This window comes from Chironomus tepperi, unplaced genomic scaffold (assembly GCF_022539635.2).
Source record: "Chironomus tepperi strain 1889 unplaced genomic scaffold, CSIRO-AGI_Ctep_v1 contig_284, whole genome shotgun sequence".
Lineage (NCBI taxonomy): Eukaryota > Metazoa > Arthropoda > Insecta > Diptera > Chironomidae > Chironomus > Chironomus tepperi.
Window position 1 is genome coordinate 1 of NW_027226406.1, and position 288358 is coordinate 288358.

At 32.8% G+C, this 288358-nt stretch overlaps 13 protein-coding genes and 1 long non-coding RNA gene across 29 annotated transcripts; 3 read left to right on the top strand and 11 right to left on the bottom strand.

Annotated features, from left to right (window-relative positions):
- Positions 1 to 108: 108 nt before the first annotated feature.
- On the bottom strand, positions 109 to 103167 carry CAP (Cbl-associated protein). 6 transcript variants are annotated; one of them, XM_070642266.1, is made up of 11 exons: positions 103058 to 103167; positions 53442 to 53528; positions 41917 to 45763; positions 7203 to 7526; positions 6882 to 6992; positions 6588 to 6790; positions 5304 to 5376; positions 5139 to 5174; positions 2504 to 2639; positions 2326 to 2443; positions 109 to 596 (listed from the first exon to the last, which is right to left on the bottom strand). In XM_070642266.1, exons 3-11 carry the CDS (start codon positions 45755 to 45757, stop codon positions 510 to 512), a joined length of 4929 nt encoding a protein of 1642 aa, XP_070498367.1. In that variant the 5' UTR covers positions 45758 to 45763; positions 53442 to 53528; positions 103058 to 103167; the 3' UTR covers positions 109 to 509. The 6 variants fall into 6 exon arrangements, with proteins under 6 accessions (XP_070498367.1, XP_070498366.1, XP_070498365.1 ...); XM_070642265.1 differs by lacking the exon at positions 103058 to 103167 and adding an exon at positions 72623 to 72997; XM_070642264.1 differs by lacking the exons at positions 53442 to 53528; positions 103058 to 103167 and adding exons at positions 45964 to 46197; positions 46256 to 46349.
- A 3643-nt stretch (positions 103168 to 106810) lies between these two features.
- Positions 106811 to 108079, top strand: LOC139091996 (phospholipase A2 inhibitor beta-like). Its single transcript, XM_070642268.1, has 2 exons — positions 106811 to 106909; positions 107000 to 108079. Exons 1-2 carry the CDS (start codon positions 106887 to 106889, stop codon positions 107904 to 107906), a joined length of 930 nt encoding a protein of 309 aa, XP_070498369.1. The 5' UTR covers positions 106811 to 106886; the 3' UTR covers positions 107907 to 108079.
- A 1922-nt stretch (positions 108080 to 110001) lies between these two features.
- Positions 110002 to 110847, bottom strand: LOC139092005 (endocuticle structural glycoprotein ABD-5-like). The gene is made up of 2 exons (XM_070642284.1): positions 110519 to 110847; positions 110002 to 110033 (listed from the first exon to the last, which is right to left on the bottom strand). Exons 1-2 carry the CDS (start codon positions 110823 to 110825, stop codon positions 110002 to 110004), a joined length of 339 nt encoding a protein of 112 aa, XP_070498385.1. The 5' UTR covers positions 110826 to 110847.
- Positions 110848 to 111378: 531 nt separating this feature from the next.
- On the bottom strand, positions 111379 to 112442 carry LOC139091998 (uncharacterized). The gene is made up of 2 exons (XM_070642276.1): positions 111854 to 112442; positions 111379 to 111796 (listed from the first exon to the last, which is right to left on the bottom strand). The coding sequence occupies exons 1-2, from the start codon at positions 112380 to 112382 to the stop codon at positions 111768 to 111770; spliced, it is 558 nt and encodes a 185-aa protein (XP_070498377.1). The 5' UTR covers positions 112383 to 112442; the 3' UTR covers positions 111379 to 111767.
- A 931-nt stretch (positions 112443 to 113373) lies between these two features.
- Positions 113374 to 117324, bottom strand: LOC139092006 (pickpocket protein 19-like). Its single transcript, XM_070642285.1, has 4 exons — positions 117295 to 117324; positions 117010 to 117245; positions 114085 to 114327; positions 113374 to 114028 (listed from the first exon to the last, which is right to left on the bottom strand). Exons 1-4 carry the CDS (start codon positions 117322 to 117324, stop codon positions 113374 to 113376), a joined length of 1164 nt encoding a protein of 387 aa, XP_070498386.1.
- Positions 117325 to 119131: 1807 nt separating this feature from the next.
- On the bottom strand, positions 119132 to 126248 carry LOC139092007 (uncharacterized). The gene is made up of 7 exons (XM_070642287.1): positions 126097 to 126248; positions 122396 to 122525; positions 122192 to 122346; positions 120442 to 120508; positions 120151 to 120287; positions 119844 to 120086; positions 119132 to 119786 (listed from the first exon to the last, which is right to left on the bottom strand). Exons 1-7 carry the CDS (start codon positions 126246 to 126248, stop codon positions 119132 to 119134), a joined length of 1539 nt encoding a protein of 512 aa, XP_070498388.1.
- A 6376-nt stretch (positions 126249 to 132624) lies between these two features.
- On the bottom strand, positions 132625 to 133528 carry LOC139092002 (larval cuticle protein 65Ag1-like). Its single transcript, XM_070642280.1, has 3 exons — positions 133158 to 133528; positions 132960 to 132974; positions 132625 to 132783 (listed from the first exon to the last, which is right to left on the bottom strand). The coding sequence occupies exons 1-3, from the start codon at positions 133474 to 133476 to the stop codon at positions 132746 to 132748; spliced, it is 372 nt and encodes a 123-aa protein (XP_070498381.1). The 5' UTR covers positions 133477 to 133528; the 3' UTR covers positions 132625 to 132745.
- Positions 133529 to 143061: 9533 nt separating this feature from the next.
- Positions 143062 to 144532, bottom strand: LOC139092000 (uncharacterized). The gene is made up of 2 exons (XR_011544561.1): positions 144325 to 144532; positions 143062 to 144013 (listed from the first exon to the last, which is right to left on the bottom strand). It is a non-coding gene; the product is annotated as an uncharacterized lncRNA (long non-coding RNA).
- An 18130-nt stretch (positions 144533 to 162662) lies between these two features.
- On the bottom strand, positions 162663 to 195526 carry LOC139091997 (rac guanine nucleotide exchange factor JJ). Of its 6 annotated transcripts, none has more exons than XM_070642272.1 (8): positions 195117 to 195526; positions 177043 to 177308; positions 176712 to 176849; positions 176401 to 176486; positions 176186 to 176242; positions 173840 to 173942; positions 166163 to 166585; positions 162663 to 163048 (listed from the first exon to the last, which is right to left on the bottom strand). In XM_070642272.1, the coding sequence occupies exons 1-8, from the start codon at positions 195144 to 195146 to the stop codon at positions 162895 to 162897; spliced, it is 1257 nt and encodes a 418-aa protein (XP_070498373.1). In that variant the 5' UTR covers positions 195147 to 195526; the 3' UTR covers positions 162663 to 162894. The 6 variants fall into 6 exon arrangements, with proteins under 6 accessions (XP_070498373.1, XP_070498372.1, XP_070498370.1 ...); XM_070642271.1 differs by having other exon boundaries at positions 176721 to 176873; XM_070642269.1 differs by having other exon boundaries at positions 176712 to 176873.
- An 8759-nt stretch (positions 195527 to 204285) lies between these two features.
- On the bottom strand, positions 204286 to 255035 carry Csgalnact (Chondroitin sulfate N-acetylgalactosaminyltransferase). Of its 2 annotated transcripts, XM_070642283.1 has the most exons (9): positions 254998 to 255034; positions 212558 to 212610; positions 212441 to 212494; positions 212221 to 212367; positions 211311 to 212114; positions 210530 to 210687; positions 209619 to 209815; positions 209432 to 209534; positions 204286 to 209219 (listed from the first exon to the last, which is right to left on the bottom strand). In XM_070642283.1, the coding sequence occupies exons 2-9, from the start codon at positions 212559 to 212561 to the stop codon at positions 208872 to 208874; spliced, it is 1815 nt and encodes a 604-aa protein (XP_070498384.1). In that variant the 5' UTR covers positions 212562 to 212610; positions 254998 to 255034; the 3' UTR covers positions 204286 to 208871. The 2 variants fall into 2 exon arrangements, with proteins under 2 accessions (XP_070498384.1, XP_070498383.1); XM_070642282.1 differs by having other exon boundaries at positions 212441 to 212610; positions 254998 to 255035.
- Syb (Vesicle-associated membrane protein synaptobrevin) lies at positions 212899 to 236784 on the top strand. 5 transcript variants are annotated; one of them, XM_070642292.1, is made up of 5 exons: positions 212899 to 213003; positions 213512 to 213605; positions 215227 to 215525; positions 220420 to 220488; positions 220893 to 222937. In XM_070642292.1, exons 2-4 carry the CDS (start codon positions 213577 to 213579, stop codon positions 220449 to 220451), a joined length of 360 nt encoding a protein of 119 aa, XP_070498393.1. In that variant the 5' UTR covers positions 212899 to 213003; positions 213512 to 213576; the 3' UTR covers positions 220452 to 220488; positions 220893 to 222937. The 5 variants fall into 5 exon arrangements, with proteins under 5 accessions (XP_070498393.1, XP_070498392.1, XP_070498395.1 ...); XM_070642291.1 differs by lacking the exons at positions 220420 to 220488; positions 220893 to 222937 and adding an exon at positions 236594 to 236784; XM_070642294.1 differs by lacking the exons at positions 220420 to 220488; positions 220893 to 222937 and adding an exon at positions 236594 to 236784 and having other exon boundaries at positions 215257 to 215525.
- Positions 255036 to 267766: 12731 nt separating the features above from the next.
- Positions 267767 to 270577, top strand: LOC139092003 (mitochondrial 2-oxodicarboxylate carrier). Its single transcript, XM_070642281.1, has 3 exons — positions 267767 to 268095; positions 268164 to 268252; positions 268323 to 270577. Exons 1-3 carry the CDS (start codon positions 268023 to 268025, stop codon positions 269076 to 269078), a joined length of 918 nt encoding a protein of 305 aa, XP_070498382.1. The 5' UTR covers positions 267767 to 268022; the 3' UTR covers positions 269079 to 270577.
- Positions 270578 to 279008: 8431 nt separating this feature from the next.
- Positions 279009 to 280556, bottom strand: LOC139092008 (eukaryotic translation initiation factor 3 subunit A-like). The gene has a single exon (XM_070642288.1). It carries the CDS (start codon positions 280554 to 280556, stop codon positions 279009 to 279011), a length of 1548 nt encoding a protein of 515 aa, XP_070498389.1.
- An 853-nt stretch (positions 280557 to 281409) lies between these two features.
- On the bottom strand, positions 281410 to 281994 carry LOC139092009 (uncharacterized protein DDB_G0280315-like). The gene has a single exon (XM_070642289.1). It carries the CDS (start codon positions 281992 to 281994, stop codon positions 281410 to 281412), a length of 585 nt encoding a protein of 194 aa, XP_070498390.1.
- Positions 281995 to 288358: the final 6364 nt, after the last annotated feature.

Here is a 288358-nt window from a genome sequence, read left to right on the forward strand (position 1 = left end):
GGATTGGGAAATAAAATTTGATTTTTTTATGTACTGAACATTAATTGACTTACAAATTTCTCAACTTCTTTCGCTAACTTAATACCACATAATGATTTCGTGGAATGCTCATCAAGCCACTGAATGCGTGATTGTTACGTGTTACAATATGAGCAGACATCAAGTGCGAAGTGTAAATGAAGAATGTCGGTTTGCGGAGATTATTTCATACAATTTTATAGATAGATGGATGCGGTTCACATAGTTCATAGTTTGTTGATGGTTAGTAGATTATCGAAAAGGGGTTTTGTACCAAAAAAATTGGTTTTAAAGATAAAAAAGTAATAAGCATAATGTTAGTATTTTATGTATATCAAGTCATAGTGAAAGTGCTCTTGGGGTGCGGTTTTTGGCTACTTTTTGTGCTGTTCTGTGCAACTAAAGTCACTAAAAAAATTGCGAGTAATTGAGTTTTGTGTGGAATTAAAGGAATTATTAACAAATGCAGTTATGGAACTAAAAGCTGGTTTTTATGTTAGAAAATGATAATAAAGGGGAAATAATAATAAGAAATAACGTTTTACCCCATCGAAAATTTCCATTATATCATCCCACCACTAAAATAAATATTGATAATAGTGATAAATTATGTTGATTAGTATCTTTATCTCATGTGAATTTTAATATTATTTAATTTAACTAATTTTTTTTAGGAATCAGAGTTGCTAAGTTGGAGTTTGCAGTTTTGGGTCATTTTAGGACTATTTTAAGCTATCCAGATTTTGACTACATCTGGTGGAGCATATGAATCTCAACTGATCTGAACGATCAGCAAAATAAGTAAGCAATTTGATAGACTATTCATGATCTAACTAATATCCACAAATATGATCTATAAGAATTTCTGAATTTTAGAATGGATGAGTTTCTGTTTGACTAGTTGTATGTACGTGTTCTTATATTCTAGTTCTAAGAATGACTTGACCTTTAACTAGTGAAGTAAAACACTAGTAAGTAACTATCTTGAGCATCTTGATTGACTAGGTTGGTATACTAGAAACTCTTTATAGTTCAACGAAGCCTCTAGATGGTCACTTCTAACATGCCATCAGAGTATAAAGCTCTTCAAAGACATAGTTGGCACTAGAATGTTTCTTATTTAGAGCTAACTTGTCATACACTAGCATACAGTGCATAGAATACATAACTATGATTAAAATAAAGAAAAAATATGTAAGTTGAACTACACTACTCAAGAAGCTCATTTCAGGGGTAAGCTGCTAGACATACTATAAAGTTTGCCCTAATTACTATTGTCACACTCTGAGGATATGCACTAAGAGTGGTGAAAGTCTCCAAACAACTCAAATGAATAAAGCCCTGCCTCGATTTTATTGGAGCTTCGTAATAGATTTCACCAGTCATATGGATTTCATATGATGGCTACTTCCATTAGTAAATCTAAAAATCACAGAGCCATAAAGGCATCGATTCAGACCTTTTCTCATTGGTGTCCCAAGCTGTCACACTGGGACACAGATCTGTCCTTGACAGAGCAATAATTGATTATTTTACATTTATGTCACTCGAGTACAGTGTGTATATTAAACAATTAATCCCTGAAGCTTTTATAAGGGGCCGTTCACTTATTACGTTCGCTTTTTAGGGGGGAGGGGGGGTCTAGGATTTTGTAACAGCCTCAACCAAAAAATTTTTTTTGTAACGACATTTTGTAACGAGGGGGGGAGGGGGGGTCTAGAAATTCGTTTTTTTGCGTAACGTAATAAGTGAACGGCCCCTAAGCACATTCTTCAAAAGTACACAGATATCCTCTCCACATACTACAAACTTTTAAGTAAAACTACTTATCCACTCCCTTAACATCTCTGATTCTAGTGAATTTTGATTTTTGTGTATATTTATTAAACATATAAAAAACTAGAGAAAAAGTAGAATTTTTATGGAAATGACAGAAATAAAAAAGTTTAATGATTTATGACTTATTATCAAAAAAAAAAAAAAATTAAAATTCGATATAGAGTTTTTAGGAATATTAAGCAGTTGATTGATTGATCGATTAAATTTTCAAACTTGATATATATATTTTGCATGAAAAATTATATTTACAATAGTGTGTATGAGAATCAGTGAAATGTGAAATTTTGAAAGAATCTGGATATTCATCACCAATCAATTTATATTCCAAAATGTATATCATGACTCTACAGACTAGCAAAAACAATCGATATATTATGAAATGTAATATAAAGAAGAACTTTTGTAACTGAATTGAATGCAATCGGAAGTAAGAAGATTTGAGACAACAAAATAATTAAAGTCATTCACCTGTTTAGCCTCTTTGTCTGAAACTGATGACTTTCCTGGCGTATAATTTTCAATTCGACCTGGTTGTAATTTATATTGTCCAATGTTTGGCTTGACAGGCTGCTCCATGGAACCATATCTAGAATAAATAAATGCATTTATGACTATTCATGCAGGTAGACAATTGAATTGCACTCACCTATCTTCACTTTGGTTACCTATTGATATTGTTCTTTGCCTGTCGGAACTTGCACCGCTACTATATTTAATTATATAGTCTGAATCGTAATTTACATCCGGCTCGGAAGCATATCCATTGGATTTATATGGAATTCCTGTGTCGCAAAAACAAATTAATTAAAGTTTGATTTATTTTGATGAATCTTAAAAAGCTCTTTTAATTAATAAATTTACATATTTAGACAATTTGTATTTAAAAATTCAATATTTATAGACTATTAGCACTTTTTTTTCTATTATTGAAAGGCACCGAACAACTAAATTTACATTCATTGACCGTGTAGAATTTGTACAATTATTGACAGGTGGGTGGGATTGCTTAGTCATAACACAGACAATTGTTTTTTGAAGGATATTGTTGCTATTTGGGGGGAATCTATTGTTATTTTGTGGTTGGTTTAGTCACAGTTGATTTAGTCATAGAGCAGTGGTGGGTAACTTGTGTGCAACGGCACCGTGAATGTCACGAATCGAAATTGCAGTGTGCAAGATGTGTCGTGTCAAAAACAAGGTTGTCCCACCACTGGGGTAGAGTGATCAAAAGTGCGTCTCTTAAAGTAACTATGAACTAGTTCTGGAGTTTGGATCGATTAACCAAGTTGTTGCTATTTTAGGTTAGAACTTTTGTAGTTAATGCCCAGTAAATATCTAGTTCTAATGAATATTTACCCAATGGAAAATGTACTGTCGTTAGCATTGAATGGTACCTTCTCAGATTGACAGAACTCTAATTAAATACTTGGAGGTTGACCTTTAGTAAGAATCAAACCTACGTCTTTTCGTATAAATAGTCTGCTAACCTAACTAATTGATTACAGATACCTTAATTGTCATGAGCATTATACGAATGCTTGCATATCTGCAACACCTTTCGTAATATTAGAAAAGTCGGACTCAGGCAGGAATTGTACCCCACGTTCTTACAAAAGAGGTGGTTGCAGATATTCAACCTGTTGTCTAACCTTTCAATCACAGAGCTCTTGCTCTCCGTATGGATAGATTCATCTACATTTTACTCATTCCCCTAGATTCCATTCTACTAATACATCATAACAGGTTAATCTACAACTTGGTCAATATCCCACAATCCAGAAGGTATCTTGCGATAGGCCATGGATCACACTTGATCTTAACGACCGCGAAGTAAGTAAGTAAGTAAGAAGGTATCATAGGTTTATCATTTCGAAAATATCCATAGTAACACAAAAATCCCATCCAACAATTCAAACAGTCAGGAAAAATTCAATTAATTTTATGTCAATGGCTTTTAAAAATCTCCCCGAGTCATTCAATCACATGACCACATAAAAAAATCCAATAACTTTCAAATGCTTTTGAGAGAGATCATTAAAATTATTTATGACATAAAATACAAAACACTTTGTATTAAAAATGTTTTAAGATACATTATAACTGAGTAGTAATAAACATTCTACATTCATTGAAACGAAAAAGAGTTTGCTACTATAAAGTTTATAGTGTCGAAGGGATGTAGTTAGGGAGTGCCATGGAGTGTTGCCCCAAGGGCTTAATTTTGGAGGGATTTTGGGATTATTTTATGAAAAACTCACGCAAATTGAAGATTTTTCCTTACGTAATAGAGGTTTATTGACCCTTCTAACCCACATCTATCACCCTTAACCCCTCTAACCAATCCCTATAGGGATCACATATATTTAGTGAGTATTTTGTGATTTTTCATGAAAAACTCTAACAAATTGAAGAATTTCTTTCCAAAAGAGTAGGAAAGGGGTTGGTCGACCCCTCTAACTCTCATTTTATTATACATCGAATACCTCCTAACCCCTCTAACCCCCCATATAAGTAAATCACAAATATTTAGAGTGTTTTTGGAATTTTTTTCATGAAAAAACCAAGCAAATTGAAGAATTTTTTTTCAAATGAGGAGGAAAAGGGTTTGGTTGACCCTTCTAACCCTCATTTTGTTATTTGTCTAACTCGCCTAACCCCTATAACCTCCCACTCATATGGATCGCAAACTGAAAGATTTTATTCCATAGGATGGGGGAAAGGGGGTGGGTTGAGCCCCTCTAATCTTCTAATTAACAATTTCAATCCGTATCCCGGGATCCCGAAGTCCCGGTGGTTTTTCCGGTCCTGTAATTCCGGGATTGAGATTTTGTCCCGGGATTGAAATGATTACTCTAAATGGATATAATATAATGGGGGATTTTAAGATTTTTTCATGAAAAAAACAAATAAATTGAAGAAAAGTCAACTCCAAGGAGAATGGAGAAGAAGGCTGGGTATCGAGAGGAGGCAGGTTGACCTCTAAGCAATCTCCACCCTGCAATACGTCCCTGAAGTGCCTGAACAAATTTTTCAAAATTTTAACTACCATTTTATGATTAATAATTGCATTATAAAGTGAGTGAATACATTTTTTTTCATCATTATTTCTACTTCACTGCCCCCAAAAAAAAGAAGTTGTATAATAAAAATGTGCAAATAAATAATGCGAAAAATGCATTCATCACACGATTAATTAAGACTTGCGATTTTAAAATTTTTAATGAGATATATCAAGCGAGAATGTGTGAATTTGGTGTATTATAAAAGATTTTTGCATGTACCTCGTCTTGTTTTATATTTGACAGTCACATAATTATCTACAATAAAAAAAGAAGAAGGAATTGACAGATAAAAAAACAAAGAAGATCAAAACAGTGGATTATTAATCAAATTTTGTGTGTGATTTGTTAATCAACAACTATATGAGATTTATTTTGTCCATTTACCGTCATCTTTGGCTTTGTGAATTGTGTTGTACATCTTCTTATACCATTGGTCACGGCTCATGTCTGTTACTTCCTGCACAATAGTTAATTAAATATTGATTGATTAATTGATCATTTAGACAAATCGTATTTATAGTCAAAATTTATGAGGTGGTGGTTGTGAGGACAGAGTTGGTGAATTTGAGGCTTTTTGAGCTTAAATATGAATATCGAGAAAATGTCAAATAGAGTCGCATCTAGTTAAACTCAAGTTAATGCTCTACTGTGCATACTATTATACAGGAGAGAGCTCATTCCATCCAGTAAATTTATTTCACCGGGGATACCTTAAGAATCTATCTTGAAGATAGCACACCAGTTATGACCTGACAAGCCGCACACTAGCTTTAATCTGGCAGATCATTAGCTAGGTACTATCTGACAGGTCACGCAGAAGGTACTATCTGGAAGTATACACACGAAGTATAACCCAGTAGTTCACACACTTGGTATGACTTGAAGGTCTCACAATATGAATTCTTGGAAGGCCAAAAACTAGGCTTAACTTGGCAGGTCAGACACTAGGAATGATTTGATAGATCACACACTAACCCTAACAGGCAATGAGTATGCTTTCATATTACAGAAAGACCACTAGTGTACCTAAAAGCGGTGTCTTGGTCTTTTAGAGTACGAAACACATTAGGTAGTGAGTAATCTATCAAGTCACGCACTAGATATAATCTGGCAAGTTACACACTTAATATGACCTGGTATGCCATACACTACGTATTGTAGGTCAAGTCACACAATTGACATGACTGTTTAAGTTAGTGTTATTCAATCCGCAATTTAGAGGGTGATGTGAAGCAAAAGTGATGTACTTAAAACGATCATCTACACAATATCAGAGATTTAAGTGTGTAGCTGTGCACGGCATAGTAAACCAAATATCCATTTCAAATTTTGACCATACATTTCGCTACACACTGGATGATATTGGCGATGACGCACTACATAGAGTGTTGCTGAGCATAGTTTGAGAAACACTAGCTTAAATCAAGTACATGACGAAGTCTGGGAGTTTATGTTTCATAGTACAGAGTGTACCAAGTAACAAGTCTCTTGTCTAGACCTATGCTTTCTCAGAATCCCGGTCCAGAAAAATTTTCGGGGTCGGGATATCCCTGGAAATTGCAATCCCGATCTCGATAGCGAGAAAGCATATCTGGACCCACAAAACATCAAAAATCTCAATTTCCCAACTCTGTCTATCTACATAAATATATCATTGACTAATTTTACCGATCGAAGCGACAGCGGCATTCCTTCTGACGTCGTCGGACCAACGCCATCAATTTTCTTTGGTGAATTCTGTTGCTGTGTTGTCATCTTCTTTGTTGTGGTCGTAACAGTTGAGATTGTTGATTCGTTAGTATTATTTCTCTTATTATTATTATTGATGTCACTGTCTTTGACTTCACTATCTCTTTGCTTAATAGAATAGACTGTAAAAAAAGAGAAATAATTTGTAAACAATCACATCATCATCAGCATCATCGTTTGCTGTTGCCATTATCATATGTTATGTCTTCTTACCTAATTCATTTGATTTACTAGATTTTAAAGGCGTCGTTTTGAATGATATCAATTTATCTTTCGGTGATGTGTTTTGTGTGCCTTTGTCAAATTTCTCATTAAATTGATCAGCTATATAAAGCATGCATGTAATGGAAGTAAAACGCACAGCGTTGAAGAAAAACAAGAACATAAAATGTGTGAAAAAGATTAATTGAGATAGATGCCTTTTCATTCATTTGTGGGTGGAAGTAAAATTGTGAAAAAAAATCTCAAATGAATGAATTCAAGGCACAGATGGGATGAATGCGATAAATGTCAAATTTTGCTTCGTTTTATTACCTTTTGGCTTCCTAAAAATGACGTGATTTTGTTGTTGAATGCGCGGTGTTGATGAGATTGTGTTAAGACTACTGCTCTTTATGATGGATCCTTGGTATGGCTTATCTTTATAGTCGGGATCTGTCCAGGGCGGTGGCGATGGACAGTCTTTGGTTGATAGCTTTTTACGCTGTAGTGTTGGAGATTCAAATGGTACAGGACGAAATTTTCGATCAGCTATTGGTGATGGTGGTGCTGATTTTGGTGACCATACAGGTGGTGGCGGTGGTGAGTCTAATTTCTTCTGTATTAACTCCTGTGAGTGATTTTGTTCGGACCAAACACCTGGAAAAATTGGAAATCATACAGTTAGTCTAATTTGTAGGAATGATGAATTTTGAATAATTTAGTTCAGTGGTGAGCAACCTTTTATTTTTTGCGGCACATCATGGTTTTAAGACATGACCGAAATTGCACATGGCATACAGCACACTAGTGTGCCGTGGTACACATGTTACGGCCCAGCGTAAACGAATAGAAAAACTGACCGTTTATTTTGTACGGTTTTGCAAGAATTTGTAAGGTTTTTAGCACCAAAAATTTGAATAAAAATTTAACGGTAAAAACACGTAATTTTTATTGCTAATATCAATTGATATTTACTGAATTAACCATGTATATAGTATAAAATACTGCAAATTATCAACTAATTAACAGTAAAATTTAAAATTTATTTTTTAAATTCAAGAAAAAGTTATATTTTTGTAATAATTTTTAACGGTTTTCTAAATTTCAAACATAAGTGCTAAAACGAATTCTTGAATGCTAAAACGAATTCTCGATCCGTTTACGCTGGGTTACGGCACACGGTATACGCCACACTAGTGTGCCTTGGCACGCAGGTTACCGCACATGACACACGACATACTAGTGTGCCGCGGAACACAGGTTACACGGTATACGCCACACTAGTGTGCCTTGGCACGCAGGTTACCGCACATGACACACGACATACTAGTGTGCCGCGGAACACAGGTTACACGGTGTACGGCACACTAGTGTCGCGGCACACAGGTTATCGCACATGATATACGCCTCACTAGTGGACCGCGGCACGCAAATTAGTGTACACAGTATAAGACACACTATTGCACCGCGGCACATAGGTTACCCATCACTGAATTTTAGTTAATTATCAATACAGCAGACGATAGACATGTATGGTAAGTAGATAAAACAATATTGGATACAAAAAAAAAAATCATACATGGATATATTCATGTAATTATTATTTGATGAGGAATAGAGAGAGAGGCAGACATGAAAACAAAAGCATAGATTTCATAATATGTTCATTATAGAGATATCAAATAACATTAGTTGTTATGCCTTATTTTAATATTAGTCCAATCATTATCAAAAAATATAGAGTATGGGACCTGAGGATAATTAGAATCTGCCCAAATCAGTTACAAAATACATGTTATTGTTAGATCGAATGGCTGTCTGTTTAAAAAAAAATTAGAAAATGGGTTTAAATGTTAATGTTAATGACATGACATGACCAGATGTCAATGGTAAAATGTATACGGCAAATAATTTAAACTCTCACATTTAGTGGGGAATGTTCGTAAGTTAGGTAACATGATGAAAATTGTGATTTTGGATCCGCTAGACAAATTTTGATGACCGAGATCGAGACTAATTCGGATATCCTATAAATATGGAGCCTTTATCCATTCCCTCCAACCATAACGCAATTACAAGACTACCCGGGAAGTCAGGAATCCTTAGCCTTCCCTCAACCTTAACGACTTCCCAATCATGGACCATGCACTGCCCGGGAGTCCCATTTATCAGGAACCCTTACATGCTTCCTCCATTATAATGCTTTGTAGTCAATTTAAAATTGTAAAACATCCTCTTAAGCGTTACCAAAGGATTCCAGTCAGAGTTACAAAACAGCACCTGTCACAGGCAGAAAACCGTACAATTTATAAATAATTTGTATGGTTTTGGAAAGAATAACCATAAACATTATTAAGAAATTGTACGGTTTTTGCCAGTCACAGGTGCTTGGTTTGCAATTCTGGTCCCATGCATCGGAAACCCTAACTACCCACTATCCTACCCAAGTAGGCACTGTTATGCTTTATACTCTGTATTATGATTATAAACCAGTTCCAAACCCCTCCCCCCTACAGCGTCACCCAGAAAACCCAGTTTACATAACCGTTACATAATTCCTTAACAATCCCCCAAACCAGAACAGAGGCACAGACATCAAAAAAAGTCAAAATATCAGCACACACAAAAAAAACTTGCAAAAACGTTTTAACAACAACAATAAATAATGTAAAAATTAGATAGAAAGATTTAAATCTGAAACTATTCGGATGTGGATATCAGGTGACGGATGAAATAGAGAGAGAGAGAGTCGGCGAATCTAATTTAAAAATCATCCATCATTGTGATGATACAGAAATAGATATGACACAAAAAAAAAGAACTAAAAATAATATCGAAATCGTTTATTTTCCTTTCCTTTTTTTTATAATTAGTAAAATGATGGCACTGATGTTGATTTTTAGTCTCACTCGTTTTTTTTTTGCTTGTTTTAGTTCAGATTTATCATCGTTTGAATAATTTATTTGATGTGTCTCGCTTGTAATTAAGGGATACTTTCTGTATTTGAGAAGTGGGAGGACTTTTTTCATAAATTAGGATGGGGCATTTTTGATGTTTAGTTGATGATTTTTGAATGTAATTAGAATTTATGATGAGCATAGAGAAGAACAGTAGAGGATGGATGTTTAATTTCAGATTGGGTATTCATGAATCAAATAATGACAAATTGGATTTTTGGGTATCTAGAATAGAATTGGACAAATCACTGATCTCGAGCTTACACTTCCACATAAAGAGGGCTGCACCTTTCCGATGCAACCTCTAACTAGATTGCTACATAGTTCTTACACCCGCATTGTCAGACTCATCTACAAATGGCTTGATACTTCAGATTCAACTTTATTTAAGTGCAGGAAGTGGAATGAACCCGACTAACACTGTGAATTCTGGTTTTTGGACTGTGATTTCCAATTGATTGCCATATGGAGCTTTGTGTCGATTTGGGTATAATATTCGAAATTGACCTGGCGGCACTGTTCGCTGCACTGTGCCATGCGGGATAGTGTCCTTAGCTATGTGACATTCAATATGAAGTGATGGGAACAGCTACTCAAGAATCTATTTTCTTAATGGATGTGGTAAAAGACCAAAATATTCAAATTGTGTTCAATATCAACAAAATTCCTCAATAATTTGTTTATAATCTGCAGCCACAGATTCATTAAAATTAATCGATATCGCCCACAAAATTCAATCTACCTCGCTTTTTTTCACACCAAATCCAATCTCCCCCAAAGAAATAATGACAAGAAATTTCCCAGTCATCTGACTTTAATCTAATGTTGCCAAAATAAACAAAAGCCTTAAGCATTTCCTCCAGCATGTAAACAATCCACAAAAGAAGCCTCGTTCCATAGAAACCATAAAATGTCAGTAACAATGGCGGACTTAAAAGAGCTCTTCTTATCGGAAATAATCTTAACGATAAACGGCAGAGAGAAACTTTTTGCTTTCCAAAGGAACAATGAGAAGCCATAAATCACTTTTTAATTTTCGACTTAAACTTTATGGCATCATGTGAGGTCAATGTGTAGAAACCCGAGCGATAACAAGTAAGCTTGAGTGGACAAAAAAATGTTTTAAGTTATAACTTAGTTGATGGCAAGTTTATGTCCAGTTGATGACTAATTCTAACGTATTTTTGTCAACTTGGGAAGGAACCGCATTAATTGCCGTAGAAATGACTCACATTGGCCGTCAACGTGCCGGCAGTGCAGATTCACGTATTTCTGTTAATACAGCGATGTTCTTCTAGTGACAGTGACGGGGATTCAGGATGGTCAAACTCAAATTCATGAGCCGTTCCTAATCCAACATTGCCCAGAGACCCAATTATGACTTGATCTTGTACATGAAGCAGTCTAAAGTATCTAAACTTCCGAAAAAGAACAAATTAGGTTATGACTGGGATTTGAACTCACGACTTTCAGTTTACCATATCAAATTTGAACCAAGCACCGTTCCTACTTGACCAGCAAGGCACCTAACTGCTACTGACAATGTCGCTGCCTACCATACACATTGTGCCACTCGGGAAAATAATTTGCGGCTTTCAATTTGTAATTAACAGCTTCTAAAATTGCACTATTGTGGCAAATATCCGGAAATGAAAATTAATTTTCATTTTATTAAGAAAATAAATTTTCAAGTTACATAGAAAATTATTTTCCCTTTTTTTCATCCAGCACGTTTCTGTTGTTGCTGCATAGCAAGATTGCAAGTGAGTATAAAAAGGTAATTTTCAACTTTATATACATTGTGAATGAGATTTATTGCTCACAGTTAAAAGCTATTTCAACGATACATAAAACTTATGGAATTGCATTTCATGTGACCTCCTTTTTTTGTTTTTTTTTTGCACAGTTCATAATTTACAGTTCATAAATTTATTTATGGATTTTATGCATTACATTTACACAATCATTGCATTTAAATTGAATATTGATATGGTAGATCATCATGTTCTATAAAGACACATCATTCATAAAGACCAGACACCATTGCGAAAAGTAAACCTTTTAAGAGAGGAAAACTTAGACATCAAAGACACAATATCGAAGTGATATTGAACGCATTTATTATTATCTTTATATGAAATCATAAAAAATATTGAATATGGGATGCTTAATAAGCATAGGGGGATTGATGATTGGATGGAAAATTTGTAGAGAAAATTTATTTTGCACTATCAAAATTCTGGATTGAGTCATGTCTGGACTATTTAGATCAGTGTGTCTTATACTATGCAACATAGCATACCACTATGTCGCGACAAACTAGACACCAATTTCTCCGGGTTTGCTATGGTAAAAGACGTCAAAAACACATTGTAAGGGTGCATTTAGTGTGGTAAAATGAAGACTATACCGTATCAGTATTGGATAAATCATCCCTTTGTGTGTCAGGAAAAGCCAGCTTTCCCAAAAAGGACAACAACCACTAAGACATGAAATTTAGTCACGATTTTCTCTAAAGATTCAGCAAAGATACTGCTTGAAAGTATGAGAACAACTGCTTAGGACTAAAATAGACCTTGCTATACTAAAATGTATGGATTATTTAGTAAGTGTATTGTATTTCATAGTCTTGATATTAGCGATGACTTCTAATGTAACGAAGGACAGTTTAAAGATTGAGGATTCACTGAAAGCTTGACTCAGAACTTGATCTACAGCTAAAATGAGATTTTAACTCATTTTACGACGTTATTGTCATCAGACTGCTAATGGATAGGTTTCTGGTGCATGTGCTCAAAGTCGACCCACGACACACGACACACGACACACGACACAGAATAGTATTTTACCCATAAGATGACATGACATTGTCGTGGAGTCGAATTCGTGTGCGTTTCGGAAAAAGTACTAATTGATCAGCACACGCTGAGGTGTGGTTAACATGGTGGTCAAGTGGACATTATACATAAAATCAAGTTATAGCTGCTCTGGCGACTTTGTTATTATACTTATTAAATGGCTAAAGGCACTTTTAATTAGAATGACCTGATGATTACTAAGTTAGAGTCACAAGTGCATACGTTATTCCAGAAATAAATCAGTGTAGCTATTGAACCACGTTACTTCACAAAATCAATAAAATGCTCTCATTCAAGCTCCTCCAAACTAACATTCCCCCTATCCACTCATAAGTATATCTCTATCTCTTATTGCTCTCTACCATTTTCATTGTGATATGTCTGCTTTGAAGAACATTTGCGTAAAAATAAAAATCATGTACTTATGTGAGAATCAAGAGATTGATATTTTCCAGACATGATTTTTCTCTCTCCTTAAGATGAGAAAAATATAAACATAAAAAGATATTTTCCTCATACATAACATGCTACATACTTCCTCTTAACCTCTTCATTTCCATATAGCTTAAAGAATTCGTTATCAGTTAAGGAATGGGAAATAAAAGGCAGAAACAACAGCTACAATTCAAAATTGATTTTCTTGTTTTGTGAATGAAAAGCAAAGAAGAAGCTTGACAAGATGTAGAAAATCCGACAAAAATTCATGCGAGTTTGGCGATAGGAATGTTGTTTATATTTTGGGTTTTCCAACACACGAAGAAGTCAGGAACGCACGAAAAAAAAACTATTTGAATTTACGTCATGATTAGAAATAAAGTTCAAAGGCGATAAAGTATTACTTCCACTTATATGGATTTATGTTTGCCTCTATTTTCATATTTCTGCCACAAGCTTATTGCTGTAGTTTTTCTATTTTTATAAAAGTATGGATTGTTCTCTATGTGCTTAACCTTTTGTTTCTATTAATTGAATTAAATATTATGGAAAGCTTTCAATTCCAATTGAATTTCCTTTTCAATGTCTTGATAATGTTATTAAATCTTTAAAATAATATTTTGTATTTCTGACGAGTACTTTGTGAGTCATTAGGTTGTGCGGTGAAGGTGTGAATGTTTTGATTAAATAGCATTGAGTAGGATTGAGTAGTTGAGGTGGATTGTGAGGCTATAATGAGTCAAATCAGGATTTAAGGAGTCTGTCCAGGCACTAAGGAGTCTGTCAAGGCACTAAGGAGTCTGCCAAGTCTGCAAGGATTGCGTTAAAACTATAAGGAGCCAGTCATGACTCTGAGGACTCCATGAATACTCTAAGGAGCCTATGAAGGCTCTGTTGAGTTTTAAAGGCTCTGTAGAGTCTGTAAAGGCTCTGTGGAGTCTGTCAAGGCTCTGTAGAGTCTGTCAAGGCTCTGTAGAGTCTGTCAAGGCTCTGTAGAGTCTGTAAAGGCTCTGTAGAGTCTGTCAAGGCTCTGTAGAGTCTGTCAAGGCTCTGTAGAGTCTGTCAAGGCTCTGTAGAGTCTGTCAAGGCTCTGTAGAGTCTGTCAAGGCTCTGTAGAGTCTGTCAAGGCTCTGTAGAGTCTGTCAAGGCTCTGTAGAGTCTGTAAAGGCTCTGTAGAGTCTGTCAAGGCTCTTTAGAGTCTGTAAAGGCTCTGTAGAGTCTGTAAAGGCTCTGTAGAGTCTGTAAAGGCTCTGTAAAGTCTGTCATGGCTCTGTAGAGTCTGTAAAGGCTCTGTAAAGTCTGTCATGGCTCTGTAGAGTCTGTAAAGGCTCTGTAGAGTCTGTAAAGGCTCTGTAGAGTCTGTAAAGGCTCTGTAGAGTCTGTAAAGGCTCTGTAAAGTCTGTCATGGCTCTGTAGAGTCTGTAAAGGCTCTGTAGAGTCTGTCATGGCTCGATAGAGTCTCTCAAGGTCCCGAAGGTTCTCTAAAATAGTGGAACTTACTCAGTAGCCAACAGTACATCTGTCAATTGCCACACAACCCAAACTTAATAAAACAATTTTTCATTTCAAATGACACACGCGTGATTTATAGAATATTTTCTCAAGTTGGAATCTCTAAAATTCTATTTAAGTCATCAAGGTGAAGAATGCGTTCCGAAAACAATCAACAGACACAAAAAATTTCCCACTTGTTTCCTTCAAACAAGAAGTAGAAAAAAAAATAACAATTTACTTAAAATATTTTCATTCACTCATAAACGTTTAATTTCCTCGCATTTTGAACTGCATTGCGGCGCTTCTATTTATAGCCAGAACAGAAAAAAATAGAAGAAAAAAATCTTGTTTCACTTTCTTAATATCTCATCATCAAAAAATGTTGTGGGTCATGTGTATTATTTAATACACAATTCATCTATCTTTCTTTGAGATTATATATATTCAGCATGCTGATGACGATCAGTAAAATGAGATAATTTTTTTCTTTACTTTTTCTGACTTTGAAATTTTTTTTCACAATTCTTTTTGCCTTTTTGTTCACTTTTGGGGGCATGAGAATGTATATTTTTGTAATAAACATGTGTTTTTGCTAATGCCACGCACGTTTAGACAGTGGTAAAAATAATTTTTTACATTTTAATGAGGAATAACGAATCTTTTTTGACGGCTATTGGTAAACACAGAAGCTCATTTTCATGACAATATTGAAGAATTTTGCTTTTTTTTGTAGGTCATATATAAATGATGTGTATCGGATAGTGGGTTTGGATGGTCTAAATCGCTCTAAATCACTCCAAATTATGCAATTTGTAATGGTTTTGACTTGAAACAGATGTTAAAACCCTCGAATTACTAGGGCAACAAATTTAATAATTCACCATTTAAAATGGCCGGAAACATCCGTAAAATTACTGTTATAGTACCTTGACATCTTGACAGCAACACGGAAACGTAAAACTGCCCTAACAATTACAATGTGCTGCTTTGGATCACAACCCATTGACGATTTCCCGGTCCTACATAACTTAATGGACAAAGGACGAGAATGAGACTTAGATTGAAATTGGCAATCGGTATATTTTGCAAATTTACATTTCGGGACGGGAACGAAAAACCAGGTCATGAAATTCCTGCAAATTTTTATCTTGTTAATGGTACAGTGAAGGTCTAGCTGCGGTAAAATTCGGGTTCTACTTAGGTTTGGCGTAAAAAGGCATTTTCCCATAAAATTCGGGAAATGGACTCGAAGTTCTGATGATCTCAGGTTAGATTAGAATATGGAGTATCGAGCAATATGTAGTCGCATCTGTCAATGCAATAGTAAGGTCTCTATGGCTTTTATGGCTGAGCAAAATACCAGAAATTTAGAATCTTCTTTTATATGAGGACGTGAGTTCGATTTTCACAGAAAGCTCATCCCTCACTCATTGAATAGAGTGAAGGTAGATATGCTAAGGATTTGCACAATGATCAGTACTCAAAGGTACATCTACTTCTAGTGGACACCATGACAAAATGTCTAGTTGTTAACTAGTTCTATGGTTGACTTAATAATCTTTTCTCAGGAGCGTTCCATAAAATTTGTCATTAGTCGACCTTAGGTCCTGTTATTAAACAAGACATTCTGGTAATTCAACTCGAGTACATAATCGTGAAACTATCAAAATAGACCCTCAATAATCCCAAATCCCTAATCTTTCCTCAGACATCATTCACTAACAACCCCCTCCAAATCTTTGTTATATTCAATGCCATTTATATGTGAGATCACACATGTTCGTTTGTCTATAAATCGTGAGAAATATCACACATAACTTGATGGTAATATTGGTAGTGAAATATTCGATAAGGATAAGGTGTATGGGATGAAAATTCATGGAATATTTTTGTGAGGAAATAAAAAGAATAAAATAAATATTTTGCATAACCAAATTCCATAAAATATCGAATACATTTTGCTGCTTTACATTGCGTTTTTCGGGTTGTGGATGTGAAATATGAAGAATGTGATAAATTGTGATAGGTTATTAACATGACGTTGAAATATGGTGAAAGAATGGTTTGGATGTATGAAATTTTTGGGATATTTTATTGCCATAGAGCTGTTCTAACCACAAATATTGTTTGTTTTTTTAAAGGGGATATGGGTGAAAGGACTCAACCGCACAGATTTGAAAATTAAAGCAGATGATGTTTTGCAATGAAACTTTCCCGAACAGCAGAATGTGTATGCTAAGACACCAAGGCGTGACTGTTATAGCGGATCACCACGCTGTGCCTCTCAAGTTTGTATAGTTTATGGAGATATATTCAAAAAATACTGTTTTAAGTGCAATTTTACACCTTAATGACTGGAGTAGTGGTGGGAAATTTGTAGACCGTGACACACTAGTGGTTCAAGGCTTACCATCAAGTTGTGCCGCTAAAAATGAAAGGTTGCTCACCACTATGTTAGATTATATCTCTAAGTATTGCTGAGGTACACTCCTGTATTTAGGACTGCTGAAGAAGTCATGAAAGAAAGCTGTTGATAACTATAGTATTGCATTTGGTATTAGAAATCGAAATGAGATAGTCAGTGATATATTCAGATTCAGAAAACATTTGAGAGAGGCCATTGATTGCAATTTACTTGAACGGTCAATGAAGTAAATTAATAATTTTATGATCAGGGTGGAAAGGACTCATTATGGACATTATGAAGACATATCCACTGGACTAGATAGAGTTCGGACTTCTAATGTATCTCTATAATATGCCTTAATTCAGCTTAGGTTTACCACAGAAACCGACTCTAGAATCGACTATGTAGGGCTTGTATACTGTTAATTTGCTTCCTAACCTCCCAAGTAGACCCTGATTCTTACAATTTAATTGAATATTTAATTAAAAATCCAAAATATCCCTAAAATTCCCCTTTAAAAATTCAACAATTTAAAATCCTACCATTTTCTAATTTAATTCTGTTCCATTTTGTTGATATCAAACAAAAATAAGATTTATAATAATCTCGTTCCGGAAACGGCTTTTGATCATCAAAAAGCAAAGCAAAAAAACAGTCAAAGAATAACAGAAAATAATCCTCAAGGTTGCAAATAAATAACAAAAATATTTTCCTTTTATCTGTCGCATTTAACCTTACTTCTTCCATCACATTGTATATAAGTTATGAAATAATCTCTTCTCTATTTTTTTGGAGTTACCCCCCATGTGATACTATATATTTTCCTCAAAATATATATATCTTTAGACTTATTATATTTTCATCTCAACATATCAAAATATTTTACTGCCGCAGTCGTTTTTATCATCTTAGCTGTGAGATATTTTTTTTTGAGTAGTAAAAATTATGATTTGAGAGTGATTTGATGATGAGGATGGAGAAGCATGAGAGATTGTGTGACATTTCTTTGTCAAAATAGAATCTTGTTAGCAGGGAAGTAGACAGGAGTCGGGAGGGGAAAAGTGTTTTTGGGGCACGGGATTCTATCAAAGATTCGATGTCCATACAGATCCATACAGATAAAGAGGACGATAATACGTTAGAACTAGTCATCAACTAGATGAAACGTGTTTTTGCCCACTCGGGGATCGATTGAAATCCAAGACCTCACTCAGATGCTGCCTGAAACTGACCCTACCGCTTGCCGTTCTTACATCATGTCTAGCCCATCGAGCCCTGTTCTCTTTAATTCGTTTTGCGATGTCAGCCTTCTCTGTCCTGCTACACAGCTAAGTATAACCATTGCTGTACAGCTAACAGATCTTTGCATTGCTTCTACTTTTGGATTTGTAAAGGTCTTCTTCCTTCTTACCCGATTGGGACCAAAATATACATGTTACCAAAATGGACGCTATGTCTAACTGGCAAATTTCTTGGTAATTGCCCAAAAAATTGCAGTCTGGATGAAATTTAGGCTAGCATAGCACCTGGAGCATAGCACATGGACTTGTTCAATCGCTTTATTAACGCCCTACGATTCACAGTGGATCAATAGGAACCAATCATCATCATCATCATCATCATCATCATCATCATAGCACCTGACTGCCATCAAAAACTTGTGCTGATTGAGTTAGATCCGAAAATGGTTATTAACACAATACTACAATAGAAAATACTAGTAAATGTCGGAAGACCTCAAAACTGCACCCAGCACACGAAGCGAACTTCGGAACTAAAACGGGGAAATGGAACAAGAGCTTCGGAAATTAGACATGAAAATCAGGATTGAACCCAGGGTTTTTGGGACGGAGGTCTAACACTGTACCATTCAGGTCACTGATTCCATTACACCCCCTCTTCCTTTCCTTCCTTTTAAATTTGTCTGCCTCCACCCCTGCCTTCTTATATCATCAGACGTTGTCGTTATAGCAATTACAAATTTATAACTCAAATATTTATTTTTATTTTCTTGTTCTTCTGAGAGAATTGCTTGATATAAGCATGAATGAAAAGAAATATACTTTGAGCTTCATAAAATGTTTATGCACACCATGTATATATACATTGTGACACTTTACAAAGGAGCAAAAAGGTAAAGCACTAGGGTGGAAAAATAAATTTTTAAAATTTATCATAAATGTATGAAATGTAAGAGACATGAATGGTTGAGTTGGGATTGCATATGTTATGGAATGGCGCATTTTTTTATGGATTTTTTTTTGAGGTTAGGAACTTTTTGAATTGTTTGTTTGAGTGCTGAATTTGAGCTTTGAGGCACAATTTCTAGCAGTACAAAAATGGCACTAGACAAGGTGTCAGGATTCAGCTTAAATCAGTTTAAATGCTTTGACTTGAATCAATGAAAATACTATAATAACGCAACCGAACAGCACAAGTTGGCTATCGATCCAAATCCGGCACCAGGGTGACATGACTTTGGTATGGTGTCGATTAGGGTCACTGAATTCGACACCAAGTCAGTGGCACGCCGGCTTAACCTTGTAGCAACTTTAAATGCGTTTTTAATGAATTTGTAAGGAAAATATGATGGAAATTGGCCTAAACTGCAAGACAATGGCGAGATTTCGAAGAGTTTTCTGTAATTTTTGGCAATATCTGCCCTGTTTTTCTCAAAAATTCCTTCAAAATGCGTTCCAAATTGCTGTACGTGAAGACCAGCATGCCTCTGACTTGGTGCCGAATTCGATTTAAATCTGATTATGTAATGCCGACCTGAAGTCGAGTTATGGATCGATTAACCGACTTGTTCTATTTTAATCCCTTTGAGAGCTATTCCATCAAACTTTATGACTGAAAATTCGTCAGATCTAACCTCAAACAAATCAAAAAAATCCCCGACAAATCCATAACATTAACAGACTTTAAACATCAACTAATCACAATAAACATCGAACTTAGTTCTTTAAGAAAATCCACGTAAATAAAAGAAAAGTCAAGTATTGGAGCCATAAAGACGTAAGACGGGAATATAAATTATTCAGAGATGAGTCAGATACCTCAACAGTTATAAATCATTTGTGGCATTTTTGATTCTAAATTCCACAGAGAAATTAAGACCTTGATAAACTCCTTTATTTATTATTTTTTTTTGTGTATTTCGAGACTAAACTGAAATAACAGTCAATAAATCGTGTTGGATGTGCTGAGAAATGGCGCTTGTTGGAGTTTTTTGAGATGTGGAAATTGCTGTTCCTTAGCAAGGGACTGAGTTTATTAATTAAAATCCCACGAATTCCCATTCTTAAGTATGGAGATTGATGGATCGAGGCTTTAGATGCATTTACAGCACTTCCAACCCTAATATCAATTCCATGGACACAAAGATAAATCACAGACTCACAATCAATCCTTTTTATCAAGCTACATACCAAGAAAGCACACAAAAAACGGATGTAAAGGAAGGAAAAATGTAAATTCAAAGTAAACGAAGCAATGTAAAAGTTAAGTCTGCTGAGTTAACAGTGAAGGTGATGTTTTGAAATATTTATGAGCATATATCATATTCTATGAATTTAAAAGAACCTCTTTTTTGGAATATTATAGTGAAAATAATGGATAGACTGTTTACAAGCACGATATTCGTAATATTTCATTATTTATGGGATGGAATGAGTCGGGCTGTGTGGCAAGGAAGTGATTTTAGTGGTGAAAATTTTAAAATTTTGAGGAAAAGCTTCCAGATTGACTCAAGGTTTTCATGAAAGACATAAAGCGACACCATGACATCCAGGTGGCAATTATGATGGCAGTTGATATGAAAATTGCATCTTGGACGTCATGTGGCAGCCACTTAGAAGACTTGTAGCAGAAACTTGGATGTCATATCACAACCAATTGGATGCCACATAACAGTCACTTGGATGTCACATGACAGTCACTTGGATGCCACACGACAGCTACTTGAATGTCACATGGCAGTCACTTGAATGCAACATTAACCCGTTCTTTACTAGCGTAACTTATATGTAACGCTAATATTTTCTCTGAATTCTCTTTAAATATTGATTTAATTGGCTATTTTATCAAATGTTATCATTCATTAATGACTAAACTTGCATATTTACTAACTTACAATTTGCAATTATGTAAATTAGTGAAGTTAATTAAGTTTAAGTTTTGAGTCGTAAAATGAGTGATTTTTGAACTCAAAATTTTCGAGTTTCAGACCATATTTTGAACATAAAATCAAAAGATAATTAAAGTTAATCATTAAATGTTATCAAATTTAATAAGTTAACTTTTAAAAACCTTTATTAAATATATTAACTATTGTTTGATATAAAATGTAACATATATGTTACGCCAGGATTTTGACGACAATTTGCCTGTTACATATATGTTACGCTAGTATTTTGAAGACTCTTTAGTGAAAAGTTTTGAAAATAATTAATTAATAATTTAAAGTGGTTCAGCTGTGATTTAAGCTGTAGTTTTTTTATGGATAGCTATTTATTATTAAATAGAAGTTTTAAAAATATAATCAAGATGTATTATCAGTTTTTTGTGGAATTTTTAATGAAAGAAATTTTTTGGTGTAAAAATATGAGGAGAAAATTTGGAAGCTGATTTAAGCCATTTTAAAAGATTTGTTGACTTCTCATAATGTTTCATGTGATGAACTAAAGTAAAAAATACTTGTTAATTAAGGTTTGAAAGCACGTCAATGCGTAGTTCAAGAATTATGACGTGCAATGTGACAGTGAATTTTTTTCAGGATTTTATATTTCTATGCTTAATGAAACGTTAAAGTCTAACTAATACAGCAGTAAATGGCATAAACATAACAGTATATATGCATTTTTCACTTTGAATGCTAGGGAAGGGACAAAATTGGTGAATTAAAATTTTCTATGGAGGAGAAAAAAGTGTCGGTCAAATACTAGCGTAACATATATGTTACACTAAATTTTTGTTAATTATACGAAATTGGTACACTTAATCGCTCCAATTTCTTCATAAACCTTACTTATTTACTATAATTTATCAATTAAATATACTCCAAAGTCCTAAAAAAACTCCGTAATTAACGGGTTAAAGCCACCAGAATGCAACATTATAGCCACCTGAATGCAACATTACAGCCACTTGGATGCAACATGACAGTTACTTGACTGCCATGAACAATTTGTTTAAATCTTCAAAAATTTAACTAAACCCACGACAACTTTCCATCCTAGCTTCCCAACTTATCCAATCTAGCAACATCTAGCTTAATCAAACAACAAAGTTACTCCAAACAACCCAGCTTCTATTAAATTGCTTCTTTCACAAAATATAATTAAACTTTTTAAACATGATAAGCATAATTTCATAAACACAATTCATTTTTGTCTTAGATCCATCACATTGTATGATGTTAGTTACTTTATATATCATTAATTTATGTCATGCGATTTAATTAGCACAAAATAACTTTTTCTGCTTGTTTTTCCGAAAATATTTTTCTTGCAATTTTCTTATAATATGTAATTATTCATGCTCATATGTAAGTTTTGGGGGGCGTTTTGGCTTGTGATGTCTGGATTTTAAGGGATACTCAAGGTAGACTTGAATATTATGGAATCGACTCGAGTTTTTCGTCTAAATCGGTTAATCGACCAAAAGTTAGGCTTTAGGCCGGCATGACTCTGACTTGGTACCGGATTCGAGTAAAATCTGACACCATCCCAGAGTCAAGTCGGTCAGGTACCGGAATTTGGATCGATTAACTGACTTGTGCTGTTCTAGGATGTTTTTAAGGTTTAAGTAGTCCAGTATTACCAACATTAGAGTATTTGACTAGAGCATGTCTTAGAGTGTCCTCAAGAAGCGACCCGTACACCCCTAATACCGAGAGAAATCGATGTCTTGTTACCGAAAAGGTAGAATACCCTGCTAATTCACCTTCATAACAGACATCATTCCTAATCTACTCCCCAACCATAACTAATACAACATAACGACTCCCTTTAACTTCTCAAGTTACATTGAAGCCATTCACGGGCTGATGATTCAGAGTTTAACATCACAGACGGTACGTGAAGATGAATAGATAACTAAAGACGCACACACGCAGTGTGGATGATCGAAAAATCACGAAAATAAATGAGTACTAAGTAAATAAAGAGAAATTAAAATAGCCGCAAATGAAGTAAGAAAAATGTATGTTAATTTAGTATTCTGTACAGATAAAAAACCTAATTAGCCACAAAAAGCAGCAGTTAACAACATAGAGCCGAGATTTTGAGCTTGTAGCAAATCAATTAATTAAATTTATTTATTTTCTCGCTCGTTTCTCATCTTATTTCCGCTCGTACGAATTGTTTGTATGAGGAGTGCTTATATGCAATTTAAATTGTAATTCGTCAAGCTATCTACTTTTGATACTTTATGTGAAGGACTGTTTGTAATGTAAATTGGGTGTAAAAGTCAATTTGGTTACTGACATAAAGAAATGCATTTTAACGGTTTTGTAGAATTTGAAATATAAAATTTTGTAGAATTTGAATTTTAACGATTTTGTAAAATTTGAATTTTATCGGTTTTGTAGAATTTGAATTTTGACTTCTTAGTAGAAATTGAATTTTAACTGTATTGTAAAATTTGAATTTTAACAGTTTTGTAGAGTTTGGTTTTGTGTTATTTGAGTTTAACGGCTTTGTAAAATTTGAATTTTATCGGTTTTGTAAGATTGGATTTTTAATGGTTTTGTAAAATTCAAATTTTAACAGTTTTTGTTGATTTTGAATTTTAATGGATTTATAAAATTGAATTCATGAAAATTTTTGCACAGAAAATTAACTAATTAAGCCGGCAGCGCACTGCACCTGAAATAACCCACTTAATAAATTAATTCTCACATTCATCTTTATTTATTTATTCTGCATCACACAAAGTACCAAAAGTGTAGAGTAAGTAGACGATCAAAAGGAAAGAAACCGTAACAAATTTGATTAATTTTTTCAGCATCAATTCAATGATGAACTACATTTTCATGTTAATAGTATATAGGGATGATGAATCAGCATATGGTAGGTAGATTTATAGCAAATTAATGTCTCGACTATTTTTTTTTTATTTTTCTTCAAAATAAATCCACCCATGAAAAAAAAAGAAAAGCAAAAGAAGCATGAAAGAAGTCAAGATGTGTAATTAGTAAGGCGTCTTTGTCATATGATGTGGACAATATTTTTCATGATCTAGTCAATCTCTGAGAGATATACTTCATTACATGAAGATATTATTAATAAATTGACAATTTTTTCTTGTGCACGGCGGTTCTTGAATAGCACAACTTGGGTAGTCGATGGACAATCAGACACTAGATCGACATGTTGTCAGATTTAAATCGAATCAGGCAAAGGAATCTCGAAAAGCACAAACTGTTTAGTCAATCCAAAATTTTGGAATAGGTCGGTGTAACACTGACATGTTGCTGGATTGCACCATAACATCCCAGAGTCACGTCAGGCTGAAGACAAATTTTGAATCGATTAACCAACTTGTGTACCAGAAGTGCAATGGTGTATCATTGGTATGGTATGGTTACATCACTAGTACAATACACAATAAACACACCTGGAATGGCAAGGTGGTATATCTTTACGGTACCAATGATACATCAGTGCTGAACTGTGTTTTACCGTAACACCGCCGGAGTAGTCGGCTATAGGCCGTTGTGTCTCTTGCATTTTGTGAGATTTAAATCGGATCCGGCACGACGACTTATTAATATTAACCGTCGGTTAATCGATCTGGCACCAGCTTTGAGTTGCCCTGCATGGTGTCGGATTTAAATAGAATCCCTTAACAAGTCAGAGTCACGCCACTCTGGTGCCAGATTCAGGATTGATCAACCAAATCGAACTATTTGGGAGTTATCTTGTCGGATTCGAATTTCGAATTAAATTGTCACCAGAAACACGCCGGAGCCGATTTCTCCGATGGTAGTGGAACACGGTAAGATACGGTACGAGTGTATCGTTGGTTTGGTATAGGTGTACCATCTTGCCATAACAGGAGTACCATTGTACCTTATCAGTAGTGTACCTATACCGCATCTTACCGTGTTCTACCACCACCGGAGAAATCGACTCCTAATGCCAGATTTAAAATCAATTAACCATCTTGTACTATTCAAGACAAGCTATTCAATATTGAGCAGGAGTAAGAGATCAGGTAAATATCATTGAATAAGCGCGGTAAACACAAACCACACAACGTCGGTAATTTCTTCTTCTTTTTTTATCTCTCCATCTCTATCTCACTCCCCTCTCGCACAAAAACCAAAATAGATTCATTTTCTTTCAGATTTTTTTTTTGTGTATAGAGGATGAAAAAAATAAATAATACGTTATGTTTCATGAGGAGTCCGAAACTAAAAATAGTTCAATTTTAGAATTGAAAAGAAGAGAAAAAAAAATACCTGTAGGAAATGTCGCTATGAATTTTGGAGCGATTCTGTATGGTAATGGAGTCGGTGGCGCCTCAGACATTCTCGATGCTGGAATTTTTATATATTTTGACACATTTAACATTTAATTTTCTTTGTTTGGCACTAATTTAGGTTATTATTTATTTAGTAAAACTGACCATCTTCCTGTGTTGCCATGACTTGTTGCCTTTTTGACTCTTTTCACAATTTTTTCAATAATTTTCCTCAATAATTTTTAGATTTTTTCATTCATTTTTTCATAATTTTGAGGGAAAAATTCACTTTTAATTCATCAAAACTTTCCCTCGTCACTAGCTTAATGACTTTATAACTTGACAAAATTATTATTTTGAGTCTGTAACTCAAAAGATCAGAGAAAAAAAAGCGCGACACCGACGAATCAAAATCTACTGAGCGATAGATTGGATTTTACTCGAAACTAGAGACGTCCGCTCGCCAACACAACATTAGACTCTATTTTATAGTATTGTGTATGTTACTTCTGATTTTAAAAATGTGAGAAATGCTCATTTTTTCCTCTTTCGAATGTCTGTAATGAATGTAATTCGTTTGATGAAGAAAAATCCGTGAAAATGTATTTTCCATTAATACAATAACATACATACGCACATAACTGACTATGTTATGACGTGATTTTTTCTCTTCTATCCACTTGTATATTCTGTTTTTCTGGTGAGTTTCAAGAGCTGATATGAGTTTCTCGACCAAAGAGAATTAAAATAAAGTTTTGAGTTTTTCATTTTATACATTTTCCGGTTGTTCGAACAACAGAGGTTTAAATTGGGAGATGAAAATCTTGTAGCGGGAATTTTTGGAGTAATGAATGTAAATGATGAAGTCATTTTGGGTATTTTACTGCTACTTGTTGAATTTTGCATGTTAATAGAGAATCAAAAGCAGGAAATTATGAAATTTTGAACTAATTTTCTATGAGCGCATCAACTAATGAAATAGAATCTTACGTCTTACTGCTTGTAGCGCAACCTGCAAATCGCCAAATGGACTTGTAGATCAATTATCCATTACTAGAGTACTTAACAAATTTTCCGAAATTTATTAATAACTGGAATATTAAGTTTTGAATCAATATTGGTGCCTTTACGTTGTTGTGTTCATTAGAAGATATGGAGTGCCCTGACGGCTACGTCATGTCGGATTTTTGTACTCTTTTACATAATGAACTGGTTAATTGCCTTTGATTCACATATAAGGTTTTCAAGGGTGCGTTCAAGGGAAGAATTAATGCAAGGAAGCAGTTGACATGAGACAATAATGCATTTGGTATTCGAAATTGGCATGTAAGCAAACGATGTAGTCAACTTTTGATGCAGATTGAAAAAGGACCATTGATCAATTGATCTGTAAGGCAAGTAAGTAAGTAAAAAGTAAGGGACCCTATCCGGATGGGTGGAAGGTTCAGTGGTCAAAACTCTCAAATTTCTAGGTAAGGTAAGATAACGTGTGAAGCCTAAATAGCCAGCTTTGCCTGTTAGAGAGTCATTTATTAAGTAACACTCTTAGGTGAAGTAGGTGTGTTGAGGTTTGGTTATGCTTTAAACATTCATGTTACGTTAGAATTCAATAAATCAAAACATTCCCTACATTCTAACAGATTCTTAATTAAGCGCCTTAACGCAACACCATCCATGCATTCCCTACCACTTTCTCTCATACTCTACCTCCATCCCTCAAATCTGTGTTAGTCTTTTTTTTTCATCATTATAAAGCCAAAATCGAGTTTGTAAATCTCAGTTTTCCTTCATATACATGAACATAAAAAAAAGTTGCTTTTGGCTTGCCATCTCAGTCATAGTAAAACCTGAGACGATTCAATTCGAAATGCTACACTACTCTGTACAGTATAATTATAATGTATTCTTTTATATTCGTATATCTACATATAGATTCTAAATATAGACTCTACTGAATTTTCATTTCTGATCGCTGTAAAATTTGTTCAAATGTATTTCAAATGGTCGAGTCGGGGTCGGGTTCGGTGGTGGGAAATAGTATCTTTTCGGTTGAGGCAAGCAGTGATGAATAAATGTGTGTTTAAAGAAGAAAAAAAGGGAAAAAAATAAATTTTCTACTTAATTAAAAATTTCAATAATCATAAGATTATTACTGTAAACAAGGCTTAATACATTCAAAATGTAAAAATACTACATAAAAATGAAATTTCATTGAATTAAGAGTAATAAAAATGGAAAATAAACGTGAAAGACAGAGGAGAAGTAAAATAAGTGTTGAAATGAGTTGTGTTGTTGAGGGTTTAATGCGCATTTTTGGACAGCGATCAGGATTTAAGTGACAAAAAGTTAACGGTTTTTTGCAATTCAAATTCTTAACGACTCTGAAAAATTTGAATCTTCTCGTCTGATTGCTGAGATCTCGCATCTTAGTCAGTCACTTAGCCAGTCATTCAGCTAGACACTCAGCCAACTAGCGAGCCATCCAGTCAGCTAAACTAGTCACCCAGCCAGTTAGCCAGACACCCAGCTAGTTAGCCAGACCCCTAGCCAGTCTAGCTAGCCACTCAGCCAGTTAGTCAGACACCCAGTTAGCCAGAGAACAAGCTAGTTAGTTAGTCACCCTGCCAGTTAGCCAAACACCCAGCCAGCTAGTCAGTCACTTAGCCAGCTATCTAGACACTCAGCTAGTTAGCCAGACAGCAAACCAATTAGTCAGACAGCAAGCAATTAGCTAGCCACCCAGACACCCAGCTAGCTGGCCAGTCAACCGGCTTATTAGCCAAACACCTAGCTAGTCTGCCAGATATCCAGCCAACTAGCCAGTCACCCAACCTACTAGCCAGTCACCCAGCCAGCTAGCCAGCTACTAAGCCACCCAGCCAGATGTAAATAACCACCCAGACAGTTAGTCAGCCAGCAAGCCAGCCATCCAGCCAAAGTGACATTTTAACCGTCATTTTTTCTTCAAAAATTGCACTAAAAAATTCTGTTTATTACACACGATCTGCCGCAATGCAAAATCTCTCGTTCGTTTTGACATCATTTTATTTTTTTTAATTGAGTTGCTATAAATTCTCAAGCATGAATGAGCGCTTACGGCAAACCGCAAAACCAAAAGCCCTATTTCTCTCTCTCATTTCATTCAAAAAAAATAAGACACAAGTTACAACATTGATGTTCAGACACAAAGGATTGAGTGTCACTATAGCTACAACAGATTGAAACATTTGATGATAAATGATGTCCTTACGATAAAGTTTAAGGACTGGATATACGGCTAATTAAATTTTAAAGAACTTTTTTCGTCTTTAATGTAATTAACATCAATTTTACATCAGATTGGCACTGACTGGCTTGAGTTTTATCAATTAGAGATATTTTTGAGTCGATGACTCAGTTTTCGTAGGTTTACAGAAGGAAGAGTTGATAGAGTTGTGCGTAGATGTAAAATTACGTGGAAAAATGGATGTAATTAGTTTATGCGAATTGAAGGGTTTGAAGTATGTCTGTAGCTTGAAGAATTTTTCTGGGAATTTTAAGGAATGGAATGTGATTGAGTCATTACAATCAGTAGTATGTGTAAAGGGCAAACATTCATATCGCTAAATACACCGCTGGCGACCAAGCTATGTGTCGGGATATGGGAAGGGTCTGTCCGGGGCTGCCCACACAATCAGACTAGGGATGGTAAGGCTTAAAACCGACCATTCCTAAAATCACCACGTACAAAGAAAGCAACAAAACCTAAGCTTCAGTTACAACAGAAGGCAGACATAGAAACATGGTTGCAGTAAGGGCAAACATCACCGGTGAGACCAGTGAAGTATGGATTCTAAAAACGCATGAATTTTCAACTTTTGGATGCAATCCGTGCCGAACTGAAATAGCTCCGTACTGAAATAGGATCTTATCAAGTAGACTAAATTAATGACTTCTGTTTTTTGAGAATTTACGACTCTCGTTTAGTCTAATTAAGATTTTATGAATCTTGCACATTTACATTTTCTGCTCAATATATTCTTACAGATACTGATTTGAAGTTCTTAAGTATTATGAAATATGCTGCTTTGTGTAGTTTTAAACTGAATGCATTTCAGTAATCTATGACGTCTAGCAGACAAAGAGCGTGCTGTTAAGAAGTAAGTAAGTTCAAGTAGTAAGTCAAGAAGAAGTCAAAGTAAGTTGAGAACAACGCTCACGAGTGTCCTCATCTAGTATTTACTTACTTACTTAATACTAGCAATTGCAAAGTCTAGATAGCCAGCTTCAGAGAGCATGACTGAGGAGGAGGCCATGGACCTCAGTTGAGCTACACATGAGCCAGCTTTGCAGAACTTAATTAACATAAATAATACTTATTTAGAAGTTTTAATACAGCCCTAAAATCTCTGTGGCAGTGACTTCTTCATTTGTGTCACTCGGGCTAACTCCTACTCAACTATGCTAATGATCTATTAAATCACAAGTACATAGCTTGTGGCAGAACTTGAAGGCTATTCGATTTTTGAATGGACTCAAGTCAACTCGTCTTCACATAAAAATCAACTTCGAGCTCTGACTTGTTGTTAAGCTACAAAACATTCTTATCAAGTAAAATTGATTCAAAATTCCTTAAAAATTCCCAAGTCAAAGTAAGTACAAATTCTCAACAAAATCATCATATTCCCATCCCTCGACTTCCTCATACACTTTCATCTGCATCCAACTCCGGACCCAGAGTGAATTGTATTCAAAAGTCTCAGCATGAAAAAAAAGGAAAAGTAAAAGAGAGAAAAACTTCTCATTTTTCCCACTTACTGTCTGTGTCTGTGTATTGTGTGAAGATGAACGTGAAAAGTAATACGTATTACTCAATATATAGGTCAAGAAAAACTTATAACTGCATAAATTCATTTTATGAACTGCAATGTGAGCAGCGACGTGCAAATCTGTTCCGATTCGAATGGATTAAAGGCGGCGTCGAGTTGATCCTCAAAAGTAATCCAATAAATTTAATAAAATCGTTCATTTAAAGTACGCCAAACCCATTTCAAAAAGTAATAATTTTTCCAGTTCCATCAAATAACAATATCCAGTTCCATTTAAAAGAATTATTCATTTATATAAAAAATAAATAACAAACTACTCGAGCTGCTAGGCCAGGGGTGGTCAAACTTTAATTTTTTCAGACACACCTTGATGTTGGTAAGCCTCGACCGAAACCGCACACGACATACGGTTCATGGCATTTCCTAAAATTTTTCTGTGCCGCGACTCACAGGTTGCCCACATCTGCCCAACCAGAGAGTAAAATTATTGTTCAAAATTCAAAAAATCCATTTATCTCGATGGAAGTGGAAAATTAAAAAAAACTTTTTTTTCATACGGTTTATGTGGTCTATTTGCACACTCACTAATACACACACACATGTGTATATACAGAGAATAAAAATAACATAAAAACAATAGCAACAAGAGTTGTCATTTTGCAATTTATTTCAATATGAAATCTGAGAATCTGGAGATGCATAAAAAAACAAACCGACAAAAAAAAAATTGTGTTGGAAGTTATGTTGGTGAGGTGGAGGATTAGAGTGCATTTTGAGCTTAAAGTTTGTACTTTTTGGAATTTTGAATTTATTTTGGAGTTGTTTAGGTATTTCCGCTTAAGAAGGCATGTTGGGTGATATTGTAGGTATCAATCAGGTTATGTACTACCTAAGGGTGGCCGCTTAGGCCGTTCTCTTAGATACGTCTCTGGATAAGCCTCTTATCTCTTTTCTAAGTTCTATTCACAGTTTAATCGTGATACTCTTACTCTAGAATCTACTCTTGCCTAGCTGGTAGGTAGTGTATACTCTAGGTCAGTGCCGGGCAACCTGTGAGCCGCGGCACATTAGTGTGCTTTCATATCAACAAACTCATCCCTGATTATATGCTTTAGTGCGATTGTCTGAAAGATTCCCTAGTAAAGTGCTATAGTCTCAGTTAAACCATATGGACATATCCTAGCAGTTCCCTAGAACTATAGCTTAGTGTACCCCAAATCTAATCATAACAAATCATATTAAATCCCTTTGTATCCAACAACAATATTTTCAGCTTCCCCAATTTCCAAATAATTTTCACACCCAACTGCACTGAAAAAACATTGAACGAAAAAAAAATAATCTCCATCCTTATCTCAAACTTGTGTATACTCAAACTTTTCAATACATGGGTAGTATAGTCAACATGGATAGTAAAGTCAACTAAAAGTGCTTTCGAAAAAAATTCGTATCCATTGTACATGTCCTTATACATGATATATATGTTGTGTAAAGTGAGAAAATAATTGAAAGAACTTTCCAGTATGTAGCTATGGGACAATACACAGCAAACAACAAAAGATACCCATAGGATGTGTAAATAGCATGCAAAAGAGGAGGGTATAATCATCACTGGATGAGAGACACAAAAAAATAAATAAATGAACGGAAGGAAGTACAAGAGGAGAAAATCTGGACACAGACACAATGGACGTAATTACCAGTCTTGAATACAAAGCCTCTTGCTTCACCCTTCAACGAATTATTGATTTCACTTAAGAGATCATTATTAGACTTGGATATGCTCTTTAACATCTCAGACTCATTAATTCCATTTGGCTTTTGATTCTCATTGTTCGGTTGCTTAAGCCATTTTTCAGAAAGCTTTTTTGGCTTTTTTGGACACAATGGCTTTTGCGGTGGATGTTGGACAAGCTTATTTTGGATTTTTGGTATTTTAGATTCACGTTTGGTCTTTAACTTTTCGTAGCTATCAGAATTTACGTAATTCCGGTTATCCATTTTATTATTCTTTGCAGCTAAGATGCATGAATGGAAAGAGAAATAGAAATAGAATATAAATATATAGAAATTATGTGCCATATTTTGTTGATGTTGTTGTTGTTGTTTGTACATGTGGGAGATGCTATATGTGTTACTAGGATTTATGCGTGATAATAATTGAAATTCCTTTGTGTATTTTATATACAGCTTCGAGCACTTTTGACGCCTTTTTTTCTTCTTTCTTTTTTGTATCATGAAATGCATTTGTTCTGTTATATGACACCCCGGAAGCTTCCTTTAGAGATGAAAAAAAAACTAACTTTATTTCTATTCATCTGAACATGCTTGTATCAAGCATCATTTTGCGGTTGTGGGCAGAGTTGGAAATTTCTCATCAAATGTTGACATTTGCAAGCAATTGAATGGCTGCCTTTGAGACCGCGTATTACTTACACTCCCAAGTTACACATAAGAAAAAGGACTTAGTCACGAGCCCATAACGGATAAATTAAATAACATCAAATCAACTCCGTTTCATTTTGGCAAGAAGTGTCAAGGAGGCTGAATGTCGATTTTGCGTTATTAAATGTTTCCATGACGGAGCATTAAGGGAGTCCAGATAAAGCTGTCAGCAATATTTTGGTCTTAATGAAAAGTTTATAGTAGCCATGCATTTTCATGACGGCGGGAAGTCAAAGCCCCTAAAGCTGTTCGTCGCGAGTCGCAACAGTATCAATTAAACAGTTAGTATCTACAGAAGTGGCTGATATTGCAGGCCTACAGATAAAAAACGCAAGCTTGAAGCCTTGGATGAACCAGGTAGCAAAAAATTGTGAGCCTGTTCATCTAAAATGCAGTAAATGCAGTTCTTGATCGTACCTAGGGATTCCAGAATTCCAGAATTCCCGAAATTTCATGGGAATTCCCGTTCCTGTTCCCAGAAATCCCAGGGAAAATTCCCCTTTTTGGAAACCATAGTCGTACCCTAGTCTCCAGAAATCAAAGGAGCAATTAAGTTGCTGACGACAAGAAACAGATCAACTAAGACTCAAATTATTGGATATTATCGATAAATAACTCGCAAAATCCCCAAATCCCCAACTCTGTACCAGAGAAAAAGGCAACATAAAGGAAGAAAGAAATTTGCATTTCATGAAAAAGAATTTCCTTCATTTTTCTACTGTATATATATGTGTATTATGAATTCATGCATGCGTGATGTATTGCGAAATATTTTCCAGCTGTAGTATTTTTCATAATAAAAATAAATCCACATTCAAGGAGGAGAAAAATCTCAAAAAACTTTGTTCTGAGTTTTTTGGTACAAACAATGATTAAAAATATTATTTTTTTTTCTATGTTACATAATTGCTAAACGTTTGCAGCAACGAATCTTAAGGGAATTTTAAAACATGATAAAATTTTTCTGTTCAGTAACAATAAAATTGTATTTGTTCCATTTAAATGAGTATAACAGAAAAGTTTTCTGTATCGTTCTGTTGGGAGTGAATGAGTTTTGGATAGTTAACTCTCTATGAATCATAGCGTGGATTTTTGGTAGTAGAAGTGTGTGATTTTGAGAATAATTGGGCTTTTGGGATTTTAAGATAGTTTTCTGAGACCGAGACTGAGATTGAGACCGATACCATGTGATCGAGCGATGATGCGACCGATCGACCGAATGAGCGAGTGATTGAGCGGCTGAGCAGCCTAGCGATCAAGCAACTGTGTGATCGAGTGATTGAGCGATCGAGCGTTCAAGCAACTGAGTGACTAAGTGACCGAGCGTCTGAATGACCGAGCGACCCAGCGACCGAGCGACTGGGCGGTCGAGCGATCAAGTAACCGAGCGACTGAGCGATCGAGCGTCTGAGAAATCGAGCGACCGAGTGACTGACGATCGAGTGACTAAATGACCTTGTGACTGGGTGACCGAGCCATCAAGTAACCGAATGACCGAGTGACCGAGCGTCTGAGTGACTGCGCAACTGAGCTGCCTAGTCATCAAGCAATCAAGTGACTAAGCGACCGAGTGACTGAGCTACCGAGTGACTGAGCAATCGAGTGACTGAGCAATCGAGTGACTGAGCTACCGAATGACTGAGCTACCGAGTGACTGAGCTATCGAGTGACTGAGCTACCGAGTGACTGAGCTACTGAACGACTGAGCTACCGAGTGACTGAGCAACCGAGTGACTGAGCAAACGAGTGACTGAGCCACCGAGTGACTGAGCCACCGAGTGACTGAGTCACCGAGTGACTAAGCCAACGAGTGACTAAGCCAACGAGTGACTGAACTACCGAGTGACTGAGCTACCGAGTGACTGAGCTACCGAGTGACTGAGCTACCGAGTGACTGAGCTACCGAGTCACGACTGAACCATCGAGAGGTCGAGACTGTAACTGAGACTGTGGCCGAGACCGAGTGACTAAGCAACCGAGAAACCGTGCAATCGAAGACTAATTGATCTAGCAACCGAGCGATAGATTTATGCTGCCCCGGGGTAGGGTATTGTGTTCAATTAATCGTTTCCACTCCCAAATAATCCACGCTAAAAACCCAAACATTCTTTATTCTCTATACCAAAAAGGCTCTTCGTAATTTGATTCTGATGCATAGAGATAGATATACGAGATGAGAATATTGTCCACAAAAGTTAGAGTAAAAATGTATTTTAAAGCAATTAAAAAGTAATTTCGGTTAGTTTATGCAATTTAATATCAAATGACTGTAAAAAATTTGCTCATCTAAAAGAAACAATAGCTACAAAATATTTTCTGCAGTAAAATTAATGACTGAAGTTATTGAAACGAGCAATAAATGAACACAACATCAATACTTGATTGTTACTATTATTATTATTGCCTTGTTATACTTTATTTCTCTCATTCTTGCTTCACAAAATGTTTCACATTCTTTTCATAATCATCACATAAAAAAAAACAGCAACAAAAAATTATTATAAATCTACATAAATTGTCACATGCTGAATACATCGACTGTTAATTGACTCAAGATTCTCATTTCTTTCTTGAGTATTTAAATGCAGGGATGGACAACCTTTTAATTTTTATGATCCACCTTTGAGGTAATTTTTGATCAAAACCGCACACTGCTCACGATTCACGTCATTTCCAATCATTTTTAGTGTACCATGGACCACAGGTTGTCCACCCCTGACTTAATATGATTAAATTGTTGATTACAAACAAAGAGAAAAATGCACAGTAATAAATATTGTTTCACAAACATCAACAAAAATGTATAATTTTAATTATAAAATTCCCATTAATTTTCCTCAAAAAATGTCCACTCATTAACATAGTTAAGATATATATAATAATAACATTCGGAGATGAATAAAACTGAAAAAATTCAAAAATTTTTAATTTAACCTTTACAAATTGCTTTTCACTTCCATTTTAAAATAAGGCACATCACGCGAGCGACGGCAGGAAAATTCTTTTCACAGTAAAAATATATACTTTTCTATGCTTGGGGTCTGTACGGCTATTACGTAACGCGAAAAACACGACCATCGACTTTTTGCTACTAAGGTGACTCCTCCTGACACTGAAGGGCGTATTCTGGATACAATTCTTAGCTTAAGAGGCATATCCTATTCTATCCTACTCGGATAGGTAGCCGGATAGTAAGCCATCGTAGATTACTCTATTCCACCCTATACTAAATACCTTGTGGCTGGAGAAGGAGTCGGGTAGGTGGGGTATGTTAAAATTTATCTGCTTATCCGGAGAGTAGGATAGGGTAGGGCATGGCAGGTTAGAGTAGGGTTGGGTAGGATATGATATAGTAGGGTTGGGAAGGTTATGGTATTTTAGGTTAGGGTACGGTAGTGATGGTTAGAGTAGCATAACATATGATTGTCCAGGTAGGTTGAGAAATCTGTAACAAGGATGGATTTTTGGAATCAACTCCCTCTCTCCTCAAATGCTAAATAAGCATCTCCCCCAACCCCTCCGTTATAAAATTTTTATTGTGCTGAGCGTACTGAACTTTAAGAACATGACGCAATATATGAACAGCCCCATCTTATTTCATTCATAAGATACTTAAGGGGCAATGTTTCGAAATGACACTGGCGCTTGTTAACGATGAGAAAAATTATTTTTCTCCTTCTAATTAATGGATTGGAATTTTTCCTTGACAAATTCTCTCTTCCTAACTTGTTATTAAGGAATTTTTTTGAAGATATTTTTGGAAATTGTTTGTGTCTGGAGATAAGTGGGATGTCTTGTCATTGATTGAAATGAGCCATGAAGAATGTTAAGTGAAAATTTAGTTCCTGAAATGTTTGATGTAAATTACATCGGCTGGCTCAAGGTGAGTAACCGGAATTAGAGTTTTCTATCTTTAATTGCATATTTTTCTGAAAGAAGTATGGATTCTTGGGACTGAATCGAGATATCCTGAGATGATCTAGAAAATTTGTCAAAGTAGAAACATCAAGAGCTCTTAACTAGGAGCTCCTAACTGTCAATGAGCAAACTCACAAGGTCATGATTATACTCAATCAATATACATAATTGAAGATACTCAACTTTGTACGCATACATGCCATGAACATGCCGTTTTTCTGTTCCGGCGTGCATACGCAAAGTTTGTTGCATAGTTAAGGGGTTCTCTAGTTCTTCTCTAAAGTGTATTTGATGCTATAGTCAACTTCATACTTTAAGCACTTTCTACGACAAAATAGCTCGAATTTGAGTCGACCTTTACTTGACTATACCTATCCTAGGGTAGATTTAGCCTCAGTGATTTACTTGACATGCATATTATGAAGAATTGCATAAGGATTGAGATATCGAGATCCACGAGATATTTCAATTTAGGTACAGTCCCGGTCTCGATTCCATCTCGAGGTTGGGCTCGACTGAATCTCGATTTGGTCTCAATATTGATTCCGTCACGAACTTGGTTCTGTGTCGATCTCGATTCCAATTCCATTTCAATTTGGATTTCGATTCCAGCTCAAAATTAATCTCGATTCCTTCTCAATTTCGAGATTTTTCTCAAAATCGAGACACCAGGAACCCTTTAGTAGTGCATACCCTACAATATATACCAATCAAGCATCTCTTGATCCACAATAATAAATTTTTACAACCGATATATAATAAAATATCATTTGAAAAATCAAACATCCCGAAATGCTTGCCAACAAACAATTTCTCCTTTCATAAAAAGCAGTCACGACAGAAACAAATGATGAAAATATTCAAATTTCATGCAAATTTAGATATTGCTTGCTAGTGACGAACTGTAAAATTGCCAAAATTATGTCAAGATTCAGTCTAAGGTTAAAAAACTATATATATATATATATATGGTCCCAAAACAAATGTCCTGATGATGAATATTTCCTGAATGTTTTCAGAACCAATTGTCTGATGATAAATAAGAGAAAGTCACACACATGAGAAAATATTGAAGATGAAATCATGCAAAAAATTTTTCTGTTCCTGAGTGAAAGAAAAGAGTCTTTAAAGATTTTGTGTTTTTGTGCTTGCGTCATCGACGATAAATCTTAAACTTTTTTTTTTTTTTCACATATTGAGATTTTTGTTTTGTTATACAATTCAATCAAGTATATTCATCCATAAATCCACTTTTAATATTTGCGTCATATTTATTCTTGGAAGTATAGGTACAAAATCAATATCCCCGAGGGTTGTACGAAAGAGTTTAGTATGCAGAATTGTTGTAGTTATTTCACAATGTTGTGACGTTAACAAAAGTGGAATAAATGCCTGAATAAATGTTAATTCTTTGGATGTAGATGCATTGGTATGATTGATAATAGAAGTTGAATTGCTGTTTTCTAAGTATTTTTGACTAGGCTGGTGACGGACAACTTGTTTGCCGTAATTATTTTTTGGAAATATCACGAACCGCATGCAGTTTGCACTTTTGATTGTGGTTTACTACGCTGGCAGGGTTGTCTATCATTGAACTAGAGTATTGTATTTAGTATTGAAAACTGGCAAACGGAATCCAGTGATAGAGACTCAGCTTAGATAGAGACCCAGATGGCACCTATCTGATGCAAGACACGGATAACAATTGATTTGTATGTTTAGTGAAGGAATTACGTAAGTTTGACTATAATCATGTATGGTTTCTATCACATATACTGATTTGCCAGTATCAAAATCCCAAATTACCCGAACAGACTAGCCACATGTTTATAAAATTAAGCTCGATTTGATTTATTTGCACTTTTTTGTAAACGCAGCCATGTCATACCTAGCTGTATATGACCAGACAATTCCCGGAAAGCACACGGAGTAGAAATGTCCGAATATCCAGCACCAGGTCAGCATGACTTTGGACCAAAACCAGATATGATGATATTCGGCTTCAGCCCAAAGTATAGTCGGTCTGTCACTCAATTTCCGACTATTTCTATTCCGTGTGCCTTCTAGGATGACACCAAATTAACATATGCTGCAATTCTTTATTGGATTCTATAACATACCCCGTTGGAAAGCCCAATTTATTAATATGCCACTCGGGAAAGTAATCTAAAAATTTTATGATTTTTTCAATTTTTGAATTTTTCAGTTCCATTCTGGTATTTTTTTCAGCTTTTTTTTCTCATTCAAAGAGCAAACGAATAAACAATAAAAACTTAATCCAGCTATAAAATTTTATTTTGTATTTGATAACAACAAAAAAATTCATTGACGGTGCTCTATTGAATAATGTCTAAAAATCTAATAATACTAGGTATGTATGCTACTGTGCTACAGAGTTGGGAAGGATGAGGTTGAGTATTATGAGAAGTTGGAAGTCGGGTTGACTTTTTAAGACAATTGTTGCTATTACCAACTTCTGGATTGATTTGCACAAATTTTAGTCGAATTTTTCCTAAGCTATACAAATTTAGAACTTACAAATGAACGGCCCAGATTGGCGTGACTATGAGTTGGCTTCGGATTAAGCCCCACTTCATGTCAGAGTCACGCCGTCCTGGTGTCAGATTTTGGATCAACAAGTCAACTTGAGCTATTTGAATAAGACATGAATATGTTCTCGCGAGTGACTACGACATTAAAAACGTTGCAAAGCCCTAAGTAAGGAACGAAGTCCTTGAGATGGAGCCAGACCTTTGAGTGAAACAGACTGCAATTAGTCAACCGTCTGTCTAGTTATTAACTTGGCATACTATGGTAAGTTCCACAAATGTTAAGTTAATAACTAGACACACTGTCGACTTAATTCTGTCTATTTCACTCGGAGGTCTGGTTCTGTCAAAAAACTTTAGCTCCATATTTAGAGCTGCTTATGATGGAACTATGATTAATCATGCCGTTCGGCCTGTTACATTCAATCCTTTGGTTTCCAAAATTGATTTTTGTTCAAATTCCCTTAAAAATTTTGACCTTCGAAAACTTCAAACCTTCAACTTCCTCAACCCTGCAGCTTCCCTAAATAAACACAAATTTTACTGCAAAAAATTTACACTCGCTTGCTCCTTGAAAACAGCACAAAAAAAAGTTTTAAATCATCATTTTGATATTTTTAGTTCACAACAGACAAATTTCTTTTCGGTTTTTCACAAAAGTTTCTTATTCTTCTTGTAATTTTATCCATCTTAATCTTTAGAGAAAATATTTTCACAACAAATAAACTTTTTCCACTTTTGCATTCACATTGTGGGTGGAAATAAGTAAGAAAATGCAACAACAACAAATTTTTTAAGGATCTTTGGGAGATATTATAACTTTTTGATAACAATTAAAATTTTGATAAATATTTTTTTATGCCAATTAAACTATTAGGTCTACTTTGGAGGAAAATTGCTTGATTGTGGATTTGGTTGCTGATTTGATGATTTTTTTGAAGAATATAAGAATGTTGTTGGGTTGATATTCAGTTTGAGTTGATAGTAGGAATTGTGTGGGGTTGTGGATAGATTTTGGGAGAAATTAGAGTTTTGGTGAGGTAGACTTAATGTCAATTGAGTTGATTCTTAGCTTCTTAATATGATGATGCAGTAAATTTTATTTTCAGTCTGAAAAATTGACTGAAAGCAGTTGTCAAGATGAAATCATATTATTTTCCATCAGCTTAGCGACGTGGTACTACCTTAATGACATACTTCAGCCACACTACACGGTGCTGTTTAAAGCATGGTTCGTCAATCTACAGTAGGCCTGCATTTCTAGCGTTTTAGATGTTTAAGCTTGCAATTTTTGACTGTTTCCAATAGCTGATTCAAGACTGCAGGCCTGTATTTTGTCTGCAGCTCAGCAGTTTGGACAAACCCTAAGTTAAGGGCTTTAAATCACAGGAAATTGATTTTTAGGAATTCATAATATTTTCTTTGAAATTTTTGGTTAATCTTTGGTGTCGTTTTGGTATTTGAACTTGATTGTGACAATCTTTTTGGTTGATTTGCAAAATTCTCGAAATGCACCTGCCATGATCACGATTAATGTGATGTGTCACGTATTAGTGTTATACTTGTGAGTCACATACTTGTGTGTCATGGTACAGTCCTATCCGACGTACAACAACAGGTGTTTCGCGATTTATTTGAAGAATCATTTGCTAAATTTCTATTCGAGTCATGCACAATTTTTATATGAAATTTTAATTTCATTTATTTAATGGATTTCCTGGCTTTCGTAGTTTTAATTACTAATTCTTGGCATGCTTAAAATTCATAGTCATAAGTGTAGTCGGAAACTCTAAATTTTTCAAGTTTTTAGGGCTTGATATTTGAATTTTTTTGTCAAAAAATCCCAGTAAATTGAAGAATCTTTGGTAAAGATGGGTTTTTGACTATGAACCACACCATCCTGATTTTGAACTTGTCACGGTATACAATTTGAATATATCTGTTCATATATTCAATGATGCTGACGTCTTATGATCGATATTATATGAATCATATCCAATTCTTTGGAAATCGTTGATTTTTGTACCATTATCTGATAAGAACTGTGCAATGTGCACTATACAGAGAAAGAATATTCTCACTTAACATTGTGTCACATTCTCTGGCAACCCTCGATAGCTCAGCAGGTAAGAGCACTTGCCATGTAGTTCAGAGGGCGTTTATTCGAGTCCTACTAAGGATATGTTGATGAAAATTGTAAATTTTTCTCTAAAATCTTAGTTGTGCTAAATGTACTAAGTTCTAGAGTCTTACGTATAATAGGTTCTAGAGCCTTATTTTCACTAAGGTTCCGAACAGAAATTGAAGGAGAGGTTTTCAGGGATTGGATAATTTCGATGCCATAGTTAAGGATGAATTGACCAAAGGTGTTGCAAATGAATCAGGAAATTAGGAGCAGGATATAAAAGGAACATGCAAATAATTCATGGAATCAGGTCCCAAGGATCATGAATATATCAACTGGAAATCCTCTCATATCCACCAGAATCCACAACAAGCAGCTTTCCCCTCAATCCAAGATATTAATTTATATCCAATTACAACATTAAATAATAAATATGAAAAAAATTAAATTTCAAATGCGTTAAGTATTATTATGGGGAGAATTTAGAATTTGCTGTTAAGAAATGCTTTCCAATGTAAAATCCGCAAATGCACAAGGCAACACCAATCAAGCCGAGATACAATGGTTTTTTCAACGACTCACCACTTTCAACGGAATTTTTACTTTGAACAATTTCCTGCTCACAATATTCAATAAATTCATGAAAATGTGCTGGATAATTTTCCTTATTATCAGCCTGAAAAATTTTCTTCTTTCGCTTTTTCATAATGCCATTTTCAGTCTCATTGTCATCATTAAGCAATGATTCCGTACTGGCATCTAAATTATCATCAAGTGGAAGTGATAAGCGCTTTTGTCGCTCTTTAACTTTTGCTAAAAATTCATCATTTAGAGGAACAATTCTTTCACTAGCTGCACGCTCTCGTGGTCTTAGTGGTGGTTCACTACATAAATTATCGCAATTATTATCATTTATGGTCGTTATTTTGAGCATTTTATGTAATTTTCGTTCTGTACGTTCGTAGACTTTATCTTGCCATTCATTATAAATTTCCTGGTGCAATTTTTCATTTGAATTAATAAAGTCATTGAAGTCATCATGTACATACTTGTTTATATTCGTATTAGTATTATTACTGTCATCATTACTGCTGGATGTCGAGTGACTCTCAATAATTGTTGTTTGACTTTCATTCTTCATTCGTTCCTCATCGTCCAATTTTTTCTGTTGATATAAGAATTCTTCACGTTTAAAATGCTGTAATGATTGTATGTTCTTCAATTCCTCTTCAAGTTCTTTCCTCTCGTAATCGAGTCTTCTTAATTCATACTCCAATTCATACTTATTCACTTGAAATCCTTCCTTACCATCCACATTATTATTATTATTATCGTCATCATCACGAATTGCCGCTGATTCACGTAAAATTAAATTCCTTATTGCATTCATTGTATCAATTTCAGTGTTTGGTTTATCGACTAGATTATTATCATCACTTATTTTATCACCATCACCATCACGATTTGACTTTAATGCACATTCATTATTGCTACTACTATTCGATAGATTTGAATCGTCCAACTGATCTGTTGAACTTATTCGCGTTATTTCGTTGCTATTTTTGATGTTGATCTCGTCATCGACAACACGACACACGTCTTCTTCATGATACGCACGACGTTCGACAAATTTCTTATGCATATCTAATAATACATCGGCAGTTGTCGTTGTACTATTGGAATCATGTGTATTCATCATATAATCCTTTTGTAGCGGTGATAAAGCAACCATTAAATTGGGCATTTGTGATGACTGCATACCGAACCATCGTTCCTTTTCATCAACCATAATGCCACTGTTATTTGATTGATTATTATTGGTGCTTGAATGTATATCTGGAGGCACTTGTAAGATTGTTATGACTTTATCTTTCGATACATTCTCACGACACGGAAGGTCATCATTATCGCATTCATAATGCAATTCAAGTTCATTTATAATTGGTATATTTGGTGCATTTCTCGATAAGCTATTGAGTTTCTTTTGGATTGTTACTTTACCTTCATATTCCTTAGTTGTATTGTTACTGTCATTAATCGATTGCATGCATAAATCTTTTAGTGGATGTACATTATCAATGGATACAATTTGTCGAATAATTGTACATTGACTGTTTGATGATGACGTTGACGAATCGGATGAATATTTACGTCGTGTTTGTGTCGGTGTCGGTGTTCCACTTTTTGAATCGACTTTTATCGTTGTATTTTGGTCATGTTCCTTTTCATTAATTAGTTTTTTATCGTGATCACATGTGATAACAGTTATAGTTTCATCGCATACATTCTCACTGGCACTACCGCTTTGACTTCGCTTTCTGTCAATTCTTTTACGTTCGTAATTATTCTCGTCATTTCCGAGACTACTAACAAGATGATGTAATTCTTTATTTACATCTTCAATTTGTTGCTGACTCTCAATTATATCAAGAATTGAACGAGCTTGCTGCTCCTCATCCTCTTCCTCAAGTATGTCAGGTAGTTTTTGTTGCTCATTAATCTCTTGATAATAATCAGACGACTGTAGTTGTTGATATTGTATTCTACTGTTGATATTTATGCTGTTGGCAGTGGCAACGTCATCAATGTATAATGATGGCACGGAGATGTTTTCAAGTAATGAATTAGTTTCTGTATCTTCTGATGTATCTTCATCGATCTCTTCGGTGTCCGTATTGTTACTACGTTCGCTGAGATCTGTAGCGCTGCTTGAGGTTGATGTGAGATAAACTAATTCAGCTTGTAATTCACTATCGCTTTGTTTTGTTTCCCATGACTTACAACTCTCTTGTACATTTGATTCTGCCTCAATTATTTTTGTATTAATCAATTGTGGCTGTTCGAGAATGCCTTTTGTTGCTCTTTGTTTTTGTAATGTTTGTAATATTCTTTGACGATGATATTTGGCATCATTTGGTACGGTCGTTGATAAGAACACATCATCATCCTCATCCTCATCATAATCATCAATTGGTTGGATTTTATTATTGTTATTATCATTGGATTTGATATCATGCAATTTTGATGTTGAATTTTGTCTCTCAACATCACTACAATCACTACCTTCTTCGGATATCACATCTAAAGGAGCATTTGGTATTTGTAATAGATTACTATTACCATATAATGCTTCAATTATCGCCTCTTCGGCTTTGTTGAGTTTCTTTTCTGATTTACATTCGAATAATTTTACTTTTGTTGTTGTTGCTGATGCTGTTGGAGATGTTGGAATTGCTCCATTTGTTGTCAATATCTTATTATTATCATTATTATTGTTATGATTATTGTCACTGTTATTTTCCGATGGAAGCTCTTTAATATTTATTATATTTGTATTATTACTACACGACACGATTGTTATGCTCGGCTCACACTCAAATTGCGCGGGTTGCTTTGACATTGAATCTAAAATTTCATTTTTAACACTTTCATTTGAGCTACTTTCAATGATTTCTTGTACAATTATTGGCTGTGGCACAACATCTGATACAATTTTATTGCATTCATCAGAGCTGGCTGGTGAATCGACACGATAGTCTTCAATTTTCATTATTTTCGTATTTATTGATTCAATTGCACATGCTTCATTGTCTAGAAATTGTTTAACCTCCTCCGATGAACTACTCTCACTAATTTCCTGTATCAGCATTGCATGTCGCTTTGTCATTCGAGTATTTTGAGAATTATCCACAACACCGGCATCGATATGTGAATAGGATATTTGTTTCGGTGATTCAACTCGGTAATTGTCATCGAATCTCTTCTTTATCGGCTGCTGAGGTTCATTTGCTTCATCTTCCTTTAAATGATCTAATTTTGGCATCGTACCAATATCGTCTTTCTCACTTTCATGCTCATCTTTAAATTTATTTTGATTATTCTCAACGTTATCATTCGACATGCTCTCATTCCCATCAATCTCTTCTTCATCTATCTCTTCAAGTTTCTTATGATTATTTGGAACATCATCTAATGCCGAAACGGAATTAATGTCGCGTGTTTCTTTTGGAATCTCTCCAATAAATTGAATAACTTTTAATTTTATTGTTGCTATTTGATTTCCACTAGCACCACGAAATGTCTGTACCGTAAATGCATTGCCTGTATTATTTAAATTTGGCTCACTACACCATCTTAATGTTCTTGATGACATTGATGGCGATGGTGCACAAGACATTGTTCCACCCATTTTAGTAACATTCGTATCCGTTAATGTCGCTAATTCATGTTGACCGATTGTTGAGTCATTCGTAACTGACTGTGTACTGGCATGAGCGGATGATTTTTGCATTCGTAATGTCACTTCCTCTTCTTGCTGTTTATTTTCTTCATCATGTTTAGATGCATTTTCCTCATCTAATTTTGCCGATTTACTTTTGTTACTCTTACCGCCAAAGAATTTTCGCTTATTTTTTTTCGGCATCACTTACTAGAAATATTTATGGATTGACTTGCTTATTGTCTCTGTGCATCCGCTTTTCCTCAATTACATAAAATGACTGAAGAAGTGTTTACACAGTCAAAATAACACACAGATAAATATAAACAGTTGATGATATTTTGGTGTGAAATTGAGTAAAAAAAATATATATAAGAATATATAAACAATTACAGTCAAAGAAAGCTCACCGTATGGCTTGTGGTTGTACGTTCTTATTACTATTCTTTTTTTGCGACCGTTTCGGATATGAGAAATAAATAAAATAACAAACACTTCTTGTTCTTCTTTTGTCCACTCAGCCTTTTTTTTCGAATTATTAGTACACGTTAATACACATACAGTATAACAAATAATGTGTGTTATGTGAAGGAGTAGTGAAGTGTATAGACCAGAATTATATATAATAGAATTTATGTGACGTGCTGCCGCAAAAAGAAAATATTAAAAAATATAAATAAAAATATAAAAATTTTTCCTCACATCGTATCAAAAATTACTTATGAGAGAAATAGATGGAACTTATGTGCTCTCTCGTTCGTTCGTACTCGTTGACTGGCCTAATAGAAAATGCAATAAACGTAGCAAATGCTTAAAAATTTTGTGCCTCGCATATATTTTTCTTCTAAATAAAAAAGAGACATTTTCTTTCGTATTTTTTTATTTTGTGCTGTCTCAGAGTTGGCATGAAAGTGCCGGTAATATTTTGATGACAATTTACGCTTGGCATGCAAGTTAATTTGCTTGTTTGGCATGTGAGTTACTGAGTCATGGTGATGTTTAAGGGATTGACGTGAAAATAAATATAGACTTGATGTTTATTTTGAGTGTAAGTTGAGATTTGTTGCTAGTTAAAAGTGATGAAGGCTGTGCAGGGACTTTGAGTGTGCTGTATGCTGTATTTTAGACAGTTGCTAGAGATTCTCAAAGTCTCGTTATCCGAGACTAAGACTGAGACTAAGACTGAGACTAAGACTGAGACTAAGACTGAGACTAAGACTGAGACTAAGACTGAGACTAAGACTGAGACTAAGACTGAGACTAAGACTGAGACTAAGACTGAGACTAAGACTGAGACTAAGACTGAGACTAAGACTGAGACTAAGACTGAGACTAAGACTGAGACTAAGACTGAGACTAAGACTGAGACTAAGACTGAGACTAAGACTGAGACTAAGACTGAGACTAAGACTGAGACTAAGACTGAGACTAAGACTGAGACTAAGACTGAGACTAAGACTGAGACTAAGACTGAGACTAAGACTGAGACTAAGACTGAGACTAAGACTGAGACTAAGACTGAGACTAAGACTGAGACTAAGACTGAGACTAAGACTGAGACTAAGACTGAGACTAAGACTGAGACTAAGACTGAGACTAAGACTGAGACTAAGACTGAGACTAAGACTGAGACTAAGACTGAGACTAAGACTGAGACTAAGACTGAGACTAAGACTGAGACTAAGACTGAGACTAAGACTGAGACTAAGACTGAGACTAAGACTGAGACTAAGACTGAGACTAAGACTGAGACTAAGACTGAGACTAAGACTGAGACTAAGACTGAGACTAAGACTGAGACTAAGACTGAGACTAAGACTGAGACTAAGACTGAGACTAAGACTGAGACTAAGACTGAGACTAAGACTGAGACTAAGACTGAGACTAAGACTGAGACTAAGACTGAGACTAAGACTGAGACTAAGACTGAGACTAAGACTGAGACTAAGACTGAGACTAAGACTGAGACTAAGACTGAGACTAAGACTGAGACTAAGACTGAGACTAAGACTGAGACTAAGACTGAGACTAAGACTGAGACTAAGACTGAGACTAAGACTGAGACTAAGACTGAGACTAAGACTGAGACTAAGACTGAGACTAAGACTGAGACTAAGACTGAGACTAAGACTGAGACTAAGACTGAGACTAAGACTGAGACTAAGACTGAGACTAAGACTGAGACTAAGACTGAGACTAAGACTGAGACTAAGACTGAGACTAAGACTGAGACTAAGACTGAGACTAAGACTGAGACTAAGACTGAGACTAAGACTGAGACTAAGACTGAGACTAAGACTGAGACTAAGACTGAGACTAAGACTGAGACTAAGACTGAGACTAAGACTGAGACTAAGACTGAGACTAAGACTGAGACTAAGACTGAGACTAAGACTGAGACTAAGACTGAGACTAAGACTGAGACTAAGACTGAGACTAAGTTGATCGAAATCGAGACCAAGATCGAGACTAAGATCGAGATTGATACCGTGGTCTAGAACAGGATCGAGACCTAGAACAGGACCGAGAATTAGAACTAGACCAAGACTTTAATCGAGATTGAGACTGAGACCGAGACCGGTACCGACACCGAGACTCATCCCGGCATTGAAACCACATCCAATACCCAACCCTGTTTTCCTTAAAATTATCGAATGTTCTTCTTTGTATTCACCCACCGGTCTTTTGTCGTTTACTCATTTTCTTACTAGTGATAAAGAAGTCTCAATATAATCTCTTCCGACGTCATATCACTATGTATGTGTGGATCGTACTCAAACCAAATTATTTTGTTTTCAAGGTATTGCTTAAGCAGTGGAGTCGAATTAACTCAATAAATGTTAAGAAATCTAAAATCATTGATAATGTGAAGCACGTAACAGAAATTGACGCCTATAAAATTATTTCTATAATCATCATCATCATATGTGAGAAAATCTTGATATGGGATTACATTTATATTTTGGGAGTTTCCAGCCCAAAGCTATGATATAGCGCAAAAGATTGATAACGATTAGAACATATGACTTGATAATTTTATGAGTAAACTTTTCAGATAAAAAGTGTTTTTTATAGACAGAATTAATATCGAGACTTTGTTATGTAAAGCCTCAAATCAGCTGTATTAATCGAGATTAGAATTGAAAGATTAATGAACTTATTGTGGAGTTTTTTGCTATACAGAAGTTATTTATAAACAGTATAAGGGTACATTCAGCCTCTCAGTACAGTCTCTTGACATATTGTCCATGGATGTCTTTATCTGCTTTGTGTCTGCACCCGATTGACATATCCGAGCAACACGTGGCAGCTAACCTCAAAAATGGATCGAAATCAGCCTTCATGACGCTATGAGGGCAACTTTAGGTGTTACCGTTAATATGACTATTAAGCGGTGCCCTGGCAGTAACGTTGCGCTGTTCAGAACAGTGACTAAGAGGATGGAACAATAAGAACCATAGTGCAAATATTGCTTATTGGTTCTAAATATATCATCTTCTTTGCTGAAATGTACCTGAATAGCACAAGTCGGTTGGTCGATCCAAAATCTGACACTAGGCCAAAATCGAATTCGACAACAAGTCAGTGTCACGCCGTTCTGGAGTGGGATTGTGGATCGATCCGAAATCCGGCACCAGGCTGGTCTACCTCTAGTATATTGCCAGATTAAAACCGATCCGACACCAAGTCAGGTTCAAACCGCTCTCTGACCGGATTTTTCATCAATTAACCGATTTGTGCTATATAGCTAGACATTTCAGCTCGTGCCTATCACATCATACCCTACTGATGATTCTTATTACTTCCACGAAAAGGAAATTAACATTTAATTTGCAAACAAACAGCTCAAAGCATTAATATTAAATTGAGAAGTGTCTTCTAACTTATTGATGGATGTTTTGCAAATTTTATTGAAATTTTTGCATATGCCAAATGTGAAGAACCAAATTAAATGCAAATATAATCTTTGACATTGAAATAGGATTGATTTACATGCTTGATGTCAATAGACTGCCTGATGCAGGATTCAAATACAAATAATTCTTGATTAATTCCTAGAAGTTATTGGTATTGTAGGTCATATAAAGGAGTGTGGTAAAAAGCTTGTAATTTGTATACTGACAAATGTGATAGTCCATGTTGGGCTTCATGCCAATTAGTTTGTATTAGAATTCTTCTTGGAAATATGAGAGGTCAGTTTCATCAATAGAGCAAATTTTGGAAATTCTGGGAGAATTTTTGATGTTGAATTTAATTATTTTAATCAGGTTTCCAATTGAGTATAATTAAAGAGTGGATTTGGAATTAAAATTGGATTTGTAACTGTAATTCTATTCAAAATTTGAAATTAATGTGGATAATTGAGTAACATTGTTTAGTTATTAGAGAAATTCATCAGTAATACTGTTAAATAATTTTCGATTTAGATGTAGATAATTCCTGAGTCAATTAGGAGCATTTTATATTTTGTTGGACTAGTATAAGTTAGAACAAGGCATCAACTAGGCATTGGAGACATCCAGTGATTTTTGGGTGGGGTTTCTTAGAAATCTTATTCAAAGAGAGTCCAGAAGTGAAGTCGGACTTTCCGAAGTCTCGATTTCGACGAAATTTGAAGACCGTCAACCATAACAGAATGGAAATCGAAACTGCAAGGGAATACTTGGTCTATCCTTGGCAGAGCTCGAAGTCGACTCGGAAGTCAACTTGACTCGACTTTTCAATACAAAATCCGAGTCGACTTCGAGCTCTTTTCATAGGAAGTCTTGTTCTCGGTCTTTTACGTTATCGGCCTCCAAAAGTCCACAGTCGATGCATCTGCTTGACTTTTGAATGCCGGCCTCCACTAATCCTCTACCAATTTAATCCAAACACATCATAAACAAAGAACCCGTAATTCTGACACCAGTTCCTTGAAATATCTCAAAGCTAACACCACAAAAACCCCAATTCATCAAATTTCACAAGAAAACTCCACTTATACTGAATATTATCCACAAAAAAAATGAATAAATAAATGAAATTCAATTGAATGTAAACATCATTACAATTTTTACTCAAACATCCAAACAAGCATCAATGCTCTTCGCTTATTTGCCGCCACTTAAAATTCAATTTCAATCTCTTTACATCTCTTTCTTATTTGCAATTATCGTTGGCACCACTTTAAAATCAGCTTCACATAGCTTCTCTCATACATTATTATTTTCTACTTTACATGTCAAAGCATGTGAGAGATATGTGATGATGCATTGATGTCAGTCTATTAATAAATTTCTGACTAATTGTTTATTAGCACAAATTCATCTTTTGTTGAATATTACAGCAAGAAAAAGATCAATAAATTTCATAATATGACAACAAAAGAATGAAGTAAGCATCATCACAAGAATACCGAATGTAAACATTCCAACTGTCTTCCTAATTATACACACATGACTGTTATTGTATGTATTAAATTACTGAATTTTGATAGCTCTTTTTTTTCTTGTGAATAAAGTGTTGTTTGTCATCATCATCAGCATACTCATGTGATAAAAACGACAACTTTGTCTCATTGTTTATTTTGAAAATAGACAGACACAAGAAGAAGACATTAAGCATTTGACAATTTTTATTTTGACATTTGCATATCGCAGATGTGAGGAGTTTTTGGAAATGATTTGTGTACGAGAATAGAGAAGTTCATTATTGACCCGGGTAACATATGACATTTAAATAGTTTTTTTGAATAGCAGGAGTTGAGTCAGGGTCATGCTGATCTCATGCATGTTGTGCAACAAGTTTGACTCTAACCAGTAACTCTTGCTGTATATCTATGGATGCATTCCAATATCAAGAATGCTCATATTTTGGGATTTTAGTCTATTCTTTAACTTGAAACATGTGTACTGGAGTGGAGTTTTGATCCCGGGAAGTTTATGATCGAATAATTCATCACTAGTTTTGTACGTACACCTACCTAAGGTATACATCTAGCCTACCTTATATATCAAGCCATACTTTAAGAGATGGACAATGTGTAGGTGAAGCGATTGGTACCAATAAATATACCAGGAAACAGGTTAAAGGGATTTAATATCCGACATCCGGTGTCAATCGACCCAAACGACCCAAATGACCTAGGATCGATCCCAGGAAAAGTCAAGTTAAATTCGAACGCTTTTCTGCTGTTTGTAGTCACGCAAATTCAGTTTGCGTATTCGCGATACACGAATCATGACTAGCTTGCATCCATGCCGGCCTAGTATTGAGTTATCTCAATCAGTGCTTCCCAGGCAATAGGCACATTAATGATATTGAGTCAAATTAACAAGCTTCCTCGTGATCAAATTTCATTTGTTGTATTTGAACTTTTGGCCTGTTGATTCTTATCATCAAAAATCTTAAGGTCAACTGACACAGTCATCATGACATTCAAACAAAATTGCTGTCCAATTTTGATAATTTTGTATATCCAATTGAGATCAAAGCCGATTTTTGATAATCCACAAAAATGTCTCTTTTTTGAATTATTGCACAAATTAAGCCACAAAGAATGTCAAGTCATAAAAATTCGACTCAGCGACAGCCTTTTATATATTTTTAAACCAAAAATTTGTGTAGTGAAATTACGGCAGCAGCAACGATAAAAATTCTATTCAATTTCATGGTCGGCATTTAATTTTAAATTTTTTATCCATTATGCATGACAAAGGTCATTTAATGGAAATTCTATGTCAATCAGCTATCTCCTATAAATGTATTGTATGTACGCATATGAAATAGTCGACAAAAAATTACATGCCGAAAAAAAAGAAGCTTTTTCACGTGTCACAAAATGTGTTGAACAAAAATTATTATCTGTCTCCAACTGAGCAACAGTTCTGGCTCAATGTTCTATGTCGCAAATTATAATAATTATTGTAATTCATGGAGAATATTATTGCAACTGACTGGTCTAATAATTTTTTTTTTTTTCAATTTTTCAACCTTGAAATGTTTCAAATTGAACAATATATCTGTCGGCCAATTATCATTACTTGTATGTGTCATACAATAGTCAGTCGACTGTGGAAAATGGAGCATGAAAATACTGAATTGAAGTTGATTGCAAATGACGTCTACTTTGGTCAAATATTGGCATTCCAAGCAATTTGGTATTTTCTCTGACTTTTCTTCACATTAGGTTTGGGTTTGAAATAGGAGAGACTCAAGACTAGTTATTCTCACATTCAACACAATAGTGTCACACTCATGAAAGTGGAACTGACCAGTTCCGTATTCTTGGGCACTTTTTGAGATTGGAAATTTCATAGTCTGACTCAAAACCAAATATCATGTGTATACCTTCTTGTCCTGCTTCTTGTGATATCCGCTAAAACGGCTTAATTCCGTTGCGGATTGAGCTTTATGTCAGGACACTTAGTCCAAGGCATAGATTAAAACTCTATTAAAACTACCTGGGGTTCTTTCTAATACTTCAGACCTGTATTTCCTTACAGGGTGCCAAAAATGGCAAACTTGTATTTTCTCAGCAAAACTGCAGTATTTTGAGCATCATAATGATGAAAAGGCTTACAACTAGAAAGCTATGGAACAGTTCTAGCAGACGTATCTAGCTCTAGAGTATATTGACCAACTACCTTTAGGTCTGCTTGGATTTCTATTCAGGTTTCTATTGCATTTTTGTTTGAAATCACTTAAGAAGCCTCTATAATGCAATGAGTAGGGTCATTTGTAGAAAAAGAGCTCAAACAGACCAATGGTCTGCCAATTCCCACAACAATACCATCTAACCGACATATATGCTACCTAGCTTCCCTATAGACGTCACTTGCTCACAACTCCTACAGAATTCCACAAAAGTGTGATTTAATGTCATTGAAAATTTATCGTTTTTACTTACAATTCTCAAGATTTGAACAGTCACTAGCTGTGTCGTCGTATGCGCGCTTCCTCCTCTTATCAGTATTCTCTTTGGTTGAGTTATCACCTACAAAGAAAAGAAATAAAGTTTATATACACAAAGTTAGTGAATAAATTATTTACTTTTAAATAAAAATTGAAATAAGCAGCATCGCTTTAGATATTTTGAAATTTTTAAACTGCACTTGTGGGAGCACTAACGACTCCTCTAAATTTCTCCCTTATCAAAAATGTCTGCCATTAAGCGTCATAGATGATATCTTTTACGGAAATTTTTATATTCTATGCATGATGATTTTTTTAACGAGACAAGTTGGAGTGAATGTGTAGATAAATTTAAAAGTGTCATGCGATCTGATTATAAAAATAATGTCAGATAACTAGGCTTCTGTGACTTTAAATTGGTTTTACTTTTTGCATTTTTAATATTGACACCGAGCTGGATATGGCAGGATGGATGCACTAAGGTGTCAGGGTATAATGGATTGTGAGATCTAAATGACTGAGTTCATACTTAAATTGAGTTCAATCCTGATTGAATTTGAAATTAAAATTTCAGAACTAGAAGTCGACTTGGATTTTACTTAGAAAAGTCAGTTCTAGTCGACTCGACTTCGTACAAAATTTGACACGACTTCGAGCTTTGAAGCCGGTTTTTTACCTTGCCCGGGGTAGGTAGACTGCAGAAAAAATAGGATAGTTGGGGTACCAAAATAGCCCTGTCTATTTGTGTGAAGGTTAGGTAGGATATCCAGGGCAGAGTTGGTTGGAATATCTCAGATAGAGTAGAACATAATATACCAAGTTGAGTCCGGTAGGATATCCCTGGTAGGTAGGAAACCAGTCCTTGGACTATATTCACAACCACATTCATTTAGTTGGCATGCTTTTCATATGTTTTGATGAATATCAGCAATAAGTACGCAAATCTATCATTGCCAGAGAATAGACTCAACAGCTAAATGGTCGGAAAACAGTCTGGAAACCTAAAATTACACCCACTTATGAAGACTTAAGTTCGATTCCCAAAAGAGGCTGCTTTCTCAATAGTAGTTGATAAGAATGTGATTGATCAGTTCCGCGTAACCTTAGGAAATAAAGACTGAACCCTACAAAATTACCCCGGAAAGCAGAAAACGTAGATATAATCAAAAATCCAGCTCCAGGTTAACGTGACTCTGATCTCAGTCTAGATTCGATAAAATCCGGCCTCAGATCAGAGTCAAGTCAGTCTGGGGCTGGATTTTCGGCAATTTTTTTACCATGTCGTACGCTAGTCAACACAGAACACCAACAGATAGCTCTACATCGTTCATATGCTTCCCAGTCACAAACTTCCCGCCATTCACAAACTCTACAATTTTTGAATGAACATAAACATTTTCTTCACGTAATTTCTTTTCTTCGTTATTGAGAAAATTCATTCATCAAGTGTCAACAACCTGTGGTTTTTGAATGATTTATATTTATTACAACTTTTAATAGATAAGATAGAATTGTGAAATAAATCGACATAATTTTTAATAGGCCACAAAATTTCCCGTGTCATAAAGCACAATATGCTTAACAGAAGGCACTTATGACTTTAATGTTATTAAAATAATTACCAAAAGCCGCTTTAAAATCGATAGCTTATTGAGAGCGTGTTAAATCATTATTGGTTGTATTATGTAATTTTATAAATGACCTGAATCACATTGATACAGTTCTAAATGCATAAATAATTAATATTTTAATGGAAATTTGTTATGATAAATTTATCATGTCTGTTATTAATAAATTGAGAAAATAATTTTCTTTGAATTATTGCCTTTTATGGAATTTAATGTCAAACAGAGTGTGAATGCAATTGATTGGTACATGAGAGGCTGATCATGTTTAGGGACGGTGACAGAAGTGTTTTTGAGGAGGGCTTTGAATTGCTTTTATAAGGAACACTAAATCCGATCATTTTTGGTTAGTTTGAAGACATTTGACATTTTTGATCAGTTGTTCATACCAGAGTTGCAAAATAGGTGCCTGTGACAGACAAAAACCATACAAACTCTTTTTGTAGGAAAAACCATATAAATTATTAAGAATTTGTACGGTTTTTGCCTGTCACAGGCACCTGTTTTGGAACTCTGGTTCATGCTTTGGGCTTCTAGAACTCTTAAAATCCTAGCAAATTGGAGAGTTTGGAATTAAAAGTCATGATTGTGATCCCAATCCCCCCTGGAAGCGCCTATGTTGTGCAATAACAATAAGTTGACTCAAACATTAAAAAGTAGATGATGTAAACGGTATGGAATCCATAATCTTAATTGAACTCTTTGAACTTTATGTGGCTTCCAAATACCTGAACCAACGTTTACGCTATAAAGCTGCTACGTCGTCGTAGTAACGGCAAGAAACAAAATTGACCTGACCGCACCATGACGACTGATTTTGACCCACTTCCTCGTCATTGTGCCTCTCTGGATAGGGACCAAGTGAACCTTTGTTTGGCCCGGGTACAGATCTTACTTCAATGCCCATACAGATCAATTGTGATCCATGAATTTCCATACGTTTTCCCTAAGGTTAGCGCTTCCACTTACCAGCGCCCCATACCTAGTGAAACACTGTCTTTATCAACAAATTCAAGGTTTTAGAGCTCTTCTGCTTGATAACTATGCAACAACAGTGTTAAGGAGGTACACGACTCTAATTTACAAATACACAGCATTTACAAATCCCTCTCCCATGCACTTCTCCAAGTTGCACTTTAAATCAACATTAAAAATTCATTTCGCTACTTATACTTATTATGTCAAATGCATTTAAATTAGTACAAATTCTATTTGCATAATTATAAATGCATAACTCTCACCCGAACTATGCAAAAATGAAAGTTTATCACCATTTGAAATTGAAATTGAAGTTGAAATTATTTTTATGGCCAAATATGAAATTCGAGAATTTATCAGATCCATCTGGAATGACTTCAGTTTCAATTTGCATCAATATTCCACAATATTCAATCTCCAGACTCATGACTTGAATATTTCCAAATTGCTATAATTGATGGACTGTCATTTTCTATATTTAAACAAATAATCATCACGTGCCAACCTTTAAAAACATTGATAACTTGATGAATATTCGTGCAATTTTTATAAAAAGCCACACAAAAATATTCAAATTAAAAAATGAATTGCGTAATTTACCCCGCATTCATTTTTCAAAGAATATTCGGCAATTTATTTACGAAAATATAATCACAAAACCCATTAAAAACAAGGAATTAAAAAATTGTTTAAAAATATTCCATCTTGGGGATTGTTTGTAAATTACGTAACGTTCTAAATTGTCTATTTGACTCCACCACCTCCGTTGTTCAAGGCGGAACCTCTCGCCTCCTTCTAAGAACGACCCTATAGTGAACGTTTGGAAGTTTCGTAACGCTTTGGGTAGCTGGCATTGGGCAGCCATCGGGTAATTGACACTGGGCAGCCATCGTGTAATTGACACTGGGCAGTCATTGAGTAGTTCACATTGGGCACCTATTGGGTAGTTGGCATTGGGCAGCCATTTGGTAATTGGCATTGGGTAATTGACATTGGGCAGCCACTGGGTAGTTGGCGTTGGTCAGTCATTGGGTAGTTGGCATTGGGCAGCCATTGAATAATTGACATTAGGCAACCAATTAGTAGTTGGCATTGGACAGCCATTGGGTAATTGGCATTGGGGTATTGATAATTGGCATATGGCAGGAAACAATATAGCCGGCTTCATATGTCAACTAAAAGAGACCATTGAACACAGTTGATCTACACGGATAGCTTTGTAAGTAAGTAAGAAGGAGGTTTTAAAACTGTGTGACGTAATTTACGAACATTCCCACAATATGGGAAATGTCAAGCAACACAGCCAAAAATCTTGCACTAAGCACAATAAGAGTCATTTTTTAATCATGACACTTATGAACTCATACTTAGCTTCTTCATAATGTCAATCTTAACTATGTATGTGCGCATACTTGAGCAGCATTTCAAGAGGGCACCGTCATCATCTTCATCGTCATTTCTACTTATTATCCGCATTATTGTACTCATAATATGAGCATATTTACATTAACATACAAAAAAATTTTATAATTAAATTAATTTATAAAACGTGCGGAATCAGAGATAACGACTCTTTAAGTGGAGTAGCTTAAAAGTAGTCAAAATAGATGCTAGACATGAACGTATACATACATTATAATTTATGGATCATCCATAAAGATCTCTTAATTTTTCAATTAAATGCATGTTCGTGCCTCGACACAAACTTCAATTTTCATTCATGTCATTAATCATCATTTATTTTCAATTAATCTCCAACTAACAATGTTGAGGAAATTGGATGTGCTGTGCAAAAAAATGCTTAGAATTCTTCATCTATAAAGTATTTATTTATTCTTACTTCCAAACGATTTGACTCAATTGAATTTCAATTCATAATCTAATTACTCTTCATTGATACAGTCATAATAACAATAAATAATGACTATATTGGAGTGCTGGTAACAAGACAGTAATAAGAAGTAAAGAAAATCAAAAGTCAACAGTCATAATTGTTTTGTGATCAATCAAAACATTGAATGAAGTTGCTGCAAAATGAATTTATGAGTTTTTTGTGTGTTTGAGGTAGACAGGGATATGGGAATGTGAATGCTTTTACAGATTCATATGAGAAATTTGTTGGATAATTGCATACATCGTTGGGAACCTTATCACTTGGCTGCACTTAAGTGATACGTATGTATGTAAGTGCACTTACTAAGCTTAATCTTTAACTAAGTTCATATTGAGATTTAAACTACTATTATTCAAGACATTACTGGCTGAATCATACAATTTAAATATAGAAAAGGCTACAATTAATCGTAGCCGTATGACTAGTTAATAACTTGACATTTGAACATAACTTAAAGGCTACTAAAATGTCGAGTTTCTAAGTAGACATACGGTCGACTAATCTCAGCTTGTTTCACTCGGAATTGATTCATGATCGTGTATTCTCCGCGGCAATCGGTCTCCCTCTAACCTACTCAAAGAAGAAAGTGAGTAAGTGAGAATCAAGGTGAGAAGCCGGACTCAAGTCGATTTCGACCTCTGTTAAGAACTTGAGTACAATCTTTAGATGAAAATTTGACATAATTTCTAGTTAATAACTAAGATCGAATAATGACAAATTTTACAGCACGTTCCGGAGAAAATGTCATTAGTCGGTCGTAGATCTAGTTAATAACCAGACATTATGATTAGTTGTCCACATGAGCATGCTCATAAGCTATCGAGTCAGATCAGCTCGTAATTGCTTAAATATTCATTAATTGACTTTTTTGAGTTTCGAACCTAAGTCGGTGATGCAATTTGCAATTACCGAAGCTCTGAGCTACTGTGCCACATAGCAATTATGCCTTTTTCTGCCGAACCATGACAAAAAAGCTAATAACTTATAGAATTTGCTAGATGTGAGTTCCTTATCGACAAAGTAAGAACTTATTCTTCGCTTGCCGTATATATACCCAAACAGAATCATGTGATTAGGGCAGGGCTACGTCACTGTAGTAACAGAAAGATGCAAAGTTGCTCTGATGGCAACCTAACAGCTGGGTCCAAATCAGCATTTTGCAAATTTTTACATCAAAAGATGAGTTTGTCGCTCGTAAGAGGCCAATTGTGATCCATTTTTTTTATTTCGATGGTCTCCACCGCGCGAAGGTGAGGTTGGTACTTAGTGTGGTTAGGCTAAATGCAGTACGTGACTGCATATGTTCTGCATTTGCACACCTTACAGAGACCAATTGCGATTTATAGTCTAACTTGAGTCTAACTAAAATTGCACTTGAAGCTGCTTCTATCACAAGAAACCGCTTCCCAATGACTAATTATAAGTATAAAGCTTTCTTCCTCCACATTATTTTTATTCTTATTAGACAAATTCTCATTAGCTCATTCCAATGACACATTCTTGAGCACATCCAATTTAAATTCCCAAAAAAAACCTCCACCCCTGAAATCCCCAATATGCATGAATATTTATAATACAGAATTAAATTTAATGGAAAAGAAGCTTATTTAAGTGGAATAAATTTCATAAGACGAATGAATGAATGCAAGTCGTATGGTAGCAAGCAAAGCAAGCATTAGAATCAATTCCATCACATTTGTATAGTGAATTATGAGATTCAAAAGACAGAAAAAAAAATAATGTGAATAAGTAAGTATGAGAAGTCAAAACAGAATAAATAAATTTTATTTATCCCATACACAATATTGAAAAATCTTAAAGTCGGAATGAATAAGAAAGAGGTTGAATAAGCCACATAGCTATGAATGAATAAATGAAAGTATCATCATCATCATCATCCTTAGTCATCTCATCATTTCATGCTTTCAATTTTAATAAAAAAATATTTTTGCAGCATCTTATGAAAATTTATACTTTTAAGCAACAGAAGCATCGCATTATGTATGCAGATTTCATGTTGTTGCTGTATACAGCATATGGCACTTTTCATACTAGTTACCATTAAGTTCCTGTACATGCAATGATATTATGATTTTTAGTGCACTTTTTATTGAGATTTTGTGTCTATTCATCGGTCGTATTGTTTGTATTTTATCGGCTTGTTTATCTAAACTGAGTCTTTGTGTTCGGCGTCTAAAATCTTATAAATTATGATGGGATTTTGAATGGATTTTGCGAAGTAAGACTATGTGTCTGTTTTATTCTATTTCAAGATTGGCTTTTTGTTTTGAAAATTGTGAAAAATTTTTGGTGAGATTATAGGAGATGCAAGCAGTGTTTGGGGAAGTGATGCAATGTTTGTTCTTATAAATTCTTGAGGTTCAAGATTGGAGGCTTAAGATTTCATATGAAAGCCATGTTGAAGCCATGTAAACCAGAGCTTGAAGTCGAATCAAACTTTGCTTGGAAAGGTTGACTTGAGTCGACTCGACTCCATATAAAACTCGAGTAGACTTCTTGCTCTGAATTGTAAACTTCAAAAGATTAACGTTCGGGTATGAAGTCAAGGTGAGCTTAGTGGATCTATGATCATATTCTACCGACAATACACTCCACGGCATTTGCATGTTCTAGGAGCGTAGCCAGGTATGAACACAAAAATTTGCCACAAAAATCCTTAACAAAGTAAAGAATTTATCCAAAAAAGGGGGAAGGGTTCGTAGGTTTTTAAGCCCCTCTCCTCCCACCTAAATACGCTCCTGATGCTTTTTGGCTTCTATCCTTTATGAGCCTTTACTAGTGTTGAATTACTATACTTTCAGAAAAAAAGTGAAGGTCCTTAGATCTTATATCAATTCACCATAGTTCTAAACCTAATCTTCAAATGCATAAAGCAATTAGTTTTTGAGATTGGTAGACGGAAGCTAGCGATTATGGTTATCAAGCATATGATTGGGTCGTCTGTAGTTTCGGAATCAATTCCAGAATTCAGTAAATCTTAATATCGGGCATTTTAAACACTACAAGCTTTAGGCACCAGCTATAGGCACCATCTGAGGGAGGCCATGGATCACAATTGAATTGTACTGTAAACGAAGTAAGAGTTAGTACGTAAGTAAGTAAATAAGCAAGTATTCCTCCAATCCACTACATCATATCCCCACACCCACACCAATTTCATGCTTCATCTCTTTATTCATTTATCCCCCTCATTTCATTCAGCATAAGACTAAAAGTGAGGCAGCGAGTATCTTATGTCAAAAACAATTTGTACAAAGATAAACAAGACACAATGCGAAAGAAATCTTGAAGATCATAAAATGAGGAAAGAGGAAGAGCCGAGAAACTGCATATGCTGTTCGTTTATGATTAGATAAAGAGGAACTGTAGACATAAAAATTGTCTTTAAATGATAATAATGAGAATGATAAGAAGTTCTTGAAATTCAGTTCTGTATTCAAGGCAATGAGATAAGAATGAGAATTTGTGAATCATACAGTCTTTTATTACAATTTTATTGACTTTATTGTTAGTCATAGGAATATTTTGGATATCATATGATGTCATTATGGCTTTGTTAGCATCACAATGCGATTAGTCTGAGGTGTATTTATGAGAAATTAAAGGTCATTGTGCTATGTTTAATCATATGAAGCTTGAGATCTTTTATATTTGTCAGTTTTGGAAAAAAATCCGCTTTTGGGACGAGATACCTAATGTGAGGTAATTATCCAAAAATTATACAAATTTGAAATTTTTTGGAAGAGAAAGGTCAATGGGATGTCGATGATTAGCAGTCATTAAATATTGACAGCGTCAAATATTGAAATTTGTTAAAATTGAATTTTTTGAGTTTGAAAAGAAATAATAATTAAAATTCAAAATGTTCAGGGGTCAACCGGATGTCATGTAACTTTGAGTGAGGGAAAGGAGAATTAACGCAGCAAGCAGGGCTAAATTTGAGCTCTGGCCTGAAGTAAGTCCAGAAGTTTTTGAATACTTTTTGATTTTTTTTTGGAAATTGGTTAAAATCACTTTTAACCCTTTCCCCCTCCTTCTCCCTTGAATGCAATAAGTGAATGGCCTCTACTTATTAGTAAACTCTGTCAATAGGTTGGATGTCGGATACTTGATCTATGAACTTCAACAACATACATTTAGATATCACTATTCTGAATTGCACAAGGCGGGTGATCGATCCAAAATTTGGCCCCAGACAGGCGTAGTTCTGGATTAGTATTATATCTGATACCATTCCAGAATCTTACTAGCCTGGTGCAACCATTTAAAACAAATCCGGTACTAAGTCAGAGCAACGCTAATTTGAGACCGGATTTTGGATCAAATAAGAGATTTATGATAAACTGGTATGTATAGGAACTAGAAACGCTCTACAAATAGAACAGACTTCAGACAATTTTTACACAAAACAATGACCTCACGTGCGCTCCAGCCAAGGAAGTCAGTAAGTAATTAAATGAGATTAAGCGGAATGCCTATGTGAAATTGAACATCTTCCTTACAATTTCTATCATCACAAAACATCCAAACGACTCCCAAGCAACTCCCAAGTTTATCAAAAAAAATCAATAAAATTAGCATTAATAACTGTGACAATCCGTGAAGCTTGACACAAAAAAGAAATATTAATAAAAATTCACTTAAGCAATTTTTTAAGCTTATTTAACAGTTTTTAGAAGCTTACAATTTTTTTGTCTGAACTATTGAGTATTTCAAGCTTATTTTGCAGATAATTTTATCTGAAATTTGACAAATCAGCGAGAATCTTCATTAAATTCTGATATTTCATTCAAATGCTGACAGCATGTGAACAGTTCTAATGAATTTCAAGTAAAATGATCCAAATTATCACAAAATTAAGGAATAATGAACATCTCATTAAAATCAATCAAAAAGCATCTCAAAAAAATCTCAATTAGAAGTAACAACAACAATAAATAAATCCACAGCTGAGATAATTTCCATCTCCATAGCAGTTCTCTCATCAATTACAATTGAAATATTCATGAATGAAAATTTAATTTTAGTAAAAATATAAACAATTTTACTCTGTATAGGAAAGGAATTTTTCAAATATAAATCACAAGCACCGACCGCTTACTGTACAGTTCATCAAAGATCATCATCATTATCATTAAAATCGCCACATAATAGATTTATTCATTTTGAAATAGTTTTGATGGGTTGAAATCGAAATTGCAAAAAACTCTATAATTAAGATCAGTTGCATGAGAGCAATTCTCCACAGGGTAAATCAACAAAAATCAACTTTAAAATTGATTTTTAAGTGCATTATTACTCTACAGTTAATCAGGTTTTGGGCTTAAAAGGTGTATTTTTCCATTTTCTTTCATCTAAATTAACTTTTTAAGCATTAAACAGCTTAATTCTAGAGATATTTCGATTCTTTGATGCGTTGCTCCGTGACCAAAAATGGAATTCAGTTACGAAGAATCAAAAAATTTAGTATTAAATCCGCATTTTGACAGGACCAAACCCAAACCAAATGATAGATTTTTTTGAATTCTACCATATTGTACCAAAAAGAAGATGCTTAACTGTTTAATTAACAAGAAAAATCGATTCTCCGAAAGAAAATTTTGGTCACGGAGCGTCAAAAACGCTTTAGCAGGGTAAATCTGCCACAAAAAATTCAATTTTTTAAAAACCGTTACATGTTTTTTAATGCAGAAATGCTCATTTAATATCTTTATATCAATTTTATAGTCATAAAGAAGAATATTTAACCATTATTTTTTCATTTTTAATTATTTGGAACGAAATAATTTAAACGTAATGACATTTTATGGCTAAAAATTTCAACGGTTTTTTGAAATTTGAATAAACAAGTAGAAAAAAATTGTAATGCACTTTTCAAAAATTCCATCCATCCAGAGAATTGCTCATGAGATATGTGAATGACGTGCACATGTGTGTGCTCATTGAGCGATTCATAGGTTGATGCAAATTTTTGTATTATCAACATTTTTCATGATGGTGATTATAGCATTTGATGACTTTTAATGAATGGGGTAGACATACGGAACGATTTATTTTTAGAATGTTAGAATTGTAATTGCGGCTTGCTAGTTGTTCGACTGTGATTTTGTATGGAAGATCTTTGGGGTTATTTTGTCAGAATTTAGTATGGCAATCATGGCTAATCATAGATCATTGATTTTTTGGAAATTAGTAATTTGGTGGACACATGGTAATGAAGCTTTTGTCTTGAAGTGACGTCATAGGGTTTTTGATCCCCGGATTAAATCCCCTTGGTCGCTAGACATCGTGATTCAATTATTAAAAGACCGATCTTTTCGGGAATTGAACATACATTTCGGTGAATGTGATTTTCAGCCTATTGCTTAATTGTAAGTTGGTACAAAGAAATTACTCATTCAATAGTAAATTACTCTATAGACTGCTTGATACCCTGGGGCTCAGTATGAATTATTCAAATACTCCATTGTTTCTGAATGAATCCGCCAATACTAAATATAGCCTAAATTGCTCGGTACCTTACTACTGCACTTTTCCACAACTATAGCACGAAAGGATTCAAACCTACTCCTCCAAATTTCTTCTTGCTCGCATAATAAGTGCTCTTGTCTACTGAGCTACTTGGAATTCTTAGGGAACCTGACACAATGCTAACTTATACTGTCTTCAGAATCAATACTAATTGTACTGTTCTTATCATTGCATTAGACCAAATCAGCAAATTCAATATACAATTCTAGCTTTTTTTCATTTTTCAAGAACATCGTTAAGTGACATACGCTAAACTGGGTCAAAAACAGCCATCAAGTCATCATCACGGCACATCCACGTCTTGCAATCAACATGATGTCATAACTGTGTCCCAGCAACTACTCTAGGGTTTCTGATGCCGTTAACGAAAACGGAAAACGGGCCGTTTTTCCGAAAAAATAAAAACGGAAAACGGCCGTTTTTTGCTAGCCGTTTATCCGTTTTTTAATATGACTTTTTCTCTGAATTTTTGGAAAATTTACTAAAATTTTATTAATTTTTCGATTCAAAAAATTTTTAAATAATAATTTAAACTAAGAAAATTAATATTCGTCAATTTTTTTGGCCTGGGGTACACTTTTAGAAGTAAATTTTTCATGTACATATCTATGCAAATCAAAAAGGACTTCAATTTGAATGCAACGTATTGTTTTCCTTCCATTAAAAAAAACGGACCCGTTAACGGCCGTTTTTCAGAAAAAAATGGAAACGGCCGTTTTTTAAAAATGCCGTTTTTCAGAAACCCTAAACTACTCACATTGTGCTACTCGGATTCTTCCTCTCATAATTTTATGAGCAATTTAATTCACAATTTTACCAGACAGCAATCGAATAGGAAATAACTGAAAAAATTTTCCCATAAAATATCGAACACAAAACTGCTCTCGAAGTATGAAAAAGCTCATAACTTTTAAGCTGATTAGTTTCAATGATAGCATATTGATACTTTTGATGCTATTTTATGACTTAAAAATAGATTTCATACCTCACATTATAAGACAACATGATAAATTAAGTTCATACTTAGTCATTAAGACAATATGACGAGTGAGTGGGCGATTGTTATTCTTAAAACAGTCAAACTGTTAGTTTTCATAAATGGATGTGTCAAATTGTCAATTTTTAAAATGAGAATTCATGTCCAAAAAATTATTAAAAAGTGCTTCCTCACACCTCAATTGAATTGATTCTTTTTCCACAATGTGTGGCCCAAAACAGCTATTTTTAAACGTTAATTACCTCATGTTATCATAACTGGTATATGAGGCACTTCAATTATTTATTTTATGTCGTCTTTTGAAATTTTCAAAAACAAAGAAAAATTATGAAATGTTTATTTTTTTGGGGTTCACGTACGTCATAAACATTTATTTATTGCCTTTATGTTCTATTGTCATAATAAATGCTTTTACATACCCAGCATATAAAAGCAACACAAAGAAGATTCGAGATTTATTTACAGTCTCTTTCCATCTTTAACTAATTAATGTTTTGAAAAAATTTCTCAATTCATTCTTTTACATTGGGGTCGTTCACTTATTAAGTAACTTGAGAAATAGCCGACATTTCCCTCTTCTCTCCACTTATTGTTTCCCTCACCGTTCCTTTAACTTTCGTCCTGCCGTCCCTTCACCTTTCTCCTCTCCGTCCCCCTTACCGTTCCTCTCAATATTCCACTCGCTGTTCTCTTCACTGTTCCCCTCACCATTTCCATTACCATTCTCCTCATCGTTCCCATCACTGTTTTCCTCAGAATTTCCCACGTCGGGCCATACGACGTTCTCTACGACGTCCTTCACGCCGTTCCTCACTTAGTTCCCTTTACCGTTCTCTACGCTGTTACCCTCGTCGTTCTTCTCACTGATCCTCTCATCGTTCTACTGACTGTTCCCTTCAATGTTCTCCTCATCGTTCTCCTGATCATTAACCCCCAACCGTTCCCTTATCACCGTTCGCGGACCCCCCTTCTGATGCCTCCACCAAAACTATACACGGTATATGGTTCATGACATTTCCAAAAACTGGCACACATGTTGCCCGTCACTGCTTCAAGCCATAACAATTTCTGTTTAAGGCCCCCTTGTTCCCCTATCAAATGCGTTACAGAATAACTAAACGACACCATAACAATCGTCAGCATAGAAAATCTAGTCATATTTAAGTAATAAACACATGATGTTACGATGCCATTGATCTACATGTAAATGAAATAATTTTTTTGAAAATTTTTATTAAACATATGGTTTTTATTTGTTTACTGAATGAGAATTCTTTTCTCCCGTTTTTTTTCAATGCCATTCTGGCTGCTTCTTGTTAGCGTTGATATTTGTCTTACATGAGATTTTATATTGGGGGAGATTATTAGGGGGATTTGATTGTCTGACTGACTGCAATTTTGAGTGAAATTCAGAGAACAGATTATGAATAAATGAGTAATTTTAAGACAGATTTTAAGCTGTGTTCCGCGACACACAGATTACCCACCGCTGATTTAGACAGAAAAGGTTGTCCAACACTGACTTTATACGTTAATTAATAAGTAAACATGACTCTTTAGTTGAATTATTCCCAAACAATGATTTGTAATACATTTATGCATAACGTTTGAATAGAACATCCAGCCTTATGAGCTGGAGAAACACTACGCCGATTCCATGCAACACATGAATCAAGCTTAGCTCTTTCGAGCTTTATTATACTAAAATATACTAGTTAAGCATACTCACAAGCCTAGAATTGAACCTATAACTCTCCAGAACCTTTGACACACGGAGCTAATGCTCCACAAATTAAGTCACTAATGTCATTTCACCAGCCACACATTAAAATTAAAACTGCACATCAGCTTTAGTGCCTAACATTCAATAATTACTAATTAAGCTGTTTAAAATCTAAAAACTTCATTCTACATCGACACAAATGTGCAAATTAGCAATATAGTCAAAACTGGTTCATCCAAAATTAGCAGATCTAGATTATATTAATAGATTCTAAATTAATGCTGCATAAAATTCATTTCTGTGGCTAAAAATTTCTGTTTTTCATAATTTTGGATACGACCATAAAAACTTGACTCTGTGAGAATATTTATTTTATCAACAAGAATTCATGGGCATTAAAAGTTATGAGTTTAGTGATTTCGCAGAATTGTATTATCATTAAAATTGATGATCTCTTTGTATTAGATTGGATTGAATTAAATTAGTCAAGTAAATAGGATTTACGTTCTTGGAAATGTATTAGGAAGCTCTTATTATTATAATGGAGTTCTTGGAGAGTTTTAGATTTTAAATTGCAGCTTTCTGGATGATAAAGATAAAATGTTTGTTAGTTTTGTAAGCAGCATCAGCAACAAGTATGCATGCAGGAGGGAAGAGGTATTATGACCTCAAAACCCTTTCCTCATCCTGGCTACGCTTCTGATCAACAGAATGCGCCAAAATTCCACGAAAAACAATATTTTAAATCCAACCACAAATCACATAAATTATGTCTTCCAGGAGCAAATAAAACATGAATTCCAAATGTTTTCATCATCAGTAAACAAACCCGAACAGCATAAATTGAGGTGGGCATAACTCTGACTTGGTGTCGGAATCATATCAAATTCTTCATCCCATACCCATGCCGGTCTGGTCCCGGTAATTCAAGTTGAATTCATCATGCTAGAGTCATGCCGATTCAGGACCAGATTCAAACCAAATAGAACATGCCGGAGTCACACCGACCTAGGGCCGGATTTAAACTGAATTCATGATGCATGAGAGACATCGGTCTAGTACCGGGTTTAATATGAATTCTCCATTCCAGAGTCTACTATCCCACACCTGGTGCCTATTTTATCATGTTTGAGTCAAGTCAGCTTGCTGCCGGATACAAAACGAATTTACCATGCTAAATTTACGTCGACCTGATGCCAGATTTAAACCGAATTTAAACCAGAGTGACACTGACCTAGTGCTTGTTTTTGGATCAGTTACCCAACATATGATTCTCGGAACATTATGTATGTTTATCCATAATTCATCCTCTCATGGCAAAAAAATTTTTGTGCTCCAAAAAAAAGATAGAAAATTAAATTAACATAAAAAGATTCATAAGCCGAGATCTCTTATGAATAAACTTGAAAATCGACTTTCGGCAGCATTCTGATGTGTATTTCGGATGGCTTATGGGATGAGACGAGATGAGGAATAATAATAAAATAAAAGAAGGCAATTTTCTCAAGTGTTTCAAAATCTAGACTTGAATTTACTTATGAGCATTTCTGTTTTCACATCATATTGATCTTGATTTATACTGGAATTGACTGCTGCTTGCTCTTTTCTCATTCATGCTTATAAAAAAAAAAAATACTTAAAATTTTTTTGCTTCTTTTTGTGATGTTTTTTTGTTATGAAAATGTAGACAGATGGAATACAAGAATAGAACTAAAATGTAAGCAGCTCCAGCTACTGAATTATGAGATGTAGGAGATGTAGGGATCAGAGGGCCATCGCTGCGCCATCGCTAGATTGAATCAAATGGAAAGCCCTTTGTACCAACCTATTCTTCAAGTCGAAGTAGGTTCCAGTAATTAAGTAAATGCGACATAACGGTACTTCAGTGATTACTAGGTGTCGAAGGGAACGGGTCAATTCATGTTTATGGTAAATAAGTTTATTTTCAGTTCAAAGTTCAATTTCTCACTTGAGCGTCCAAAGAACACTCTGAAGTAAATTTTCGATATAGACAGTATTGTAGGAATCGGAAATTGACAAGTAGTAGAAAGCGAAAGAGCTAGTTCTTGGCGACATGTAGCCATGGATCACAATTGATCTGTTCGGCCACGAACTAAGTAAGTAAGTAAGCTTCATTCTTGTCAACGTCTGGTTCACTGACTTAGATTTTGCATTAAAATGTCTACTTGCAGTTTGGAGGTATGAGATGTAGGAATGACTTTCATATAAATGATGCACCTTGTTCTGATATTCAAAAAATTACATTTCAGATTCAAATTTTTTATTCAAATATTTTTTAGACAAATATTCATAATATATCTAATTAAATTATTAATCTCATCCTACTTAGTAATTAAAGCCTCAATACTTCCCTAGTATACCCAATACTAATATTAGTGATATGACGTAGCATATCTGACCTAACAATTTCCATTTTTTTTTTGTCGTAAATCATCTCCATATCCATCTTTTTTTATCATATTGACTAATTTAATGCTTATATCCCCTTTTAAAAATTTAATTAGACTGTCAGTCCTTTTATTCACAAAAAAAAAAAATATTTTTTGTCCCTTCCGTTAACGAGCACCAGACATTAATGAGTGTGACTACACAAAAACTCATAAAAATAAAACAAGCCTCGAGGGTTAGCACGGCAATTACGTAATTAATAGCATCAACTATTATCGACGTTGTTTATTCCGGATTTACACCCCCTCTGATACTCTCTTTTGTTCTGTTTTTGTGTGTGTACATTGTGACCGCGGCAGTAAAATGCAATCGCACTTTTTAACTCTTAATTAATTACTGTCAGTTAGGGATTCAATAATGGATGGTTTGCATTTTATTTTTGATATTAAATTTTTTGGTTGAAAATTTTGGGAATGGAATTTTTGTTGAAGTTTTGTGTCTGGTTGTGGATTTTTATTACAGATTCTTGGAAGCACTTAAGAGAAAATGTTGGAGAATTTCTTAGAAATTGGGTTTAAGTAGAGAATTTTCGGATATGATACAGATACTAAATTTCAAGATAAACCCAATTAAGAGCGAGTTAGACTCAGTAGCATAGCAACGATGGGGTTTATTGCGGGAAGTGAGTCAAAAATCAATTTTCCGGTTTACCTAATAAACAAACTATCGAAAATTTGGTGGATCCTTCCTTCCCTTTCCTCCCGGAACATAATAAGCGACAGACACTAATACATATTCTGCAAAAACTTCTTAGCAATCTAGTTCATAGTTTAAGTTAAGCATGAAATATTTCTTTTGATTAAAAATGAAAATTAGTATTGAATTAGACACTCGACATTGTCAAAATATCAATAAATCAAAAATACTTTTGTTTTATCACTACTTAATACATATTAAGTCTGATCGATTACAATTTAATTATTATCGAGATTTACAGGAATTCCATTCAAATTGATATTTTTAGAAAAAAATTTAAAATAGTAATAAAAGGAATTTATTGATTTAATTGTTTTTATCAAGCAACACGCTCCTCCGAACAGCATTTACATTCAGTTGATATACAATTCAGCACCAGGCCAGCGTAACTTTGGCATAGTGTCTGATTCGATTTGAATTTTGTTTTTTTGGGATTTAAATTGAATTTTGCATCTAGTCAGAGTCACGCCAGCCTAGGGCTGGATTTTTGATCGATTAACCGTTTTGTGCTATTCGGATATGGTAAATCTCATTATTTACTGTCACAATGGCAGCTATGCAGTTTTAAGTCATTTTGGCGTTTCGTTCTTAACAAATCATCTTAACAGTGAGTATGAAACATCGTAATTCTAAGAATTCTCTAGGGTATTTTGTAGAGATTTTAGGATAGTACAACAGATCATCGATTGCATTTAGCTATAAGCAAACCCTACATTCTATTCTATTCCATTCTAAGAATTGTCCACGAGTGGATACAATACGTTATAACTAGTTAAAGGCTAGTTCATGTCTAGTTGATGACTAGTTCTAACGGTTTTTTGTTCACTTGGGTCTATTCCAGATTCATTAAAGAATAATTCTCAAACCAATATTTATACATTAAATCCAATTATTATGAATAAACAGAAGCAAACAATCAAACCCAAAAAAAATGCCACCTCATCCAGTCAACCACAATCAAATCTATCCACATCAAATATAACCCATACTATACAAAAAAAAAAGCTTGCATAATTTATGTGAGAATATTTTTTTGATTACCCTGACCACCTCAATTATTTTTTTTTAAATCATTCGCTATTTACGACCTCATGACAAGCTCCATGTTTATATATAAAAATTCCTTGCGAAACATTATCTTATCAAACTACTCAAGCTGCAACTCAAAAACCGTAAAATTCCCGTTTTAAAAATTATTTTTGCGACCATCAAATCCAAAAAAATTGAGAATCTCTAGACTAGAGCAATATAAAAATCGGATATCAATGTTATCTGACATGTGTGTTTGTGAATTTATGGGACTCTTCTTGTTCCCGTATTGGGGATGTTTGGAGGTTACGTAATGGTGAAAATAGCGGCTTTAGACCCTACACTATTAAGTTTTGTAGGAAAATCATGGATCGGAATTTTGACGGAATCAAAATTGGAACTCAAGAAATTAAGGGGAATGTTTAATGGCAAGTCTCGGTTAGAACTTGAAGTCGACTCGGATTTTATATGGAAAAGTTGTGGAAAAATCGACTCAAGTCGGCTCGATTCTATACAGAATTGGAATCAACTTCGAGCTCTAGCCTCGACCGAAACAGCTCACGGCATTCTATGCATGTCACTTCCGGAAACATTTGGTGGCTAACTAGAGCGATATATTGATATAGATAGTATCTGGATGATATTCTTTGCGAAATCTTGTGCAAACAAATTTTAACTGGGTACATTGCAGTTAACATCAGGTTTTATGACGTACTCGTGTCTTTGCAATGTGTAGAGCATGCAAGTGAACCGGATCCCACTATAAATATTATGTCTAAAGAATGGATTCAACAGATTATTAATCGCAGTGCCTCTAGCTCATAAGGCTGGACCTTTCAAGCATTATATAAATGTGTCGTGGCACATAGGCTACCCACAACTGCTTTATAGGTTCTGTAATTTTTGAATGTTCCACAAAGGGTGGTCCACTTATGAACTAACGCGGGAGTCTTGTTCCGGTTCAAACAGTGAAATTTGAGTTGTTTATCATCGAGGTTTATTTCACGGACAGGAAGGGGAAGTGTCAATTGTTACTGAAAAGTCCAGTTCCGCGTTACGTAATATCCGAACATTCCCGCCTGTTCCACATATATTTTCGCACATCAGAAACAGATTAAATAAAATAAAAATAATAAAAAAAATTGGAAATGGCGAAAATTGTGATAATTAAAATAAAAAAAAAAAAAAACTTTACTGTCTGATTGTTGATTACCTCGTCACAGTGATGATGAAATCGGCAACGACCAAAAAAAAAATAAATTTTCTGCAATCAGGAAATTGTTGCACAATTGAAATGACAGCTCGTGGGTGTAAAAAAATTCCCTTTTGATATATAATTTAATCCACTTCGATGAGGATAATTGGATGTACAATACACAACAACAAAAACAAAAATATGTAGTAAGGAGACAATCACTGCGGTTAAAATTAAAATGTATTTAATAGCACTTGACACTTGTCAGCACGCAATTATCACGAGACTTTATTTGCATGTAAATTAATATTACAAATCATGCAGAAGCAACATTAAATACACGAAATATATTCACTGATTCTTTTCAAGCAAGTCTCTAATTAATTCTTCTTCTTGTTGCTGCCTTCCTTATCACTTTTTTTATATTATATACAATTTACTTTTAAATTCACAAAATATCTCGCACATACGTACTCGAATGAGACATTAATCGACATTTCTTTTCATACTTTTTATATTTATTTATTTATTTATTTATATCCAGCATTAACATAAAAGCCACAGAACTGAATAAATTTGCATTCATAACAAATTTAATTACAGCTTCATTTCACATATATGTTCATTTATTTTGTTAATTCATAAAAAAAAAACTCTCGGTACTGTCGCGATACTCACATCAAAGAGCGGCAGCTAAATCGCCGAAACATGCGCACTCGTTTAACATCGTCGTGTAACTAAACAGACTGAGTCTCCGAAAAAAAAAACAAAATAAGCAGATAGAAAAAAAAACTATACTCAAAGTGCTGTTCTCTGTGTACAATATTAAAAACTGCGCCACGGCTGATATGAGAAGAACGAAACAAAGTGTATAAACAGACGAAGGAATAGGGGGTTTGTACGGAAATTAGGTCTATTGGGAATTGTAATACTTGAGCTTTGATGTTTTATTTTTTTATTTATTACTAAGCTGCAGATGTCAAATGGATGTTAATATACAAAACCTAGAGACATGCCTTTTTGGACAAAATTCTTTAATTTGCATGTACATCTTGTATCCCTACCGAGTCATACTGACCCAAATCGAGCCATATCGAAATAAACCGAGCCATACTGAGTTAAACCGAGCCATACAGAACCAAACTGAGCCATACTACGCCAAACCGAGCCATATCGAGCTAAACTGAGCCATACTGAACAAAACCGAGCCATATTAAGTTTAACAAAGCCATACTGAGCCAAACCGAGCCATTCTGTGCTAAACCGAGCCATACTGAGCCAAACCGAGCCATACTAAGCCAAACCGAGCTGTACTGAGCCAAACCGAGCTAGACTAAGTCAAACCGAGCTAACTGAGCCATACTGAGCTAAACCGAGCCATACTAAGCCAAACCGAGCTGTACTGAGCCAAACTGGGCTAGAATAAGTCAAACCGAGCTATGCTGAGCCAAACCGAGCTATACTAAGTCAAACCGAGCTATACTGAGGCAAACCGAGCTATACTAAATCAAACCGAGCTAACTGAGCCATACTGAGCTAAACCGAGCCATACTAAGCCAAACCGAGCTGTACTGAGCCAAACTGAGCTAGAATAAGTCAAACCGAGTTATGCTGAGCCAAACCGAGCTATACTAAGTCAAACCGAGCTATACTGAGGCAAACTGAGCTATACTAAATGAAACCGAGCTATACTGAGCCAAATCGAGCTATACTAAGCCAAAATGAGCCATACTGAGGCAAATCGAACCAAACTGAAACAAACCGAGCCATAAAGAGTAAACCGAGCCACAGTGAGCCCAACCGAACGATGATGAGCCAAAACGGTAATCAATAAATTCCCAAAAATTAAACCCATGGATAATCCTCTATCGACAAAAATCTATCTACAAGATATCATCCGTGCATAAGACGTCATTCCTGACAATCCCATCAAAGTTTACAATGAAAACTCTGAAATTATACGAAAATAAAATATAAAAAATACCCATATACATTCATAGCACACAATACAAAGAATTTCATTTCCAGTCAAAGTCAATCTCTCATTTAGTCACTCATTCTACTCATTTTCATTGTATGTTCAGAGTATGTGATCATTATCATATATACTAATTCTTTTTCGAACTTTAGCGTAGCGTAAAAATATTTTTACGTTTAAAAAAAGAAGAACTGCTTAGAATTTCTGGAATGGAATGAGAGAGAGGCGCAAAGAGAATGAGAGAATCGCTTAAAATATTCAATGAATGATGGACAGATTTTTTTTATTCCATTAACTGTTTGTGACAGAGAGAATATATGTTGGGGGAATTGATGACTAAATGTGTAACGGCTATTTCGAATAATGACTTGATGCTTAATATTGATTTAATTAATTTTGATGATTGGATTCTTTTTTTATGTTTTTAATAAAGTTGTAAATTTTTTTTGAAAGTTTTTCTTTTTCTTGTGGATATTTTTAGGAATTTAGGTGAATTTTTTGAGATTAAAATATTTTCGTAGTTTGATTGATTGGAGTATTTTTATGTGACGTATTTGTAGGCGCAATGCTTGACTTGCTTTATGGTTGATTTATTTGATTTGTTTTATCTAGGTATTGGTGTAGTTTGATTTATAGTTTATTGCAAAATGATTTGAACTTTTGCAAAATTTTTAAAAATTCTAAAATTATCAATTTTTCAATTTTTTTATTTAAAAAATGAAAGCAACTTTTTAAAAAATACACATAAAATTTTTCAAAATTAAAAAAAAAATAAAAAATTTAAATAATTTAAAAATTTTAACATTTAAAGTTTTTAATTTAAATTATTAAAAATTTTCGAATTCTAATTTTTTTTCATAATTCTATTGTAAATTTTAGATTTTCAAAATTATTTTTTCAAAAGTTAAGAATCATTTGAAATATTCAAATCCTCCAATTAATTAGTTTAAAAATTTTCAACAATTGTTAACTTTTTATTTTTCAAAATTTCTAATTTGAATTTTTAATTTTTCAATATTTTTAAATTTTGAATTTTTGTAGATATTTTGATTTTTGATTTTTTTTAAAGTTTTCAAAAATTAGAATTTGTTTAAAATTTAGATCCGTCGATTCGCAGAGATTTTGAATTTCCGAAAATGAAATTTCTTTTAAATTTTTAAAAAACTTAAATTTCTAAATCTGTAAAATTTTTTTAAACTTATAAATCTGAAATTGTTTAGATATTTAAAATTTTTAGTTTTTAAAAAATTAAATTTCAGATTTGTTTAAAAAAAAATAAAATTTGAAATTAGTCAAATTTTGACTTTTGAGTGCTTTCTTAAATTTGTCTTTCTTTTTAATTTATGAAATTATGAAAAAATTGTAAAATTTTTGAAGTTTTTTAGGATTTTTAAAATTTTTTGATTTTAGAGAATTTCAGATTTTTTGAGTTTAAGAAATTTAAAAAAAAATTAATTCGTAAAATTTTTGAAAATTTTCAATTTATGGAACTTTTAAAAAATTTGATTTTTTTTATTTGCTTTAAATTAAATTTTAAACTTTTCTAATTTTAAATTTCTTAAACATCTCAATTATTTTTAGCTCTATACAAGTTTAATTTTGCAAAATTAGCTTTTCATTCTTTTCAAATTCCTATTAATTTCAGCTCATAATAAAATTCAAGAGTAATTTAAAGTGAATAAGCCTCGCAAGTAAAATATAAAAATTAACAATACGCAAATAATTTCACATTTAAAAAAAAAATTAAACAAAAGACAGAATTTTCAATTCAGTCCATAGGAATTGTTACATGGTCGACGATCGTCATCTCCCCCAACTCATTCAGCAAATTTTTATTTATATTCTCGTAGTGCTTCTGCTTTCAACAATTTTATTTTAAAAAAATTAAATAAAATTTATACAAAATACGTGGGTGGGGTTGTTGTTGTGAGATTATGTTATGGTCATTCCATGCATTTCTTGCTGTTTATTTTATTCTAATTTACCGTATAAATGACTGAACTCATTTTTCAGAATTTAAATATCAAAATCGATTGTTAACAGGTATGTTACATGCTCCCACCCTCACAAAAATGGTCGGCATTGTGAATTTATATCAATCAACATAGATGAAAGGATGGGAACAACATCAATTAAATGCCGGTCAAGCTTTATTTCATTTTTTTTTTTTTGCTGAAGCTTTACAGTCAAATAGCAACAAAAGAAATTGAAGAGAGGAATTTCAAATGGGCTTGTTCGCATTTTAACAATTATTTTACTGATGATGACTTGTATGTACAAATTGTTGGAAGTACTCAAGCTATAAATTTAGGGATTTAAGCGCATTTTTGACTAGCAATTAGTCTATAATGTGAAAACTGGTGAGATTCAAGAGATAATTCACTTAATACGATAATAAATTCAATAAATTGACTTTTTGAACCTTTTCTGGAACAAATTCTTAACTATCTTATGAGCGTTATGTAATAACTGAATAAACCCTTAGTTATTTCTAATAGGATTTGAATCAAGTGACGATTTCTCTGTTGTTGGTACTGTGCTGCACAGTACGATACGATAAAGGTACACTACTGGTCCTTTCCAATGATATACTTGGAACTATCCTTTGGAACTGGCTATGATTGTCCCGTACCAATAGTGCATCGATGGTATGGTCGAGTAGAGCAATGGTACGGTATTGAAGCAATATTGGCATGAAGCAGATGCACCGGTGATACGATATAATTAAGTTTTGGTTCACTATAGTGTTACAATGTTGCAGGAGCATAACCAGGGGTGAAGGTGGTTTTTTTGGGGTCAAACACTATTGGATAGTGGTACGATATTTGTAAACTATAATAATGGTACAATAAATGTGCAAAAATCCTTTTTTAAATATCTATAAGCTCTCAAACCAATCGATAAGCAAGCAACTCGATGAAATGAAACTTATGCTTCAAATTTGGTCTATCTAAGGTGCCTGGATGTTGAATTCTCGCGCGTGAGCCAGTCAAAGAATACAAACCAAGCCAGTCAAAGTTAAACTAAATTTCTAATTGCTTCCAAAAAACCGCTAAAAAAAGCTAAAATTGCTCATTGCGCAAAACATTTGTAAATGTCTCCGATATTTTTTTTGATAGATGTATACACAATAATATTTTTTATATTCCGATATCAATAGCTGATTTTTTTTTGTTGTTGTTCATTCTTCTTTTTTTTGTGTAGTTAATAGCACAGAATCGAGAACTTTAATGGGTAGGGCGTAATTTGAATGTATATCAAGTTGAATTCATCATGAAAAAATAAAAAATTTAAGTTTCAATAACTTTTATATAGAATTGAGCAGTTGAAAAATAAGTAGAATAAACGCTCATTTCATGCGATTATCTGTTTAATTGGTGTCGATTAAATTCATGTTTTGAGAATCGCATAATTCACATTATGTCGGAATGTACGCAATGAATGTCGTTCCTTCCTTTTGAATCTGCTGTAATTAGTGTCTGATTAGTTAGCAAATTTAACTTTTTGTCGCAAAAAATTAGTCAATTTTTGTAACTCTTTGAAGTTCAATTAAGTAATTTGTTTGATTTGAGCGATTTGATAACTTCTCATGATGGGTGACTCTTAATTGAATCATAAAAACCTGATTAATTATTTATGGCATTTCAAATGGCTTTTTATATCAAAAAATTGAATTTTTAAAAATATTGACAATTTTCAATTTAATGGCAAAATTTATGAAGTTGATTTGATTTTATCGCATTTATTAGAATGTCAATCAAATGTATTTTTTATATTTTAACTTATGTGATTTTTATTAGATTATTGAATGTGGTTAAATGTGATTTTAAATTTAAATTGGACTTTATTGACTTTTTAATATTTTGTCATTTAATTTAAATTTTTAAAGTTTTTGGGTAATGACGTGAGCATTGTTCGAATCCTTGTAATATCGACAACACTCTATATGATGATTGATAGATTAGTTACTGATGAGAATCGAATACCGATACGTACTCTCAAAGGAATTATACTGTTATCCGGTCTGTTGTCTAGCTACTCGACCAAAGAGACCTTCTCTCGAACTGGAAGATTTGCCAAGAAGATGGGTCGATATCCTAAGATTCCACCTCTACTCAGATATCACTGTTCTAGGTATAATTAAGAATTGTTAAACGAGAAATTTATTGGAAATTGAAATTTTAGCAAATGGGAGATTTTTTCCAATAGGAGAAGTTGACGTTAAATCTCCGATATGATCTCCGATTTGACCCCAAATATGACACCTCAAAGCCCCGATATGACACAAACCCTTCTTATTCGCTAGGACGTCTCACATTCAATATGAACTTCTAAACAAATTACAATAATTTCAGAACATGTCAAAATCTTCATTAATCTATCGCACTTAACAGTCAACTAAATCAGAGACATCCAACAAATCACTTTAGCCATCCAAAAACTCAATTCCCAAACACTACAAAAGTCATCAATCTGCAGAACATTTCTCATAAAATCTCCGTTACTGTCCCATTTTCTCACCAATATTTTTTTTACCTCGTTTTTCTTAACTTGCTTTCTTCTCTGTCTGTCTTTCTGTCTTGGTCAAATCTTGCGATCGATTTTTCGACCACTTCTACTGCTCCAATCGAGCTGAAATTTTTTATGTACGTGTATTCTCGATGACAATGCAATATTCAAGCATTAGTTAATCACAATATTGCTTAGTTATACTATAATTAATTTTGAAAATTTTCAATGCTTACGTATTACGTACGTATTTTGTCTTACGTTTTTCTCTCTCTAAAATTTGAAATGATTAAAATTCCAATATCGATGATGCTTAGTTGTATGCATAAATAAGCCATTTATGATGGTTAAAGTGCATAAATACAATTCATTACACGATAAGCAATAATATAATTAATTAATTATAGCATTAATTAATGTAATTTAAGAGAATTGGAAATAATATTTCCCAATAGGTCATTTTCTCACGGACATCCATAGAAGAAATTTGAATTTTAAAAAACCGTTAGACAGTAAAAGTTGTACAGAATCTATACTTAAACATGATTAATGTATCAGTAAATAAATTCATATGTTGAACATAAGCTTTAATGCTACTGTAACATAAATAAATAGTTCCTACGTTTAAAAATAATTCAACCGTTAAATTTTGAACAGACTTTTGAGTTTAAATTAAGCGTGGGATTAAAATTAATCTGAAGATTAAATTAATTTGTCAAGCTTAAACCTTCAAACGTTTGCTAGACGAAGCTTTGTCTATATGTCTAGCTTAAGTCTTCAAATTTATGCTAATCAAAGTTTGGCTTATCGCTCTAGCTAATTCCGAAAAAGCATTGTAATAGTTTACTGTATGATGAATAATAAATTTACTAATTAATCAAGGTTGAATTTCATAGACTGTAAAAAATAAGCTCAATCCCGACTCTAACGTGATCTATGTAAGTCGGGCGAGCGAAGCTCAAGCCCGACTCTAACGTGATCTATGTAAGTCGGGCGAGCGAAGCTCAAGTCCGACTCTAACGTGATCTATGTAAGTCGCGCGAGCGAAGCTCAAGCCCGACTCTAACGTGATCTATGTAAGTCGGGCTTGAATTTCGTCCAACTTGATATAAGGAGCGTGATTCAACAATTGTATTTATGATATACCATGCTATTAGCTTACTATAATTTTGAATAAGGGAAGTTCCAGGAGAAGGTTTTTCTACAATTTTTTCTCCAAATCGTATTTTCTTGCTAAATATGCTTATAACTTGTTATTTTATTAGCAAAACTTATTTAACTATTTCTTTAGCATTGATAATACCACATTTGAGTTGATTATTTTGTCTATTTAAATAGTTATATCAATTTTAAAAAATCTTACTTTGATGAAAAATCGTGAGTCTACAAACTTTAATGTAAAAATTAATCACGTTCTGAGCATTCGAAGCGTCATTAAATGGTTTAAATTAACAGTTCAAGTTCTGAATTAGCTTTTAGGCATCTTTCTTTCCATCTAAATGCTTAATTTATCTCTAAAATTGCAGAAATGTTTGACAAAAAAAAGTGTAACCGAGTAATATCAGCGCTTTGAAAAAAAATTTGTAGATAAATCTAAAATTTTTAAAAGCGGTTATGAGTCAAAATAAAAGATCGTTGCATTTAAATCTTTATATAGTTGACTTCTTTTAATCATTTTAATAGTGTCATAAATGTTAGTTAATACGTTTTAAAGAAAAAAATAAATCGAAAACAATTTTTGGTTGAAAATTTTGGTTAAAAATTAACGACTGAAAAAAGTTCAAACCGAACAAGTTGAAGAAGAATTGCTGTTTGATTTTCAAAATGAAACCATTTTTTGGAATATCCCATAAAATAATATTTTTACTAAAAAGTTGAAAATAAAATACTTTATAAAAAAAAACTTTTTAAAAAAACCTCGTTTTTCGCGTAGACTAAAAAATAAAAAATAACTTTTATTTTGTGCTGTAGAGAAATTGGTTTCAAAGTTGAGACCACACATGAATTACAAGCATGCACCTTGACCTTATCGTATAGTTCTACATCTCAAAACGAGGGCGTAAAGCTTTTGTGAAGCAAGTTCTGATAACAGGCGCCCTCGTTTTGAGATGTAGAACTATACGATAAGGTCAAGGTGCATGCTTGTAATTCATGTGTGGTCTCAACTTTGAAACCAATTTCTCTACAGCACAAAATAAAAGTTATTTTTTATTTTTTAGTCTACGCGAAAAACGAGGTTTTTTTAAAAAGTTTTTTTTTATAAAGTATTTTTTTCAGCAAAAATTCTGTTAATCACAAAATAATTTGTTTTTTCAACTTTCGAGGTCGATTTTTGTGTATAACATTAAGCGATCATATGGGTGGTCTGACAATAACCTCATTAAATAAAAAAATCAAAAACTGATAAGTCCAAACAATACAAAAAAATAAAAAAATTTCTATGACAGCTTTAATGAGACACTGCGTGGAGTTGATTTATTGTAGAGACTAGTAAATGGTATGGTGTGTGTGGTTATAGGAATAGCTGGATTTTGAGTTTGTAGATTTTAATTTTAATTGATTTAAAATGAAATTTGAAATCGACTCGAATTTTATATGGAGTCAAGTCAAAGAGCCCATGTTCAGCTTAAGACGGGGGACCCAAAGCCGGCTAGACTCTGACTTGGTGCAGGATTCAGTTTAAATCCAGCGCTCTTAGTGCCAGTGTTCGGATTTATTACTTGTGACTTATGCTACTCGGAATATATTTGAGACACATTCCTGAACGACACAAATGATGAAGCAAGTCGCAAGTAAGTCGCCGCTTCATTGTAGGAGCCTTCCTTATTTGTATTGCTCGAGATTCCAAAAATCTGTATGAAATTGTAAAATTTTGTCCAAATTTACATTTGAGATTAAAATCCTCCCATTGCATGCGTTCTTGCACAGTCTAAAGCAGATATGGCTGTAGCTACGTAAAAGAACATCATGCAGCCCAAAATTCCCACTTCCACGCTATTTTAGGATCACAATGAAATTCAATTTACGATAAAAAATCTCCTTTTTAATGGCAATAACTTGTAAACAATCAATTTTATAGCAACTCAATTCATGCCAAAAATAATAATGTTATCAAATGATGAGAAATGATACAGAGAATCATAAATGAATCTTTTCGACTATATTTATACCAGCAGAACCCCTTAAATTGTTTGAAAATAAATGATCATTTTATTGACACAAACAGAAAGTGTTTCACTCCATCTCCTATACTCAATTTTCAATTTATTGAGTATTTTTTATGACAACGCAATATCATCATAATTTTGTATCAAAACACATCAAAATCAAAATGATGATTGAGTACTTTATACATCACTCGAATCAATAAATCTCCTCAAAAATTTTCATTCATTCTTATCGTCTTCATTTAAGGCAGTAGTGGGAAACCTTGTAATTTTCGCGGGATACTTTGGTGGCAAGCCCATAACGAAGCTGCACACGAGAAACGGTTCATGGCATTTCCTGGTGCTACACTAGTGACATGCTAGAGACATACTAGTGACATACTTGAGACACACTAGTGACACACTAGTGACACACTATTGCCAAACTTGTGACATACTATTGACACTAGCGTACCACAACACACGTGTTGCTCACCACTTATCTACAACAATACTGTTATTCCTTTACAAATCTCTATTCCCGGATGAAATTTTTTGGGGAATTTGTCAAATCCATTTGTTACCATTTCCAATGCTGATTTTCAGATATTCACACTCTAAATTGAATCATTTGTTATATTTCATGTGATGTCGATGACAAAAGACATTTAATAAATGTTTCGTCATCAGTGTGAGCAAAAAATAACGCGTCATCAATCTATAAACTTTCATTGAAAAATCTTGGAAAAATCTTCAATTTATTCTCTCTCTTTTGGTTTTGACATCTTCTTTTTAATGTCTTTATATTCGGTGCTTGATGGAAGATGAATTGAAATTTTTGTGGGATATTTTTTGGAGGAAATTTTAATTGACGCTTATGGAATGTGATTCACTCCCGAGTGACACAAATGAGGAACGTTCTGTCGCGAAGCTTTGAAGGATCCACTAAAAATCTTTGACACCAAATGGAAGCCGCCTGTTTTTGGCGTCCATATGACTGCTATATTGTTTCGCTCTAAATTAGAGACAATATTGCTCAGTAGTTTGCTCAATTTGCTCAATTTGCTTAATTTGCTCAATTTGCTCAATTTCAAGCGACATTTAAGGGAAACCATCAATAATAGTTTATCTGAACGGCAAGCGAAGGAAGTAACTTATTGACCCTAGTCATTCCTATAGAATACTGATGAGCCTAAACTTGTTCTGTACCTCAGCACTAGCTTTATTAAAAACCTAGTTTTGAAAGTTCCATTCGTGATCCTACATCATCAATAAATATATAAAGTGAGTTCTCTTACTAATTTCATGTGTAAAAGATTCATACTGACATAGGGGTGCTCTAGTGACCACATTGTCCTGCTTAAGAGAGTGAGGAAATAAAAAATACAAAGAAATTGCATCAAATAATCAAATTAATTTGATTATTTATATTAATTTCGGAATTATTTTAGTAACTTTTCATCGGCCGCAATCAACATACAAGATGCTCCAACTCGTCCCAATTCATCACAATGACTCACAATCGAATTAAACAATTTTCATCTCAAACACAAACAAGAAATCAACAGCTAAGAGACACAGAAAGCGAGACGAAAGAATTTTAAGCACCGCCTAATGAAATTAAGTCATAAAGAAATTATCTGAAGCGACTTTTTTTTAATTTTATTTTTATCTCAATTCTTTTTAATTTTTGCTCTATTGATGTCACAACAGAAAACTTGGTTCTTCTGATGATATTGCAGTTTCGCTTCCATTAATTGACAGAAGGAGAAAATTTTTTTGTAATTAAATCTTTTCTTGAAGCTTTTTTGCTGTTGTTTTTGTTCTAAAATTGAATTTTAAAACTTTTTTCATTCTGTTCAGTAATTTCTTAATGGATTGACAATGGGATTTATTGAAGGAAAAATAAGAAAAATTTGTCGAATGTCGATAATGAAAAAATATGCAATAAATTTTTGGACATTTGGGATAATTGAAAAATATAATTTAATTCTTTTGTTGTTGCTTTGTTAATGCTCAGTAATATTTTCCTCTCGGCTATGAATTATGTTGAAGATATAAAAATGTTTGTTGAACATTTGATAGGCATTATTTAGTCCTCGGACTTTTTTATGAATTTTTATGACTGAAGGCATGAACAAAATTGTTATTAAGAGATATCTGCATCGCAATGAGTTTTTTTATTAATAGATGCTTCATCTGAGCGGCAACTCAGATGTTGTTGTCATTTATAGCTGAAAACAGCCGTCATGAGACGGTTTTCATGTTTTTTTGATATTTTATCGGCAGTAGGATTATTAGTCCCGAGATTGATCACAAGGTACTCTCATATCTGATCATCAACACATTAAAACCCTGGTTACTACATTATACTTCTTATAATAGACAGGAAATAAGTTTGGTTGGGTTGGTTTTTAAAACATGGGAGTTGGCTAGGCTCTCAATATGACTGATTAAACGTTAAGTGTTTAACATTTCCGTAGTATATCCAGTTTTCACTAAGAAAACCGCTTTCGACCGAGATTATTCCGAGAATCTTAATAAAATAGATAAAAGCCTAATCAAACTCCTTGTCTGTAGGGTGGCAGCTTCACAAATAGGTCAGGTATACAAGGTTTACAGCCTACTTTGTTAGAATCTTAACTGACTTCGAGATGATCATAGCGGCACTAAACACCTGTTTTCAAAATTCTCAAGAAACACTAATTCCTTTAAATTTCTAAACCCACTTGATTCAAAAAAAGATCAATCAATTGCTCAAATAATCTACAAATAAGCACAATATACCTTGCATCTACATCTCTTCTAACTTAAATTTTAAAATCACTTCCAACACAAAATTAATCTGAAACTTTCCTCCGGTTGCAATACTATATATTGTTTTTGCATCTATCGAGATAAAATTGGTCATTTCTCATTATTTTTGTATTGCTATTTAGATATGCAAACAGTTGTTACATGCGGGAAACTAATGTTGGAATGGAAAGTAAATGATGCTAATTGACAAGTTACATGGAAATGATTTCGTTAAAGACAGTAATTTGTGCTTTTAGTATAAATATCTTAATTAGATGATTTGTGTTTGGAAAATTGTCGTAATCAAGGTTGGTTGTTGATTTGTCGTATTAGTTGAACATTGGATGTGACGGGGTTTTAGGTATGTAGCTGTTAATAGTATATTAGTAGATATTCTGAATTAAAATAGTTATTTAGATTTCGAGAGAATTTAAATTAAATTTGAAAATGAGAATTTTTTTGTGGAAAGAAGGTCAACCTGGCTGATTTCTGGGTACACCCCCTGATAGTGTCTGATCAAAGTGGATCGAGATGGGTATCAAGCCATAAATAAACCAATCTGTCAGAGTGAGAGGAAGACCACTGTGGCCGAGATGCTAGACAACATGACAAATATCTGTATCATTCTTTAGTGAGTACTTGAGTTCGATTCCTACCAGAGACCGATCTCTCAATTGTTATTAAAATGCTTTCCCGAAATCCCGGTCCCGGACTAGGTCCCGACATCTAGAAAGCATAATTATATATTGCAGTTATGTCCAAAGTGTGTGTTGTTTCATACTGAAATGCCATCACGTCTGTTTGCCAAAAACTGTTTGACTCCCAATACCAAATTTTCCCTCCTACACATCCTACCCCCTTCTAAATTCGTCCCTGACTCACATCATACTTATCTAAGGATATTAAATAATAATTCTAATTTTTGATACTTCACAATTTGCAATCTTCAGTTTTCCATATTTAATTTTCAAATTATGAGTAAATCCACTTATGAGGATTCAAATAAGGCATAAGTATAATATATAATATATGTACACATCCAGTACATATCAAGAAACAAACTACAAAACTAATGCTCAAATAAATTTTGTCAAAACCAATAAATAAATCATAAATATTCAAACCTTGCTTACTATCATGCAATATGATGCTTTCAAACTTAATAATAAGAAGTAATAATATGATTATGCAAAATTTGTAAAAGGTTCATCCTAGGCAATATGCTTAAATTGTATTTTAAAATTTTATATGAATATTCCTTCAAAAAAGTATTAACATAAGAGAAGCTGAGTATGTAATTTACTCTTGATGTAATAAATTTGCTTATAGCATGTGAAATGTTGGAATTTATACATTTTATGAGATGTCTGTCATGAAGATCATAGGACGTCTTGCAGTCAAAATTGAACTTTTCGTGATCCTCAAATTTCATGATCATGATGAATGTAAATAATATAATATTTATCGCAAATCCATTTCTCTGTTGGCTTAAGGATGGAACTGATGATATATGTATAACAACTAGTTGAAACCTTATGCTGCACTCTTTGCACAAGTTGATTCCAGAAGAAGTCATTTGTAACACTTGCAAAACCTAGTTCCGGTTCACACCTCGGACACCAATGGTGTAAATAGCTGTATCAGAGTATACCACAAGAAGGTTGACTTGACAGTTGTTCACCCTCAGAGTTAGACTTCGGCTTCCTCATTCCTCCAATCTCATTTTCATACCTTGTTGGTAAGTCATTGTTCAAACCACACACGACATGTGGTTCATGGCATTACTCACTATTGTACTTTGCAGCACAAGTTGCCTACTACTGGACTAACATGCCACGGGACACTTTTTGGACAACACTACTCTATTCATAAAGTGAGTTACCAACCGATTAGCAATTTTTTTATTTCCCAAATATTTCCATGAAAAACTATCAAATCTATCAAGTGTTATACATTTTTGGATAGGTAATTTAGTTTCCTATACTTTGTCAGGAAAATTTTTGGAAAATTTTCAAGTAAAATAGTCATTTTGGGTATAAAACGCATTTGATTTATGTGAAGTTTCAATATTTTTGTGATTTCTCAACAATGGAATTATGAGAAGCCTTGTAACTTTGCAAATATATTGCTAACACAAATGTCAATAATCTGTAAAAGTTTCAGAATTTTCTAATGAGGTTTTCACGAGTTTTCCTAACCTGAATTTTTCACTCTATAAGGTCAATTATTTTGATAACCAGGAATTATAAATTATAACTGTTTATGCTATTCGATTCCATTTCTTATAAGCTTTCCATTAATATATTACAATCAAGGATGAAGCATAGGAATAAAGAGAAATCAATGAAAAAGTTCAAAAATTTCTGAAATTTTTGCAACTTTTCCGCCATCTTGAAATTTTTACTGCCTTTTCTGGTTAAACTAATTAACTTTTTTGTAATATTCATACCTTTTTAGAATTGTATTTATCAGTACTATTAACTGCTGGAAACCGCATGGTTCTGAAATGAACACAACTAAAACTAGAAGAGCTCAAAGTTGTGGTCAAATGAAATACTCATTTGACAAAAAGTAAAAGTTTGATTTTTTGAGTTTTAATGAAGAATAATATATTTTATTGATTGACATTGCAATAATATTGCATAATCCATCATTTTATTACATTAAAACATAAATAGAAGTCGAATTAAGAGTTTTTGAAAAATTTGATTTTGAAAATTTGGAATATTTCATTTGACCTCAACTTTAAGCTCCTCTAACTTTAGTTGTGTTTATTTCAGAACCATGCGGTTTCCAGTGGTTTATAATACTAATAAATACAATTCTAAAAAGGTATGAATATTACAAAAAAGTTAATTAGTTTAACCAGAAAAGGCAGTAAAAATTTCAAGATGGCGGAAAAGTTGCAAAAATTTCAGAAATTTTTGAACTTTTTCATTGATTTCTCTTTATTCCTATGCTTCATCCTTGATTGTAATATATTAATGGAAAGCTTATAAGAAATGGAATCGAATAGCATAAACAGTTATAATTTATAATTCCTGGTTATCAAAATAATTGACCTTATAGAGTGAAAAATTCAGGTTAGGAAAACTCGTGAAAAGCTCATTAGAAAATTCTGAAACTTTTACAGATTATTGACATTTGTGTTAACAATATATTTGCAAAGTTACAAGGCTTCTCATAATTCCATTGTTGAGAAATCACAAAAATATTGAAACTTCACATAAATCAAATGCGTTTTATACCCAAAATGACTATTTTACTTGAAAATTTTCCAAAAATTTTCCTGACAAAGTATAGGAAACTAAATTACCTATCCAAAAATGTATAACACTTGATAGATTTGATGGTTTTTCATGGAAATATTTGGGAAATAAAAAAATTGCTAATCGGTTGGTAACTCACTTTATTAAGACTCAGATCAATTAAGAAAATCCAAAAAATATTAAAATTGACATAACTGCCGAGCCCCAACTTCTTATAAATTTCTCAAAATCATACCCAGAAAATAATATTGCAACCTAATATATACGATGTAGTAATAAAGGCTTCAAGCATTCACACACACATTATGTTACAGAATTTCCAACAACAAAAAAAACATAAACACATCCTGAAGCACATAAGCTTTTTTCAATTAAAATCCTCAAAATTCACAAAATTTTTTCTTCACGAAAAACTTTTTTTTCAACAACATTGCAAGCATTTACAAAATTCAGCATACAGCACACATAGCATTAACAAAGTATATTGTTGTATTAAATCATCAAACAGTCTGAATTCACAATGAGTCGACTTCATTTAGCGGAAAAATGAATTTGTATTGAAATAGGAAAAGGTTGGGCAAAGTTTGAGAATTAAAATTAAATTGTATTTCCAGTAACCGTGTCTGCAACTCATCAAATTACATCATTTTCGATTATTTATCGAACTCGATATATTTTTTTGTTGGATGTACGAGAAAAACAAACAGAATTGGAAGAAAGATAGACAAAAAAAAATTGTTGTTTTAATGCCAATGCAGGTTAATTTGGGTCATCAGTCACTTGAAAAATTTATAAAATGTCACAGATGATTACTCAATGCATTAGTTCAAAAAACATTAATTTCACCCTTCCTTCATGACATTTGGGGAATATTTGGAAGTTACGTAATGTTTAATCTATTCTTCCCACCGTAATGCTTTCATAAGACATTAATTTCACCCTTCATGACGTTAAAGAACGTTTGGAAATTACGTAACGCTAAAAATTGAATTTTTGGACCCAATCTCCCCAATTTCTACCCCCAACCTCTCCCCCCAACCATTTTCTTCAACCTCTTCTCCAATCACTCCTCCCAACTTCTTCCCCAAACGTTACGTAATTTTCGAATGTTCCCTAAGAGACAGCTCATTTATTCACTTATTACGTAACGCTTTGTATCATAATCATGAACAAAAATTAAGACTCAGTAACACAGTAAACCCCTTCTCTGCCAACATCCTCTTAGCGTCTCAGGGCCCTAATTTAATTTCCGAGCATTGCCTTAGGCCGTCTTTGAATTTTTAGGTCCCCCTCACCAAATAGTAACGATTTGTAAGAAAATTATGAACCGAAATTAGGATTCAAAAAGTCACAAAGTTGTAGATCCCTTTCTTTCCCACCGACCCTTTCCCCTCCTTCATCTTCGCGTCCTAAGCATTACGAGATTCCCTAATGTTTCCTTAGATATTGTTCTCTTATTAAGTAGCTATTAAGTAGCTCTTATTAAGTAGTTTAGGGGGGAGGGGGATGGAATTGAGACTTTTGCTGTCTTAAAGCAGTGGTGGACAACCTTTTATTTTTCGCGGCACTCCTTGATAGCAAGTCATGACCGATTATGACACGGCATGCGGTTCATGGTATTTCCAAAAATGTTGGGCGGTTCAATAATGTACCGCGGCACACAGGTTAGCCATCACTGCCTTAAACAATGAAATACACGAAGAAAATATCACGATTGAGGAAGTGGGAAGGAAGTAACCCAAATAATCGACATTTCACGTTACATAACAAGCAAACAGTCCCCTTATCGAATTTAATTTTGTAAAATGTTGTCTCGTCTCACGTCCCCAAACGTCACATTGGTAATGATAATAAATGACACCAATTTAATGGCTGCTTTAATGTACTTAATGGCACATAAACTCACCTTCGACGTCATCTGATGATGTTAAATGTATATCACTACTACTAATTGCACTAATGTTCAATTTACTATTCATCAAGTCACGTTTCTTGACTTTATGCTTCCGTTCAATTTCATACTTTTTACTACGACTGTATATCCTCGGTTGGATTGTCGGTGCGGTATAAAACTTTGAGTAAAATTCTCGTTGATCTTTGAATTTTTTATCATATCCATGGATGAAAATAGCGAGTGGCGTAAAAAAATTCTTTTGCTTCTTCTGTCGCTGCTTCTCATCCGATAACGTCTCGTCAGAATCATCAGTTGAGGATGAAATGCAATTGGGACATTTATCGATAAATTTCATGTTGTTTTTTTGGCTTACTTTATCCGATAAATCTGTCACTTGCTCGTATCATAACACATTCCCGTTTGCCACCATCGATGCTTTTTGGCTGAAAAATTCCACGACTGTATATTTATAAAATTGAATTATCTTCACGATGAAGGAATTGTGTATCGGAGAATATGTCACAGTAAATTTTTCTCTTTTTTTTTGTTTCCACAAAAACACGCGCCTTCTACGATTTACTGTCAAGACGTAACTAGAACGTTTCTGCCAATGTTGCCAAGAAATTTAACATTTTCTTATGCTTTACTTTTTTGTCTTGTGCGATCTTTAAGTGCCGGTTTATGTTGATTGATGTTTGAGTATTGGGGAGCAGTTTGGGTTTTGTGGCTGAATGCTTAAAATCAAGTATTTTTGTTCAAATTTATTAAAAATTACATGATTACTAAGATTTTTTGGACACAAATTGTGTAGACAGGACAAATTGTATAGACAGGACTGTAGCCTGAAGATGCATCTATCTTGATTTGTTTATTTAATACTATTTCATTTAAAGGGTAATGAATTGTTCGGCAATTTGGTTTGACTTGATTGATTATGAGGTTAAGCATGTTTTTAACCTCAAAATCTGCAAACACACGTTTTTAAGAATTCTAATGTTTAGCAAAGTCCAATTGAGCTGTAATTTGGATTGCACTTTCCTTAACTATGTCTAAATATGGAACTAATGCCATATTTAGATCCAAGGGGCATGCAACTACGCAAAACACATGTTTTTGTTAAAACATCCTCAAAGCCAAAGGGGCCGTTCACTTATTACGTTCGCTTTTTAGTGGGGAGGGGGGTCTAGGATTTTGTAACAGCCTCAACCAAAAAATTTTTTTGTAACGACATTTTGTAACGAGGGGGGGAGGGGGGGTCTAGAAATTCGTTTTTTTGCGTAACGTAATAAGTGAACGGCCCCAAAGTAAAGTCCCAATGTTACATGTTCCAATTCGTGTCCTTGTACTGAAGGTAGAAGTCGCGTCTGTTTCTTTTTGATAACATTTCAGTTGTAAGTGAGTTTCAGTTAGTGACATTACAAGTGTCACGTAACCTAGTGTGGAGCTGAGTTTGTCATCAAAATCATTTAAACCAGCAGTTTACCACGAGAGGGCCGAATTAAGGCACTTGGATACGAGAGGCTATTGCAACTGATTCCATATATTGCGCGTCATACTCTTGGAAATTGAGACTCGAAAAGAATTCTCCAACAAATCTCTAGACTAAGACTGGTAAGTCTTGCATTCAATCTCAAGAGCCCTAACTGATTTCCAAGTAAAGCCTTGTATCGCTCTAGCAAGGTGTCTATTGAATATACCAAAAATATGCGCTCCATACACCCCAACCGTGACACTCTATTAAACAATAATACACAAACTAATTCCTTATGCGAATGTGAAAGAGAAACGGAAGAATATTTTATGGATGAGTGATTGTATCGTTCGTAAAGCGAGAAGGAGACATGTAGGTAACCCAAAAACAAAAAAGCCAATATATGCACAGATATACATAAACTTGTGAATGTATATTAGAATGAAACAATTCATGTCTCTGTCACGCGGCATTGAAGCGATAAAACCGCTATGGGATTGCCTTAAATATTTTTGAAAATTGGATTTTTACATTCATTCAGTCATTAGAAGACTAAATGTGAATAATGATGACATTTTGTCGCCACATGACTTTGGATATAGACATGCCTTATAGATTACTTTATGGAGATATAAATCTCAGGATGAGGAATAGTAAACTGTCTTTATAGTAACTCTAATGATGTGATGATATTTAAGAAAGGTGAAATGTTCTCGCAAAATTCATAAATTTTAAAGACTTTTTTTTTTACGACTTCTTCTTGATTTTCATTGCCTTTTTTTTATGTTGACATTCAGCTTCTATTTGAACATATAAAAAGTCATAACATATTTTGCTCTTGAAACAAAATTGACATTACTTCTTTTTTTATGTACAAAACATATTAAATGTAACTTTTATGCCCAACTCGAAAAGACATGATGAGAATTTTTTTTAAGACATCCTTTTTTTTCAAGTTTAAATGGATCTGTTGAGGATTCATGTCGATAACTTAATAAAGCAACATTGTAAAAAAATGTGGAGATAAAAAAAATGTTCATAAAATTCAATAAAAACTCTTGAAAATTTATTGATGATATCTTGGTGCTGGTTTAGAGCATTTTTGACTGCTGTCAATGTTGCTATTGAGATATCACTTGACGGGCAACATATGAATTTTTGAGATTAAGATAGAAAAGTATTATTTTATCAAGATCAAGGTTAATTACTAATTTTAGTGGATTTTATTATGAAATAAAAATTAACATTCCGAGTTTTAGATTCTTATAAGCCCGAGGGGTATAGTGAAGTCGTTAATACAAAGCTACGTTGGCGTGTTATCGTCTAAAAACTCAAAACACTTGAATGTGACGGATATTTCAATTAATGTAATTACTAACAAAATTGTTTTCATTTAGCGACCGTTCAGAAATTACGTAGTGCTTAGAAGGGGTGGGAAGAGGGCTTAATTTGGTTTTAGGGCTTGATGTGGTGTGAGGGCTATAATTTTGTTACGGATTACTCATTCCGGTTCAAGATTTCGTAGCAACGCGTCAATTTGTCGTAACAATTCTTTGCAAAGTTGTCACTTACTGATTTTCTGGCAAAGTTTACTGCAAATAATGCAGACTTTGAATAGAAATGCATTCAAAGGAAAGAGAGCATACTATTTACTTCCTTGGCGAAGATGTTTGGGGGCCCATTGCCGCATTTAGAATAAGCCGAAAGCTGGATCTGTCTTTAGATAACTTCTGCCAGTTTCTAATTCCCAGCACTTTTTGCTCACTCAGCAATCCCATGAAGCGAAGGGAGCATTCGGGGTCAAACGTCACAATTGAGATCAGCTTCTCAAAAAGTCTGACTACGTCCCATCACAAAATGATACTTATCGTGATTAGGCTAGGCCACTTTTAATAACAGCTTCTATTCGACACCTATAGCTCTAGAACTTTATTCTCAGTCATTTCATTTTTCCCCAGACATTGAAACATTTCGACTGGATGTTGACAAAAGGGGAAGTTTATTTTTTTGGAAACTATTTTTTTGGAATTCAATTATTTGGAAAATAATTTTTTGGAATAGAATTATTTGGAAAATAATTTTTTGGATTTGTTATTTTTTGGAACGGATTTTTTTGGCATTATTTTTTTGGAAAATAATTTTTTGGAAAAACCTTTTTTGGAAAATATTTTCTTGGAAATTTTTATTTGGAAAATATTTTTTTGGAAAAACTTTTTTTTGGAAGAGAAATTTTTGGAAAGTTCAAATCTAATAAATTTTAGCTTGTAATTTAATTTGTGGAATATTTGTTCGGCGCATTTTTTATAATTTATCAGTCCTAAATTAATGTCTTTTAAGTTTGAATGACTTGGATTTAATTTGATGTTAATTTTATGGTCTAAAAGTGATCGGTATCTTACTGGATTTGGTTTTGTGGTAGGAAAACTGTTATCTATTAATCATTTACGGATCGCTGGATCAAAAATGAGCTTAAATCCTTCGATCAATAAGTCGACGAGTTTTGCAATTTTTATAAAATTTTCATGTATAATGAAAATTGCCAAACTTATACAAAAAGCTATTATGTCTCGAAAGCGTAGTTTTAACAGTGCTCGGTTGAAAACTCTTAAATTTCTGGGTTCAAACATAGACATGAACCTAACTGACTATTTATTTTCCAATCTTTATTGTTTTATCCTTTTTTTAAAAAAATAATATCGACCGTCCTTAAACTAACACACATGATCTCCTAAGATCGTAGTCAAATACTCTGCCCAAATACAAAATCCAGCAATGTATAAGTCACTATTGTTCTCATGACTGAAAGTTAGAGAACTTTTCATATAAAAGACATTAATTTAGTACTGTTGAATTATTAAAAATCAGCCGAACAAATATTCCACATATTAAATTACAAGCTAAAATTTATTAGATTTGAACTTTCCAAAAATTTCTCTTCCAAAAAAAGTTTTTCCAAAAAAATATTTTCCAAATAAAAATTTCCAAGAAAATATTTTCCAAAAAAGGTTTTTCCAAAAAATTATTTTCCAAAAAAATAATGCCAAAAAAATCCGTTCCAAAAAATAACAAATCCAAAAAATTATTTTCCAAATAATTAAATTCCAAAAAAATATGTTCCAAAAAATTCCGAGCCAAAAAAATATTTTCCAAAAAAATATAGTCCGCCTTGACAAAATATTACATACGCTTACTTCCTACATGCAACTTCATAATATATTCCCATATATTTCATCGAAAATCATTTACAATTTTTCCATTAATCGATCTCAATTCACGTAAAATTGAATTTAAATTACAATTAAAGCTGTTAACTGGAGATGCGATTTTATCACTTTTTTTTTTATTTATAACCCTCATCATAAATGAATCATGAATCAATAATAGATGACGGAAAAGTTAATTAAAATGTTTAAATCAACAGTAAAATTTTGTTCATTTTTGAGCTTCTTTTATTCATTTTCTGAGAAAATGTGATTAAATGTTGGAAGTAGAAAATTGAAATAAATTTATATCCCATTTGAATTTCATCGAATATTTGATACTTAAGATAGTATCAAAGGATTATTTATTAGATCTTAAATCAATAATTTGGGATATTGAAGCTCAAATTGGCAATAATGCATTTCTAAAAGCAAATGGGTTTTTAAAGTGTTGAGATTTTTATAATTTTACAAATTTTCTGGTGGTTGCACTATGGGCCCAAAATGGCAAAGGTTGTCAAAAATTCAGGTTATGTGTGGATGTTGTAGTGCCTGAAGAGTAGTGTACGGGAAAAAAAGAAATTTTGTCCAAAACTGCTCTGTGCCTGACTTATGGCCAAAAAACGATTTTTGGTACCTGCCAATATAAAAATTGTTGGCGTGCTTCAATGCATGGACCAATTTTTTTCAAACTTTTTTTATTTATTAGATATACATAGAACCTACAAAATAGCAACACATTTGCATAATTTAGGTTCCACTGTATATCCAAAAAGTTAAAAATATGTCAAAAAATGCGATTTTTTTAACATTTCATGCTCTCATGTAGCTATAATGCACTATGGGATAAAAAATATATATGCATTTGATAGAACCTATTTATACCTAAAAATCATACATAGATTGTAATTTAATTGGATGCACTACAAAAGCATAAAATAACTTTAAAGCCAAAAATTTTCGGTTTTTTGTGATTTTTTGACCTTTAACCCCATTTTTCGCTATAAAGTAAATTCGTGCTGTTTCAGGTGATTATTATAAACATTGATTATTATACAACTTATATAGTACTATTATTATGTGAAAAAAAATTTCAATATGGGACCCCCCTAGCTCATTTTTGGGGGGTCCAAAGTATACCCCCCTCAAAATGGGGTCTCTCAAAACTCAATGTTACTTTTCTTAACCGGATGTTTAACAAATAATTTAAAAACACTTTTTAACTATATTTAAACAAATTTTAAGTAGTTTCAAACTGTTTTAAACAATCGAAACTACTCATGTTAGCCAGTTCATAGATTTGTAAGTTTTTGAGTTTTAGACATATTTTCACGAGGTTTTTCGGACTCAAATGGCAATACATATATAAATTGTTTATTTTTTCATAAAGTACTAACAATACTATCCAACAATATATAATAAGTCATACATAAGGTCAATTCAGTCAAAAATTTTGAAAAATGTTCAAAATTTTATGTTTTTTTAAAATTCATCCTTCACATTTATGCTTATAAATGCTGTTAATCTTAAGTATATGCATTGAATTTGGTATTTTTGTAGACATTAGAGTAGTATTAAGGTAATAAAAAGGAAATCAAAGTCCAAAAATAGCTTAATGTCAAAAAGGACAAAGTCCAATTTACCATATTTTGACTTCCTTTACTCAGTGCAGGGAGCATCCAAATTTTATTTTTTGAAATATTTTCTATAGATCTGTACTAGAACTAATAGAAAATATTCGCAAAAGTAAATTTTCGTGGCTAATTGTAAGAATCGAATAAACAAATTTATTCAAAAAATTGCTATTTTTAAGGATTTTCAATGGACAAATTTGTTCGAATTAATCTCGGAAAATTATTTTTTTTGCCTATTTTCTATAAGTTCTAGTACAGATCTATAGAAAATATTTCAAAAATAAAATTTGGATGCTCCTGCACTGAGTAAAGGAAGTCAAAATATGGTAAATTGGACTTTGTCCTTTTTTACATTAAGCTATTTTTGGACTTTGATTTCCTTTTTATTACCTTAATACTACTCTAATGTCTACAAAAATACCAAATTCAATGCATATACTTAAGATTAACAGCATTTATAAGCATAAATGTGAAGGATGAATTTTAAAACATAAAATTTTGAACATTTTTCAAAATTTTTGTCTGAATTGACCTTATGTATGACTTATTATATATTGTTGGATAGGGTATTGTTAGTACTTTATGAAAAAATAAACAATTTATATATGTATTGCCATTTGAGTCCGAAAAACCTCGTGAAAATATGTCTAAAACTCAAAAACTTACAAATCTATGAACTGGCTAACATGAGTAGTTTCGATTGTTTAAAACAGTTTGAAACTACTTAAAATTTGTTTAAATATAGTTAAAAAGTGTTTTTAAATTATTTGTTAAACATCCGGTTAAGAAAAGTAACATTGAGTTTTGAGAGACCCCCATTTTTGAGGGGGGGTATACCTTTGGACCCCCCAAAAATGAGCTAGGGGGGTCCCATATTGAAATTTTTTTTCACATAATAATAGTACTATATAAGTTGTATAATAATCAATGTTCACCTGAAACAGCACGAATTTACTTTATAGCGAAAAATGGGGTTAAAGGTCAAAAAATCACAAAAAACCGAAAATTTTTGGCTTTAAAGTTATTTTATGCTTTTGTAGTGCATCCAGTTAAATTACAATCTATGTATGATTTTTAGGTATAAATTAGGGTTTCTGGAAGCGGTTTTCTGAAAACCGCATAACCGCACTTTTTGGCCCAAAATGCGGTTTTAAAAAAACCGCAGTTTTTGAAAGAAAAAACCGCGGTTTTAACACTTTGTATGGAAAAATTCACAAAAAGTAAATTTTGAAGGTAATTTTTCAAAAATAAGTTTAAAATTTTTTTTAACTATTTTATCAGGCAATTTAGTTCCAAATTTAATGAAATGAAGAAAAATACAAAGATTTAATACTTTTATGCATAAAACTCCAAATTTAAATTTTTTAAAAAAATTTCATACTTTTGTATGAAAATTGAAAACCGCAAAAAACCGCAAAACCGCGGTTTTTAAAATTTTGGAAAACCGCAAAACCGCGGTTTTGAAAAAACGCGGTTTTTCAGAAACCCTAGTATAAATAGGTTCTATCAAATGCATATATATTTTTTATCCCATAGTGCATTATAGCTACATGAGAGCATGAAATGTTAAAAAAATCGCATTTTTTGACATATTTTTAACTTTTTTGGATATACAGTGGAACCTAAATTATGCAAATGTGTTGCTATTTTGTAGGTTCTATGTATATCTAATAAATAAAAAAGTTTGAAAAAAATTGGTCCATGCATTGAAGCACGCCAACAATTTTTATATTGGCAGGTACCAAAAATCGTTTTTTGGCCATAAGTCAGGCACAGAGCAGTTTTGGACAAAATTTCTTTTTTTCCCGTACACTACTCTTCAGGCACTACAACATCCACACATAACCTGAATTTTTGACAACCTTTGCCATTTTGGGCCCATAGTGGGTTGTTTGAGAATTGAGATTTGCCACGTGCTAGAAAATATTCAAAAATTTAGCTTCCATATGATTATTTAATCCAGTGATGGACAATTTTTTAATGTGACACGACATAACTTAAATTATTCATCGCACACTATGCTGGCAAGGCCAGATCATACGGCATTTCCAAAAGTTTTTGGTAATACACTAGTTGCCCACCACTGTCTTATCATATCGGCAACACGTTATATACTGATTGTGAGATCAGTCTACGACGGAAATCGAACATACGAGCCTAGTCACTCGGCTACAGATGTCTTAATCTTGCACTGGTAGATTGAGCTATATATGGCTCGAAACTTCTGTTTTTACTCTGCCCAGAAACTATAGTTACGTACATATCAATTAAATGAATCCTAATAAATGTCTTCTGATTTGAAAATACGCTTTAAATCTTAGCAACCATTTCCTTATCATAATTTGCAAAGAATGCTAACTTCGAAATATTTAAAAATTCATCCCAAACAGCACAACCTCGCACAAGTTTTCCATGGTAACCAGATGCCGACCACATGGCAACCAAGAGGCAATTTCAATAAGAGTTAACATCAATAACCAGCTTTAAGAAACGCTTAAGAGGGATCATGGATCGCAATCCCGATAAGCACATCAACGAAAACAAACAAATTTGCCAAGTGACTGCCACTTGGTTCTAGTTATAGTGTCGCATTGACGCCGTAGTGACAACATTTCAATTCGTGCCGATCGGATATCGATCTGTATGACCAGCGAATGAGGAAAATTTAAAATTGCCACTTGGATGCCATATTGTTGTCATTCAGCTGTCATGATTAATTTGTGCCGATCGAGAACGTGTTTGATAGGACACTACTATGTCGCTGTTTTTACGGTAATGCGTGTAGTTACCCTGACAGCACCTTGTCGGCTGATTTCGACCCATTTTCAACGAATTTAACAGATGCGGTTCATTCCATAGCGCCGTTCGGTTTATGTTGTTTCAATTAACAATTATCTTCCTCAGAAATTTCCCCATAATTCCGATGCTTGTACATAAATCTGGTAAATCATTATCAAATTATGTAAGTTTAGTGATTTATTGACGAAAATTGAGCAATCTTCCTTCACGAATTATAATGAAACAATCAAATTAATTTCTAATGAATCTCTTCATATTTCAATAGACATAGAGAATATTATGAAACATAATTAATGCTTCCACTAACATAAATGGATTTATATAAGTAGATTAATATCCTCAATCTTCTAGTTATCAATTTTCCACAAAAACAAATAAATTAAGCAGAATTTCGAACTAATTGACTAAGTGATGATAATCAAAATAGAGCTACAGAGTTCATAAAAGTTAATAACTAAGTTAATTTTAAATCGATTCCGAAACAGCCTTCAACCGTACAAAATCTACACATCTATTTAAAATGCAATAAATTAAGTCTTTAAGCCACTTCAAAAGAACTCTCGGGCCAGAAAAAAAAATCATCTTCTTTTTTCTGGTTCTAATTTAATTTCTGTGCTCTACTTTTCATTCTGATTTATCTCCTTTTTTCCTCATTTTAAATCATTCAGCACTTCTCAACGTCACATCGACGATGTCGATGATCCGAATGATTTTAATTGGCAAAGGAGTTTTGGCTACATTTAATTAACTCAAGTCAGTTCAACACTGAGACAGAAATTCTTTTTATTTTTATCATCATCGAGTGATTCATCGTGTCATTATGTTATTTTTAAATCACGACCCTTTTTTCCCATTTCTATACTGCAAATGTACCGACTTATCGATAAATCGACATAAAATGTGAGTGGATTTTAATGGCATATGGCAATTTATAGTTTCTATCAACAAAATAATGAACGATTGTCAGCCGGAATGGAATTTTTAATTACAATGTATCATATTCACTGACTGCATTTTGATTCTGGCTGATGTGGTCTGCTTTCTCTGCTGTTTTTGAATTATCTGAGAGAAATGTTTTTCGATTTTTCAATTTTTTTTTATTTTAATGAAATATGGAAAGTAGTTTGAGTGATGATATTGATGGCGGTTGTTGACACTGGACGCAGTTTACATGTGTGGATGTTTTATAAGCTGATTGATAAGGGATTGTTTATAACAGAGGGTCATTTAGGTATTCAAAATTTGTATCATAGATTTCATCAAGGAGGCTTTGGGATCGTCCAACAAATGATCAATTGCAGTGCTGAATTCCCCTAATTTGATCTAAGCATATCCAATAAAATGTTATATTTTAGACATTTACCGGTATTTACTTAGTATTTACTAACATCTTCTTTATTATGAGTCATAATATAACCAAATAAATGCATTAAAAGTATCAGAATTCATCATATTCATCTAAAATCTGAAGAATTAATAGTCAAAGAATAACATAATGGTCATTAGAAATTCAAATTTTATATCGTTAAGTTGATCGAAACTTGAAGTCAACTTCAAGTTGATCGGATAATTTTAATCCGTAGAATATTTAAAGGAAAATAATTTTTAAGATTTTAAAAGTGATTTTAATTAAAGTGATATTTAAAGGCTGTAAAGAAGGAAATCTAAGGCTTGTTGGATTAATCAGCACCTAAACAATTAGGAAAAAGGTAAGAATTAGTGAAAAATGAGCATAGAATATTGGAATTTAATATTTTCATGTTTTGGCCTTATTTAAATGAACATTTTTGTTTGGTTTTTAGGTTTATTAAGGAACTAAGGCTATGGATTGCACCAGATGATTCCGAACTTGACGAATTTGAAGCTTCCTATGGAAAACAAGTAAGTTTTTTATTTAATTTTCAAGTGAAAAGTGTACAATGAAAATTTTTGTTATTAATGTGCAATTGATGTGTGGTTTCAACATATTTGTGCATATTCGGGTATAAATCAGCCCTTCTAAGGACAATATGAGCTTTAAATCCTTTCAATTCCCTTTAAAACCCGTGATTTAAATGAGATTTTCAACTATTTTTTAATATCATAAAAAACATACAGAACGAATCCAACAGAAATTTATTACATGTTGCTTTATTTCAAATCCAACAAACTTTTTCATTCAGTATGTTATGCGAGTAAGTGAGTACGAGATATGAAAATATCTGCAAAAACTTTCTTTATTTACATAAAGCATGAACAAAATCCAACTGAATATTAAAAAAATAAAAGTTTTTGCTTTTTTTAAATGAGAAAATTTTACTCTCAAAATAAAGTCAGAACACCATCACGTTAAATGAGAGTGCAACTTTAGGTACGAAGACTAAAAGCCTTCATGACCTGTTGTTAATCCAACTCAATTACACATTATAATCGAGAGATTTTTACACATGAGTACATCGAATTTATCTTAGTTTGGTATAGACTAAGCAACACACTCTTCAATATTCACTGACCTTTTCACTATGAAATATCTTTTGTGTCTAATGCAGACAAATAAGCTATATAGACTTTGAGAAAATAGTCATCTGTTCATGTAAACATAAAAAAATATGTGCCTACAAATTAATATGTATTCAATTATTGTAAACAAATTCGATGGAAGTAGGAGAAGTAAAAAAACTTGTGAGCATTCATGCATGAAAAAAGGTCGAGTTGTAGAAGTTTATAAATATATGACAAGAAATTTAATCTTATTATGTGGCTATTGGTGTTATTTCCTTAGAGGTGGATTAGCCTTAATCCATGTGATTAAAATGTTTTTTTGTGGTTATTCATCCGTTGCTAATTTAATTGATGACTGTATGAATGTGCAGTGTGGAGATGATATGAGGAAAAGGCGAGAGACGAAAAGTGGAAAAATATTTGTCGATTCTTGTTTATCTGAGCAGATTTTGAGTGGAAATGAGAATGTTATGAGTGAATGTCTAGCAGATGGATGCTGTTTGGATGTGGGTGCTTTATATGGTCGAGGACAGGAGTGACAGTCATCAAAAGGCATACTTAGTCAGTACGGTCATACTTTTATATTGAGACAATAGGATTACTAAGTTCAGAGTCATAAAGTGGGTTTGCAGTTGTATCTGACATCCTTAAAACCACACTATGACTAGAAACTCGACCGAATTATATTTGCTATTGGTACTGTACAGATCATGCTGCTTTGTCATACCAGGTATACCATTGTACAGCATCCATGCCTACTAGTGATGTCCCTATACCGTGCCGTATCGTAAATCGATCTCAAGATTGCAAGCTGTGAATCAGTATACTCCTTAAAGCTAGCAAACAATGGGGTCATTTTAAAATAATGCTATAGATCACATCTGATCTGTTCATCCAATTTATAAAGCAGACATGTACAAGATGACAAATTCATAATTTCAAGACATTTGACAAATTTCGTGTGACCCAAATGCCAAACATCTGATTTAATCTCATCGCATTTCCACCCAATTTTCCCGAAATAAGAATGTCTAAAAATAATTTCCAGTAAAATTCTTCTTGTTCCACATACGCCGTACAATCCGCATCACAATAATCTTTCATACTACATAGTTTTGTCTCATCTAGAGCATAATGCCAAGGACGTTATAATACATAGATAAAAATATTTCCATAGGCAAGCGAGGAGAGAAAAATAAGCAGCACAGAAAAATATAAAATCGATATCAGACATTCAGTCTGTTTTCAATACCTTTCGCTCCAATAATTGACTCACCCTGCTTCCGCTAAACTGTTTTCTTGTATATTTTATTATTATTATTTTGTGTATGCAAGTAAAGTGTGTATTGGAATTGAAAGTTATGTAACTAATTACAACTTGATTAACTTCTTAGTTCCTTCTGTCTCTTACTTCTTCCTTATTGATTTCTCACAATTATTTATCAACACAATAATTTAAAAAAATTCAATTTTAAAGCACCATTTCCTCTATTTAAGCTACACTGATTTACTGAATATAAAACATGAAAATTTCTGTTCAATTATCTCAGTAAATCACATCACATCACACAGAAATGAAAAAATTATTTTATTTCACAAAAAAAAAATTGCGAGGCACACACAATGTTTAACACAAAAAAAATCTCTCGATTCTATTGCTGTATATTTATTTTGTTGTTTCGAACAAAACGCTCTATTGAGACGCACGACACGGCAAAAAATATAAATACACAAAAATAAATGTTGTTTTTTTATATCGTCGACCGCATGATGATCGCGTTGTGCGCAGACTCATTGGAAAATTGCAAAAATAAAATCGAATATTCTGAATACAATGAGAGAAAAGAAGCATGACATGAGGATGATAAACAAGCATCGCAGATGTTTTTATTCTTGCCGCTCTCGAGAGTAAGGAGCTTTTTTTGTAGCCGGTGGAAAAAGAAGGAAATAAAGTATGTGAGACTATTTTTTGTCCTATTAAGTCGCACCGTTTGCATCGTTGATGATGTTTAATGAAAATATGTAAACATTAACACGTTTTAATGAGGTATAAAAATTTCTACTCGCATTGTTACGTTGGTTGTTGAACATTTTTAATTAATTTTCCTCTTCTTTTGCCATTTTTTTCTTACCTATTCACATCACATTCATGCTGTTTTGTAATTTACGAGAGGGGAAAAAGGAAAGAATTTTAAAGCTTTCCCATTGAGTTTGCTTTTTATTAAATTTAATGAATTAGGAAGGAAGAAAAAGTTTGTAAATATTCTTTTTTTTTGGGGGGATATGGTTTAGGATATTAAAGCTATTTTTAGATTAAGCGCTGTTAATTAAGTATATAATTTCGTATAAAATTTCTAAATAATTTTGCTCTTGTGAAGTATGTAATTTCATACAGTAATTTAAAAATCGAGAATATTGAATAAAACACAAAAATTGTAAACCTTTGCAAATTGATCTATCTTGCGCTTGACCTCCTGGAAACCTCAAGTCTTTTAACCGTCGACCCAATCTTGATTAGTGAATTCCAAGCTTTATTAATTTGTCATTAAAGTCAAAGTTAGCAAGTTCTAAATCGAAATCTTTCAAAAAATCCTTCAGTAGAAATGATTATTGGTGCACGATCAAAGTTACTCCGTATCCTAATAGATAAACCAGTCAGTCAAAATAATCTTACTCCACATTTCAACCTCAAAAAAATGCTCTAAAAAAACTTATTCCAAACTTTTTACACCAAAAAAATAATAAAAAACTTTTTCATTTTGAGATTTTTATCGAATAAAATTTAATTTCAATTATGCTCCAATCTTAAATCATTCAATACAATATTTTTCCTATTCTTTTTCTCATATCCATTGTTAACGTAGTAAAAGAAAAAGGGGAATAAATTGAGAGAGAAGTATAGACGGAGGATATCGATTACGGAAGAAATAAAAAAGAAGAACTCATGTATATTGGTCGATGAAGTTTCTTTATGTGCGGTATGTTGGGAATAAGGAAAAGCTTATTGTAATGGAAGGGATGGTGACTTGTGATGCTGCGTATGTTTATGTATTGTTGATTATTTCAACTTAGAAAATTCATTTTTATTCATATCGAGACTGATTGGTACAGTTCGGTACATGTGGACTGTACCGTACCTAAGTATCACTAAAATACTGTTCCAGTGTTCCATGGTTCGGGTACATCTTACCGCAACATACCAGTTAGGCACAGCTTTATCGCCGTATTAACGGTCAAATCGCATTATTGACCTTACGTCCGTGTGACGCTCTGGATTGCGCCGTTCAGTAGAAAGAGGTTGTCCATAGAGATTGCAAAATTGACAAGCGTTACCCAGTGATAGAGAGATCCAAGTTTACACAACATCAATGAGAGACTCCTGATCAAAATAGATATTTACGGCCAGTAAAGTAGAAAGTAAGCAACAAGCCTCAAAATAACACAAAAAAAAAGCATAAAAACATCAAAATAATTCGAAAAAAGCTTAAATGCCCTCAAAAAACACAATAAAAATTTCCACACAATTTGATCACATCAAAAAGCAATGAATGATTATTCCTCATCCTACAAAAGCTTCCACTCCTTCGCCTGCTACAACCTTAACTCAGTCATTCATTTCATTTCATTTCATTCACAATGTCATAAAGATACTATAGATATTCTCTGTTCCTTATATTTTTTGCTCTCATTTCCTTTTTGTTTGCTGTGGATGATATCGATATTATTATTACTTACTCACAAAAAAAAAAGACATGATGGCCGCATCGTAATAGATTTCTTATTGAAAGATAAAATTTATGACATTTAATGATGAAAAAAAAAAAAATCAAAAGAAAGAAGAAGAAAATTTTCATGATTTTATTGAGCATGGCGATAAATAACTGTGATAATATGATGGCAACAATTACTGGTGATGATGATGACGACGACGACTGTTTGCTTTTGGGTGATTTGAGACGATAGATAAATACTTGTTTATTTGCTTCATCCCCATCATGGATTCAATTTAAGTAAAAGTTTTTTTTAAAGGAACTTTGTTGAATGGATTGTTTGCTGATGGAAAGAGACACGTGTCGATTTGAGTTTATAAGCTCGTCGAGGATAAATGTTGAAGTTTGATGATCTGACTGAGAAAGTTTGTTGAAATGGAAATTTGATTTTTGTTTGATGTCGGAAGTCGATTGTGTTAAAGGATATTCATTTAATCAGTTTTTGTGTTATCTCTGTGACTTTTTGAGATACTAAATTTCATCATTTGTGATAATTGGTCAGCGCTAGTTGCTTAAGGTAGTCAATACGTTTGCCTATCTAGGATCTATCATCAGCAACAATTTTGATACGACTCTGTAGATTCAGCAGGGGATTTTGACTCCTCAAGTCTAACTTACTTGGCAATTAGGAATTTACTGCCTTCAAAAAGTTATCTCAGGATCACTTAACTGTTCATGTATAAGATGCTTTCATGCCTTGTAGTGAATCAGAGTCATAGAATACGACGCTAAGCAGATAAGATAGAGAATATGACATCGTGAGAAGAATCAAGATAATGTATGGGTAGGATATGTTGTTAGGAGATCCATGGAAGTTCTACTTAACAAGCTCATTAAGGTCCAAGAACTCATGGAGAGAAACTGTCAATTGAGATAGCATTTGGTATCGATAATTGACAGACGTAAATCATCGACACAGCCAACTTTAGAAGATGTTTAAGGTCATGGATCGCAATTGATCTGCACGACTAGCGAAGCAAGTAAAGAGATTTCTAGGTTCCAGCTTATTGGAAAGCTTATAATTGAACATTCAACTGCACCCTCATCCTGCATATGACATCAAAGTCTGACACAACCGTTTGGTATTTGACTTCGTTCCATGTTATCAAAAATAAGACAATACATTTATCTTTGATAGGATTAAGATAAGTTGAAGATATTCAAGCAAAAAAAAAGTCACAGTTTCTAAATCCATCTGATAAGATATCGACTGACTTCTTCAGATTAATTTTTGATAGATAATAAATAAAAATTGAATGTTTATTAAATCATCAGGAAGACATTAGGTTAGTCGAATTTTTGAGGTGAACCTGGTTGGAGTAAGGAATAGCAATCATGAAGCAGAGTATTATAACTTTGTGAGTATTTAGAATAAGAATTAAGGATTATAGATTGTCAATCTAGTGAAGCAAGTTGATTACCATATAATAATTGGGTTTTCCCTTCAGTGCCATCTTATCACTGTGTATTTCATCACTTCCGTCAACATCAGCACAAGTGACTAATCTACCATGTACATTCCGTAATTTTGAAGGATTTTATGAATGTTTCTTAACCGCATTAATTATTCCTGACAATGAAATTACGAATTATGCTTTTACTGGAACTCATTTGCCAGGCCAAAGTCATGCCACCGTTGAAAGATTAAATATCCAAGGATCCAGAGCATACTTTATCATCAGACAAGCATTTACAAGCTTCCCTAACTTAAGAGTTTACAGCTTTACTGCTGCAGTAGCTGGTAATACTATGAGATTCCAACAAGATGCCTTCCTAAATGCCAGCAATTTACAACAAATCGTCATTACTGGAGCTGGACTTAATACCATTGCTCCTAATTCTTTAGCTGGAGCTCCAAATCTTCAAATTCTTAACTTACAAAACAATCAAATCGCATCCTTGCCTCATAATTTACTTGATGGAGCAACCAGCCTCGTACACTTCAACTTGATGCAAAATCAGTTGACTGAAATCAATCAAGGCTTCTTCTCACGCAATACAAACTTGACAATTATCAACTTGAATAACAATCAATTGACTAATTTGCCTCAGATATTATTGTCACAAACCAGATTACTCACCCAATTCCACGCTCAATCAAATCAAATCAATGCAATTGGTCGCAGATTCTTGAGTAATTTGGATGCTTTGACGACATTGAGCTTATTAACAAATGCATGTGTCTCACAAAACTTTGTAAATATTAATCCAGGAAACATCAACCTTGTCCATACAGCTCTTCAAAATTGCTACAACAACTATGGAGGAAGTGCTGAATTAAGACAATACAGAATGAATTTGCGAGGATCTATGACATTGTGGAGAGAGGATGGATCGTTAGTTGGTACATTGTAAGCTGGCTGGAGTTACATAACCAAAAAAATACATTTAAGCATAAAGGTGTCATCAGTTAATAAATAAAAAAATACCTATAAATGTGTGCGATGAAAAAGAATTCTGTGAATAAAGTTTGTGACTGGATTTATGGACGGAAAAAAGATAAGATTTATTTTAAGATAGCATAATGACTCACTTTGTTTTATCAAAAAGTTACCTAAAGTGCTTAAAATAATATAAAGGTTGAACTATTTTCCAGTTGGATATATTGAAAAGCAATAAGTAATGTATGGCTCAGGATAGCTGCACTTTGATAATGCTTCAGATTTTTGGCATAATTATGATGAATTGTATTCTTTTTAGGGAATCTAATTAATATAAGTAATCATCCAGTAGCATAAACTTGTCCATACTTACTCACTTGCTACACTGACCGTACATATAAATTGTGAACCATGACCTTCCATGGATGTTGTCCGAATCTGGCTCTGTCACTGACGTACCACTTACCACAATCTCCAACACAGCTAAGCACGATACAGTTTCTACAAAACCAGTCCATACAATTGCATAAGTTTAAGGGGCAAATACTACTAAGTATGGAAGATACTTCGAACAGCTTTAATGCCAATTCCATCAGTAAATTGACACAATCAATTCATTTCTATCCATTTTCATAAAACAAACTTCTCAAATTTCTAATAATGATCATACAATCATCCTCAACAGTGTAAATGACAATTCGATACAATCACTAAGAGGTTGAATTACTCTCAACATACATTAACATCTAGGATTTCAATTTATAATTTACATCATATTGATATTGATGGCAAAATCATATGTCAGATATCAAAGGGTAAAAGGTTGTGTTTAATTTTAGAGAACATGCTACCTAGTGTTACCTAGTGACAGAATTAAATGGCAGTAATTAAACATTAAAGTACTCATGCTACATCCATTAGCCGTAATTTTATGAATAAAAATACAACAAAATGAACTGTCGCTACAAATTATCTGTAAAACAGTTTCCGGAAAGCATATGAGGGAGAGATAGTCGACAATCTGGTAGAAGCAATGAGCGCAGCAAGAATTGTTTTGAGGGAAGTGCGAGTACGATTGGGTGCTTTGGGCTTTCTTCATCAAAAATCCTAGCAAATTGAAGATTTTTTTTCCAAAAAGGAGATATAGGAAGGGGAAGGGACCTGGCCTTCCTTTCCTTAGATCTTACTAAACCCATGACTCAGGTTCTACTACGCATTTGCCTCATGTCCAACTACGAACTGGCCTCAGGTCCAACTACACCCTTGCCTCATATCCAACTACACCCTTGCCTCAGTCCAACTTGAATCTAATCTAAGGTCAAATTTCGTCGAATCATGCTTGACACCCATCAGAGTCACGTTAACTTGGAGTCGTATTTTCAACCATTTCTACGTCATGTACCTTCCGGGGTCAATTATTGATTTTATATTCATTTTAATAAATTACCATTTCATTTGTTCTGAAATATACTTGAATATAAAATCACAATTTTTCACTTTTAATTAATGCTGTTCAATCCATAAAGCAGCAATTATTGATTAATTAATCAAACACATAAAAAGGCAAAAATTGATGTTTTCAACAGAATCAAAAAAATATTGCAATTTAATTTTCATTTAAGCAATACTTTTTATTGCACATTAATTTGTTTTACGAGATCAGAGAGGAGTGACTGATTTTGATGTTGAACAAATAAATTATTGCAATTATTAATTAAAAAAGTTAATATTCTGTAAAATAGTCAACAAGTATATGAGCCTTGAAATTATGATGAATTGGCGAATATAAAGCTGCTGTAATTAATTCATTTGGCAATGAAAAATTCTGAATTTGAGTGATTTTTTAAAGTTTATATTCGGGCAGTTCTGTATAAAAATTTATAAAATTTACTATAATTTTAAATTAGATTAAAATTAGAAAATAGTCTTAAGCATTTTATATTCTAATCTGACTACAACCTTTATGTTGAAGTACGGACATCAATTTTTGGATCAACTGCTGGTGTTGTTGGGATATAGTCGGCTGTAATTAAGAAAACAAATGGTAAATAAGGTAATCAATATGTGATTTAAAAATGTATCTTACCTTGAGGTTGGAATCCTATATGGACAATATAATAAGAAAATAGAATTAAGATTAAATAGAATTAAAAGTTGAATTAGAATTAAATTGAATAGCAAAATCTAGCAAAACCTTCTCCATATAATTCCTGGGTTGCCATACTTTTTGTGACACATCTAAAGGCCAAGTTGGGAGGACCTTGGGAGAAAACTCAAAAAGACGACTCTATATTAGAGTCCTGCCAACTCTGCATAAAGGTTTCGGCTACACTCTAATGTATCTCAAAGCATAGTTTCAGAAGCACAGCTTCAAACTCTTAGGCCGGCTTAATATACCCGGAAAATGACGAAGAAATGGTCAAAAATCCGACCCCAGCTGGACTTGATTCTGAGCTGAACAAGATTTCAAAGAATTTGATCTGGGGCCAGAGTCACGCTGACCTGGAGTTGTATCATTGACAATTTCCATGCCATGTGCTTTCCGAAATGATCTTTAATTACATTTAACATTAACATCATACTCACCATTCTCATCAGCAACCCATTTAAGCACATACGTCTTTCCATCATCTCCAACATAAGAATAACTGCCTTGTTGAACTTCTCCGAGTCCTTCTGTTCCATTTTCAGAAGTAATTTTTTTCAAGTTTCCTTTAGCGTCCTCCTTGATTCCATTACTTGTCTCAAAATTGAATGCAAAGTTGCCAGCTCCATCATCAGTAAAATTATTAGTGACAATTGTTGCTTCACTGTCTTTTGATGACTTTGTTCCTTGTGGCAATGCAAGTGAAATGCAAACTAGTGCAGTGAATGCTGTTAAGAATTTGAACATTTTTATTTTTGTTTGTAATGGGTTGTCTTGACGTCTTTAAAGTAACTGATAAAAAAACTAGACAAATGCTCGATTTTTATAGTCCAAAAAGATGACCAATTTTTGTATATTTTTGAAAAATGTTTCAAAACTGTGAACAGATTCATTCATGACATTCAACATCGAGAATGTAAATTTTTTATTAACATGTGCAGCGTTTTTATATTCGTGATTTTTGAGTTATTGAAAAGTGAAATGAAGACTTCAAGATTAATTCGCTAAAGGCTAAGGTTGGTCGACATTCCTGAATTGTTCAATTTTGTTCTCATATGATCTGTATTTAATCTGTATTAATTAAACTAAAAATTGGTCTTATTTGGTGATCTTACCTTGTGATGTTCAAATACGTCGTTCTTTACTATTTATATCTTTTTGTGATTCACTATTTATTAGCAAAAGTGTGGCATGTGTAAAATTAAAATAATCATTATTTCTTTGCTATAACTGATGATTCACGACTGAACTGAAACGGAGCTTCTAAATTGGATTGTTATTGTTTTTAGTATCAAAAATTTTATTCTAAAGCTTCATTTTTAATATTGTAAATAGTGATAATTAAATTTTAATCAATATTATTTAATTTGCAAAAATTTTAATTTGAAATCTAATTATAAAGTAGTATCTCGGATGGCACAGGCCGATTAATTGATCCAAAATCCGGCAACAGGCCGGTGTGACTCTGGTTTGATGCTAGATTTATTTTAAGGCTGGCGTGACTCTGAAATGTTGTCGGACTTGGTGTCAGATTTGATTAAAATCTGGTGTGACTCTGGGATGGTTAAGGCCTAACAACAAGGTGTTCCGAAGCGGACAACACAGACTTAGGGCCGTTTTTATGATCAATTAACAGACCATCGCTATTCTAGATTAATTCACAGTCATTTTGAATAATTTATATATCACTTAATTATTAATAAATCTCGGCTGATATCCTAGAAGAAATTAAAGCAATTTAAGACAGTCCAAGAATAATAATTATTATTTTTTACCATTCTCATCGCTTGTAAACACAACCGTTCGTACTTTTCCATCAGATCCAGTATATGAGTAATTTCCATATTGTCCTTCTCCAATACTGATCGTTCCATTTGAATTTTGAAATCTTCTTGATGTTCCTTGAATGTGTTGCTTAAAATCACCAGTATCAAATGCAACCTTGAAATTTGGTTTCTCATCAATAAATTGTAGATTCTTAGGCTTCTTTGTAGTTTTTTCCGATAGTTCCTTTGTAATTACACTGACACTTCCACTTCCAGAAGCCACAATTGGTGTCGGAACTTCTTCTGTGATTTCATTTGTTGAAATTCTTGAACTAGCACTACCAGAACCAAAAATTTCACTTGTTAATATACTTGAATATCCAGCACCAGTTGTTTCTACATTTGAAACACTAGCTGATCCTGATCCTGTAACTTTAGGAATTTGATACTGCAAAGTTGCAGGAAAGCAAACGAATGTTGGACTCTGGGCATATGAAAGGCACAGAATTGTTGTATAGATAAAAAATATTTTGAGCATTTTAAAAAAATATTTAAAATGAATTATTTTTGAACTAAGATAAAAAATCGACAGCACATCCGCAACTGAAACTCAAGACTAATATCTTGTGACTTTTATTGAGAATATATATGTTTAAGAATTTTTGTACAGTGTCGTGCATGTATTATATAATGTTAAAGAATTAGTCAGTGTTATTTCTTCATTGCTCTCCTCAATCCCAAAGACACTGCTGGAATGGAATTCTTGGAATGGTCTGTCAACTATGTATCATTAAGAGTGCTTTAGTAAAGGTGATACACTAGGGGTATACAGAAAATATATGATTTATCTATGTCGCTTTGCCATACCGTCGAGTATAGTCCGATAGCTCAGTAGTAGGAGCATACGACCGGAATTAGTATGGCGTGGGTTCAAATCCCACTCGGTAATTAATATTCGGAGTTAAACTATTTAAGTCAAATCATCAGACAATTGAACATTGACTCAGTAGCCTTAGTGACGTAGATCCAATTTTCATTAGTTTTCTGGAATTTTATGGTGATAATTAAGGCAAGCTGATAACTAAAGTTATTTTTGAAATGAAAAATTAGATGTTAATTAAATTTTAAACTGGGAATTTTTTTAGTGTAACTATTTTGTCACACCTCCTAATAAAAGTTAATCAAATAGACACGATCCTGAATTAACAGGTGTTTGTTTACTAACAATACAAATTCAATACTTGCAAAAATTTAAAATTATTTAAAAATTCTCCAAATGTCAACAACCAAGCGAACTGTAAAAAAGTAAAGGAATTCAACAATTGAAAGCATTGAAATGCCAGCAAATAGTCCCAAAAGTCCACCAATATGAGAAACAACATCCAAGTATGTAGATTGTTGATATCTTCGGTACAAAATAATGTCGTCCATGTTCATTTTAATATTTAGTATTGTCTCATTATTATCACCTAGCCTGTTAAGTGAAGAAAAATTAATTCGAATAATTGCTTAACTGTACAACAAACTGATTACCAATTGCTTCTGTATTTATTATCTTCCTTCTCATGCATTGTGTAATATTTTACATTATAGCTGATTGAATCGCAAAGTGGCAAACATGCACAATTTTCTTGTTGCAAATGGTCAGATGAAAGGTACATTTCACTTTGAATGTTATTAACACATGTTGGAATGCTTCTTGAAATATTTAAACAAATATCTTCCTGTGTCTTAAATGGCTGATCAAAGTCGACACATCCACAAGTTTTTAGAGTAAAATTAGCCACACATTCAATCTCGCAGTTCTTTTGAGAATATGTATTGAAAAAATGTAATTCCTTTTCTCCTTCAAAGTAGCATCCACGTTCAGTTGGTTTTAATTTTTTGAGACTTCTATCTGTTCTGGTTATTTCTGGAGTTACAATCACATCAATAATCGTTCCAAATTCAAATGAAGTAAAATCATATTTTGAAGCAAACGTTGGTATGAAGTCATAATGATGAATCAGAAAAGACTGCTTAATACATCGAGCATAATCTCCTTGTGGTTTCAATAGTTTAATAGTCAATTCGGCATGATCTGATCTGTTAAACATTAATGGATACTGTTGTGAATCTGCTAAATTTTGTAGATTTTCAGGCCCTGTTGTGATATTGTTGGTGTAGTCAAATTCTGAACTGATGCTTAAATTATTAAATATGATTATGTTTGAAAATATATTAAATAATTAGTCACTTACTGATTAAAATTGAACATTTCATCAGAACTTATCAAATTGAATGTATATGCCATTCCTCTTACAGTTCGAACTTCCGAAAATTGTGGAAGATATTTTCCATTAAATGAAGAATATTGCTCATTAAACCACCACGTTGCAGATTCACTTTTCATTACTTCAATTACATATGGAACGAAGCTATAGTTATAACCAAATCGATATGCTTCATACATATCCAAACACAGAAAGAATTTAGTTACTTTTCTAGAAATTAAATGTTAAAAAACATAGTTAGGTCTAATTTTTTTTTTGTTGGATGTGTTGCGAGATTTCAATAACCAAACATTGTTAATAGCTCGGATGGGAAGAAATAACTCTTTTTTAGAGTAACTGAATTTTCGCTTGATTTTATAAATTAAGATTTACTTTTTCCTTTAATTAAGAAAGAAATACCTTTTATATGCTTCATATGTAGCACCATTAAACACCCCAAAATTTTCTGCACTTTTTTCTCCGACCAAAAATAAAAAATGTGTCAACCGAAACCAAAATGTAAATGGTGGAACAAATGTAACAGCTGGAAAAGGAATCTGAAATGAGGAAAGAGATTTCATGGTCAAAAACTCTGAAGCTTCATCAATGAGACTAAGCTCTAATTTCAAAGCCCTAGGGAGACAGATTAGTAGTTACAGATTGTTCAGGAGCGCCTGCTTTTGAGTTTGTGCTAAAAAAATTTTGCTTAAAAAAAAATTTGCTTACATTCTGAATAGGTTTAAAATTGTCATCATACAGTTATTTGCTCAGTTTCAAAAATTTGAATTTAGTATTTTTGTTTACGTATATCTTTTGAAGAAAAAATAATTGTAAATATTAAAATTCCTGAGCTGATACGGTACAATTGAAGTCTCTGAGCTTATTGCGCAATATATCCAGCTTTTTGATTGAGTTTACATAAGTAACATTGGATTTCTGATCTCCCTGATTTTGATGCCCTATTTGACTGGCTTCAAAATATTCCGGATGTTAAACGACCAATCAGCTTTGACTCTGTATCTAATAAGATGCGATTTATTGCTCCAGCGCTTTGTTGAAATTTTTAATTCAACAATTAATGCCAATGTAGAGTTTACGAATGTACAGCTCTCAGCTGATGTGCTTTCAATTTGATGTTCATTTGATTAAATATATCATTAATCGCTAGAGTTATTTGCTCTGCGAATTGCAAATCTAATCCACACCTTTTTTAAGTCTCTAGAACAAGCTTGTAGTGTATTGATACATTCTGTTTCATCACTATTTTTCACGACATCAATTTCCTTCTTGATATAATTTAGTTCATTGGTAGTAAATGAAGTACAGTCATATCTTTGATTCAACAGCAGTTTGTAAGTTAGGAATTTTGTTGTGATGAAGACTAAGTTAGGATGAAGACTATCCATAAAAACCTAAAAAATTATACTGATTGAGCTTAACTAAATGAATCAGGATCTTCATTGTACTCACCCGCTGATCCTAGAAGTGTCAAATATGTAACTCATTCCATGAACTGATGATTTACTAAAATATAGCTGCAAAGATCTTTTAATCTGCACAGGTTTTGAATCATTTTGACTTGCTTCATTAATTGGATGTATTTTGTTGTCTGATTTTTCAATAAAAACTCTAATTGTGAACCAATAAATGAGCTCAACAAACGAAAGTGCTGAAAATCCTGCAAAAAGTCCCAAAGTTCCACCAACAAATGACAAAAAGTCAACCAATGTGAATTGTTTTTTTCGGACTTGTTGCTTAATTTCGCTAGTTTTGTAATTCATTTGAAAACCGATATGCAAATGGTCATCTGCTGAGGTAGTGCTACAAAAGAGTGACAATAAGAATTATAATAACAATTTTAGGTATTAATAATTATTTACTCTGCAATTCCCGATGTAACTATTTCATATTCATAATTGACATGATCACAGGGCTCTAAACACTCGCAAGTTCCTATTTGCTCCTGAAAATCCTGTTCGGCTTTTTTGAAGCAACTTCTTTCACTTGCTGAGCAAATTCGAGTTTCAGGACTTCGAATCATGAAGTATTCAACGCATTTGCATCGACTCAGCACAAAATTACTTAAACATTCATTCTCACAATTATTTTTTGTGTACTTTTTGAAGAATTTAAGGATTTTTTCATCTTCGAAGTAGCAGTTCCGTCTAGAATAATTAAGGAGCAGAATTAGATTTAAAGTTTAGGAATTCATATCCACTGGATATGCCTTATACTTGTTTAAGTAGATGTCTAGTCAAGGAACTTACTCAGCAGTCTCATACTCCATTAGTGTTTCATCAATCGTATTAAGTTTCGGATCAATCCAAACTTTTGTTTGAAATTTAGTATTAAACTTGAAAATTTTTGAGTTCTTTGAAGGTAATTCAAATGGGTCGTGGATCAAAACTAAATACCCATCGTAATCGTTCTCAATTCCGTTCACTTTATAAATTGGTTCTTCTGAAAAACCAACCCATAAGCCCTTTTGCGATGTTGAAACTTTCAATGGTAAATTTTGAGGTGGTACATTGCGGTTTATTAAATATTTTCCTCGATCAAACTTGTATGCATATATATAATGAAAATCATCAGAAGTTAAGTTGATGTTGAGTAAATCATGACTGAATGCAATGTTGTATGTGAAGCATAAACCCCATTGAGTAATGATTTCTGCTACATATTCTTCATTTATATTGAATAAAAAAAATGCTATTTGATATATCTCGCTTAGAAATTCCTTGAAAAATTCATTAATGTCATCCAAAAAATCATTTGCGGGAATTGAAAGATTCAGTTTTGCGAATACTCCATGATTTGTAATCAAATCGACTACTTGAAGACTTTTGATTCTAGAAAAATACGAAATCATTTGCAACAATCAGTTCCAAAATTTTTACAATAATTTAAAATTACATTTTATCTCCCAATTCTTCAGGCTTAATGCTTCCATTTTCCATTCTGTTTAGAAATTCAACATAACTAATGTTTCCGAACCTTCTTTCATCTGCAAACTCTTTTGCTGCCTCTTCAAACTCATATTTATACTTTATAAGGGTATGTTTTTCGTATCGTATACGTGGCTCATATTGCCAACTTTTGTGATAATCAAGAACTAGACGTGGACACACTGTAACTGCTGGAAAATCAATCTGAAATATATTTATGAGTATTTGTTGTCATTGGACTTAAGCGACTTACCTCAGACACGGAAATTGATTCATCAGACATGTAAGTCACAATTGGAAAGTTCCAAACTTTAATCACAAGCTCAATGATCAACGTTAAAGTGCAAATTACTGAACAAATTAAAGCAATAATCCAGAAAATTCTAAAATGAAAAAATTGCGTTTCAAATTTTGTAGAAAGTTCTAGTTTCTGATTTCAATTTTAAGTTGATTTTACCTTTCAACAATGTGATATCGCTTGGTTATATAAACTAATCCATGAATTGTCGAAGATTTGAAATATTTTTGCACATCAAACTTCATATTTAGAGGTTATTTTTGTGATATTTTATCTAGTTTTCTTACTTTAACTGTTGCTTAATATTCAAATTGTATTTTCAATTAGGATTAGTTGTTTTTTCCTTTAGAAGTTGCTAACCAATGTAAATATTAGTTTATATTTAAACTCCAAAGAATAAACATCATTTTGAATAACTAAAGCTCTTTGAACTCACTCTCAACTTCACATTCAAACCATAAACTATAATAAAATTGTTTTTACTATCTCTAATGTCGTTTATTTATTAAACATGCAATTTTATATTTAAAACCAAAAAATATGTTTTATTTAATAGAACAATCGGCAAATTAGCATGAAATCAGTAGTAGAGAACTTACTAAATGAACAACACTCTATCAAATTATCTATAAATTCTCCAAATATCCACAACTAAACGAACAGTAAAGAAGTAAATAAATTCAACAATTGAAAGCATTGAAATGCCAGCAAATAATCCCAAAAGTCCTCCAATATGAGAAATAATATCCAAGTATGTAAATTGTTGATATCTTCGGTACAAAATGATGTCGTCCATGTTCATTTTAATATTTATTGTCGTCTCGTTGTTTTCACCTAGCCTGTTGAGTGATGAAAAATTAATTGGTTAAATGAAAAGGTTAAGTCATGTTCAGAAGGTTGAATTCGAGCTCTGATCACGAATCTATAGATTTTTCTTTGAAATTCAGCCGCTGAATCTTGATTTTAAAGATAGCAACCTACTAGGGGTTACCGACAAAATCCCACTGTACATTTGCCCACTGTTCATTAGCCCACTGACATTTTCCCACTGGTACATTAGCCCACCGGTTCATATGCCCACTGGTACATAAGCCCACTGGTACACATGCCCACTGGGACATAAGCCCACTGGGACATAAGCCCACTGGTTCATATGCCCACTGGTTCAAATGCCCACTGATTCATATGCCCACTGGTACATATTCTAGGCATAGGCATATCTATTAGAGGCAAAGACAAAAACTATTGCCTTTGACTAGGTAGTGCCTTTGTCTAGGTATTGCCATTCGCTAGGCAAGTCTACAAAAAGGAAAATTTGTTTGTCTATCAATAGGTAATGCCTAGACAAAGTCAAAAGCTACCATGATACAGCTAGACACATTTCCACAGGCACCTATCTGATAGCCTGATAGATCTAGATTTATGTATTGAGAATTGGCACACAGTATCCAGTCATCTAGAAAATCATGTGATATTTTTTTTAAAAAAATATATAATGTAGGTTAATAAACCAAAAAAAAAAAAAATTAAAAAAAAAAAAATATTATTTAATTTTTTTTACTAGTGGGCATATGAACCAGTGGGCTAATGTACCAGTGAGAAAATGTCAGTGGGCTAATGTACCAGTGGGCAAGTGTCAGTGGGCAAATGTCCTACACCCCCTACTAGACCAACTCATCCTGTATTAACCAGAGCTGTAGCTTTAAATGGTAATTTCAATAAGCATTCTCATTTGACAATAACGGAAAGTAAATGACCAAAGCTCGAATTGCTTAACCGCACATCAAACTGATTACCAATAGCTTCTGGATTTCACATCTTCCTTCTCATGCATCGTGTAATATTTTACATTATAGCTGATTGAGTCGCAAAGTGGCAAACATGCACAATTTTCTTGTTGCAAATGGTCAGATGAAAGGTACATTTCACTTTGAATGATACTAACACATGTTGGAATTTCTCTTGAAATATTTAAACAAATATTTTCCTGTGTCTTAAATGGCTGATCAATGTCGACACATCCACAAGTTTCTAGAGTAAAATTAGCCACACATTCAATCTCGCAGTTCTTTTGAGAATATGTATTGAAAAAATGTAATTCCTTTTCTCCTTCAAAGTAGCATCCACGTTCAGTTGGTTTTAATTTTTTGAGACTTCTATCTGTTCTGGTTATTTCTGGAGTTACAATCACATCAATAATCGTTCCAAATTCAAATGAAGTAAAATCATATTTTGAAGCAAACGTTGGCATGAAGTCATAATGATGAATCAGAAAAGACTGCTTAATACATCGAGCATAATCTCCTTCTGGTTTCAATACTTTAATAGTCAATTCGGGTCGATCTGATCTATTAAACATCAGTGGGAATTTTAATGAATTTGGAAAATTTTGTAGATTTTCAGGCCCTGTTGTGATATTGTTGGTGTAGTCAAATTCTGAACTGATGCTTAAAGTATTAAATAAGATTAATTTTAAAAAATATATTAAATAATTAGTCACTTACTGATTAAAATTGAACATTTCATCAGCATTTATCATATTGAATGTATATGCCATTCCTCTTACAGTTCGAACTTCCGAAAATTGTGGAAGATATTTTCCATTAAATGAAGAATATTGCTCATTAAACCACCACGTTGCAGATTCACTTTTCATTACTTCAATTACATATGGAACGAAGCTAAAGTTATAACCATATATATATGCATCATACCAATCCATACACAGAAAGAATTTAATTACTTTTCTAGAATTTAAATGTTAAAAAAATCATAGTTAGGTCTGATTTTTTTGTTGTTGTAAAGAAATACCTTTTATATGCTTCATATGTAGCATCATTAAACACCCCAAAAGTTTCTGCACTAGATGGTCCGAGCATAAATGCAATATGTGACAACCGAAACCAAAATGTGAATGGTGGAACAAATGTAACAGCTGGAAAAGGAATCTGAAATGAGGAAAGGAATTTCATGGTCAAAAACTCTCTGAAGCTTCATCAATGAGACTAAGCTCTAATTTCAAAGCCCTAGGGAGACAGATTAGTAGTTACAGATTGTTCAGGAGCGCCTGCTTTTGAGTTTGTGTTAAAAAAATTTGCTTACATTCTGAATAGGTTTAAAATTGTCATCATAAGCTATAACTCGACTGTCGGGTACACTTTCTCTTGTGCTTAAAATCATGTGAATTGAAAATGTTATTGAAGTTAGGATGAAGACTATCCATAAAAATCTAAAAAATTATATAATTTTAGCTTAACTAAATAAATCAGTAGAATCTTCATAGTACTCACCCACTGATTCTAGAAGTGTCAAATATGTAACTCATTCCATGAACTGATGATTTACTAAAATATAGCTGTAAAGATCTTTTAATCTGCACAGGTTTTGAATCATTTTGACTTGCTTCATTAGTTGAATGTATTTTGTTGTCTGATTTTTCAATAAAAACTCTAATTGTGAACCAATAAATGAGCTCAACAAACGAAAGTGCTGAAAATCCAGCAAAAAGTCCCAAAATTCCACCAACAAATGACAAAAAGTCAACCAATGTGAATTGTTTTTTTCGGACTTGCTGATTAATTTCGCTGGTTTTGTAATTCATTTGAAAACCGATATTCAAATGGTCATCTGCTGAGGTAGTGCTAAAAAAGAGTGACAAGAAGAATTTATAATTGCAATTTGAGGTATTAATAATTATTTACTCTGCAATTCCCGATGTGATTATCTCATATTTATAATTGACATGATCGCAGGGCTCTAAACATTCGCAAGTTTCAATTTGCTTCTGAAAATCTTGTTCGGCTTTTTTGAAGCAACTTCTTTCACTTGCTGAGCAAATTCGAGTTTCAGGACTTCGAATCATGAAGTATTCAACGCATTTGCATCGACTCAGCACAAAATTACTTAAACATTCATTCTCACAATTATTTTTTGTGTACTTTTTGAAGAATTTAAGGATTTTTTCATCTTCTAAGAAACAGTTCCGTCTAGAATAATTAAGGAGTAGAATTAGATTTAAGGTTTAGGAATTCATATCCACTGGATATGCCTTATACTTGTTTAAGTAGATGTCTAGTCAAAGTACTTACTCAGCAGGCTCATACTCCATAAGTGTTTCATCAATCGTATTAATCTTCGGATCAATCCAAACTTTTGTTTGAAATTTTTTATTAAACTTGAAAATTTTTGAGTTCTTTGAAGGTAATTCAAATGGGTCGTGGATCAAAACTAAATACCCATCGTAATCGTTCTCAATTGCATTCATTTTTATAATTGGTTCTTCTAAAAAACCAACCCATAAGCCCTTTTGTGATGTTGAAACTTTTAATGGAAGATTTTGAGGTGGTACATTACGGTTCATAAAATATTTTCTCCGATTCATCTTGTCTGCATATATATAATGAAAATCATCAGAAGTTAAGTTGATGTTGAGTAAATCATGACTGAATGCAATGTTGTATGTGAAGCATAAACCCCATTGAGTAATGATTTCTGCTACATATTCTTCATTTATATTGAACAAAAAAAATACCACGCTATCGACTGAGTAAGAAAATTCCTTAAAAAATTCATTGATGTCATCCATAAAATGGTTTGTGGGAATAGAAAAGTTCAATTTTGCAAATACTCCATGATTTGTAATCAAATCGACTACTTGAAGACTTTTGAGGCTAGAAAAAAATTTAAATTATTGAAATTTGGACAAACTTAAAAGTACGGAACTGATCAGTTCAGCTTTTGATCCGTCTGATCAGTTAAAATATTTTTTTACATTTTATCTCCTAATTCTTCAGGTTTAATGCTCCCATTTTCCATTCTATTTAGAAATTCAATATAACTTATGTTTCCGAACCTTCTTTCATCTGCAAACTCTTTTGCTGCCTCTTCAAACTCATATTTATACTTTATAAGGGTATGCTTTTCGTATCGTATACGTGGATCATATTTCCAAGTTTTGTGATAATCAAGAACTAAACGTGGACACACTGTGACAGCAGGAAAATCAATCTGAAATATATTTATGAGTATTTGTTGTCATTTGACTTAAGCGACTTACCTCAGACACGGAAATTGATTCATCAGACATGTAAGTCACAATTGGAAAGTTCCAAACTTTAATCACAAGCTCAATGATCAACGTTAAAGTGCAAATTACTGAACAAATTAAAGCAATAATCCAGAAAATTCTAAAATAAAAAAAAATGCGTTTCAAATTTTGTATAAAGTTCTAGTTTCTGATTTCAATCTTAAGTTGATTTCACCTTTCAAAAATGTGATATCGCTTGGTTATATAAACTAATCCATGAATTGTCGAAGATTTGAAATATTTTTGCACATCAAACTTCATATTTACTGGTTATTTGTGTAACTGTCGTTTAACATTCAAATTGTATTTTGAATTAGGATTAGTTGTTTTTTCCTTTAGAAGTTGCTAACCCCTTCATGTAAATAATACTTAATTTTTAAACTCCAAAGAATAAACATCATTTTGAATAACTAAAGCTCTTTGAAGGATCTTTAATATAACTTATTCACTCTCAACTTCACATTCAAACCATAAACTAAAGTAAAATTGTTTTTACTATCCCTAATGTCGTTGATTAATCGCAAAACATGCAATTTTAGATTTAAAACAAAAAAATATGTTTTATTTAATAGAATAATCGGTAAATTAGCACGAAATCAGTAGTAGAGAACTCACTAAATGAACAACACTCTATCAAATTATCTATAAATTCTCCAAATATCCACAACCAAACGAACAGTAAAGAAGTAAATAAATTCAACAATTGAAAGCATTGAAATGCCAGCAAAAAGTCCCAAAAGTCCACCAACATAAGAAACAACATCCATGGATGTAAATTGTTGATATCTTCGGTACAAAATGATGTCGTCCATATTCATTTTAATATTTATTGTTGTCTCATTATTGCCACCTAGCCTATCAAGTAAAAAAAAATTGTAAAAGGCTTTTTTTATGTTTAGAAAATTGACTTCGAGCTCTGATCACGCAAATTTTTCTATTATTATTATTTTTTTGTTAGTCCACTTATTAGGCCATTTACTCATTATATTAATCAGAACTTAAGCTTAAAATGGCAACTCCAATAAGCATTCTCATTTGACATTAATGCAAGATGGATGAACAAAGCTCAAATTTCATTTTCCACTTCTGTATCGTTGGGAAAAGTCTTATTCGAATGTACATATTCAAATGATTGCTTTACTATACAAAAAACTGATTACCAATTGCTTGAGTATTTCTTATCTTCCTTCTCATGCATTGTGTAATATTTTACATTGTAGCTGATTGAGTCGCAAAGTGGTAAACATGCACAACCTTTTTCAGGCATCAGGTCAGATGATAAGTAAATTTCATTTTGAATGTCACTAATACAAGTTGGATGCTTCTTGAAATATTTAAACAAATATTTTCCACTGCCTTGAACGGCTGATCAATGTCGACACATCCACAAGTTTCTAGAGTAAAATTAGCCACACATTCAATTTCGCAGTTCTTTTGAGAATATGTATTGAAAAAATGCAATTCCTTTTCTCCTTCAAAGTAGCATCCACGTTCAGTTGGTTTTAATTTTTTAAGACTTCTATCTGTTCTGGTTATTTCTGGAGTTACAATCACATCAATAATTGTTCCAAATTCAAATGAAGTAAAATCAAATTTTGCAGTAAATGTTGGAACGAAGTCATAGTGATGTATTAGAAAAGATTGCTTAATACATCGAGCAAAATTCCCTTGTGGTTTTAATAGTTTAATAGTCAATTCGGGTCGATCTGATCTATTGAACATCAGTGGGTACTTTAGTGATTTTGGGAAATTTTGTAGATTTTTTGACTTTGTTGTGATATTGTTGGTGTAGTCAAATTCTGAACTGATGCTTAAAGTATTAAATATGATTAGGTTTGAAAATTATATACAATAATTAGTCACTTACTGATTAAAATTGAACATGTCGTGAGCATCAATTATATTGAATGTCAAGCCCATTCCTCTTGGAGTTCGAACTTCCGAAAATTGTGGAAGATATTTTCCATTAAATGAGGAATATTGCTCATTAATCCAATATGCTGGAAAGTTTTTCTTCATAACTTCAATTATATATGGAACGAAGCTAAAGTTATAACCAAATGTATATGCTTCATACCACTCCCAACACAGAAAATATTTAGTTGCTTTTCTAAAAGTTAAAAGTTAAGAAAATATGGCTAAGAGATTTCAATTTGGTTAGCTGGCTAGTGGCATTTCAGTAACTAAACATTGTTAAAAGCTCGGTTTTGAAACATTAGCTTAGTTTTATAGAGTAACTTACTCATCGCTTGATAGTAAAGAAATACCTTTTATATGCTTCATATGTAGCATCATTAAACTTTCCAACACTTCTTGCCTTAGTCGGCCCAAGTATAAAATATACATCTGACGACTTGTACCAAAATGTGAATGGTGGGACAAATGTAACGGCTGGAAAAGGAATCTGAAATGAGGAAAGAGATTTCATGGTCAAAACCTCTCTGTACCTACATCCCAAAAACTAAACGCTAACTTTATACCGCCAGTCAGTTAAGAAAATTTTTTTGCTTACATTCTTAATAGGTTTAAAATAATCATCATAAGCAATAACTCGGCTGTCGGGTACACTTTCTCTTGTACTTAATATCATGTGAATTGAAAATGTCGTTGAAGTTAAGATGAAGACTATCCATAAAAATCTAAAAATTTATACTAATTGAACTTAAATAAACTAATGAATTTTCATGATACTCACCCGCTGATCCTAGAAGTGTCAAATATGTAACTCATTCCATGAACTGATGATTTACTAAAATATAGCTGCAAAGATCTTTTAATCTGCACAGGTTTTGAATCATTTTGACTTGCTTCATTAATTGGATGTATTTTGTTGTCTGATTTTTCAATAAAAACTCTAATTGTGAACCAATAAATGAGCTCAACAAACGAAAGTGCTGAAAATCCAGCAAAAAGTCCCAAAATTCCACCAACAAACGACAAAAAGTCAACCAATGTGAATTGTTTTTTCCGAACTTGTTGCTTAATTTCGCTGGTTTTGTAATTCATTTGAAAACCGATATTCAAATAGTTCGCAATCATGTTAGAGCTACAAAGGAAATTAAAAAAGTGTATACATTCACACATACCAGATTTAATACTACACTTTTACTATTTTCTTACTCTGAAATTCCCGATGTAACTATCTCATATTCATAATTGACATGATCACAGGGCTCTAAACACTCGCAAGTTCCTATTTGCTCCTGAAAATCCTGTTCGGCTTTTTTGAAGCAACTTCTTTCACTTGCTGAGCAAATTCGAGTTTCAGGACTTCGAATCATGAAGTATTCAACGCATTTACATCGACTCAGCACAAAATTACTTAAACATTCATTCTCACAGTTACTTTTTGTGTACTTTTTGAAGAATTTAAGGATTTTTTCATCTTCTAAGAAACAGTTCCGTCTAGAATAATTAGAGAAAGTGAGTTTGGAGATTAAAATTAGTAGAGTTAGATTCAGATTTCCTCGTCCGCTGGATCTATCTTATATTAAGTTAAGTAAATATTTAGTGAAAGTACTTACTCAGCAGGCTCATACTCCATTAGTGTTTCATCAATCGTATTAAGTTGCGGATCAATCAAAACTTTTGTTTGAAATCTTTTATTAAACTTGAAACTTTTTGAGTTTTTTGAAGGTAATTCAAATGGGTCGTGGATCAAAACTAAATACCCATCGTAATCGTTTTGGATTGCGTTAAATTTAAGTTTAGAGGAACGTTCTTCTGTAAAACCAACCCATAAGCCCTTTTGTGATGTTGAAACTTTTAATGGAAGATTTTGGGGTGATACAGAACGGATATAATGTTCTTGTTTACGAATCATCTTGTCTGCATAAATATAATGAAAATCATTAGACGTTAAGTTGATGTTGAGTAAATCATGACTGAATGCAATGTTGTATGTGAAGCATAAACCCCATTGAGTAATGATTTCCACTACATATTCTTGATTGGCATTGAATAAAAAAAATACTATTTTAAAGGGACCGTTTGCAAATTCCTTGAAAAATTCATTGATGTCATCCAAAAAATCATTTGCGGGAATTGAAAGATTCAGTTTTGCGAATACTCCATGATTTGAAATCAAATCGACTACTTGAAGGCTTTTGAGGCTAGAAAAAATTTTAAATTATTGAAATTTGGACCAACTTAAAAGTGCGGAACTGATCAGTTCAGCTTTTGATCCGTCTGAACAGTTAAAATATTTTTTTACATTTTATCTCCCAATTCTTCAGGTTTAATGCTTCCATTTTCCATTCTGTTTAGAAATTCAACATAACTAATGTTTCCGAATCGTCTTTCATCTGCAAACTCTTTTGCTGCTTCTTCAAGCTCATATTTATACTTTATAAGGGTATGCTTTTCATATCGTATACGTGGCTCATATTGCCAACTTTTGTGATAATCAAGAACTAGACGTGGACACACTGTAACTGCTGGAAAATCAATCTGAAATATATTTATGAGTATTTGTTGTCATTGGACTTAAGCGACTTACCTCAGACACAGAAATTGATTCGTCAGAATTGTAAGTCACAATTGGAAAGTTCCAAACTTTGATCACAAGCTCAATGATCAACGTTAAAGTGCAAATTACTGAACAAATTAAAGCAATAATCCAGAAAATTCTTTCAACAATGTGATATCGCTTGGTTATATAAACTAATCCATGAATTGTCGAAGATTTGAAATATTTTTGCACATCAAGATTCATATTTACTGGTTATTTGTGTAACTGTCGTTTAATATTCAAATTGTATTTTGAATTAGGATTAGTTGTTTTTTCCTTTAGAAGTAGATAGCCCCTTCTTGCAAATATTAGTTTATTTTTAAACTCCAAAGAATAAACATCATTTTGAATAACTAAAGCTCTTTGAAGGATCTTTAATATAACTTATTCACTCTCAACTTCACATTCAAACCATAAACTAAAATAAAATAGTTTTTACTATCTCTAATACTGTTTAATAATCTCAAAACATGCAATTTTATATTTAAAACAGAAAAAAATATGTTTTATTTAATCGGTAAATTAGCACGAAATCAGTAGTAGAGAACTCACTAAATCAACTGCACTCTATCAAATTATCTATAAATTCTCCAAATATTAACAACTAAACGAACAGTAAAAAAGTAAATAAATTCAACAATTGAAAGCATTGAAATGCCAGCAAAAAGTCCCAAAAGTCCACCAACATAAGAAACAACATCCATGGATGTAAATTGTTGATATCTTCGGTACAAAATGATGTCGTCCATGTTTATTTTAATATTTATTGTTGTCTCATTATTCCGACCTAGCCTAAGAAGTAAAGAAAAATTAACTTTTAATTGCAATTTCAATAAGCATTCTTATTTGAAATTAACGGAAAAGGAATGGCCAAAGCTCAAATTTCATTTTCCAACTCTGTAGCGTTGGTTAAAATCGTATTCGAAGATACACATTTACATATACATCTGCACGAATATTTGCTCAGCCATACGGCTCTTGTACTACAAATTGAAATAAAGGACAAACTGATTACCAATAGCTTCTGGATTTCACATCTTCTTTCTCATGCATCGTGTAATATTTTACATTATAGCTGATTGAGTCACAAAGTGGCAAACATGCACAATTTTCTTGTTGCAAATGGTCAGATGATAAGTAAATTTCACTTTGAATGATATTTACACATGTTGGAATGCTTCTTGAAATATTTAAACAAATATCTTCCTGGGTCTTAAATGGCTGATCAAAGTCGACACATCCACAAGTTTCTAGAGTTAAATTAGCCACACATTCAATCTCGCAGTTCTTTTGAGAATATGTATTGAAAAAATGCAATTCCTTTTCTCCTTCAAAGTAGCATCCACGTTCAGTTGGTTTTAATTTTTTGAGACTTCTATCTGTTCTGGTTATTTCTGGAGTTACAATCACATCAATAATCGTTCCAAATTCAAATGAAGTAAAATCATATTTTGAAGCAAACGTTGGCATAAAGTCATAATGATGTATCAAAAAAGACTGCTTAATACATCGAAGAAAATTTCCTTCTGGTTTCAATAGTTTAATAGTCAATTCGACATGATCTGATCTGTTAAACATCAGTGGATACTGTTGTGAATCTGGGAAATTTTGTAGATTTTTTGACTTTGTTGTGATATTGTTGGTGTAGTCAAATTCTGAACTGATGCTTAAAGTATTAAATATGATTAGGTTTGAAAAATATATTAAATAATTAGTCACTTACTGGTTAAAATTGAACATTTCATCAGCACTTATCATATTGAATGTATATGCCGTTCCTCTTACAGTTCGAACTTCCGAAAATTGTGGAAGATATTTATCATTAATTGAAGAATATTGCTCATTAAACCACCGCGTTGTAGATTCACTTTTCATTGCTTCGAATACAAATGGAACGAAGCTAAAGTTATAACCATGTGCAGACGCTTCATACATATCCATACACAGAAAGAATTTAGTTACTTTTCTAGAAATTAAATGTTAAGACTAGAGATTCAAGAGATTAAATGTAAGGTCTGAGTTTTCATTTGTTGAATGTGTTGCTGGCTAGCGCGCGAGATTTCAATAACCAAACATTGTAAGGAGTTCTGATTTAAAGCAATAACTCAATTTTATATAGTAACTGAATTTTCACATGATTTGCTAAATAATAATTTACCTTTTTGCTTTAATTAAGAAAGAAATATCCTAATGGTGGCGAACAGAAAAAGCAACGTTTCAGAAATATTCAAAAAGAAGTTTGTTACAAATTTACATCAAAAATTAAAAAAACTTTTGACCGTTATTTTTGAAAAAATATTTTTTAGTTATTTCGTGATCCAAATGTATTTCTTTTGTGAATTTTACGATTGTGACGATCAAATTAATAGTGTCATTTTCGATTGCAACTTTTACAATTCTAAAAACAGCATTTAATTAAATAACGGTTAAAAAAAACTTCAAACGTTTTGTTCTACTTATTTAGTATTTGAGCTCTAAGTATAAGGCCCTGAAACATTCAGTCCATCACCATTGGGAAATACCTTTTATATGCTTCATAAGTAGTATCATTAAATATCTTAAACCTTCTTGCCGCAGTTGGTCCGACCAGAAAAAACGGTTGTGTATACCGAAACAAAAATGTGAATGATGGAACAAATGTAACAGCTGGAAAAGGAATCTGAAATGAGGAGAGAGATTTCATGGTCAAAACCTCTCTGTAGCTTCATCCCTAATACTAAACGCTAATTTCAAAGCACCAGAAAGACTTTAGTATTTACAGATTGCTCAAGAGCGTCTGCTTACAGACTCAAGTTTTAAAAAACATTGCTTACATTCTGTATAGGTTTAAAATAGTCATCATAACCAATAACTTGGCTGTCGGGTACACTTTCTCTTGTGCTTAAAATCATGTGAATTGAAAATGTCATTGAAGTTAGGATGAAGACTATCCATAAAAATCTAAAAAATATATCATTTTAGCTTAACTAAATAAATCAGTAGAATCTTCATAGTACTCACCCGCTGTTCCTAGAAGTGTCAAATATGTAACTCATTCCATGAACTGATGATTTACTAAAATATAGCTGTAAAGATCTTTTAATCTGCACAGGTTTTGAATCATTTTGACTTGCTTCATTAATTGGATGTATTTTGTTGTCTGATTTTTCAATAAAAACTCTAATTGTGAACCAATAAATGAGCTCAACAAACGAAAGTGCTGAAAATCCAGCAAAAAGTCCCAAAATTCCACCAACAAATGACAAAAAGTCAACCAATGTGAATTGTTTTTTTCGGACTTGTTGGCTAATTTTGCTAGTTTTGTAATTCATTTGAAAACCGATATGCAAATAAGCGTCTATTGAGGTAGCGCTACAATAATAAAAAGAAAATTATGATTCCAATCATAGGAATTGCTATGCAATTGCTAATCACTTACTCTGCAATTCCCGATGTAATTATCTCATACTCATGTTTTACACGATCACAGGGCTCGTAACATTCGCAAGTTCCAATTTGTTCCTGAAAATCCTGTTCGGCTTTTTTGAAGCAACTTCTTTCACTTGCTGAGCAAATTCGAGTTTCAGGACTCCGAATCATGAAGTATTCAACGCATTTGCATCGACTCAGCATAAAATTACTTAAACATTCATTCTCACAATTATTTTTTGTGTACTTTTTGAAGAATTTAAGGATTTTTTCATCTTCTAAGAAACAGTTCCGTCTAGAATAATTAAGGAGTAGAATTAGATTCAAGGTTTAGTAATTCATATCTACTGGATATGCCTTATACTTGTTTAAGTAGATGTCTAGTCAAGGTACTTACTCAGCAGGCTCATACTCCATTAGTGTTTCATCAATCGTATTAAGTTGCGGATCAATCCAAACTTTTGTTTGAAATTTTTTATTAAAATTGAAAATTTTTGAGTTTTTTGAAGGTAATTCAAATGGGTCGTGGAATAAAACTAAAAATCCATCAAAATCGTTCTCAATTGCGTTTATTTTATCTATTCTTTCTGGTTGAAAACCAACCCATAAGCCCTTTTGTGATGTTGAAACTTTCAATGGAATATTTTGAGGAGGTACAGTGCGAATATAACTTTGATTTTCTCGATAAACCTTTTCTGTATAAACGTAATGAAAATCATCAGAAGTTAAGTTGATGTTGAGTAAATTATGACTGAATGCAATGTTGTATGTGAAGCATAAGCCCCACTGAGTAATGACTTCTACTATATATTCTTGACGTATATTGAATAAATAAAATACTACGCTATTGCCGCTGATAATAAATTCTTTTAAAAATTCATTAATATCATCTAGAAAATCGCTTGTGGGAATAGAAAAGTTCAATTTTGCGAATACTCCATGATTTGTAATCAAATCGACTACTTGAAGACTTTTGAGGCTAGAAAAAAATTTAAATTATTGAAATTTGGACATACTTAAAAATGCAGAACTGATCATTTCAGCTTTTGATCCGTTTGAACAGTTAAAATATTTTTTTACATTTTATCTCCTAATTCTTCAGGTTTAATGCTTCCATTTTCCATTCTGTTTAGAAATTCAACATAACTGATGTTTCCGAACCTTCTTTCATCTGCAAACTCTTTTGCTGCCTCTTCTAACTCATATTTATACTCTATAAGGGTATTCTTTTCATATCGTATACGTGGATGATATTCCCATTTGTGATAATCAAGAACTAGACGTGGACACACTGTAACAGCTGGAAAATCAATCTGAAATATATTTATGAGTATTTGTTGTCATTGGACTTAAGCGACTTACCTCAGACACGGAAATTGATTCATCAGACATGTAAGTCACAATTGGAAAGTTCCAAACTTTGATCACAAGCTCAATGATCAACGTTAAAGTGCAAATTCCTGAACAAATTAATGCAATAATCCAGAAAATTCTAAAATGAAAAAATTGCGTTTCAAATTATGTAGAAAGTTCTAGTTTCTGATTTCAATTTTAAGTTGATTTAACCTTTCTACAATGTGATATCGCTTGGTTATATAAACTAATCCATGAATTGTCGAAGATTCAAAATACTTTTGCACATCAAATTTCATAATTTTGTTTGATTTTCTATTTAATATTAAATTTTTTGTATTACTTTTCACTTCACATTCGATTCGAAAACTTAGCAAGACCAAAACAGAATTATCTCTATTATTTTTATCAAGCTTTAAGCACGCAATTTTTATTTTAAACCAGGTTAAACTCAATAAAATGTTAATGTTTAAACTGCAACCACACGATTCAAACAAGTTTAAACTTTCGAACTGTTTTTATCAATATTGACATAATGCATTTGGATGATTGCTGAATCTGATAATCAAGCATTCATAAAACATGCTCTTGAAAGCTTAAGTATACCAGAACTTGAAGTCGACTCAGATTTTATATAGAATCGACGACTAAAGTCGACTTGACTTCGAGGTCTGATATATAAGCATGCTAGTGAGCCTTGCTCTTTACGGCACGGTCTTTGGATGCTAGAGATTATTATGATCATAGGATGTATGCATATCGTCTTGATCTTTCTATTTTGAGCTTAATATGCCTGGATGTGTAATGAATTTGCATGTCAAGTTGGTTCGTTCTAGTTCGTCCGTTGACATGTATAACTATACTAATTTTGATTGATCTGTAAATTGAATCATGACATGCAGGTATCCATAAATAATTAAATAAACTATTCTCAATTCAATTAAATTTTATTTAATAATTTTTGCGTGAAAATGTATAAAACTTAAATTATGAATTTAAAATCAAAAAAATTGATAAAATTCCTAATTTGGTAGATAGCTGCTTAATCTTTACTTAGATGCTGGTGGTGGAGTTGGGAGGAAATCAGCTGAAATTGGGAAATAAAAGTTAAAAATCATCAGAAATTATTTCAAAAATTGAAGTTAATCTGATGTCTTTAAGATTACTTCTTATTAATTTAAGGCTTTTCGTGTTTATTGCGATGCCTTGAACCTTTTTTTAAGTGAACATATCCACATTGTGGTGATCTAATTGTTCTCTTACCTTGTGGTTGGAAACCTAATTGAGAGAGAAATTGAAGTTTATTAATTGAGATATAATTTAGGGCTTTAGAGGCACATGTCTGCAGTTATCGACTGAACCTTATAGTTCATCCAAGACTGCAGGCATACGTTATAATCTACAAGTCTGCAGTATTAGACGAACCCTTATCTTAAGTAATTCAAAAGCTGCTGCACTTACCATTTTCATCAGCAACCCAGTTAACTTGATAAGTCTTTCCATCATCACCAACATAAGAGTAGCTGCCTTGCTGTACTTCTCCATAAGTTTCAGTTCCATTTTCGGATGTTAGCTTCTTCAAAGTTCCTTTGGCATCTGCCTTGATATTGTTGCTGGTTTCAAAATTGGATTCAAAATTTCCAGCTGCATCATCAGATCCGCTACTTGTGACAACAACAGCTTGAGCATCTTTTGAAGCACTTGTTGTTGTTTCTGGTGCTTGTGGGAATGCAAGTGAAATGCAGACAAAGGCAGTTAATGCTGTCAAGAATTTGAACATTTTTGATGATTTTTGTTGGTTTTTTTGGAGATAGTAAAATGTGATTTGATAGTCAAATATCAACTGATACTCAAAATAGATAAACATGAATCTTTTATAGTAAAAAAAAGTGCAAAATTCAGCACAGACAAATTTGACATTTTAATCATTTCACCATTTGTAGCAATATTTGAAGAAATAATTAGCATGTATGCAATTTTAGTGAAACATTCGTGATGTTCATCTTACTGTAAAAATGAAAGTGTTAATTAATAAACCAAAATAGATATTTCAAACTTAATTGGCCTTGACTTGAAGCTTATTTGAGATAAGGTGTTAAAATATTTTTTAGAATAGATTGCTTGGTACTGTTGTGATTTTGTTGTTGTTTGATGTAAGGTTAATAAACTTTCACTTGACTAGAATTGTAGGAATTAGGAAGTTCTAAGAAATGAGATGGACTACGCAGCAAGCAACGATGGGTTCTGAAGATGGGTACAGATGCAATATCACACAATTTTACAATTTTTATGTGAAAAACGAGGAAATTGCGATTGTTGGACATGTATAGCAAAAATTAATTTGATTTTGGAATGTTTACCAACCGAACAAGTCGATTAATAAATCCAAAATCTGATTTCGGGCTGGTGTTACTCTGGCATGCATTAAAACAGAATCCGACACAAAGTCGACCTGGAACCAAATTTTTGCTCGTTTAACCGAATTGTGCTATTCCCGTAATATTTGTTTGTGTTGCATTATACCTAGATTCTTAAAAAATTTACTTACTTCATTACTTTACAGGCTGTATTTTCGCCTTACACTTATACATATTTTGTCTCATTCAACAGCCTCTTGCCATGATTCTTATCAGAATCTTAAACTAGAATTAGAATCTTATTAGATTCTTAAACGATTATTTAGTTGCATAGAAAACCCGAGTGTACAAAGAGCACGCTAAGAGCATGCTCAAATTTTCGCTGAGCACGCTAGTGTGAGCATGCTCTTTCATACAAAACCTGATGTTGATTCTACTTTACGCTTGTGAGGCTCAAGAGCATGCTCTTTTAACTGCTCAGTTAGCACATGTGAAGCAATTCTAGAATGTGGTGTGACATGAGATGGTTTTTTGAAAAGTGTCATGTGACATAGTTGAGCATGCTCAGAGCATACTTAGGAGCATGCTCAATGAGATACTCAACATGACACTCATTGAGTATGCTCAAGAGCGTGCAACTAAGCATGCATAAATATGCAAAATTTAACAAAATTAATTAATCATTTCACTTATGGAAGAGAAGAGAATGTACTTTTTTAATCATATAATATTAGTTCTATTGAAAATTTATTGTAATAAATCCTGATTTAATTAATAATCTGTAAAAACCAAAGTTAGTTAATTTCGCTTTTACCTGATTCGAACCTAGACCGCTTTTGCTATATGAGACCATTTAATTACGCCACCGCTGATTTTACCTAATAATTTATATTTGGCAAAAACCATATATAAATGTTATGTTTTTACTGATTAATTTTAAAAGTTTTTTGGTTATTTTTTTCGGTGTTTCACTGTATTTTCAGGTTAATTTTCATAGATTTTTCCAAGATTAGACATCTTCTTGTTGTGCTCAGGATGTGCTCTTGAGCATGCTCAACGATGTGCTCAGGTGAGCATGTTAAAATTTCATAAATCACATTTCCACGTTGTGCTCAGGATGTGCTCTTGAGCATGCTCAATGATGTGCTTAGCATGTTAAAATTTCATAAACTACATTTCCACGCTTGCTCAGGATGTGCTCTTGAGCATGCTAACGAAGGTGAGCATGCTAAATTTCATTAACCACATTTTCTCGTATGCTCAATGTGCTCTTGAGCATGCTCATAATGTGCTCAGGTTAGCATTGAAATTTCATTAACCACATTTTCTTGTTGTGCTCAGAGTGTGCTCTTGAATGCTCATCGATGTGCTCAGGTGAGCATGTTAAAATAAAATGTGGCATAATACACGAGCATGCTCAAGATATCTCAGGAGCATGCTCAAGAGTTGCTCAGATGAGCATGCTAATAATGCCATTTTGCATGAGCATGCTTAAGATGTGCTTGAGCATGCTCAATAGTGTGCTCAGGTGAGCACATCAAAATTTTGATTTTATACCTGAGTATGCTCATGACATGCTCAGGTGAACGTGCTCACCTGAGCACGCTCAAAAAAATGTTTCTATCAGAGCACGTTCAGAGTGTGCTCATGAGCGTGCTCAGTTGAGCATGCTATGGTGAGCACGTAAAACGATGAATTTGAGCATGCTCAGAAGCGTGCTCACAAAACTGAGCACGCTCTTTGTATACTCGGGAAATCTGTAACGACTCTTACCTTAAAATCGAAAGATGTTGTTACTAAAATGTGAATTCATCCAGGAACCGTTAGCTTACTGCGTAACGCTCTTAACAGGGGAGTGTTCAAGACTTTTATGTTTCGCTTTATGTAATAAGTGAACAAATCATATTTAGAGTTCAAAAATTAAATTAAATGATTTCGAAACTATCGATAGAGATAAAATCACACTTGGACTTGGTGATTGGCATGCGGTAGCCACCGAAAGAGCCAGATTCAGGCACCAACAGAGGGAGGCCAATAATCCCATTGATCTGCACAGCCAGCGAAATAATTTAGTAAGTATTTCCTCACATCAATTTAGAATTTTGAAATAATTTGTGACAAAGTCATTGCAAATTTTGCCTTTAACTTAAGGCGACCATCTCAGGGCGTCCTGACTAAGCCTCAAATTGTCCAGATTTTTCAAAAAGTTGAAAATTCAAAACAAATTTTGGAAATATCATTTAGCGTCCTCATGAATCAATATTACTAAGGTTGATCATTTTTGTGAGCATACTCATGAACAGTAAGTTTGCTCGGTACAGTTTATATAAAAAACCATTTCAACCGAAATTCTTCCGTATAATTACTAAAAACAAACAATATGCTGATTAAAACAATCAAACTATTGACTCTAGAGTCCTTAAATTATGATGAATAATTAATAAAATATTGCTGATTTAATTTTATTATCAAATTAACATTTTCAATTTCAATCTGGAAAATTACAAAAAAATAAATAAAAAATCAATGACTTTTTTTTTTGTGTTAAATACAATTTTTTATTATCCCTGTGCACACTAAATTATGATAAAATATTCATTCATACATTTCATTCGCACAATTGATTTATGAATAATTATTTACAGAATAAAAAAACTGCGAAAATAATAAATTTTCATTACGTATACTATGAATTAAACATTATTTTTTGGTATACTCTTTTGTATTCATTTTTTTTTGGTCCCCCTACATGAACCCTTTAACTTTATATAATGATTCATTTAATTGATGTTAATTATCATGTAATTAATTCCTTAATAGCATGAAATGATCATTTGTTGCTTCCAAAATTATTAAAAATTAATTTTTAGGCACTTTGGCATAACTTTTTGTATTCCTTAATTTATGACGTGCCACAAGCAAAACTGCTCTTTCATATGCTGTGGCAAACTTTCCCCAAAAAAATTACTTCCTTCAACTTTTTTTATTTCATTTTTCAATTGTTGAAAAATAAAAACAAACTTTTAATTTCCCCAGCACAAAGTTCTAAGCTGTGCTAAGGGGGTTGTGCTGAAGGAAGTAAAAAAAAAACTTAACAAAGTATTAACTCAACAGCCAAACATAACAAATAACAGAAGAACTTAAAAACTAGTTAACAAGAAACTTACACATCTATATAACAATAACAGCTTATAAATCTAGTTAACAATAATTATTCTGTGTGTTTAGTGAGCTATCAACAAAGAACTTTAGATGCTCTTAAAATCAGATTATGTATTGAATTGATTGGGATTGGGTTGATAACTTAATGTTAAGCATGGTTGGGTATTTTGAGATTCTTTTTACAATTTTTTGGATTTTTATGAATTTTTAAGGGTTTTATGCTTTCTCTCAGACAATTATCCCGAACTAGCAATCACAGCGTCGTCAGGGCAACCTCTCGTCTTGCCATTAACACGGCGACGCAGTTGTACCCCAGCAAACACTGTGTGCTGTTCGGTGATTGAGTTAATTACCAAATTAATCTCAATTAATGATGTATTTTAGCTTTTCACCTGCTTACCACTCCATTTCCATTTGTTACATTTTGGATCTTAATTCCGCCAGCAACAGCAACATTCCCGAGCAGCAAAATTATGAGAATTTCAATTTTTTGTTGTAAAATTGAATCAAAAATGGTCATTTAGGTTGTTTTGTGTCTTGTCGTTGATACAGCGACAAAGCAGACACCATTATGGCTCGTTTATGTGTTTGTAGTAGGTATAGCGACATAGTAGATGACCGTTAATGTCTAGCCATTTACACAGCGACATATCACCAACCTAGCAACTTCATACACTGCTCGGAATCATTCTTACAAATTTAAATCCATGTTAATTCCATTTTCATTGCAATTAAAATTCTTGTGATAAAATGAAGAACTAAGGCATGAGGATGTAGATGTAGATTAGAAACGAGAGAAACTTTTGCATTTGTTTTCGTCGAAAGAGAAAAAAAGTTTTTTTTTTATGTGAAATTAGAAAAGAAAGTTTTTAATTAAAAATAGAGCTGGGTATCGAGACTCTCAGTTGAGGCAAATAATTTGGAATTTTTTTTCAATTTTACTCAGCTCTGATTCAAATGAAGAATTCCAAAAAGTTCGGATTATGAGACTTAAAAACTAAGAAGGAAAAAACACACGAAAAAAGGCACACAAAATAATAAAAAGTTAAAAAAAAATCTCGTAACTTGGATGTTGCAAGTACGATGGGGATGTATGTAATCCCGGTGATAATCCTTATTCAATAGGATTAAGATGAAAAGTTTTTCAATTTTCTCAAAAAAATTTCCTAATTGATTTGATGGAAATTCTCTTTTTTTTTCAAATCTGATTTAATTTGTCGATTAGTCTACGTCCGTAAAAGTCTTATCGTCAAGTCCTTAAAACACAGCATTAATTCTAGTCGAGATTTGTCTTAAATTAAGCTGCTCTTTGGTGTTTTGGGGGAGAAATTATAACAAAAAACAATAACAATAACAAAAGAAATAACAAAAAAGTTGAAAATTGGAAACTTTTTTTTTGTTCTTCCTTCAAATAGAAAACATTTTGCTTTCCTTTTTTTTGGCTGATGGTGAGGATTTTGGTGATGGAATTGCGGAATGATTTTAAAAGATTGCAATTTGATGAGTTGGTGGATTAGTTAATGCTTGGTTTTGAAGGTTATGTAGGTTATGAATTTGAAGAAGCTCTTTGGTTTCAATTTGAAATTTGGATTGAAAATTATAAGAATTTTGAAAAAAAAACTGATAAAATCATAAAAAATTAAATAATAATTGAATTTGAACATACAAAGTATTAATCAAAATTAAGTTTTGTAAATGAAATTATAAGAAATTAGAATCAAAATAAAAGTTAACACAATAAAATTAAAAAGTCCAAAATTTGATCAAATTGGTTCAGAATTTGATCAAAAATGTCAAACTTTGATCAAAAAAGTTCAAAGTTTGATCAAATTGGTTCAAAATTTGATCAAATTGGTTCAAAAATTGACCAGAAACTCAATTTAAGTTCAATATTGTTCAAAATTTGATTTTAAAGTTCAAATTTGAACAAAAATTAAAAATAATTTGAAATTTAAACAGAAATTAAACAAAATGAAATCAAAATTGTCAAAAAATACAAAATTAAATAAAAATTCGTTAAATTGACCAAAGAGCTCAGATCTTCCAAGTATCTTCAAAATTCATTTAGTATGCTCATGAAAAATTCAATAGCATCAAATTTCTTTTCCTCTGTCTGAGATCTTTTGTTGAAATTTCTTTCTAAATTTCCAAAACTAAGCAAGAAGAGCGCAACAAAAAGGAGGCAAAAAAGTTTTAAAGTTGCGGAAAAGAACAAAAAATTTAATTTTCAATTTCCATTCAAACAAAAAAACAAAAATTCAACAAATAATAACAAAAAAACTTAATAAAAACAAAAACAAGAACAAGAAAAAAACAAAAAGGATTTTTCCACTCATCGGCAATAACAAGTAACAAATAACGTGAAAATGAGATGGAAAAATCGATAACAATCTCAATGTGAAAATCATTATTTTTGTCGATTTTGGTTCCTTGCGGGCAGATAGACACTCTCAAAACAATAACAAAAAACAATAGAGAGTTGGATATCTTGTTTGGAAGGAATCAAAAGCAAGAAAATTATGATATTTGAGATTAAAACTTAACAGCAAAAACTCAACAAATAACATTTTTTTTTTGGCAAACATAAACACAACATCAATTAGATAACGATAACAGATTCATGGTCTGAATGGGGATAATTGGATATGATAATCATCATCATTCCATCCAGTCCAATATAACAAGTAACAAGAAACAGAAACAATAACGAAAAAATTCATAACAATAACAAAAAAACAAAAACTTAAAGTGAGAGATAACAAGAAGTTGAAACTTAACAAGTAACAAGATGTTATTGAGGATGTCATTTGTGTTAATGATTTGAGGCACGGTAGGTGATCAATCAGATTTTCTAATATAATATATAATTTTTTGTATGGGGGAGCACTGGGGCATCGTCTGTCTCTGTCGTAATGGTCTCTTAATTATCAATCTCACATTCATATCAATTTAGGACTTTTCAGTGCTGCCATTCAGCAAACCAAAAAAAAGTCCTACATTCAATCATTTCAGTTAAAGTTTTTAAAAATTTGTAATTAAAATTAATGAAAAAAGTTACTTAATTAATTAATTATATCATTAAAAAATTAAATGTAAAGGAGAGAGAGAGAAGATTTTAGTCGAAATATTGTGCTAGTTGAGCTTCGTAGAACGTAGGAAGTTCCTTTTGATAACTCAATTATAATTAAATTTAATCAAGTTTCAAAAGAAATTTGTTAAGGAAAAAATTTTCAATTTCTTCTTTTTGATTTGAATTTTTTTGGGTTTTTAATTGACTTTTTTTTGGATGAAAATTGTTAAAAGTTGGTGATATAAGTAGCTCTATTAATCTTATGACCATCGATTAAGATTGATCTAGGGGTTGAAGCTATTTAAACCCAAATGAAATTGGTGATTAATTGTGAATTGGTATGGATTAGTAGATTTGTTGGTGATTTGAAAGATATTCATTAAATGGTTGAATTTTTGGATGTTGTGGCTGAATTTGATTGATTTTTAAACTATAAATCAGTGCTTTAATTTGATTTGAATTCTTTATGGAATCAAGTTTATATATGAATCCAAAATTGGAATCTGAAAAGCACAACTCAGTTAATTGATCCAAAATCTGACAATTAGTCAGCGTTACTATTCCATGTGCTCAGATTCAAACCGAATCCAGCAATAATTCAAAGTAAAGCCTGCTTAGAGCTGGATTTTTGATCAATTAACAGATTCGTGCTACTCAAAATTCAAGATCTGCTTTAAATTATAATTAATGAGTTCTTGGAAATATTTGATGAATTATTTGATGCTTTTAAAGCAGTCACAGCTCGTTACTATCGAAAGATTTAAGCATAAAGTTACAGATGCTACGACTGCTCCATCAAAGCTTTGTGAAACAGATTTTACAAATTCAGTTATTAGTTTTAATTGAATCAGCTTTAATTTTTATGAATCTAATGAATAATTGGGACATAAAACCCCAAATTCTCCAAAAACTTAATATTTCAAATTTTTAAATCAAATTTTAATTTCAACTCAATTTAAACTTTTTAATTAAATTAATCCAGACTAAAGAAAAATGAATCTTTTTTGTTATAAAATTAAAAATTTGAATTTAAATCCAATTAGACACAAATTACACATTAGGACAAATAAAGTCCATCTAATGAGCTTTAATTTAACATTTCTACAATTCACAACCAACACAATTTTTCAATTTCTTTCTGTTCCTTTTTGGTTCACACAGAATATATTGTAAAATTAAGATGAAAAGAAAAAGTTTAGTTTTTCAGAAAATTAACACAAGAATGAGGATGAAATGAATGAAAATAGGTCATGTAGGAGGCAAAAAGAAGTGTAATAAAACCAAAGTAGTCTATTGAGAATTTTCTTGTTGGCTGTAAAACTCAAAAATAATAAAAGAATTGAATTCTGTGTGCCAAAATATAAAATAATTTTGTTCTTTCTCTCTCTCCTGTCCCGAGCGACAGATGATGATGTTGATGATCACATGACGTTGTTAATGCATTAGAATTGACTTCTTACAGCTACTAAGGAGCCAAAGTCGTCAAAAGTTAGTTTGAAAGTTAGTCTATTATTGACTAAATTTTGGTCATTTGATCGATTTCCCGAGCAGCACACGATGTTCGTTAGGGCAATGCTTCGTCGCTACTTAACAGTATGAAGCAAAGTTACCTAGACAGCACCGAATTGGCTGATTTCGACACATTTTTGAAGTAAAAATGTGATTCGCTCGAGTTTTATGTCGCTCGGTCGTGTTATTTTACATACTTTATAATAAATTGTCTTAAATTCTAACAAGGAACACACTTGAAAACCTTTTGTGCATATGAAGCTTAAAAAGAGTATCAAATATACGCAATGTTTATGGGAATTTTATGAATATCGTGTTAATCCTTTTGAGAGTTTTGTGGAAGTTTATGAGATTCCTGTTTGAGGATTTCTCTTGAATTCCCACAGATTGTTGTGGATTTTTGATGAAAAAATATGTGTTATGGAGTGGTTTGAGGATTAATTTTTTGGTTGATATATGGAATATTGGGATATGTTTTGTGTAGCGTAAGGTGACTGAGGTTGCTGCTCAGTGGCTTTGGAGGCTATTAGAGCAATAAGCTTATTTTGAGTAATGCAGTTAGCCTAACTCAAGTAGAATAACTAACTCATGTCGGCCAGAGCAGTAACTTCAAGTCTAGTAGAGCAGCAACCTTAGCTCGAGTAAAGAAGCTACCTCAAGTCAATACCCTCAAAATGCTACATTTTGTTCCAATTTTAGCATAAATGCCATGTCACAACAGCATGAATATCCACAAATTCTCCACGTACACACATTGCATTTTTTACAGCAATTTAGCTTCACGCACCTTACATGTCTAGGCTTTTTTTATGAAAAAAACTTAATTAATTCAATGCATTCTGTAACATCCTATTTATATGCAAATTTTCCAGGATGAATGCACCGAGCATATTCACTCAAAAAAAAAAACTGTCACACAAAAGTCCACACGTACACACAGATATATGATACGGAAAAAAAAGAACTGAATTGACGTTCAATTAACGCTTATCTCTGACAAATGCAAATGAGAAGTTTCTGCTCACTTCCAACAAACTATCACATTTCTCGATTGTCAATTGCAACTTAGTTTAGCTTTAGTTTTGGATTTTTTTTCATTTTCTGTTCATTGTCGTTAATAATTAATTTTTTTTGTGTCATGCTGTTGCTGATGCTGATGACTTTTTTTGCGGTAGTAACATGGATGGGGAGTTCTAATGGATTTTTTTTGTGTATTATATAAAAATGAAAAATGTGATTACATTGGATCGTTCTGTATATTTTCGTCGTCACCGACAATCCGTCATAAAAAATGATTCTGATTTTTTTTTTGTGTGTGTGTCTGTACATATTTACACAGCAATGAAAAATATACCCGTGAATGTAGATTGAGATAAATTTAAAAATTGCCAATGTGAATGGACTGTCATTTTTTTTTGTTACCTGAAAATTCTGCTGAATGAGAATTTTTTTTGTTGTTGTGCTGGATGTCCGTGAACTGTGCAACAAAAAAGCGATGAGACAACAAAACAAATTTTTTGTGCTGTTGTGTATTATGATGTGCTGCTTATTTACCATTTGATGAGAAAAACAAAAAAAAAATACAGAGATTCTATGATGTGCGTTGATCTATGCTGTTGATGATGATGATGATGATGATGATGATACTGATGCCTTCACTCAGAGTTTTGTGCATGTAAAATTGATTTGATTTTTTTGGATGCCTGAGTCTCTCATGTCGCACGATGATGCCATGTCACCTTCATAATATTTTGTTCTGATATCTGCAATTAAAACACTGATAGATGGATGAATGAACATGTCTGAATCCGCGGGCGATGAATAGCTATAAACTTTTCAACTGCTGTTCCTGCTGTCACTCTCTCTCTTATCATTCCTGTATCATGATTTGTAATATCTCGATACAAGAACATTTTTTTTTACTTCTTCGTCTGATTTTCACATTTCTCCCTCTTGCCTGTCGATATCTGACGTGATTTATGCAATTTGCACATACATCCGTAACATACACAGTCGACTGTATTGTCATGTGTCTAGTGCAAACTTTATTTCATTAGATATTCGAAATGCATTTCAGTTACTGCTGATTGCTCCAATTTTTAATGTTTGTCGTTTGATGGCTGACGTAGAGGAATTGAAAATTTTCACTTCAACATCACGCTCGGTTGAATGGATGTATCATTTTTTGTTGGGTGTGAGATGAACATGAATGAAAAATTCTGTGGAGATGTACATCATGTGATGGGGTTTTTGTGGAATGAGAAAAAAGGGCGAGAATTAGACTTTAAGCACTTATTTTGGGGCATCAAACCCGAGTGACACAAATGGAGAAGGCTTTGACGAAGAGCTTTAACACCAAATAAAGGAAGCCGTCGTTTGACGTCCAAACGGCAGCCAAAAATAGGCATCTTCAATTTGGCATCAATAAAATAGGTTCGCAGAGCCTTTATAGCTCCAGCTTCGTGTCTTTGCCTTCCTCACTTATGTCACTCGGAAACACAGCTCATAGATGATGAATTACACAACATACCTGATAATTTCTCATATTTTCATGCTTAATAATCCAAAATGTAAGAATGATTTACACACAAAATTTTGAATTTCACTATGAGGCATTCATGGACGACTAGATGGACGACAGTCCATGAAGAGGCCTCCTTCTGTCACACACAGAACTTAATGATTATTTTTTAATTTTTTTCACTGGGATGTTAGTCCAACTGTTGATCGAAATAGACTGAAACTAAAATCTCAGCAAGTAACGGACTTTTATAGTTACATGCTGGCACTATACCTTCATATATTATCGTACATCCCTTTTTCCCCTTCTCCTTATGTTTGCTGTTTCTATTGTTAACAATTTCTTTACGTTTGTTTGTGTTAAGCTTAACATTTCTTACGTCTATTGTGCATGTATGCTTGTATGTAATATGATTAAGGGATTTTTTTTTGCCGTAATTGAATAAATTGTTCTTCGTCTTATTCCTTAAGATTTTGTTTTTTTACAATTTTCTCCCCTTATTAAAAAATAATTTTACACACATACATGCAGAGATGACAATTATAATCAGTCATTCCTAAAGGCGACAAGAAAGAGAGAATCCATGGGAATATTCATTTAAAAAATAAAAGATTTTCTTCGCTTTTTTTTTGATTTTTTTTCGTCTTCAACCCCTTAAGAAACTTTTTTTTTGTCGTACTATAGTTTTTATTATCCATGCTTTGAGCTAGTAAAAAATATTATTTATTGATGGGTGATTAAGGTGCATTTTATGTCATGAGAAAAAAAGTTTGAGGAAGTTGCTAGAATTGGGGCGAGAATTAGCGATTTAATGGGAATTTAATTTACTTTTAGAGTTGTTGTGGCTTATTAAAAATTGTGGCTATATGCAGATGGCAAGAGATCATGTGAAATGCCTGAAGAACTCGTCGAAGGAATATAGAGAGTAAAGTAAGTTTCTTGATTTATTGGTCATAAATTTATGTTCAATTGTCATTTTTGGTCTTTACTAGATTGTTCCTGAAGTTGATTTTATCGCTAACTATTGCTTGCTACCTACAATGGTCTTTTCATCAATTCTTTGGTCGTTTGCATGATCTTTCATCATCATTTAACAAACATAGGGTCATGCTCACAGGGTACAGTGATAGCATCGAAACTACGACCAGCAATGTTAGTAAATTGAGAATCGCTCACAATATGACTGAGTAGAGTCTAGTTTAAACATTCCGACTGTCGACTGGCTGAAGTTTTCCAAGGATAGAGTCGGCTTTGAACTTTTTGAACGTGAATTAAGTAAATAAGTTAGAGTCTGGTGCTCCTCTAACTATGCCCAAGAACCTTGATGCACGTTAAATGCGATCTGTGAATGCTAATTTGTGAATTTCGTCATTTAACCAGGATGTTCATAAGCATTTTTCAAAACTGCATTAAGAATCTTTTGTCAATAATAGCAAAAAAAATCCATGACTTTCTCCCTTATCAGCTCAACATTCCATAAAATCCAGACAAAATGACGTCATGTCTTTCACAAAACTAAGATAAGCTTCTATGACTCACTATAGTGGATGAATAGCTTGACAAAAAAACTTGGTTTTTCCTAATTTAAATATCTTCTTAGTTTATAACAAGCAAAAAAAAGAAGGAAAAGAACCAAGAACGAAACGAGTAAGTCGAAGGATGTAAGGAGACGAGGATAATGGAATGAATTATAATCGTTAATATTCCTCTGGCTTTATTCTGTTCTGATTCATTCGTATGAAATATTTAAAAAAAATGAAATGAGACACATAATCAGTGCTGGTTGTTCCGACTGAAGGAAGCAACGCAAGAAAAAGAATGAAAAAAGAATTTAAATGAGAAAAGACAGAAATTGTCATGACATGGATATGTATATATATACACACAGTACTAATCATAAGAAAATGGAGAGGATTTAAAGGAACTCGTTCTTCAAGTCATTTGTTTGATTCTTGTTGAAGGATTATGGATACGAACTAACATGACAAAGTTTTTTTAATTAATTTTTTTTTTTTCGTTCCTTACCATTGAGTAGCTTGCGCATTTCTTGTTGGTATTGCCATTAACAGATGTTTGGTTTCTTATGAAATTCACATTTAAGGATATCCATAAATTTAATTCACATTTTATTATGCTTATAATTTAAAGAGTTTTTTTTTTGACTGTAATTTCTTTCAGGCTTTATTGTTATGTCCCATGTGATTAAGATTATTTATGCATGAGTTGACTGATTTGATTTTTGGAAGTTTCGAGAAAGTTGGGATGAATATTTATGTCTTTATGGGATTTAGATGAATGATTTGTGAAGGTAATTTTTATATTACGTAATAATTTGTAATTGATGATGAGCTAAAGTTTGGGCTGAATAACGGAGGTTTTGTATATAATTTTCAAGATGTTGTGAAATTGTGTGAATTATTTTGGTCTAAAAGGGGCAAATTTAGGACAAATTCAAATCATAAAAGCATGTGACTGACACAATTCGAACCAATCTATGCTAAGTCAGCCTCACGCTGATCTCACGGTTGATTACTCGTCTTCTAAATGCGCCAAACCTTTTACTTGAGAATGGCTAGGATATTCATCCGAAAATTGTACAATTTCATCATTTGCATTCAAAATAGACAATCACAGGCATTCTGGGACTGTCATGGCATTTTTAAATCATTTCCAAGTTCGTCATCTTACACAGCAACATTGCAGAGTTCTGGTGACTGTGTTGAACCACTTTGATAACATTGACTTACTCCAATGCATAAATCTTACCATTAGTCACTAAATCATCCCCAAACATGCCTTATCTTGCTAATCTAACTCTAAGCCACTTACATTTGTGCTCTGCTTTATCAGTTGCTACCTTTCTATAGATCTACATGCTTGATAACACGTTGATAAAAAGTAAACAGTAATTAAGCAAAAAAGATCTAGATTCACAATAGAATGTTGGGTTTTTATGACTAACAATGTTGTTACTAGTCAGACATTCCACTTGGAATTTCAGGATATAACATATCAAGAACAAAAGATGCACATTTTAGTTGAAATTCTTATTTTCATGATTTTACATATCCATTACAATTAACTAAGATAAAAGCATTTTTCTAATTTTTTAAGCTGCACTTCTTCTACAACATTCTATCCAGTCCAGTCTAATTCCAATTTTAATTACAATTTTTTAAATAGCATATTTTTTCTGTCTGATAAACATTTTCATCATTTAATGAGCCACCTCTTCTGCCGTACCTTTTTTCATTAATCATTTTTTGAGATATTTTACCTTTGCGGCATCACTTTTTCCACGTCAAGACGAAAAGGACCCTACCTTAAAAGAAGAAGGAAAAAGCCATTTCCATAATGAAGATACAGAACAAAAAAAAAAATCTTTTCAATTGGAAACAAATTAAAATTAAATGTTTCATGTTAAATATTCATCTTATCTAGCGTATCATTTTAATGGATGAAGAAGATTCTGAAAAGGTCAGAGCTTTCCGCAACTTGAGATAGCGAGTGATGAGGAAGAAAAAAAGGATCAAAGGAATATTATCGTTGATTAAAAGTTTTTTGCTTCATGAAGTCGATTATGAAATGAAAAGGATAAGAAGAAGCTATCGATGAGATCCTTGAGATGGTTTTTGAAGGATTGTTAGAGATGTTCGAGAGGTATCAGTGTTCAGTTTGGGATGGTTCTTGAAAAAGTCATTCAGATTCATTGATAAGATTATTTGATGTATTTTGAAGACTATTAATGAATCTTTGGTTTTGCATTAATTTCAAGCTGACATCCTTAGTATGCTGCAACTATTATCGCAGGTCAATACAGTTGTCAGGACTGTCATAAAGGAAAAAAGGCATGCCTCTAGACTGTATTTTGTAGAGTTTACAGGTCTCCAGGAGACATTATTAAAAATTGGAGTATTGCCAGTTCTGCCGGCCACTGTCCAGAGGTAGTAAAGTTCAGTCTTGATTTCAACCTATAAGCATACCAAACGATATTCGATTAAATCCGTTTAGACTTCCAGATTGGCCTCGAACACACTTCATCACACAAAATGTAACATATCTACTGTCGGTTGCCTACAAACTCGGTCACACAGACCTTACTGGTGGATTGATAGATTATTCTTCATATAGATCATATGCCTCGATACTCCAGATTCCATTCTATTTTGACATCATGTCTTCAACTTGTCAAACAATCGCTTAAGCACCGATAAGTCACTGTGTTGCTAAAACAGCGAATTTGTGTCCTGAAAACGTCGTGACTACGTTTTGTCCATTTTGAAGGCAAAAAGTGAGATTTTTCGCTTCATTCCGCTCAAGTGTGCAAAAAACCTCAAATAAGGAATCAAATCCCAAATCTCCCTAAATTCTCCCAAAATCATCCCAACGGACTTTTCAACATTCACAATCAAAATCGAAATAAGAGAAAAATTTACTTAATTAAGTAGAAAAAAACAGTAGGAAGCTACAATTCAGTTACAGAATTAATATAGTATAAAGAATCTCTGTCCCTGATAAAACATTAATGAGGCAAATTAGAAAGTCATCAGCGGGTATTGAGGACACAAAAAAAAAGTTTCTAATTTACCAATTAAGGCATGGAACCCTTGGACTTTATCATTTAAATGAATGCTGATGGCGAAAAAAGAAAATATTCATGCACGCTTCATGAGATTGAAAGAGAAATAGAATTACAAGTAACTTTATACGGGTCGATATCCTAAATTTATATCAATGTAGCATAGTCATAGTACAGCACCCAGCACCCTTGAATATTGTAGCAATATTTGGCATGAGTTGGTGGATTTTTCTTCTGTTTTTTTAATGATATTAAAATCAAAATCAATCTAAACGAGGAAGCAAATGCGGGTTCTTAAAGGTTCTCATCGGAAATAACAATTTTTATTCCAAAATCGGAAATTTCACATGGGAACATATTCGATGGGAAATAAAAATTTATATTATGCAGTCAATATCGCACCTTCAAATGTTTAAGATGATTGCGAAAAATTCGTTATGTGCTCACACATGTCTCAAATTACCTGAATTATCCGAACACAAAAAAAAAATGGAAATAGTCTTCCTTTCTTCTCCTTGATCTCGTAATTTAAAAACATAATACGAATAAATTTGGATAATTCTTGAATCCATTGTTATTGAAAAAATGTTGAAAATCATTGTGGTATTCATTGAGGGACTTAAGCGCATTTTTGCTTAGAAATAAGTCTATTAAAACAAAAATTCTAAATTAACGGTCAAATAAAATTCAAATTTTCAATAAATTTTCAGGAGCACGTGTTTTTGTAAATAAAACTCAAAAAATCATTGATTAAAGCATTAAGAAATGGTTTTAAGCTACAAAACCAATCAAAAAGCTAGTAAATTTGCTTACTGACTTATTTATGTATATTTATGACTTTAAAAAGCACTAAAATATTCAAAATAATGTTTATTCTTCGAAGTTCAAATACAGACTTCTCTTTTGAATGAAAAGGGGTTTTCAACTATGTAATATTAATATTATTTAAATCTCAAATGATCGTTTTAACAATTTTAATGGTTCAGAGCTAATATTTCAAATTTGAGCTCTCTGCTTTGTTTAGTTGATGAGATCTCAGACATCTAGTCTACCAGTGGCCCAAAATGACCAATATTAAGCAGACTTTCCTTCAAAAATGAGCTAAAAGGAGAATTTTGTTAGTTCTTTTCCAGTCTTTATGTCCTTTCTTCTTCTTCTTTCTCTCCTTTAGATACATTCACAAAATAGATGTTTTTTTTTTTGCACACACAAAAGGGATGAGACTCAATAATGCCTCATTCTTGTTTTATACTTCTTCCTTCATTCTCGTCTTTAAGGTGCTATTGAATGAAATAGGGATTGAATGTATATATTTGGCACAAAACTAAACGTGATTTTATTTTCTGCTAACGAAGTTTTTTTTCTTCCTTTCTTTATCTGTTATTCCTTGTTGATGGAAATGAAAATCACTTTAAACTTTTCTTCGAGTCTATGCAGAACAGACATCTGGCTAATTAAAGAATTGTCCTGAATCAGCATTATGTGAACAAAATAAAAATAAAATGCTGATCTAGATTGACTGTTAAAGCGCATCGAATGTGATGTAATTGGCAATGTTAAATGTTGATGTTACGTTTTCAGATAATAAATACATATTGGGGATATTGACGTGGTTTCGATATTGATAATTGGAGTTGATTTCGAGTGCTGCTCTTTTTGGGGATTGTGTTTATTGGGAATTGGGGATGTTGATAGGATTGGAAAGTGAAAATATGATGATTTGAGGTAATATTTTGAGGATATTATTGGTTGTTTTGTGGAATTGGTAGTGGCTTTTTGAGAATTTGTTAAAGATTGGATTGAGTTGGTATTGAATGTAAGGAGAGGGATGTAATTTAATTAAGATATTGAATTAGAAATCTGGAAACGAATGATGCAGTAATTTTCATGTTTTGCAGTAAAAATGGACCAAAAACAGCAGTTATAGTAGAGTCAAGTCTTCTTCAAGTCTTTCTGTTAATTAAGCAACCAAGCAGAGCCATATTAACATCATTGTCCAGCTTAAGAAACCTTTTTTAGCCGGATATCTTGCATTTATCCAAATCCCTGCATTTCACACCTTGATGCAAGATTATTCCATGTTCCTTCTGTCCAATTCTACCCCCAAATCATAATCTTACTTACAAACAGCAATTAAGATTAGAATCTGCAAAATTACAGCTTCTGGCTGTAAATTTTAGGAAAAAAGAAAGTTTTGACAATAAATCACACATGGGCTATTATTAGCACCTCGGACAACAGAAACTCATACATCAAGCAGCTTCCGAACTCCTTAAGTGTCTTAAGAAAAGTTTTTTGGATCCTTTAAGAAGCAGCTGTAAGAAAGATCAATTGTTTATTGGATTTTAGCAACCACGTGTTTTGAGATTTCTTGTGATCCACGTGCTTTTGGAAGAAGGCAATTTTAAAGAAAATTGTCAATTATTGTAACTTATGATTTATGTTTTGGGAGTAGAATTGTGTTGGTGTAGGCTACCTGAGCTGAATGATGAAGTAAATTTAGTTTTTCGCAATAAAAATGAGTTACGAACAGCCGTCAGGATACTTTCGTGTCTTGTTCTTAACTCAGTGACGTAACATTGCTCTAGTGAACGTAACAAAGCAACAAATCACATATTTCACCATAAAATTGGATCGAAATCAGCAGACACGTTGTCGTCATGGCCACTTATTGTCTTGTTGTTAATACGGCGACCTAGCGATGCTCTGAGGATCACGTCGTACTGTCTGGGCTAACACCAAATAGTTTCCAGGCATGATTGTCAATTCCTGCAATCAAATCTCAATTCCAGCCCTCCCACATCATCCCACCAAGTTGCCAACTTGTCAACTCTTTGATTCTGTATCCCCATTAAATCTAGTTTAGACCCAAAAAGGAAGAAAAACTATTGATGTCTTTTTAATCCCCACTCAAATTCTTTTTTATCAATGATAACATCCAAGATACATGAAATCATGCGTGACAACATGCCAGAACATAAACATCTGTTCTTTAATCTTCGATACCCTTAAAGGAATTGAACTAATAAATTCCTTTTATTTATTGAACTTTCTTCAATCGATCATAAATTTTGCTCATAATACGCAATCTTTTTAAAAACTCATGAAGTTTAATAATTGATCGTTTAAAGGGTGAATCAGGGTAAGCTAACAGCAATATTACTACGTATGGTATGTAAGAAAAAGGTTCGATGTGATCATCGAAGCATCAGTATTATTAAATTTTTTTTTATATATATCCATTTCCCCCTTTTATCTGCTAAATCCATTCGATTTCATTCTATGAAATGAGCTTCAATTCATAATTTTTCAATTGGAGCGGGTGAAATAAGATTTAAAAGAGTTCATAATGTGGAACATTCAATTCCATTCATTCTTTTATAGAATTTATTAGATCCGTCTTAAATAAGACTAAGATTCAATTTCAATTTAGTTCAGCTTTACTTTCGTTTATTTTTTTTTTCGTCTCAAAAACTATGAAGATGTGTGTTTTTTAAAGGGGGCATTGGCATTTGCCGTCATCATAGAATTTTTAACTTTTACTCATGTAACATCTTGCAAAAATTCTTTCTTATTATTTTCTCTTTTCTTTGCTTTAGCTCTTTCTGCTCAATTCCATTGTTGTCCTTTGATTAAACATTTCACAACTTTTTATTTCTTTTACACAAATGTTTAAGGAATTGAGGTAGAGATGAAGGGTTTGGTTGGGATAGTTTGATGCGCATTTACTGGAATGATGCAATTTTGGAATTGACTCAAACTAGGCTTAAAGATTGCTTCTCATGGATTGCTACACGGTTTCCCGAAGTCTCGCTAATTTGATACATTTTTGAGACTGAAAATGAAGTCAAGACCGCGATCGTGACCGACACTACATGGGAATTCTTCGAAGTCTTGGTTTCAGTCAAGATTGAGAGTTTTGGGCTCGATCACGACTGAGAGGGTTGGTCTCAGTCTCAGTTTTGACCGATACCAAGACTCTCAGTCGTGGTCTCGCTCAAGACTGAGAATCTTGGTATCGGTCAAGACTGAGAGTCTTGGTCTGAGTCAGGACTGAGAGTCTTGGTCTTGGTCTTGAGAAGCCTTACTCAAGGATATCTTAAGGCAGTGTTACTTAACCTTTACAGCGAGTCAGACAGCAAACTATCATGCAGAACTCCAGTTAGTCAGTTAGCTACGATGCCTTTTAACAGTCAGTCAGTCAGACAAACAAATCCAACAACCGAATCAAATAAAATCCCTAAGATATCTGAGCTAAGAAAGGATGACAATAAGAAATTAGATCGTAATGCTGAAAAAAGGACGAACGTGTGCCCCAAATTTCAGGTCAATTTAAAGAAAGAATGAAAAAAGAAATCATCTCTGTGTTTACCGAGTGTCTTGGAAATATGAAAAGAGCCAAGAACAAGAAGAAGAAGAAAGAATTACAGAAACGTCTTGAAGTCACACAACTGCATTCAATACGGTTCTCCCTTTATTGCACAACAATACAGAAATAATAATAATAAAGGAGAATGAGATGAAGGAATTACTCAACCAGGGAAAATTGTCCACCTGGACAAGAGATGAATTTTTATCGAAGAAATAAATCTTCACATTATTTGTGCTACTCCTGCTGCTTGTGCTCTCCTTAAAGCTGTAAAAATATCCCCCATATTGACTCATGTTCTTTCTTGGTGCTCTTTCAAGTGAAGCTTGCATACATTAAGCATGTAAAAATTCTTTGTTTTTTATATTTCATCTTGAATATTTTTCTTCTTTTGTCTTCTTACTTCGGCATTGTTTCTAATGCTCATGCCTTCAAAAAAAAAAAAAATAAACAGACGTAATTTTTTTTATATTTGATGAATAAAAGAAGGCAGGCGTAATAAGGAAGAATGTAAAAAAATCATGCGGAAGGAGTTTGAACGATTTGCAGTGTTGTTATTCAAGATTATGTAGTTTGAAGCATGTTATAGGCAAATACGTACATTTTGTGGTAATTATGGAGTAGTTGACTAGTCTATATAGTCTATAAAGCAATGAAATGCAGCTACCCAGGTATATCAACATTATATTAACAAGAAAGGGGTCACCAAACCTCCGCACTCAAGCCTAGACCTACAATTCATAGTATGATCCGAACAACCACTAGGTAGCTTATTCATAGGGACCATTCTTACTTCCTTAATTTGCTGATCGTATTGAACAATTGTGATCCACGACCCTCCACTAAAAGTTAGTTATAACACTGGCAATGGCCAGCAAATTTTTAAATTAGAACGTAATTAACATACATCTTAAATACTTGCTCATCGTTGGATAACTTTGAGCTAAATACACCGTCAGCGGACTATACCTGAAAGGCACATGACGTGGTTATGGCTTTGAGTCGAATTTGACAGTTTTACAATCAGACTAGGGGTATAAAGACTTGTAACCATCAATTTCCAAAATCAACTTGTAGAAAGAAAGCAAAAATGTGTGTTGCTTAGTACTTAAGAATTATGAGTCACAGATAACATATGAATCCCGAATAGCACCAAGGTTCATACCGAATCTAGTCCAAAGTCAGAATCACGAAGGCCTAATACCGGAGTTTAAATCGTTTAATTGATTTATGCTACTTATTCGGGAATATCAGCGAAAGATTCTGATTCAACAAAGTAAACAGCCAGGAAACAACACTGTCAATATTTCTTTTCGTTCCTAAAGGTAAATTTTATCACGTGTTCAACAAAAATTGAATTTAAATTGTGCCATTAGTAGGTCTTTAAATTTACGATTTCTTTCCGCTTTCCTCCCTCAATTTCTTATTTCTTTTCATTTATATTCCTTGTTATGGTTTTAAATAATAGTCTTGTAGGTTTTATATACTTAAGAAAAAAGAAAGAAAGAAAATAATATATGTAAATGTGTAGGAAAGTGAAAGAAAGATTGATATAGGTGCCAACGGTTAAACTGCTTTTTTATGCACAATGATTTTCCGGCAAAAACAACAAAAAATCTCAAAAAACATTATTCATGTTCTATTTTTGGTTGTATAATATATACGTCGCGTACATAGTATCGTATTTCCTTACACTTATACTTATATGTTTTGAGAACGTAAATCAAAATTTATGACAGAAGCTCATGATGATTATAGCTTGCGGCGTTTACCTTACAAGATATGTTTTATGTTGTTTGGAGATCCTTAAAAAAAAATACATAAAAATAAATTTTCTCTTGTCATTTCATCTTCACGACCTTATGACTTTCTTGCTGCTAAAGTTATGAAATTATTCTTCTCCTATTTTTTTGTTCTTCTTTAAGATGCGGAATTCTTTTATCGGCAGCATTTTTAATTGACAATGGGAGAGCCACATTACCAACTGTGATATTTTTATGAGCATTAGTAGCTGTTTTTTGTGGAAATGAGGGTTTAATGGTGACAATTTGACTTGATGTCTGTATGTATTCTTAGTGTTGTCAACAGTGGGTTGTGTAGATCAATCCTTGCAAGACTTGCCTTATGTTGAATTCGCTATCTAAGTGAAATCGTTTTCTAAGTTAATTAAATGAGCCGATTGAACAAAAATCCGATAGAGTCAGACATCCATTAGATATTACAAGGATATTACCTTGCCACTAACTAGTTACAAAGTCTTTTTGCCCACTCGAGTGTAGTTTTGTAGATTAATCGGCAATGTGCACGATTCAAAATTTGTTGTGGTAGTTCGGAAGCCATTGGTTCGATTTTTGTCATTTCTGAGTTTGTGATTTTTAGATGTTTAGATTTTTCAACAGGCATGGAAGTCACATGGAGTCAAAATGACCAAAAATCAAATCTCAGATCAACTTGACTTTAGCTTGAGGCCTGGTTTCAACAAATCCAGCCATGAGTCAGTATCACGTTGGTCTGATGTTGGACTTTCGGTCATTTCAACAACGTGAGCCCTTCGCTCGACGCGTGCGGCCGACTTGATATGTTTCCGACTGGAATTATATCAATATCCGCGTCGCTCTGGTACTGAATTTTTGATTGATTAGTCAATTAGTGATTTTTGAGTCAATGTCACTTACTTCCTTGGCGAACGCGCACGGGGGCAAATTGCCGCATTTAGAATTCTTCGAAAGCTGGATCTGTCTTTAGATAACTTCTGCAAGTTTCTAATTCCCAGCACTTTTGCATCGTTACTCACACTTGTCAATGTCACTTGCAAGAATTTAATCGCTTGATGTATGAATTATTTCGATTTAAATTAAGAGCAAAACAATGAAGATTTAAGTCCATAAAATGACTAATCAGATTTTTTGAATCCCCATCCTCCCCTTTTACTATTCAAACGTCTCTAACCATGCTTCTGAATGTCCCATACACAGCAAAGTCAATATCAAGTGATTGACAAATTCTGAGCTTCATTCAGGATTTATTGATAAACAAAACTATTGTAAAATATCATCAAATAAGTTTACATAGACAAGATTGATGTGATTAACAATCGAAAATTCCCAAATATCTCTGATTCCATTCAGATTTCCGAATGTTTACACATTTTAACAAATTTATAAAATTTTCACAGGTTTACAGAGATATTTACGCAATCATTTGATTTATCAGGTTTTACACAAGTTTTGTAGGTTAGAGATATAGACATATTGATAGATGAACAGATATTTAAATAGACAGTTTGATGGATGAACATCTGGATTAGAAAGTATAGGCCAGAAAACAACCAAGAAAATGTAGATAAATTGACGAATCGATGCGACCTAATTGATGAATGACTATTTTAATGCGTACCAATTCTTTCACATTCCGTGCCTTCTCAACTTCCTTCCGTATCAAAAGTTTCTTTTGTTCTCCTTCCCTTCCTCACTTTTACCTCAATTCCCATTGTTTTCTTCCTTCCTTAAGTTAAATATTCTCCTTTTTCTCATGACTCATACCATTAAAAATCAAAGACTTACATATCCAGTTCTTATGAATTACGCAAGGAATAGAAATTACGCAGGTAAATTGTCCCTCACCCTAAAAAAGAATTACATCCCCTACGAACTGTGTCATTATGGATAGAAGCAGTTCCAATTTGCATCGAAACGAAATAAATCGTGGGAAAAATTGCGATGGAAGTATCTCAAGATTTATTTTTTGTTATGTTGGAATCGCTCGACTTAATATAAATCAACATGTCTTTCCCCGTTCCTTTAATTTTAGCCATTCCTATTCAATATTGTTTACAATTTTCACATTTCTATTTCCCATTCCCATTCCCATACACATAGACAGCTTGTGTATGTGAATTTTTATGTCCATAAACAATTATTTATACGAGATTCCCTAAAATTTATTGCTTAGCATCCTAAATGTTAGACAACCAGCATTGCACAACCGCTACTGAAAATATAAAAATAAAATGGCACAATCAGCACAATGTAGGTAGCAAGTAGATTTAGTAGTGCTTCTCAAACTTTATTTATTCGATTGCTGCATTGCACTTTTATTCCATCACGTTTCTGAGGTGCTTTTTTATGGTTGCACTTAATGGAATTAGAATTGTATTGATGTTGTTTCTATTCTTATACGATGAGCGAGTGGATATGCTTACTCTCTATATATTTCTTCTTTTTTTTGCTCTATATTATTGGACATTTAGCAACACCTGTACGTGATAAATTGAAAATCAATGACTATAGGAGCTGAAATGTTGTGAGGAATTGTTGGTTATTGAGTGTGGCTAAAGCGCATTTACTGTTGCTTAGTTCTATTTCATAATGATTCAGAGATCGGTCTCTGGTAGGAATCGAACCTACGTAATCACAAATGAGTGTTTCAGATATCCGGTCTGTTATCTAACTACTTAGTTACAGAGGTCTTACTGTCGAACTGGTAGATTTGCCTGCATATGAGTTGATACCTAATATTCCAATTGTATTAACTGATTCTGGATTATGTAGGTTTAAGAACGATCTAGTTTGAGGCTTTTGTATTGTCAGAACCAGAGTTTGTAGGACTTTTGGAGTCCAGACTCTAAATAAAGTAGAGGCGCCTTCAAAATGGTTCTACGGCTCTGATCAGAACGATATGTCCAAGCAACCAAATCAGTTAATAGTAATTCGCAAGCTTGTCAAATGTCAATTGCAGCTAGCTTTCCACAAGTAAATATGAAATTTTGGCTACTAGAGATGATGTTGCCTGTTCTCTAACAACATGCTAGCTCAAAACCACAGCGTACATTTAATTTGTTTCAAAAATCGCTCGTAGATAAAGCCAAAAGTCATCATTTGCATGCTTTTAGACCGAATTGCAGAAATAGGTAAATCGATCGAAAATGCGGTTCCAGGTCGACGTGACTCTAGATGGCAAGAGATCGCGCGGTAGGCCAAATAACTCATGGAAAGAAGCTGTCGATAGAGATTGTGTCACACTTGGAATTGAAAATTGGCAAGTGGTAGCCAGCGATATAGCCAGCTTCAGGAGCCGACTGTGGGAGGCCATGGATCACACTTGATCTGTACGGCCAGTGAAGTAAGGAAGTATGTCGGATTTAAGATCGATTACCCGACGTGCAAATTGTGCTATTTGGGTAATTCAAATAAAAAGCCTTAATTCAGCCACACAGTCATTTCAAACACAATGTCTCATTTATCAATATAAAGCCTCAAACCAAAAAGACAATTCTAATACACATGCCATTCAGTATGCTTTAAAGTGGACATAAAATTAGTCTTATGTTGTCTGTGAATAATATTTAATGACAATAAAAGCACATTAAGCAAGTACATTTTGACATATCAATGGAGATAATCTAGATACTAATTTTGAAGATGGATATCAAATGCATCTTTATGATTGTCTTTATATTGTCACTAATAAGTAGACTAAAAGTCAATAATAGATTAGATAGGTACACATTAAAATTGAATGAGCAATTTAAAGGCATAAATAATCATGAACTATACGAATTTGTCATGAGAAATCCACACATTGTGAATAAGGTAAATTTTATGAATAATTAAGGATTTATTATCGCCCATAAATCATCTAAATGTATGGATATCATTTATTTTAATGTCACGTACATTCACACATATGTATGTAACTAACATGCTTATGCTTAATTCTAATGTCGTGTCTAAATTTCTTCTTATACTTTTAGTGGATGGACTCGATAAGCTATTTTATGGAATCTAATGAAATGCCACATGGCGTGGGAAAAGTTTATGAAATTTTTGTAGGTATGCTGATGACTTTTATTATTTTACAAGTCGTGCTGCTACAGACAGTCGTGTTAGGCTTTTTAATTGATGTTATGGTGGAAGTGGAATGAGATGTGGGTGGATGATTTATAACGGTTAAGGGGATATGGATATACAAAAATCATAAAGGAAGTATAATTAAGCATAAAAAGGTGGCGTTTTGGTATAAGAAGTATTTATGACTAATGAATCAGGTGGATTTGCTGTATCATACTGGTTGTTAACTTCTGTTGTTAACTAGTTTATAGTGTCGTTGTGTTTTGATGTACATTTTTATGGGTAGAGTTATGAATGTTATACTTTGTTGTGAGTTTTATGGCTGATGATAGCAAAAAAAGGATTGAATTATTCTGGCCTTGACCGGAAGACTATGTTGATTCGAATCTCGAATGGTTCGAATTTTCTAGGAGCATATAGAGCATAAAGATGCTCATTAAAGGGACTTTATTAATTTTCTGTCAAGGTAATAATCGACGAGACTTAATATGAAGTTTAAGCTTAGTTTAAGAACTAGATTCTAGACTTTGATTGCTCAGAATCGTTGATTCTTACATTACTGTATTGTTACTGATAGTAAAAGCTTGATTCATTGTTTATTTTGATTAAGTTTTTAAAATTTTCTATCCTGGACAGAACACGGAATAGAAATTCGGCTCCAGAGCGACTTGACTCTGGCCTAAGGCTGGATTTCATCGAATCTGATCTGGAGTTAGAGTCACGCTGGCTTGAGATCAAATTTTCTGTGAATTATTCACTGTGTATCTTCCGGATATATTCAATATCATTTTATAATCCAAATCAGAATCTGAGAGACAGAACCAAGAGCTTCGGAGTGTAGTTTGACTATTTCTTAGTCACTACATAGCTATTAGCCTGAACCTTTTTTTATCCAAAACTTGTCATTTCCCCTCTATCTCTATGAATTATCAAACAGGTAGTCTTCAAAAATTCCTAAAAAGTACTAAATTGTGTTAAATGAATCATAGTTATAAACTTATTGAATAAGAATGTCATTCATTAGTGTGCCAAATAAACAAAAATCCAATTTGCGCCTACAATCCTTTATTTCTAAGAACTTTCATCCCAACTACCGACAACAAGCTGTAAACAAACATTTTCATCTGAAAAAAGTCCTGAATTTTTTTACGTGCAAAGATTGATTCGAGTTCTTATGAGATAAACACGTAATCATTTCCTTGGAAATTGCCAACATCAGAATTGTCACAAGAAAAATTGGAAGTACAAAGAAAAACAAGAAAAATTTATTTCTTGGAACAGAAACCAAATTCAAAATGTTACATAATATTTGAGGAAGTACTTTTGTAAAGAAGCAATTTTATTTGAATAATTGAAGAACGATTTGGAAGTTTAGGTTTACTTTGATTTTTTTGAGGGTATTGTTGGAGGGGGAGTTGGGAATATTGGCATGTTGTGTGATTTTTTAGCTTTAAATTCTTGATAAATACATCTTAAATTTGAAGATTCTTCAATTTTGGAAGAATAAATTCACAAAATATATAAGGGCACTGTTTATTTATTACGTAATGTGCATCCTTAACTATATTTCTATTGTTTGAGGACACCCTTCCCCTCTAAGATCGTTTGGTAGTATTTGATGAACAACCCGTATTCCGCAGCACATTCGTGTGCTAACAATTTATTTAGAAATGTCTTGAACCCAATGCCATGTGCGGTTCTGGCCAAGACTTACTTTCAAGGTATGCCGAGAAAAATAAATGGTTGCCATCACTGTCTTAAGAAATCACCAAGAAATGACGTCGATTTATGACCCTACGTTCAAATCAAATTTCACAAAATCCGGTTCTATGCTTTGGTCACCTGGCCTGTGGACCACGATTTTCGTTTTTATCATGGCATATGATTTATGGACCCGAGTGGCACAAATGAAGAAAGCTCCGTCACGTCCATTTGGCATCTATAAGGACACCAACAGGAGACGACTTTTATTCATAAAGGAGATTAGGCGGAGCTTTAGAAGCTCCGTGACGGAGCTTTCTTCATTTGTATCACTCTGCTAAGTAAGTGACATCATACCAAAATGTTCCCAAGCCAATAAAAAATTTACCATTTCATCCATAAAGAATATCAAAAGAAGCCTTTACAAAAAACTAAATCAACCATAAAAAATAAAAATATAAATTTTATATCCATAAGAAAATCACGTTTCATCTTTTTTTTTCTCCATCTCATTCCAGACACTTACTCAGTCTACTTTATAACAACGAAATTCGAAGAAAGGAAATCCATCACAATTCAAACGGATTCATATTTTCTATTTCTATCATCCTTTTCAATATCATTTCATGAAAATTGTAATTGTTCAACATTACAAATTGAGCATAATTTCAATATCGATTCGATGCTTTTTCAAAATCTACTCGGTGATGTTATGAGGAAATTTCTTTTGGAACGGCTTCAAAGAGCTTTGACGAATCTCAAATTGATGCTTTACAATCTACAATCGGATGGATTGCTTGTGAATTGAAAGTTGGATGTTGTGAAGCAATGGGAGTATTTCTTTTGAAATTTGAGAGATTTTCGAGGGGATTTTAGTTTTTGAGGATTGTTGTCAAGGCTGTCTGGGGATGGGCTGTCTGACATTTCGGAGGCTAAATTAATTTTTGAAAATTTTTGTGATTTTTACACGCTTTTATTTTTTTTTTGTAGAATCTTCAAACCAATAAAAACTTATTTGACTTGATTCATCTTAGAGTGGGTTATTTTCTAGTGTGTGGCTAATAGAATGATCTGGTGTGAAATCAGATATACTGAACAACATACCGTGTTCACTAAGACCATCCTACGTTCCCAATATTAATGATAAGATGTGATGTTGTCCTGACAGCCCTAACGGATTTCGACCAATTTTTAAACGATAATTTGGTTTGGATCCCACTAAGAACTGTAGGTCCAAAGGGTGTGTTTTAACAGATTTAAATCGCAGTGCCTCCAGCTCATAAGGCTGCGTCCTTCAAACATCATACTATACAGACGAAAAATGCGATTCGCTGCATTGACTCGCTACAAAAAGGTAAACCTCATTTGTTGCAATAAAAATGAGTCAAAATCAGCCGTCATGGTTCCATCAGAGCAACGTTACAACTTACCTCGACTGTTCCCTAGTGAACCCACTGGGCTGTTCGGATCACTCTTGGTTCAGATCACAAAAACATATACTCTTGGTCCAAACTCAAAATTAATTCAAATTTTGTATGAAAAGTCAAAGTCGAGTCGATTTCCAGCATTTTTTTTTTTGAGCTACATATATATAAAATTCACGTCGACTTCGAGTTCTGCTCATAGGGATACCCTTGGTGAAGTACATACCTTAAGTAGCATATATCAAGAAAGAGTCATCCATCCGCAGTTATTTATAAGACTATTTTGCAATTCGATCATTTTGTAGACCATTTTCCATCAAGAGAAGGACAATTCCCTAAAATCACTCTTGTCTGCAGACCATGCCCTCACCAAAAAATCCCATTAAAAATACAGCCTTATTGCATTTTAAAAAAGTTCTCGTTTCTTTATTGATTTTCTTTTTTTTTTTGTATTTAAATCAAGTTCATCAAGTCATTTCTTATAGTAAAGTATAAAAGTACAAATAAAATAGTTTAAATGCTATATTAATGCATAAAATGTAGTTTCTACTAGATTAAAGTAATATTTAAAGTAGGGAAGTTGGACATAGGGTAAGGAAAATTGGGGAAATTGGTTTGTAATAAAGCTTTGATTTATTGTTATTTGTTCCTCATTATTTATTCGCTCTTCATTTCCAAATTGGCTGATTCAGGCTTCTTTGTATCGGAAGTAGCTGGTGGATTTAAACCTGTTCCGGTATTGGCATCGTCATCTGTACGTTCAAACAAATAGCTACTGCCTAAAGATTGTGGTCGGCCACCATACGAAGTGCTATTAGTGGAGAAAGAAGAATGCTAAATTTGTCAGCAACAATTCAAGAGGATTTTCGATATTTTTTTGTGTGAGTGGAAGTATGGAACACAAAAGTTTAATGTTTCGGATTTTTTTGGATGAAAATATATAAATGATGGATAGACAAAGACAAAAGAGAAAAGAAAAAAGAAGAAAAAAAAGAAAAACAAAAAGTAAATTTCACATGCAAAATGTTATTTACAAAATAAAGCAATTGAAATGTGATTCTGGACAGTGAAGCACCCTTCTTTGGTTCTTATCTCAAAAGCATTGTTCGAGAACTTTCGATGCCCGAGCGGTATGGACTGACAAATCTGAGTTATATGTGGAATTTTGCTATATAATCATATGAAGTTGAATAACCCTCGATAGCTCAGTGGAAGAAGCGTGCGACTGGAAATCGTAGGACGTGGGTATGAGTCCCATTCGAGGCCAGCTAGAGACCAACATGAGATCACCCCAAATCATCTCAATTTCACTTCCATTTTAAGAATACTTCATCATATACAGTCAATGACTAACCTGCACCACTCGGTCCTGCTACTAAGATACGTTACCATAGCTATACATTTTTTGTGTATATGTGTGTGAACATGTTTGTGTCATGTGTTAGCATTGTTTTACTCTTTTTTTTTCATATACCACAGATTCTGTATAAATTGTGTTCAAAATTGTAATTAAATGGACATGTAACTGCATGGTAACAAATAAACAGAATGTGGTTGTCCTGAGGGTTTGGTTAGATATTAAATTGGATAGACATAATGTTTTTTTTTGTGGTGGATGATAATTTTTGTTTTGGGGGAAATTATTGTATTGTTGATGAATTAAAGCTGAATTTGGGGATTAATAATAATTATTTAAATGAGATATTGTGAAGGTTTAATTATCTATAGATCCCGAGCAGCAATTTGCCGCATAGAAAAGGTGAGTAAAAGTCCACTTTGACAGGTATGAAGTAGGATATTAGGAGCCATGCCTTTCGGTGAGTGCACAGAAAGCCAGTTGAATATTTGACATTTACTTCATGTATGATGTGTGGGTATACATTTCAGGATCATCAACCCAATAGTAAAAATGTGTCGAAATCACACGTCATTGTATCCACATGGCAATTTTGCCTTTGCATTACTCTAGAAACACCTTCATAACTCTGTGACGTTTTGTTCTTAACTAAGCTACATGATTTCAGAAAGGCATGAGACGTAAAAAGACGAATAATCTAGTTCCACGTTAGCTTGATTCTAGTCTGGGTCGGATTTGGTAAAATTCATCACCAGGACAGAATTATGTTAATTTATCCGGGAAAATGGGTTCTCTGAGATTCTTTTTTCTAAGAAATTCTTAAGATTGCGGTACCGTAATCCCGTGATTGAGATTTTGTCCCAGGATTGAAATTCCTACTTAAGGGTAAATCGCCGTATACTCGAGAAATTGGTCCTGGAATTTACATTCTCGAATAGCTCAAATCGGTTAATTGATCCAACATGCAGCCCAGATCCGCGTGACTCTGACTTTGCCGGATTAGATTTAAATCTGACATCATGTCAAAATTACGTCGACTTAGTGCTAGATTTTGGATCGATAAACTGACTTGTTCTGTTTGGGATTATGCAGAGCTTGAGAATGTAGGAACATACATCATGTAAGTCATAAGTACCTTCAAATATAGCGCTGAACTTCAAAGAAAGCTACATAAGTCTAAGTGTAACAGCATGAATAATATTAATTGTAACAGCATGCTAAAATTAACAAGTTTCATTACTTAAATGAAGTTTCTTATATGCACAGTCTCTTCAGAAATTATTCACAAAATACATCCTAAAGTAAGTATTTCAATAAAACCTGAAACTTCCTCCTTGAAAAATACTTTAATATTATTTTAGTAACAAGATATTTACATTCTCATACATTGTTGATAATATCATAACAAACAATGATACAACAAGGAAGTGCTTCAAAACTATGAAGTGCAAAAGAAATATTTTTGATAAAGTCTTAAGTATGAAAATTTCTACGTCTACATAATTTACACACACAAGAACTTAATGAAGTTTTTTAGATGGAATTTTATGTACAACACACAAAACACAGCAAATATTTAAAATCACTTTTCTGTCCATTAACCCATTTCAGAGAGTCTAATACAGTGTTGTCCAAACTATTTTGTGGTATGGGACACTTTGATGGGTAAGTCATGACAGGAACCACGGCATGCAGTTCTCAAATTTGGATTAACAAGAGTTTGCCGTGGCAGACAGTCTAGACAACACTGAACTTAATCTAATATTGTCCATACTGTTTGTGTCACGGCACATGTTGGTGATAAGTCACGACTAATACCGCATACGGCATGTGATTCAATATTAGGTCCACACTAGTATGCCGTGGTAAACAGTTTGGACAACACTGAACTTAATCTAGTGCTGTCCAAACTTTTTGTGCCCCGGCATACGTTGGTGTATAGTCTCAACTGATATCGCACACGGTATGTAAAATTTATCTTATATCATTATTTTTTCATATTATTATTTTTTTTTGTTCTTCATTCACATCAATTTTGAGCAATATTGGGTTTAAATCTATTTGCCATGACATACAGTTTGGATAACACTGATCTATTCTAATCTACAAACTAGCTAGTATGATAGGGGACCGTTCACATAAAAAGTAACGCTCTTAGAAGGGAGTAGGAGTTACAGATCTACAGCTTCCTTCATTTGAACGTAATGCACTAACAGACAATGAGCGTACCCACTGGAATGAGCGTTTCTTATAAGGATACTCAATCAATATACTTAAACATGCTCAATTTCGTGAGTATACTCAAAGATCATGCTCCTTGTCTGCTTGCGATAAGTGAACGACCCCTAAAGGCAGCCATGTGTGAAATTGATCATTTAAAACTCCAAAACATCTAAGTTCCGGTAAAAAATCTAAATTGATGCCATTAATTATGACCTAAAATTCCAACTACTATAACAAGCTTCACACATGTCCCCAAAACTATCATCTAAAAGCTATATCTATATAAAGCAATAAAAAGCAAAACACGATAGCAAAAAAAAATATAAAGGAACATAAAAAATTTACCTGGCTTTATCCTTATTATCTAATTCATTATTGCTATTATTCTTATTATTATTATTCGATGCTGAATTTCCGCCACTATCTACCCCAATTGTGTTCGACGAAACAGTTTGTGTATTTGAGGAAGAAGAGGAGGAAGAGGAAGAAGAAGAAGGAGGTGGTGCTGGCTTTCCTTGATAAAATTCTGGCGGTATCAATGGTGTTGTGTGTGGTGAATATTGATGATGCGATTGAGATGATGACGGTTTATTATAAATACTATTTGGACCAAGTGGTCTATGTGCTGGTTCATAGAAATTTGATTGTGGATATTGATTTGGTGGTGGCCTGTAATTGGGTGGTGTTTGAGGATCGAAAGGAGGACGATTCTCGATTTCGTTTGCAAAGTAATAGCCTCTACCCGAATTATCGAAACCAGCTGTTCCTCTATGTATGCATAATTTAAGTTTTATTGCATGTTGTGTGCAAAAATATTTTTTTATGTGATGTGGATATGGAAAAAAGTAATATTGTGTGTATGGATGGTAGAGACACATAAATTAAGGACACATATTTGATATTCATAGAACAAGCCGAATTTGCCATAGAAAAAGAAAATAGAAAAAAAAAATAGAAACAACATAAATTAGTTACTCATGAATTTTTAGTGACATGATAAATTAATCTTACAGACAGCAGCAGTCATACATAAATATTTATTGCATAAATAAAGAATTAGATTCAAATTTTTCATTCTTATTCTCATTCTGACATACAGCAGCAGAGGCAAAAAGTTATCAAACGTTGATGATCAAATCTGAATTGGATGTCTAGGAATGGATATTTGTAGATCTTAGAGAGATGATGGGAGATGATATATTAATGCTCAATCTGTTAAACCTTTGAAAATTCAGCATTAATCAAGAGTGTTGCAGAATAAAATATAAATTGAGCTGGCACTGTAATGGCTGATTCTGGCATATTTTCCATCAAAAATTCACAGCCACTTCAGTGTGTCGCTCTGGACACTAGCTTTATGTTACTCTATATGAATTAAGACTATTAAATCAATTATAAGTAGAATTTCCAGGTAGGTGTCTTTAAAAAGCTGCATCATGAGAGCTTTTGACTTTGTGTAATAATCTGAGCTTGTTAAGGCACATTTAAAAGTGTCTACATATAGCTAGATGTGGCAATACAACTATTTTGCTTATAATAAGCCACAAAAAGACAAAATCAATTCCTGAATAGCACAAATCGGCGCCAGGCCAGACCAATGACTTTGGCATTTTGTAGGATTTAAACCGAATTTGGCAACAAATCAGAGTCATGTCAGCCTGGTGCCAAATTTTTGATTAAATAACCGACTTATGCTATTTCAGGTTATAGTTCTAGAAACAATGACTATATACAGGCTTGCTTATACCTACAGTTTGAAGTAAACTCGAAATTAAATAGTTTAGTTGAAACTATGGATTAATTTTCGAGTTGTATGGAGCTTCGTTGACTTTTCCATACGAAATTGAAGTTGACTTTGGGTTCTGCTTGAATCTAACTTTTAAGAGTCAGTCGATGGTAATTTTGCATATTTCAAGGCTTCATGAGAAGTTTTGAATAAAAATGCTCAACAAATTAGAGAGAACTGTTCCTCTAATTATTAACGGCCAAACTAAGTGTGTGGAACTGATCAAAATGATCAAAAAGTCATCAAAAATTGAAAGTATCAAAATGCGATTGACTAGATCCTCTCCCTTGTGTCAAACTTTAAAAATTTTAAAATTCCAAAATCTTCAATCCAGAAGCAAGCATTCCTGCAAAAAATCATATCCACATGTTGCAACAAGAGCGTTAAAGTATTTTTCCAAACACAAAATCTACATACAGCAACAGCAAAAAAAGCTTCAGGATTAAAATTGAATTAGACGAAGAAGCCCAAAAGCATATACGATGGATAAAAATCATGCCTTTCCTCATCGTCATGATATTAAATATTTAATTTTTTTTTTTTGCTCTCTTACGCACAGAGTGAGTCTCCAGAACATCATCGTCATAGCTATAAGCCTTATGTATGCTATAATAATGAAAATTCCTTCATTCTCATATTTCAATTGCACACGGCCATAAAAAAGCTTTTAAAATGAATTTTGTATGTCGAGAGCTATTAAACATGCGAGCCATACATGCTGTTTCGTGTGAGTGTGCGATCAAATTAATCTTGTGTCTCATTCTGTTGCTGCTTACTCTCATTTTTTTAAGTAGAATTTATTTCAATACATTTAAATTGTTTAAAATGCAAATACGACCCACATCTATACATAATATGAATGTGAACGAGATATTGATAGCCGAAAAAATTCCAGTTCCAGTCAGCCAGCCATACGGTATGAAATAATTTTAATTGAATTATTTATAAAATAATTTGTGGTTGGACAAAAAGGCGCTTAACATATTGCATATGCTGGAACACTTTACTTTAGACATAATGATTTTCACTTCGAGTAGCAAGCATGAATATCATATCATAACATACACTGTATCTCTCCATTTCACTTCTCCTTAACATCAACATGAATATTGCCGATGCTTGTGAAATTATGTGACAATATTATGTTATGCATATGATTCGCTTTTGCTAAATAAATTTTTAATATTTCAACCACCTTTCGCTCGTTCAGTCTAATTTTCTGTACATTATCATTTTTGATACTACTGTGCTGAACATGGGGTGGAATGTAGTCAGAAATTGAAATTTTTTCAGGAATTTCGATTTAGGTTTCTTCTAATGTTGCAGCATTTTGAAACAAAATTCATGTCGAAATGGTTTTTTGATCCTAAAAGCTACCCTTACCTGGCCATGTCTTGGGTACTTATTAAGGATGATCCAGTTAAATATAAATTAGATAGGCTTGATTAAATCTTGCAACCGATCAGTAGAAATCACTCAAATGCAGAACAAGCTAAGAACAACGCTCAAAAGCATGGTAATCTGTTCTTGATTCTGCAGGAGCATGTTTAAAGTTGGCAAGTGTTCGAGAGTATGCTCTAATCCTGTTAGAATAATGCAACTATTATTGGAGGAAAGGGTTATACAGGGAAGTAAAAGCTTTAGATAAGTTCTCAAATAGCACTAAGCACAGAATAATGTTTAAATGCATCTAAGATACATAACACAAAGGACTATTCGAAGTAGATTAGGTAATAATAGATAAATTGCTTTGGAAAGGTGCCCAGCTGTATCATAGGAGCATTTGCCTAAATCTACCTGATCTACGACATCACCTGAACTTACATGGGCATCATTAGTCATCCCTAGCATTCAAAAAACATGATTTCAAGCTGACAACACACTCGCGAGCATGTTTAACTAGTATATTTCATTAAATCAAGCTTTCGAAATAATGATCATTGTCTGTTAGTTCACACGCAAAAATACAGCAATTGCTTGTGTCTAGGCACTGTCTAGTAAGACATCATTGTGTTTAGACATGTCTAGCAATATTTTCTGTAGTCAGCCTTGATCTCTTCAAAGGTTTCAATTGCTTTCTTGGTTTTTGAGTGTTTTTGAATAGGTTGAGATAAAACACATGATATTCATATTGACAGCTGTGGGTAGACAACGACAATGCTTCTAATAGGCAATTCTTAGCTTTAAGATTGTCGTGAATTAAAGTTCTACCCTGAGTTTTACTACAATTCTAAGCAGAGTTGTCACCTATCGATTTGCTATAAAAGGCAAAAATCTATCACAGGCATTGCCTTTGCATAAGCAACAAGTTTTGTCTTGGCAATGCCTAGACAAAGTCAAAAGCTACCATGATACAGCTAGGCACCTACCCACAGGCACCTATCTGACAACTCTGCTTCTAAGCATGGAAGTCCAACAATCCACAAATCAATTTATTCTTTCATAATTTCCTTCATTATTCGTAGCAATATTGACGATGCACAGACAGGTAGAAAAGTTTTATTTCATGTTATATTTTTTATCAGCGGAAGTATAAATAATTAATAATTTATACAGAGCACTAAAAACATAATTAAACTTTTTTTCTCTTCTAGCTATGCATTTCATCCGCAAAATAAAAAAGCTATCACGATGCATATTTTATCATCAATAAAAAAATCAATGTACATAACTTGTGGGGTGTTAGAGATAATTTTATGAACTTTACTTCCTGCATTATATTACTGTATATGTGCTGAGTCAAAATAGATTCTATACATGTTCATGTGTTGATAGTGTCTAGATGATTACATGAAAAATAATGTCAATAGGTCTTTGACACTCATTGCATGACACTTTACATCTTTACTGATTGCATGTCTATGCAATTTTAAGTGATGTTACTGATACACCATCATTATAAATCGTTGTTGACTATGTATGAACATATAGGATGAAAAATTATGTCAATAACGTGTAATAGAATTTCTTTTCAATTTTCACTAACAACTAGTCATACCCATTGAATGGAGGGAAGTACTCTATGGTAAGATATGTATATGAATAAAAAATGAAGTTAGGGATAACGTGGCTGGAAAGGAATATGAGGAAAGTGAAGAGGAATTTTTACGCAACGATGGACATTTTCATTCCGCTAGACTTGAAAAATTTGTTATAGATACATAGTAATTTATTGGAAAGAATGTGAGAAACAAGGAATGAAATAATAATTGGGTTATTGATGGAGATTGTGAGAAGTTTTTTACTGCTTGTTGGTATGCAGGGTTGTCGATTTGATATTTAAGGTCAGTGATGGCTTAAATCTGAAGAGGAACATAGATAACAGTTGATCTGTAAGGCCAGCAAAGTCAGCAATGAATTGATACAGGCATGGTTTCTTCTGGGTTTCACGGACTTAGGCCAATTCTTCCCAGAGTCGATCTCATGATTGTCAAAATCGGGGCTTCAAAGAATTCAATTTTATTCTCGATTCTAGTTCCGGTTTCAGTTCCGGTCCAAGATACGGTTTTAGACTCGGTCCCAGTTTTGGCTTCAGTCGCGGTCCCAGCTGCAGTCCCGACCCAGTTCTCAAAAATTCATCAAAATCAAGCGAGGAAAGTAAATCATATCCAAATTTCTGTAAATTTGGTCCTTTCCATAGTTTTCACGACACAGCTGAAGATTTTGCGACATAAAAGTGTGTCTAGGAGCCACCATTAAGAAGCACTTCCTTAATATCTCTATCCTCCACCCTGATTAAACTAATTATAAGGAATGGTTATGCAAGTGTCAATTCTAAGCTTGTTATTAATTTTTTTTCTTGTGTTCACCATGCATGAACAATCAAATTATAGCACATGATACGAGATATATTAGTTGCAGATTGTGATAGGATGTAAATTTAAAGCTTGCATTTTAAAGAGATTTTCTTAAAGAAAATTTGCGGTAGGTAAAAATTTAAAATAGATTTAATTGAAAACTCTGAGATTGACATGTATTTGTCTAATTTAATGAAATTTTGTTTCAATATTGATAATATCATCAACATGGATTACTATTTTGATTAAACTTTTTCTCAGAGTTGACTTGAATTTTGTATGAAGTCGAGTCGATTCTAATTGACTTTTCTATGCGAAATCTGGATCCTACATATAACAATCTGATTACTAGACGTTACCGTGTCTAGTCCGCCGTATTAAACGTAAAACAAGAAATGGCACCATATCTGCTGATTAAACGGCTGTAAATGAGGTTCGAGTTTACCAGTCATCACTAAATGTAATACAACATTTAACAATGTCATAGGGAGCCATGGAGACATGCTGATGACAAAGACAGCATTGCATTTGGTATTAGAAATTGGCAATTGAAAGCCAGTGATAGGGTCAGTTTCAAGCGGCATCAGAATGACCAGCGAAGTAAGTAAATAACTAATATAGTAAATTGGACGAAAAATCGGATTCACCGAAGAAATTGAAGATTTATGAGTTAAAATCAGAATCATAAAGAATCCACTCTATGACAAATTCTAATTAAAATTTCTGACTACACCCCTGACGTCCATCACAATGAACACCACAATATTCCATCAAAAATCTATCAAAGTTGACAAAAAAATTGCCATCAAACTAATACAATTGACCGTCAACAACACCAAATAAACCATCATCTATTTCAAAAAAACCCAATTTTCATTCACAAAATCCCACACATAAAAGGCAGCTCTAAATTTAGATTTTAATAAACTGATATCAGTTACGTACGTCTAAAATATAATGACACACATGAATGAACAAATTGCTTGGCATGCAAAAAAATAAAATTTAATTTTCATTTATATCCAATGGCTATATACAAATATTTATTTATGTGTAAATATGTAAGCAAGCTGTACACTTGTGCCATTATTGGAAAAATATTTGTAAAGGGATGAATGAAGCTTGACTCATAATCCGAATAGCATGAAAGTAATAAAGTAAAATATTTTGTAGATAGCAAATTTATGAGATGTTAATTTTCACAAATGTGTATTTATTTTTGGCACTTTTATTGAATTTAGGTTGGAATTAGATTTTATTTGGAGGTGTTTTGGATGATATTTATTGGATGTTGAGGGGGTTTACTGAATTTTTTTGAGAATTTCGAAGCGTAAAATACCAAATTTGATTATATTTAATATGGAGGCGGTAAATGGTTCCAATTGAAAGCTACGTAGGGTTTGGGGTCTCATAAGGGCCCATATAAGTTTAATACACCTACTTGATGTCACCATGAGATTACCAAAAGAGATTGGGCTCTAACAAGAGTCCTTATGTGTTCCATACACTAATTTTATGAAACTAGAAGATATCCAGGAGAGTTTGGGGTCTCATAAAAGATCGTATGGATTTCATACACCTACTTTATGTCACCAAGAGATGACTAAGAGAGTTCAGGGTCTAATATTTGTCCATATGAATATCATACACTTACTTTATGTCTCCAGGAGATGATTAGGAGAGTTTGGGGTTCATTAAAAGTTCGTATGGCTTTTATACACCTACTTTTTGTCACCTAGCAGAGTTCGGGGTCTAATATGAGTCCATATGGATTACAAAGACCTACCATGTATATACTAGGAGATATTTTAACGATTTAAGTTCAACAAATCTAAAAATCTGCAAAATTGAGTTCCAATCTTCAACAATTTAACTCAATTCCTCTCATAACCTCAATTATCCAAACCATTGACCCCCCAATAAAATTCCAAATTTCCCATATTTTCCTTCCTGATCATCCAATTTAAATGTTAATCACGTTTTAATTTTACAGCAATAAACATTTTCGATTCGAATTCTCCAGATCATCATCATCATCATGCATCCCATTCTCACAGCAGTCATCCAATACATTTGTTTTATTAAATTTATATCATTTTGTCTCTGTAACAATGCACGAACAGAAGAGCTCATCAAAAATTATGTGCGGTGTATTGGGTATTCATCCATTGCAATTAAAAATATTTTTTAAAACGTATATCCCCATCAATGATTGATAGTCACATATAAAAGAATAAGAAGATATTGCAAATGAAATGGACATTGAGAGGATGGCCAATATTAAACATGTATTTCACAAGTAAATTGTATTTTAATAAGCTTAACTGCTCATTGATTCGGAAAAATATACTTCTGGTGTATGTGTGTGCATCAGCTCTCGCAATATATCGATAATTGACGAATTTTTCGAAGTAATTAAAAAAGTTTTATGCTATTTACCTGTAGGTTTCATCATAAGGACGGAAATTGCGGTTGTCATAATAGCCACGGTATGGTCTGTCATACGATCTATCATAATATTGATCATATCCATAACTGCGTTCTATAAATCATGATGAAATAGAGAGGAAATTATAAATTAGCAGTTTGACTCTAAAATTACGCAAAAAATCGAGTGCAAATAGATTAAAAGTAGCTATCTACGTGAGGAAATGAGATATGATGTGCTGATACTAAATATAGAACAAAATTATTAATGATTTCAAGCTATAGCTATAATCTTGATTGAAACAAAAGCATGATAAAGCGATTTGTGCTACATGATACAGCCTCTAGCTAATTATAAAAACTTAATTTAAACTTAATAGGAAAGAATGAAAATTTCTTCAGGGATTACTCGATAATAATTAACATATGAAATGAATTATGAAGAGGAAATGAGGAAAGAAAAGAGGAAAGAAAAAGAAGCATGCAGTAAAAGTTAAAACAATCCGTAGTTTGAGGATTTTGCAACTCTTATTTTTCACTTGGAGCAATTAAGAGATAAATTTATTGCTGTTTTTTTAAAAAAGTGTTTAAAGTTTTGTAATTTATTGAATTGTTGGTAATTACTGAATCTCAGTAATCTTGGTTTGTAGCTAATTGCCATTTATGATTGAAGATAATTTTGATTAATTGTAAGTTTGAGAAAGTAAATCTATAAATTTTGTAGATAAATAAGTTATTCGTAGAGTAGTGACATGACTTGGCATTCAAATTTATTAACAATACGCTTGAACGGACAAGCAGGGTTGTTAAAACAAAGGAAAAATGTGTGGATATGTGTGAATATATGTGAATATTCACACATTTTCCACATATATCCACACATTTTTTCTTTTGACATATTTTCAAAACACACCAGATTATGTTTTTAACAACGGACAAGATTTGAATCTCATGAAGTGACATTTTATGAAGAAATTTCAGGAATATGCAAATAAAGCTCAAAGGAATGACATAATTAAATTAGTAAGTAAGCTTTAGATATATTACAAGACGGAATGAGACAAGATAAAGTGAATAGGGTTTCATGAGATGGAAATGTTATTAAAAGACCAGCAGAAGTTCTATTAAATAAGTTCTTTGAATCAGACATTGTAGATTGTAAAAGAATTCGTGGAAAGTCAAAGAACTGGTTGAATAAAGCTGTCGATAGAGACAGTATTGAACTTAGTATTGAAAATTTGCAGACGGAATCCAGTGAAATTGCTTGCGTTTGGTGTCATCTGAGGGAAGAAATGGATCAAAAATGATATGTATGACCAGCGTGGTAGGTAAGTAAGCTCCAGTAAGTCCATAAAAACAATGGTCTTGTTTAATATTTAAAAACAAAAGACAGTCTGAAATTCTGGGCAAAAATATGAAGCGGTTGGATAACCTCAGCTATACTTTATAAACAGAGTTAAGAAACTGACCCGAGTGGAACAGAATGTTATCATTTGATCGCATGTCTAGTTCCAACACATCGAAGAATTCACGTGAAGTCTCGTTCTCGATTTCGAATGCATGTTTCGAAGACAAACAGCTCAGAAAAGGTGAATAATTGTGGCTCAGGCTGGCAGGAGTCTAGTCCTATATTGGATTCCGTCAAATCTGACTTCAGGTTAGAGTTAATATTGTCTGGGCTGAATAATTCATCTTTTCGACGTCATGTGCAATTCAAATAGACTATTTTGTCAGTCTAGCATTAAATACCCGCAAGCTTTTATCAGTTTGACAATTCTAGTATTTAAATAATAGACCACATATCTTTAATAATCCTTTGAGCTCATGTCAAATTCAGATTATTTCACATTACAGTTATTATCTAATTAGCACCGAAAATTCTCATAATAAATACCAATTAAAATCAAATTAAAATATTAATTAGATATCAAAATTTCATAATACCTGTCAAATATCTCATTACAAACAGATTAATATTCCATACTACTTCATTTACTATTCAACAACACAAAGTGCTGCCTGAAGCTCACAGAATAAGAATCTAATTAGATGCTATCATCATGTAATGTAATGAACAATCTAATGAAAGTAATTAAAGTAGATCAATCTTGTCTTTTCTTATATCAAGTTTCCTTTGAGGCAAGCTACAAATTAAAAGCTAGTCTTTCACATAATTAAAAATTCATTAATGAACCTTTCCTGTGCGAATTTTACAGTTCATGGACTTATCCGCTAAAAATCTAAAACAACTCATTTCATCATAAATAGCAATTTTCAGGCAACAAACCATCCAAGTGTCAATAAACTTCCCGTAATTGCTTCAATAAAAAAAACTTTTTTTTGGTTTTAAACATTTACCACGTTGGAATCGATCTCGCATTGCTTCATAATACGATGGATTTAAATTGTCATAGCCTAAATGGGTATATACACAGGTTACAATTTAAAATAAATATAGACAAGCATGTAAATATAAAGAATTAAGTTGTTAAGCAAAGCGTGGCTGAAAATTTTGTCGCAATTTTGGACATTTTTTTAGAAAAAAAATTTATAAAAATTTAAATTAAATTTACCGTTTCCGCGGTAGGAGTTGTAGTTGTAGGGATCATATTCAGTTTGGCTTGTTCTTCCGTAATATCTATCATCGTATCGGTTGTAGCTGACAGTCAAAAAAATATCGTAATTTAGTAAATTGTACGGTTGATGAGTTCATATGAGTATAAACAGCACAAAAAATAATTGGAACTAAGGACAAGTGGCTGTTAAACTAGATTACTGTATGTTTTACATGAATTGGTCACATTCCATGACACAATTCGATAAAAGACAAGTCAGTCACTTTAACATCATCCAAAATTTCTTATGCCGCCTTGCTCTACCTTACCCGTAATACCTAGAGTCGGGATATCTTGATTCCGGTTGATAATACCAATTACGATCACGATAATTTCCATATGTACTACCATAATATGGATCACGTCCACCATAATATTGTGGATCTTCACGTCCTCTATAGTAGTCTCTATAGTAATAATCATCATAATATCTTTTAATATCCACCAATACCACCATTCATCAAGCACAAAAAATCCATCCGGATACAAAATAAAAAGAATTTTTTTTTCAATAAGTTTAATGTCCGAAATGTAAAATTAAAAAAATTTGATGCTTTTTGTCTGAGATGAATGAGAATTTTAAAACAAACAATTTGCTACCTATCTGCATAATTTCCATATCCAGTTCCATATCCAACACCGCCACCATATCCAGCTCCATATCCACTGCCTGTACCGCAACGTACACATCGTTGACCTCGACTGGAGCCTGGTGGGTCGATTAGTTCCTTATCTGATGCTTTTAATGCAGCTGATCTATAAAGTGTACCGACAATTCCTTGCGATGTTGGAACTTGTGATCGTGTCTCATCATTATTGACTGCTAGTGTCCACACCAATTGAGTTGTCAGCGACAAAAGCAGACCCTGAAAATTAATAAAAAGCATGGAAAATTACGTCATAATTAATTTATGTGATTGTAGCTTGTTCCATAGCGTGCAGCTACGATAAAATAAAAATGCGAATCATTGGGCAACCGCAAGCGTCTAACCATGAGACGAGTAATGGTAATAGAAATGAATAAATGTTTAAAAAAAAAAGAGTCAGCATATGGAAATGAATTTGTTCACACATCAAGTCAAGTACAGCAGTAGAGTCGTGTGACACGCACGACTAGTCAACCAGAATTCCATTTTCCATGATTATTTTTTTTATTAAGCGTCTAGTACTGTGACTATATGTTTATGTATGTATACATATAATCTACACAGCAGGCTTAATGACTCTCATGAATAAATATATAGCAGCAATGCTAATTCGTCATTCTAAATCAGTCTCTCGTTAACAGAAATTTTGCAATCGTTTAAATTTCAATTAAAGTGAAATTTTTTATTTTGTAGAACAAGCATGAATAACCATATGGCTGCTATGTATAGCACTGGGAGCTGTTGATTCAAAAACTATTTTATTTTATATTTAGTATGGATTATTTTTTGTACTATGTGCATTTGAATTTAGGTCAATTTTTTACTATATTTATTGACATGTTGAATTGCAATGCGGAAATTCTTTATTTCGATTTTCATCATATTTATTTTTTTTGATTGACTGATTGAAATGAATGCGAGAATTTGTATAGATTTGAATTTTTCATTCAATCCTCATCGAAATGTGTTAATTGAAGTTATTTTCATATGTATCAGTATGAGTAGGGTGGCCAGAGGATTTTTGCAAAATATTGGGACACTTTTAGAAAAAATCGACTTTGTCGGGACACAGCAGCAAGATTGAAAAGTACAGCAGTGTCCCGGCAAAAATACAGCAGATGGCCGCCCTAAGTATGAGGGAAAAAATGCAAATTTGATTGGAAAGTGATGGAAAATATTAAAATTTGGTATTTGCAGATGAGGGATATGTTGTTAATTAAAGAATGAATATGTTGGGAACAAATGGGATAGTTGCGATATTGTGAACAATTTGATTCTAATTCGATAGAAACGCATTCAAATGTTGCAACAAAGGCAGAATTCTAAGAGCAAAGTGACTTTAAAGTAGCGTTAAATTAGATCCAAGTCACTGAAAATCGACAAAAATAGCCCAATTCAGCAATTTGCAGCACTTAAATTAAATTAACTGTCATCTCAGCGCCAAATCAGCAACACTTGAATGATAAGGGCTGGTCATTTGAAAAGAAGGCTAGATGATACCTCAATACTTAAATTGGCAACTGGTAACTTTCTGGATGGAAAGAGATCTCGAGGTAGACCAAAAAGCTATGTGAGCAACGATGCAAAAGTCCTGGGAATTAGAAACTGGCAGAAGTTATCTAAAGACAGATCCAGCTTTCAACGAATTTTAATTTTAATGATAAGTGATAGAATTCCGAATAATACAAATTGATTAATCGATCAAAAATCTGACTTCAGTTCGGCGTGACTCTGACTTGGCTTCGGATTCAATTTAAAATCGTTGCAATTCCAGAATGAGATATTTTTTGTTTTAGCTTTGCCATGTGTTAGCATACAATAAACTGAAGGGTAAGCTAGAAGCAAAATTGGCACTACGACCGATGATCTATTTTGCCATCCCAAAGCTTCGATAGATTGACTATTAGTTGATTAAATCCTTGATTTGAAATAATAAGACAAGCTGGCAGTAATTGGGTGTTAAGAGTGCGGAGTTGATTAATCACATTTTTGATCATTTCACTATCAATCTGCTCTGCCAAGTCTTGAATTCATGATTGAATGGTCGGTGTAGCAATAAAAAGGAACCGAAGGATTTAAGCATTCTGTTTTCGAGCTACTTCGACTCACACTGTAGTACTAGAATAACATTAATCATCAAGAGGAACCTCACTAAAAACTACAAAACATATATACTCTATATTCCCACAAATTTCTCAAATACTACAAGGAAGTAATCTTCAAACAATACAGTCCAAAGAATTCTTTGAAACGCCACAAATAACCTAATTTATCATTAATGACTACGTCTTAATCTTCTCATCCATAAAAAGGTCAACCTCACACTCATAATTCCATCATTAAAGAGTTAAATCAAGACTAGACATTTGTCTTAAGTGATGAATTGTTCTAATTTTATATTCCGTTAAATTACTACAAAAATTGAAGATATATCTCTCAATTAAGACAAATCAAGATCTTAAGAGCAATTCTTTACATTATAGTAAGTTCACATCAAGACCTTTATGTAACAATACAATGGCAAAAATTAATTTAGCATATTTTTTATAACATTAACTTCGTCATTAGCTAATTTGATTAGTTCCGATTTAACAAGCTATGCAAAATAACTGAGTACTAAAGAATAATTAGACGTAATTTTGTCTCAGATCTTATCTAAATTTAGTTTGTCATAATATCCTTTTAATTGTGACATTATGTCGTTTAAAGGAACATAATTGCGATTATGAGAGTCGCACGGAAGCTTTCCTGAAGGTAAAAAAAGTGTTCGTGAAATGTACAAAAGAATTAATAAATTTCATTCATGAGGGGTTGTTTAGCTTATGACGTTTAATATTGAAGAAGTTTTAAGGTTCGAGTGACAAAAAGGCAGACTTCTGAAGTCCAGTGTGCCTTCATATAGACTGCCTACCAGTCTTTGCGTCGCTTGGGGCAACATGGAATTTTAAATGTTTGCAATTTTAAGTAAGGTAGGCGGTAAAATTTGCATTTTATAAGAGACTTTATTTTCAAAGGAAATTAAGGCTTATTTGGAAGTGATGTTCATTAAATTATAATTTGATAGGATTTTGGTTTCTGGAAATTTTTCAAATAATATTCATGAAAGGCGCTGAAACGTTGCTTCTTATGGAGTCAAGTCGACCTTACTATTCAAAATTCAAATAAACTTTGAACTCTGGTCCTGGTGAATGTCCAAGGAGCATAATATTGCCATTACGACGCTGCCACGTCACACCGTGAACAGCAAGGTGTGAGGGCGCTTTGACAACTACGTTACTACAGATCGACTATATAACTAATCCCATCGTGCTGTTCGGGATAAATTGCAGATTCTCAAGGAGGTATCAAGATTGAAATGTTCCAGAATTGCATTCAAAATTGAGAATCAGTCAAAGTTGAAATATAAAAGATAATGAAGATGATTATGATTAGAATCACAAACTTAAGTATTCTCAATTTTATTGCTAGATTTCGTCCATTTAGGTCAGTATGCTTACTATCTGCTAGGAAGAAAATATCAAAAATAATGGGATATTTGGGTAATTTTCTTGTATCTACGCTTCAAAAGTCTTAATTTTTCATATCCCTAACAGACAAAGATCATGATTTTTGTTACAGTAAAAACACTATGTTACCTATTCTCTTTGTCTGTTAGAGTATGTCCCTGATATGACATACATCATCTTAATTGGACATCACTTGCAAACATCCTTATCCTCAACAAAAAAAGAGAGATTATTATCATAGAAATTTTATCTCATTAAAATTACATTACCATAAACACGCCCTCATATGTATGCTAAGTATAAGCATTAAAAGCAGCTTAGAAATCCCTTTATAATTAAATTAAAGCATTATAGGAAAATCTTTATTTTTTAAATTTTCCATGATTTTCTAGATCAGAAATTCCTAATCAACCTTCATCACTTAAGAGATTGAATGGATGATACAGGAAGTGATGGTTAATTTTGACTGAAAAATTTTCTTCGAAAATAACTAACAAATTAGCCTAAAATCATCCAAGAAGAACTTCATTTCCTTATTCCCGCGTGTAAAACCATAAATTTTAACGTAACAAAGATCCATAGGATATAAAATTAATGATGCTCTCAAAATTAACGAGAAATTTATTTGTTTGAAAAAGGGAAAGTTTGTTCCTCAATCAACAGCACCAAAGAATGATGAAGAAGTTAGCATGCTGTCGCATGGAAAAAGTTTCATTTTTCCTTCTTTTTCTTCATTGATGCCTCTCGCTTCCTTTGTTTACTCATGTTTTATCATGAACTTTAATTAATTTTTTTTTCACCTTTTTTGCCTGTCTTGTGCCGGTTCGAGGAAGGAACAAGAAAAAGAACAAGAAAATTTTATTTTCACGCAATAAGCTCTTACTTCTCGGTATTTATTATTACTTTGGAAAATAATGAAACAGTAATGTTCACAAAAAAGTATCGGAATGAATGAATATAAATGCTGTCAGGAGGGCGGAATTGCTTGGGTAAGGAAACATAAAAGTCTATAAATTTTCAATGCCAGCAGCTTTCACGTTAACAACAACCTCTTACCTATAATTTTTCATTATTTTCTTTTACCCATTATTATGTGTGTATACAGTAGCGTCCAAAAAGATAGAACCACCTATGAAAATTTTAGTATTTTGGCTATAAAATCGTCAAAACTCAACCAATTTTGATGATTCTTTCGGTTTCTGAATCATAATTAAATATGTGATCAAATAATATAGAGTTTTTTGTATGGAAAAACTTAATTATAGTACAATAATTTTTTGAATGATTTTCAAGTGGGTCAAAAAGATAGAACCACTTAAGTCTTAAATAAATTACATTATTTAAGGACTTCACTCAATAAAAATTACAATTGTTATGTATTAACGACATTTTTATTGTTGTATATAAACATTGAAAGTTATGCTAAAGTATGTTTATACAATGTTTTCAGCATAAAAACATTCCATGCTTTTTTTCAATGTTTTACTCGATTTTCTCGGAAGTCTTTAATTTATAAATTTAAGTTTATACATAAATCGATAGCATTTTTAAAGACCTTTCGATGATGTACAAAACATTATCACAACATAAAGCATTAAAAAGATATCAATGAAAATCTTTGCAAAAATCCAATATGGCGGCTCCATATAAATGAAATTTTTTAAAATTCTTTAAAAATAGTCGTAAGTTTTACAGTTTTTGGACATAATTTAGTCAATTAGATACTATTCTTTTATTTTATGCTTAGTTTTGTGAGCCTTAATCCATTTTTCAAGAGTAAATTTATGGTTTAATATTGACATTGCATAAAAACTGTTTCATACAAAAACTCGATCTCAAATTTTTTGGCAAATATCAAGTTTTATACATTAGAAATCATTTTATTTGATGAATAATACATTCTTTAAGCTATTTTAATCAAACTTTGAAGTCCAAAGTGGTTCTTCACCAAAAAATTTGAGATCGAGTTTTTGTATGAAACAGTTTTTATGCAATGTCAATATTAAACCATAAATTTACTCTTGAAAAATGGATCAAGGCTCACAAAACTAAGCATAAAATAAAAGAATAGTATCTAATTGACTAAATTATGTCCAAAAACTGTAAAACTTACGACTATTTTTAAAGAATTTTAAAAAATTTCATTTATATGGAGCCGCCATATTGGATTTTTGCAAAGATTTTCATTGATATCTTTTTAATGCTTTATGTTGTGATAATGTTTTTGTACATCAATCGAAAGGTCTTTAAAAATGCTATCGATTTATGTATAAACTTAAATTTATAAATTAAAGACTTCCAAGAAAATCGAGTAAAACATTGAAAAAAATGCATGGAATGTTTTTATGCTGAAAACATTGCATAAACATACTGTAGCATAAATTTCAATGTTTATATACAACAATAAACATGTCGTTAATACATAACAATTGTAATTTATATTGAGTGAAGTCCTAAAATAATGTAATTTATTTAAGACAAAAGTGGTTCTATCTTTTTGACCCACTTGAAAATCATTCAAAAATTATTGTACTATAATTAAGTTTTTCCATACAAAAAACTCTATATTATTTGATCACATATTTAAAAATGATTCAGAAACCGAAAGAATCATCAAAATTGGTTGAGTTTTGACGATTTTATAGCCAAAATACTAAAATTTTCATAGGTGGTTCTATCTTTTTGGACGCTACTGTATATGTGGTTACTATACAAAAAGGAAACTATGGATCTACAAACAACAAGTCATTTTCGGTGAGATCGCAATTTAAAGACTGTGAAATAGAATTAAGAACGAACATAATTTTGTTTGCGTGTCTTACAACGAGAGTCATTCAATTTACTCTTTAGCTGGATTTTAAGGAAAGAATAGGGGTTGGAATGTTCAGATTGTGTGGCATGGTTTGAGGATTTTTAGATTTTTTTAGAATTTGAATGAATTTTTGAGGAATTCATAGAGCTAAGAAGTAATATGTGGGTTGAAAATTGGATGAGGACACTCAGTCATCATCTATCAGTGAAGAATTCTGCAACTTAAAGGTATTCTCTAAACTTTTGAAGTATGTGAGTTTATACTGTCCTTTAGTAACTGTCCCGAATGACATGATGTGATTATGACATTTTCACGTCTTACAGTAAATACAGTAACATAGTAATACTCAAGCGAACACGTTGTGCTACTCGGATTTGGTGTGGAATGTGAGATATCGGGACATATAAAGGTAAATCTGCCAGTAAGTCTTCCGTAGACAATTGTTTAAGTAAACGTTCTTAATATGGAACCATTCTCTATTATGAGAATGCTGGCTCGAATTCCTAGCAAAATCCAAACCTGTGCAGAACAACGCATAAGCTAGGATACCGTATTCGTCACCCAATTAATGGTAAGACGCAAAGTTTCCCTGAAGGCTCCTGCCCGATCGGCACAAATTGAAATGTTGCCACCACTGCGACGAGTCGGTCGTATACTTAAAGCCAAGTGGCAAATCCGGTTGTTTTCGCCAAGTGGCATCCACTTGGCTTTAAGTATACGACCGACTCGTCGCCGTGGTGGCAACATTTCAATATGTGCCGATCGGGCTGATGGCTGATTTAGACCATTTTTTACGACGAAAACGTCGGTTCGCCGTATTGTACCGCTCCGAAACTCTCAAAAACTACAAACATTATTGCACATATGACAAGGATTTGCAAATATTCCACAACATTACAGTCACTAACTCTAAATTCTCACCAATTCAATCCAAATGTTCATAACAAAATTCCTTTAAAAATTCGCCATAAAATTCCAACAGTTCTCCTTTCGTTTATTGATTTACTCACGCAAGTGCGCTTAAAGTGTCAAATCACGGCTATCAAAATTATTTCCATCACCCAAAATCCCCCATACCCAGAAACACAAGTGTAAAATTGAACGATAAAGTTTCCTCCCCGACCACCTTTTCTTCTTTAACTAACACCGCCTCGCCGTTACTGTTTTAATAACCTTTTCGTGTTTACTAAATATACAATATAAAGAAAGGATTGAAGGCGCAAAGATTTGTCGCCTTTTGTTGTGTATATTTTATTGCCTTTTAAGGTATGAAATATTATATAAAAAGTGTCTGTGGAGAAGGAAAGGCTTCCTCCTGGCTATAATTAGTGAACACCTTTAATAATAAAAGAAAGGGTTAAATCAATGTTGTTATTCTCGTTCATCACCTCTCGCACTTTCATGATATTGAGACTAATTAAATATTTATTAAGTACTGTACAGAAATATCGTAAGGAACAAAGTCTGTATTCTGTATTGAACAGAGGTGAATGTCTGTGGTTTACGAGAAAAATGTTAAGGAAATTCCATAAAAACTTGATGACTGGCAAATTGGCTCTGAATTGAGTAGTTAAATATCGACATGAGAAATTCATGTAAATAATGACTTGACATCAAGTATTTAGAAAGTATTTTAATAATTTCTTTGGAATTAGATGTATTTTTGGAATGCCTTAATAAAGTTATTTATATTTAATTGGGATTTAATTATAATTAGAACTTTATTAATTAATCATCATTAGAGACAATAAATTTCGTATTTACGAAATTTCCGCGAATTGTTGCGAAAATTCGCATTTTTTGGCGATAGATGCGAAATTTACAAAATTTTAAACAAATGCGAAATTCCGAAATTTTTTGAAATTTTAGCGGAAATTTTTAATGAATATTAAATTTCAAAGTAAATTAATTGAATATGTAACTTCAAGGCTCAATTTTAATGATTTCTGTTACGAAAATTAAATTCTATCTCATAAAAATTTTTCAAAAAAAAATTTCCTGCAAGAATTTTAGTAACAGTTTTTTGAGATTCAGAATATATTATATTTTTATGTGCGAAAATTAAAAAAATTTGAAATTCTACTTAAATGAAATTACAACAATGTTATGCTATAATGATTTGTAATTTCTTTAAATATATTTTTTCTGCCAAAATATTTAATAAAATTCATTTTTTTAATTGATGCGAAATTTCAGCGAAATTTTTAATCTTCAAAAAAAATAAATGCGAAATTTACAAAAAATAGATGCGAAATTTATCTGTCTCTAATCATCATCTAAGCAGCATATATGCAGTAGTTAAAGTACTGTTTCGTTGCTGGGGTGATGGAAAGACGTGAACATACTCTAATGACAATGTGGTAGCTGTTTTTGGCTCATTTTGATGATAAAAATAGAATTTATTGATATAAGCAACTCGGGATCAGTTCTTGGTTCGAATAATTGAAAATTCATGGGAACGGTCAAAGAACTTATGGAAAGAAACATTTGTGTGGACATGTGCCATCTGAGGTAGCCCATGGATCACGATTGATCTGCACGACCAGCGAAATCAGTTAGTAAGTAATTGAATATTCTTCCGAAAGGACTCCTAAAGTCGTTTACAAAATCCAAAATTCAGTGTCAGACCAGCAGGATGTATTACTGTATTTATATCGAATCTGGCACCAAATCAGAGACATGCCATCCTAGAGCCGTTTCTTGATCGATTTGTTCTTATGAATGATGAAGAAGAATGTAAAATTAATGGCATCAGAAGTTGTATGAAATTGCAACTGTATAAATTGCACATACAAGACAATAAACTACTTCATACGATTAATGATTGACAACTTTATCTTAAGGTGGTCAGCAAGGGTTAAGGATCTAGAAACACCAATGTTTTCCATTAGTATCAATGTCAATATCATTTTAATTTGTAAATGACCTTATTCCACTCAATAGATCAAATGACCATAAATTTAATTATCCTTATTTCTATGCTCATTAATGCTACCTTTATCAATATCATTTGACTATTAATACCACAAAAACCACACACGTCCATTACTATACCGTTGCATAATTTCAATAAATTTAATTAAATATCGATCTCATATTGTAATGTTAGTTCCAATACAACCCTAGAAACCATTAATTCAATAAATTTGTTACTTCCACCGACAAAAATCACCTAAAACTTTTTTAATTGCTTGTGGTTATCACACACAAAATTATCAAAACAGCCACAGACTCATCAACATCATAAAATTGTGTCATTTTAGATACCTAATAATGATTTTCCGGCTATTTAAGTTGTGCTGGCTTTTTGTGGTCACTTCTCTTTAAAATTTTCTGATAACACAATATTGTGCCTGTTATGCTTAATGTCGAGGAAAAAACTTTTTTGGTGTTGTTTAATGAAATTATGAATATGAACAAAAAAAGTTCTCATTCTTTGTTTTTTGCTAAAAAAAATTAAAGAAGTGCTTGTTCCTGTCGAGTGACTTGAGCGCATTTTTGTCCCAGCGGTCATAAATTGATTAATAAATGCTTGAAAAAGCATGATTATTTTAAGATTTGGACAAAATTTGATTAATCCATAAAAAAAATAATTTTTTTAACGGTTTTTCAATATTCAAATTTTCTAGTTCAAATCTTTAATTCGTAGCAAACTTCAGGTATGTTTACTAATGAAATATGAAATTAAAATCACTAATTATCGAATATATCAATGATTACAAGATGAAAGACTATGTGATGCGCCAACAACTCAATTAAACTTGTCTAGCAAAACTTATTTGGGTTCTTTTCGATGTCTGGGTAATGAGTTTTTAAAGACCGACCGACCGACCGACCGACCGATCGACCGACCGACCGATCGACCAACAGACCGACCGATCGACAGACCGACCGACCGATCGACCGACCGACCGACAGACCGACCGATCGACCGACAGACCGACCGATCGACCGACAGACCGACCGATCGACCGACAGACCGACCGATCGACCGACAGACCGACCGATCGACCGACCGATCGACCGATCGACCGACAGACCGACCGATCGACCAACAGACCGACCGATCGACCAACAGACCGACCGATCGACCAACAGACCGACCGATCGACCAACAGACCGACCGATCGACCAACAGACCGACCGATCGACCAACAGACCGACCGATAGACCGACCGATCGACCGATCGACCGACCGATCGACCGATCGACCGACCGATCGACCGATCAGACAAAATGCTTTTTTAATGCCTTTTCATCAAAAAATCGCTAAAAATAGTTGACGTGTGACGTTTTTTGTTGTTATTTTTTGAACGTATCTCAGATCTTCCGTTCTTTATCATTAGATTCCGCAGACAGCAGAGCAACTTTTTTTCCATTCAACAATATTCTTCGTGTGATTCGCAACCGTAGAGCATGAGAGATAGGAAAAAAGAAATTAAATGAATGAATACCATAAACTGTATGGAATAAAAAGTGAGAATGAACGAGCGATGGCAAGGAAGAAAGGAAAAAAAAGTCAAGTGAATAATTTATATTTTAATTTACTGGAGAGTTTTTTCAAAAGTTTATGAAAATTGTTAATTAAGGACGGGAGAGAGAGAAAGAGAGAGAAAAATGCTTCGGGAGACATTAATGAGCTTTCTAAAGTTCAGTTAGACAAAGAAAAATGTTTCATTCATCAAAAAATATGACATGATTCATATGTATGAAGGATGAACGTTCGTCTTGTCCTATGTAAATAATGAATTTGGGATTAGGGAAGATGAAGAAGTTGGCAAAGAATGATGAAGTACATGGTGAGTGGAATAAGTTTTGGTGTTGTAGGTTGGAAGAAGTTGAAGGACGCATTTTGAGGGTGATAGATTGGAAACTTTAGAGAAACTTTGGAGATCATAACTGAGAAAAGGTAGGAAAGTTGGGGAAAAAGGATGTTTGCGTTGGGTCGTCGTTGATAGTCCAGTTCTGCATTCTGTTGCTTTTTTTTGTACATGTTAGGTTCGGAGATGGTAGACTGTAATCATTCCTTTCCTGATTGTTGGGCTGATTTCTTTCAGACAGGTTTTGGATAGGCATTGAATCCATTCTTTTAAGTATTTATCCTTGCACAGGGCTCGGTAGCCAGACCGATTTGATCCGCTTCGGAGTCAGACAATCAGAATTAATTTTCCTGGACAAAAGGATTGGATTGATTTAAAAATGATCAGAGATGATCAAATTAATCAAATTTGATAAGAATGAGATTGATCAGTTTCACACCCTTTTGTGGGGTAAGTGTTAAATGTCCAGATCTCAAACCAGACTCAGATTTTGTATGGAAGTATCGACTCGAGTTGATTGTCCCGTCAATCTACCTTGCGTGCGGACAGTAATCAATCCAATAAAATGCTTAACTGAAGTAAATTTACTTCAAATTCAAACTTTACATCACTTTTTCCCCTATATGCACAACTAAGCACATTAGAATCAGGAAAAATATCAAAAAATCACTTCATTTTCAACCTTAACACACGCAAATGCATTATATAGACAACAATAGGTTGTTTAAAAAAATTCTAAAGTACTCCAAAATAGCAAATTTCATGCCTTCATAACCGCAACTTTAATTTTCTTCAATGTCAAAACTAACAAAATGTTCATCTATACTAATATGCAATGCTTTTTATGAAGTTATTAAAAATTTAATTGCCTGTGACAGGCATGCAAAATATTTCTGGAACTTTTAATGAAAACGTTTGAAATTATTCTAAGAATCTGAAAAGTTCCTTCCGAGAATTCATTAAAAAGGTATAAAAATCTAGAGCATATAGTTTGTCTATTGCCTACAGCTATGAATAATTTAACAAGAATTGAAGAGATATTTGTGACATTTGTTGGGGGTTGTTGGGTTAATGTCATTAAAATGCAAATTAGAGTTTTGTTTTGGGGCAATTTGGTTAGTTTTGAAAAGTTTTTTCAAAACTTTAAGTTTTAATCAAGTTTTAATTATGAAGGTGTGGATATGGAACATATTTTTAGGGTGATTTAGATACAGTTTTGAATGTTAATAAGGTGGCAAATATTTGTTGAAAGGACAGAAGAGTTTTAAAGCTGTGTGAAATTTCAAATTTTGCTTCCAAAGCTTTAAATATGTATCTAATCTCTTACTCACAATTTGTTCTTTACTAGTTACCATGCTGTCAATATACCTCAGCAGGGACATGACTAGGACTATATAAAAGATGTTACTAGTCTTTACCTCCAGAATGTGATCTTGTTTTTAGGACCGTTCAAAAGAAAATGGATAGGTATGAAATCCATGGTTATATCAGTCCTAGAGTTGACCATGTCAAACTACTTGCCATTTTCTATCAAAATTTGATGACAAAAGTAGAGAACAATGCTCAAAAAATTCGAAAAATTTCAAATAATATATGCAAGAATTTCTCACAAATGAATAAACATCAATTTATCGCATAACAATCAAAAACAAAGCATTCTAGCACTCATCCCGAACAGCACAACGTGTTTGATTAGGTATTGTTAAGTAGCCCGAGGTTGAATACTCTAGTATAGACGGTTAGTCGCAAAGTTTTTCTGACTGTACCGTGAAAGCTAATTGCGATTGATTGTCCGAAGCTGGTTGAGCTCTGTGCCTGGATATTCACTTGAAAGGATAGATTAAAAGTCTATCCAAATCACCTTGTTTCAATGACTGTTGGCAGTCCAACAATGAGAAAAGGTTTGCAACCCATCATCTCCGAACCCAACACGTATAAAAGCGTGTAACAAAGTAAGCATCAAAGTACCACATTGTACTGCTCAGGCATATCATTCCATAAAACTCTCAGAACACAGAAAATTTTAATAAAATGAGCATTCCTTCTGTCGTCTTCAAAATAATCATCAACATCTCAAGTCTAAAATTTAATCGAATTACATCTTGTAAAATTAAAATGCAGACAAGCATGAATACGTAGGTATTTAGACAATTAAGAAAAGCAAATGTTGCCAACAGCAATCTTAATGAGAATTTGACGCAAGAAATGTTCCACAAAAGTCAAATTAATTGATTGTTCAACGCATTATTATAAAATTGAAGCACGCAGTCATTAAAAAAGTTCAAGTACGCATTAAAGTGTAGGAAGGTTCACAATTGAATGAATGCTTAAGATCACTTATGAGAAAAAAAGAAGTTATTAATGATTACGTTATTAAAAAGGTAGCTCATTTGCAATTATGATGAATGAGTTAATTACAAATGAGAATTTGGGTCAAATGAATGAGAAATTCTTAAATAAACACGTGTTGGATTCTCGCTTTATAATGCTTATGCAAACTTGGCCTTTTCTTCCTCTCTCTCGCATGAACCAACGCGAGTTAGAACAATTGATTCGGACACGACGGCTGTGTGGATAGCTGATGTGTTAAATATGTGTTGGATGTTCAACTCTTTTCAGTTGAAAAGGTCAAAAAACACTCGTTAATGAATATATAGGAATTATGGAAATTTTGTCTATTTTATCTACATAACAATTTGACCTCAGCTTTATGCTGATGACTCGATTTCTAGTGGAGATTTCTAGTGAATTGAGTATGTAGTTTGGGAATTGAATTTTGACTGACTGGATGTAGAATTGATTAAGCATTATTTTGAGTGGATAGACATACATTATAACTAGGTAGTTGACGGTAAGTTAATGTCCAGTTGATGGATAATTCTAACATATTTTTGTCCACTTTGGTATATTTTGGTTAAGGTACTTTGAAAGATTATGGCAATATTTAAGAGATTGATGAAGAAGACAGCGATGGACTTGGTATTCGCAATTGTAAATACCAGAGCCAGCTTCAGACGATATATTAGGGAGGCTGATGATCTTAATTGATCTACATTCCCAGAAACGTAAGCCCAATCAAGTAAATAAGTGCTTAAATTTGAAAAGTCACTGAGAATCGTTGCTCAACTTCTAGGGACGTAGAAGGCAAAGTTGGCAGCAATCCAGGAGTTTTGCTTCACTGAACTTGAATTGGAATCTGAAGTTCAACTTTAATCGAGACCAGACTCCAAAAAGTGGCATTTTCCTCCATAATAATTGGTTAAATCGGTCGTCATGGTGCCGTCAGGACAGCTTGCCGTCCTACCATTAATACATCGACGGATGTAATGCTTTCTCATCGAATTCATTTTTTTGTTCAAGCATATTTCCCCAGATTACTGACTCTACAGCCACAAATGCGTTTAAGTCAATTAAACCCACTAATACTCCCAACTACACATCTATACTTTAAAATGAATTGTTTTAAATCGTCTATGTCACTTAACATTTATTCAAAAAAGAATTTTTCATTTGTTTAAACATCTATAGAATTTGCATTTAGTACAAAATTTGCGTAATAATACATTCGAATGATCACATTCAATTTTAGTAAGTGCCATTGAACGTGGAAAATCCAACAACGACATATGAGTAGTGAATTTTTTTCATTATTTAATGACGATTTTTTTATTTAAAAAAAATGCATATGAAAGTGAAAATTTATTGTCCTCCATGCAATATTTCAAGTTCGTTATTCACTTTTTATGTACCTCATTCATTCATTCTTCAACAATTTTTTTGATTTCACTGTGTGGGAATTTATGAGTTTTTATGCACATGTTGGGGTTTTGGTTGTTTGTTTACTTATACTCATGTTTATTCGGTACGGTAACAAAGTGTGAACAATTTTGTACTCTTTTAAAGAGAGGGCTTGTTAAGTAATGATGTTTTTGGAAAAAGTGTGGGGTTGAAATTCGTCACTTTTGACTCGATTGTAGCATTTTCGAATTGAACAATGTAGTCACTAGGATTTTTTTGGAAGTCGGCTGTAGATATAGATATTTTAGGACTTGGTATTGATAATTGGCGAAGGGTTGCCCATGATAGAGCCAGTTTTAGGAATCAACTGAAAGAGGCCATTGATCAGAGCTGATTTGTATGGTCAGCAAAGTAAGTAAACCTATGTATGTTGCCGCGTTTTGATTGCGCCGACTTTCGGTCCATTTTTGAGATAAAAAATTAAGTTTGTCATATGTGCTCTTGTGGACATTATCGCTCATCACAAGGGTTGGACGTCGAGGTCTAATTCAGAAGATAATCCAGAAATTAAACATAATACCCCCAGTTGGGTTAGAAATTGACACTTAGAGACCCCTTAGAATATGCCACTGGTCTAACCCTGTTCAATGATCCCTGTATTTCTAATTGAATTGGAATTTTAAGGATTGATGAAGGATTAAAAGCATTCAAATTCTAATCCTAAGAACCGGAAGTAATACCCCTCATACTCTTCTGACCATCAGCCTCCTACACATCACAACCGAATGACCCACATAAGTTCAAACCACAAATTTGTGTAATGAAAATTTGTTTTTCTAATCAAAAAGTTTGAAACTAAATTGAAAAGTTTGTATCGTCTGTGTAGCCATGAACAAAAAAAATAATCTCAGAGGATGAAAAAAAAAAAACTTGAATAAATAGCCAAGAGATAGATTGTTCCTCCCGTCCTAACTTACACATACATAAATTGATTTATTTAAGAAACTATTATGGATGCATTTTTGAAAAATTTCATAAAAAGTTATTATTATCCCTAGCAACAATCAACGGAACGAACAAGAAGGAAAAATATTTTTTGTGCATTTAAAACAATGAGAAAAATCTTCTAGATGCTGGCTGGTTCTATAAAAAAAAATCTTTATGCAAAATATTTTTACCACAAAAAATGCAAATTTCTATCCATGGTTATATGCAAGTGAAACAAAGAAACTTTTTCATATTTTCATTAATATTATTTTTTCGTATGTGGGGCTGTTTGGTTATTAAGGAACATGTGGAGTGTTCGAATCCTTAGCAAGCTAAAAGCGTGCTCTAAAGAGCAGAGTTAATTGAGAGCAAGGCTCATCAGCATGCCCATCTAGAATATTTAAGATGAATCAAGCTCTCGAGAGCATACTTATTGCTTGTTAGGAAATGGATATAATAGCCTCGAATCATTAGAAGTGCAGTAGTATGGATAGAGTTTGTAGACGACCAAAGAACTATTGGAAGGAAGCTTTTGATGGAAATAGTGTTGCACTTGGAATTAGAAATTGACAAGTGGAAGCCAGCGATAGAGTCAGCTTCAGGCAACATCTGTGAGAGCTCGTGGATCACAATTGATCTTTACGACCAGCGAAGTAAGTAAGTATCGAAAATGTATAGTTTAATACTTTGCCATATAGTCGAATAACCCCCCGATAGCTCAGTGACAAGAGCATGCGACCAAAAATTATTGAATAAGGGTTTGAGCCTCAATCAGGATTCTTAATTCGGATTTGCACATTTTCTGTTATATCAACAGGATGTGGATATTTGACTGTGCTAGATTTTACATCAAAATTGTTAGTTTTCCGATACAACATGCAGGATTTGGACTCATATAACTCATTTTCTACCATACCTAATAACCAAACAACCCCTCAGATAAGAGAAAAAGCTCATTGACTTGTCTAAGGCGTACAAAGTTTTATATTTTTATGTAGAAAATTTATTATTCGATCCAATTTAAAAATTTTCAGAAAGCAAAATTTTGTTGTCTGATTTTTTATTGTTACTGATTGCTCGTCTCAGACAAATTTGTTCTTCTCAAGTTGTTTTGTAAAAGTACTTCTTATTGGATATTGCAAGTTTTTAATGTTTCATAATGAACTTAATTGGCAATTTTCTCACAATCTGATTAAGTTTTATTCATGAGAAAATTTTACTATTGACGATAGATTTTATATTTGTATAACTTATGAGAAGCTTAAGATTGTTATGGAATAAAAAGTTTAATTGATTTATTTGAAATTCTTATTAGAGAATCTTTGATTGGATATGAAAGTTTAGAAGTTTTATAGACAGTTGCTGATTATTTTTAGTAAATTGAAGTGACTTGGTAGCTGAATGGTTTGTATTTTGAGACTTAACTGTTTCAACACAGACTCAAGGGGTGCATGGGTTCGAGACTCAGCACAAGTAAAATTTCAAGTGTCCTTTTTCGAATATCATGATGTGAAAATGTGGTTAACAGCCTCAGTTTGGAAACTAATCTCTAATTTCAGTATAAACTGTCCTCAGTATGCAAAGAGACAGCTTTTAGGTACCGTAATGATCTTTCTGTATCATAAAAGCATACTCTTTATCTGTTGAGGTGTAGGCCTACAGAATGTGGAGGTCTGACACACCTTCATTCATTACATAGTCACATGACGAGAAAAACCCTAGTTTAGGCACTGCCTATAGATTTTTCGAAGTTCTACAGCATCCCTCAACTCCAAAAAATTATCATAATCAGTTCCCAAACCCTCGATCAGCTAGCTAACAACATGAAAATTTATTTAAGCCACCCTCACATACCAGAAAATAACAATAAATTTCCAAACTTCAACGGAAGGAAGACACAACCAGGCAAAAAAAAATTTTTTTAAATTGAAAATCGATTGAATGAAATTTTAATTTTGAATTATTATGCCATATGCTTCCATCCTTTATTTTTTTTTTGTTCCTGCATGTGCCAAAATATAATATCATATATGGATGTAAATTTATGAAGCATCCATGAAATTGGATGATGCTGCATGCGGTTAGGGTAAGAATAACTCGACTCATAAATGATATAAAAAAACGCATGGATGACCCGATTTTTTATGATAGTCGTAAAGCTCACCTGAATAAAAAAGTTTTCCATAGTCTTCATTGTTGGCGGAAAGGATTAAGCAACATAAAATGGAATCAACGAACAATGAGCACTAAAATAGTTTCCGTGATATGGTAACTTCTTCACTTCTTTTTTTTCACAATTGAATATTTATTTTAAGCCACTTGTTAGCTATTGAATGGCTGAACGTCGTTACGGAATGGAGAAAATAAAAATCCTTTCAATACTTTAACTAGCTTAATTTAATCAGCTTATCATGCTGTGAGTTATTTCTTTAAAGTTGTTTTGACACTTTTTCCTCTCTTCCTACCCTTTTTATTGTTTCCACAGAACTTAACTTTTTTTTTTTGGAAAACGCTCTTGACAACGTTAACGCGAAACTTTATTTTCTTCTCGTCTCTCGACGTCCAAACAATTCAACAAATGGAATCTGAATGAGCAGAATTTCATACATGGTGCATGATTTTATTTAATTCTTTCTTTCCGATTCTTTTACAAGCTTACCGCTTTGTTGAGTGGATGGATGGATAGAATAGCAATAGTTTTTAGCGTAGCTTTTGTGAATAGTTGTGAGATTTATGTTGTCACTTTGTCTATTTGTTTAATGCTTAGTTTTAATACTGCTCAGCCTTAGTTCCGCCCAGTTTAAGTGCCGTTCAGCTCTAGCTTCCTTTCTCAATTCGAACTTAGCTTTAGTAATGCTCAGCTTTAGGGCCGCTTAATTTTAGACCCTTTCACCTTTGGTCTAGCTTAGCTTAAGTCTCGCTCAGCTTTAATTTCGCTCTGTTTCAGTATCGTATAGCTTTAATTCTAAATTCGAGCTCAGGCTTAGCCTTATTTAGTGTTAGTATTGTTCAGCTTTAGTTCCGCTTAGTTTTAGTTCCGTTCAGCATAAGTCCCACGCAGCTCTAGTCTTGCTCAGCTCTGGTCCCGCTCAGCTCTGGTCCCACTCAGCTTTAGTCCCGCTCAGCTATAGTCCCGTTCAATTCTAGACCCGTTCAGCTAAATTCTTACTTAGATCCCGCTTAGCTTTAGTATTACTCAGTTTAAGGACTGCTCTGCTTAAGTAACGCTTAACTTCAATACCACTCAGCTTAATCTCCGTTCAGACTAAGTTCCATTGAGCTTTAGTACTGCCCAGTGTAACTATAACTCAGCTTTAGTCACGCTTAGCTTAGTTACGCTCAGCTTAAATCCAAGTCATCAACCTATAAAAATGCGCTTTAGCCATCAACTAATAAAATCACCTTCCATCAACAAAATTTTAGATTCTCTAGTGAATAAAAATATTTATCTGTATGAAAATGTCCAACACAAATACAATTACACATTTCCGTGTATTGCTTCATACTAGTATTGCAAGATAAACATCATTCACCACGAAAAGTCATATAGTGTCGCTTTGATGATTTGATTTGCGTCGATGATTTTGTGAATGCTCGCTTAATGTTGGAAGCGACTAGATATTATTATTGCCGGTCTCACTCTTCTCTAGTCGTTGTTGTGTACATACAATCTTTTTTTTTTGCCATTTGAATAAATTGTATGAAAAAAAAGTAGATTATGTACGGTGATGTATATACAATGTATAACAACAAAAAAAGGTGGATGGAAATAGACAGAGAAAGAAGAGTTCTATTAGATACATTCAGAGATATTCAACTCTAGTGTAGATTAAAAATGATTTAAGAACTTTGCTTTTGTATGCGAAAAAATAGCAATGCACAGTGATTCAAGTGCATCATTAAGAACTATCTTGATAGATCTAGGTGTCGTTTTTGTCATCAATTTTTTTGCATTATTGGAGGTACTTTCGGTGGTTTTTGTGATTTTTCCTGTTGAAGAATTTCAATAAAAATAGAAATGCATTATCAAGAGAATGTGAAGCTTTAAATCGTGATTTAAAAGTTGGTTCATGAATTTTCACAATTTTAATGACTTTAGAAGTATAATTAAGGGTGGTTTGGTACAGATCAGAATGCCGTGCATAGTTTTCAGAACAGTTTTTCACATGATTTTAACTAATTACCACACCAAATTTAAGTTAAGCGCTTTGCCGATTACTACTCAGAATCATCTTAGTCATAGTCATAAACCAGAGTTGGTATGCAGACAGATAGACTCGGTAAGAACCCGTCAAATCACGGCTTTTGCAGATGTCAGGATGCCTAATCTATCGATGAACCCTTCAATAAGTTGGTGATATCATCTGTTGGTTTCGGAAATCATGGCCCCATGAGACTTAAACACGTTATAGCAAAGCCTCTGAACAGCACAATACGGCAAATTTAATATCTCAAGTTTTGTCCCGCTTGGTTTTTGCTATTGACCGAAACTCGTCGTCACGTAACCATAAGGGCACCATCACGTTTTGTCGTTAATGCGGTCATGTCTGCTGCATAATGCTGCTTGCAATTCTTGAAAATTTAAGCTTCAGACATCTAGACATGTTAGATGACATGAGTGAATGACTTCCTAATCTGAAATTTTGAATACTTTTAATAATAATCCTGCTAGTTGACTTTTTAATCCAACTAAAAAAATCCTTAAAGTTTCAATCAAACAGCATCAAACATTCCCAAAATTCTCAAGCCTTTTTCCATTTCACTCAACCAAACAGATGTCATAGCTGCAGACATAATTTATGATTATGTATATGAGAATGATTTTTCATACTCACAATCATAATAATAATTTAATCTTTCATGTATGAATGAATATGCAGCTCATTTAGACCATCGTCATTGTCATGAATGAATATATGAATGCAGTATTTTAATTTATGTACATTTTTTATTGTATTTAATTATACTTGTGCTTTCTTTTGATTGTATGGTGAGAACAATGGTAACAACACTTGTTTAATTCATTGCCACTGTGGTTTGGAATAACATCCACAATGAATTCATATGCAATGCGTGGACAATAAAAATGCAAATTTAAACTATGCACCCCTTTTTTTTGGTATGTATGCACGCATATCTGTATGCGGTAAAATAAATGAAAATTCACATGTTCCTGTAGACATTAAATTCAAAAACTATGTTCATGTCAGCTTTTAAACTCAATTTTCATTGTGACTTTTTCCTTCACATCTGACATTATTATAACAGCTATTTCCATTCTAGTTAATTCCCATCATCAAAATTCATCATCTTGTGGCTTATGTCTCCTCGTTCTCTGCTTCTAGCTTGCTTCTGTGATTCTAGATGCTGATGTCGAGAAGAAGAACAATAGGCAAATGCAAACAGACACATAAATATTTTTTATATAACCACAAGCTGATTGTTTTAATTTTTCTTTCTTCTTCACTTCACAATATTTTCGGTGTTCGAGTCTTATCAACGAAAAATTTGTTTTCTTTTTGTGTGTCTATATTTATTTTGTGAACTTTGTAGCTATGCAATAATTTTTATTTTCACACTTTCTTGTTCCTTTAGTTGGGGTAGCGATGACTAGATGAAGGAATTTTGGTTGAGATAGGAAAATATCAATAAATAGAAGAAGTTACGTAGTTGCAATTTCTCGGATGTACTCTAAGAATATTAGATAACAACTTCACATTACACCCCCGTTCCCACTGATACCCCTCAATTTTCAGCTTCACATGGCTTCACAAAATGGCTTCACATGGCTTCCGTTCTTGTATCATCAAAGGAATTAGGTGTTTAAAATATAGATGTTTCTAAGTACCACTGGAGTAATGAGTACTTGGTTACTTCGGCCATACAGATCAACTGTGATGCAAGACCACTTTTAGTTGGAATCTGAACCTGGTTCTGTCGGAGGATATCTTATGTCAATTTCCAATAAAAATTTATAACTGTCTCAAATAGGATATACAATCGAATGTAATATTGAGTTTGCTTGAGTTAAATCACCAATGTAATCGATGATCTTCGGCTCCATAACAAAGGCTCTGAAAAATAATTTTTGTCAAGCAAATGATGTTCAAATAGCACTATGAGCAACAAAAGCAAAGCCTTCATCAAAATACACAGATAGTGACATGATGACCTGCATTTACAAAGGATATGAATAATTATCTATTTACAAATGTCCGACAAATTCCAAACAAATTCCACAAAAATATAGACTTAATTTTTGGTCGAGATTAACATAAAATCTGCTGATATTTCCCGGTTAGTCGCATTTTTCAACGTAAAATTTTGTCAAATTCAGCAATAATGACCAACAGTTCCATCAAAGCAACCTCGAGTCTTACAGTTGACAAGAGCGATGGAGCGATGCCCTAGTAAGGACAATAAGCTATATTGGTTTCTGGCATTCTGTTAAAGAACCAATTAGAATACTGAATTCCATCTCAAAAACATTAGAACATCAGATCTGTTCAAATGTGATTCATGATGTGAGAATTCTTACACCAAGCGTCTGTCTTTGAATCATGATCATGATTAGTCCGAATCGGAAAAAAATGATATCTATATCCATTTCTCAAAATCTGTCTCAAAGCATGGCCCAACGCTTAATGTCAACTCAAATAGTATATGGAACCAGGCCGCGTTATGTCATTCGATTGTATATGAAGTCGACTCTATGTAAAATCAACAAAATCATAATCAAACTAAATCCGGTTCTACATAGTCACCCCACAGCACTATCATTATGCCCCAAAATTGTGTGAAAAGCTGCTTTTTATCAACAAATTTATTACAAAACAGGTTGCAATGTCAGTGGTATTTTCATCATTTTAATTTGTATTACAATGTTACAAAACTTTCTACATTGTTGCTATCAATTTTGTGCTTGATAATAGAAAATGATTGTGCATTAACATTTCTGATGTCGAAAATTTTGTAATGCGTAATTTCTATAATCGTTAATAATAAAATGTAGTGTAGTTGCAGAAATATTTGCACAATTCTATTGAACGACCTTGTGTGCTGTGTGCAAATTCAGTATTGAGGTGAATGTTCTGCAAAATTGAAAATTGACCTCATTAAAAATCTTCGATTTATATTTCATAAATTTTATCGTCTATCTAACTTAATATTCATGAAAAACTACCTCAAGCTATCTAACAAAAACTAGGTCAGCAACAATATGAAAATTCAAACATCATAACTCAAGTCCCACATGAAAATTTTGAACATAAAATCCACACGATACATGACTAGATTTTCAATTTTCACACAAAAACCTTTAATTTTCAATATTTCACACTTGACATAAATCGAGCGAGGCGTGAAAATTTACTCAAATTAATTTTTTCCATTCCTCGAAGCTATAATTCTAACCACCTTATGCATTTTTATTCTCTCATCCTATAACAATATGTATGTAAAATCCACAGCATGTTCACCACAAAAATTGAAATAGAAAATCAAAGTGTCAGGTTCGTAAATTCAACTTGCATGCTTCAAGCATAATATTCTGCGCAATTGAATTCGTGAAAATGAAAGCTATATCAACATAGTGAATAAAATTTTTATGGAATGGATGTTTAATTTGTAGTAAAACGTATGTTTTAATGGCTATGAGCTGGATGAATAGAGGATTTGTGGTTTTTTGGGAGAGGTGCATGGAAGTCTAAGCGACACAAATGAAAATTCTATGTCTATGCTTAGTTATGGATATAATTTGTGATGTCTAATGAAATTCTGATTATGAGTTGCTAATGGCTGCTAACGGAAGACTTAAGGGATTCGTGGCTGAGTCTTTCTCATTTGTGATGCTTGGAAACTGATATTTGTGATTCTTGGACGATAAGAATCGAGCTTATCATTCAACATCTTCAAATTCAGAAATTGCATCTTTTCCGGTCAGTTGCTTAAATTCTTAGCTTCAGACTTGGATGGCACAGGTCGTAGAAATGTTCTGATATCCGGTTCAAGCCAGTGTGACTTCGACCTTTGTCTGGTTTAACTATGACCTTAGGCTATCGTGACTTTGACCTCAGATCAGAGTGGCTCTGATCTCAGAACAGCGTGACTCTGACCTATGGCCAGCTTAACTCTGACATTTGATTAGCTTAAATCTGACCTATGACCAGCTTAAATCTGACCTATGGCCAGATTGACTCTAACCTCAGACTAGCAGGACTCTGATCTCAGGAAAGCTTGACTCTGTTATCAGACTAGCATGACTCTTTCCCCAAGCTAAACTCGATAATATCCGAATTTTCCATCATTTCTATGACATGAGCTTTCTGTGAGAAGCTTCAATTGTATATTGATAGCTCTGCTGTTTTAAAGCTCAACACATCATGTTCCATTCTTTACAACCACCTCAAAAATATTGCCCTCAAAAGTTCACTTCACTTCCTCACAGCAATAATAATGTCAAAGACCCACTACCATTTTTCATACAATATCCGCCTCATTTAAGGGATTAAATTCAACGATTTAATGGATGAATTTTAAAACACCTCGCATTAAATTACAGCAAACGATAATAATTAAAGAATTACAAAACAATACTCGGTAATGATTTAAAGTATCATACTGTAATGAATACAATTGTATATAGTAAGCGGATAAGCTTTATAATCCCAAATTAAAATATTCAGGTGCAATCGAGTGCAATGAATTTGCATAAATATTTAATTTAATAGAAAAAGCTTCCTTCCTTTTGACATGCAAAAAGATTAATAAAATATGTGTGCAGTTTACGGAAGCGACAAAAAGGTATGTGGAGTTTAGGTGGCTCGGTCATGAGTTGAGGTTGCTCGGTCATGAGTTGAGGTGGCTCGGTCATACGTTGAGGTGGCTCGGTCATTAGTCGAGGTGGCTCGGTCATTAGTCGAGGTGGCTCGATGTTGAGTCGAGGTGGCTCGATGTTGAGTCGAGGTGGCTCGATGGTGAGTCAAAGTGATTCGGTGGTGAATTGACGTAGCTCAGTGGTGGAATCGTTTCATACTTCGGTACCTAATTATTATGATACTCAAAACTCTACTCAAACTGACAAAAACCAAAATTCTTGCAACCACACCAAAATGACTCTTAATTCCGCTCAAATAATTGAAATATAAAGTATCAGCACAGTCCATAAAGTTCTTTTGTTCGCAATAAATATCATTGATGGCCTTGACATAATTCCTCACATCAAAAAAATGTGCTATGTACAAGAACAAATAAAAAATATGGCATGTACATATTCAAAATGGCAAATCAAGTGACGGAAAATATCATTATTGTGTCGCTTTTGTTGGCTGCTGATAGAACCAGCTGAAGAGAAACGAGAGTAAAATAAAAAGTTTTGTGCATTAATTATTTTTTATGCTTCTTTTTTTTGTCAGTGCTGTTGCTTTTGTTTATGATGTGTATATGTTCCTATACTTGACATCAGTTACATATAAAGCAACATAAATGCGCATAAAGTTAAGGTGACAGAAATGATGGCATGCTGTTCTGAATAATGTTTTGCTGCTTATGTTCAGCATCATAGATACTGTAATGGAATAAAAATGGAAGTATGAAGAAGCTTGTCTGTTTTAAGATTGACATATGTGGATATAAAGTTTACCAGCTTTAAGGATATCATGTCTGAAGGGAAAACTGCTTGTTTTTTGTTTGTCCTTCCGCGAAATTGTATTTATAACAAAAATATCACAGCATGTAGGTGCAGCTATATGAAGAACATTGTCATGGATAAACGTGGGCGCTGTAAAATTATCATTTTCACTGGTTGCGATTATAAAGGAATTTAAGTACTCATAAAACAGCATAAAGTAAACTTTACATCAAAGGATTCATTCTGTATGAAGAAAATTCAAAAAGATATTAATTTTCTTAAGATATCATCGTTTCAAATGTCAATCCCTATGTAGGCAGAGCATAACCCTATGTGGGCAGTTTTGTGAATGCAATAATAATGTCCTTAAAGCTGTAACCAGTTGATTGACTAAATATCTGTAAGCTATGTTATTTTTCGAGATTTTGGGTTTGATTCTGAATAATCTAACAAAGTGGTGGACAACCTTTTATTTTTCTCGGCACACCTTGATAGTAAGTTCTAACCTAAATTACAGATGGCATACGGTTCATGGCATTTTCAATTTTTTTTGAGGGCACACAGGATGCCAACCAATGATCAGACACACGAATTTATCTTCTCTACTCCTGATAGTTTTGTAGTTGGAGAATACTCAATTTTTTGTGCATACTCATAAGCGAGCTCATTGTTTGTTCAGACTAAAAATTCTTTTAATGCTTAGAATATTGTAGCACCTAATTACAAAGCGCAGTAGCTTAAACTGCATGTGATTACTCATCATCTCCACACTTACTCACCCATAGCAACTAAAAGCTTTTTCCAAAAGAACTTTCATCATTTTTACTAATGTAAAATATGAATTAATCATATGACACAATGAATAGTTAACGGAACGATGAGGGAAATGATGATTGATATTATGAATAAAAGGGGACGCAAGAAATAAGCATGCGAAAAAAACACGAGAATAATCTATCATCATCAGCAACTTTTAGTAGCACGAGTTAATTACCTGTCTTCATTACATTTTTTTCGTTATCCACTCAGTTATGCATATTCATACATATTTTTATATCTACAAGGGATCACAATGATTTTTCAGATTTTTTTTCTTCTTCCCATCTCCTCATTGTGGCCAATTATGATGGTGGTTTGGATGAAAAACAAAAAAATTGTCTGTCATGAGTCATGACACTGCGTGACTGCTTTTGTTGCTCTTATTTTAACATAAAAACTAATTATTTTTTATGCTTTAAAATCTTTTTTATTTTGGTATCTAACAACCTCATCAAGTCACAGAATGAGGAGGAGAAAAAGTTAAAAGTCAACGTTCTGCCTTTTCCTGTAAAAGAAGACATTCTCGCCAATTTTTGTGAGCAATGTTGATTCATTAGTGCAATTATGAGCCTCAACATTGCGATGCAAAAGTAATTGTCGGCTTTTCTATCCATTGTTTGTGTTACACATCTATTGCCTGCCTTCTTTATATTACTTACATGCCTGGACGAGCTGCTGATTTTCTGGAAATTTGCACACACGCTCTTTTTTTTGCTGATATGTGACTTGATATATGAACAAAAGATGAGTTCTATTGCGGAAAAAATTGTCAGGTTAAAAGAATGTCATTAAAGTTCTTTAAACTCAATAGCAAGTAAAACAAAAACAGAGATTTTCTTTCATTGATTAAAAATTTCTTTTGAAATTTCATTTTATTTTCTGTGATTTTTTTAATTATTTACAGTTATTCTTTTGATTAATGTATTAACAATCTACGGTAAATCTACTTACTTAAAGACTTTTTTTAGGTTCTAATTCCTTTTGGGGTATTTTGTGAGATTTATTTGGTCAGAACATTATGGAGAGAGATTGATTTCGATTCGAATTTTGTATGAACCCCAAATAAAATTCAAATCGACTCCGAGGTCTGGCCATAGATTTTATATAATTGAAAAATGTAGAATTCGGGCAAAAACTGAATGTCTGCATTTTCTGAAGTATTGATGCAAAAGCCTGCATTTTTCGACTTTAATTTGTCCTGATTTGGACGAATCCAAGAAATAAGAATGTGGTTTGTAGTAGAGACTTGAACATATGTTAACCAAATAGCGTCTATACATTCATAATGCTTAGACACTCATCTAAGAATTATATGAACGAAATTGCAAAAATTGTAAAATTGTTGTTTATCAGATGAGTGTCTGATTCTTGAAAATTCATTGTCTTATACAAAAATATTAAAAAATTTCAAGATTTTGAACTGGTTATTGGGATCAGTATCTCTGATATATCTTTGAGCATTCCTCAAAAACGTCAAACTATTTAATGAATCATAAATAATTATTTGGATCAGTTCTACAACATGGATTTAAACCCGGATGGTGCACAATATCTTGGTCTACCCAGATGGCCATCGTTTTGGCGGCTTAATGACAGTTCTATGCGAAATTCTACTGTAAATCGACCAGAAACTAGCCTGGTGTTAAATTGTTTGTCCTTCCACGAAATAACTTCATTCTTTAACACAACAAAAAACTCTTAAATTGCTAGGGTATATCTTAGAAATCACCCCAAGATACATTAAAGATTAGATCTGTACTTTTAAAATCATGCTTCACAAAATGCTTAAATTTTCAGATGCGTCACAAAAAGTATGGCGACACACTAAATTTACACTAGATTAGATATGTGGTTTACTGTGTCGTTATCAAAAAAGATTGACAACATAGGGAGTAGTTTGATATTAATCTGTAATTTCCTATATTTCTACAGTCAATAATTCAAAAATTCATCAAAATCAACACTTGACCATTAAAATCTCACAAAATTTCCCACAAGGGGATTCTTAACGTCATTTACGGATTCTCTACTGTTTATTAATAATATTAAGAAAATTATTCATGTGAGATAAATTATATTCACATATTCGGTTTTTGTGTTACATTTAGTTGTATGTTCTTTTTTATTCACTGCGAAAATAAAGTAAAGCAGAAATGTGGAAAACATTTGTTTTTGTGGATTTAGATCAGGGTTCTTTGAACTTTTTTTTTGTAGGCCTTCCTTTGGTTTCAATTACGATTTTCACATTATAAAGTTGAAACGTCATTTTCATGAATTTTTAAATATAGAACTTTTTCGGTACGCTTTTATCCCCTCATTTTTGGTGCTGTATTTTATATCTGTTCTTAAAAAAGGGAACCAAAATTGTGAAATGAAACTCAAGCTGCGTTCACAAATTGAGATTTATATTTAGAAAGTTTTAGTGATTGGGGGAAATGATAAAAAATATTTTACGTATTGACGGAAAATACATTTTAAGATCTTATCACAGAAGGCTCAATTTATTTCCGTAGAAAGCACACAGTAGGTGCGGATTTTTGTTACAAAAAATGATTTTTATCTCATTTTGCAATTTATCATTGAAATATCGATTTAATGGGGATGAAATTTGCAATGGATGGGGATTCAATTATTTGATAAATATTATGTTGCAGAAATACTTGGAAAGTATCAGAGTTCAAGGAGATATTAACAGCATGCTGTGATGCCTAAAGATTCATTGATGAGATGTAGGCTTTTCTAACTAAAGTAATTTGTCAATAGTAGGATAAGACTTGAGTCTAGAAACATTATGATATCTGAACATGTCTTCTTCCGAACATCCAAATCGATGTAGAGACTGGATTTAATTATTTTTGACATTGAAAAGCACATTTAGAAAACCCAAAACCAAACTAGCCAAGCTAGACATATCTAGAACCATTTAAATCCAATTAGATCATTTAAATTTCATTTTGATCATTTAAGACTGATCCAGACCAACTATGTTCCTTTATACATTTGAATCTATATGTATCTCAGCAAATGTATTGTGTCCTAGGGTGTGAAACTAATCAAAACTGATAATAATGATATTGATCAGTTCCATACCCTTAAATTTGTCTTAATCTTGGTTAAATGGGTTAGATCAATATTTGTGCAGGTCAGTGCAGGTCTGGATTGGTCTCTCGAGTAGAAAACCTGACATAATGTCTAGTTATCAACTATAACTACGTTCAGCTTTTGAAATTTTCTCCAGAACGCTCCGTAAAATTTGTCATTAGTCAACTTTAGATCTAATTACTCAGATCTGGATATGTATGCGTTACAAAATTGACAGTTACTGAGATATAGGATATTTTTACGACTATAATCCAAGCCAAAGCTCGAATTCCATTCAGATTTTGACTAATTAAGTCCGCTTAAGTTGATTCCACTCCATACAATATTCAAGTCGACTTTGAGTTCTGATTCGAGCTATTTACTCAAATCTAAATCAACAACACTGCCAAATATCTTGAATATTTCAATATTTTGTCCAAATCCACCAAAAACATGTTTTCTTCCATTTCATACTTAGTAAAACAAGACTAACCTAAATTTAATATTTACTCATCGATCACAATTAAATTTTCATTTTGAGCTTCTTATTATTTTAGAATAAAAAATTATTCTATATGCTGATAAATATTTGAAAAATGATTTAACAATAAACTTAGACAACAACTTAGTAGATTTTCATAAAAAAAAGAGAGTTCAAGGACAGAATTACGATAAAAAGGATAAAATTTATCATCATTAAATTTCTATTGTATATCTTTGGTTCACTTAGCTGTAGTTATCAAATGCATTTCAATCTCTTTCTTAAAGAGACCAAAAAAAGTTTCAAATTTTCGCTTATTTACAAAAAAACAGGAAAGAATTTTCATTTCCATTTCCGTCGATTACTTTATTTACGATGTCAACACATCATAATAACTTCTCTCATTTCGTCCTCCTTCCTTTTTTATTTATTTACGAAGAAGGAAGTAAAATTTAATATATATGTGATGAATATATGCCGAAGAGTCTTCGATATACTCATCATTTATTGAAAAACTTTTCAATTGAAAAAGTTTGATTTATTATATCGAAAAAAAAAAGTTTTTTTATTTCATAACATTTTCTTCTATACATTCTCGCTTACGTGTTTATGCATAATGTAGTGACGCTCGTGTTATGAAATAAAGAATCTCTCATGTCATCCATCCATTCTCAATATATTTTGGTTGCCTTTAAAAATGTTTACTCATATTGAGTTTTGTGTGATATTTCACTCAATTTGTGTGTGTTTTTCTGTCATTTGCTATTGTGGATATGCTGGAAATTGCTAGGAATTTATGGGATGTTTGGAGTCTAGATGTCGAGCTAGTTGGGATTTTATGTATGGATACAAATAGTTTGTATTGAGGCTTTACAAACCCGAATAACAGAAGTCGATTAATCGATCCAAAATCTGGATCCAGACCGACGTAACTCTGACTTTGTACTGGATTTGGTTTATATCCAAAATCCTCTGACCAAGTCATAGTCAAGAAGGTCTAGGTTAGATTTTTGATTGATTAGCCGTTTTGTACTTTTGGGGATAGGTTTCAATTTAGTGACAAAATTCTAAAGAAACCAACATCAGCCCTGATCAATATTTAGTAGAGCTGTCCATAGAAAATTTTAGGTGAAGTTGACTGATCTCTAAATCGATTGGATTTTGTATAGAAAAGTCGACAAGACTCCATATAAAATCGAATCGAGCAAGATTCCAAATAGAATTGAGTCGACTTCGAGATCTGGAAGTTATTGTAACGATTCTCGGTGACCTAGAATAATGGATGCTGCTAAACATTGATAATTATGTCCAAAGTTGCAAGTCATATTTAAAGAAAATTCCCTAGTTGTATCATGAAAGCTTTTGCATTTGTCTAGGCATAACACATTTCTAGGACCGTTCATTTATTACGTTCAGGAAAGGGAGGGTGTTAGTCCTCAATCGATCTTCTTAGACAACTTTTCAGTTTCCTATATTCCCTTAAATTTAAGACTTCATTAGTCAATAACCCTAAAGACAACTACGACATTAGATCATCGAATCAATACCAAATATCCATAAATTCCTAGAAAATCCAAATCCACCAAATCTTCACTGTGATCCATAATGCATTCAAAGTAATTTAATATCTTCATCTCGCACATCCAATATTAAATTCATGAGAAATTACATCATTTTTTGGAATAATATGTATGAAGTGAGAATTCCTTGCGGCATATGTTTATGTTCGTATAGATTTTTACGAATGTTCACAAAAAAAACATGAACAAATACACATAATAATTTATGTATACATGCTTATATCAAAAAAAGAAATCTGCTGATTGGAAATACATGAGCAGTTCTGATATCATTTTCATTTAGATTTAAAATTCAATTTTCCAAAAGCTCTCTTGATGTATTACAAAAGATCATGTGGCTTTCCTCGTAGTTGTTTGTGATGAGATTTTGGCACGAGCACTCTTTGTCGTTGCATGTTGTTGTCGATTCGAATTTATTTGCCTTCTCGTACTTCTTAGTTCATAAACACTATTATTATTATTATTATTATTACTACTACTATTATTGTTAGAATTAGTAGAATTAATATTATTATTGGAATTGTGATTTATTTCAGTCTGATTATTTAACATTAATTCATCGTGGAAGGCTAAAAAGCCAAGTTGTGGATGTGATGCCTCATTGAGGGCCCTTGAGCGTATACACGCACGATATTGATCAGCAGACATTTTTTGACCGTTTTGTGAACCGGAACAGATCTTTAGTTGGTTGTGGATGGAAAGAAAGAATAAAAGAGAAGAAGAATAAAGGAATGAGACCGGAATTTAATAGAATTAGGATATATCCATTCATTTTCTGTCTAGATTGAGCAGGGTTGGATGATATTGACAATTTCATCAATATCCAACCCTGCACAAAATCCTAAACAGTTCCAGTTGAAAGAACAGAAAATGCTTTTAATGTTTCTCACCTTCGGATGCCAAATGTGAAATATTCCAGGATCGGTCGCTCGAATTACTTTAATATTTGACCTAACATATTTACGATATAACATTACATCCTCATATCCCCAACTTTGCATGTAAAATGAGAAGGAACAAAAAACAAGAGATTTATTGAATTTTAAATCCAAAAGCTAATCCAGTTAAAATATTTACCCAACACTCTCCTCATCGAATCCTCGAACCTTAAGGAAATCAGATCGATATTGGCATGTCATACCGTAACCAAAGTCACGCCAAAATCCAGTATCTCTCGAGATTACAAGTTGATCCGTTTCAGATGGCATTTCTTTACCTTGCAGCGTATAAACTACGTGTGGATTATACAGACTGAAAACTACCGGATAGTAAACCTGAAATTACCGTAGATAAGAAGACGATAAAATGGAAATATAATAAAGAGAACGGAAGGTTTTTATTTGTGTGTGTGCTGAAGAAGACAACACGAGGCTCGTAATGAATTTTTTGTTGGATTAAGTGGACATAGCGCATATTAGTTCAAGCTATAAGTTAGAGACCAATGTTTTTTGTGGTTACATTAGTCATTGGCAGAGTACAGTGATACTCCAAGCATGGCACCAAGCATGTTGTACCTGCGCCGTATCACTGTATCATCATGTCTTCCACTATGTCGTACCCCGATGCACCTGTGCCATATCCTCACCAGAGAAATCGCTTACCAGCTGATCTAACCCTCTTTCATTAATAGCTTCACAAACTCTAAACAGCCATAAAGACCAAAAAAGACAAAATGAATCCATAACCTCAACAAGTTCTCCCAACAGAACCTTCATCACAAAACAAAAAAGAATGGAGAAAGGAATTCATTAAAATGTAATGAGGATTTTTTATGTTCTGCGGCAGTAGCCGGTCACAATCAATGTTGAGCTTATGGCTTTATTTTAGTGTACATATAAATGTTGATAGTGGGAACTATCAATTCAGAATGAAAGAGGGTTTGGACAAATTGAACACGGAAATACAATATCATAAGAGGATGAGAATCCTATACATTTATGGCTATTTCTTCTTCATCACGAGCTCATCGATTCATCTCAATAACTCACTTTACGATTTGGCTTAGTATTCCATCGACATCGGTCTAGGAATTTTGCACTAAATACAATATCCACATCGCACATAAAAAGTAAAACGTCCTTATTATTCTTCCCTCGACTTTTATCCTCATTCCATATTTGCTCCGCACCAACTCGAAGTCCTTTTGCTGTTATTGCAGTCATTATATTGAAAATTAAGTGTATGGCGATCATGTAAAAGGAAGAGAAACAAGAAAAAGAAGTAGAAGAAATGCAATTAAATACTTCCGAACGTTTTTATGTCTGTATTTTGGGAAAATATAAAAGCTATTGGAATAAAGTAGAGGAGTTTGTGAAAAATCACAGATAGCATGGATACCAAGTGCATTCTTGCCAGACAGATTGAGTCTTCTTTATTGCCAGGTAATGTTGTTATCTGATTTGTTGTGAGGTTTACTTTTAATTTGACTATGGATTGTCATGATTCCAAGAAAAAATACTTTACTGTATGTAGCTAGACCACAAATAATCTAAATCTTATCTGGATCTTATGATAAAATGTAATTTTCAAGGTTACTTTGATTTTCATAACGTTTATTTGAAATTCAATTTATATTTATGAATTCTACATAGTTGAGCACCCCTTTTCATACAAATATTCATTTTTCATTTGAAATTCGAAGAATAAACATCGTAGATTTATTTTACAATCCGTAAATCATCAAATTTTACAACATTGTGGCCAGCAAAGACAAAATGAAGTCGTCTATCCAAAAATGCACCATCCAAAATGTCTCACGTGGTTACTTACCTCTAGAAAACGTTTCATTTAAGGCTAATAATTTTAAATTGGAAGAATAAGCACTTTTCTGAGCAACAATACGTTTCATAATTTGTCGTGCCTCAGAGAGACCATCCTCGCCAAAATAAACGACCGTTAACTGAACACGACGGTCATTTTTAAGAGCAATTTTTACAAATTTATCCATAAATCCTTGAAATGTTGCTATACGTCCGGATAGCGGTAATATGATGTGAATTATTTCCTTTTCGGCAGTTTTGGGAAATTTTTCTATTTGTATTGTCTGCAGTGGTGCAAACGGTCTCATAACAATAATTTTTGTCGTACCATGATCATTATGATGTGATGACGATGATGATGGTATTGGATTATTTGTCTTATTATTCATTTCTTTCGTACGAAAATAAAGTTCATATTGTGTACCAGTTGTTGGCTCGTTACGATAAATTCCTTCAATAAAATCATCCAATGTATATCGATGATTCGGAAGGGTTGCATTCTTATTTAACGACTCTAAAGCTCTATTGAGAGCGTCTAGAAGATCTTTTCGTTTATAGCCAATTGGCTTCTCAACTACACGCTTTCCTAAACCTAAATCTATTGGATATACTCGACTAAATGTGAAATGATTGAACGGTACCAATTCATATTCATTATTCATTGACATTCCGTGAAGTATTTCGGCATTTCCGACTTGTCGACGAATATAATTTGTACAATCTAGTTGATACGATGCTGATTGCTGCTGTTGTTGGGGTGATGCTGATACTGATGTATTTAGTGCCATCAGCTGATCTGATATTATTGCATTGTCTGTGGAATTGAGAAATTATGTAAATATTGTCAATAAGAAGTTGTATGCAAATGACGTCATGATTAGTAGACATCATTTACGTACGACCCTAATTAAGATTCTTACTTCTCAGCTGAAACAGCTCTAATTTAAGATTTTTAATCTCAGCTTTAAGCTTTGCAATTTCTTGCTGATTTTCTTCTTCCCGTTGTTCCATTAACAAAGCATGTTGCTCCTCATTACGCAGAGACGACCGTACTGGATGTGAAATAGCTACATTCGGATTTCAAGTGGTGATATAAAGAAAACTTTCTAATACGAAGAATATCTTAATTAATTAGCCTACCCTCATCGATTCCATTGTTGTCTAGAGCACCGCTAAGTCCGCATTTTGATAATGCTAAGAGTGATATTAAAGTCACAGAGGAAATCAACAGCAACATTCTGGCCAATATTGTTATACCCATGTTTATTCTCAAAGGAAAAGTGTCACATTTTTTGTCATTATTGAGTTTTCTGGAAAAGATAAGAAAAGATTTGGAAAATGTTAATTAAATTAAATTATTTAGGAAATTAGTGTACTAAAAAGATGTGATTGAGTAATTTTAATGAGAAGAATTTAATAAGAATTTTTATCATTAAGAAAATTAGAGTAAAATGCTGAAAATTTAATAATTTTCATGATTTTTCACAAATTGATCTCAACAATCCGTTAAATAACGGTTAAAAATTTGAATTTTCAAAATTTACTGGTTGCATAATTTTCAGGGTAAATTTCTGGAATTTTTGTGAATCCGCCTGACCAAAAAAATTTCATCATTGTGAAGAAGTCTGAATTTATTTTTGATTAAAAATATTATTTTCTTTATTTTTTACGCTTTGTGGCTTCCATTATTATCCAAATCAATTGTAAGTATCAATATCGGAACTGTTAAAAGCTGTGTAAAGTGAAGGAAATGACAAAAATGTCATGTGAAAGTTAAAATCGTCAAAAAAGTGCAACAAGTGAAATCAAAACAATTACTCGACCTCTCCTACATTTCTATAAAATTCCGAAACATTACGTTAATTACTAGTACATTAAAAATGAATCATCTATCGGCTGATCAACATTGTGAAGTCAAAAATGTCAATTTTTATGGAATATTCCGGCATGTTATGAGTCATCAAGTTTTGATTTCCACTTATGACATTAATTTGTATTTTTTTCGCTGTATCTTCCAGCGAAGATATATTGCTATACTTACTACTCTTATCTTCAATATCGTACATACACATATAAATACAATGATATTAATATTCATACGCAAGCAAAAATAAAAAGTCCATAAAGAAAATCTTATTGTTTCTTTTAAAGCTGATTATTATTATTAATTAATGCATTCGTCGTAATTTCTTCTTCTTTCTCTCTTTGTAGATATATAAACAACATCAAATTCATTGTCTGAACTACATAGATAACTAATAAAAACAACGCACAATATGGCAGATCAAGGATCATCAAATGGAGCGTAAGTTATGAGCCATACATAAATATTTATGATTATGCTTCGTGATTGCTTTTCGCAAAATTTTCAACTTAATTTACTGTAAAACTCTTGTTGCTGTTGTGAAGCAACAAGTTTTGATGAGATGATGACGTCACTTTTCGTTTTACAATCTTTTGTATATTTTTTGGACGGTGACGATAGTGTTAATGGAATTCTTACTTTATTCATATTTTTTTATGGACATAACACAGTTCATTTGTTATGGATTCTTGACATTTTCATAGTTAAAGTTGCAGAGTTGTTGAAATGACTGTTTTTATAAGTTTTTTTTATGAGTGATTTTACCGGTGTATTTAGTTATTAAAATTGCCTTGCAATTTTGTTGGGATTTCCCATGCTACGGACATTTCAGTGTCGAAAAAAGTCGACATTTTTGAAAAAAGTCGACCTGTGTCGAATTTGGAATTTTTTTGCATATTTTTGTCTAATTTCAACATAATTAATCATTTATATTAGCTAAATATTGATCTACAAACAAGAATTGTTCAATTAAACCTTGTTTTTCAATAAAAATTAACTAAAATTATTGAAAATTTGACGGTTATTTTGAAATTCAAACGAAAAATAACGGCTAATTTCGACATGTCCGTAGCATGGGATTTCCATATTTCATTGGAATTAATTAAACAATTTATTGTGATAATTTATGTGTTAGCATCTCAATGTCGTAATTATTATTTAGTGCTTAGATGAAGCTTAGATATTGACTTTATAAATATTGAAATGAATTGAAATGAAATTTTTAACGAATTTCCAAAATTCAATTCAATTCAATTCCAAATTAAATTTAGAATGAACCGAACTTAAATTAACTTTTTAACGACTTTTCATATTTTAAACTGTATCGAATTTAACGACTTTTTAAAATTCAAATGAACCGAACCAAAACGATTTTATAACGGCTTTTTCAAATTCAAATGAACTGAACTAAAACGAATTTTTTAACGAGTTTTCAAACTTAAATGAAATGAACCGAATTTAACGACCGTTTAAAATTTGAATGAATGAAACTAAAACAAGCTTTTTAAATTCAAATTAACTTCTTAACGACTTTTCTAAATTTAAGTAAACTAAATTCAAATTTTAACGACATTTTATAGTATTAAATAGACCAAACTTAATCAAATTAAATGCAATAAAACAACACTGCAAACTATGTATGAACCATAAAATTATAATGAGTAACAGTAATTCCAACATTTTGTTAATATTTCCCCTTATCATTAATTTTACGATAAATATAAAAGAGAAAAATTTGTTAAAATCACAAATTTACACCCCAATAATCAAGAAGCTTGTGCTTTACCCCAAACCAGTCATCATCATCATCATCACTATTCAGTCTTGATCTTATCAGAACTTTTCCTAACCGCGCACCTTTTTCGTGTTTTCCAAAAGAAAATTTTCTGTTTCTTATTTTAAAAAAGATTTTTTTTTGCATGAAATTTGAATTAATTTGCATAAATTTTTTTTTGTTGCTTTCTTCGCCTTTATGTCCTTCAAAAAACATAAAATTACCATAAAAAATTAACCACATCTTACAATTATAAATGAATGAATGAAACAATTTAAAAATCAAAAGTTTTCCATCACTTCCACCTCCTCCAAACAGCTCGGCGAGTAATGCAAAGAATAATCGATTAACACAAACGCAACAAAAGGTCGACGAGGTTGTTGGAATTATGCGTGTGAATGTTGAAAAAGTATTGGAAAGAGATCAAAAATTATCGGAATTGGATCATCGTGCTGATGCATTACAACATGGTGCCTCACAATTTGAACAGCAAGCTGGTAAATTAAAGAGAAAACAGTGGTGGGCAAATATGAAAATGATGATCATTATGGGACTTATTGGAGTTATTTTATTGATAATCATCATAGGTGAGTTTGATTAAAACTGATTGTTTTGTGTGTCTTTCGAGGACGAGGACTTTAATATGGAAATGGAAATAATTTTAAAGTTTATACTTGGATAGCACAAGTCGGTTGATTGATCTGAAATCTGGCACTAGACCGGCATGACTCTAACTTAACGACTGACCATTTGAGAGCATGGCTGAGCACAAATAGCCATTCCAGCCGTGCTCAATCATGCTTATTTAACTATTGACCATTCCAGAGCATGAACGAGCATAATTGACCATTCCAGAGTCATGCTAACTTGACTAGTGACCTAGTATGACTCTAGAATGGACAGTCGTCAAGTAAGCATGACTGAACATGCCTTGTATGGCTCTGGAATGGCCAGTCGTCAATCAAGCATGACTGAGCACTGCTGGCATGACTTTGGAATGACCAGTCGTCAAATTAGCATGACTGAGCATGGTTGTATGGCTCTGGAATGGCCAGTCATTAAATTAGAATCAAGTCGACCTGAACTCGAATTTTGAATCAACCAACCGATTTGTCCTATTCCTGTACCTATGTATGTGTCTTACTAATTATTTGTAACTTGTGCCCAAAAAAAAATTGTTAATTTTAATAAAAATTAATTTTCACATTTTTGCTTCTAACAAAATATTTATGCATAAATTTTCAGCCTAACACTATATCTGTTTACACTGATTATATAATATTTTAATTACTATTCCTTTTCATGCTTTTCCTCTGTACATGCAACATAAATAAAACATAACTAACATAACATAATTGTACTGTAAATATATGTATGTATGTCTGTGTCTGTTGATGGTTGATAAGACTTCTAACATGTGTTTTTGGATTTGTATGAATTAATGCTTTATAGGTGGGGTTTGGGTAATGGAAGGTGTGGAGGGTAAAGTGCAATTTGAAATTCTGATTTTAAATATTATTTTGACCGTTATTTTTTCAAATCTTCATTGTCCGTTATTTTTCAAAAATTTACCTAACTGTTGATTTTTCAAATATTTTTTGACCGTTACTTTTTCAAATTTTCTTTGACCGTTAAATTTTAAAAGCTTCGTGTCTTTATATTTCATATAATTTTAATAATTTTTCCAATATTCACTTCACAATCAGCATACGTAACGTCTATTGACACACAATTTAACTCCCAAAAAGCAAATTATTTAGATAAACTAACCAAAATCTGATAATTTAACATTAAATTTCTCAGCAATCAAATTTATTAACAAAAACCATACTGCAATTGATAATATTTAATTATAATCTCGTGATACAATATCTAGTGGGGTGATTATTTAGGCCATTGTCGAGTTTAGTCACATAAAATTTCTATGGAAAATTTATCATATTCAAAATATATTTTAATTGAATTTTATCCCAAAAATTGGATTTTGTGTGTGCAACATGCAAACAATGAATATGAATCATTAGCTGTCCATTTGAAAATAATAAATCAAAAAATATATATTCGACCTCTTGTTCCTAGCTCCAGCCTAAATTCATATTCCGTTGTTATAGGAAAATAATCAGGAACGAAAAAAAAAAAGTTTTTCATTTCCATTTTCCTTTTTTTATTTCATTGGATATGAAAATCTCGGCACGTAGAAAATGTAGTTGAGAGTATGTTGCGTAACCATTTCGCATAGCATATAGAATTATGTTGAAAAAATAAATCAAAAGCTTCTGCTACATAAATCAAACGTTTAAATCAATATGCTTTCTGCTCAATATACGTGAGCGACTTGCTCCATTTTTTTTTTTTTTGTATCAAGCGCATTTTTTTGTGCGTTTTGGGGAATTTGATGATTGGAGATTGTCTGTTTGAGGTTGTGGATGAATCAGAAGCTTTTATTGATTTATATTTGCAAGTTTTTTCTTTAAAATCGTCAAAAAGTTGCTTTAAAGCGTTCAAATCAGTCAAATTTGCAGTATAAGACTTTAACTGTTTTTTGAAATTTGAATTTTTATGAAATCCGTCAATATTGATTAGTTTTTAACGGTTTTTCTACATTTGAATTTTCATGAAGTCCGTCAAAATTGCTTAGTTTTAAACGATTTTCCAAAATTTAAAATTTCTTGAAATTCATCAAATTCGTTAAAAGCTCATAACGGTTTCTGAAAATTGAAATGTTCATGAAATTCAAATCTTGAAAAGCCGTTAAAATTTAAACTTTTGAAAACCGTTAATTTCCCAAAATCTTTTTTTGATTCAATTTCTTTAAAATTCTCAAATGCGTCTTCATCTTAAAAGGTAAAGCATCCTTTTCACTGCCTTTATTGAATATATAAATTATATAAATGCACAGTTTATTTTCCTACTAAATTTATGTTATTATATCGATTTCAATTTAAAATGTATTCATCTTTGATATAGCAAGAAGATTGATATTTTGTTTCTGTTTCGTCATTGAGGTATGATAATAAGTATGTATGGAATATAAAGCTGTTCATAGATATTATGCAAATGTTATAATGTTGCGGCAATGTAAAGTTATAATGATGATACTGTTGCGTAGTTATAGCTAGAATATAAAAAAAATTATGTTTTTTCAGCATATTTTCCATATTTAAAAAGGAAAGAAATTTATGTTCAAACAACACAGCAGAATATTTTTAACCTATTCGTTGATTTAACAAGGAGAAAGTTACTTAAAGCTTAATATATTCATGATCCTCATTAGCATGCTGACTGTTGTTCCTACTGCAAAATTCTTCATTTCCTTTTCATTTTTCATTCCCCTTTCCTTTTTCATTCTCAACACTTGAGATGAAATAATAAAAAAAAATTGGAATGAATGAAAATATCCGGCATTTTTATACTCATAATAACAATAAAAATAATTATAGTTAAAAGAATAATAACCCAGCACTCGAGTTTATTCACATAATGAGTAAGGAAAAGTTATTGTAATTGGATATGATGTAGTAGATGAAAATGATAAAACAGAAAGTTGTTAAGAATGAGTTGTTAGGGTGAAATTAAGGCCAATAAAGCTTTTGAGAAGCTGTAGAACTCTTATTGCAGTATCTGATGGGTTTTATTGCCTAAAATTGCCTAAAAAATTTGAGAAAAGCAGAAGTTAACATTTAACGGTCATTTTCATTTCAAAATTCTGCTTCATTTTCGCGTCTCTTTTGTGAATGCGGCTGAATGTAAAATTTGAATTTAACGGTAATTTTACATTGGGGTGATTCTCTGGATAAGTCAAATTCGTCTAATTCGTGTCTCAAAAATTACAAAATTTGCTTCATAGAAAAACATTACTTTAACTTATTAAACAAATTAACAAATTGATAATTTCGTTAAAATATTAATTATAATATCTCAATCTGTCTTTATTTTGTATTGTTAGTGTATAATTCCTGCAAAAACATAAAATCAAAAAATGAATTTTCTCATGGATTAGGAAAAAAGATTCTCGGAATCACTAAAATTTCAATTTTTCTCTTTAATTAAGGATTTTTGCAGCGTTTAAAGAGCAACAAACGATAGTTTTAGGTGTAATACACTCGAAATATCAATTCAACCATAGTGACAAGTAGAATAAAGTGCAAAAAATTCATGTTGAAAGTCGGAATTTGATATTTTGATTCCGAGAAACCGGCATAAAAATTGAAATATTTAATTAAATAAAGCATGACGGTAAAAAATAATTGTACATAAATAAAGATCTGCACAAATCCTGTAAGTGTGTATAAAAAATGGAGCTATAAAATTGCCAGATTATGAGAAAAATTAATTCAAAGTCGAAAATTTTGAAAAAATTTATCCAAAGAAACACCCATTGACTAAATGTAAAATTTGAATTTAACGGTCAATTTTAAACCAATTTTGTCTACAATTTCAAAGCAAATATTGCCAAAGTATCACAACAATAAACTTTACATTGCAGCACCATAATTCAAAAGACAATACGAATTTGTTAATATAAAAAATATTTGCATTTAAGAAGAAAGAACAGAAAAAAAGAAAAAATTTCAACGGATGATGATTATTATAATGATTGTGATGTTAATTTCCTCCTATAAAGCAAGCAAAGAACATTTTTTCTATTTTTTTATTTTTCATTGTCGTGTTCGTCGTCGTTCTACGATAAAATTGTTTATGCTTTAAAGAATATTTTTGCTAATTATAATTTTTAATATCTTTCGCATACAATTGCCTTAATCTTTTATGCTTTATGAGTTTAATTTATGGACTTGTGGAAGATTTGATGACTTTGTTAATGGGAGACGTTATAAAGAGTTTTTTTTATTTCCATTTTGTGCTTATTTTATTTTTGTTGAAGCTGAATATGCTCCTTTGTTCATCTTTGTTTGCATAGATAACTCAATTAAGCTTTAGATCTTCGAATATCCTGTCAAAATTATTCATCCGAAATTTTCCAAATCCTATCCTTGATCCAACCCAAATTGCATAAGTCGGTTAATCATATCAAAATCCGGCATTACACTGGCGCGATTTGGTTTAAATCCGGCACGAAGTCAGGGTCACGATGGCCAGGGGTTAGATTTTTGACAAAATTAACCGATTTGTGCCAATTGGAGAATATCCTTCAGTGAATTCAGAACTTGATCTCGATTCGAGAATTCAAGCTCTGTTGCTAACGATCCAGTTAAAGCTATGTTGACAAATTACCAGTTTTGCAGTATTTCTGCACTTTACGACTAGGTCTAAGCTTACTATCTTGTTATCACTTATTCTTAAACTCTTATACTATTTTTATAGCACGAAGCCGACATAGTTGAAGTCGATTCTACTCGACTCGACTCGACTTCGAGCTATGCCTACTAATTTCTAATCACCTATGCTTCTTAAATGTCAGATGAATTCTTTGAAAACTAACTTAAAACATTTTATTTCCTCTAATTTTTTTTATTAATTCAGTATTAATATGGTGGAATTGGCCAAAGAATTGATATAAAATAGCATGTGACGAGCACCAAGAATGAATGGGTAACAGATTAATAACTAACTAATTAAACAGATCTGAACTATTAACTAAGAGAAGATTGTGGATGAATCAATTACTAATCAAGGATTTTTTGCCAGAAATTCGCTTGATTTTAGAAAGCTTTTATCATACAAAGCTTGAATGTGATTGAAAAGCTTAAAGCTATCATGCTTCAATTTTAGAAATTTCAGTTCATTTTTCTGGCACAATTTAACATTTTTAACTCAATAACAATTCTAAAATTGACACAAAAAGACAGTAATAGTAATCAGAGGTTGAAGTCGACGCTCCTGTTCTTAGCAAACTGTAACAATCCTAATTTGACCTCGACCTCTGACAGTAACTAATTCAATAACAAAAGCTTACATAAAAAAAAATTTCTTGTTTTTTTTCTGTTTAATTTCAGTTATGCTCTTTAAGTAATAAGATATCCACTAGGTGCATCAAAATTTTTAATGTATTCTTCTTCACACACACACACATGCGGCAGAGTAACAACATATTATCATTAATCATAATTATGTTATAAAAAGATTATAACTTTCTAGAAATTTTTTTTTATATCATTTCTTTGTGTTCTTTACGTCTCTATAGTAAAAATATATGCGAGAAAAATATAAATGTACTTTTTCCTGGAAGAAGCTTATTGACATTAAATCAATATATATTTTTTTATTGCTTTATTTTGTGTGTTTAATGTACTAAACAGAGAGAGAGAGTGAGTTGCTCATGCATCACATAAAATCGGAGGAACTACCCATATTATTGTTATAAAAATATAAATTTTATTTTATGTAGCATCATAGTCATTGTTTGGGACACATGAATTTCATTGAAATTCATTGGATTATAATAAATATCAATTGTGAACGGATGAAAAATATTGTTTTGTGTGGTTTATCAATCAGCTGCTGTTAGTGGTCAAACATGAGATGGGGGATAGGCGTTTATTGGATGATGTGGGTGGCAGGAGAGAGTCAGTTGGAAGATAAGGACCTAAAGGCATTTTCCGGATAGTTTAAAATGTAGAAAATGTTATAACGTTCATTTTTAATTTAAATTATTCATCCGAACAGCACATCGCGTTTGCTAGGGCAGCGCTATGTTGCCATATTAACGTAGAGACGCAAGGTTGTCCTGTCGACACCTTGAAGGCTGATTTAGACCCATTTCATAAGATACAAGCAAGGATTAACACCAACTATTGCATAAGTTCCTTTAGAACTTTAAGTCGATTCGGATTTTGTATGGTTAACGTCTACTGGACCTCTTATGAATTTTGAGTCGACTTCGAGCTTTGAATCCACAGTCTTATCTACAAAAGCAACACCATCAAAATTCTATCTAGAATCGTCTACACTCCGTCCACCATTCCAACCAAATTTAATACCTCCCGAAATCCCCGTTTTCCATACACCATCACCACACCATATTTAATATTCAGCTCCTCCTCCTCCTACTTCATTCAATTTTCTCTCAACTCCAATTTCACTGAAACACGAGAACACAAAAATCACTTCATCAACAATTTTAAATTATTTTGTAAAAATGCACAGTACACACGAGCTCCATCAATCCAATCAATCAACAACTCTTTTTCAACTATTTTGCGTGGGCGCCGCTTATAAATTTATCAACAAAACATTTTACTTATCAAGTTTGTTTACAAAAAATATAAATTCATTCAATTTATTTTTTTTTGTGTTCTAAAAATAGAACAGAAGTTGAAATGTTTGTCGGAGCCGTCACGATACGTTAAATAGACGCGATGTTTCATTAATTTAGATCTTGTAAGGGTTCTCGATTCAGATATCGAGGCCAAGACTTTCCAGTTTTGGTCTCCAAACCGAGGCCCAGAATTCCCAGTTCCAGTCTTGTGACTGAGACAAGGCTTCCCAGTTTCGATCTCGAGACCGAGTCCGAAAATTTCCAGTTTCGGTCTTGTGACTTGTCAAAATCGAGACTTCGAGAAATTTCCTTGTAGTCTCGGTCTCCATCGCGATCTTTATCTTTGTATCGGCCTCAATAATTCGTAAAATCCGAGACAACAGGAAGCCCTAAGCTCCAGCACGTGTAGATTATGTATTTATCATCGTTTATCGTGTTTCATTACTGAAATTGTAATCAGAATCGAATTTTAGAACTAAATGTTTATCCTCCATCCAAGAGTTTGAGTCCAAAATGACAGTCCATGCTGATTGATAACCAAAATAAATCCCAAAAGTTCTTCCAATTATCAAAAATTTTGCCGTACTTTATTAATAAAAAATTATTTTTAACCTTTAAATTTTACTATACTCAATTTTTTCCCATCACTGTCAAGACACAAGTCAGTGAATAAAGTTTAACTCGAATAAAAAAAATTATGTGTATATTGAGAATTGAGAAAAATAAAGGAAGGAAGGATGAAATGGATGAATAGACATAAACTTCCATCATTAATTATAATAATGAGTGAGACTATTAAAATTATTCAATTAAATTCTTCCTTGATAGGACTTCTCATAACATAAAAACACAAGCTTCACATTAAATTTTTAAGAGCTGCTTTTCCGTGAATCCAAAAAAATTGCGGGAAACGTCGGAAATTAATGGTTTAAACGCATTTCTGCTACATTGATTAGGAACAAAAGGATTTAAATGAAGAGTTAAGGATTAGAATTCACAGGAAATGGAATTGTATTGTATAATTCACAGATTTTCTTCAATTCGAGATTGACTTCTGAGATTTTACTTCCTAATAAGTAATTTAAATTAAAGCTTTAAGCTAGTTTTGACAGGAAATTAAGGAATTATCCCGAGCAGAGTTGCAAAACAGGCACCTGTGACCGGAAAACACCTTACAAATTCTTTATAATTTGTACTAGAATAATCCCCCACCAAACATGATCCACCGCGGAGTTTAGAGCGGAATAACAGACAGAAGGACAAATGACCTAAATTATATTAATAATGGTTTCGTAGGAAAAAGGCGCCTGTTTTGCTGCTTAGGCCCTAACCATCATAAATTAAGAAGGCATCGCCACGGAGCTTTTAAAGCCCCGCAAAAGCCTTTTTATTAACTCTAAATAGAAACCGCTTCTGTTTTACAGCCATTAACATGCCATTCTTAATTTGTGTCGCTAGGATATATACTTGTGCAATCAAACACACGCCATAACGACACCCATTCATATGATTTGAATACTCACTTTAATCGAGCGTGTCTCAATCAAAACCACATATTATAATAGTGTAAATTTGATATTTTAACATAATTTTTGCGACATGTTAATGCATTCGTGGGAAATTTTTTATTTTTCAAGGGACATCTCGTTGGTAAGCTTCGACCTCAAAGCGACATACGATTCGTGGCATTCCCGGAAAATTATGATTGCTTATAACTGCGCTAATGTTTCGCAGATCTTAGTTTGAGTAATGTTTCTTCTGGATTTAAATTGACTGTCAAATGACGACATTAGTCTAAATGCAGTATTAACTGTGATCATCCCTAGAACTAGACATACATCTTGTGAAACATAAACCTATCCCATTAAGCATATAATACAATCTATACCAACATTTGATAGGTTAAACATCAAAGAAGAATAATGCTTAAACCCAATCCTATATCCTCATTTCATTTGTAAGCACATTAAAAACAAAGAAAACTTTACAATAAAATCCAAACCTACATGTGCTCATAAATCAACACCTACACACGCATCACACCAAACCCATCTCAATCAGTCAACAAAAGTGAACACAACCTCATATTTACTCTGTGCAGACACTTGGTAAACATTAATAGATTTCATGTTAATGTTCTATTTTCATTTTCTTCCTTTACTTCCATTGTTTATAATTTGTTTTAATCATTCCTTTGAATTAATTAAATAATAATGATATCAAAGAAATTCGTTCCGTTATTGTTTTGAGACAGAAAAAAAAATTATTTTCAATTTGATGAATTGCTTCAGACTTTGGATTTCCTTCCTAAATCCTCTTGATATTGTTGGTCTTTGTGGATATTTATGTATGAGTGCGAGAGAGAAATTGCTTGCAATAATCATTTGTAACTAAAATGAGGTGCTGCTATTAAGTGAATGGGACAGACACAAGACAGTGGGGAAGGCTATAAAAATGATAATAACAATATATAAATTTTCTTATTCATTTCTTGGGATGGGGGTTTGTTTAGTTATGATGTCTGTTTATTGAATTATGGGTTTTGTTGATATCAAGAGATTTTGGTATTGTCTCGTTATTTTCAAGAATCAGTTGGTACTGAGACACTAAATCCCGAATAGCACATGTCTTATTAATCTATCCAACATCAAGTCAGCTTGATTATTGCATATTGCTGAGCTTAAACTGAAATCGTCTCCAAGTCAGTGTCGATTTTTGATCGGTTAACCGATTTGTGGTATTCAGGAAAGTTTAGTAAATTCAGTAAACGATATGGAGCGTGCTAAAGAATAAAGGGATAGAAGCTTAATTATTCTAATGCCAGAGTAGAGTGGAATCTGGGGTATTGAGCGTTATATAGGCGAATCTGTCAGTGTGAGATTAAGGTCTCCATACTTTATTGGTTAGACACCAAGTCGGATATCTGTATCTCTCTTTCGTTTGAGGACGTATGTTCGATTCCCACCAGGTTTTGTTCTTTTATAATTAAAAATGACAAAAACAAGTGTAATCGATATGTCAAGGATTTGATCCTATGCTCATGACATTTACAGATAGGCAAAGCTACTCTACAGTTCAAATACTAATGCTATTAACGTAGAAGACCTGATGAATCAGAAATTGAGACCATATTCTGTAAAATTTAACTAGAACTCACATTGGGGCCAAAAGTGGAAAAGATGGCAATAATTCATCTGATATGCCTATATTATAGACACTAGTGAGTACTATATAGGAAAAATAAAATTTCTCCCCATGAGTGCACTGTGCGCGTAATACGGGAGAAAACGTTTTTTGGGTAGAGGGGACTTTCAAATCGTTCTAACTTTTCACTGCCTTAGCAGAATTTTTTGAAGTTTTTTTCATTTGGTAGATATAAGTAGGGTCTTTCAGAAAAATATTCATATGTTACACTCAGGGTCAAGTCGAGCGTGAAAACCTCAAAAAAGTTCAAAAAAATGCATGTTTTTAGTATTTTTCACTTCCTGTGACTGTATACCGAGCTATAACTGTTGACAAGTTACTACATATGAAAGATCTTATTTATATCTACAATACCTACATACATCATAAAACAAAAAAATTCTGTACATATAGTCAAAATTAGCTTTGAAGTTAAAAACACGTGGTTCTTCTGCCTTCTAGGGTCAATATGACCCCTCGGACATGACCAGCGGTTTTTTGAAACTAGTTATATTTTTACCTAACACACTTATCTATCTAATAAAAACAAAAAAATATCAATTTTTCTGCCAGCGCGATATCGAAAAATTGACTTGAAGGGGGTCTAGGGGGGGTACCCCAAAAATTCAAAAATTTCTAGTAATTACCAAACTTGATGAAAATTTTTGATACTTACAAATCTTATTCAAATACTAATATTCTTTATATTCATATCAATAAAAATTGTTACGCAGTGTAATTTTCCCAAAAATATTGAAAAAACTGGTTTTTATGTTTTTGAATCCACTAAATGACCTTTGAACGTACTATAACCAAATATTTTCTATATTTCTCATTAATTTATACAAAGTGCATTAAAATAGCTTTCTAATGATATATAATATGTTACATAATCTGCTTTTAATATCGAAAAAACTAAAAAGTTGTCAAAATTTTTCAAATCTGAAAATCTATAAATTGCTAATTTGCTCATAATTATTGTAAATTTCAACAATATTTGACAAATTTGGTATTGTTGGAAAATTAAAAACAGTATCTATGAGATAATAAAAAAATTATAGCTTGAGATGTACCCGGTGCACAGTTAGGCTAAGTCCAAAATGTCGTATTTTGGCGATCCGTCCTAGGTGCAACGACTATCCAAATTTTATTTTTGAAAGTGATTTCGATAGTTTTGCTCTAGAACTGTCTAAAAACAGGAAATAATCCCATTTTTCATCATTAAAACCTGTAAAGGACAAAAAATGATTCAATCAAATTTTTCGAAAATTTTCGAATTTCAAGTTTTTTCCGTTCACTTATTTACAGGTTTTGATGATGATAAATAGATTTTTTCACTGTTTTTAGACAAATCTAGAGCAAAACTATGGAAATCACTTTCAAAAATAAAATTTGGATAGTCGTTGCACCTAGAACGGATCGCCAAAATACAACATTTTGGACTTAGCCTAACTGTGCACCGGGTACATCTCAAGCTATAATTTTTTTAATATCTCATAGATACTGTTTTTAACTTTCCAACAATACCAAATTTGTCAAATATTGTTGAAATTTACAATAATTATGAGCAAATTAGCAATTTATAGATTTTCAGATTTGAAAAATTTTGACAACTTTTTAGTTTTTTCGATATTAAAAGCAGATTATGTAACATATTATATATCATTAGAAAGCTATTTTAATGCACTTTGTATAAATTAATGAGAAATATAGAAAATATTTGGTTATAGTACGTTCAAAGGTCATTTAGTGGATTCAAAAACATAAAAACCAGTTTTTTCAATATTTTTGGGAAAATTACACTGCGTAACAATTTTTATTGATATGAATATAAAGAATATTAGTATTTGAATAAGATTTGTAAGTATCAAAAATTTTCATCAAGTTTGGTAATTACTAGAAATTTTTGAATTTTGGGGTACCCCCCCCTAGACCCCCTTCAAGTCAATTTTTCGATATCGCGCTGGCAGAAAAATTGATATTTTTTTGTTTTTATTAGATAGATAAGTGTGTTAGGTAAAAATATAACTAGTTTCAAAAAACCGCTGGTCATGTCCGAGGGGTCATATTGACCCTAGAAGGCAGAAGAACCACGTGTTTTTAACTTCAAAGCTAATTTTGACTATATGTACAGAATTTTTTTGTTTTATGATGTATGTAGGTATTGTAGATATAAATAAGATCTTTCATATGTAGTAACTTGTCAACAGTTATAGCTCGGTATACAGTCACAGGAAGTGAAAAATACTAAAAACATGCATTTTTTTGAACTTTTTTGAGGTTTTCACGCTCGACTTGACCCTGAGTGTAACATATGAATATTTTTCTGAAAGACCCTACTTATATCTACCAAATGAAAAAACTTCAAAAAATTCTGCTAAGGCAGTGAAAAGTTAGAACGATTTGAAAGTCCCCTCTACCCAAAAAACGTTTTCCCCCGTATTACGCGCACAGTGCACTCATGGGGAGAAATTTTATTTTTCCTATATAGTACTCACTAGTGCCTATAATATAGGCATATCAGATGAATTATTGCCATCTTTTCCACTTTTGGCCCCAATGTGGAACTACACAAAAGTATTATACAAGACTATTATTATTAATTGACGTCATTTATAAACAACCCCTCATGCATCGTATACATAAGGAAAAGTCTGGTATGAAGCATTCATTTATCTATCTTTCTCTTGTTTCTTTACAGAAGCGTTCCTATGATTCTCTTCTGATAAATGGTCAGCTATTTTTATGTTCTTAAGGTTATAATAGAATTTGACCCTGCATGTATATATTACTGACTGACCAAATGCTATTCTTCTATTTGCTGTACGTAGAAAACATATGCTTAATATGAGCACAAAAAATCATATTTCATTGGCCTTACAACGACTTCCTTTTTAAAAAAGAAAAGTTAATAAAGCCTTAAAGTTATAAAAAGTTAAGATGACATTGAGGAAACATCTTTTTCATGTCCTTTCGTTTGTGTTTATGTGTACAACATTTTTTAATATAAAAAGGGGAGACAATCAAGTTAAAGACTAAAGTTTTTGCAAAGTAGCCCAAAAAAATTAAATGAATTAGGATATGAAAGTTTTATGCTAGTTTATGGTGAGAATTTATGCTTGATAGGCTTTGCATAAAGAAAGTTTAATGTTTACAGAGTTAATGTTTATAGAGTTTTTGAGTTTGATTAATGGAACGTAGATTTATCATTATAAGGAGTAGTTGGGAGATGACATCGGGGTGGTTAAGGACGTAGCTTTAACTCACAGTCTGTATAGTTCAAATCAGCTAATCGATTCATAATCCGAAACTAAACTGGAGTGACTCTTGTATGGTTCCTTGGCTGGGGCACACGAGGGTCCATTGACGCACTTAGGGAATGCCTAAAGACAACTCTATAATTTGAATCCTTCTGCTGGTTCGGGATATTAAGGACTCTAGCTTTCTTTTCAAAACATCCAATCCAGCAATTATTCGGTCTTCCTCGCGATCTAGTTTAGCGCCAGATTTAAACCGAATCCGGCAGCAAGTTAGAGTCACTCTGACCTGGGACTGGATTTTGAATCGATTAACCAATTTAACCTATTCTAGATTGTTCCATTCCATTATTGGAGAATTTGGTCTTATGTCCGACAATCTAAACTAATTATTTACATCCTGTGCATCGCGACACACTAATGTGCTGTCAAATTGTTGTTGAAATGCCTTGTGCGGTTTATATCGTGACTTTTCACAAAGGTATGTCGTGGGTACGCTTTCTCGTTGTCAGGATCGCTACCGGAAAGTCCCGTCTCGATCCCGAAAATCTTACGGAACCGGGATTTCAAGAAAGCATAGTCGTGAGACATAAAAGCATACCTATCACTGCTTTTAACCATCAACATCACCCTCCTAATATAGCTACGTCCATGTAGATCAATTACAGTTCCATCAAATAATATTTGAGTACTTAATTCCAACCAGACAGCATAAAAAACTTCTTTTTTATCCGTCAAAACTTCAATGCCAATGATAACTCAGTTAGACATCATGACTTTGGTAGTTTGTATCCTTTTGTGTCAAGACACTCTTCCGTTTTAATAAATTATCCTTCATTATTTTTGTCTCGTGTCGTGTGTATATTATGTGATCTGTAAGCATACACCATGTACAATGTTTTTTGTCATATAGAGGAAGTAGAAGAATGACCTATATATCCTCCTTACATGAGAATTGTAAGTAAAGACATCTCAATTTTCTATAAAAAATAAACATGTGTGAATGATGTGATAATAAATGATGTGAAAATAAAATGATGGCAATTCAAATTATTTTCCCTTCAATATCATCTTAGTGTGATTTTTTTATGCTGTATGCTGCAGGGGTGTAGTCAGAAAATCTTATTAGAGGGACCCGACCGTTATTTTTTGAATTGTTTCTGAACGTTACAAAATAAATTGTTTTCCAACTCTCTGAGGGGGGTCCCGTGCCTCCAATGACCCCCCCCCCCCCCTGGCTACACCCCTGACTGTATGCTGTATATATTTAACAATCGACATTTGTAGTGCCTATATCAATTGATGTAATTCTTCTTATTTATTATCAAACATGCTTTAGATGCATGAATCTACAATTTTATGTACGAATGAATTGATTGTGAAGACTATCCTCTGAGGATTGTTACCATGTCCGTAATCTTTTTTATGTGTATGTATACATAAAGATGAATGAGAGAAAAAATATATTATTTTCTTCTTTTTTATGGCTATATTGAAATGAACATGGATGGCATGAGGCTGTCGAAGACTTCTTGTTCGTAATATCTATTTTCCCTCATTTATGGTACTACTTCTGAACATTTTGTTGCCTCAATCTCTTGAATTTTTCTTGTTTGTTTGCTTTTGCAACAAAATTTGTTATCAATTGAGGCAGCTCCTCTCTTCATTGTACTTATTTTTCATCTCATCTCTCATTTTAATTTTCGACATTCACTTCAATTGAAATAAAATTAAATTTATTTCGCTTCTATTGCTTCCATCCTCATTCGTTCAACATCTCAGACGTCCAATTTCCTAATAGAAATAAATCAAATGTGGGATGTTTTTATTTGGTAAACTTAAATATGTATCCACAATTGTTATTAAGAATTCTTATTGATCTTTATCCATTGAGATTAGAGTTGTGTCTTATGGGAATTATACGGATGTGGTGTTGAGATGTTTTTCGATTCTGGTGAAATTCATGTGATTTATTTATTATTGGGAATAAGTATTAATCACTTGATGGAAGTGTCAGTAGTCTAGTCGGTGTTGTGTCTGAGAGTTGTATACGTAGGTGGCATCAGCACACCTTCTTACTTACAACTTTGGTCTTACATATCAGTTGTGATTCATGGCTTCCTCAGATGAACCCTAAAGCTGGCTTCCGTCTCCCAATTATCTATATCATGTACAATACTGGTTAAAAAGTCTCCTCCAGGTTTTTTGGTCGTTCACGTAATCTTTTTCCATCTCCAAAGTCGGATTTTAACACCTTATTTATTGGAACCTCAGCTCATAGTCCTTTAAAAAAGACTATTTGTTAACAGAGGGTTACTCGAATCTGGAGCATACAAAAGCAATCTTGGAGCTATCCTTGAGAATATTAATCACTTGACGGGATTCTCAGTAGTCTGGTCACTGTTATCTGAGAGTTATATACATTGCAGCTTCAGCTCAGTTCCTTATATAAGGTATTGGTGTGAACAGAGAGCTATTCGAATTTTGAGCAATTGAGAGCAACCTTGTAGCAATCCTTAGATCTCTTATAGCCATAAATATCATTTTCAAGCAGTTATAGATCATTAAGGTCATATGTCTTCTTAAGTGCTAGACTTACAGTCAAACAATTCCCTACTAAATTTTTTCAAACTCAAACAGAACAAGACCATTAACTTAATTACCAGACAATACTAATAAAATCCCCAAAAAAAAACTTTATTTCTCCCCAATAATCTTATTTAATCTTAATTTCTATCCTTCCGTAATGCAATATTTTATTTACAATAGCTCAATTCGTAATATATCAAGCATATCCACTTCTGAATTCAGAGTGGTAGTAAATTAGATCAAGATCCATTAAAAATTATGTGTTCTGGATAGAAAAAAAAACTTTTAGCATGATAAAGCAAAAAGTAAAAGAATAGGAAATATATGAACGTGAATGTAATAAAAAATTAGTGGACTTTTGCCCCTAATATTATATCCTCTAATGCCTCATGTCTCATTTGTTATGTTTAGGAACGAAACGAAAAAAGTAAATGAAATCATGTAAACATAATTTTTGTTGGATGGGAGGAATTGAGGGGAGTTTATTGGGGTTTGTGTGGTAGATGCTAGACAGGGGCGTATTCATGGGGGAACTGGGGTAAGAGGGATCTAACTTCGGCTCTTCTAAGGGGATCAAGAGGTTGAATGGGACTATTGCTGGTGTATAATGGCAAAAGGTCACATGGACGGCCAAAGAACTCATTTAAAGGAGCTGTCGATTGAGATAGTATAGCATTTGGAATCGGAAATTGGGAAGTCATGGATTACAATTGATCTGTACGGCCTGCGAAAAAAGGAAGTAACCAAGCTTTTGTATACTTGAATTTTCAACTCAGAATCCTTGACTTTGACCCCAAAACATCTCAATCTTCCAAAATATCCTTCACATTTCCACCAAAAAAATCTATAATTCTTTCCTTGAACCCTCATCCCCACACATACAATCGATTATTTTTCCCATGAAAAAAAAAGAGACTAAAAACGAGCAAGTTGTCTACAATCATTTCAGCACCAGAAGCACATAGCATATGCAAGAGAGCGAACAGCAATAATAGTTAGTTTCCAAGTGTTTTATTGTTCTGTTGAACATGATGAACATGATTTGATGTTTACTTACTACATTACTATTGCCATATATTTCACATTCATACATTCACTATAACATGAAAATAATTCATTGTGTACAAGTTTTTTTCTTTCCAATGTGAAGGAGGTGGGGGCGTAAAAAGAGACGAGAATGAGTAAAAAAAAATGGCATAAGGAAATGAGGGTTTTTTGTTCGCTGGCTGAAGAAAAGGAAAAAAAAAAAACTTTATTGTTTTACAAAATAGAAGAAATAGCAGCAAAAACTCATTCAAGCTATTTAGGGTGAGAATGTCTAATGTGTAGGATATTTTTACTAAATACATGGTAGGAGTTAGCAATAGCAAGCGATAGGTGGAGATGTAGTTGCTGGTTGAAAATAAATGAGGTTTGTAGTTGAGTGATGTAGTGACTGAAACAAGAAGAACAACATTTACGCATATACAAGATGTATTATGTTGCCGTATTAAGAATGTCTCTAATGTGATTACGCTCATGAATCACACTAATTGATTTCGATTAATTGTACAGCAATTAATTCTCTCTGAGATTGATTTTATACTCCTTTTTGATTGTGCTTCTTGGTTGTGGCAGAATGGGGTAGACATGCAAGTCTGGTAGGAGGGCAATGTGGGAGGCACGCTTCTGTTTAAACTGATTTTGCTATTTTTGGATATTTTTGCCATTTTATCGACTAATTGAACTAACAATGCAATATTTGAAGCTATTTTGCGCAGTATTTTCCAAGCTTTTTTGAGCGACAGTCTTACTTCCTTACTGACAAACACCTTTGTGTTAAGCCATTACCAAAAACGAACGAAGCATGCGGTTCGTGGTATTTCTACAAATTTAGACACAAAAGTTGGACAAGACTGGTTAAATCTGAAGTTTCAGGATAAAAACAACCAAAAATCACCAAATCATCATCTGTTGCTACTCCAAATAGCTACAAATAGTGAAAAATGACAGAATCTCCTCCAATATCCATAAGACTCTACCCTGAAAACTGCTTAAAGCTGACGATTGCATGTATTCTATTACAAATTAAAGAAGCTTTCCTTAACATCATCTAAATGCTTCTCAAGATTCATATTCCTATCATCCTCAGATCCACCTTCTTCTTATATCAATATTTACCATCTCTGACAGACATTCATATCTGTGTGTGCGTGGATATGCTTCAGGAAAAGACAAAAAAGAAAAAAAGTTGATGAGTTTCGCTCATTTCTTCTTCCTCATTTGGCCGCGTGAAAAGGATAGGAAAATGAGAATAAAGAAATAAAAGAAATGGTTGACGCAATAGATGTCAGAGGCAGATTCGCAAGCAATGTAGCTAAAGACTTTCTTCTTTTAAATATCTTTAATACGCTTTTTCTCCTTAAATACTTGCTCTGCATTCTCTTCTTATCTATTTTCATTTCCTGCCAAAACGATATTTTGTTCCGCGCGAGTTGAATACATTTTTCATGCTCTTTATTTTTCTTAAACGTTGCAAATTTGAATGAGGAAATGAAATGCTCAGCATTTTGGAAGATGCTGTTGAAATTCCTATGAATACATTTGGGTTTTAATTAAAATTTGAATCTTTTAAATGGTTTTGAGAAATTCTTAGGTTTAGTTTTGATTATTTATAGTTGATATCCATGAAAATGTAATTATTATGTGGTTTTCGGAGGTTTAGGTGTTTTGAAAGCTTAACCTCCTGATTAATGTACATGATAAAGATGAAATACGAGCTGTGGATAACGTTGGAATGGGGAACAGGTCAAAAACTTGAAGTTTAACGTGAAATATCGGAAATTGAGTAAAAAGATTGCCCTGGGAATAAAATATTGATAGAACGAACCTGAAATTTTATCGTTCTGCTAATATAAGATCGAAGTAAAGGTCCAAACTTATTCGAAAACTAGATTTTAAATTTTATTCTATATCCTACATGGATATACATAAATTGACTTCAAATAGCACATTTTAGTTAATTGGTCTAAAATCCTGACTGCCTTGACTCTGGCATGGTGTTGGATTTGTATTGAACCTATTACCAAGTCAGAGTTTTGTCGGTCTGGTGTCGGATTTTTGATCCATTGACTGAATTGAACATTAATGTTAGAGCGAGCAAAAAGAACGGTTTTAGGTACCGGAGTGGTATTTCTGTAAGCATGCTCAATGCCTGTTGGGGGATATGCTAGCAAAAGTTCATTAAAGCATAGTAGCATACCATACCAAGACCTATAGATGAGTAAGATTGTTGATCCTTGCTCCACACCTGAGTATAGTCAAAAAAGAAAAAATCACCCCTTAAAATCACATTAGTCACTATAATCTATTCATTCACGACCCTTTATATCTTTTGACCATTTACTTCTAGTAAAGTAACTTAATCAAATGATTTATTTTTATAATGCTGTTAATTTAAGAACTTAATCCGGAATCTGACAAGCTTTTTATGTGATTTAACAAAAAGTTAATTTGTTCAAGGATTAAACTTTTTTGTGCATGAATCTTCCTTAAAAAGAGCTTATTATGGGAGATATTCAGCATAATAGCTGCAACAAAAATAATAATTCAACTAAAAAATTTTATAATTTTCGACAATTTTTAATCCACATCAATTTTATGCATTGTGCATGTGTCAATTGCAAAAGTTCACCAGCTCAGAATTGATGGCTATTTGTGCTTGCGTCAGTATTGAAAAAAATTTAGAACTTTATTATGTATTCAATTGAGAGAATTATTTTCAATTCAGTGAATATTCGTTGCTTCCTCATCAAAGTCTGTTGCAGGAATTGACAGATGAATTGTTTGAGGTTGTCAGTTTTAAAAACAAATAAACAATGCTTCATGCTGAGTTCACTTGCTCAATGAATATTGTGCAGAATTATTTGTGGCAAAATATTCACTCGATGGAGTTGGCATGCTGAGAAGTTACATGTCAATTTTCGTAGAATAACAGAAGTTTTGAGCATTTTGATGCTTCTGTTTTCTTTAAATATTTAAAGTGAAAATTGTTATCTTGAAACAATGTCGAAAGAAGCTTAGTCAGCATCATTGAATAACTGGAAAAAGAACATTTCCATTAGTGACAATTTTTAGGGAAAAAATTCCTCTCAATATGCATGACATCATGAAAGCTCTCTGAATAATAATCAAGATCACTACAAAATATCCTTTCACAAATTTATTTTTATATTTTTATACTTTTGTCTTCTTCACGGTCTATTGATTGTCGGGGATGCAGTGGTGTATGGAGGAATTTTAAGTAGAGATCATTGGGGTCTATTTACTTAAATTGTCCAAAAAAAGTGGAGTTGAAGGACCAAATTTAACTTAAATCAGACAATCCTCTTACATTTTTTGTGAATTCCACGATTCTATGTATACATGCTGATTACCTACAATAGATTGAGTCTAACATATTCAAGCGACACGAAGTTCAGTTAAGCAATCACATAGAGTTCGGAAGTCTATTCGAATTTCATATGGATTTTATCAGAATCATTCAGAATAAAGAGCTCAAAACAAATTTCCTGTTCTCAATGGTACACGACATTAAGAACGACTCATTTAACGACAGACACATCTAAAGAATGTTCAATTGATTCCAGTTAAGCAGTTCATTTTGTAATTTTACGTCACAACAAAACTCATTGTTTTGCAGTGAAATGAGCTGGAAAATGCTGTAACGGTGCATGTCATGTCTTACTTATTTACTCACAGATCAAGTGCGATCTATGGCCTCCTTTAGTTGACGAATAAAGTTGGCTCTATCGCTGACTACTGCTTGCCATTAATGCAGTCATGTTTTGTTCTTGATTTTGATAAAAAGGAATTAACGCTATTTCTACCATTCTGCAACACCCAAACGTTATCTACCCCTAAACCAAATTGCTCAAAATTGCAATAATTGACCAAAATTCTAGCTTTTTAAACGCTTCTTATTGACTTGCTTTGTTATTGTTTAAAATTCGTAATTTGTTCAAGACTTCATGACTACACCTCTGCCTTCTGTAGAATATTTTGTCAGTTATTTTCTGTGTATTTTATTTGTTCTGTCGTTCATTTCTACTGCATTTTTTTTTTGTTTTGTACATTTTTTTCTGTGTAGGATGTGAAAAAAAAAGCTTTTTAGCAATTTGTGCATTTTTCATAGAGTAAAATGTTGTTTTTTTCCTCTGTTATTTCATATTGCATCGTTTCTGTTGTTTTTGTATCTTTTTTTACCATTTTCATTTCCTTTTTCTGTTTTTCTGTTTGCGTTATGTGAATGTATGAAGTAGTTTAAAGAGTGAGTGAGAGAGATGCTTTTAGTCATTTTTTTCCGTCCCACAAAAGCATTTCTGTACACTCGAAAAATATGAAAAAAATTGTTAATATTTTATTGTTGCAGTTCTCGTTTGGCCAAACGGATCAGGAGGAGATGGAGGTAACTAGATGAGGAGCACAAATTCACTGAGTGAGAGAGCTCTTTACCCTTTATGAGCTGATTATACTTTACGGAACAACTATAAAAACTTCAAACACTGCATGTTAATTTCACATTTATTTATATAAATAGAATTTTTCCTGAAAACTCTTAAACTATCTTTTTTTTGTGACTTTATTTTTGTCAGTGTCGAAAAAAGGTAATAAATTTAAAGAGACAATTTGTGCTTATCGAACTATGAAGATATCACATGATAATATGAATTGCTAAGGATTCAGGAAGATGACAAAGTTTCTTTCGATTTTGAGTTTTGCTTGATAAAAGGACTAGAAACTTTAGTTTAGAACTAGAATAAGACTCAAGGAAAATTCCGAATAGCACAAATTGGCTAATATATCAAAAATTTGGCCCGGATTGGGATTCAAATCAAATCTGGATGAAATCAGAGTCACGACTACCAGCTTGTAGATTTCGGATAGATTAACCAATTTGTGGTATTCGGGAACGATGAGAACCTTAGAATTCTTAGATTAGTAGTAGTCATGTTGAATCATGCATTCCTTATGTGTGACAATGGGCTCACATGTCAAGAATAGAAATTTAGGATTAAAGACGAAATAAGGATGTATGGGCTTAGAGTTTCTTAAAAACTCTTTACATCCTTCTCATTAAACCTAATTTTTTTACAGAATTTTCGTTGATTGTTTGACTCTGACCAAATATTGCTAGTCTGATTCAGTGTTATTTAATTCGACGTACAAGTGTACCAAAACCTTCGCGGAATATGTTGCAAAAAACTAAACTATTACCAGACTTATGCTTAACTATATCAGAATCGAGTAGATTGGAAACCACTGGTTTAGTTCATCAAATTCAGTTCGGAAAACACACAAATCAGTTCAAACCAGAGCTTAAATAATTACAGGTCAATAACAAATTTTACAGAATAAAGTGGATACTTTATCTAAAGTTATCCTTAAATTCAAAACAATTAGGTCTGCATAAATTAAATTTCTCCATCCAAATTTCAACCTTTAAGTACCTTTAATCACCCCTTGAATCTTCATTTCCTTTAAAAAACACAAAAGAAAAGAAAAACACGCCAAAAAGTTCTTCTTCATGTTTTTCATACTTATATTAAATATGTCACGTAAGTGCAATCATTTATTTTTCTTTCTTTTTTTGTTCTTCATAGTCTATATTTCATAAAAAATGATTTTCAATTTGCTTGTGTCTTCTTTCCTTCCTTAACTTTATTGTTGGTGAAATTTTCCTTTCAAGATTTTTCTTTTTATTCTTTTTTTCATGAAATATTCATTGAAAAATTGAAGCTTTTTTGAGTTTCTCTAGAAAAAATATCAAAATTGTATATAATTCTTGCCCTCAAGACTCTGCTTCTTACTTACTGTCATCAACATACGCGCCTCTTGAAAGTTTTCCGACAGACGAGAAGAAATAAAAAATTGAGGAACAGAAATTTTCTTTTTTGGGGACAATTTCGGTTTGTCCTTAAAAGCTTGAAACTTTTTTTTCTTATATTTGTGTCTCAGCATAATTTATAAGCCTTAACAATTTTCATCTATCTTTTTTATTCAATTATGTTCAAGTTTTCCATTAAATTTTGTTTACTTAAGTTGATTGAAATATTTTTTTGTTCGAGAGATATGATAGTTCCTTCTTTATACATAACTTTTTGAGCATTGCGAGATAAAATTTTTAAATTTTTATAGCAAACCTCATTATGAGGAAAATATTTCAGTTTATCATCTCTAGACTTGATTTAAGAGAATTTTGTAGAGAAGCTAGATATTATAATTGTGGTGTATCCATATTTTATGAATTATTGTATGATTTTGGTTTTAATGCATTTGATGCTATAGTGAATTTTTCACTTCAATTGTGGTTCAGTAAGAATGTGAAATATATGCATAAAGTGAGTATGTGCTTGCCAAATTCGATACCTCATTACTCATAGGTAGGGTTTCTGAAAGCGGTTTTTCAAAAACCGCAAAACCGCACTTTTTGACTCAAAATGCGGTTTTTTAAAAACCGCGGTTTCTGAAAGTAAAAACCGCGGTTTTAGAACTTTGTATGGAAATTACTTAAATCAACAAAAAGTAAATTTTGAAGATAATTTTTCAAAAATAAGTTTTCATTTAATATTATATTGAAAATCTGAACTAAAATTATGCAAACTGATAAAAATAACTTGAATTTCAAAAGTTTGTACAAGAAATTATTTTTTAAACTATTTTATCAACCAATTTAGAACTGAATCTTAATAAAATAGAGAAAAATAGCAAGTTTTTAATCTTTCATGCATAAAATTCAACTTTTCAATTTTTTTTTAAAAATTTCATACATTTGTATGAAAATTGAAAACCGCAAAAAACCGCAAAACCGCGGTTTTACAATTTTGGAAAACCGCAAAACCGCGGTTTTGAAAAAGTGCGGTTTTTCAGAAACCCTACTCATAGGGTAACATCAAACAAAGACATTTTCATACCCTACCGTACTTCGGTACATAATTCATATAATGCAGGACGTGGCTCAAAGTCTCCTTTAATAGACTAGATACAATAAACTGACTATAGCATCGTCATCAAAGGAGTGATTTTGATCCTCCTATAAACTGCAGGTCTACAAAGTCCTCACTCAAAACGTTCTAATGCAGCTCTGGATCTCAATGATCTGAGAAGCTTAAGGATATATTAATTTTCATGAACCTATCAAAAAGTAGTTTGAGGTAAAATTTTCCAATATTTTAAATATTTCAGCAAATTAAAAAAATCGATGGGAGCTTTAACTTGGCTTTAACCCCATCCTAACTACACCACTGTTCAGTACTGCCACATGCATATTCCCACGAAATTATAACTGTTCAATATATCTCAAAATTACAATCAAATATCAAACATATATTTCATATTCAACCATTTACTTCATTACAATTCCAATTTTTACCGATATTAAATGAATTGCTTACGTGATTTTTATTTGACATTTAAATAGACATGAACGACATAAATTGAAATGAGGGAAAAAAATATGAAATAAATTTCATTCAATGAAAATTATTGATAAAGAGAAGAAGAGGAAATGAAATTCTGAAAAATGGCAGGATGTGTAATAAATTGAAAAATAATTTAACAAAAAGCTTTACAGTTTCAATGCACAATTTTTATTTTTGATTTTATGATATTGCCTAAAAGGAACTGTTTGCTTATTTCGTAACGTAATGTTCTCTAAACTTATTTGTATCACGGTACGTCTTGAGATCCGATGATTTATGACATGTCCAAGAAATTTCGTTGGAACTCTAATGCAAATTATTGACATTCATCATCCGAACAAAATAAATTTCATCCGGGTGAAATTCAGTGTTAATCCTTTAGACAAGTTTGTTCACAAAATCTGCAAGGAAACAATTTGAAGCGGTACAAAATCAGTAAACGTCCCCAAAGAAGAATTTACTATTGTTTGCAATTTTGTTCAATTTTTTGCTCGATTACAGCCACATTTTACTCTTTTCTGTGTATTGTAAGAGCAGGAGTAGCATCAGCATAGACTGAGTAGGATTTATTTCCCGAATCGACAAAATGCGTTCCCGAGTGGACAAAAAATGTTAGAACTAGTTGATGGCAGGTTAATGCCTAGTTGATGACTAGTTCTAACGTATTTTTACCTCGTTTTTGTCCACTCGGGTTCAAATTTGGGAAACAGCTCAAAATGAGGTGGTAAGATCTTTTTTATCATGATTTTTGAGGTCATGATTCACACAAACCGAGTAGAACAGCGAATGAGCATCCAAATTTAGCTAAATAATGATTGGAGTCACTATGCAGGCGTTATTGTAGAAGTCTATCATACTGACGATTACTTAACTAATCCTTGAGATTTTTTGACTATTTAAACATTATTGACGGGCACTATTGAACTAAATCATGCTACCTGGTTGGTTTTATCTACCAGAAATCACCTGATTACTTCTCTGTATCACAAGCTGAACGAATCTGGATTATTTGAAAGTCAAAAAGTGTTTTTAAAATAATTTGCCATATTTTACCACTTCTTTCAAACTCTAATTACAGCATATGCATCATGTATACAAAAAACTACATAATTTTAATCATATTAAGCTTATTATGTAATCAAATTCATATCAAAACCACATTTTTATAATATAATAAAAATCAATAATTTGAATACGAATATTTCAATTATCTCTGATATATTTTAAGCTATGTTTGTGGCTGCAATATCTATGCACAACTCAAACTCTTTTTTTTCTAGCATCAAATTTATGTTAATTTTTTTGAATAAATTTTTCAAATAATTAATTTTGGCGTGAAAGGGATAATTTATGAGCATTTATTTGTGCTGCTTATTTATTCTACTCAACACGATATTTGGCGTTGTACCTTTCAGTACCCTCACGGATTATACACACCAGAGAATTCAAATTCATTTTATTTATTTAATTTTAATCAATTCATTTATTTAGAAAATTGACTGGATGTATAAGCAGGCATATGGACTATCAGCAAATATGCATTAGAGGTTAATATGTTCACGTTTTTACGTATTAACGAACAAAATTAAGGTTTGATATAGGCGAATCGTTTCGTGGTATATTGAAATGTTTGTACTTTTATTAGAGGTATTTAATGAGATCTATTTCAGTAAATAAATCATGGATAGGAATATTAGGATGTGGAGTTAGATCAATTTTCAATTAAGTATTCAAAAAGGGAATTTAAAATGAGTTTGTAGTACACAAACTCTAAAGTTATTTGAAGAAATGTTAATTAAAACTGCTTAAAAAGTACAAAACGTTTAATCGATTCCAAATTCGGCATCTGACTAGAGTGACCCTGGCATGGTGGCTAATAAAGGCTAAATCCAAAGCAAAGTCATGCCAACCAGAGTCCAGATTTTTGAATTTTTTTGGTAATCGATTTGTGCTACTCGAGTTGTTCTCTAAGTGAAATACCAGGATTCGGGGCCAAACTTGCTAAACTTCAATGTATAGTAATCTCAAAATTATGTTGTTGTCAATTGTTATACAAATCGACTCACAAATTGTAAACTAAATTTGCTAAATCTAAGTTTTTAGCTTAGATACTCGGTTAAGCTGTTCGAGTAGGGTCTCCCGAAGTCCAGATTTCGACGAATTTTTGGGACCAAGAGCAAAACCGGGAGCGAAACCGAGGCTACAAGGGAATTCTTCAAAGTCTAGATTTCAAGAATCCTTAGTGCCTATGAGCATGCCATACATGAATGATTATCCTAGTATTGCATGAAGAGTACAGTTCGAGGTTCTCAAACTTTTAATTCAAAATACTAGCAAAATAAGAATTCTTTCCAAAAAAGGATTGAGGTTTGTCTGACTAAAACCCGCTCTCCCCTAAATACACCTTTGGTTACAAAATCTGAATTGGATTTTTGGTTGACTTTATCTCGCCAGAAAATACAGAAAATACAAAATATGTGCTAGTCGAAAAAATCGACTTTAGTTCCTATGCAGCTACCTAAATTGCATCCTTAAGCTATTTTATAAAACACCAACTCAGCATACAATTTAAAATCAATTACTTTAATCATTCATAACTTTTGAAAATTTTCTCAAGAATCTTGAACTTTTTGATTAATTCTCTCTTGTCAAACACTTTAACATCCTCAAATAAGCACTGTTGCGAAAGCACTTGAGAAATAATTCATCAAATACACTCCAAAAATTCATTTTCCCGCTCAAGTATCAAGTACTCTAAAAATATCATTAATGGCAAAATTCCTTTCCAACTAACAAGATTTCATCATTTTAACATCATCAATTACCCGAAAGCTGTTATTTCCAATGAAAATAGGATAAAAATTTGTTTACGCATTTTTTCACTTCCATTTTTTCTATGATAATAATCAGAATAAATTATCGTCATTTTATTCGAATTGAAAAATCATAATGGAAGCTCTCATTCTGCTTAGTAGAATAAATCATTATCAGAATTTGTACATACAAATAGACTCGATTCCAACATTAAAATTCATTATTGGCAAAATTTAATTTTCGTGTGATTTTTTAGAGCTTTTTTGGAAGAATTGATGCTTAATAGTACAGTTTGGTTGGATTGCTGTCTGGCTTGCTGAATGGCTGGTAGGCTGACTTTATAGATAGCCGGCTAGCTGACTGGATGGTTGGTTGGCTGGCTGGGTGGCTAGAATACTGACTGGATTGATTATTGACTGGCTAACTAGCTGGTTAGATGGATGACTAGCTGGCAATTTAAAAGACGGAGATCTCGGCAACCAGACCACGTAGAAATTTCTAGTTTGAAGCAGAGGGCGAAGCCGAGCTTAGCTCGCTATAGTCGGCTAAGATCAGCTAAAGTCGGCTTTAGCCGGCTAAAAAATTTCGTGAAATTTCGTTAGCTGGCTTTAGCTGGCTAAACTCCTCTTTAGCCGGCTAAAAGCGTAGCTAAAGCCGGCTAAAAAGAGAATTTTTGTCTTGTGAAGTTTAATGAAATTTCATACAAAAATTTCAATTTTTTTCTTTTTAGCCGCATAAGTTCGAGTCTCAAATTTTTTTTTCTCTTCTTTTTTGCACTAAAAATTTTAAAGTAGTAAATATTTAAATTAGTAAATAGTAAATTTCAAGTATCTGAAGTGAATACTCATTCAAAATGGAAATAAATCCTTATGATTAGTTCACTACAATACTTTACTATCAGAAATTAAGTTAATAAATTTAAAAATGTTTAAAAAAGTGCAAAATTCGAAAATTACAATTTTTTGTAGTAAAATTTCATTTTATTATCAAAACAATGTACATTTAAAACAGAAAATATGTAACTCTCAACAGTTAAATTGAATTTTAGCATTTTATATAGTAGTTCTTTATCTATAATTACAATTTCCTGTATTTCTCACCATATCTTTTGGAGAAAATGAAAATTTACTGCCAAAAATGTGAAATTTTTAACTTTTGGACATTAATTTAACATTCCTGAAGGATTTTGATAGTAAAATATTATAATGAACTGATTAATTATTATTTATTTTAGTTTTTAATGAGCTTTTACTTCAGATACTTGAAATTTATGAATTAAATTCCAAAAAAATAATAATTTTTCATAAATTTAAACTTTTTAGGATAAAAAAGAAGAAAAAAACAAATCTGAGTCTCGAACTTACACAGCTAAAAAAGAAAAAGTTTGAAATTTTTGTATGAAATTCACAAGGCAAAAATTCTCTTTTTAGCCGGCTATAGCTGCGATTTTAGCCAGCTAATATGCGTTTAGCCAGCTATAGCCAGCTAAAAGAAAACAACGAATTCCGTTAGCCGGCTAAAGCCAGCTAAGGTTTAGCCGATTTTTAGCTGGCTATAGCGAGCTAAACATGAGTCGGCTTCGCCCTCTGGTTTGAAGCATTAGCTTTGTGCCATTGAGCTATTTTGGTATCGATTAGTCTGGAAGCGCATAACAATCGCTATGTACGTTAATTCATAATTCTTCATTTCATAAATAAATGAAATATATTTTTAAAGCGTTGTTTTCAATAAATTTAAATTTCTAGCAACCGTTAAAAAATCAAAATTCTAAAAAACCGTTTTATGATAACATTCTATTTGGAGTTTCCTGGATCTTACTTTTTAGGTTAAAGAAGTGACTAGATCTTATTCTTAAGGTCGATTCGCTAACTATTTACTGATAGCTTGGAAAAAATGCGCTGAAGTCCCACGATAAGTTCTAATACTTTTTTAACTATCTATTTTTTTGTCAATTATGATAAAAATAAATTTTTGTGCCTGTGCATGAACCAAATCCCAGAAAGTTTCATTATTGGGGAATTCAATGTTGAGGCACAAAATTAATGTAATTGAATTATAATAAATTGAATTTAAATATTGAATCAAAATAAAATATTTTTCATAAATATTAATCACTTCACATATCATAAAAATTAGCATAAATATGTTGCTGTTGCGCTCTTTATCGTCTCAAATGTAGCCATATATTATCCGTTCAGAACTGCCAAAGCTTATCATAATAATAATAATAATGAATATTTGTGTGTATGTGTGTACACAGAGCAGCATGATTATGCAAATGATTATAACGAGAGATTAAAAGCATCGAAAATAACATTATTCATGAACTTCCCTTCCTCTTTCCTCATACTGCTCGGAACTATTTTTTATTGCCTCCGCATTTTGGGTTCACATTTTTTTTTATTACTTCCATTTTCCATTTTTTTTTTCATGTCAAAAGAAAGTTCCTTGAGTAAAATATTCTTTTTGTGCCTATTTTTATACTTAATGATGTCTAGTCTATGGACAGATTTAATAGCTTTGTTGTGCGTATGTTCTTCTTTTTATTTGCTTAAATTCCCAGAGAACATATTTGATGACTATTTGCTATTTAATGAGAATATAAAGTCATCCAGAGTAATTGGGGGTTTTATGGAGGAAAGGAATTAAAGGGAGATTTGGGGATTATTTACTCACTAATACCGGGTGGACAGTTTTTATACTAGTTTAATGGCTAGTTTTAATGACGAATAATGTAGATTGAATGTGATTAGACGTCCGTACCCCGAATTGTCAAAAATATGTAACAAATTACTGGACATTAACATGTCTTTGGTTAAAAAGTATTTTTATCCTCTCGGGTACTAACTAGTCAAACAAAATACTGTCCACCAGGAAGTTTGATTAGCAAATAATCTGTGCTGTAATGTGCGAACGAGTTCTTATTTTCGGAATTTTAATTTCGAATGGTTCTTATTTTCGGAAACAAATTTAAATTTCAAATGAACGTTAATAATCTAAACAAAAAAAGTTCTAGATTAACCTTTAACTATTAATTTTAAAGCAAGATTTTGCTTAAACTAAACTAAATAATTGTAAAAGATTTAAGAAAAAGTCTAAAATAATGAAGAAAAGTGAATTAAAGACATTTAAGTTTTTCATTGTTTTTTCAGAATGTTTGTAAACAAACAATGAAAACAAGACCAAAAAATTGGAATAATTTTTGAAAAAACTAACTTTAAGCTAATAAGTTTAGCTTTAAACTTCGATTAAATGATTAAAAAAGCTTCAATGAACATAATTAAATTGATTATCTTGATTTAAATGAAGCATTCAAGCTAAAAATCATGAAAAACTAAAAATTTTGAAAGTTTTGATGTTTTTCAAGATGGCGGATTTTTTTCCGAAAAAACATTCGAAATATGATTCAAATTTGTTCGAATCAACGTCCGCATCAACTGTTCGCACATTACAGAATCTGTGGTTTGTGAAACTGACTTATTTGAGGAAACTCAGGATTAGCCCGTAAAATCCCAAAAGGATTCATGGTTTTCCAATCAAGATGTTTGATTGTGTCCATATGAGATCAGTCAGCAAACAACCAAATCCCTGGCTGTATTAATAACAGCCAAATAACAGCTAAACCAGGGTCAGACACTAACTTAAAAAATGCTGAACGAAAATTCAACACGAAAATGAGTGTAATCCAAGTTTAATCCACTTTAGTGAGATCAGTCAATAATTGTTGTGGATTTTAAGATTTTAACAATTTTTCTGAGTTGTGTTTTAACCATTGACAATTCTAAGCAAAATATGGTTAAAATGACCTATAATATCTGTTAATAGAAAAGACCTGATTGGAAAAAGAACATCATGATACAAAAAAATGAGGTAAATTACCAAAACAGTACCTAAAACCGGCCTCTTTGTCTGTTAGGGATAGTAAGTTCTAAGTAAGTCTCTCAACCTATTTGCAATCTGTTTAATGATATTAGGTTGAACGGAAAGTTACTGATATCAGAATGCAGCCTAAAATATCGAGTATCATAGACCTGTAACCATTGTTTTGCGTTAAAGCCTCATCATAACTCCAATAAAATTGCTCATAAATTTCCACCATCCAAAATTCCCATCCAAAAATATGTATTTCCATAATAATCATTTACTTTAACTTCCTTTCAATAAATTTTATTTTAAAAGCCTTTAACTAGGTTAACCAGCCAAAGTCATAAAAAGAGCAATTTTGTATCGACGGGGACGAGCTTCCCAAAATAAAGGAAATGATAGTCCATAAAAAAAAAGTATGATGAAATATTATTTAATGAATATTTATGTTTGCATCTCCGATTTTTTTTTGTATCCACATTTGCCTTTCAACAATTTTTTTTTTATTTTTTGGATATACAAAAAAATATTGTTTTTTGTTCCGCTTTTGTTTTTACAGTCTTTAGACTTTATCTCCATCTCTTCATCATATTATTTATGATTTTTTTTTATATAAGCAAGATTCAGCAATTAATATTTATATTAACGTACACGATAGTCAGTATAAATATTTTTGCAATCATACTTTATGCTTCCATGAGTTCCGTTTCTGTATCCATCATTCATATTACAATGATTGCCTCAACATCCAACCGATTTAGGACTTTTTATGATGTTTTTTTTGGTGATTTCTATGTGTTTGTAATTGTATTGAGGATGTTTTGTGACGAATTGTAGAGTTAACTGCTAAGCTCATCATTTATTTATTTTATCATGTTTATGTTCGTGCTCATTTTTATGCTTTGTATTATTGTAAATTGTGCTTTTGCTGTTGTTGTTGTTGTTGTTATTGTGATGTTGGAGGAAATTTGAGTTTGCAACTAGTGGATGGAATTTTCATACTCAACGATTAATAATTTAATAGCTTTTTTTTTTTGCAACAAATGGAATGAAATATGACATAGTGTGGGTTTCTTAGTTTGTGTTTTGTTGTTCCATTTCGATTGTTTCAGAGTAAACTCTGGGAAAATTCCTAAGTTTTTATTAAAATAACAAGATCTGAATAACCTGTCTACAATTTGCTTTCTCGAAATCCCAGTCCCGATAAATTTTCGGGATCGGGATCGGATCCCGATAGCGAGAAAGCATAGTCTAAATCAGAATGAGATTAAAAATTTAATTTTTTGCTATCATGGATCGTACGAAATTAGCAAAAATGAAGCCATCAAGACATTCAAACATCTTGTAGTCAACGCGGGAACGTAGCGTGAACCTGATGGACTCTGACAGGACTACATCGTGATGCTCGGGTTACATGCTTGTATTTTCTCTATCGAATTCGACCCTTGAAGACCCTCTTGAAAGAAAGTTATTAGGAAATAATTACTGTACTTAATATTAGAAATTGCCAGACGAAAACAAGCAATACCGACAGCTTTAGGCGCCATCTAAAGGAAACCAAGATTCCCAATTGATGTGTGTTGTCTTGTTCATGTGGAACTGAATGTTTTTATCTTCAAAATTCAATAATTCTTCCGTTAAAGTTTGTCTTTACTAATTTCCTTTGCTTCTCATCTGAGGGAAGCCAAATACCACAATTGAACTGAACGGCCAGCGAAGTATGCAAGCACTTATTTCGTTGGCTAGGTCGCATTTATTATATCATATATTGTTGTGCGTTGAACGTTTGAAGCTGGCTTTATACTTCTGTTAAACTTTCAGCAAGTTCAGAATATTACAAATGCACTTCAGCCTACTTTTTTCACGCATTCTTCATATTGAGCTTCTTTTTAGTTCGAGGATAAGTTGCTCTAAAGTATCCTAGAAATCGGCCAGAGATCCCACTATAAGCTGTAAGTTTACATTAGTTTGGGAGGTTTAACTAGTCCTCATTTCTCTAGCTGTCTTTGGTTCCGAAATGCATATTAACTTAATTATTGTATTATTCATAAGAATTCGTATTCAGAATCCGTATTGCACCTCTATCATAGCAGATGCCTAGTCCTGCATCGCACGAAATCATTTACTATCTCTATTTTTAAACCAAACTCTATCCTCAAATTACAAAAATCCTTTTAGATTCTCCATAAAGCACACCTCAAAATGACAACCACTAAAAGAAAAACCTCGTCTACTTCCACAAAAGCTTGTTCAAAAGAATTATATTCTAAACCTTAAAAAATTATAAAATAAATTCTTTCCTTTCCATCAAATATATTAGTGCACATCTGCAAAAACAATCTCTATCCACATATCCATGTGTGTCTCTACGTATGTTTACATAAAATGCTGTAAAAATTTCTACGGAGAGTTGGAGGATTTTAAATTGGCCATCAAGTTGTTGGTTTCGGTGTACAGCATGCATAGAGTGTGGAGATGTAGAGTATGGATAAGGACAGAAAAATATGATGAAACAGCATGGCAAGGAAAGAGTTGTGTTTGCTCATCATTTTCCATTCTAGATGAGATTGAGAGAATTATTTATAAATTGTAGCTACTCTATCTACAAAAGCGTCATCATCTTATCGTCTGTGTTGTGTGTGTTTTTCGGGTAAGGTCTGTTGTGTCTTCCATGACTGCCAAAAGAGGATAGGAACAGAGGTGGACAACCTTTTAATCTTCACGACACACCTTGATACTAAGCTTCGACCGAAACCGCATACGGCATAAGGCTCATAACATTTTCAATACACAATCATGTGCCACGACACACAGGTTGCTCACCACTTCCATAAAACATTAAACTTCTTCTATCCTCAATGTTCCATGTTATTTTTCCGTTTTTTTTTTTTTTTGCACACATCATTGCCGCCCTGCGTCTCAACATTATAATGAATATGGAAATGTGGTTATGCCAAAAAAGAAATGGCAATGAAGAAAAGAAACTTCTTAGGATATTGAATAAATATGAGCGTAAAGCTAGTCTCAATAAATTAACAGAGATTATAGGAATAATGAATAATTGATTGAATTAAATTTTCGGTTATTCGACGATGGGATGGTAAGGAAATTATAATTTGTAGCACATTATCGTATTTAACATATTTTATGGGATTTTAGGAGGGAGTGGTGGGGATTGGTCATGAGGATTTTCTAATGATAATTTATAAAGCAAAGCTTGACTCAAGCAGGCAAAGAATGTAGTGTTAAGAGCAAGCTATGAGTAAAGCTAGCCATCAACGCTAGCAAGCATGTTCAACTAAATAGAATTGCTCACAACTTGCAAGCCTTCTAGAGAGTCCAGCAAGCCTTCTAGACTTTAATTATATGCAGAATCCAATCTTCTACAGTCGATTAACCATGATCAATCGTCTACACTTAGTAGAAATGGACAAAACTCTGGCATTAAATTAGATCAAATACGGCCTCAAGCCAAAGTCAAGTCGACATGGAACTAAATTTTAGACCAAAAGTAGAGTATTGTACTTACTGTCTGAATTTTAGTACAATTTTAGGCCGTGTTTTTAGCGCATTTTTGAAATTTTTTTCAAAAAGGTAGCTCAATAAGACACTTTTTTCGGTCGGTCGGTCGGTCGGTCGGTCGGTCGGTCGGTCGGTCGGTCGGCTGGAACGCGAGATCTCAAAATCTAGACATCGTAGAGAGCTCGGAATGGTTTTAAAAGATCAGTTCCATAAAGTTATTGGCGCCCCGGTCATTTAAAAGTTTTAAATCAAAGCATAAATACTATAATTAACAATTTTTCATTTTCATATACAACAACAACAAAAACAACAACACGTTTTTTCATTGTTTTACAGTGTTTTTCAATGTTTGTCGATGTTTTTACAGTGTTTACTGAACAATGTTTGAATTTTTTTTTACTGTTATGAGGTTTGAATTATGAAAATCCGTTAAATGATTAAGTTCTTAAATTTGTGGAAGTTTTATATGGATCTTGTGTTTTTGGTCTGGAAGTGACCTGGATCTTACTGGATCTTGTGTTTTACGTCTGGAAGTGACCTGGATCTTACTGAATCTTGTGTTTTTGGTCTGGAAGTGACCTGGATCTTACTGGATTTTGTGTTTTAGGTCTGGAAGTGAACTGGATCTTACTGGATCTTGGTTTTAGGTCTGGAAGTGAACTGGATCTTACTGGATCTTGTGTTTTAGGTCTGGAAGTGACCTGGATCCTACTGGATGTTGTTTTGTGGATCTGGAAGTGACCTGGATCCTACTGGATCTTGTTTTTGTGGGAATAAAAGTTATATGGATCCAACTGAATCTTGTTTTATGGATCTGGAAGTGACCTGGATCCTACTGGATGTTGTTTTGTGGGTCTGAAAGTGACCTGGATCCTACTGGATGTTGTTTTGTGGATCTGGAAGTGACCTGGATCCTACTGGATCTTGTTTTTGTTGGTCTGGGAGTTATATGGATTCTACTGGATCTTTTTTTATAGACGGGGAACTAACTTAAAAATCAATTACTGATCGCTGGGACAAAAATGCGCTGAAGTAACTCGATAAGAACGAGTACTTTTGTAATTTTTTCGATATAAAACGATATGGATCAGACACTCCAAAATTAAAGTACTGTTCTTGCTATTTTTACTGTACTTGTTTTGGAGGCCCTTGTATGGTTAGTATAGTACTGTATATTAGAGTATTTGACCCTTGGTGTATGTTGGTAGTAATTATGAGCTAATGCTTTACTGAGTGCAAGTAAGGTCCTAAAGTCGGACATTAAAGATGGCAAATGGTCACGTGGAAGGCCAAAGAACTCACGGAAAGAAGCTGTCTATCGAGACAGTATTAAATTTGGAATTGGAAATTGGCAAGCAGTAGCCAGCGATTGAGCAGGTTTAATGAGACATCTAAGAGAGGTCAAGGATCATAATTGATCTGCACGTCCAGCGAAGTAAGTAAGTAAGTACTATTTTGAATTCATCCGTAAGACATTTATTTCGTTACGTAATATCCAAAATTACTTTTTTCTTCATAAATTTCTAGTTTGATTACTCATGCATTTTATCGAAAGTCTTAAAAGATAATACCCATAAAGAACCATATCCTCTTAATTTATTCATAGACATCATCTAAAAGTAAATAAACCACTTGATACATTTGATATCCATTTACTGAAATCTTCTTTGACAATTTTAAACTTTTTTCCTGAAATTAATTTTTTATAGTCTGTTTGTCAACATTGTGGTAAGCATAAATCTACACCCAATGATATATGTATGGATTTATCTCTCGAAATGTTTACATGATTTTTATTCTATTTTGTTTGTAATTGAAGCAAATATTACTCAAAAACTTTGTTGTTTTTCTATATCCACAAACTTGTGGGATATACTTTTATTCAATTCCAATTCTTCTTCTCTTGTTCATCGATGCAAATGACATCTAATTTACATTCAATCGATATGAACATGTTGAGCTTCCACTTGCCTAACCACTGAATGATAAAAATTCCTTTTTTATTCCATCTCGCTTATTTGTTGGACATGAAAGGAGGAAGCTCATCTGTTGTTTACTCAACCAAAATATAGACATTTTGTGTGTCTGTGTGAATTGACAGAGGGTAGTCAGACATCAACGTAAAAATGTATTCTAGTGATGACATAAAGATGTAAGAAATGTGAATAGAAGATGTATATTTACTGTCATGATGGATAGATTGTCTAGAATAATGGAATTGTGAACACCAGAAATTAAGCACAGTTCTTGGAATAAAAATGGTTTGAGTATGTTGTGGATTTATGTCATCAAAATGTAAGTAAAACAGTTGTCACTGTGCCTTTAGGATAATTCCACATCGTTGAGACAATTCCATGTTCTGTCGTCAACACGGAAGTGGAAAAGTCTTGTAGCAGACATGATGTGGCCTTAGGGACAGTTATCAAATTAATATGGTGACATGCAGGTGAGTTATAGATGCTTTTCTGTCTAATGATCTTCTTCATTTACCTGTGTGTCTCAAGCTCAAGTGCTGACACTTTGTTGAGCTGACTGCAAGAAGTGAGGTTACCTTAAGAACAACGTTATGGATGGAATTCAAGTCCTGGTCCACCCTACAGATCTGAATGATCCGATTCGGATAATTGATTCAAAATCCGACACTAGACTCACTTGACTCTGATTTAAACCAAATTTGGCACATATTCTGAATCAAACTAGCCTGAAGTCGGATTTTCAATCGATTAACCAATTTGTGGTACTTGAGAGAGAACCTAACTAAACCGAATCCTCCTCAAAACAGCATAATACTTCAACAACGTCAATATACTTCCAATAAACTACAATCAGCTATAAGAAGCTTAAAGCTTCTAGAATCTTAATTACAACATAAAGTGCAGTTCATTAATATGGAAATGTATTTCATCTACATCAATTGCTTACTCAGTTTTGTAATGGAAAAAAAAGTAGAACAAGCTCAAAGCATTCATTCATATCTCTAATCATTATACAGTCTTCTTATTTTCATCCATTAACCGACACGAGAAACAGAAACATCAGCAGTTATTAAAGTCATGCAAAAAAAAGCCCTTCTCTGTTAGTTCATTACCATTCAACATTCTTATGCTGTCATACAATGTCATAATGTCTTTAATAAAGCGTCTCTTGTCGTTGTAATCCTTATTAAAGTTTCATGAACATTTTTTTTCTCCTTCGTGTTCTACTTTTTGTGTCACTTTAAATTGATGGAATGATGCTTTCTATATTCTCGACCTTTCTTACTCCCCTATGAATAATTTGCCGGTTCTGAGGATTCTCTTTAGTGACATTGGAAGGATATCGGTATGGTAATGTTATAAAGTAAGGTAATCAGATATTAATGGAATATACTGTGAAGTTGTACATGCTTGAGTTCATTTTATTATTGCACTTTAGTCTGCAAAATGAAGCAAAGAATAGTAAGGTTAAAAATTGACCATTTTGTTAAGGCATGTACTCTCCTTAACATACTAACATGTGCTCAATGAGGATCTAACGGAACCTAGTAAGTATGCTCATTTGTACAAATAGACGCTCATTGAGTATATGCTAGTATATAAGGGAGTGTACTGGCTTACTGCGTCACTAAGATATGTCAGTTTTATCCAAATTAATCAGAGAAATGAAGCAGGATATGTTGATCCCTAAATATTATTACACTGCGATTCTCATGAATTTTTAAAAATCAATTATTCCAAAAACTAACAAGCTAAGCATTTTGATGTAAAAATTTTGCTGATTCCTAATGTAAATTCTAATAAACCTTCATCAAATCCTCGCCTTATATGAAAAAATTAAACATCAAGGAACATTTTTTAATCAAAAAATAATCTTTCGTCATTATTCAAGCTTCATTTTTAATCTCTAGCAATCTTCACATAACCATTAGGATTTGTAGAGGAATTAGAGCAAAAAGCGAACATTTTTTTTCCCTCCTGCTTTGTGCTGGAGATATTTTTTAATCTTATAAGAATTTTCATTGCATCCTCGCACAAGTCATGACTTATAAACATTATTCTGTTCCTTCCTATCTCTTTCTCCCTAACTTTCATCATTCAATGTCGATTTGAGCATCTAGCACATATAAATACTGCCAGAAATCCAGTTCATATCATCAAATAAAAATAGCAAAAAACTTGATGTTGTTATCATATATGTTATGCTGTACAGCAGCTCTTTATCTATAAACTTAACTGGATAAATGATGAATGGAAGTTGTTGTACGAGAAGAAAAGTCAGCTATTGTGTGCATCACAAGTTAAAGCTAAGAAAAAAAGAATTTGAACAATAAACAACTTGAAAACGAGTTATTCACAATATATTATTATAAGGAAGATGTGGAATAAGAAATGAGCAATGAAAGAAAATAATGGAAAAGAAGCTTCAATAGTTTTTGTATAAGAAAAACTTTCTGTCTGCATGTATGTGGAGATTGTTTTGATTTAAGGAAGTGTTTTGACTTATAAGTGATCATTGAAAGATAGTCATGGACTATCTTGGATGTGCTTTATTCTGTTTTTGTTGGATGGAACCGTAGTTGAATATTTTGTGGAAATTTAGTTATGCACTTAAGGGAAAATGAGAGAAATATGACGTAACCCGATCGGCAATCTTTGAAATGTTGCCAACACGGCGACGAGATGGTAGTATACTTAGAACCAAGTGACAAAGAGTGCCGATCGAGCAAACTTCAACTTTGGGACTGTTTCAAATTATGAAATGATTGCCCTCTTTTCATTTAATGCCCCAATAAGCAATGTCGATACATAAAGTTTTAAAAGCTTCAGGTAAATCAAGAACCCTAAAGTTTAGAATATTTCTAATGTAAATTATGAAGATTAAGATCCTAGCGAGTCTCGAGAAAAATAGAAAAAGGTCAATAATATTAAAATAGATCAAACGTTAGGTCTTGCTTCATAATAGTCCGGTTTTCCATTACATAAATATCAAGTTCAGATTCTGGTGATTTCTTAGCTTATGTTTCAAGTAGTTCGCTAAAGCGAAAAATGTGCTGGCTGTTGCTGCAGTATTATACAACCAGTAATTCTTTCAAATAGTATCGAATAGTTCAATTATTGAGATTTGGATTATGACTAAATAGTCAATTACAGGTCTTTAGAATGTTCAATATATTTACCTGACAGCTGTTCATTGAATCTTTAAAGTGTTTAATCTGCAAGTACATTAGATAAAATTTCAAAATTAGCTTAGATATTAAACATTGAATTTCAGCAAATCAACAAAAAAATTCAATTTATTGATCAATCATAAATCTTTAGGGCTCGGTCGAAATCCTGGTAGACCAAGTGGTGCATGGCATTTGTATACTCGCAAAGAAGAGGCTCAGCCACCATTTTATGATTTTTTGACTTTGGCAAGTAATCGCGTTAGATTCAATAGTATCGTAATCACCCTACATTTCATAGTGAACTAACATTGCGCGACACAAATGAAGAAGGCTCCGCCACGGAACTCTTTCAGCGGAGCCTGAAAAGCTCCGCTTAAGAAAACGCTCAGGGCAATAGTACATCATCATTCTGTCTAATCAAGTAAGTTTGTGTTCAAAACATCATTTTTCATAGGAATTATCATATGAAACCCAAATGCCCAGATGGCTTCTAATTCAGTTTAGCATTAAGTTGAGATTTCGAAGTTTTCTTCATTTATAACGTTTAAGAGTCTATTTCCTTTACACAAAAGAAAACAAATCAAAACATTAAATTCCTAAACATTTGATAAATGCTTCCAACCTGTCTTGTTTCTCACTTATCAAAACAACTCATACAAAATACATAAAAGGAGAAAAAAAATCAAAAAAAGCACAAAAGACTTTGATTCCTTTTTTGGCAACATTGTTGTGTACTCGACTATAAATAATTTACTACTTTTTCACTTCACTTCATCACTCTTCATCGCTCTCACACTCGCATACAATGCCTGTATATACTTTTTTTTTACATTACTCATTGTTGTCTCATTTAATTTCTTTTGAAAATATATATATACTTATATTCCTTATCTCATCACTACTGTCGATGCTCACTCAATCAAGAAAATGGCAATCTGACAGAAGTTATTTAATCGGAAATGACCCCTAAGATGAATGGTGAAGAGGAAAGATTGTCGTGTCGGGTGACCGAAAAAAACAAGAGGGAAAAAAATGAAATTTTCAAGTCCAAACTTAATATGCTGCAAAAACACACAACATCAAAGTCATTGCGGTCTAAATAATTTATGGAAATTTATGGATCTTATTTTTTTATTTTCTTTGTCATGGTCCTTCTGACCTATGTTTTTGATACTAAAAAAAATTGAAGAAAATATTCATAAAGTCACATGCATATTATTTACGATAAGATGGGTTTTACATTTTATGGAAAGTCATATTGGAAGATAATCTTTAAGGATTGAATGCAGGGTTTGGTTCAAGGGTGTATTGAAGTTCTGGATAATTCAATGAGCTTCGATTTTAGGTTTAAATTCATTTCTTTAGTTCATTTGAGTTTAAATAGCACAATTCAGCTTATTAACCTTAATTCAGCTAATTTATCACAATTCAGCGTATTCACCGCAGCTTTTCTTATTAACTGCAACTCAGCTTATTCCCCACAATTCACCTTATTCACCGCAATTCAGCTTATTTACTATAGTTCAGTGAAGTTCAACTTATCAACCTCAATTCAGCTATTTCCCCACATTTCAGCTTATTCACCGCTATTCAGCTTATTTACTACATTTCAGGTTGTTCACCGTAATTCAGCTAATTCACCACTATTCAGCTTATTCACTACATTTCAGGTTATTCACCGCAAGTCAGCTTATTTATTAAAATTCAGAGAAAATCAGCTTATCAACCTCAATTCAGTTAATCTATCACAATTCAACAAATTTAACTTATTTGCTGCAATTCAGCTTATTCCCCACCATTCAGCTAATTTATCATAATTCAGCTTATTCACCACATCTCAAAATATTCATTAGATTTCATCTTATTCCCCAAATTCATCATAGTCCACAACATCTTTCCTTATCAAATATTAATTGAAATACCTTTTGAGACAAATTACTCATAATTAACATCCACAACTACTCCCAAACCCCAATTAACCTCTCTGGCTCAGCATACTTAATCGCATCATCACACAAACATAATAAAATACCATAAAATAGTGTAGAGTACAAAAAAAGGATTAAAAACATGCTCCTTTTTTCCAGGTGGTCGTAAAAATTAATTTTCTCACTCAGTTCTTGTTCAGTGAGACGATAAATCCATGTTTTTGTAGCATTAATATAACATCAGCATATACATAATCATGCTGAACAAAAAAACACGAAAAACTACCATTAGACGAGTTCGAAAAGTCAATAAATTCATAAATTTGTTACATAAATGGTAGCAGATGTATTTGATAGCTAAAATTTTGTTGGTCGGAGATGGTTCCATGTGCTACTCAGTCATTCATGATGCGAAGCTTTACTGACTTACTTATGGATGTAGCAAAAAATTGTTCTTAATTAGAAAGGAAAAGGATTTTTGCATTTAATTACTTTTTTTTGTCGGCATACACATAAAGCTTAGATGATGATAAGATGGAAAGTTCTAATTGCCCACAGAGCCTTTCCACAAATTTTCATAAGGGTTATATCTAAGATCGGTCCAAAAAATAGCACATATATACAGAAATTTTAATGAATATTAGGTTCTCTTTTTTATGTCCATTTTCTTGAGGATGCAAAAGATCTAGATTGACATTGTGACTAACTCGATGAATAAATATATCCTTTATTTCATCTGAGGATGTATTTGTATGCTTATGTTATCAAAAAGAAAGGATCACACAAAAATAAACAAAGGAGATGAAAAATTAAGCCTAAAAGGGAAGAATATGTGGAAGGATTAGAGCGCAATTTATGTGATTTATTATAACGGTTTTTTAAAATTTAAATTTTTAACGTATTTTTAATGTTTGAATTCTGAGTTAATTTTGACAATTTCTCATATTTAAGAAAATTTAGCTAAATTAAAGCCAATAAGGCAGTTTTAAATCCAAAAATCCATCACAAACTCATCTATAAAGCAGCATAGACATAGACAAAAACTTCAAAAACTCCAAACTTTCTATATTATCCTATTTAAACCACATTCAACACATCATTCATTGTCTCAGTCAAAACATACACAAAATCTCCTTTCATCCTACAGATATGTTCGTCCGAAAAAAGAAATCGCCTTATATCTCCTCCACAAAGATGAGTCTTGTGTGTGTGCATTGAGAAGAATGATGAGAGAACGGAAAATGGTCAGATTATGTTAAAAGCCCATAAATTCATGACTACATAGTCAAAAAAATATAAGCGATAAATAAATAAACATAGAAAAAAAGAAGTAAGCTTTCGTAAATTAGACAGAAGGAGGATGAAGGAAGACAGGGGTGTAGCAAAGGGGATGAGGGTGTGGTATGTGGGATGTGAGGCAAAGGGGTATGGGAGACATGAAGCATGAAAGATGAGTAATTGGGGAGGTGAGGCATCGGGCTAAGTTATGGGGGAGATATGACATGAGGGGTAAAGTATCGGGGAAATAAGTCATTGGAGTTAGTTATGCGAGACATGAAGCATGGGGGGTGTGGTATGGAGGAGATGTGGCATGGAGGGTGAGGTATGGAAGAGATGATAAATGGGGAAGATGAGGCATGGGGTTAAGGTATGGGGGAGATGAGGAATGAGGGTTGAGGTATGGAGGGATGATGCATGAGGGTTGAATTATCGTGGAGATCAAGCATAGTTGACATGAGGCATGAGAAGTGAGATATGGATTAGATGAAGTGTAAGGATGAGCTATGGAGAGATGAGGGTTCAACGTGAGGTATGGAGGACATGAGGCATGAGAGATGAGGGATGGGGTGTGTTTTGGATCACAAAAATTAAGGGATGATTTGTGATTTTTCACAATTTTTCCAAAAAGGGGGAGGAAGTAGACCTCTAACCACCCATCCCCATCCTTTTAACACACCCTTTTAAGAACTTTAATTCAATTCCAAGATATTAATGCATAGAACTTTTGTTACTGCAATTGACGTTACTGTTATTGTTCATAGTGTTTATGTTTACTTACTGATATCTATAAAGCATATGAAATTTTGTTTGTGCATGAAAGGATTGGCTGAATAGAAAGTTTGTGTAACCAAAGTTTAGCCAACAAACCATAAAGCTTTTAGAAAGATGATTCCTAATTGATCTTCGAAGTAGATTTGGTTAAAGTATTTATGTGAGTCTATATGCATAGATTCAAGACTGAATATGTATTTTAGTTAGGGTATGTTTGTTGATTTTTATCATTTATGTGCATTCACATCTTTGATCAGTCAACATACTAATTCTTCAAGTCTTTAATCCCCAGATCTTATAGCTATCATCCATTAAATAACATGACACATTCTATCCATTGATTTTTGGTTCCAATTCTCATTTTTACAATCACTGCTATCATCATTCTTTTTTCATGCATAATTTACTTTTAATGCTGCAAGTTGGAATATTAGGAATAGAATTACCAAAAAAACAATTCCAGATTTAGTACACAAATCCATTCAGACTTTTACGGCTTATCTTTATGAAACATAAATGGATATGAATAGAATCAAAATTCCATTTTGCAATCAAATAGACATTTCAGTTTTTGGGATTGTTTAGTTATGACGACTAATAGTTTGGAAATATTCAAGGAAATGCATAGGACGTGGAAAAGGGTGGAATATTGTGTCCAAGCTGGCGTGAATCTGGCTTGGACCCGAATTGTACCGTATGCAAAATCATAATAGATTCACATCGTAATAGTTGAAATATTTACACTATATTCCTTGCGTGACTCTGACATAGAGCTGTAGTTTGCCGAATTCGTTTTCATACCAGAAGTAAGCCTGTGGACACTATTTTTTTACCTCTTTTTCATCGTATGATTTTTAGGATTCATTATATTTTAGAGTTTTATGACAGAAGGACCAGATTATTTATGTAAGAGACATGAAGCGAAAGATTCTGATATTTTGTTGTCAAAATTGGTTAAAGCAGCCTTTATGGTCTAGTCAGGACAGCATTCCGAAAGACACAATATGGCGTCCCAAAAAATGGGTTGAGAACAGCTGTCACGATTTGGTCAAGGCAACATTGCCAAGCGAACACGTTGTGCAGTTTGAGCTTAACGTCATATTAACGTTCTGTCCTCAATACGGCGATGTAGTGTAACCTACTCGCTACGTTGTGCCGTTCGGATCATATACTTTCGGCTTCTTGGCTAGGAAGTATGTTAGGACATTGTCAAGCATAGAAAACTGCCTACAATTGATTCTATCCTTCAAAACCATCATCCAGTTTGAAATATTAAGAAGCGTAGCATTCTCTTTTATAGCCTTAGTCACAAAATCCAACAAAACAAAGAAGCTTACTTATGAACAACCCCATCAGCAACTAAATCAATACATTACCATCCTGATCTATAAAAAATTCCATTTATGGCAAACTATGAAAAAAGTATTTTTGCTAAAAATTACCATAAAAATCAATAGTGGACCAAATACTTTTACCAAACCTACATCCTATAAAGAGCATTTTTGATGGGATTATTTTATGTCCATAAAGATTATTTTTATGGCAAAAAAGAAGGAAGAATGAGAACAGTAACATTGGAGCATCTCAATATCTCATCAATATTCAATAGCTCATCGGTTAGTGCTGATGATGATGATGACCAAACCACTATCAATAGAATAAAGATATAAAGCCATAAAGTATAGGAAAAAGAGGTATGGAATTGTTTTATGCATGATAAATGTGTGGACAGAGGCATAATTTGATATATATTCAATATAAGGTAAACTATGGAATTATTAAATTATTATTATGGCTATGGATATAATATATAAGATGTAATCTTACTCCAATCTATAAATAAATGGCTTTTGGTGCTGTGCACATATTCGCTTGATACTATTAAGTATGTGATTATATTTATACATCTTGCCTTCATTCAATTAATGCTCTTGTCGTGGCTGTTTAGCTTATCCATTATAATATATATTCGCTACAAGCACAAGCTGTAGTTAAAGGAAAAATTCTATTTATGGTTATTATGCGACTTGTTATAGGTTTTTTGTCCTTGATATTAAGCATCATATTCCTACCACCCATTCCATTCCATGTCCAATAATAAACCAAAGGGAAATTTATTTTTATTACCTTTTCTTCTTCTTCCTTCCTCCCATTCATTCCCATTATAATATCCAAACACTTTGCTGAGCTCTCTACTCGAGCTTATGGAAATCCATTTCATTGATGGCATTAATTTTTATTGAGGTCACAACTACTGATGCAACTTTTTTTTTTCATGCTCTTTCTGATCTTAAATAATTTCATTTTACAAAGTGCCTTACATTTATTATGATGACTTTCATATCAACATATGTGATGCATATTTCTCTTACTTCTTCTTGCCTTACTAGTTGATGTATAAATTATGCTTACATTCATATTGTATGATACCAAAAGGTTACTGGGTGGTAGCTTTTTTTTATAGTTTTCAATAAAGTATGCAAGATGTAAGAGAAAATCTTGATTTATATTCAATCTGCGTTATTTTATTGAAGATGGAACTGGAAAATTTTAAAGAAGCTTATGAGGATTGATTTGCTGTTTTTGGGGTTTTTAATGGTGTTTACCACAGGACTGAGTTTGAAGAAGACTCAGATTTTGTATGAAATTGCTAATTGACTATATGCAGGATTCTAATAAGCATACTACAAGCCAAACGATGTAGGAGTAGTAGAAAATTTGACCCAGGATTCGACTCCAGATCAATGTGACTCTGGCCCTATGTTTGATTTGACGAAATTTAGTCTCAGGCCTGAGTAAAGTTGGCTTGGAGCTGATTTTTCGGTCACTTTTACGCCTTTAGATAAAATTGCTTTTATATGACAGATTGAATTATTGTCTGTAATGAAACTACTATAACAATCCCAAGTTCTAGCTTAATGTGATGTCTTGTTAAAAAGTAGACCTGCCGAAGGGCCGTATTGAGGAGAACAGTCAACTCTTTACACTCTATTTAAACAAAATTCTCTATTTTTTTAGGATTTTTCGGGAAAAAAAATTCAAATCCTTCAAATAATTTCTAGCTTAAATCCTTGACTTGCGTTCTCCAGGACGTTCCGTCAAATTTGTAATTAGTTGACCTAGTCATTAGATCAAAAGGTTATAAGGTCATCAGGTCTAGTTATCAACGCTTTATCAAGATGTCCAATCGGGCTTTAATATCCGGTTCACCAAAAAGACAACAAAACTGCAGAAAAAAACAAAATAGTTAAGATCCAGATAACAACTACAAGCCAGGACATCTAAAATGCAGCTTCCAAACGAACACTACTTTCATCTTGAATTCTTAAAAAATCTTTTGTTGACTTCAATTTTTGATATTTTGTCGCAGCTGCATCTTCATTTAATATTCATTTCTCCATACTATAATAATATAACCCCGAGCGACACATGACAATAACGATTTATTAACGTTGTACACTTGACTGTCTCTCGGGATTTAAATAAACAATCATCTCAACAGCAATAAGGTCCCCATCCTCATTCAAATAAACAAATAAACTCTGTAATTCCATAATAAAACCAACTCTCAAAGGAGCTCCTTTCAGTCAGAGTAACAAAAACAAAAAAAAATTCTCTTCACAACCTTTTATGCTTTTAAATACACTTTAATCATAAAAAAGCAGCTCAAGTGCACTCACTTTACATGTAAGCTTGTTGAAATATAAAAAAATTTTTCTAAATACTTTTTAATGGAAGATGCGAAATCTCGATTCCTTCAGCAGCAACTACATTTCTTGTTTTAATTCCTTTTTGCTCCTTTTTTTTGTTTTTGTTCACATTTGTAATTAAAAAGCATTAAGAATATTTCAAGTACTAAAGTAAAAAGAAGGAATTTAGCACAGAAGCAAATATAAATGCTCTCAACTCTTTATGAATCAACAGCTTCAAAGCATTTAATGTTATTTAACAATATGTAACAGAACGCAACAGAATAATAAGAGAGAAGGAGCTGCTGTTAAAAAGATGATTCAAGCTTTTCATTTGAAATGTTTCTTTTTTGCTACAAATTATCTTTTTTTACATGCAGCATGGGAAGTGCTTTGTGAATTTTGTTCTGTTTATGTTCATGTTTTGTGAATTAGATTTAGATAAATGGACCTAAAATGCTCAGTTTATAATGTTTGGGTTGGTATTGGAGCTAACATTGTGTCGCGACATATCCTGACAGGCAAAGAGACCGCTTTTAGGTACCGTAGTGGTCTTTCTGTAATATGAAAGCTTGCTCACTGTCTGATAGGGATAACAGTGAGGAGCAGAGGAATTATTGAGGATAATTTGAGGAATACTGCTCAAATTACACTAAATAAGGATCCAAATAACAAAGAGACAAGCCTAATGGACAATGAATATACTCATCCAAATGAGCGTTCTAATGAGTATACTCAATCAGTAAAGATGAGTAATCTCAATCTTGTGAGCATATTCATGAGAATGCTCTATGTTTTTCCGCAAAGAATTAGTCCGAGCATTGCAAGTAAGAAGAAAAAGAAAATGTATAAAGTAGATTTACAGAGAATATGTTATTTGAAGGAATGAACGTCGTTTCCCTTGCAGTTTCCAAAAACTACTTGACCCAGAAGAGATAAAAGAATGTCAGCTCAACGTGCGGACAGACAATTTGTATAAGATAGATGACAGATCCAGCAACAGAATCAGATGGAAAGAGCCTTTTGTTGTAACCTAAGCTCCACATTGGTCTTTTGCAGCAACCTCGGCTCCTATTCGAAACATGGTCCTAGTCAGTAAGTAAGATTCACAAAGGAACATGGTTTAAGGAAGTAAGTAGATGTTCAAAAAAGGCTTTAAAATATCGATTTGGTTCTTTTCATAAAAACGCATACTCCAACTGGCTATAACGAACGGCACAACATATATGATTATTAAAACAACGCTTAAAAGTCCTGTTATAGACAAAATAACAAAATAATGTATGGATGCCCTTACAACATATTCATGACAGCTGTTAAAGATCAATTTGATGGCAAAAAATCAGATCTGTCGACTGAACAGGTAAATCAGACAGAAAATGTAAACTGCTTCAATTTAAAGCAACAGTAAAGTTTTCCTCTTGTATAAAGCATCATACCAGAAATAATTTCTCTAAATAAGCACCATTCCAGATCATATCCAATATCCCAATTCACAAAAATTAACTCACATTCAAAAACAAAAACAAGCAATCCATAAACAGTTTGAAGCATTTTTCAAATTTCATTATCCTCTAGTGCTGTAGTAATTAAACAGCATTTATGCTCATTATAAAGTTTTAACTGTAAAGTTTTTCATCTACCTTACAGCACTTTCCATTAAATGAATCTCATGTTTATACAACGAATTTCTCACAAAAACTTCCTCCCTCCTGTTATTCCTAGCTCGTAATTTATTTGCTGGAGAAGCTTAATATGAAAATTACAAAAATATAAAATTAAAACATCTCTTATTGCGCACAAAATGGCAAACAACATTTTATATTTCAGCATGTATACATCAAAGAGGAAATGTAATGATGCTGTGATTAATTTTGGAAAAATAAAGATTTTTTTTTGCTCATTTTTATTTAATTTTAATTTTAACTGAAATGTTGAAAAACAAAAAAAAAAGTCTCTTTGACTTGCATGATTGAGCTAGAGATGTTTTTGTAGGAATTTAATCTGTAATTTTGTCGAAATAAATTAAAAATTAAATATTATAATTAAATTTGTGCTGGATTTGATGAGTCATTTTGAGTCAAAAGTCAGCTATGCATTGGTATGGTACTATTTGGATGCCGAATGGAGTAAACCGGGAATAGTCGAACGCATTTCTAGGAATAAACTTGACATTTGTGGAATATATCAAAGAATGTCAAGTTAAGAATTAGACGTACCCAATCGGTGCATATGCAACTCTTATGGTGTCGAAAGCCTCCCGGACTACGGCATTGTTCTTTGAACCAAGCTACTGACAATTAGCTTTATTATTCGTGAAATGAAATTGTAATATATTTCAGGGTAGACATCTTGAAATAATTTCTAACTATTAACTAGACCTATGCTATAATATGTCATAATAGTCGGCCTAAGTATTAACCAGACAGTATGTCAAGTTGTTCACTCAGGGATTGCTTTTTGTTAATGAAATAATAAATTAAATCGTGTTTGCTTCTTGTAGTTAGTTTGTTAGTTTTGAAATTTTCTCTTAAGCTGTAATGCTTAAGATTAAAGAGTTGTGCATCACAGTTATGTGTGAAACATGACTAACGTCATGAGTGCTAAATAGTACTTATTATTGCATATGTGTACTGTAGAACGTAAAAATCGTTCGTATTTAGGTCATTAATTGCTTATTACTATCAAATATATAAATGTAGCCATTAAAATTACGGCAAAGTTGGTGCTTGATTAAGATGGGTTGATTTTGGAGTTTCTAATGACTGTTCTTGGCAAAGTCCTTGAACCGTCCTTGAATCACCTAATTCTCTAAAATTACTCAGAACTACCTAAAATCACAAAAAATTACAAAATTCAAAAGTGCGATTCACATTTAAATTTCATCAAAGTTCTCCAAAGGGTAGAAATCTCATTAAAAATCATTAAAAATTCCAAAACAATATGAGAAATATTTCATTTAATTCCTCTGACTCTATTTATACGAATGAAATGTTTCCCCAGAACAATAGTAACCAAAAGTAATGAGCATATACTTATATATTCACAACAACAACAACAAGCAAAATAAAAAACTTAATTAAAAACACAAAAGGCCAAATAAAAAGCTCATTTCCTTCATTCACAAAAGGAACTATACACAAATTTATGTGCGTATGTACATAAATATGCGACAGCACCAAAAAAATCATTTTCCAAGCAATTGAAAAATTATTCAATGGAACAGCGAGAAAAAAAAGTCACAGAACGAGAAACTTTTGTTCCTACTCGTTCCTCTATTAGCAGAAAAAGCCTGAAAATTAATTCACAATAATTTTGCCATTTTTTTTGTTGTGTTGTGTTTTGGCTGTCAAATTGAAATAAAAGGCAACAGCAAGCAACATTAAACAACGGGTGGAAATATTAATGGCGGAAATATTGAAGCAGTTGATATAAAAGCAAGGCTAAACAATTGAAAAATTGGCACACTTTGTAGATATGCATACAGTTAGTGGAAATAAAAGTTTTATTTACAATTCAGTGGAACCTCATCCCTTCCTTATTCTTGTATCCATTCGTTATGTGTAAAATACTGTTAAATCTACAAAAATAAAATATGAACATACATTTAGCACTAAATCATCTGCATAAGTAGGATGTAAAAGCTTTTTTTTTTGGGAATTTATGCATTTTACTGTAAACTGGTGTAGGGGATGGAGAGACTCGACACGTGTAATGTTAATGGTAATTGAAGAATTTTTAAGTCTTAAGGCATTACTTTGAGCTTTAAAAATGTGATGATATTGTTGACCTTGGAATTTGAATTCGTTATAAAAGTGTAATGGATATTGAATTTCAAATTATATTTTTAATCTTGAATTCAGAAGAAGTAAGGCTCAATATTATATTATTTTTTTCAAAGAAGGTCAAATATTTGAATTTTTGTGTAAGAAAGTAAAATTGAGTTGTTGGAACATAAAATTTTAGTGAGAATAACACTGAAGTTAGATGTGAATTCAGACGATATTGCAGAGTTTTGAGTTTGCTAAAATTTCAATAAAATTGCTATAAACCAAATTCCCTGAAATGCAATACTTTTCGTCAAACATTACCCATCCTTCAAGGAATTGGTCATATGGACACTCCAAAGTAATTCTGAGAACATCCCATAGAGCAGTGGTTAACCGCCATTACGTTGGCAATGCAAGCCGTAATTCTTAACTCCAAGCTTGACACACAAATAGAGATACGAAGCCTAACAATGGCGACCTAGAGATATCACCTCTTCCACTTCTTAACAAGCTTAAAAAACTAGTTGTATGTATACGAAATGTAAAGAGAAAATAAGTTCCATGAGTGGACAAAACCATGTTAATGAAATTTTTGGAATTCATCGTTAAAATTTAAAGCTAGATTTTGAAATTTTTCCGCAAAAAATCCTTTCAAATTGATTTTTTTTTCTAAATAGCGGAGAGGGAGAGGTTTCAGGGGTCAATACGTTCTTGATGCCTACTTCAAATGTATTTTTGCCGATTAAAGGTCGACTTCAAGAAACTTAGTAACGGTCAGTAACCTTTAACCTTCTAGCCCTTGGTAATAATATAAAAATTCTGCTAACATCACAAAAGAGGAATGAGTGCTGTACTTTATTGCATAGCACTATGTTATCCAGAAATATTTTCCCATAAAACATTCCTTTCCTCTTAAAAAAACTTATCGAAGATCGTCCATAAATCATAAGCGATTTTTTTCCCGCTCCTAACTACTTTTTATTCAGCATAAGATTTCCAATTTTTTCACATCTATATGCAGCTATAAGTCAAGCAGTTTTTTTCACCACAACATGAATAAATAAGGAATCAGCGGAGAATATTTCTTTTCAATATACATGAATGAATTTTTCATGATCCACTCATGTGCATCAACTTAATGATTTATCCAATATAATCCAATAATCATAATTCCCCGTTTCTCGTTAGCTTGCGGCATCAAAGAGGAAAATAATAAAAATATTATTGCTTTTATACAGTACATACGCAGTATAGGCAACATGTAGCACATAAAAAATACTATTTTCGGGTTAATGTGTCCTCGCTGTGACTTTCATTTGATCTGGGCAACTAAAAAATGAGCAACAACTAATCAAAATAGTCTGTCAAATTATCTTCGCGATAAGCAAGACACTCGTCTATATTATTTTCAATTAATTTCGATTCTTATCAATTAATGTAGTGTGAATTGTTAACAGTAATTCAATTAATCGATTGGCATTGACAATTGGCAACAAGAAAGTTTCAAAAATTATCTCTAAATTTAGGTAAACAACAAGTTGTTGTTAATTTCTATTTCTTGATTTCGTAAGACTAGTGCGAGACACAAACAAGCTATGAGCAGTGATAAGAAAGTTCGAGGATTTTTTACGCAAGCATGTATGCAAACAGCGGCTGGTGGAAGTGCAGGTAAACAAATAAAACACAAAAAAAGTCATTTCTGTAAATATTTACAACCATGTAAATGTTGTTTCAAGGCTTTGTGGAAGTATGCATCATGCATCCATTGGATTTAATCAAAACCCGCTTGCAAATCCAAAGTACACCGGCTATGGCTGGAAATAATGTAAGTAAAATAAATTCAAATCTAAATATAAGGCTGTCATGTCATTGCCGTATGATTTATTGTCGCCCAGGTATATTACAATGGAGTTTTCGATTGTGCACGAAAAATGGTTCAAAGTGAAGGATTGTTTAGTGTTTATAAAGGCATTTTACCACCAATTCTGGCCGAGACACCAAAAAGAGCAGCTAAATTTTTGACGTTCGAACAAACGAAACCATTATTTCTATTTGGTAGTGATAAGCCAACACCATTAACATTTTCATGTGCTGGATTGGCAGCGGGTGTATTTGAAGCCATTCTCGTCAATCCATTTGAGATGGTGAAGGTAACACTGCAGGCAAATCGTAGTAAAACTGGCGAATTGCCAAGTACAATAACAGTTGCAAAGCAAATTGTTGCCAAGGATGGATTTGGCTTGCGAGGACTTAATCGTGGTCTTACGGCAACAATCGGTAGAAATGGTGTTTTTAACATGATTTATTTTGGCTTTTATCATTCTGTTAAAAATATTGTGCCTGAATATAAAGACAATCCTGTAAAAGAGTTCTTCCGTAAAGTTGCCATTGGCTTTACATCCGGTACATTAGGTTCGGTCATCAATATTCCATTTGATGTTGCAAAATCGCGTATTCAAGGACCACAACCACAGCCAGGTGTCGTTAAATATAAATCAACATTCCAAGCTATTCAACTCGTATATCGCGAGGAAGGATTTATGGCATTGTATAAGGGATTAACACCTAAAGTTATGCGTTTAGCTCCAGGTGGTGCTATCATGATGATTGTATACGAGTATGTCTATGAAGCTCTGGACAATTATATTTAAATTGTGTCCATTTTTGTGTTCATTTTGGAATGTTTTTATGAAAAATATTTTTTGGAAGTGAATTTTTGAATCTGCAAAAAAAAAAAACAAATTTCTAGCTCAAATTTAGGATGAAAATTTCTAAAATTTTCAATACAAAAAAGTACATAGCATGTAAGTTTGATTGCTTTTAACAGATTAACTGCATTTACATATATTTTTGAACTGTTTGAAATAGAATTAACAAATTATTCATATACATAACAGATTGTATGCATTTTTTTATGGATATTTAACTTTATGCGGGTTTGGTACAGCATTACATAATCAATTGTTTTTAATAAGTAGAATGTAGTTGATGCTGGACTCGATTGGTACATATTGAATTGTTGTCATCATGATAACAAAACAGCACAATATATCGATAAAGATACTTAGAACTAGAGTTGGCAGGACTTCAAAGTGGAGTTGCTTCCATTGAAGTCTGGACTCTTGAGGAGTCACCATTTTAGTGGGATCTGGACTTGAATAGCCTATAAATCTCCATTTTTTTGAACTTTTCGAGCCCAGGCTCCCGAAGTACTGCTTAGAACCAAGTGGAAACTAATTGGCAAATTCGACCGTAATCTTAAATTGGTTGCCACTTGGATCTAAGTTTACTTCCTCTTCCTCACATTGATGCCAACATTTCAATATGTGCTACTCGGAGTATCATCAAGTTGTTGAGAAATTTTAATGAAATATTCTAAAAATACAGAAATTATCCGTCTTTAGAGAGTTTTTTGTGATTTATTTTTATAATTTTGAAGAACCATCAAACATTGAGTAGCTCAAAATTTAAATCAAACTTGATTTATTATTACTAATTAAAATATTTTAACACATTTAATAGTGAACAAAAAGAGTATATTTGGCTTCAAAATAAGACGAAATCTAACTAAGTCAGTAAAAAGTCAGATTTCGTGTTATTCAGAGTCAAATCGGATCGAAATCAGACTTTGGATCGATTAGCTGGCGTAAGCGAATCAAGCTGGAACAATATCTCATTATTCGTTCTAACGGAATCATTAGTAAATTCAAGATTTTGAGCTGCTCTAGAATCAAAAATTGATGGTTTTGTCAAGTCATACTCAGTTTGATTATAAATAATTTAAACTTTAAAAAAGAGTACAATTACCAAATTTTGTTTTGAAAACGTAAATTATTCTGACCAGCCATTCATGGTCTTTTCATAATCAATCAAAAGAAAGTCATATTGAAAAGACATTTTCTAATAAAAGGTTCGTTTACTTATTACGTTACGAAAAACATGCATACAAAAAAATATAGCAATAAAAATGGCAGAACTACCCTCCACTTCTAAATAATGAACGTAATATTTGAACGACCTCCAACAAATCATGGTTAATTTACAAAGAGGAAAAATTTTATTTTTGTTACAAATTTTATATTTTATCAAATGTAATTTAATTTTTTTATCAATAAAATATTTTAGAGTTTTGGATGCAAATTTTGAAAAATTCGTGTTTTTTATTGCCTTTCTTAAATTCTTATGGATTTTGTTGTCCGTAAGCTAACCCGAGTGACATGTAGCACAAATGGAAAAGGCTCCGTGGCTGAAAAATCTTAACCGACAAGTTAATCGATCGATTAGGTCTAATCTTTAAACAAGTTGCTAATTTAATTCATCCATAGCCGAGTGACACTTTAGTGACACAAATGAAGAAGGCTCTACCAGCTTTTTATCAATCTCTAATCAACTCCAATACAAACTCAACAAATTTGTGTCTCTCGGGATAAGTGTAAACAAGTGCAGCTGTACAACAAGAAAACCAATTTCTAGTCTAAATTAAGCTATAAGCTTACCCACAAATAACACAAAAAAATTACAGCAATAAAAACCATTAACATTACTTCTTTAATTAAATTGATCTGTTAATTTTCACAGAACTTCTTTCCATCTGCACATCACCAACGTTTCCTTCATAAGTACTTGAAACAGAAAAATTAATCGCCATAAGTGTCGACAGCATTTTAAATACTTGATGGAAATATTCTTTTTAACAGCTCGCCAAACGTGACTGAGAGAATTTCATGCCATAAGAAAGTGGATGAAAATAAGAAGAAAAATTCTAAATGAGCATAATAATTAAGCATTACGTTAAGCATGCCATTTGAATTTCTGCGACAATTTTTTCTCATACATTGTTCCTTATTCGAGTTTAGTGACTTGTATACTTTTAGGGTTCGCCCAGATGCGCAGGCCTGCAGTTTCTAGTGTTCTAGATGCGCATCCAATTGCATCTAACTGCATCCATCTGAACTTTTTGTATGGAAATTTTTTTCATAAAAAATGATGAAAAATTGCATTTTTGAGAGTTTTTCACCGTCGTAATTGGGAAACTAAATCAAAAATAACATTTTCTACGATATTCCAACTTTATTTTTAAAAAATTAAAAAAATGTAATTTTCCAGTGTTTTTCCAAGTTTTTCACCATTATATATGAAAATTAAGGGAAAACTAGCATATTCCAAGATTATTCATTATTATAATATGTGAATTCATGTGAACGATTCTGGAAGAAAATGTCATATCTACAGTGAAGCGAATATTTCTGTGAAGAAAGCGACTTGGCATACGAATTAAACAAAATTTGGAAGCATTTTGGTTGCTTAATAACACAAAAGTATGTTGGAAGTTCAAAACGGAACTGCTTAGTTCCAATAAGCATTTGATTGACGACTGAAACAACAAAATAGTCTTTAAATGCTCATAATTCAATAATGAACTGATGAATATCCAAAATTCTTTCAGGTTTCTTTAGTATGAACAAAATGCTAAATATTAGAAGCAGCAGTTCTGTCCTTTCAGGTCTGTAACATAATTTATTGTGCTTTCAAGTTTTTGTAAACAATCAACTTTTAAATGAAATTTTTTTCAAAAATACAACAGCTAGAAATATGCAGTAAGTACCAAAAGATCAGATTTTCAAAGTTTTACTGGCCAGTATCTAGTAATCAATGGAGAAATTCATAAATTTTGACAAAATTCAAAAAAAGTTTTTTTGGTTCACATAGAAATTGAAATTTTTTTCGCTACAAAACATTAAAACTTAAATAATATCAATGCTTGCTGACATTGGCTGAAAGTATTTTGAAAACCTGATCGTTTAGTACATACTGCATATTTGTAGCTGTTGTCGTTTTTAAAAAATATGAATTTTTAAATAGATTGATTACAAAAATTTGAAAAACGAAAAACGATGTTACAGGCCTAAAAATACAGAACTACTGCTTCCAATATTTAGCATTTGGTCATACTAAAGAAATCTGAAAGAATTTTGGATATTCATCAGTTCATTATTGAATTATGAGCATTTAAAGACTATTTTGTTGTTTCAGTCGTCAATCAAATGCTTATTGGAACTAAGCAGTTCCGTTTTGAACTTCCAACATACTTTTGTGTTATTAAGCAACCAAAATGCTTCCAAATTTTGTTTAATTCGTATGCCAAGTCGCTTTCTTCACAGAAATATTCGCTTCACTGTAGATATGACATTTTCTTCCAGAATCGTTCATGTGAAAAATTGTCATTTTCATAGTTTTTAAAGTATTTGGTTAAATTTTCAGATGCACTTGGATGCGCATCCAGATGCGCAGGCCTGCTGCAGGCCTGCAGTTTTCTGCATCTCTGCATCTATCTGCATCTAATTTTGGCGAACCCTATATACTTTTAAGTATGAGAAGTACAGTTCATGAATGTAGTATGGAATTCAAATATGTTATGAATGTATTGAATTTGAAGTAAATAACCAAGACTTCATGCTATTCCTGAGTGGACAAAAATGCGTTAGAACTAAAGTGTTACGCATTCGTTTTTCCGAGACAAGTTTTTTTAGAATTTCTTCTTTTCTATTAATTTTAACGGAACAGCTTTTTTACTATATTAAATCTTATTAAAAATGCCAAATAACAAGCATAAGTTAAAGACTGTTAAGTTAGGATTTTCACGGAAAACTGACAAAAAATTGAAAATTACAACAACAACAATACGCATTCGTTTAGCCGAGCTTCCAATTTTGTTAAATTTTGATGAAATTGCATAATCTAACTAACGTTTTATATTCTTAAACACTAATTATGAATACAACAATGCTTAATCATACTTAATACTATAGCAAAACTACATAGTTATGTTAAAAATTTAAATTTCAAAATGGCGGCAAGAACCTCATGATTTTTCAAGATTTTGGCACGATAACTATATATTTTCTTGAGTTTCTTCAATAAATCTTACTGCGTTTTCATTAATCTTTCAGATAATATATAACTTGTTACTATTTATGTAGATTAAAGGGAAAAATTTAACAAAAACTTTTAGTTACTTGAAGTTTTGTTCCAAAATTTTTTTCTTTATCTTAATTTTTTTGTTATATATCAGCATTATGCAATTAAAACTAGCTTTTTCATATAGTATTTTAACTAATAAATCAACTTCAATAAGTTAATCAATGATTTAATGAGGGATTTTTCAAAAAAAAGATTTTTTATATGATCTTTGTCTATACTTATGAAATTTAGTGAGTTTCCTATGAAAAAATTTTTTTTTCTTCCATGACACTAGAATTTTACTTTTTTTTGAAAAATCCCTCATTACATCATTGATTAACTTATTGAAGTTGATTTATTAGTTAAAATACTATATGAAAAAGCTAGTTTTAATTGCATAATGCTGATATATAACAAAAAAATTAAGATAAAGAAAAAAATTTTGGAACAAAACTTCAAGTAACTAAAAGTTTTTGTTAAATTTTTCCCTTTAATCTACATAAATAGTAACAAATTATATATTATCTGAAATATTAATGAAAACGCAGTAAGATTTATTGAAGAAACTCAAAACTATGTAGTTTTGCTATAGTATTAAGTATGATTAAGCATTGTTGTATTCATAATTAGTGTTTAAGAATATAAAACGTTAGTTAGATTATGCAATTTCATCAAAATTTAACAAAATTGGAAGCTCGGCTAAACGAATGCGTATTGTTGTTGTTGTAATTTTCAATTTTTTTCAGTTTTCCGTGAAAATCCTAACTTAACAGGCTTTAACTTATGCTTGTTATTTGGCATTTTTAATAAGATTTAATATAGTAAAAAAGTTGTTCCGTTAAAATTAATAGAAAAGAAGAAATTCTAAAAAAACTTGTCTCGGCTAAACGAATGCGTAACACTTTAGTCATTAACCCATTAATTACGGAGTTTTTTTAAGACTTAAGGATGCATTTAATTGATAAATTATAGTCTAAAAATAAGGTTCACGAAAAAAATTGAGCGATTTAGTGCACTAATTTAGTGTAATTAACAAAAATTTAGTGTAACATATATGTTACGCTAGTATTTTACCGACAATTTTTTTTTCTGTTTACAAAAATTAAATATATTAAATTCGTCGATTTCTTAGTTTTTGAAGTTAAAAATACAGCTTCATTGTTATATTAATGACATTTAAAGTCATATTAGTTAAACATTAATATTGAATTAAGCTTAGAAATAAAAAATTCTGAAAAAAATTCACTGTCACATTGGTCGTCATATTTCATGAATTACACATTGACGAGCTTTCAAACTATAAATAACATATTTATTTTACAATGATAAACCACATAAAACATTATGAGAAGTCAATAATTCTTTTAAATTGACTTAAATTCACTTTGAAATTGACTCCTCAAATTTTTATACCAAAAAATTTATTGCACTGAAAAATCCACGAATATTAGCTAATTAATTTAGATTTTATTTTAAAAACTTCTATTTCATGATAATCTAGCTATCCACAAAAAACTACAGCTCAAATCACAACTGAATCACTTGAAATTAAACTCAATAGATTTGTGTCCCTCAGGATAAGTGTAAACAAGTGCAGCTGTACAACAAGAATTTTCTTTTTTCTAAATTAAGCTATAAGCTTACCCACAAATATCACATAAAATTACAGCAATAAAAACCATTAACATTACTTCTTTAATTAAATTGATCTGTTTATTTTCACAGAACTTGTTCTTTCCATCTGCACATCACCAATGTTCCTCCATAAGTACTTGAAACAGAAAAATTAATCGCCATAAGTGTCGACAGCATTTTAAATACTTGATGGAAACATTCTTTTTAACAGCTCGCCAAACGTGACTGAGAGAATTTCATGCCATAAGAAAGTGGATGAAAATAAGAAGAAAAATTCTAAATGAGCGTAATAATTAAGCATTACGTTAAGCATGCCATTTGAATTTCTGCGACAATTTTTTCATATACATTGTTCCTTATTCGAGTTTAGTGACTTATAAACTGTTAAGTATGAGAAGGACAGTTCATGAATGTAACATGGAATTCAAATATGTTAAGAATGTATTGAATTGGAATTAAATAACCAAGACTTAATGCTATTTCTGAGTGGACAAAAAAGCGTTAGAACTAGTCATTGACCCGAAAGGCACATGGCATAGAAATGTCCAAAAATCTGGCTCAAGGCTGACTTAACTCTGGATCAATTCCATTGGATGTGGTCTGGAGTCAAAACTACGCTGACCTGCGGCAAATCCCGGCCATTTGTTCGTGAATGTGTTTTACGAGTAACTGGACATTGACTTGCCTTGAACTAGTCATAACGTACCTTTGTCCACCAGCGATTAACTTTATTCAACACTTCTTTATTTATTATTATGAAGACTTGTTCCTTATTCATACAAATCATCCAATTCTACCAACATATGGAGGAATTTCGAACTTCCATCTCTTATGTCTCATATTTCGTTCATCAACGAATCGGTCTAAAGCATTTCTCACGTTCATGACAAAAATCTCTGCAGCTTGATCGATGGCTTGTTCAAATTGCTCTGATAAATAGTAATCGTCATTCATTTGCTGGTTTGAATCTGAAACTGCAGCAGTTAGAGCCAGGAAGACTATAATTAAAACTTTCATGTTGGTTATTTTTGTGACTTGTGAAAACAAAAACTAGAAATGAGTATTTTTGAGGGTTTTTATTTAGTTTTATGATTAAATTGTTTTCTTGATTGATGTGGTAAATTTGAATATTGATGGAGAAAATTACATGCTTAATGGCAATTAGTTGAATTAATTTACGAGTCTGAAATTTCTTAAATATTGTTGAATTAATTGAGGTTATTCACTTGTCATCAGTATAGCTAGAATAGCGTCGGACTGCCGTTCTAACGACCTGGGTTCAATCTCAGGGAAAGTCTAATTGGATTCGAATGCTTTTTCGCTGTTCTGGTCACACCAACTCGATTTGTGTGATTCACGACACACAAATTGTGGCTAGGTACGTTGTATTGATATACCCTGGGTTATGCAGCGTGCAGAGTTGGGGAAAGCAAAATGTCCTTTATGACAAAAAAATATATAGCTAGAAAGGATATGAAGCTGATATGAAGTCGAATCAACTCAAGTCGACTTTTTCATACAAAATCTGAAGCTCTAATTTGGTGAAATTCTCTATAACTGTAAAATCAGCTGTTCTTATCAGCTGTTTCATGTAAATAGCGATGGAATGTAAATTTTAAAGATACATTTTAGTAATATTTGAAGTTACTTCAACCCACAATAATTTATATTCATACTTATCGCTGAAAAATGTGATAAAAATGCTTAAGCTAAGTAAATGAATTAATCTTTTTTATTTCCATTTCCACCCAAATCATGCAAAATCATTTTTCTAATACTCCATATTTTTTTAAACCATCATCATCTTCCATCACTCCCGAAACCATCTCTTTTACTTTCATAGTGTTACCATCTATCATTGACTGCATTACTGGGTTTCCTCTGAATTGATTATCCATAACATCTGTTATTTTATTTGCCTTATAATTTGCATTATACTCAAAAGCAGATGTAGTTGCAATGACCAATGTTAGAAATACAATAAACAGCTTCATCGTTTGAAATTTATTGGAATTGACTTTACTTCGAAAATTCAAAATGTAACTAAGAATTGACAGTAAGTTTTCATTTCTTTTATATTATTGAATTTGCAAGTTATTTGATTGACGTTCCTTAATTAAAAAGTTAAAAATGTCTAAATTGTGCTATGACTTTGATAGACTTTTATTTAAATATCACGAAATGTTTATTTTAATTCACAATATCACAAGTTCCTTCAATTTAAAGCTATCTTTATATTTGGCTTAATCTTTTCCATAAATTCTGCAAAATCGTTTGCTAATTTATCCAAAAAGTCAATTGCATACTGTCCATTTAATAATATTTTTAAGCTTCTTGATTGTAAACTTTGAGGCAAATTTGACAGAACATTTTCAATTTGATTTAGAAAGTTATGATAAGCTTGATCTACTACTTGATCAATCGTTGATTGTATATTCAATTCTAATTGTCTGGAGATGTCATTTGTTATGCCTTGATCATCTGATATATAATCTAGATTGTCAGCTGATATCGGTTCATCATTTAAGCTGTTACTGTTTAAATCAATATGAAATTTGTCGTAGAATTTATTTCCATATGTGAAGGCAATAAGCAGAGCTAATAAGGCAAGAAAGGATGCCATTGTGGACTCTTTGAAATCTAGTTCCTTTAGTAAATTCAAAATATAACTAATGATTGATATATTAAATCCAGTTCCTTTTATATACAACTTAATTAATGATTTAATGACAATTTGTAAAATTAAAAGAAATTTAACATGGTTCAAACAACTCCCGAACAATCCAACGTACGTGATCATTTGGGCAATCCCTAAGAGGCAATGAACATGCACTCGATGAGCATGCTCGTGAGCAGTGCTTTCAGCTTATGATGCTCTTCTAGTTAGGAATTTCCACGTCAACTTATTAACGATAGCTGATTCCAATACATTTTTTGTGAAAAATGCGGTTCATCGCATTGTGCTGCACGGACGAACAACAATCATACAAATGAACAGTAAATCCTCAATAATAATATAGTAAAATGTGATTTATTAGGCTTTAAGTTTTTTAATAGTATATTCAATATTTCATAACTGCACATTCCCTGATCTTAACCTCTGAGTGCTTTATCATTTTAATTGTTGTTTTACAACAAACAGTTTTGTGTAAAAAAACAGTCATGTGTATCCTCGGTTTCAGATGTGGTTTTGGTTTAAGTCGTTTTGATTTTGGTTATTATTTTGAGTATAACCTCGGTTCCAGTTGTTGTTTTGGTTCAAATCGTTCTGATTTTGGTTATTGGTGTATCCGCGGTTCCAATTATTGTTCTGATTTAAATCGTTCTGGTTTTGGTTATTGGTATATCCTCGGTTCCAATTGTTGTTTTGATTCAAATCGTTCTGATTTTGGTTATTGGTGTATCCTCGGTTCCAATTGTTGTTTTGGTTCAAATCGTTCTGGTTTTGGTTATTGGTGTATCCTCGGTTCCAATTATTGTTTTGGTTCAAATCGTTCTGGTTCTGATTTTGGTTATTGGTGTATCCTCGGTTCCAGTTGTTGTTTTGGTTCAAATCGTTCTGGTTTTGGTTTTGATTATTGGTATAACCTCGTTTCCAGTGGAGTGATTGAACTGGAATAAATGCAGCCAAGACTGCAACTAAGAGTAGGATACCATTCATGACTATATTTTTTTTGCTAAATGACTTGAAGATGCAATAACAACTGATGAAAATTCAACTCAAATCAAATGCTTTATATTAAAAATATAAATTTTTATTGACTTTTGATGTTGAACGCTTGAAATAAATTTAATTGATTAGAAAAGTGAAGTCTATGAAGTTTGTAGTTTGGCATTTAAGGTTAGACGGTGTTTATTTGTGATAGTGTAGGAGAATGTGGCGTGATGTGTTAATTCATATTGGTAAATCTGCCTGAATGAAATAGTTGAATCCAGAGTTCGAAGTTGACTCGGATTTTGTATTGAAAAGCTCGCTGTTCTGCTCCTTATTCATAATCATATTGAAGTAAATCTCTTCGTTCTATTTCTCTACGAGTTAAATTTGGATAGTCATCGTCGATTTGGGTTAAGAGTCTTCTGAGCAAACCATCATCGAAATCTCTTCGTTTAATTCCTCTGCGAGTTGGATGATCTTCGTCGCTTTGAGCTAAGAGTCTTCTGAGCAAATCATCATCTAAATCTCTTCGTTCTATTCCTCTACGAGTTGGATGATCTTCGTCGCTTTGAGTTAAGAGTCTTCTGAGCAAATCAACATCTATTTCTCTTCGTTCTATTCCTCTACGAGTTGGATGATCTTCGTCGCTTTGAGTTAAGAGTCTTCTGAGCAAATCAACATCTATTTCTCTTCGTTCTATTCCTCTACGAGTTGGATGATCTTCGTCGCTTTGAGTTAAGAGTCTTCTTAGCAAATCATCATCTAAATCTCTTCGTTCTATTCCTCTACGAGTTGGATGATCTTCGTCGCTTTGAGTTAAGAGTCTTCTGAGCAAATCAACATCTATTTCTCTTCGTTCTATTCCTCTACGAGTTGGATGATCTTCGTCGCTTTGAGTTAAGAGTCTTCTGAGCAAATCAACATCTATTTCTCTTCGTTCTATTCCTCTACGAGTTGGATGATCTTCGTCGCTTTGAGTTAAGAGTCTTCTTAGCAAATCATCATCTAAATCTCTTCGTTCTATTCCTCTACGAGTTGGATGATCATCGTCGTTTTGTATTAAGAGTCTTCTGAGTGAACCAACATCCAAATCTCTTCGTTCTATTCCTCTACGAGTTGGAATATCTTCGTCACTTTGAGTTAAGAGTCTTCTGAGCAAATCATCATCTAAACCTCTTCGTTCTATTCCTCTACGAGTTGGATTATCTTCGTCACTTTGAGTTAAGAGTCTTCTGAGCAAATCATCATCTAAATCTCTTCGTCCTATTCCTCTGCGAGTTGGATGATCATCGTCGTTTTGTATTAAGAGTCTTCTGAGTGAACCAACATCCAAATCTCTTCGTTCTATTCCTCTACGAGTTGGATGATCTTCGTCGCTTTGAGTTAAGAGTCTTCTGAGCAAATCATCATCTAAATCTCTTCGTTCTATTCCTCTACGAGTTGGATGATCTTCGTCGCTTTGAGTTAAGAGTCTTCTGAGCAAATCACCATCTAAATCTCTTCGTTCTATTCCTCTGCGAGTTGGATGATCATCGTCGTTTTGTATTAAGAGTCTTCTGAGTGAACCAACATCCAAATCTCTTCGTTCTATTCCTCTACGAGTTGGAATATCTTCGTCACTTTGAGTTAAGAGTCTTCTGAGCAAATCATCATCTAAATCTCTTCGTCCTATTCCTCTGCGAGTTGGATGATCATCGTCGTTTTGTATTAAGAGTCTTCTGAGTGAACCAACATCCAAATCTCTTCGCTCTATTCCTCTGCGAGTTAAAGTTGGAAAGTAATCGATGGATATTATTTGATCATAATCATATTGATCGTCATATAATTGAGTAGAAACACTAGCAACAGAAATAGCAAATAAAACCAAGATAAACTTCATAATTGAAGACTTTGTGAAGTCTCGCAAAGCTAACAAAAAAGAGTTAAGCTGATAGAGTAATTTTGTATGATTTTTATAGCCAATTTCTTAGTTTTGACTTAAATTCTATGCTTGACTATTAATTTTAATTGACATTTTGTAATTGACTTGTAAAATGAAGAAACATTGAAACAGACATTGAACATGGAACACTTGAAAAGTTGAAATTTGTTAAGCTTATCAATATTTTTAATGAAAGCTCTTTTTCGAGCTCCTTCTCGAGAATGAAAACTTCTCTTTAGAGGAGCTGATACAAAGCTTGGAATGAACTTCGTTAGAGACATGATTTTGAAACCATAAAATCATTCTTTTTAAAATATTTGATTGTTATTAGAATCGATCAGAATGAGCAACTAAATAACGCTGATTTGAAATTTAAATTATCTAAGCAACGTTTTCAAATTAGTCATCTCGGAAAAGGAAACATAAAAAAGTGAATTATTTATTTTTTGTAGTTTTAAAGCGTAAATGATTTGTTTTGAAAGTGCAAAATAGTCACAAAGTGTTTAAAACAGAGTAACTTAGCATATTTTGAAGAAATCTGGAAATCCAGTGAGTATTTTTGAAAAATTTGAATTAAAAATATTTTCATGAACAATTTTCTTTGTTTTTATTTAATAAGCTTTGTTTAATTCATGTTTTAATGATTTGCTTGGGCTAATATCTCAAACTGTTTACTTAAAATTACTTAATTTAATGCATTCCTAATGCTAAAACAGTCAAACTCATAATAATTTCAATTCAATTCAATAAATTGTGCTTTATTAGTTCTTTATAAATGTACAGTCAATTATCAATCTAATGCTGGATAAGTTTAGCGGAGAGCAAGAGGTAAAAGATCATTCATGTTGTTCAAATCATTTTGATTGTTTGTATATGTATATGCTCGGTTCCAGTTATTGTTGTTTTGGTTCCAATCGTTTTGGTTATTGGTATATCCTCGGTTCCAGTTATTGTTGTTGTTTTGGTTCCAATCGTTTTGGTTATTGGTATATCCTCGATTCCAGTTATTGTTGTTTTGGTTCCAATCATTTTGGTTATTTGTATATCCTCGGTTCCAGTTATTGTTTTGGTTCAAATCATTTTGATTGTTTGTATATGTATATCCTCGGTTCCAGTTGTTGTTTTGGTTCAAATCATTTTGATTGTTTGTATATGTATATCCTCGGTTCCAGTTGTTGTTTTGGTTCAAATCATTTTGATTGTTTGTATATGTATATCCTCGGTTCCAGTTGTTGTTTTGGTTCAAATCATTTTGATTGTTTGTATATGTATATCCTCGGTTCCAATTGTTATTTTGGTTGTTATTCCAATCATTTTGATTCTGATTATTCGTGTATCCTCTACGACCTGCTGCTGCGAATGCAATAACAGCAAATAAAATCACAATTGTCTTCATAGTTACAATAATTTGGATTAATTCCGATAAAACCGAAAAATTGACTGATTTTTTTGAGAGTTTCGGATCCAGTTTTATACTAAAATAGCAGAGAAGGAATTGCATTTTTGATTGACGTTTATCGCTTCATGCTTAATAATCAATTGCTTCAAAGTAAATTGCATAAAACAAAAATTTACTTGATTGTAAATAAAATTATAAATAATGCCCGATCAGTACACATTGAAATGTAGCTACTATGGCGCCGAGGCTGCAAAACAACTAAATTTGGTTGTTTACTTGGTTCTAAGTTCTAAGCTCGACTCCGTAGTGGCTATGTTGTTAATGTACGCTAATCAAGTATGTATATTGATTGTTTCCTTGTTATGGAACGATCTTATTTAAGGGGTTGTCCACAAAAAATGGGATTTTGGTAAAATTAATGAATTTCACTCATGACTTGCATACTTAAATTGGGAAATTTATGAACAAATTTTAGAATAAAATTCCTTGGATTTAAATCAACATCAAATCAGCATGTAATCATGCATAAAAATATTTAAATTTAGCAATAGCTATAAGCAGCCATACTGAGAAACCTACACAAAAAAAAGTCATATATGCTTTATTTTTAAAATATTTTAATTTATATAACATCCAATATTTTACAATTATTATGGCTTTAAATTTGTACTGCTCATTTGTATTCTAGACTGTGCATCTTCCATCCAGTTCATAAATTATTTTGTAAATCTATTAAATTTCCGAATTGTGGATCTATTAAGGCGCTCTGGTTGTTGAACCTCAATAATGTCATCTATTGGACGATTGGGCAGGTACGGCAACAGCAACGGCAATTAGTATAGTTAGTACTACATTTGATTTCTATGAAAGTTGTTCGCTAGTTAAATCTCCGAAAAAGACTGAAAAGTTTTGGAAAATTTCCTCAGTCTTTATATAGCTTTGTTCATATTTGAATGATCCTTGATTTTGACTTTATGGAACAAATTGGAAGTGTCTGGAACTTAACTTGTAATTAATTTGGTTCAAATAAAACTATTACTAATGATTAATTTTGAATAATAAATTTATTCGCAGTTTATATTATAATATGACTCTATCAATAGACTATTCCACCTCGTTGAATCATTGCCATCGTATCCATAAATCTTATGGAAAACTTATCAAAAGCTCTTTTAAATCGGTGAAATCTTATCTTGAAATCTTCAATGATTTGATATGTAGTATCAATCGGTATGTAGATTTGTTCATTCAAATCGTCAATCCTCTTGTTAAGATCAACCACTTCAATGTTACGGGGTTCTATATTCTCAATCACGTCATTTTGAGTATATCCTGATTCTACACTTCGTCGACCTGCCATCGGATTATGACCTAAAACTAATCTTCTGCGCGAAACTGGAGCCCATCGTGCATGAACGGATACAGCTAAGATAGTCAAAACAAAAATTGTAAACTTCATGCCAGAATCTTAATTTTTTTGAACTCAATAAGCAAGGTTCAACAAAGTGATTGAATTAGTTCCTGAAAGCTTCGTACTTTTATATATGAAAATTGCTAGTTTGATTGACGCTTAACATTGAATGGTTTATTAGTGCTTGGATTTGGCAACTGTATGGTAATTTATTTGAAAAAGTGTACATTTATCGTCACTATGTAGCTTGGTATTTGATCAGATTAGTCGTTTGAGTAGATTTACTGAGTCATCTTAAAAGCTCTCTGGAAATCGTAATATCAAGCATTGATATCACACATAATGATAGTGAAGATGTATATCCGTCCACTAAATTCAGTATTCATAACCCACAAAGTTATGCATTTATAGAAAAGTCAAAAATTTTTGAGTTTTAAGTTTTTATATAGAATATTTTGAAATTAATGGAATAATTGGCATATAACCTCACTTTTTAATAAACATATTGATTTGAGTTTAAAGTATGTTCCTTATTACATTCACGTTTCTGGGGTAGTTTAGGTCTACATTCAACCATTTTGGCATAATTTTATTGATTTCTAGGTCAGAGTTGGCAGGACTCCAATGTGTCCAATGTGTCAAGGGCACCTCCATTGGAGACCGGACTTCAAAGTCCTACCAACTCTGTTCTAGCTTAATTTACTCTCAAATAACTAGTGAATAAAAATTACAATTAAAATCGTACGATTGAAATCGAAATCAAAAAAATTGCATTGAAAAAATCGTACGATTGAAATCATAATTTAAATTCAATTTCAATTAAAATTATGATCGTAGGATTTAAATTATTGCGATTGAATCGTGTTAATTTCGATCTTTTTTTTACGATCGAAATTAAACGATTCAATCCTAAAATTGGGATCGAAATTGATTGTATGAAATTTTTTTTGTGACTCATGATTATGATTAATTTCGAAGAATATTGATTCGGATTCTAGACTTTTGTTCTTTTGTGAATGTAGATGCATTTAATATTTATACTGGATCTGCAGGAACAGCTGAATTTTATGCTGATTTGCTGATTTTTCTGTTGATTTTCATTGATTTTCAGCAGAATTCTCATTCTTTTGGTTGTTTTATTAGGAACTGAGTGCTTTTTGAATACAGCGATTTCATATTTTGGTTCAGTGAGGCTATATGAAGCTTAATATGCTTAAAGGAAGTAGCGGAACTGCTTAGTTCCTGAGATCTGATCACATGCTTAAAAAGTCATGATTCGTCGAGAAATGAAATAAAAATATTTTTGGCAGTTCCAGCCAGTTGGACATAGCCAGTTATCAGCCGTTAATTGGAAGATATCGGTTATGTATGATGTAACATGTGTCTTTCAATATACAGGATATTTAACGGTTTAAAAGAAAAAGACTAATTTTTAATCACTTCAGCCGGTTCCACCTTTGATCCAGAGCAGAATAGAATATAGCAAATCGTCCAAAAAGCAACTTTTTATGTTCAAATGTTTTGTAATCTCGATTCCTTTGATTTTTTTGTGAAATATAATAATCTTAATGATAACTGGCTATGTCCAACTGGCTGGAACTGCCAAAAATATTTTTATTTCATTTCTCGACGAATCATGACTTTTTAAGCATGTGATCAGATCTCAGGAACTAAGCAGTTCCGCTACTTCCTTTAAGCATATTAAGCTTCATATAGCCTCACTGAACCATAATATGAAATCGCTGTATTCAAAAAGCACTCAGTTCCTAATAAAACAACCAAAAGAATGAGAATTCTGCTGAAAATCAATGAAAATCAACAGAAAAATCAGCAAATCAGCATAAAATTCAGCTGTTCCTGCAGATCCAGTATAAATTTTAAATGCATCAACATTCACAAAAGAACAAAAGTCTAGAATCCGAATCAATATCCTTCAAAATTAATCATAATCATTACACACAAAAAATTTTTCATACAATCAATTTCGATCCCAATTTTAGGATTGAATCGTTTAATTTCGATCGTAAAAAAATGATCGAAATTAACACGATTCAATCGCAATAATTTAAATCCTACGATCATAATTTTAATTGAAATTGAATTTAAATTATGATTTCAATCGTACGATTTTTTCAATGCAATTTTTTTGATTTCGATTTCAATCGTACGATTTTAATTGTAATTTTTATTCACTACAAATAACTTTATGAATTTGGGTAAGTTACAGGAATTTAGTTTGATTACCTTAATTACAGTCTTATAAAATTCCATTAAAAATCTATTAAATAATCAAAATTCAACATCAACCTCATCACTAATGCCTCAAATATGCAACCCCAAAAAAATTACATGTCAAAAAAATTTGAAAAATTTCAACGATTTAGATAATTTTTGTCATTCGTCAAGTGAAAATGCAAACATTTTGTCTTATTTATTTAATGTCATGTCATATGCTTAACTTTTCCCTCCTGTTTTTTACATCACATCCATTATAAAAAAGGGAAAAAAAGTTTTTCTTACATGCTGCACATAAAAAAACACCAAAAAAAGTTTCATGATGAAGAGTTTGTCATTTGCAGGCTGAAAAGATATGGATTTTCTAAAAAAAATCTCATGAAATTCAGTTATCGCAATTTTTTCACATTATATGCGGGAAATTTATTCACAATTGATGGGGTTTAATTTTTTTAAAATGCCTGCACAGCCGACAATTTCTTGAATTATTAATGTTTTGTTGGATTTTCTACTCATAGAATTATTAATGAACTAAGGCTGTATAATTTTTTGACATCTATTTCTTTTTATGCGGAACTACATGTAAGAATTTTATTTCGGAATTTCTATTGCGCATATTGAAAAAATTAATTATTGAATAATTATTATTCCATGTCACGTAAAGTCAATAATTCCTACAAAATATGAAATTTTTTGGTGTTTAATTATTTGTGAATTATAAGTTTTGGAAGGTTAAATTCGTTGTCCGTGAGAAAATGAAGTAAAAACCAAATTTGAATTGCTCAAATTAGAGGCTATATTTCTATATTCTGTGCTTATGGAGAGGAGGAGCAGATGTGTAATTTGGACTCATATTTCTTGATTTGGAAAGAATTCTTCAAAATTCTAAGGACTTTGGAGTCCGGACTCCAAAAGTCCCAAAAGTCCGGACTCCCAAAATGTCCCATACAAAAATGATATTTTGGACGTTTTTTTGGGTTACACTGCGTAACACTCCACTTTAAAGTCCTGTCAATTCTGTTTTTAATACAAATTTCTGAAGCTCCTCAAAAAATATCTTTCAACGAGTTGTAAGGTGCATACCTTAGCTGTTTGGTCATTATTAACTAGGACTGAAACCTAAAATGAAACGAGTTACTTGGCTTAGTTTGTGTATAATGCCCAATGAATCTCAATAAACCGTAACGATTTGTAACAAAGCCATGATAACCACCACCCCCCTTCCCACCTAAGTGTTACCTATGAAAAACGATAGCGGAATATCAAACTTCAGTGAACTGTATCTAATATTATCATAAACGCTATCGTTTTTCATGGTCCTTCGAACCGGATACAACGTAATTTCTAGAGTAGATATCTAAACAGCGCGCTCTATATAAAAATTGACATCATTTAAAGTGTAAAATCTTCTTTTACTAATCACTTCTTTTACTAGGGTACGTATGAGCCTAGGCTGTACTCTTCATACAAACCTTTTGAATCCTGTTCTATCATTCAATATATCAAGACTCTCTTACCATTTTCTACATATTCAATCCAAAAATAATCAGAGACTAAAATGTATGAAAAAAAATCTTTGATGAAAAAAATCATTTTTTTCGATGATTAAAAAAATCACGATTTTTTTCATCATACGTTAATCACACGTAAAATTTAATCACGTAAGCATCACTACGTAAAATTTAATCACGCAGGGCAAAAACACATGGTTTAAAATTTTTCTCAAAAGGTTTGTGTCAATCACGATGAAAATTTTGAAATTTTTTTAGCTCTATTATTGTATTAAACTAAAATGTTATAAGCCTTTACTTGTTACTTCACTATTTTAAGTAAATTAAAGTAGTTTTCTGGTGCCTAATTTAGTTAGATTAACCAATTTCAACTTCATATTTGTGTAGTTTTTTAATGGATTTCTTTTTGTATCTCCGTGAAAAAAATACCAAACTTCATAGTTCTTTTTCACAAATCTAACTTATTTAAGCACCAGAAAACTACTTTAATTTACTTAAAATAGTGAAGTAACAAGTAAAGGCTTATAACATTTTAGTTTAATACAATAATAGAGCTAAAAAAATTTCAAAATTTTCATCGTGATTGACACAAACCTTTTGAGAAAAATTTTAAACCATGTGTTTTTGCCCTGCGTGATTAAATTTTACGTAGTGATTAAGCTTACGTGATTAAATTTTACGTGTGATTAACGTATGATGAAAAAAATCGTGATTTTTTTAATCATCGAAAAAAATGATTTTTTTCATCAAAGATTTTTTTTCATACATTTTAGTCTCTGAAAATAATATAAGAACATCAAATCTAATACCCAGCTATATATCTGTCTTGACAATCAAATCAAAACTCTTAACTATCCCAAGCAGCATGCAATCCAAACAAAACAAAAACAACTCTTATTGTAAGTATTTCCCCAGATTTAATTGCACATCTCATCCAACGTTTACATTGTACATGCATTAAAATGTAGAGGATAAGGATGCGATTACTCATAAAGCTGTTGTTTTTTTATATTTTCTATTCATATGACTTCATGTACAAGCCATTTATGATTCAAATGCTTATAAAATATTTATATTTAAAATGTGAAATTTCAAAACATTACGGAAGTAAGTTTCACATTTCCTTTTTTTTTCATCATCCTCGAACAACTGACATGGATGTATAATAAGGAGTAGTTGAGTTCATACAATTTAAAATGAAAAG

Excerpts from the sequence above, each read along its gene's own strand:
- LOC139092005 (XM_070642284.1), bottom strand. The coding sequence starts at position 110,825 with ATGTTCAAATTCTTAACAGCATTCACTGCACTAGTTTGCATTTCACTT. Across the intron at positions 110,034-110,518 it reads ATGGGTTGCTGATGAGAATG|GATTCCAACCTCAAGGTAAG; the intron begins GTGAGTATGATG and ends TTGTCCATATAG.
- Syb (XM_070642291.1), top strand. The coding sequence starts at position 213,577 with ATGGCAGATCAAGGATCATCAAATGGAGC. Across the intron at positions 213,606-215,226 it reads CAAGGATCATCAAATGGAGC|TTTTCCATCACTTCCACCTC; the intron begins GTAAGTTATGAG and ends AAAAATCAAAAG. Across the intron at positions 215,526-236,593 it reads TTTATTGATAATCATCATAG|TTCTCGTTTGGCCAAACGGA; the intron begins GTGAGTTTGATT and ends TTATTGTTGCAG.
- LOC139091997 (XM_070642269.1), bottom strand. The coding sequence starts at position 195,146 with ATGAAGACTATGGAAAACTTTTTTATTCAG. Across the intron at positions 176,487-176,711 it reads CCCGACTCTAGGTATTACGG|CTACAACCGATACGATGATA; the intron begins GTAAGGTAGAGC and ends TTTGACTGTCAG. Across the intron at positions 163,049-166,162 it reads GATAATAAGGATAAAGCCAG|CACTTCGTATGGTGGCCGAC; the intron begins GTAAATTTTTTA and ends CTCCACTAATAG.
- Csgalnact (XM_070642282.1), bottom strand. The coding sequence starts at position 212,561 with ATGGGTATAACAATATTGGCCAGAATGTTGCTGTTGATTTCCTCTGTG. Across the intron at positions 212,368-212,440 it reads CAACAATGGAATCGATGAGG|CTATTTCACATCCAGTACGG; the intron begins GTAGGCTAATTA and ends ATCCGAATGTAG. Across the intron at positions 212,115-212,220 it reads AGAGCTGTTTCAGCTGAGAA|ACAATGCAATAATATCAGAT; the intron begins GTAAGAATCTTA and ends TCAATTCCACAG.
- LOC139091996 (XM_070642268.1), top strand. The coding sequence starts at position 106,887 with ATGAAGCAGAGTATTATAACTTT. Across the intron at positions 106,910-106,999 it reads AAGCAGAGTATTATAACTTT|TGCCATCTTATCACTGTGTA; the intron begins GTGAGTATTTAG and ends TTTTCCCTTCAG.
- LOC139092008 (XM_070642288.1), bottom strand. The coding sequence starts at position 280,556 with ATGAAGTTTATCTTGGTTTTATTTGCTATTTCTGTTGCTAGTGTTTCT.
- CAP (XM_070642266.1), bottom strand. The coding sequence starts at position 45,757 with ATGCCGAAAAAAAATAAGCGAAAATTCTTTGGCGGTAAGAGTAACAAA. Across the intron at positions 5,175-5,303 it reads TCACAAAGCCAAAGATGACG|ATAATTATGTGACTGTCAAA; the intron begins GTAAATGGACAA and ends TTTTTATTGTAG. Across the intron at positions 2,640-5,138 it reads CAAATATAAAACAAGACGAG|GAATTCCATATAAATCCAAT; the intron begins GTACATGCAAAA and ends TTTGCGACACAG.
- LOC139092007 (XM_070642287.1), bottom strand. The coding sequence starts at position 126,248 with ATGATTCGTAAACAAGAACATTATATCCGTTCTGTATCACCCCAAAAT. Across the intron at positions 122,347-122,395 it reads AATCAATTTCCGTGTCTGAG|ATTGATTTTCCTGCTGTCAC; the intron begins GTAAGTCGCTTA and ends AATATATTTCAG. Across the intron at positions 120,509-122,191 it reads GAGTTTGCAGATGAAAGAAG|CACAAGAGAAAGTGTACCCG; the intron begins GTTCGGAAACAT and ends CATGATTTTAAG.
- LOC139092002 (XM_070642280.1), bottom strand. The coding sequence starts at position 133,476 with ATGTTCAAATTCTTGACAGCATTAACTGCCTTTGTCTGCATTTCACTT.
- LOC139092009 (XM_070642289.1), bottom strand. The coding sequence starts at position 281,994 with ATGAAGACAATTGTGATTTTATTTGCTGTTATTGCATTCGCAGCAGCA.
- LOC139092003 (XM_070642281.1), top strand. The coding sequence starts at position 268,023 with ATGAGCAGTGATAAGAAAGTTCGAGGATTTTTTACGCAAGCATGTATG. Across the intron at positions 268,096-268,163 it reads AGCGGCTGGTGGAAGTGCAG|GCTTTGTGGAAGTATGCATC; the intron begins GTAAACAAATAA and ends TGTTGTTTCAAG. Across the intron at positions 268,253-268,322 it reads CGGCTATGGCTGGAAATAAT|GTATATTACAATGGAGTTTT; the intron begins GTAAGTAAAATA and ends ATTGTCGCCCAG.
- LOC139092006 (XM_070642285.1), bottom strand. The coding sequence starts at position 117,324 with ATGTCTGATGAATCAATTTCCGTGTCTGAG. Across the intron at positions 114,328-117,009 it reads GAAGAATTGGGAGATAAAAT|AAAAGTAACTAAATTCTTTC; the intron begins GTAATTTTAAAT and ends TTTAATTTCTAG. Across the intron at positions 114,029-114,084 it reads GAAATGTTCAATTTTAATCA|CATCAGTTCAGAATTTGACT; the intron begins GTAAGTGACTAA and ends TAATAATTTAAG.
- LOC139091998 (XM_070642276.1), bottom strand. The coding sequence starts at position 112,382 with ATGCTCAAAATATTTTTTATCTATACAACAATTCTGTGCCTTTCATAT. Across the intron at positions 111,797-111,853 it reads GTTTACAAGCGATGAGAATG|GATATCAGCCGAGATTTATT; the intron begins GTAAAAAATAAT and ends AATTTCTTCTAG.